The sequence below is a fragment of the Parambassis ranga genome, chromosome 10 (assembly GCF_900634625.1).
Source record: "Parambassis ranga chromosome 10, fParRan2.1, whole genome shotgun sequence".
Lineage (NCBI taxonomy): Eukaryota > Metazoa > Chordata > Actinopteri > Ambassidae > Parambassis > Parambassis ranga.
In genome coordinates, this window is record NC_041031.1 from 15,192,840 (window position 1) to 15,467,498 (window position 274,659).

The window sequence follows — 274,659 nt, forward strand, 5'->3', positions numbered from 1 at the left end:
CATTAAGAAATATTCTTTCATAAATACATTTTCTAGTTTAACAAGTACTGTTTAAATTGTAAATCCTGACATTTTGGCTATTGTGTGACTAAAATCAAAATGCATGAAAAAAATCTAGATATGTTATGTTGCTATCTGAATTTGTTGTTTTGCCACAGTGATTCAAACAAACAGGATTATGTATTGTGTCAGGTTGAGTAAAGCAGGCACATATGTATAGGTCTGTGCCAGTGTATACATGCATGTGTAGTATGTTTTGATAGGATGACGCTCTCATGTGGCTCTGGCTGTCTGTGTACGATTGGCTGGATCACTCAGAGAGTTGTGGTAGGCAGGAGGAGAGGCAGGCAGTGCGACCTAGTGGTGGAAGAGGGGTGTGTGGTGGAGAGGGGTGTGCACTATGAATCACTAGAAAAATACACACTTCTTTCTTGCTCATAAACACACAGATGCACTAAGAATTACTCACAGTTAAACCTACATGCTTTGTTTATTCAATTTATCTCCCTGAAACATATGGTTTTAACCTCTAACCAACGTATTTGATCCAATGTCCTAAAAACCCAACGTAGTGTAGAGGTTTAAAAATAACATAATTCTCTACAACTCACTCACATACATGACCTAACGCTCTTTAACGAAGTTGCGTGTGCTTGTATCAGTTCATTCTGGCAGCCAAGTACACCTTACACCCCCTGCTCTCACTTCCGTTCTCCCACTGCTAAGCCCTGCTCTTGAACCAAATGGCACTGGTGCTAACTTCAAAGTCAGGAGTTCCATGACTACCTGACCTTCACAAAAGAACATCCCTCAGCATCTGCGATGGCATTTTAGGGAATTATAACTTGACCTGGCTAAGCAGTGGTGTCCGGCTGTTTTTTTTTTAATGAACTGACACTTAGCCAGGCTGCCTTTGGGGATGATCAGCCAAGGATCACAATTTACCCCCAAAGATTTTACAGATTATGCCACCATCCAGATGTGTTTTAGCTGAGATCGAGGGGACAGAAGGTGGAGCTTTGAGAAAGGGGGGGCTGTGGGTGGAGTTGGTCACCAATTTTGGGGAAAAGCGGGATACAGCATTGACAAGTGCCCAAAAGCAGGGTTTAGCAGGGGCCTAGCTCTACCAAAGCCACGGCCCATTTTGCCTTGAAGGGGATTAATAATGAATTAAGGCACTCCCACCCCCCATCTAAAAAGATATTCATGCATGCTAATGCATCCATTATTTATAGTGTGCACAGAGGCTGGCTATAGTGGCCACATGCAAGTGGGAGGGATGTAAGGATGAAATGAAGAGGTGGGGGTCTCTTCCCCCTGAGTGAAGCTCTGAGGCTCTGGAAGTAACATCCGCCTATTGTGGCTGGGCTGGGGCTGGGGCTGGGTGGGGATGGCATAGGGACTGGATATGGAAAAGTAGGAGGAGGTGTAGTGGGTTGGGGAGGGGGGCTCACTGCCAGACAGGCAGCTCGTGCATAGGGAGAGGGCCGCCAAGTGTTGTGGGGGGAGGGGTGGATTAAACAAATAAATACATGATAAGAAATAATCATGCCAGGGATGGAGGGCGCGATGGAGACAAAGAGGCTAAGAGGGACGAGGTGGGGGTGTTAGTTAAGTCAGACAGGATTTACTGTCTGGACAGACTCCATCCTGATCTAAAACTAAGAGAAGGCAACTTTTTAGATGCTCTTTAGATTCGACTATTTTGTTCAATAATTTAAAGAAATAAATATCTAAACTATATCAATCGGATTTAATTCTTGTAACTTTAATGTAACATCCAACACAATATAGAAGATATGGTGTGATTTATTTAAAAAAGAAAGAAAAAAATGTGAAATAGAGCAAAAGTGTGAAGGCGAGAAACAGAAGAAGAGTAAGAAGAGGCTGCGCTGCTTTTCATGCATACAGCCTGCCAGGTATGTGCTGATGCAGTGCAGAAAGGCGTGGGGCAAGTAGAGTGATAAGATAAAGCAAAAGCCTGAGCCAAATGAGCTTTCTATCCTACTGATCCCCATATTAGCATAGATACAGAGTCATAAGCATGGCAGGGAACTGGTGTTATGGAGGTGACACCAGGGCCATGACACTCCACCTCATCTCCATAGATATCACTGGGGCCATGCAGGTAAATCATAAGTCAGGCTTATCTAAGATATGTCTGTAATGCATGTCATTCTGCCAACAAGCTGCCATCTTAAATTCCAGTAATCCTTGTAAGTGACTAATTCTTAATACCGTTTTAGTTCTCCCTGAAGAGAAGAAATGAAATGCTACTTTAAAAACTTGTTCTGTCAGTTGAGTGCGTTAGAACGACTGCACGGATTGCTTTGTGGGTGCTTCCACAAACTGCACGATGTACAGATACATGTTCATATGATATTTACAGATCAATGTTTACTCCTTGTGTGCATCAATACAAGTCTGGTTGAGATGTGGTGATAGATAGGCTAAGAGGTTATCAGTGTGGCTTTACCAAACCTGTTTCAATGGGATTGCCCTCCTATTTGAAAATGCTAGCCATGGCATCCTAGTGAGTCCAATCCCCTCGTACAATGGATTCATGAATAGTAGTGGGTAAAATATTGCTACATGGATTCTATGATGCAGGAACAATGCAGGTAACAGCCAGACATCCATTAATGGTAGACATGCAACATGTTTCTCAACAAGTAGCACCGGAGGCAAGACCTCCCAGAAGGGACAATCTGCATTGTGCAAACATTGCAACCTTTGTTCCACCAACAAACACAAGGTGAGGCACTTAAGTGTTTTTAATACCAAAACCTCAACCACACACAGGAAAATCCATAAACATTGGAATGATGTCAAAACAACACGGTGAGGTTTGACGGTTTTAATTTTCCACTGCTCAAAGTAAAAAATGGCTCCTACAACATTTCCTGCACCCCTGGTGATTTTTATGACAAATACAACAGCAGCTTAATTATACATGCGACCACCACCATAAAAGCAGAACCATTAACTACCATCTTGTTAACACAGAGGACCTGCCTTGAAAGTGCTAGAGTCGCATTTTAAAATCTTTTCACTCAGCGCCCGACTGGCACCATTTAGTAAAAATAAAAAATGAATGTGACAGTGCCTCATGCTCAAAGATATCTGCTTTGAATGAACAGGATATTGACCACTAAAGGTAATGGTGGCGACCTATTCTTGATGTACTGGCCCAACATAATAAAAACATACAAGTCAAACACTATCAAGACGCAGACATATTCAAAGAGGGGGGGAAAAGACTAATACTAAAACTTTCACTGACATTCAGGTCAACCTACAGCTGCAGGAAGAGAAGTGGCTTCTGATGTCTCTGACCCTGCTCAGTGTGTCTAAGGAGAACGCTTTGGAGTCTCCAAATAAGAGTGAACTTCCAACCTTTTCCTGAAGAGGCTGTGGTTAAGTTTCAAAGGTTTCCTGGTTTTACTTTACTGGCCAAACATGCCCCAGCTGTACACAAAGTGGCCACTCTCAATGAGACCCTATGGAGATCAGACACCCCTTGACGTAACCAAACATCCCAGTTAAAAGCAGGGTGTGCAGAGGAGATGCCATTGATGTTATTGCTTGCTTAAACAGGTCAGTCCTCACTCATGGCAAGTGTGATATTACAGCAAGTAATACCATACTTGTGAGTAATGGTTCAAGCCCACTGGCCTCTACAAAGAGAATTCAACGTTTGTTGCCATCATGAAATAGATCAGCCATCTGAATATTTCATAATCCTCAACATGGCCATATGGACTTCATATAATGTGTCAATCTCTTGAGTGATAGAATGTAAAACCCACAAAACACACCTCCAAAGGCAGGATCATCAAGTGGCATTCTCTTCAAGATGTATGGCCCTATGTTAAGCAAATGGGCAGAGAAATGGTAACCCACTGAATCCATTATTTTTCATTCTTCATCCATTGCCTGAAAGCCTGCCTTATGTACCCACAGTGCCTTTAAAGACATGTTGAGAGAAAAGAGCTCTCTGCCTTGAATTGAGCTAACTTAATTATCATAGCAACTGCCAGTGCTCTTTAACATGTCAATGGTACTTGGCCTGCATGCATAATTTTGCTGTGTTATTGTGGTGGCCTCTGTGTTTCTTACTGACAAAAACCCAAACCACAGGCACGGGGGGCTATTGTCATGGGCGCATCCATCTGGATCAAGGCCATTAGAGGATATTTGCACTTCCTCTGTGGCTCCTGGCTCTTTTTGACATGCAGCAGAAGGAGTAGGCATCACCCACCAGTGCAGGGCCAATTGAGGTGTAGATTGACCAGAGGGACAGTGAAGAAGGGCAGCCAGCAGGGCAGCACTCCTGTCAAACCCAGTGATGGACACCCACGTGGCAGCTGTTAGTTGGCCTGCGGTTCCTGAGGTCCTATTGCAATTGATCGGACATGATGAGGCAGGCGCCCCAGTTTCATTCCTTTGTCCCCAGGGATGTTGGAGGGTGTATCAGAATGTCAGAGACTCTTGGCTACAAGCACACTTCTGGTGTCAACTGCTCACGATACACAACTGCCCATGACTTGGTCTGACATGGAGTACATCAACAAGTAAAAGGCTATTCAGCTTGCAACAGCATATACAGAGTATACCAAGTCTTTTAAGGCCCCACACTGTACACAAACAAAATCACACCCACTAACATCTGATTTTTGTCTGTAATGGAAAATCACCCAATCTATGTTCTCTCCCAGGTCAAATGACTCTCAGCAGCAATGTAAAGTCCCATGAGGGTCTATCTGAAAAATAAAAACATGGTCCACTCACAGCTGACTGAAGCAAAAGATAAAAAGTAATGTATTCTATCACTGGCCTGCAAGCTGCTTTTTAGTGATGGTTATAGATGTATAGGCAAGTAGACAATTACAAAATCTACATATACATTCTAGTTTTAATGTAAAATACAGAAATTTATTTTTTGTCCAACCTCAACACATAAATAAAACATAAATATACACTGCACACACAGCTTGAACAAAGGCTACAAAAAATCCACCCCAATGATGCTCTTTGAAGCAGTGGAAACATGCTGATAATTCCCATAGATAGGCATGATGTGGTTAACGCCACAGCACCTACAGAGGCCTCTCCTTTATATACAGAGCTCCTTTATATATGTTCATGTATTTGTGCATTCACAAGAGAGATGAGCCTAGCATAGACCTCTATACATATGGGGGAAAAAATGGTCTCAGAAATATATCAAAAAGGGACAAATTTAGTTTTAACATTTAACAAGTCAGCTGTCAATCCACATCGCCCCACATGTAACTTATATGCTTGCCGCTGCATATAGAGGCTCTCTGAACTGTGCTGGAATGCTGACAGCATGGAGATATGAATCTTGATTTGATTAAGATGCAGAGTTAGGGTCTAAGCGCTGGAGCAAATATCTGATCAGGCGGGTGGGCAAGGTGACTGTAACAAAGAAGGTGAGGTGGAAAGGAAGGGGCAAAGTGTGATGGCAAGGGGGGGGGGGGTTACCTGTGGCCCTGGCTCCAACTGGGAGTAATTTGGAACAGACTGCTCCCAATGTGTTCATTAGGTTGTGATTGGGCTGAACGCGGGTGGGGAGGGCCTGCCCAGCCTGACGCTGAATAGTCCTGATTGTGCCCAGCATAAAACGCCATCTGTTTCTATGAGGCAATGAAGGAGAGAGAGAGTGAGGCAGGCAGGAGGAAGGAGGAGGGAACTACCGGTGAAAAGTCATGTTTTATGATGCATAGACAATTTTGTGTACTAACAAGGAGACAAAAATTACAAGGAAGTGAATGTAATATATGCAACATTGTCAACACAGTCTATCCTTCAGATGCAAGAGAAGTTCATGAATTGATTGCCGGGCGTGTAAGTGATATCTATACAGTGATTTTCTATTCTATTTTTTCTCTCTGCACTGCAAGGTCCTGGGAAGAAAAAGAAGCAAGCAGAAGAGAAGAAGGCCACTGTTTGCTGCTCGACTTTTGAAGCGTCTTTATCGGGCTTGGCAGCGTGGTCTTGCGTGTCCAAGCCTCGTCGTGCTTTTCATCCTTTGTGCTGTCCAAGGTGTGTCCAATGCACTGGGGCTTTGTGTGAGGAGGGAGACGACACATCACATTCTGTCTTCTGTCCCAAACTGGGGGATGGGGAGATTGAAGGGGTGGGGGGGGGGCTGTACAACAGAGGAGGGGGGGACAAAAAGCAAACTTATAGAAGGCCGCGGCTCATCAAAGGCACGATGCACAAAGGCTTATAAAGCGTTACTTCATGCAGAGTTGTGCCAGATGTAATTGCGGGGTTCCTGAAGATAGAGAATCACATGAAATTCTTAGCCCTGCCCCTGATACCATGAAAGGGTTGTGGCTAAGAAGCTTCAAGGGGCATGAGCAAAAAAAAGTTTTCTTCACTTTGATGCACAATAAATAAGTAACTAAGTTATCTTAAAGGTGCAACTAAATACTTGCTGCCTCTGCAAGGGTGACGCTTTGCGTTTGACAAATGCGAGAGGACTGGGTGTCGCCATTATGAACCAGGAAGGGTGGAGACAAGTGATTCCCCTCCCCTTTTTTCGCTCTGCCATAAGCTGCGTGGTATAGGTCCTTTCAAGTCTGTCTCGTTCCTTTCTCAAAAAAACACAATGTTTATTTGTTGCTAATGCCCAGAGGTTGACACTGTGAGCACAGTGTGTGGCAAGTATAGGTAGGCTGTCGTTTTCCTGATCAACCTGACTAGTCCTCATCTGTTTCCTGTGGCGTCCTGCTGAGATGGGACGGGTGTTGAGTGTGCATTGTTAAATATGTTCTCGGGCACAAATGCCTGCCACTGTCAGGTATATTTGCGCAGACTGCTCCCTGTTCTTTTTGTGTGTGTGAGTGTGTGCTTCAGCAGGTGCGCATGTGCATGTGTGCCACTGACAGTGAACAGCGATAGGTGTGGAGGAGAGGGTGGTGCAATCACTTTAGGCCTGTAGAAGGGACTCCCACAGGAGGGACACGCCCCGGTGTTTTCCAAGACAACAGACGAAGGCAAGAATGGCAACAGATCTGTCTTTGCATCTTAAAGGTTTGGCAGACACTTCTAAAGCCAGAGAACAATAACTTTTTACACCCTCTTCGTGTGTCTTGTCCAAAGGCGTCCTGCTAGTGATCTACAAAATATGGCGTCTGTTTCCACAAGGTCAAGGCTTAGATGTCATGCACAAAGGATTGTTAACGCAACAGAAAACTGAATCACGCATTGCTTAATCAAGGTCACATAATGTAAGCTTAATAATAGCATATAAATGTACCTCAGTGGCTAACATCCTGATGGGGTCAGTTTACTTAGGGACTCATGTTTATTTCTTATCACCATGGATCAGAGAACAAATCTACTTTACATTTAAGGCATGGCTAAAGGGCGAAGTTAGCTCTACACTAGCAGAATTACAATGGCTTCTCATGGCAAAGAAAAATCTTGTCCATGATTAGTGTGGAATTGAGAGATCTTATGTATATCCAAGTGATATTAAATGCCACCTGGCAGAGCAGTGATACTGAAGCCTTACCTACTGCTCTTTTGCATATCAATTAGTTGGCATACAAGATTTTTCTGATGCAGGAGCTGCAACTTGCATACGGAACCAGCACAGGTGATTGTCAAAAAGGAAAATGACTGACATCAGAGCAGTGATAAAATGTAACATGTAAATAGAGGAAATAAATTAAAACATCACACATAAACAGCGTTAATGCTGCAAATAACTGCACATACATATTTTTGAAAATGAGCATTATTTTTGCAACTCGCCACTACGACACGTATCCAACTGAAACTTTTGGCTAAGCCGTAGTTCGGCCTGTATCTCTCCACACCATTCTCAGGTCACAGAACAAAGCACAAGGGTCAGCGAGCAGGTGTCAAGGATCATGGTATCCCAAGGGTACCTTGAGTCTCATCCCAAAACCTCTAACATTTTTCAAAGCCCTCCTGCAGCCCAGGTCCTCATCAGCGCGTGGCCCCAATGGCCTCATCCACATATGCACTTCCTCACACTCCTCTCTGGCGAGTGGAGCGAGTGGAGGGGGAACCTGAGTGCATCACCTGGAGCCCCCACGACGTGACGGACAGACTCGGTCGGTCCAAAACAACCCTGAGACTCAGTAGGGGGGGCGGTAATGATGCTGAGGGGGCACAAACACGTACAGGGGGCAGATTTCATTTTCTCCATATTTCACGGAAGACTTTCACACATTCTCGACACATTCAAAAAGATGAGAGAGTTTCACCTCATGAGAGACAATTACTCACATGGCCCTGATAGTGTGTCCATATACACATTAACATTTTTATCACCTAGGTTTACTTGAGTCACAAAGTCAGCTCCCTTCTCCAAATTCTGCACAGCAACACAAAAATACATCAAAACAAACCATATGAAAAAGACCAGACTTGTACTAGATCAAGTCCCAAAGATCCCCTTGTTTACTTGATCAACCATCACTGAAATCTCTGCTTATCAATACTGCTGACAATAACAACACGGGCCAAGCCCTACCTTACATAGGCAAAGTGACTTCAAGGCCCAGTGTTATATGCAAGAAGTAGACAAGAACTAAAGTGTGCTATCTCCCAGCAGATTATACTTTATCCGAGATGAAGGGCTGAAAAAGAACGAGTGTAGTTCAGTCAAACTAGCTAAACGGGTGAGAATTAAGATGTTGCAGTGTGGGATGAGGCAGTTATGCATACATAACATGTTGAGGCTGGGACCCCCTACTGGGGAGAGGCACGACAAAGCCTCTCTAACAGCAATACCTCTGGGACAGCTAATGATTAATTAGCTTGTGTCATTAAGTGAGGCAAATGTCACCCGAGCTTCCTGGGGAAGCTGTCACACCATGTGTAGGCTACTCACAAGTTTCCCCCTCAGGTGCTGGTGAAGGGGAGGTGGATGTGGGGGTGAGGTGGGGGGGAGTACTGCACTGTTATTAGTCAAACCCTGACATCTAGTGGTCAAATGTAAAACTACATCAGCCTGCAGCTGTAATAACAACACAAAACTTTAGCTTTGTCGCTCCTTAAGCAATGTATCTTCATATTATATTTAAGAGCATGACATAAAATTTACATTCAACATTTATAACAGGCTAACAACAAAAGAGAGTATTCAACTTCAGCTTTGGGATTACTCTCTGATCCCTGACCACTAAATTAGGCTGAGATGACCTCTGACCTTTTAGTGTCATTCACCTGATTGACCATGGCAGTGACATCAAAACAGAAGAGCTGATCACGTCGACATATTCACAGTGTTCTTTTAATTGGCATAACACAAACATTTTAAATATGGATATAGAGATACAAAAATATAAATATAAAATCCGAAAAATTTCAAAACAAAAAGTAGACCACTTAAATTTTCTTACCAAATTGCTGAGGTTGACGACTTTCTTGCACAGTTTGGAACTAATCCAGACAACAGACATCAGCGACACTGGAGTTAGAATCTATCGCTTTCTATGATTATTCTACTTTTTCCATTCAGCTTCCACTGGATTTGTTTTTACTACACATAAACTGGCACTCTGTGCCTGTGTCTCTCCCACACACAGTAAGTTTGAGTCTAGTGAAGGTCAGCTCTGAATCCTAGTCTGCTATAAGTCCATACCAAGAAGAAGTGAGAAGGCCCCTCTCTTCACCAGGGAGTGGCAGTACAACGCGGAAAGGCTTAACACACACACAGACACACAAACGCACACACATACACACCGCACGTCTGTGTTTATTCCCATACGCAAAAAAAAAAAAAAAAAAACGCACGTGCACACACAATCTGCCTCACCCTCACACAGACATACACATACAAAAGCACACCTGTCAGGGCCTTTCCACTATGTGAGCAAAAGCAAAGAAGTCTGGCCCCCCCTCTGTCTCTCTGTATGTGGTATCCCATGTCTGTTATATTAAAGCAAATCCATTCAGTTCCCACTTTCTCATCTGAAATAATGGCATGAGCAATTTTCACATTTAGGCAAGCAAGGACACATGCAGTCTCACTCTGCCTCTCTCTCTCTGCTTAATGAATGGAATCAGATCTGGGCCCCTGTGGCTGTGGTCTAATCTGCCTTTGAAGATTCTACAATTCTTCCTACAATTTACAGACAAAAAGAAATAAACCCGAACCTCCTTACACAGATTTATTCCTCTGCAAACCACACAACAACATAAGACATCACCTCATATCTATTTCTACATTTACTTATATTCAGACTTCAGCTGTAATTTCTGCATTATTGACTACAGCCTAAAGTAGACCTAGGGCATTGCCAGGAGCCCCGTGACTGTGCCAGTCAACTGGTGTGTGACAACCATTTGAAGAGGGGAATCTGTGAAATAGAATGATTGAATTAAAGTGCACTTTGGTCCGGAGTGCTCTCTCTTTGCCACTTTGCACCATAACATGTCTTGTCCTAAAATAATTAGATTGAAGCTTTGGGTGGTGGAGTGGCCGGATCTTCAATGGTCAAAAGAAGGAATGGTCTAGCACTGAATGGGAGCCTCCGTTCTTAAAAAACACTTTATTTCTTTACACTTGAGGTTTGTTGTCTTTTGTGACCATTATCCCCATTCACCAATTGCTTTCATGCAGCTGTGCCCCTCTTAAAAAGTCTTTGTGCCAGCACCATGAATACAGGGAATGTGTCCATGGCAGGTAGCCCTTATTGCAAGTTAATCTCCTGAAAGAGCCTCATACAAGTACTTTTAAATTCTCCCCAAGCCACACAGGGCTCATCATCAATCGAGCACTTCTCCCCTTTGTAGGGCTGATGAGTGTGGTGCATGGCTGGTGACAATGGCTGCCAAGTGTGGCAAAGTAATCACCTTCTGGGGAAAACACTAGTAATTACTTCTAAACTGTTTGGGCTTCGGAGACAACTGCTATTGTGCAATAAAATGAAAGGCTCCCTTTAGAGAGCAGTGCTGTGATGGTTGCTCTCAATCTGTTTGTCATCTGTTTGTTTACAGAGATTTTTTGTCTTTGCAGTTGCCCACTGCAACCATGCTTTATCTTATATATGGGTGTGCATGTGTTTTAGTTTCCCTTTGCACAAATTAAATGTTTCCTCACACGAGAAAGACAAACATTCATTGTGCATAAAAGAATTCACTTTACATTACACAAGCTACAACAATGAGGCATCTATTAATTTCAATTCAATTCAATAAACTCTCTGAAACCCTGCTTTACAGTGATTTTGTTAGTTAAGCTTGCTCCTGTGTTTGACTACATATACACACACACATCTTCTATGAGGGTTCTCATTAATAACTTTATTAGAAAATACACTGGTAATGTAATACAGTTTTGTAAATTAACAACTTATACCACTAAAATATGAGGCTGTTCAGCCTATACTGTGACGCTAGACGCTTTCAAATCAGTGCAGATGAGCGCCGATCACACATAAGATGCAGCATATTACAATGGATTTAAAATAAGAGTGATCCACTGATGAAATTCACCTACTTGTTGCATCACTAGGGAAAATTGTTGAAACAACTGTAACCAAAACACACCAAAGACTTAATCTTCTTAATCTGTCATACTCCTTCTGTTACAAGACTGTGATAAGACTTTTTATTGTAATCTCTTAATAAACACATTACCTGAAACTATTATGTCACATGGGAATACATTCTCAATGAAATCACAGGTACACAATTAATTTCCTTACTGAAGGAAGCAACTTCACTTACCCGAGCTCCACTGTAAACTCATCCTCGTCAGAATAATGCAATCATCTGGTGTCTGGTTCCAGAGGCACACAGGGGTTCAGACCTGTTTAAAAATAATTCAAATCATTTATTAGAAATCTGATACATTTTAATGTATAATGTACACAGTGTATTGTATAAGGCAATCGAACTGGCTTGTTTTAACCAAGTGTAACTGCAGTATTTGAGCATTATGATTCAGGATTATTTAATCCCTGGGTGTTAGCTTTCTGTACTCATATTGCTCATTGCAAGGTACATTTGTTTTGTTTGTGTGCTAATTTTATTTAACTGTGACTGATTTCCCACCCCTTCCCAAGTTTTGGGAAAGAGTCTGGCTGCCATAGTAAAAATGAATAAGTAGATCTCTTGTAATATAAACTACAATTACTCAAATACTACCAAGTGCTATTAGTTAAGATAAAATCTTATCTAAACAAGATGATAAGATGTTTATTTTACAGTGAAGTACTCTAGGTAGCTCATGGTGAATATAGACTATACACAACAAGAAGAAAATCTTTATAAACACTTAACTAGTCTGTAAGAAATATCTGTCCTGCTGAGCTGAAATATATGAACCACAGAAGCATATATACAATTCTCACAGGCAGAGTCTGATGAGCAAAAAGCTGTTTAATGCTTCCACCAGAAATGTTCAATGTTCAAAGTGCAGTCTGAAAGTGTGTGTTTGTATATTTACACATCGGTTGCAAAAGTTTTAAGGCTAAATCTCAGGGTTATGTAACTGTGAGCTGGTCTGTAGTGCTGCTGCCCCCAACACATTAAAATACAAGCTATCAAAACAGCCATCATGCTAACAAACAACTGTCTATTACATGCAGCAGGCACAAAACAAAAGCATTACTTAACTGATGCCTTGTTTATAGACATTTTTTGAACATTTACTCAGCATTAATGTTTTGTTTTTGTCTCCAGCTTCATATGTGCTGCGTTTGTCCTGCATTAGCCATGCACTGCGCATATGCTACCTGTGCAGGTAGCTAACTAGCATGCTGACAGGAGGCCTGCTTCCCCGATTCTAGCAGCAGTAAATACCCAAAACACAAACACAATAAAACAAAAGTTGCTGCACGTTAATAAAGAGAAGAAGCACGTCAACAAAGCGACAGATTTTGCAAATGTCTCTGCAGCAGTAAACTTTGAGCTGTGCAGCTTTGTTTGCTAATACCTCAAGTGGCTAACATGCTACCAAACAATTTCCACATACGTCATATAAAAGACAACTTTTGCGTTCATTGTGGGTTTCTTTCCACTTACCAAGCATTCACACACGTTTCCACTGCACACATTTATCACCTCCAACTTAGTGCAATATCTGGGCCTTTGGTTTACTTGATAGTAGGTGTTGTGTTTACATTCCACTGGGATTTATCAGCTAGCAAACAGCCACAGCAGTCTGTTTGAGTAACGGGAAGAACATCTGACAGGCTAAAGATAATAAATATACATTACTCAGGAGCAACATGTTTACTTGTCAGACATGACACCTTCACCATGTAACCTGTGTGTTTCCACAAACACAGAGCAAGAGCTCATCACCTGCTTTAATAGGTTTTTCTGCCCCCTAGTGGTCAAAAATGGGCAATACCGAATCTAAACGTGCCTTGTGGAGAAATTCAGTTGACAGTGTGTCAATCCATCAGTGTTCATTAGTAAAAAAAATCTACATTATCTAAAATCTACTATACATAACTTTAAATGTCTGTCCAGCAGGCCTATATTTTACTGATTATAAATGCCTAAAATGCACAAGTAGTGCCATGCCCATAAGTCGTGAGCCCGCTTGCCAGTGCTTGGTGTTGTTGTCTATTGTGCGTCCCATTTTGTTGGCTCCCACTGTAGGTGTCAGTGACAGACAGTGAATGAGAGGGAAACTGAATGACAGACCCAGAGACGTCAGTGAGAGCCTTCACACTGTACTATAGCGAGGCTGATAATCCCATGAGGCAGCAAGCCTATTGGTCTCCCTTTGAACTACAGTCCATTCAACAAGAGAACAGGGAAACATCTCCCCACCCCTTTTGTGGTCACCAGCATTTCATTTGCACTCTAAATCTAAAACACAGGGTGCTCAAGAGTCACATCAAAGGGCTTTTTGATAGCTAGGATGGAGCAAAGACTTGAAATAAAATGGCTAATTACGAGTGTTGATTAGTAGGCCATGTAAGTTACAGACTAATTGGATTGCACAATCCAGTTCTGCTTTTGTTTTCTGTGCATCTTAATGAAGTCTTTTTTTCTGTAAGAGCAGAAATGTAGAGGCAATTTTTTATGTTTCCAGCAATAAATATGGTGGCTCATTTAAATGTGGAGAGAACACAGAAGCACCCTCAACATTACGTTTGTGGTTATTTGATTAAAACAGGGCGATCCAGCCAATCATTAAATGTGGAAGCTTTAACATTTCTATTCATCACAGTGGGATTTGAATAACAGTGCCTGAAAGGAAAATTCCCTCTATATATGCCACCTGCATGTCAAATGTGTATAAATGTACATTTGATGTGGCATGTAAATGTTTTGTATGAATAAACCATTAACCATCAGATTACACCAAACTTTAAAAAAATGTTCTGTTAACCTCTCTATGAACCCTAGTCTGATCAGAGAGAAGAAATCAGCATGAATATATGTCACTGATGAATATGAACATGGGCAGCAGCAAGATCTTAAGCAATAACATCGGCTTGTTGTGCCAGAGATGAAGAATAAACTCTGAGGCTCTGCACTTAATGATTAGTTTTGGAATGAAGGTATCTGGAAAAAAAAAACTCGTACAATCCACAGCAGCTCGGTGAGGAGTCAGGAAAAGATCAAAAGCCACATGATAAGTGCATAAATATATATATATGCTATAGCTTAGCAAAAGAAAAATAAATAGCAAATGTAAAGGTGTCATCAGCATCTTGTTCCTTCTGCCCACATTATGAAAGAAATAGGTTACTGTTATTTAAATGAAAGCAGCAATGCAGAGCAAATATTTGTAAATCATTTAAATCTTATTATTATAGATTCCTATTGGCATATAATCAGGACAGTGTAGGACTAGGATTCTTGATATATATACTATATCAAGAATCCTATATATCATATATATATATATATATATATATATACACACACACAAAGGTTTTGAAACAATATTTGCTGCCATAAAGACATTTTTTCTTGCCACAACTTCCCTATTACAGCAAGACTCATATTCTGCTTATATTACAATAACACATGTTTAGCACCCATATGGGTTCTATGCAGACCTGGCACCTATACTAAGCCACAATAATATGTGTTTTTCATTAAGAAATTATGTGAGATAAAGACCCCTCAACCGATCTAAAACCAAGATCAGAAGCATGGGAGCAGGACCTTCAAATGAATACAATATCAGTCATGCTGGGCTGATGTTTTGAAGAATCGTCTTCATTGTGTGTGAGACCCTCTCTTACCCAGGTTAAGGTCGAACACCCAGCGCACCTCCCCAAGTCTACCTCGTCTAGAATTTATCCTCAACTTGACCCCACTTGTGACAAATGTAAATCTGCAGAAGTCACATTAACACACATGTTCCGGCTCTGTCCCAAAATGCAGTGATATGTGGAGGCTGTTTGTGAAGCACTTTCAAGTGTACTTAGAACTAGAATAACTCTAAACCCACTTCTGTTGCTTTTTGGGGTGGTTGTTGAGGGATTAGAGCTACACTGGGGGCCACAAACTTATCACTTTTTCAACTCAGCTAGCCTGACAGCTGATTCTATTGAAGTGGAAGGATCCTGCCCCACCAACAGTGTCACAATGGATTAAAGATGTGTTATTTAATCTTAATCTGGAGGAAATTACAGTCGTGATAAGGGAATTCTATCAGGTGTTGAGCACAGTTGAGCACATTGTTTGTTTGTTTTGTTTATATATAAACACTACATTTATCAGAAGTATATATATATATTTTTTAGAAAACCCCATTTCTTTTTCAGTTTGTGTATCTGATTTTGACACTTTTTTAAATTCAAGGTTGTATATTTGTTGATATTAGTGCTGCAAGGTTTTCAGCTATACACATATAGTACACAATGTACATACAAAGTAGGGCGCTTGCCTTCCAAACACAGTGCTTGGAGAGATGCCTATGATGGAGGCTGTCTGTTTACCTCTCTGCTCTGACAGGCATCCTATGTGAAGCAACCATCTGATTGCATCACTTGTTACCAAGGAGACTGACCAAGAACCTGAGTAGTATAGTAGCCTATGGATGAATGGGGGAAAAAAGGCTTTTTGGAGCCAAAAGTCTAAATGAATGTAAAAATATTTACATCTTCAGCCCTGGAATTGATTGCTATTTTTCTTTAATGATGAGTTCATGAGTTTTTAGGCTAATAGAATGAAAGAAAACGAGGATGATGGATGAGAAGTGTTATACAGTGTGCTGTAACGCACTTGAACATCATAACAAAACCGATGGTTTATGGGAGAAGGAGGAGGAGGAGGAGTAGGAAAGGGGGGGTTGGTGACAGTCTCCATCGGGGGGAGATTTCTGTGCAGGTGTCCTTGTGTCTTTTCCCCTGACACCCCTGAGACAGGACCGTAAGTAGCCTAAAGACTGCTGAGGAGATGATAAAATAATAAATGTCTGATCTGCCCTGAAATCCGAAAAGAGCAGCAGCGGAGAGATACGCTCGTCTCGATGGATGAGAGACCCCCGCTGGGTGAAGACGCGCAGCGTATGTTAGCTGAGCCGTGAAAGCTCGCTGCCATTGACTGGAGCTGAGGGCTGAAATGGGAGCAAAACGATGAAAGAGCGAGCGCAGGGGTGTGAGCATCCTCCAGAAAAAACATCGCATCACCGATCATCTCAAGGTATTACACATCACTTACAGATTAGTGATATTTTCGAGTGTCTGGACCGTTTCTGTGGACGCAGGCGGCTTGAACGGTTTATTGTCGCCAAAATCACATTTTTTTTCATCCTGCAGATGTGGGCTGCAAGAAGAATCAGGCCTGTTCAGCGGATAAAACGTTCAGAGATTAATCAGTGATCACGATGAACAGCGAATCAGTGCTGAAAATCTCCAGCTGCTCGTGGATGAGTCTCCCCGACTCCTTTCACGTGTTGTGGATGACATGTCAGGTTAGATAAAATGTGAGGTGCATGTTGCATTCTGCACCTAACAGCTCATTGCCATTCTCCTGATCAACCAAGATGGGATTAACCTGACTTTATGTCAACACTGGATGTGAGATGAACAATGTCAAGTTCTCAGGAGCCCACCATGGGCGCAAATTCCACTGATGCCCCGTCCAGTCAGGACCAAGTCTGGTCCTCCACAGCTGAGAGTGTGGTAAAGATGGTGCTCATATCTCTGATTGGGTGCGTGTCTTTGTTTGGGAATGTGGTCGTCCTGCTGGTGTTCCAGCGGAAGCCTCAGCTTCTTCACGTGGCCAACCGCTTCGTCCTCAACCTCCTCCTGGCAGACCTGCTCCAGACCATATTAGTTATGCCCTTTGCCATTGCAGCCACCGCGCCCAGCATGTGGCCCCTGGATGCCCGGCTGTGCCAGGCTCTGGTGGTGCTCATGCACCTTTTCGCATTTGCTGGGGTTAACACCATTATAGTTGTGTCTGTGGATCGCTACCTGGCCATTATACACCCTCTATCCTACCCCACACGTATGACCCCTCACCTGGGCACCAACCTAATCATCTGCACCTGGGTACTCAGTTTCCTGCAGAGCACACCTCCTCTGTACGGCTGGGGGGTCATCGATTTTGACCACCATCACAATGTCTGCTCAGTGGTGTGGTCCTCCAGTGTGTCCTACTCTGCTGTGGTGTCCACCTTTTCTTTCTGGCTGCCTGTGCTGATCATGCTCGGATGTTACTGGATGGTGTTCAGGGCGGCTCGGAGGCAGAACGCCCTTGTGCACCCCATACAGACACAATCCTACTCCCAGCCATGCCCCCAGGACTTCCAGGGACCTAGCAGTCCTCAGAGGCCACCACAGCCACAGCCCCAGGCCCAGGCCCAGGCCCAGGCCCAGCCCCAGGCTCAGGCCCAGCTCCAGCAGGCCAGTTCACCCGAGGGCCGCTGCTTAGACAGAAGATATCCCGTCAGAGTCAGACACAGACGTTTCCACTACCACTGTAAGGCAGCACGGGTAGTTTTTGTCATCATGGCTTCATATATCTTCAGCATGGGTCCATACAGCATATTGAATACCGTATCTATGAACACCAGAGCAGATGTACCTCCATGGTTATCCTCCCTCGCACTTGTACTCTTCTTTTTACAGTGCTGCCTACACCCTTACATTTATGGCTACATGCACCGTAGTGTGAGGAAAGAATTCCTTGCACTGCTGTGTGGGCTGTTCTGCAAGCAGGGGCGACCCAACCAGAGCTCCGCCGTGGAAAGCTGCTTCACCACAGCTGAAGGACGCTCCGGCGCCCACCATCACTTGCCTAGCCTAGCTGCTCGAGTCTTCCCTCTGCGGACATGGGAAGAGTGCACAACATCCTCCTCTCCCACTTTTGAGAGAAGGTCGAGGGACAGCCGTAAAGAGACCACCTCGACTAGTGTCAGCTCAGAGAGGGAGCTCACTGTCCACAGCAAGAGAAGCACATAAACTGCCTTGAGCTGTCATGAGATGGACTAGAAGGGGTTGGTTATGCAGTGTGGTATACATAATCTGAACATCTTGGATTATTTCTTCGGAGGCTGCATTACAAACAACATTAGCCTGAAAAAAACAACTCTTGGTCCAGTTATTGTTGCATTATGAATGTACAGTATAACTATTGGGACTGTTTTATATGTAAATGCAGTTTTAGGTGTTACCACAGCGGCCACATACAGGAAGTCAGACTGTGTATTAACCTTTGTGTGTACAGCCCATTGGTAGTAGTTTAAATTTATGCCTATACATACCGATACTGTTATTTAAAACGGGCATTTAAATCAATCTAAATTCAAATCAGACCTGGACATAGCTGTGAGCATGTTGCTTCAGCTATGAGCTAGTCTTTGATAGTCAATCAATTGTCTGCACAAGAATCTCATTTAAGCTTCTTGTTTGTTATACAATCCTGCTGGACGCCCTTTTGTCCTTATGTGCATTTGCAACAAACTCAGGGTATTGCTTGCAGAAGAATATGTAGTGCCCATCTCCGTTCTTTAATCTAAATCTGAGTAAGCAAATATGTGTTTACGTCCCTGTAGCAGTCTTAGTCTTAAAGCGCCTTTTAAATAAATATGTGGAAAAGTGACTCATTGTGCCTGTCAGTTACAGAAAACAATGTCGATGACTCCCTTTTTTCTCGGATGGGATGTCATCACACACACACAGTGCACATTTGTTTTCTTTCTTTGTTTGTTTCCTTTAACTGAAACTTAGCTGATGCCTCCAAACCTTCAGTGTGCCATTGTATATTTGGATTTAAAGTGTTAGCTGCCTTTGTAATTCCAGCCTTTCTGTGACGAGGTGCAGTATTTGTTGTTTGGAAAAAAAAAAACCAGTGCACAGAGAGCTGGAGGTGATAGAAATATAACTCCAGTGGACTCTGTGCACCACTTATTTAACATAGCCTACATGCCACAGGATCTGATGTAACCCATCTCTTATTTTCCACGGAACTGACGTGGATTTGTAAAGATACCTCCTGCCGTGACTCATCTTAAAGAAAGGCAGTTGAACAATATGTGCATTATTTGAAAAGAGTGGGTAAATATCGATTTTGTACAGTTTGATAAACAGAAAAAAATGATCAAAATGAACCAGGGTGCTTTTTATTTTTTTCATCTATCATTACTGTTAGACTGTGATTGTAGTTTATGACATATTGGATCTGCCATAGATTTGATGTTGGGGTGTTGTTGTTGACAATCCAGCTTGTATAATAAGTGTGTCAGCAGCTTTGTAAAGGAGAGTGTATTATAGTATTACAGCAAATGAGAGAATAATGTTTTAGTATCTTAAAATGACATATTTTTGTGATTTATATTGTGCTTTTGTATTATTTTGAGTTTTGTTATTAAACATCAAACATTGTCTGTTGTTTAATAAAATTATATGTAAAGTGTTAAAAACAGTTTGAGACTGATTTTAATAGTTGATCCTAAAAATACCAAGCTTTTTTTTTAAAAAAGTGGTTTAATTAAATATTAACTGCTGAATTTTGCTTATACATATAGAACATCTGTCCACATGTTATGAAATGAAAACAGAGTTAAAGATGGGCCAAGAATATTATCACACTTCTACACTGCACTGAATTAGAAGTCATTAAAAGCTTTAGAGAACCTGTTTAATTACTGTATTTATGCTCTTTAAGCAGCATGTCCCTCATGAATGAATGTCATGATCTCAGCTGGACATTCACTCCCACAGCCCTGTTTTCAGACACAAATGGAAAATCGTGGTCGGCAATAACATCATGGTGGTTAAAAGACAAAAACGAGACCTTTGTTTTGAATTAATTGCATTTATTCGTACAAACGTTATCACCTTGGGTGATGACTCCACACTGCTCGAAGCAAAATGCAGCAGTGTTTTATGTAATTAACAGTTCAGCAAACCACTTATTAAAATCTCTAAGGGTGCATCGCATCGGTGCATACGTACTTCATCAGTAAATATACAGACTGCGTTATGATTAGCTCTGTGAGAGTGTCTCCTGTGGACAGGCGTGTCATTGATAAATCATGTGCTAACACGCTGTAGCATGTTATATGTTACAGATGTGCTTCTCAACTGAGTGTAACCTTTGATTCTATGTAACCTTAAATTTCTGCCATCTAATTGAAGAACATGGACATGTTTCATAGCAATATAAGTGAACATCTGAACTACAATGCAGGCTGATATTCAAAGAATAATAGCTCAGTTCTGTTTTTTTTTTAAATCTTAAAACCAAAAAGACCAAAAACTCCAAAGGTGACAATCTGTAAGAAGCATTCACTCAATCTCAGTCTCTCCCTATACAGTATATGTACACTTTTTTATCATTACAGTACAGAAAAACAAAACATTTAGCAATAAGGAAATAGAAAAGCAAAACCCCAGAACATTTTACTCTCTTTAGAAAATGAAAATAAAAAAAATTCTGCAAAGAAACTGCTCACTATGACAGATAGATCATTGGAACCCACACTGATTTCAAAGGCGCCATTCAAAATATTACTGGTCAACAGTGAACACAAAATTATAGATATTTTAAAAAGAAAATAGCAACAGAGGTTTAAAGCACAGAAAGAGGACGGGCTCTGCTCTTCAGTTGTTTTTTTTTCTTATGATAAGTGATGGTTTCAGTTCAGGTCCATTCAGACCACTTTATCACACAGTCAGCACTGTGGAGGCCGGGGCTGTAACAGCAGAGAGTCGGTCCCTCCCTCAGTCAACTAGTCCACTTTGACCACACTGTAGATCTTATTTACAAACCAGAAGCAAGCAAAGAAGCCAATTGTGCCTGAAAATAAAAAACGGGTTGTTACAAAATTAGACATATGTCAACACGGAGGAAAACATGTGACCAGAAAATATTAAATTAAGCAGGAGAAGGTCGGTCGGCCATCTTGTACAGTCAGTTGGTGTGATTCCACAACAAAATTTCTAAAACTAAAACCTTGAAAAATAACTTTTGCCTAAATTCAATCTGTAGCTGCACAGAAACTCTACCACTTTAGTTTGTTAAGGAAAGCTGAGTCTTTGCAGTACTGATAAGCCAGATTGGTCAAAATCCTGGATCAATTCATGTGGGTATAAAAGTCCTATCTGACTGCTCGATGGGGGCCAAGCAGCCCAATCCCGAATTAAATCGTGATCAAAGTTTGGATGAGGTAAAAAAGATAGACAACAAAATAAAAACGGAAATGAGAGATTAGGATTATTTAGATCAAAACTAGAAGCATGTAGGGAAACTGATAATCTTTTCCATGAATCCTTGGATTACTTTTCTGTGATAATCTTTCCACATCTCATCCTAGCTACTTACAGCTCTGTCTCATGATATTGTCAAACAGTGTTGCAGTGACAGGCAGTGCTACAGGCTAACTTATCTGGCCTCATGACAGTAAATAAATTATAATAAATTATATTTCTGGAGGACATATAGGCTATGCTGTTATCTAGTTCTTAATATTATCCTCTTTACACACAGACACAGACACACACTCATTTGACTTGGCAAAAAAGAAAGCTAGACAGTGCCAGGAGGAGCTACTATTTCAGCACGTGTCAATCTTTGTTTTTTTGACCATCTGAATCAAATCAGCTTCTGGGCAATTTTCACTCCTTTAACACTTTTTGTCACCTTGGTGTCCTGCACCCCAGTAGCCCAATGGTGTCTATGGTTCAAACATTTCTTTGCAGTATGACACAAAAAGTTATGAGTGAGAAATTCTAAACAAAGATAAAAATGTTTGTTTGTCGCTTTTTCCCTAACTGGAAAAAGAGGAGGCTCCAAAAATGTACAATATGACGTGGATAGGACAAACTTTATATTAAATTTACAGTAAATACATGTGATGGCTGTACCACAATGAAACTCTATGATAACACAAGGCTGTGGTTTGTCAAACAGACAGTGAACTGACCCACATAAGTCTAGAAAAATTAGACCTGACCAAGAGGGACTTTTAAGATTCAACACTCATTCTGATTTCTGATTTTCATTAAACTTCAAAGAGACTCAAAAATTAACAGTTCAAATGGGGCCCTGGCAAATAAACACTGTTTAATATGATCTGCTGCTTCTACTGTCTTACCACAGCAGTAATAGTGTCAATACTTGATTTTCAATTTATGTAAACAAATGTTGGACAATGGTGTGAACAGCTTCCTGGTTTTTACAACAGGATCCTGAATCCTCTTACAATGTTGACCGTCAGAAACACTGAGCAAACGATCCAAGCCATGGATATATGTATATAACCCCCCCCTTTTTTACTGGTCATAAGAAACCTTGGAGCTCAGTGCAGCCTGATTGCTTATGATTTTCAATGTACAAGCTCACACATTAAAACAAATATTTAAACTATGTTATTCCTGCAACATGTCAAAATGAGTAGAAAAGTGCTATGGCTACCAAAAGAGCTCACCTGTGAAGAGGAAGAAGATGAGGACCATAATCATAGTGTATCCAAAGTAGAGTATGGTACTGGCTGCTCCAATTATCTGCAGCTTTGAGAAGAAGTAGTGTACAGCATAGATGAACAGATAGACTGCTGTGAAACCACTAGTCAGGAAGGAACGCCACCACCAGTGGTAGTCCTGGACACAAACACAAGACAAGTAAAGGCATGTTAAGATCCAGTTAAGAAGATATGGCCACTAAAATCCAAAGACCACATTTAAAACATTTGGGTACCTCAGCACACAGGTGGAAGTAGCACAGCAGAATTGTTGCCTCAGAGCAGGTAATGAGCAAAATAATGAAAACTAGGAACAGGAAGCCAAACATGTAGTACATCTGATGAGACCTGAAACACAGACCCTTCATATTAGCACATCACAGCTCTGTCTTACATGGCAAACAGCTAAAAAAAACAAGGACTGCAGACCAGTCAGGAAAGACAGCATTCCTGTCTTCTTACCAAATGCTGTTGAGAATGAAGAAAAGCTGAATGAAGATGCAGCCGAAGGGCAGGATTCCACCCATTACTATACCAGGGATAGGTTTAGTAAAGAAGGACTGCTCAGGAATTTGACGGGGGATTTGGTTTGTTCGCACTGGCTGCTCAATTGCCTGCATTAAAAGCCCAAAAATAAATGAAATTACAACAGACTCTTTAAACTCATACATTTCATCTGTACTCATTGTACGTCTTTGTGGAAAATTAGGATGCCGGACTCACAGGTTTCTTGAAACCAAAATAGGCACCGACGAAGGTGAGGGGCACAGAGATTCCAAACCATAGCGCCAAAATGGCCACCAGAGTGCCAAAGGGGATTGCTGCTGAGGAACCCTCCACCCAAAGAATCAGATTCATCAGGAAGAAGTCGGCAAATACAATCCTACATAGGAGAATAAATGACAGACACAGATAATAAATATGAGAGGATGTATTTAAGGCTAGAGAGGCTGCATAATCAGAGTGACATTTGCACTTAAGGGCAGAAATTGAGTATAAACATGAGACAAATGAGCAGCAGCTAAGGAAATGTGACAAGTTGACATACCCGGGGCACAAGAGTGCTGTCAGCAGGACATTCGTCTTCCACTTTTCACCTCCAAAAGCTGAGAACAAAAACAGATAGAATCACGATAAAAACACAGACAATGACTATAACACCGTCTGTGTTGATTTTTATTTGTGAAAAATATGCATCACTTACTTTTGTAAAGACGTGCAGACACATAGCCAGCAGGCGTGCCCAGCAGAACCCAGAGCACTACAGCACATGTCATGAGAGCCCCTCGGTTGGCCGGCGACAGGAAACCTAGACAGGCCAGGACTACAGAGGACAAACAGCCATCAGTGCCTTCATTCTGACATATCATAACCATGGTAAAGCAAATTCAAAAATATTAAATACAAAGACAGTTTTTCTTGCTACTCCAATATGCTTTCCCATTCCAATATTACATATTATAGCCAAATGTAAAACAGTCCTTACAGAGTGTAATGAAGGTCATAATGGAGATCTGCGCGCCCTGTCCGAGGAACACAGAAAGCAACATCCCTTTCCTGGGGGGGCGGAAGACATCCCCGTGCACCTGCTTCCACCCGGACTCCTCCTGTGCGTCCTCCTGCAGAAAGGAGTCGCACAGCAATACAATCAAGGAAGTGCTTAACAGGTTTACATGTAAACTTTCCCAGCCACCAGTCAATGAAGACTAGCTCTCAATTTGACACCTGCTAGCAAAGCAAAATAATGTGGAGAAGACATGTTATGCCAAAAACTGTAAAATTTGGTGTGAAAACTCCTCAAGTCGGTTCTTAAACATATCATTTTGGAAAATATCCACACCACATTTTACATTTTAAGTGCCCATTTGCTGTAACCATACACACACACACACATGTGATTTAACTGCCAACAAACTTATTGAAAATGACTTTCCATAACCTTACATGGGGTAGAAAGGATTTTTCCTTGGATGATGGAAGCTTAATCAAGTCTTCCTGTGAAATGTAACAAAATAATTATAATGTTTAGGTACTATGCACTATAAAGTGTTTTACACAGCAGAATTCCAGCATTACCCCTAGAAATGCAATTGAGATGAGGGGTTGACCGTGTTGTAGAAGTATGGCAAGTTACTGCAGATATAAAACTAACGATGATAATGACAATGTAACAATACTGCGTTGCATCAAACCAACAAAGGGCCACAATCCTGTTGGACTGGAAATACCCAGAATAGATTATTTGCATAGAGGTGCATGACACCAATGCCAATACAATGAGATTTAAACTGTACATGTGAAAGTACACTCTGTTTTTGGTTCTTTCTAACAACTAAATGTACGTGAGATGCCTTTACCTGATCCACCTGGTTGTATCTGGCAATGTCCTTATGCAGGGTTCTCAGCATAATCATGGCAACCATACCAGACAGGAAGAGGACAATGACCAAGGAGTTCATGATGCTAAAAAAACAGCACACAAAATATATCCTAACATTAACTGACAGACATCACGAGAAAGAGTCATTTGTGAAAAACATAAAAATATTATCAGACCTGAACCACTGGATGTTGGTGTGAGGCATGGAGACCAGGATGTAGTCCCACCTAGATGCCCACTTGATTGAATTGTTTTCCTGTTAAAACACACACATATTATTTTTATCCTCATAGTTATTTAGACATGACATATATTAAGTCATAAAATATAAAGAGGCCCACCTCAAATGTGACCGAGTAGGTGTAAACTACCGACACATCACTATTAAATTCTCCAGGGACTTCCATTGGATTGCCTCCTTCACAGCTAGGATTTTTCTCGTCTGTATTTTTGATACTGTCAAGCACAAAACAGAAGACGCCATCATGTCAAATGACTACTGCTCCTGTAATCACTTTGGGATGATCATTGTAATACGGTGGCATTGTTACCTCTTTGGTTCTAGAGTAGCAGCGACCAGCCGAGCCCCTCTCCACCCTTCTTCTGCTCCACTGTGGTAAGTGATCTTGATGTCCACGTGGTTGAAGACATAGTATGTGTTCTTCTTGTTGAACTCAGCCTAAAGAAATATGATTGTAAAGATGACTTCAAGTAACTGGTTATCTGGTTATATATATGAATCACAAAAATAAGCAGAAATTACATTCTGACAAATTCATCGATTCACTATAACCAGAGACACACAAATAGCTATAGAATATCAGGGCTGATTACTACACTTATCCAAATGTAATTGAAATATACCATTGTGTGTTAATAGGTACATATACATTAATTTGAAATTCATATTTAAATTTTTAACAAACATAAATAAACTTATTTGTAAGTTTTTGTTTAATAAACAACCTGACTACTAACTCAACCTGATGCTTCTATTGAAAAAAATCAAGCACAGGTTAGAACAACCACTGGCACCATAGCACAAGGTTAATGCTATGAGGAAACATGCCACTCTACAGGTAAAGCTGGTCATGCAGGGAAGGTTGGCTTTTAAAGTTATTAAAGATGCACATCTCAGTAGGTTCAAATGTTCAATGTAATTATTAATAATTAATCAGAAATAATATTAATGAGTATTAATGACTAATACATTAATAATCACTAATAATTATTAATTAACCTTATACACACTAACTGTGAGTGGAATGTTATGGTGTTAGGAAGCTTGTTCACCATCTATCAATGTTATGACAGTAATTGAATTCTCCTAACCGAGATTAACTCACATTGATAACACAAGCATCTTTTGCTCGGCCGTCTCCTGTGACAAAACAGCCAATGGGGAAGCCTGGGTTGCAGTACTTCTGTCCGTCTTCCACATCATAGCACCATGTCACTGGCATGTTGTCAATGATCCTGAAAAAATAGTTTGTTAATCTCAACAAATATACCAACCACTATCAGAAATATCAGTAGAGCCTGAATATAACTTCCACTAACCAATGGTGCTGATAGTTCAGATGCATTCCCATCTTGAGAAAGTCCAGCTTAGTTGTATCATCCTGGTTGCCTTTCTTGTAGTTCTTTGTGCAAACAGCCTTGCATTTCTCATCTTGTTTAAATTTGAACTGTTAAAAGCAGATGAAAGTTGTATAAAAAAGTTGTATAAAAAATTAAACAAACGATCAAAAACCATAATGATAATACATACCTTGTATGGTGAAGACTCAATTCTTTCACCAAACAGCACCTGTCCGAGGTTCTCTGATGGTCTCATTTCCTTGGCATCCTTGCAAAAGTCAAACCTTCAAAAAATATGGTGAGGATATTGAGCTAGAAATCTGAGAAACTATACAAAAAAATGCATCAGGAAACTTGGTGTTACTTACACATCATACTCATAAGGCAGAACTGACTCCACTGAGTCCAAGCGGTTGACAAACAGCTGAATCTCTGTCTGTAAGGAAGAAAAACACAACAATTTAGTCTATGTATTTTTTATTTAAAAACAGCTGTCTTACAAACGACATACTGATAATAGACACAGTCAAAAACTGTGCCATGACTGCTGAGCTGGTACCAGGTCAAATACTGACAGGTTACTGATGTTTCAGGGCCAGTTATGCTACCGATGGGGGTTAGCCTAACTAAACACTGTTGTAAACAATGGATAACAATACCAAAATATCAGCACGCTGTATACATATATGTATAAGCGGGCTATTGGATCTGTTATTCCAAGTTACCCTTGCATCGCCAGGTAACGTAAGCAGTCGTGTCCATGCACAATGGTGGCTATTGTATGTCATCCCTTACTATTTGCTTAGGGCTGCTAGCCTGGTTCAAAATTTAATCAAACAGGAACTATATACACGTTGACAAGAACAGGAAAGAACATCAGGATATTATGGCACAGTCCCAGGTATTAGCCGGGGCCTAAATAAGGACTACATAGCTAGCAAGATTCAGAAGCATAAAAAGGTTGACAAACACATCAATTCCATCTACAGCAGCAGTAAATCGACTGTATTCGATAAGAATTGGGACTCGTATGCATTGACTGTACCTGGCAATCTTCACCACCTTTGCCGTCTTCACAAAAACTCACTGGCGCTAAACCCGGAAGATAAAACGCCGAGCACGAACAGAAATACGACACTAGAGCATAAACCAGCACAAAACCAAAATGTATCCGCTTCTTCATCTTATCGCGGACACTTGTCTTCAAGGATTTTGTGTACTATTAGACAGCAAAGCGTTCCTTCTTTCTGTGGAAAGGTAATGCTCGTTAGCTGGATATGATTAGCTAACCGCTAGGTCTTTCTACCCGGGCAGCAGTGACTGAGCTGGACTGTCGAAGCCAAGCAACCAACAACACGTCGCTGACGTCCACCTCTGTCATGTAATGCGGAAGTCACACGACGCCGGAAGTCGTCGCAGTGTTGCCTTCAAAATAAACTAATATAAAACCATTTATTTAGTGTATAGAATTTGTTTATTTTTACTGACTTACATATACCCAATATGTATTTTGTACACTAGTATTACATAAAAAAGCTATATTATGTCTTAGAACTGCACGTGTTCGCCAGTATTGGGTTTTATTTTGACAGGAGACAAATCGGTAGTCATATTTTGTTGACGCCGTGGAAGAAAGTTTACTTGCCTGTTTCCCCTTCAATATCCTTGTTTTCTCTGAAAGAATATATTACCTGCAAATAAGTTAGAAAACCATTTTTTAGAAATGTCAGATAATAAAAATGTTGGCGGAAACAGTGGGAAAATGACATTTAAATCATAGAGATCATGTAAATGTCACCTGACCTAACAAGAAAAACCGGAATAAGTACACGCCTGCTACAGATAGTCATGGGCAGGAAATGAAAGCGACACCTTTCCGTCCTTAGAACCAGTTTTGTCGTTTTTTTCTGGTAGTGAAACAGTCTAGATTATACCTTATCTTAACCTGTTACCTGTGTGTTTTTAAAATGCAGGTCAGTCTGAACACTGGCTATTTAATATATGTTAGGAACAATACACGTGTATAGTTTAAATAATTCATAACTCAATGACAGTGCAGTCTTTTGATATAATATTGTCAAAATCCCAACAAATAAATTACCTTATTAAAAATGATTACCTTATTAATATATATATTACAGTACATGAGAACATTTTTTTATGCAAAGGTTTTTTAAACTTATAGTCTATTTCTCTGCCGGAAGTGGGCAACGGGAAGCGAAGAAGAAGAAGGAGGAGGGAGAAAGAGGAAAGGGACCGTTGTCTGCAGCAGCGTTTTCAAATCGGCGGCATAGCGCAGTTTTGAAGCAGCTGGCTGTGAGCTTGCATGCTTCATGTAAGACTTGCATTATTATATATTTTAAATAAGGTGGCGCTTTGTTGTTGCTAGCAAGCGATATACAAGAAACTAGCTAAAACCGGGAAAGCGTTTATCGCCATTTTGCGCAATCAACAGAGACTTTCGCCAGTAGCAAGGTAATCGACACAAAAATGTCTGTAGCACAACGTTCACCGCTGCTTCCTTGTGTTAACATGATGTTTAAAGTGTCACTTATTATACGACTGTGACTGGCAGCATGGCCGAGGCAGACCGACCGGGAAAGCTCTTCATTGGAGGACTGAACACAGAGACCACCGAGAAGGCCTTGGAGCAGTACTTCAGCAAATATGGCAGGATTGTCGAAGGTATGAAGCCACTTCGGCCCACGCAATTCTCTGTTTTTGTCGTGGGAAAATCAGTTTCAAAATCACTCTGCTCGTGGAAATTTATCATTATATTATATTTAATTTATAAGTGTGTGCCACAATTGTAAAGGTGTTATTTGATAACATGTGGGAGTCGTTAATTTTTATTTTATATTATTTTGTGTAGTAGTTTGTATTTTGAAATTCCGTGTCAATAGTAACTTCTCGCTTCTCTATCCAGTCCTCATTTTTCTCTTAACATAAACCTTTTACCACCCCTACACTGTTAAAGATCTTTGTTACTGTAAAGGGCAGAAAGCAGAAAATAGGGACCTTTCATAGTTAGAGTACTAATTTTCCCCTTTGTTTTTCCTTATCTCAGTTCTTTTGATGAAGGATCGTGAAACAAACAAATCAAGAGGCTTCGCATTTGTTACTTTTGAGAGTCCTGCAGATGCGAAGGATGCTGCCCGGGAGATGAATGGAAAGGTAAATATTTTAAACCTTCTCTCAATCAACTTTAATAATATGAAATGGGCTGAAAATGTGTGTAACTTTTCAATCACAGTCTCTTGATGGGAAGCCTATCAAAGTAGAGCAGGCTACAAAGCCTCAGTTTGAGAGTGCTGGCAGGAGAGGACCCCCACCCATGCACTCCCGTAGTCGTGGCCCTCCCAGAGGCCCCCGTGGGTCTAGAGGTGGTCCTGGTGGCATGAGGGGGCCCCCATCCAGAGGTAAATAATTTGTTTGGGTTGGTGGAATAATAATGTTCTAAATGAAGATGTCATGTTTCAAGTGATTGCTCATTCTCTCCACTTTAGACTACTACGATAATTCAGACAGTGTAGAACCCTTCTTTAAAGGGATGTCTTCCAGAGGCCCCCCTCCAATGAAGCGAGGCCCTCCAGTACGCAATGAAGGTCCTCCACATAAGAGGTCTGCCCCATCTGGTCCCATGAACAGAGGTTAGTCTGTTTGTACTTGTGGTTAATACAACGGTGGGGATGCAGAAATTTGAGTTTAATGGTCATTATAATTTGATGTTACTTTTCTCAGCTCCCATGTCAAGGGACAGGGATCCTTATGGTCCACCACCACCACGCAGAGACTCCATGATGTCCAGAAGGGATGATTATCCATCACCCAGAGATGACCATTACAACTCAAAAGACAGGTAAGGAATGCTTTATCTGGGTAAAATACGTCTTTGAAACTCTAAAAAACTCTGGAGTGCAACTTCGTTACTGTCAGGTTAAATGATTTAACATCTGCATCAACACAGTAACAGGTTGCAATTAATTCTGCTGTGTGTGGCAGCTACTCCAGTCGGGATTACAATTCCAGGGATTCGAGGGACTATGGACCTCCTCCCAGAGATTACTCATACAGAGAATATTCCAGTTCCAGTTCCCGAGATGACTATGGCTCAATGTCAAGAGGATACAGGTATGAGTTGATGAATGAAGGATAAAAACTAGGAAAAAATCTTGTATGTTCATTGAATAATAAATATTTGCTCAAATTATATAGTGATCGTGATGGTTATGGTGGAGGCCGGGAACCAAGAGGCTATATGGAACGTCCCAGTGGTGGATCCTACCGGGATTCTTATGATGGTTACGGTAAGATATGTCCATGTGTATAATAGCACCTGATCAATCACTATGGCACAAAGAGGAGCTGCACAAATGAGCAACTAAATCATTACATTGGCTACCGTCACGAGAAACTGCAGTTTTGCGTCTCCTCTGAGGAAACGACAGTTTCCAGAGTTTTTTCTTTCGCTGACCTGCAATCCAAGTTGCATATTTTCACACTATTGGAATTCTAAAACTATTGGCACCTCAGCTGAAAAATTCTGTCAAACCTTTGTCCGCATTTCGCACTCTTCAAGGAAAATCTGTCTCTAAAGCAAAATATGACATGCCTCAGAATGTTTGCAACCATAAGGAGCCCCCCCCCCCTAAAAAAAAATCCTTGGAACATCCGTTGCCCAGTATGTGTTGCCTAGCAAAGCACTCCCTCAAGGAGTAACCTTCAAAAACCATCAAGACAACCCTGAAAACCTCGTCCTTACCTACACTTGGAGCTCTAAAAGGAAAATGGCTACTCAAATCAATGGCATGCTGAAATGGGTAACGCTGCCTATTTATTCGCTGTAGTTGGAAGTGTTACTGCGCATATCAACTTAAATTCAAGTTCAATTAAAAAAAGTGGATAGATAAAGTGGTGGGACATGTAAACATGCCATCCATTACAACTTTCACAGAATGAATTCCATTGGCAAAAAGTGAGCACTTGGCAGTGCAAGAAAATGTATAAATTGAACCTTGCCAATTACCTGAACCATTGACCCTGCAGGTAACTCTCGCAGCGCCCCACCTTCACGGGGCCCCCCACCATCCTATGGTGGGAGCAGTGGAAGCAGTCGTTACGATGACTATGGCAGCAGTTCCCGGGATGGCTATGGCAGTCGTGACAGTTACCCCAGCAGTCGGAGTGACCCATATCCACCTAGCCGTGGTGAGCGAATGGGCAGGCAGGAAAGGGGCCCAGCTCCCCCTGCTGAGAGAGGCTACCCTCCTCGTGACTCATACAGCAGCTCAAGTCGCGGAGGGCCACGCGGTGGCCGTGGTGGCAATCGAGCCGATAGGGGAATGGCTCGCAGCAGATACTGAACTGGACTTGGAAATTGCAAAGCAAATCGTTAATCTCCGTGCTCACTTAACACGTGTTTTGGAAGAGGGCTGACAAAAGAAAAACTAGCCTTGTCTAATTCTATGGAATATGAAACTTAGCTTTGAACTGTATCTTGACTTTCCCAGTTTTTATGTGTAAAGTTTTTGTTTTTTTTAGTATTTCTCTTGCTCATGTCACAGTACAGTTACCAAGTGAGTGGTAGTTTTTGTACATTCAGTGCTTGGAATCTGCGATGCCCTATAACTATGGCGTTCCTTCTCTAATAAAGCTTTTAGTTGAATTTTGACCACTGTTCATCGATTCTACAAAACAAGACCACAGACAATAACATGAATGTTAAGTAACATGATCTCCTTAATGAAGTTCTCTGTAACGTTTAGGTGAATCTCTGCTCATGCTGTATAAATATCCGAGTGACATGAGTTCATAACACAAATGTGCTTCGAACTGGACGCTACTGTTTTCAAGGTTAGGCAAATGTTACTGTCAGAATGTTTCGATGTAGTCTCCTTGGAAATGGATCACCACCCTAGAGCCATTTGATGGCATGCAACGACAAAACCAAAGGCAACAACAACCAAATGCAACTCGACTGATAGTCAACAGCTGGTAAGCAAAGCCAACCTCTTTGTTTCTCATCTGTAAATGAGTTTCTCATTGTCCTGTATTGCAATCTCCACTCAAATGGTGCTGGCCTCAAGGGACAAAAGAAAAGAGGTCAACTCAATGAGCCTTTTTCATTGTAACCCGCTTTCATCAGCTAAAATTGTCCAAAGTGCAGCAACATCCTGAGAAGTTTTTCACTTTTCAGCAAAGAAGGTTTTTTTTATCAGCCATTTTGACAACTGAGCCCTCAAAAAGATCATCTTTTTTTCCCCCCGAACCAGTCATCCATCCTCAGTAAGATGATTGTAATGATGAAGGTAATCACCAGTAATTTAAACTCAAATTTTAAAATAAGAACCAATTGTTCAGTATCAACGTTTTTTTCACAAGCATGTCGATTCAAACAATGGAGACCTCTGGAAGAATGCCATCGTCTAAACTACCAAATGGGAACCAAGCATTAAAGCGAATTTGCAGCCGCAACAAGGGCAACAATATTTCTTAAGATATTTAAAAAAAAAATACATATTTAAGAAAAGGCCAAAATGTTAATACTATACTCTTATTACAGGATGATCATTGCTCCAAGGCATCTGCCTTTGCAACGTGCTTGAATAACTATATGTCCTCGAGTTGTTGGACCAGTGGAAATCACGGTGCACCTGTAGAGGTATGTCCAGCAGACTAATTGTTACAAAAAAGTGTTGATGGTATTTTCATTGTATTTTTTGTACATAAAAATATTGTGATATATTGTAACTGTCCTGATTAGCTGTAGGGTATTCATTAATACCCAAGTAACACCCAAAGTTCACTGTAGTAATGGAAAATGCTGACTTGGTCTGTATGCTATATAATCATGTAACCATAGCAACCAACACAGTTAAAAGTTTCTGTTTATAATTTATTGCAAGACACTAATAACAGACGGCAGTGATTACTGGTATGCAGCCAAAGGAAAATCATATTAGGAAAAAAAGGGAGAAATGGCACAAATTATCTGTACACCATGTAAAGAAATTACAGGCAGAAGAACATCTTAACACTGGTGATCACCTCACATCCCAGCTCCTGTTCAGTTCACTATTTTAGGCTGCAGACAACATTGCTTGTAGTTTGTGCATTTAAAAAATCTAGATAAGGATTTAGGGACAATGACCTCAGATAATCCTTTATTAATCCACCTGTGGGGAAATTTGCACTTCTACAGTAGCAGGGGAATTGAAATATCTGCAAGAAAATATGGTAATAAATACAGTACTTAACAGAATCTGAATATATACATTGTAGCATGTGTATCTTGCAACAAAACAGCTAACTGAACTTGAAAAATCATTATTTATATATAATTCATTGGCATTTTTCTGGTAATTGTTCCAGGAATTGGCCCAACCTTCACCTGTTGCTGTGAAATCAACTTTTTTTGCTTTTCTTGGTTTCTTTCAGTTGCTGATGACAGTGCCAGTCGGGTCTTTTCTTCAAACGGATCAGTGGGTTGACAGTGAGAAGAACGCAGGCTGAGGATTTGAGCAGATTGAGTTGATAGTTTTTTTAATAAAGACATTTAAAAAACAGCCTTGTTGTTTGTCTTGTCATGTAACATTTTTTTAGCTGATCCGATTATGATATCTGGTTGTCATGTATAAAGCTATTGCAGTGATTATTTATTTGTAACAAATATGTCATGATCTTCAAACACTTCTGGATTGACACAGAAATGGTGTACAATCTGTCAAAAACCTGCATAGCTTCTACTATTTTTAATTTTTTTAAGTTAAGCTCTTCTTTCTAAAAAGAATCCTTTTTTTCTTGCAGAAAATATGCATATGATCATGTCATTTATCTGATATCTAAACGTTGCTGCATTTCAACATGTTGTATAATATCAGACAGAATGTGCTTTGCCAGCATGTGCTGCTTCTGCAGAGTAGAAAAAATAGATCCTTGTCTGTATTGTTGAGGTGCCTCTTTGCCAGTAGGGGTGATCATCAGTGTTGCGTGTAGAAACAGCGCTGTCCTTCCCCCCCACCGCCTCTTTTTTTAACTTCTAGCAGAAGTGCGGATGTGAGTTGCATATTGATACGGAACAGGCCGCCAGGTTTTTTTTTAAAGCAATGCGGGCTTAGGCAATGATCATTTCGTGGAGCTATGAATCCAGAGGAGCAGACGGTAACGTGGTTAATATCATTAGGAGTGCTCAGCTCGCCTAAAAAGAACATAGCCGACCCGGAGGACTTTTTGAAAACATCACTGAAGGATGGGGTCGTCCTGTGCAAGCTCGCGGAGCGGCTCATACCTGGCTTCACTCCTAAGGTGAGTTATTGATTTAAGTCAACGAAACGGCAAATGATCGACGACTGTGTGAAAAGAAGGGAGGGGTTTGATGAAAGTGATACCGAGAAGAACTTCTGCCTGCTGCAGGCCTTGCATTTTTTTTTCAGATCGCCGTAAAGTTTTTGTTTCACTGCTGCTTGTCTGCATTCTGTGCAACGCATCGAATTACAGCAACATGCTGGTGACTTTTCAGACTTGAGATTTCAAGATGTGATTTCCTGTGAAGCGAAGAAAATGTTCCGCATTCTTGATATGAAAGAGTCGGTGTGAAACACCCACCAAAACAGGACAGATTCGGCAGCAAGAGAGTGCACCAAACATCGGACATATAACGTGATAAACATAACATTTTACTGACTGCATTGTTTGGGGTCTTTTCTTCTAAATGTGATCAGCAAAATAACTTAAGGTTAGTTGTTGAGATGACAAAGTTGATAATGATAAATAACAGTTGCAAAGACAGTTCGTCACTTCCTCCTGAGCGGCTGCTCTTCCCGGTGCGACCGCCCCCTTTAAAAAAAAAAAACGTAAGGCTGCGTCAAGCGACGTCAACACGCAGCCGGAGCAAAACCGGAAGTGGTGCATTATCCCCTGCGTTACAAACTTTTCTGCCTCGGTTTATGTAATGTCATATGTGGCAATCGTGCACCACACTTAAAATAATATTTCGGACTTTAGTGTAGCGGTGCCAAGGAACCAAACTTTAATTGTCAATTTGTTAAGGTGTGATTTTATTTTGAAAGTATCGAAAGTAAGCGGATGTTTTGCTTAAAAATGGCTACTCTGACGGTTGTGGAGTGTTAATGGCTATGTATGCATGAAGGAGACGCAGCAAGAATCATCCACAGTTATTTTGTTAACTATACGTCACCACACTCGGATTGCTACAACTATGCTACTTTATTCGTATTTTTGTGCCATTGAAACGACAGCAGCGTCCGGCTGGAGCGTTTAATAAGTCTTTTCTGTCAGATGTCTGTTTGGCATACTAAGCCGAGGCATGTGTTTATATATTTATTTCGTGTGCTCAGTGTTGCCAGGACCCGAGAACTGAAGCTGACTGCATTTCCAACATCAGGGAGTTTTTAAGAGGATGCTCGTCCTTAAAAGTAGAGGTAAGTTCCCCACAGTGTATTTGTGTCATTTTTAATGTGCGATCTTTTGACATGGGCTGACCTCTCCTCAGTCTGTCTCCTAATTATCTCCCTACTTAGCCTGCTGCAGTTTACAGAGAAGATTTGAAGACTCTCTTGCTTGTGTTGTGATCTGCTTACCTTGCTGGCACATGCTTTCTCTACACTCCATGTGGAGCAAGCAACATAAACAGGCATGCAGTCACTCACTCCCCCTCTGATCAGTGAAGAGGGTCAGACTGGGATTTAATGTATTTAAATGGCAACAACTTTGTTTTCAGTAGTGTTTACTTCCTTACTTATACTCTTTACTGAGTGGCAAACCCTGCAGGGTCATATTGCTGTAAGACATCCTAATATTAGAAAGGAGTAAACCGTTTCCAGATGTTGGGAGTTTTTAGCCTCCGTGTGTGACTACCACACTGGACATTAATGCCTGGTTCAGCTTTAAAAATAATCCTTACTGGTCTTGAATCACATCACTTGGTTTCTTTGAACAGCTGATTGAGTCAGCAAGCCTGGCTCACTGCAAAGTCAAGTGGTTCAGTAGTTCTGCCCAGCTGGCTTGTTATGTCTGGGAGGTCCCCTTTGCTTTTATCCACCAACTCTGCGTTAGCCCATAATTAGACCTTTCTGCAGCCAGCCAGTAGCTCATGGACAGAGCCACTGTCATATGTTAGTGGCTGCGAGATGCTTGTGGCAGTACAGCAAACCCTGCCCATCATTTGGTCAATGATGTGAACGTGGTTAGAGAACTTTTTTTTCTTCCTTTCTTTTTTTGCTATACGAAATGGTGCCCGGCTTGTCCTGTGACTACACAAAGAAAGCAGTCATACTGCTTTCACTTCTGCTCTGAAATGCAGAAAGAGGAAGCACCAATTACTTTTCAGGGCCTCACATTTTTTTTCCTGTGTTATGATCTGCTCCTATTTTAAATGTAGAGAAATGTGCATTCACAACATGACTCACTGAAACTACTGACCCCAACTATATCACTAATCAGTATTATGAAAAAAGAACATTTTCCTACTCATTTGTTATGTTGGAGCATCTGGATTTCCTTATTTAAAAACTGGGTGATATGACCAAAGCGACATTCATTAAGAAGATTTATTTATACTTGGTGAATAAGTGGAATGTGATCAAAGCTTGCTATGCCATAGTCACACTGAACTCTGAATGAGGTTGTACACAACTCCTCCTGACCCAGGTTGTACTACTAAAACTCTATATTTAAGATGTTTTATTTAAAATGTGAAACCTTATCCACTGGAAGAAAGAAGATAGCCGTCTGAGACTGAGCAAGCAAGCGGTGTGAGCATCTATGTGTGCGCGTGCAAGTGAACAGTGAATCACTAATGAGTCTGGCGCTGTCTGTTTTATACTGCAAGCTGCGAATTCACAAAAAATATGGGTCACACTCAACATGTCAGTTTTTATCTCTCGCCTTGTTACAGGCTTATTCAAATCCCTATTCATTGTGTGTTTCCATTATTTCTCTCTCTCTTCCTCTCCCCCTTTATCTGTCTGCACTTTGCCGGCATTAGAACACAGATATATTTAATCAGAGCCAAATCTCCAATTTAGTATTCTTCTTTTACTTCTAATGGATTCCAGTGTGTTTGAACAGATAGGCCTATTTTTTTTGGTCTGACATCATCTCCTGTCACTTTTCTAGGGGTTTGAACCAGAGTGGCTATACACTGGTGAGAATTTTGGGAAGGTCCTGACAACTTTGCTGGCAGTCAACTTTGCCACACAAGGTGAGAGTTTTGCTGTCTGTTTGATAATATTTTATCCTCTGTGAGTCAGAAAGAAGTGCCAAGGCCAGAGCTATGGAGCTGCTGCACTATTAAAAAATATCCAATATATAATGCTGCTATTTCTATTAAACTGACAAGAAAATGTATCATATTCTTTCTTTGCAGTGCAGCATTTTCCCTCACTGTTGTGTGATAGGTCCTTGGGTGTGATGAACAAAATGAGAAATATATCCACCTAGTGTTCCTTCAGTAAGGATGTTTAGAAGATGAATACTGTAACTAGTATTAGCAGTGTCTGTATTTGCAGTTATGAAGAATCCTGGCTTGTTTTGTGTCTCATTTCACTGGTTTTGTGTGTGGAGCTGTTTGAAATCCTGATTGGGTGTGTTTTAGATGGGCAGCTGGTGTGGCAGTGTGTGTTTGTGTCATGCTGTGTGCCATATTTACTCATGTGCATCCTTGGCTAAACCACCCACTATTCTGTACATTCAAATGAAGCCTTATTATGAAGGGAAATTTGTGGCTAAATGGGAGTGATTCTCTCTTTCAAGTGCATTTTAGTAAAGGCATCGTTTTTTAGTGCAGCACTTCTATGGGAGTAAGTACTGCACTTGTGTCCTTGTTGGGGCCACTGGAGAGGGAATACCAGATTCTCTATAGTATCCAGCTCAAACATGACAGCCACCTTAGATTTATTCAGCATTTCTGAATGCTTCGTAATAGATGCACAATGTTTCAGGCTTTTGGGAACATGTTGTGGCTTTCCTGCATGTAAACAGTGCTGTGAGCCTAAGATTTAGCCTAAATAGAAGTGAAAACAGAGCATGAATTTAGCACTAAAACTGATGATTATTTTTTATAATTGATATTTATCTTTCTGGTTAACTGATAAATTTCAGAACACTGTGAGGTCACAGAGCAAGAGGAGCTTATTGCCTTTCAGAAAAATACACACACAAATACAGACAGAGAAAAGCAAGCATCCTCACGATTTAGAAACTGCCAGAAACAGATTTGAGGCATTTAGTATGCTTCCACTATTGCAGTTGACTTGTGTGTTTTCACCTAAATCAGATCCTTTTGCACCTTCTTTTGGTCAAATGTAACACTTTAAGAATGGCTTAAATAAGTACATAAATGAAGGGAGGATGTGTGCCACACTGTGATATGTGGATTAGAAGCCTCTTATCAGTGCCAACCTCTAATTTATATGCAGATCTTTTATAGGCTGCTATGCCCAGCAGCTGTTCTCTCATCTTCATAAGTGAACTTGATGTGAAGTGGATTAGTCACAAGTTAGTTGTTATGATCAAACATAAGAGGCCTTTGTGCTATTGCTTGTGATCCTATCTTCCAAGCCTAACTTTGGCCTTCATGAGTTCTGTCAGTGTTTCTGCTTTAAATGCTTTGAATAATGAATGCAAACATAAAGCTTAGCCAACAGGAGGCCTGTGTGTGTGCAGGATCCATGAGCCCCACCTGTCACTGCCTTCACTGTTGTTTTCATTGTATCGGTGTGTAATGCATCTTGAGATCTCTGTATATAGAAATTAAAAGGTTTTTTCCCCCCATCTAAACACATATATTCCACAAACTGTGCATGTAAATCAACATGTATGTATTTGGCAGAAAGCATCGGACCTGGCTAGCATTCAGTTGGAATTTGATAGGCAGTCTTTCAGTGAGGGTTTCTGCTAGTTAGGATGTAAGAGGTTTGCGGTGCTGCCATGTGCCACTTATCAAGCAAAGACTGGCAACAAAATTGATACCTCCTTCATGCTGCTTCCAGATCTGCACTTGTACTGCGGGACAGCTGGCAGCTACTCTGACCCTGAATCACAGCTCCTCTGCTGCAGTGGCTGAGTGATGACACTGTGGAGCGGTTGGGTGTCGGATCATAAATCTGGCTTTGATTTTCTCCACACAACACTCACTTAAATTCACCACAGATAAGGGACTGAGATATACGTTGTTATGTAAAGGCTCCCAGTTGTTTTCTGTCTTCACAGCTGTCTGGTCTTTTTTTGGAGCACTGTGTGTCAGTTTGGGTTAAATCAGATTATTCTGTTTGGAATTTTGTAGCTTTTATGTGTTCGCTGTCCTGAGGCTGTGCAAAGCAATGGACCATACTCTTATGAATTATCATCAAATTGTCAGCCCCTGAAGTATGTGCACCAGAGCGAACTGTGATGTTGATGATAGTGTGTGGATTTTCAAGGTGAGGTTATGCGTTGAGAGAGCAGAGATTCATATTTCAAACATAACCCAAATGTTAAGCTCCATTTTTTTCCTGTGTGTGTGTGTGTGTACAGATTGTGCTGCTGAGAGATGTCCACAGTCCAGTGCCTCCTCTCCTAGTCAGGCAGCATCATCACACACGTCCTCCAAATCCAAAGGTTCTCTGCGAAGACAATCCAAATCAGTGGTACAGTCTCTTCACCTGTTGTTTCCATTTTTCTGCTTTTTTGACATCAGTGGAAAAAAATAATATAAATATAAGAAGATAATGAACTGTTGACTTTTCTTTTAACAGGAAATGTCTGAGAACGGCAGCAGTAGTGGACAGCTGATGGTGAAGGCACGCTTCAACTTCAAGCAGAACAACGAGGACGAGCTGTCGTTCAGTAAAGGCGACGTGATCCTTGTGACGCGGCAGGAGGAGGGAGGATGGTGGGAGGGCTCGCTCAACAGCAAGACGGGCTGGTTTCCCAGTAACTATGTCCGCGAGGTGAAACCCTGCGGTGAGTTTGGCTCTGTTATCGTCACCATAAAATTTGTGTTTCCTGATAATGCTGTTATCAATTTGTGTCAAATTTGCATAATAATTTGCATTTAGTGCCTCACTTTATAATCTCACTGGCTAGGGGATTTTTTTAGGTAGCTTTGTTTAAATGTGTTATATAATATAATTTATGCCCCAAAACACAGGAAATGCAAACGTTAGAGAGAAACGCAATGGAAGCAGGATATTTTAAATTTCCAATATCATGTCTATGATCATTAGTGTCTGAATATGTAGTATAAATGGTTTTAAATCTTGTTGATAATTATAAATTAGTTCTCTAATCCTTGTTCTGTATCTCCTCTACAGAGAAGCCAGTGTCTCCTAAAGGAACTCAGCTGACCAAGAACTACTTTAGTGTGGTGAGTCAAAGTAATGCAGGACAAAAATCTGCTTTATGCCAACGTTATAAAGTCATAAATGTAAAAAATTATTTTTGTCATTGTCACATCTTTATGTAATAGAAAGAAATAATTTGGTCTTTCTGCTTTTGAGCCTGTAAATAGGCTGATCTGTGTTGTTACTGCATTTCATACAATCTCTTCTGAGATCTGTGTCATATTGTCATTTTCGATTATATTTCTCGATTTGCGTTTTTATTTCTTGTTTTTAACTTCAACAAACTATAAGAAGAACTTCCCCATATTTAAAACGCTCTACCAGCATTGTGTCCTTTTGTTTTCTCACTCTGTAAGAGAACTAAACTAAAATTGCTGCACTTGGATAACATACAAGTATTCTGCCATCTGTGCTGTTCTCACAGGTGGTACAGGACATCTTGGAACATGAGAGAGAGTTTGTCAAAGAGCTTCAAACAGTGCTGAGCTGTTACCTACGACCCCTGCAAGCCAGCGACAAGTAAGAGAGAGATGTGACCGATTCATCAATGCACACTTAAAGCAGACAACGTGGTGGATTATGAGGGAAATCATTTGAATCCAAAATTCTTGACTGTCATGGTTTTAGTTACACATACAACAAAACATAGAGATCTTACATACATGAGCAGGTCATGTATTCTTACATTTACTTATACTGCATGTTGTCACTTCACTTATGTGTGCTATTCAGACTGAGCACTGCAGACAGCGCCACCCTGTGTGGAAACCTGGAAGAGATCCTTACCTTTCAGCAGGGACTGTGTTTGGCTTTGGATGATTGTACCAAGTAAGTCATGCAAACTTTTTATATAATTGTTACTCAACTTTGGGCTGAGCTGCACTGCACAGACACCACCGTTATGCAGAGATGTTACCATGTTACAGTAATTTTTCGCAATCACTTCCTTCCTCCCTTCTTTTGCCTTTCTCTTTCCAAAAAAAAAACACATCATATTATAACACATTAGCAGCAAACAATGTCGATGAAGATTCTCAGTCATCTGGGTTATTTTTCATTTAAATGCTTGAGGCAGGGGGCACCTGGACTTGTTTCAAAGACAGTTTGCTGACAGTATGATGTTTGCTGCATGTTTGTTCCTCTCTGTCTCTGTCTGTCATCCTCTCTGTCCTCCTGATTATGACTTATTGCTGCAGCAGCAGGGTCACCCCTTATGAGCTGGGTCCTGCTCAAGGTTTCTTCCTGTTAAAGGGGACGCTATTTAAATTGAATTGAATTGATTTGTTGATATGGAATAAGGCCAACTGCCCTGCTTCAGTCTTATAAATAAATTTGTATCACTGTATTGTAGCTGTTTCATTTGGTACGGAGTATTTTATGAATGCTTTTGGTTGCTGCTGTGGCTCTATAGTGTCTACAGTTTTATAGTTTAGAGTTTATTATATAGTATTTCTTGCATCAACATTTCATATATAGATTCCTGCAGCTGTGTCTAAAATGTGTCTCTCTATCCACCATTTTTTGGTCTTTACTCCTAACTTTTTCTCGGTTTCTGTGACTGCAGGATCCCAGAGGGGCAGCAGCGAGTGGCAGGCTGCTATTTAAACCACATGTGTCAGATCAAGACTCTGTACCTGGCCTATTGTTCCAGCCACCCCTCAGCTGTCTGCATCCTCACCGACCACAGGTCAGCTTCCTACACACAAAAAAATGATTAAGCAGTTTAGACATGTTGCCGCTTGGTTTCTATCATCTTAAATGTTTTTGAACTTGTTTTCTAAAAAATGTTTTTGAATGTTTTGTTTTTGTAGTTTTACAGCTCTATGCCCAAAAATCAATCAGTCTGAGAAGGGGGAATCAATCATTACATCATTATTTCAGTTGAACTGAGATTATGCATGCTGTAATGTCTCAACAGGTCAAAACTTGCAAATTTAACAACTTCTTCATAAATTATCTGAGAAGCTGATAATGGTGAAACTTTGTGGACTATTGAGCTACGTCTGTCGATAGCCTGTATGGTGTCTTTGAGCCAGCAGGTGTCATGCTTCCCTTCTGTAAATGACAAGGTTTCAAAACATAGACTGAGCAGTGATAGCGAGTCACTGTATCCAGATTTAGCACCTCAATTTAATTTCATTGAAACTGATCATTATCATTAAATAAGGCCTGCTTGTTACAAGTACAACAATAGCAGAAGTGCCATGGTGCTGTTTTTGGGATTGCATTTGTTAAGAAATGTTGCGTGTCCTGTCAGCGCAGGGTGAGCTGAAGATTAAGTTGAATTACACACAGGAAGCCATTTGTTGACAGGATATATAGAGTTGTGGTTATTCTGAAATGCAGCAAGGCACTTTTTCACAGTAAGCACATTTGCATTTCAGTTGCAGTCTTTCACAATCACATTTACCATTTGTTACCAGTTAGTGTTGCTACAGGATACTAAATGATTGAAGTAGTAGAACATGGAAACTCATGAAAGGTGTTACTTTCAGAATGTTTTAATAAAACTGTAAAAAGTGATGACCTAAGGCAGACCTTTAGGCTGAATGGTGAACTTTTGCTGGTGTGATCTGTTGTGTTTATATGTATACAGTGTGGTTGGTGTGTCATTGGCAAATAAATGGAAACATTGCGTGGTACACAACAAATATTGGGGTGTGTTTTCCACATACACCATACATTTTACATTTTTAGTCTAAAAATATCATGTCCCTTACACGACCACAGAAGTGAATCTAGAATGCAGTTTTATTAGATGCTATCGCAGGCAAGTTGCTATCTGCAACTCAGTCATGCTTCTACTGTCCTAAACTAAAACACAAATAATCAATATATGAAGAGTCCTTCAGTAGCAGGTTTAGTGCTATATTAGTACACTAGTTTTTGTGGGTCACTAAGACAGACATGTTTCAGACTAACCTTTTATTGGTTTATGGCTACATGGTATTTGAATATTTCCAGCATGCCTGTTTTTGTATGTGTCGGGTAAAAATAGTCCGATTTAGCATTTTAGTCCACGTGTTTTATTTTAGCTGGCTCTAACATTCTGAGAAAGTCATACACTAATACAATAGATAAAACGATTTAAGTGAAAGCTCAGCACAGTCTCAGTCACAGTGAGAGAAACTAATGTTTTTTCTGGTTCGATTCATGGCTTGCACTGCATTAAGAATCATTTTAAATTTGAATCATAATTGTGTGAGTCAGGCAAGATATTCTTCTCTGTTAACTCGCAGAGAGCTATTTGTGCAATACTATTTTGTATTTGTAAGTAAACATATAAAAGTGCCATCAACTAGAACCTTGTTGCCTACATGCTAACTGCTACTGAATTGCTATAAACATGTTGTTTTCCACTTCTTTTTAATGCAACCATGATGGTGTTTTAAAACCAATTTTTTGTAATTTACTTCCTTTACTATTTACATCATTAAATAAATTAGCAAAAATCGTGTGTGTGCGTGTGTGCAGAATCAAAAAAATGATGTGCCTCTTGTCCTTGGAAGTGGGCTTTTATTAAGTCCCTCCACCTACTTTAGATGTATTATTTAATCTAGATATTGAAACTGAAACCTCAGTGTTTGGTGGAGTAATATCATGATCATTAATGATTTTATGGTTTTTTCAAGTTCTCATGTTGTTAAGAAATCGCTTTTGAAGTGTAATAGTAATCAAAGTAATACTGCTAATTATGGATCAATCATGTGATTTCTGTTTAACAGTGAGGAACTAGACAAGTTCATGGAGAGCCAAGGTGCAAGCGTCCCTGGAATCCTGACTCTAACCACCAGCCTGAGTAAGCCCTTCATGAGACTCGACAAATACCCAACCCTGCTGCAGGAGCTGGAGAGACATGTGGAGGTACAGGAACAGGAGAACACACATACCTATAAATGTGTACTGAACGTCTTTCACTCTCTGATCTCAGGCTGCTATGTTACATCTAATATTTGTTTCTTCCACAGGAAGGCCATCCAGACTACACTGATATTATAAAGGCAACAGCAGCATTTAGGAGCCTAGTGGTAAGTCAGGATGTCCAGAGAGGTTTTTTTAAGTATTCTAAAACAGCATCCGGTTTGTTTCTTTGGATTAGCCTCTGTGATTTAACAGAAGGGAACAAACACCAGTTAAGCAACCTGTAATCCTGACACGTCAATTCTCATTTACTGGATTGTAAAGCTGCTAGATTTTCTGTGTTTTTTTGTTGTATATATGCAAAATAATGAGACTTTATACTGAATCAATTGCACTGTTCAACTCAGTGTTTTTTTAAAATTAATTAACAGAGAAATCATTCAATTTTTGACAGTTTATTTATCAGTAATCATGCACAGCCCTGACTGAAATGCATCTTCTCTGCTTCATGTTGAGTGACCGCATTGTTCCTACAGTGGGCGAGAACCTAAATGCCATCTTAAAACAGTTGAAATAGAAATGAACAACCACATTATACCTGATCGAACACACCGTTTTGAGACACATTTTCCCTGCTCAAGAGTTCCTTGTAAGAACAGATGAAGTGACTCACACGTCTCTTGAGCGGGGCTGCACAGGAAACGGGACAGCTCTGCCTATTGTCATTTGCATGTTTAATTTCTTCTCTCTGTTTTGAGCTTGTGGTTGGGTGGGGAGGCCCTCAAGAAAGGGTAGATGCATTTCTGCAGAGCTTCACACATAGAGCCTCATTTTTGAGCAACGTGCAGTAGTGGAAAATCAAAATTCTTTGCACTGTCATTTTTCCTGTATGAAAATGGGGGAGCCCCTAAGCAGCACCTGAGAGTGTACCACAGGTTATTTCATATATTATCTGCAACTAAGTTAAAAGACACATACACGGTAAATGCAAAAATACACAGTTTCTGAAAGTCAAAAAACAAATAAAAAGAGCAGGCTTCACATCTATTATCATTGTGAAATTACATTAATGTCCATATTTATGTGTTTAGACACAGTGTCAGGATCTGCGAAAGCGCAAGAATTTGGAGCTTCAGATCCTGTCCGAACCCGTGCGTGGCTGGGATGGAGACAGCATGAAGAGCCTGGGTCAGGTGGCCTACATGTCCCAGGTTCATGTGAAGAACGGCTGCAGTGAGGTGAGAGATCGCTTGAAGAACCAGAACATCAGTATTCTTTCTGGGCACCTAATGCCTGAGAGGAAAGTTTAATCACTTGTAAAGAATCAGTCAGATGTTTAAGGAGGAAAACTTGAAAAATACAAATGCATGTGCAAAAATTATGCACTACATGTGCTTCTCTTGTTTTTGCTCAGTTCCAGCAGTGTGTCATAACACACGTGTTTATCACCTCAGGGTTTCCCTCTTCCTGCACATATCTCCTTTGTTGCTAATTTTAATATCCTCTTCAAGTGCCAGAACCCGAAACCTATGTAGGCCATACGCACACTGAGAAGCCATCTTCTCTCTCGTGTGGTTTTTTTGTGTAGGGGTCGCCTTTGTATCCGTGGTTGGAAGAATATAGGCACTCTGGATTCACCCAATTTTTAATTACTGCCAACCACTTTCCAACCACTGTTTTTTGTTTTGCAGCTTATCAACTCATCTTACTTTCCATTCATTTAACAAGTAGCTGCCCCACCAAACTTGTGTGTGGTTCTTAATCAAAACTTACATGCCATGCCAACGTCAAAGTTTCATAAGTACACTCAGTGCTTAACAAGCAGAATAACACACCAGTTTGCAGCTTACAAACCTTTAAGTGACCGTTAAGTAATTAAGTGTTCTCTTTGTCTTTTGCAGGAAAAGGAGGAGCGCTACCTTATGCTATTCCCCAATCTGTTAGTCATGCTCTCTGCCAGTCCCCGAATGAGTGGTTTTATTTATCAGGTGAACCACACACACATCATCCATCCAGACATGTTTGAAGATAGACGATCACGTTCCTGTTTCGATTTGTGTCTCATATCGTGTTTAAGCACAAAGAAACTTTATACTTTCAATGCTAATGGAAGCATATGCTGTTAAGACAGATGAAGTATTTGGTGCCATCTTCTTTTGACTATATTCTGGGGCTTAGTCTGATCTTCACATGACCTGTGAACGAAGCATTTTTACATTAACAGATTGATTTGGTCATTTCTCTCACATCAAAATTGCTGTGTGGAAGTGGAATATCTTTGCATCAAGTCGAAAACAGCATCTAAGTTATTTTGGCATAAATATACAGTGTGGCAAAAAACTTTTTAAAATTTAGTTTTAATTTATACCATAAACATTAGATGTCATTGTAAAAGATGATGTTGCCCACCTTGTCATTTTTTACCTTGGATTCCAGAGCAAGAAATTTTTTTGTACAGAATTTGTGAAAAAAAAAAAAAACACGTGATCATGCTGAGAGCTGCAGCTGTGCAAAGGGAGTTGCATGCAGGATTGTGGGTTTTCATGACTCGGGGGTTTCTAGTCTTTCTAGCTCTATATATACATACTTATACTTCAGCAGTTTTGTGTCCTTTTCAAAATGATCCTTTACATTTTCAGACATAGACACATATGAATGCCACAGTTCAAATGGGATCAAAACCACTACAATGTCCCAGCAGATCCTACAGTGGAAGTGTTCTCCTTCTTATAGTAAGAGGTGATAATATAATCTCTCTCTATTCAGGGAAGGCTGCCGCTGACAGGTACCATAGTAACGAGGCATGCAGAAGATGCAGACAATGCCCACTTTGCCTTTGACATCACAGGTTTGTATGACTTATCTGTTTGAGTGTTTAATTGGAAGACTCTGCTTTGGCAGTCATCTGGATCTGTTGCTTTAGTGTATGCATGGCTACACTGTAATAAATATATCGTGTATGACCGAGGACAGATGAGACTCTTTTCTTTTCCTTTCTGCAGGAAGCATGATCGATCGTATTACAGTGTTCTGCAGCAGTGCCCAGGAGTTACAGGAGTGGCTCGAGCACCTTCAGCCTTTTACCAAAGGTGGCAGCCCTGCAGGCACCATTTCAAAGGTTAGAAGAGCATGTACACAACAACACCATAAGTGAACCTTGCACTTTAATGAAGTGTGAAAAACCAAATTGTCACATCTCCCACTCACACATTAAATTCTCATCCACTTACTTCTTTCTATCGACTGTCCTACATAGAATGTAGATGGCAGGTCACAAAGCATTGTGGGTACCCCAACTCATCTACCCCACCTGGGTAACCGTGGCCCCTTGGAACAACCAAAGATCAGCAAACCCTGGTCTCTCAGCTGTCTCCGTCCCGCGCCTCCCCTCAAACCCTCCGCTGCACTGGGCTACAAAGAGGTAGGTGGCTGTAAAAGCTGCACAAACAAACCCACATGTATCTCTTAGTTAGTCAGAGACTAAGAGAAGTCCCCTTTTTCTACAAGACCCACTTGTGTCTCTTAATTCATTTAGACCTGCAATATTCTGTGTTACAGGAATACATCCAAGATATCACATGGGGCTGGAGTTAACATCATTTTGAATGTTGTCATTTTCAATCACTACATAGGTTATTTAGCTTTAAATATTCTGCCTCAAAACACAGCCACTGTCACCTCGCTGTTAGGAATGTGTTACGGCAAGGTAAGACGGCAAGGAACGTTTTACAGGTTTCATTTCGCAGAAAAACCTGCCACAGGTGTGTCTTTGTATAATGCCGTCGGAGGGAAATGTTTTCCAGTAAAGGGGGGGATGGCCATCATGTGTGCCCGTCACTGGAGAGCAATGACTCTACCTGTGGTTGTGAGTGACCCATCTTTGTTGAGACATGATGCACATATACTAGATAGCGTGGGAGGTGTAAAGCTTTCAAAGTTATCCGTCAGCACTTTCAGTTCTTTGACACTTTTACTGTGTAGTGATGAATTGAATGTTCTGTACATCAACCGCTCAGGTGTATTTTCTGTAATTCTTTAACACAAAATACACCAGAACTCTGTACCAGTAACTCGCTTCTTATCCTGTGAGAGTGGAAGTGAGCAGCCGGCATGCAGCTATCTGGTTCTTCTTCACAGACATTGCATGGGTAGCCCTCTGAATGCAAAATGTCTCCTTGCTAGATTTTCCCATTTCTCAATAGACCTTATTTTGTATACAAAATATTCACCCTATTCTGCATAAACAAAAAAAATAGGTGCAGAGGGGCTTAAAAATGTTCACCAGTAACTCTCTGTCATTCTTCTCTTATCGTATTTTTTATACACATTTTCCCCTTTTCTCTCTTTCTCCATTCTGTCTTCTTTAGAGGATGTCTTATATCATGAAGGTAAGGTTAGATCTCACTCTGTTTCTTTCTGTGTGTGTGGGTAAGGATGTGGGTTAGGGAGGCGGGATGGGGTTGCCTGTGTGTGTGTGTGTGTGTGTGTGTATGTTCCCCAGCATTGAGGTGACATGCCATCGCTCTGTTTGCTTCACTCCTCTCTTGCTGTCATCTTTCGGTTTCCTGTTTTCTGTGGCCCTGCGAGTCTGCTACTTTTTAAAATTCACTGTAGCGAGTGAAGGTGCCAGTCACCATGTATGGTATCAGTTAGGCTTTTGAAAATACTTTCTGTTGCAGCAATAGTAGAAAAAAAGTCTAGAAGCGATGCTATTTTTGGACATGTATTTTAAACACAGAGCGCAGTCAAGTCGGCTGTCAGTCACCCATGAATATGTTTGTGTTTTCCATGTGTGCTCATATGCGGTTTTATCAAAGCTTCCTAACTGGAAGATTGTATCTTGACTAGTAATTACAGCCAAGACCTGATTTAGGAAAAGCCATTACAGCAAAAACACCAAGCAGCTTTGGATAGGCTGATGGCAGTCACACTGGTCCCTCCATGTTGTGGTGCACCCAAAGAATTGTATTTTATTTTATCTATCTATCTCATTGAGCTATCTGTTGGTGCCATCTAGTTCTCTTTTGCCGCAAGAATGCAAGAATCTGTGTAATACAGCTCCAGTTGCTGTTAAACCATTTATTTAGTGATGCTTCTTTATGTTCTATTTTGGAACCTGTTCACTCTGCATTTCCACTGCGAGTGCGCTTCAAGCAGGTGGATGTGTGAAACAAAGTCAGTCGTGGCACACCACGTTTCTCTGCTTCTTCTCCCACTGTGGGCCACACGTTCTCAAACCAGTGAGGAAAGAACATTTGTGCTGTGTGTGCATGAAAGACGGGATACAGTCACTTATTCCTGCTGGTCTCTGGGGCTGTTTTGGCCCCATGAATGAGTGTGTTTCCAGCTTGACTAAGTTTCTCAGTTCTTTCTAAGGGCTCGGGGAAACAACAGAAAAATTGGGTTTTATTAAGTTCGCACCACCATTGACTAAACACAGCTCAGGTATTCTTAGTTAATTGTTCCTCACACCAACAGCTTTTCATGCATTCAGGAGAGGAGACTGTCACTAAAACAGTGTTCAGCAGAAACATCACTCATTCAAAAAAACCACATCTCTGTGGTTTCAGTGGTAAATAATCTAATAATATTCTTTTATGTGGCTTTATAACCACCTGTTCAATATAATAATTTCCTCTTGTACTTTGATTGTAGTAGATTGTGTTTCTGTAAAGGCCACATTAACACAGAGATTCCTTGGCTGGTTTGGTCTCAGTCGTCACCACGTGCTTTCTGCCTTGTTTGTTGATGGTATTTTGTTCAGACGGGACGCACGTCCTTGTAAGCTTGCATTCTGTTTGGATTGGAGCCATGGCTTTCAGGTTTTGTCTAGCAGCTGCGTGTGCATTTGTGTTGGTGTGTGTTTGTTGGTCTGCGTATAGTGTGAGAATAATAATAAATTTATTGTCTCACTCTTGAAGGACTCCAGCAAGAGCCCGCGGCCTATGAAGAAGTTCCTGCCAGGCAACAAGAAGAAAGACCGCAAGCCGTCTGATGACGAGGTTCAGACGAGGAAAAGTAGGAGTTTGACTTTACTTCAATGAGAACGTGCTGTTTAGTTGTTGTGATAATGGATCAATAATATGAATAAGGAAATGTGTATTCATTGTTATAATCTGTGATCTGACAGGCACAGTGGCTTTGGAGGAGGACGCTCAGATACTGAGGGTGATTGAGGCATATTGCACAGGAGCCAGCTTGCACCAGACCACCACAGGTGTGTGCACAAGAACCCAGGATAAATAGTTTATTTAATGTCTTTTTAGATTGCACATCTTCAGCAGCTGAGACTGCTATCAATGAGGCTTATCTGTGTGTATGTGTGTGCAGCGGTGCGGAAAGAGTGTGTCCCTCAGGTGCTCCTGCCAGAGGAAGAGAAGATAATTGTGGAGGAAATGAAGAGCAACGGACAGACGGTTATTGAGGAAAAGTTAGTATATTATTACTGTGAAAAACAGGCCTTCATTTGGTTGTTGTATTAAGGCTTCGTCATTATTTGTACTTTGATTTTCCTCGTAATTAGATTCAGAAATTTGATATTGATCCAGTTTGAGCTGTTGAGACATACAAATCCTCACACAGGATTACCTGGTTGGTTAGAAGCCAATGTAACCCTTATATCCAAATGACAGTGATTCTACTGCCTCAACAAGAAGCAGCTGTTTTAAAAATGAACGTTGTGTTTGATTTCATATCCTTATCTTTCAGGAGCCTGGTTGATGCTGTGTATGCTTTAAAGGACGAGGTACATGAACTGAAAAAGGTGAGAGTAGAATCGATTTAAATAAATGTGGTCAACAGATTAAAAGCACCTTTTATATTGTGTTACATAAATGAATGTGGTGTGTTTAAAAATGTGTGCAGCATGTGTTGATGATTGGCAGCATGAGGAGCTGGGGTTGTACCAGAGGACAGCTACATGCTAATGCTAACTGAGCTGCTGAACACGTGTGCACATACAGACGGCAGCTAGAAGGGGGGCCCCTCTCAGGGAGGTTTCCTACCGAGATGTTATTGCGCACCATGTTCCTCAATCAATTTCCTTGACTGCTGCAAAAGCAACTTTAAGCAAACACGCACCTAAAATACTTAAAACTTGACACAGCACATACTGTGCCTGCTGAGTTTAACGCAGGTTGTCAACCACACACATACAGTGACCAGAGGTTATTTTTGTTGCTGTCTTTACTATTAAGTAAACACAGTTGCCAGAATCAGTATATTTGTGTTAATGGTTCTACATTGTTTATGTGCTTTAACTTCTGTCTGAATGTTTTCCAGGAGAATAAGTGGATGAAGCAGTTTCTGGAGGAGGAGCAGAAGTCTCGTAAAGAGCTGGAGAGATTGGTCCGAAAGCTGGCCAAGCAGAAGAATGACTGTGCTTGGGACGACAGCGGGCACTGAACACATCCATTCGATCCTCATCAGGGTGTGGCTAGTGTGCGTACGTGTGTGTGTGTGTGTGTGTGCGCAGATACATTTATGAAAGTAAACGTGCTTGTGGAGGGACAGGGGAACGGTCAGGTGTGTTTGTGTGTTTGTGTCTCTATGTTGTGTCTTCACATTTCAGTCACACATAGCCAGAGTTGGACTCTTGATGATGATCCTTGGACAGTAGAGTTTCGGAGCTTTGATTTGATAGAATCTGATCTGTCTTCCTGAACCAGCCTCATCAGAAAGAGACTTTTAACATGCTTCATCCTGAAGCAGCCTAACAAAGACATTTCACACGCACCGTGGCGACTGGCACTGCAAACACTCCCCAGCAAGGGAATGGAACATTTTTGGACAAAACAAGTTTTTCACTGTTTCTTTTGCTTTAGTTGAAAATGGAAAAAGGAGTACAAAGCCATTGAGTTGAATAGGTTGTTCCCTTGTGTGCACTTCTTCTGTTACCAAGGGGAGAAATGTTCATGACTTTTGTCATTTTATTTCCCAGTGGGAGGAATTTAGATGTGCTCTCATGAATATGTGTGATTAGTTATTTTCTGTCTAGACATTCACATCACACATTTCTGGACTTTTTTTAGGTGTTTAACAGAAACAGGTTAGCTCATCATTCAGTTTCCAAATGCAATTCTGAGCTGTTTATTTAAAAAAAAAAACTGCATGAATGTACAGTTTCTACTGTGTGAATTCTGCATCAGAAATGTGATAATCAAGATTATACAGATATATAGTCCAAAGCTATCAGGGATGCAGCGGCATAATAAAATAGGAAAGACTTAACAATGTATTGTTTATTATACAAGAGTACGCAAAATAATGACCCTTAATCTTTTTACTAAAATATATTCAAGAATCATTTTAACGTATTAAACACTTAGCCTTGCTTTATTTTTTTTTTTTAAATGTTTGTTTATTTATTGTTCACTCAAGCATTTAATTGTGGTGTTGGCCTTATAGATATTAATTTGCTGCCTTTTCATGTGTCTGGAATTTTGTCAAATTACACCGATGCATAAAGGCAGAAAAAATATTCACAAAGGAGGAAAAACAACTTAAATCTGCCTTGAGGTTTTTCTTTGCAGCCCTCATGTCTTCCCGCAGAGCTGATGGAGACAAACTAGAGAAATAAACAGAGGGGGGAGGGGGGGTGTATTTGTAGAGTAGAGCTCATAAGTGCCTCCCGAAGGGGTCAATAAACTCAAGTTTAAGACCAGACTGGGACTAAATGCATAATTTATATTGAAAATGACACATGTGGTCTGTTGTAAAATTTCATTTAGAACTTTAAAGGGGTAGTATATATGTAATGGGGTCTGAAAAACAGACAGGGCTTTGTGTGCTATGTAAGATGCAAAGACCCACAAAGGTACGTTTCCTCACGAGCGTTTGTGTATGTGCGTGCCTTGTCAATGCGGTTATCTAGTCTTGCTGCACTGCAGAGAAGCGGCTGTTGAAATGCAATAAGTGACTGCTTTACTGGATGACCTCTGTGTTTGGAGATATTGCAATAATAATAAATGAGTTAACCCAATTTATATTAACCAAAAAATGAAAAAGAAAAGCCCCACAGTACAGCCGCTACACTGTTCAGCTACTCATTATGGTTCATTTGCATTTATTTTATAAAGTAGTTAATTCTTATCTAAATGTCCAGATTATATAATCACAAAAAATCCAGATTGTAAATTCATGTAATACTGTACAGTCCTTGTTGAGAAGTGCTGTATTTGCGCCTCTTTGCAGGGATGACTCACAACACTGTGTAGGGTGAAATGCATCACAGATACATTTTGCGGAACAGTTCAAGAGCATTTCCGCACTGTTTGCTTTGGTGCACGAGCTGATCTCCAGTTATTATTCCTTTTGGGACCGACTGTTAGCAACCAGAGTCTCCTCAACATGGCAACTTCTTCCTGTACAGATGTGGGACTGTCTTATGTTCGCTGCTGAGATTAACATAATTTCCGTTGTTGAGCACCACATACTGTAGTTATAAAATCCCAATATAGCCGCAGTGAGCACTTACTGGTGGGATGGGGTTGAAGTGTGGTTTCAGTTATCTGAAATTACTCTCCAGACCACTGCGTGTATTCTTTTTTTTTCCCTTGTTTTTTTTTTTGAAAGATTGTTCTATGCAATTATTGTTGTTGCAAGTATTGTAATGCTTTTTTTTCTAGATACTCTGTACTGTTTATGTTTGGTATGACGGTTCTTTTATTAAAAATTTAATATAATAAGCCGAGTTTTTTGACACAAGTTTGTACAAAATGGAAAACTCCATGTGCTTCGTTGTTCATGCTGGAAAAACCACAAAAACATGGCTTTTCCACTCTGCATTCAGCACCACACTGCGGCTCAGGAATTTGTAGGTTGTTCAGATCTGGTAGCAAGAAAACCCTTTACAGGATGGAAGGAGTGAGTAGAAGCAGATATGACATCCTGTAAAGTCTGTGCCGCCTCTGCATCTAAACACACACCTTCACATTCACATTCACACTTTCCATGCTGTTGTGCATGCAACACAACGGCAGCATGTGAAACACACTGCTGGCTTCTGTAATGTCTGAGGTTGTAACTTTTAACTGCATTTTTTAAAAGTTGGGGGTGGAAGAATTTTTATGTGACTCACAGAGGTTTTAATTCACTCATACGTATGTGTGAACAGAAACTAGACCAATGTCTGTACTGTACAGGTGCATTTCTGTAACTGGACAGCTACTGCATTTCACACCAAGCTGTTGAATCTCTTATTTTCAGCCCTTTTTTTTATACACAGTAGAAATCAAAGCACACTTACTTCTTGCTTAAGTAAGCATACACAAATCTATCCTATTATAAGAGTTTGATTTTCCATATTCGGACCATAACCTACATCTTGAGTGGTCCCTTTATGCATGTTGTCTATGTGGTTTTTGTGTGTTCTAGAAATCTAGCACCAGAATCTAGTGGTACAGCATATTTGGCTTTTTTTTGCTTAATATTATGCTTTACCGCTTTAATACTGGTTCAGGTTTTTTCTCTTTTTGTAAAGAAATGCTTTATATTGGGTGGAGTGTAGCTCACATGCAATGCAGTGGTGTTATCTGAAAATATCATTTATGTATGGTGTTATAGTCTGTATATTACTGGCAGATGTAAGGAAAAACTGAAGAAAATACGGGAATTTTTAGATTAAATATCAAAGTTTCATTACACAGCCATACCTCCACATTTGCATTAATAAATATAGAACAAAAAATAACCAAAAAAAAGAGATCTGATTCAATAAATTATAGTGTGGGAACGTGGTTTCTTTGTCTAGTCTGTGTTCTCAGCAGATGTTAGTCCAAGATCATCCATGTTCCCATTCTCTAGCTTAGGTCCATGCGTTTGGCTCATGTCAGAGTCCTACACTTTGTACATCCCAAAGGTTGTTGCGTCTTCTTCATAATCCACGAGGGACAGGTCTTGTACCCAGACAGCGAGCTGGTTTCCTTTCTCCAGTGTGATCAGCTGTCCCTGTGAGGCTGTGCACATGTGAGGGATGGACAGAGAGCTGCGGTCCAAGCTGCAGTAGGCCTGCATCACCACTTTCTCTTCTCCCATCTCATTCTTCCTCAGCTTCACCCTGCTGACCAGTGGGCGGTGGGGGTCGCCTTTGGAAAAGGTCACTCTGGAGTAGACGTAGTAATCACCGGGCTGTAGGATAGTCAGCCAGCTGCTGTTGTAGTAGTTGATGTTCCCACGCACAGAGTGGTCCATGTTCCACTGGAGATAACCATCTGGAGGCACAGGAGGGAGACATTAAAGCAAAAACCATCTGAGTTACAGCATTCTAAAAAAGAAGAAATGTGTCCTTATTGGTTTCTTACTTGTATTTCTTGGTTTAGGTGATTGCTGGTTAACTACCATGTGTGCTGAAGCTTTATAGTAGGTTTGCTGCTTGTCTGATGAGAGAAAAGCCGCTGAAAAAAAAGAAAGGATAACACATCTTAGACTCCGCTGAAACGGTTTTCTCTGATTTATGTCAGTCAGTGAAATTATTTTACCTTTTCCTTCAGCTGTTCGTTTCACCTGCATAAATGAAAAACGTACAAACTTAGGAAGGGGCCAACACAACATATGCAACACAAATATAGTTTTTAAGACTTCACATCTTGCTCAGAATAGCTCACCTCAACTGTTTGTTCACAAGCATTTCCTGTGTCTAAGCAGCCTTAGCACAATGTGTGATGATATAAATAGTTCTGTGTGTCTCATGTTTTAAAGTTACATTAACACATTTAAAAACATTTAAATAAATCTGCCAAAGAAAAAGTTTTTTTTTTCTGTTTTTTTGTTAAAATATTTGACGGTTAAGTTTTTTTCTTTACACAGTCACTTTTCTACACTAAACTATTGTTGCCCAATTCTATCCTTTACTCAAAATCCTCATGTAAAGCAGAAAATGTTTACCATTTTGTCATTGTGGTACAGATAGATGAATCCTCCAACAGACAGCAGTAAGTGCAGCACCACTACACCAACCAAAAACCGTATGAGAGGCCTGGAGTGGCCCGCTGATGGAAGTGTAGCCGGGATGAGAACTGGCTGGGACCTGTTGAGGCGCGGAGGCACCGGTGGTGGAGCCAGGCTGGTCTGGTAAGTGTTGATCATGGTGGCGAGGAGCGTTGAAACCTAGAGAGACATCTCAAGTGCTTTTGAACCACTGCTCTCTTATGCAACTGAGTTTGTCTCTAACTACTTCCTGGAAGGTCTGAGCTCTTCACACATGCAGAGAGATGTTTTTTATGTGTGAACCTGTGTGTGTGTGTGTGTGTGCATGAGAGAGAGAGAGAGAAAGAGAGAGAGAGAGAGAGAGAGAGAGAGAGTTTGTTTGTTGTATGAAATATCTCATTTCCTCCGTCCCTTCTGTCATGCCAGTGCCACACAGTTTGATGTGACCTTCCGCTGCTCAGTATTGACTGAAATGAAGTGTCGGTCATAACTGATAATAAGCACACCTTGCTCTCACATTCACAATCACAGCATCAGCAAATATGACAACAGTACAGTGTAAAATCACATTGTATGAGCTGCACATGTTCCTTTATCCAGCAGTGTCGACCATGTGCTTTGAACAGGGGCCAGTTTTTCACAGGCTGACACAGTGTTTTGTTGTCTTGGTTTCCCTGTTTCTCTAGTTATTCCTGTTTTATTTTGGAAAATCTGTTTCCTTGTGTGTGTGTGTGTTCTTTCTTTCTTCTTCTGTTTGTAATGACCTGCCCTGCCCTGATTGTGTCTCACCGTGTCTTGTTACCCCCTCTGTCCTCGTCAGTTCATCCCGTGTTTCTAGTGTCCCTGTGGCTCCAGTGTTTTAAATGGAATTGTCTTGCTTTGCATATAGGTTTGCTGTTCTTCCTCACCGTCCTACCTGAACACTGAACGCGCTACGTTTTCTTTACTATGTTGTATTTATAGACAAACAAAAATTCCCCACATGATTCATTTTTCACTGTTTTCTTTGTTTATTTTTAAATGGTGGAGGGGCTAACTAGCATCCTGCCACAGCCCAGTTCTGACTCCCATCAGATCCTGCCTGTTGAATATAAATGCTGTAAAGAAAACCTTAATATAAGGCCCACTATACGGCCTGATAATACCGCACAGTTTATATATTATATATTCACAATACAAGACAGCACAATAGATGCTGAGCTCAATTCAGTTACCGGTACACATCAAGGACATCGATCTTTGACCCGACCGCAGTAGAGAAGTGCTTGGTTGTGGTGTCAGCTTCTTCTGGAATGAGACCCACCAATGTTTTTTTCTGTTGCACCCACACGACTCACTTGGTGTGAGGTGAATGTGAAACGCTTTTAATGTGGCACAGTGATGGAGTGCATATAAGTATAATGCAACTACGCTGTATGGTTTGTGTTGGGATGATTAATAGTTAGTGGTTTTAAAGATGTGGGAATACATTCGTATTGTTTATGTAACTTTTTGCTGGTATTGACAGATTGAAGGTTAACAGAGACAACAAAGAGGTGGCTGGATTTTATTTTATGTAAACTCTTGCAGACATTTATAGATATTTTTTTACCTCTCTGGATGTACACATGTTCTTACAGAAACCTCAGAGCAGCTTCAACCCGGTAGGGTTGGCATTTATCCAAATTATATTCAGTACACTGATGTTTGCATATGTGAAAGGTCATTGCGCATTGATTAAAATAACAGAGGCTGAACCACATTTCACTGAGTTCAAATTCTAACCTTAAAGATTCAACTTTAGTTGAGAGTTAGGTAGCAGGAAAAATGTTTTTTATAGTCAGTCAGTCAGATGAAGAAAAGGTTTTTCATGCTGTGTAGTGTACATAGAGGGTGTGGTGGTCAGTGAGCCGGCTGCAGAGCGCAGTGTTTCTGGGGACCTGAGGCGGTGAAGAGCTGAGGGAGGTCTGTCTGTGGAAGAAACCTGACAACTGTGTCCTCGGTGTGGGCTGCTCCTCTCCCTGCACAGGCTCCCCGCTGCACTTCACAAAGGCCACAAAGCATCTGTAAAACTACAAAAAGGTACAAAACAGACACTGGTCAGTCCCAGGACACTCAGTCTCTTTGACTGCAGTGTGTTGTCTCACCTGGTTGTTGAAGAACACATAGATGATGGGGTTGATAACGGTGCTAAACTTAGCCAGGATGGAGGGCACAGCACTCGCCATGGGAGTAACCAGTCCCGACCTGCCGAAGGTGGCCATCAGAGCCATGATGCCGTAGGGCATCCAACACAGCATGTAGCAGGACACCATGGACACCACCATCAGCAGAATGTGCTGCTCTCTGTGCTGAGCTGCCCTCAGGTTGATCTTACCCACCTAAATACATAAAAGATGCAAAAAAAAACTGTATTTAATTTTGATTCTATTTGTTGCTTTTCTCCTGTGATTTATGACCACACAGCATATCCCAGGTGTAGCATTGGATAATGTCTTCCTCTGGTGCCATCCAGTGGTAGCATCAAGCTTTACCCCCACCGATACACTTCAATACACATGATGAGCCAACCTGGGAACACTGAGCGGCCATCTTCACTGGGTGAAAGGCAGTACAAGGTAAAATGAGCAAAAACACCAATGTTCAAAAACATGTGACCCCCCTAGAGGATATCTGCTGCTTTCTGATCAGGTGCTACAAACACTGACATTATAATCATCACTCTTAAGTTAATTAAAGCTTGGCCAGAAGCAGCACTTTTTCTTGTATCATCCCTTCAGCTCTGAGGAGCGGCCCATGGTGGCTAAAATTAGCTAAGCCAAGTGCTTTGGCCCACATCACGTCCGTGGTGACTGTCACCTCCACAGGATTGGTTTCACATCCCCCTTGGACACTTCAGAGTGTAATTACCACTGTGATGCTCATCATGGGGCCTTGTAAATAAATAAGCATGTGTGCTTTGTAAAAGCAGGCCTTCAGAAGTGGACTTTCTGTCAAATTGAACTGCATGTGTCACAAACTCAATTACACCTCTCCATACGTGATATTAAGTCAGGTCCTTTGTTGCCTTATCTCCATAAGCATCACATAGAATTCAACTTTGACAAATTTTGCCATATTTCAGTGTCATAAATGAATGAACAAATCCATTCTTAATTCATAGTTATGTAACAGTAGATAGTAGTAAACAGTAAAGTGTGGGTGCAATCTAGATGTGATGCCGTCATGCAGAGAGTGGAAAAAGCAGAGCTTTATCCACGCTGATGCTGTTGATATAAATGTCATCATTCCTCTTGACGTGTCAGCTTCAGTCACCTTTGAGAAGCCAGTCGAAGGATCTGCAGACAGATTGCTCTGTTTCTAAGAAAAGCCCACAGCGAGGCGCTCAGTGCAAAGCTTAGCCCCAGTTCACTGGTACAGTAATCAAGTCCGCACAGCCCCTGTTCTGCCCCTGGGAGTTTAAAAAAATGGAGGTGCTTACATAACCAGGTATCCAATAGTAACAGGTTGCTTCAATGATCTAAAAATACCTCGTAGATGATTCATAGGTGGATTCATAGAAGTAGTAGAAGAAACAATGTATAGGAACCTAACACCGACGGGGGGCCCTTAATTAGCAATTACTGGTGTGACTGGCAGGTTTATGTAAGCTTCTCAAGAGTCGGGCATGAGTCACTGGAAAGGGGAGAGGGTGGTGGGGGAGTGTTGTTGGCCTCAGAAACAGAGCAGGACTCTGAATCCCTTGGAGACACTACCCCATCTCTCCTCCTGCTGGATGAATTGATTCTGTGATTGTTAACACAGATCATGGGGTTTCCAGGATTATCTGGCTTGATGCTGCTTGAAATTACCTTGGAAACATGGGAGCTGGTGTTAGTAGATATCTGACAGCCATCACTCCACCTCTGAGCCACAATCTTTATGTCTCAGGACAGCCAAGAGTCCACTTTAACAAAACTACTTAAGACTTGATACCTGAGCAGATGGATGTGGTGAGAGGAGGCACTGACATCGTTACCCAGAGAAAATTACAGCTCAACTCATGCAATCTGTGCCATATGTGTTTTGTTTACTCTCAGAAATACTGACAGATAAGAAAATGTGATGTGACAGCTACACTCACACTGATTTCAGTGAGACAATGAAGCTGTGCGTAGGGAAAGACAAGTATGACAATAAGAGATCTAACCCTGAGCTGCCATCTGTTTTCATTGGATTTCTATTGGAGTCTACAAACTTACCCTCTTAATGGTGACCAGGATTCGTCCATAGGAGTAGACCATGAGCAGCAGAGGCAACAGCAGGCAGAAAATGAAGAGACACAACACATAGGAGACGCTGGTTGGGGAGCGAAGGTGCCACTGGACAGAACAAGTGGTACCGGGACCCTCTGGCCCGTAGCTGCTCCAGCCAAGGAGTGGTGGCAATGTCCAAAGGAGGGAGTAGAGCCAGGATCCTCCGACACACATCCAGGCCTTCCTGAAGTCTGAGATGTCGACCTGAGAGGAGTGCAGCACGGCAGTGTAGCGCTCGTAGGAGAGGACGGACAGCGACACCAGGGACACAATTCCTTAACAAGCAAGAAGAGGGGACAGCAAAAAGAGTAGAAGGGGGGCTTGTTTAACAGGTTTTAGACAGAAACATGTACTGAATGTACTTTGTAAATCAGCTGGGTAATTACAGTGTAGACATGACTGCCTGTACTCACTGAGGAGCAGCTCTGTGACTGCAGAGTCTGCAGGTTCAAATGCTGACTTTTACTTTTAACTGCTCATCATTTATTTTGAACAGACATCATCACACACAAGCAGATTTTTCCTCCACGGTGAGGTTCATAATTTGTGTAATTCATTAATTCTGTAATCTGTAAGGGCATTTTCAATCCCTGCAGTTTTCACTATTAATGGATTGCCATGAAATCTGATGCCTCAGGTTAGTGCTAATTAGCTCATGTCAGGTTACAAACACATAAATTAACATATGTATTAATTATGATACTGTGGGTTTTATTTGTAAGTCCATCTTTGTTTTACACAGCTGTTTTCCCAAAATGCCCTCTGTAACAGTAGGGTTACAAAATTATGCAACTTTTTTTTCTGAACATGAAGAGCACAAACAGGAAACGCATTTTGATGGAAACTCTTACACAGTAGCAGCAAAGCCTTCCACTGTGGTTACGGCTTTTACATACAGCCTGCAGTGTTTGTTTGTCGTGGAGCACCACAGTGGGGGTGGTTGGTATCAGGACTGAAGAGTTCAAAGGGTGCACACTGAATTAAATCCATCAAATGGCATGCTGGATGCCAGTCATCCTTACCTTGACACCAGGTGAACTGGATGCATCAGTACTATTTGTCACTGTCATTGGCTGCCTATGTAGCATCACATGCAGTAGTTGTATGTCAAGGTTTGGGTGCTGACAGGAAATGGTGTGGTGCATTCATGGATTATTAAACTCATTTACTGACAGAACCGGCTTGGAAAAAGCAATGAAATGTCCAGAGAAGTGCTTTATTTTAGTACTTAGACACTACTTTTCACATTAGATCGGGAATTGTTTGAACATTTGCCTCACAGGTCACAGAAGCCTGAATGATAAGTTGATTAATGTTTTAGTAATAAATAAATATTTGCAGTGACTGCAGGATATTATTTGTGTCCTCAGTCTCCACCCTGCATTGATAAAGTATTGGTTTAAAACAAGGATAGCTCAGATTTTCAATACAGTTACAGGTTATGAGTCAACTTTAATCTACTAATTTTATTGAACTATGTTGTTGGTTATGGAAAACACACTAACATACTTATGATGTCAATAATGAAAAAACAAGCAGATTATCTACTTTTGAATATTGCATTCTATTAATATTAATTTAAAAATCTATTTATTAATATTATTTGTATTTAAGTATACATTAAAAAATGATTTATTTTTACTTTACTTTTACTTTGTTTGACCAGAACTCCCTGAACTAAACAAAATCCTCTGCTTTTAATAATAATCATCACTGCATGTCTCTCCTGACACATGCTCACTCACCAAACAGTGAATTGGCGAACCCGTACCACTTACAGCCGTACTCTCCAATGAGCCACCTGCCGTGCAGACTCGCAGCGAAGCTGAACGGTGTCCCAAAGGCGCACACGAGGATGTCGCTCAGGCTGATGTTCAACAGGATGAGGTTGATGGGCGTCCACAGGCAGCGAAACTTTACGAACACGAGCAGAGTGAAAAAGTTGTTGAAGACCCCCGCTACTAAAATGAAGCCCAGGCACACTGCCACCACCGTGTGCCCGGTCCGGCTAAGCCCACCGGGGCTCTGGGGCGCCGTGGCATCCCGCAGGGTGGCGTTGGTGCCGAAACTGAAGCCGGAGAGAGAGCTGTCTGTGGTGCTGAAATTGGAACCGCTGATGTAGACGACCATAGCAGTGGGAGGAGGAGCCGCAGAGGAGCTGGGCACAGCGCCGCAGAGGTCCGGGACGACACTGGTATTAGAGTGTGGAGAGAGTTGAGTGCGCCCTGTGCACTTCTTTATACCTACACTCCTGTAATATATACACCCACCCCCTTCCCTCTGAAACACACACACACACACACACACTGGTGTCTTCTCTCTTTCTTAGACTCCCCTAAGTTATTATAATGAGTCCTCTCCATCACAATGGTCTGTGTAAACAGAATAAATCCTTCAAATTCAGAGTTATCCAGCTGCCGTGCCTTTCAAGGCGCGCTGCTGATTCAACCATCCACTTCCATTTTATGATTCTTCACGGCAGATAGAGGCCAGCTTAAGTGAAATAAAGTTCACATTTTCCAGCCACATTTGAAGAAATCACTCCAGGCGTTCCACTCCAAAAATACAACCATTTGTTGCATGATTTTGCTAAGCTGTGCGTTTCACATTCATTTGGCTGTTTTCTGTGCCAGAGTGCCCTGCATGCAGCAGGTTCAAGCAAGCACAAAGAAAGTTTCACACCTATTCAGCGTTTTCTTTGCTGCACATCCCTCCACACAATAAACCACCGTCCACAATAGCTCATGAGGACCATTCCAGTGTTTTATTCTATTTAAATTACATAAACTGTTTTGGTTAGGCAGCCAAGAGAATCACTGGAACTAGTGCGGCAAACAAATGACAGCAGCAACAAGCAACTCATACTAAGTGTTCAGTTCTATAGTATAGTGGAAATCTAAACATCATTTTATATATATATATAAAATGATGTGTATATATATAAAACTGTTACCAGAGATTTTACTCCTGCCTAAGTGTGAAGAATGGCTCCTCCATTCAAACACCATTCAGGTCTCTGCTCTCTGTTGTTCCTCCTTTTGTTAATTATTCTTGGACCCACAAAGAAGTCATCAGAAGGCATCCATGCTCAGCTAAACACACACCACAGCTGGCCAACACACCCTGCTGCCCGGAGTTTTAAAGCTGTGTCTTTGTTTTAGCATTGATCAGTTACAAACACTTGTTTTTGTCTTCCTTCCTTCATTCTGTTGTTTTTTTTTTTATTCCTGTTTGTGCATTTGGACTTTCAGCGAGGAGCAAGCCAGCTGCTCACATACCTCACAGTACATAAGGACTGACGTCACTCTGCTCTTTGACACTGCAGGTGTGATGGAGATCTCTGTACATCTGCACTGCTGTGATGGAGCCCACAGTGTAGCGCCTTTACACGCTCTGCAGTCTGCATCATTGGCTTGCAGTTTGATTACAGTTTCAAGCCTGCATGGCTACTAAATCCACATCTGATGATGCAAATCATCTGCTGGTCCTCCTCCGTCTTCTTCCAAACAGGAATGGAAGCCTCAAACATTCATTTAAATCTACTTTTTTTCAGCACTGACCACATGTGAGCCTTATGAAACAAAGTTAATTAAAGCTGCAAGCCGCATTGCGGGCCCTCGCACACCTTGCGATCCGCGGGGCCAATGCAGTCTCCCCTCTGCTCTCCTCTCATTTCTAGAGATGTACAGCAAACACACGTTTACAAGAGAAAATTCCTGTTGCCAGTAGGTGGCGCTATGACCGAATCATCCTGTTAGCATATATATCTGTTCAGACTTGGGTCTATAGCAGTACTGTAAGATTTTGTCCACATTGCATGAAGTATGTGGGTGGTACTGCAGAAAATACAGCGAGTTCCTTTGTAATGGTGAATGGTCAACTTTGAGGCCACCCCCCGCCACACCGTAACACTTTCTGAAAAAGTTTTGGAATGCGTCTATTCCCTATGGTGTCCTGAGTGGACACAGTGAATTTTAGCTGGATTGAATGAAGTACGTGAGGCGTGAAAAGTTTTATAGCAGGGTCACAAATTGCCAAAAATGACCAAATAATTAAAAATGGCAGACTTCCTGTTGGGTTTGGAGGGCGTCCAAGAGACCTTTTTGTGTGTCTTGGGGTGATGCAAATGTGTGCCAATTTTCATGATCCTACTCAAAACAGGACAGTTTTGTAGCAGGGTCACAAATCCCCTCTAACTGACCTCAAAAAATAGGTTTGAATAATGCATACATCTTAATAAAGTATATTCTATTCTGTTCTATCTACATGCATGTGCATAAAAATAAACCTATTCTTACATTTGTAGCTGATTTAAATACATTTTGGAGGAAAGTACTAATCAAGATGAATCAAAACTAACAAATAAACTAAATTTAACTAACTTTTTGTAAATGCTGGAAAATAATTTTCTTTTTCATACCATGTGCATCATGTAGTAAAATTCAAAAGGACTGAGTGATATTCTTCCTCTGTTGTCTTTAAGTGCAAAGATCACACTGAATATTTTCAACAGGGTGTGCACACAGAGCAAATCAATAGAAGGAACTGGCTGATATGGAAGGAAAGGTTAGAGAGTGTGGAGATAAATTAATAATAGACTGTGCAAATTAAATCACTTCAGCCAAATACCAATGAAATCCCCCACAAAGACCACACAAAGATAGCTTCTGAGTGAGATTATATTACTGTTCTGCTGAAATACCTCTGAATGATACTGCTGTAATAAGATTCAAAACAGTTAATTTGTTATAATGCTTTAATTATGATAATATTATAAATACCATCTGCAAGTTTCCAGCATATTAAAAGGACAAATTAGCATATGAAAAATTGACATTATTAAACTGTAGGGCTGTATGTGCTGCCTATTCTTCCACTGTCACGTTATATTAGGCACTGTGTGAGTAACAGAGGCACTATGAATCCTTTAGGCCTCCACCTTTGTAGGAAATATAATACACAGCAACTCTGAACTGGTTTTATCGTTTAGCCTGCCACCTTTGCATAGGGTTGCATATGAAAAAAAGAGCAACAGGTTGGTGTTTGTCAGGGACATTTGTGGCAAAAATCAACATTTCACAATCAATCAATCAATTTGAGTACTGATGGTGGCATACAGACATTGACACGGAGGGGAAATGTATTAATAATCTAAGAATCACTGTTTTCATTAGCTTAGAAGACGCCTTTTATATCGATGTCATATCAACGTAAATAAAGGACTAAGGCTAGGTTTAGTTAGCATCACCATGCTAATATGTCAAAACACAAATGTCTACAAATCTAATCGTTGTTGAGAAATTTCACTGAAACTGTGTGTGACAGCTTCGTTGTCACACAGAGAGCTACAGGATATCTTTCCTGCCTCATGCTGTAAGACTGTACAACACCTCATCTCTGTGCCAGAGATAACACAGACTCACTGTTGTAAGGAACACGTTCTGCACAAGGTTTTGCACAAGGTTTAGGTTTCTCTTACTTTCAAATTGCACACTGTTGTTCTTGTATATCATATCATATCATTTCATATCTTCATACCAAATTGCACAATCCGTTTCTGACTTATACATGCATTACAAATTGCACAGTTTTGCTTTTGATCCGGGGTTTCATGGTTCTTGTAGAAACAGCATCCAGAATGCCTATTTGATAATCCATTCATTGATAATACAGTGCCAGATGGGAAGAAACACAGTGCCAGTCAATAATCTACCCTGGGCAAAGATACTCCTCCATCTGTGTGGATGCAGTGGATGCTGTAATCTGAGACTGTTGTCTCCATAGAAATGTTCATCTAGTAATGGATATATGTCAGCAAATGGTAACATTTAATTTCCCTTTAAAGCACATAAACCTTTCTTTAATTTATAAGGTGGACATTTTAATGACAAATCACTAATCAATCACATCAATAATCAACAATTTACTTAACCAGAAGATAAAATATAAATAAAATATGCATCATAAATGAGTATGTCGCCACAGATTAAATCCCCTTAAGGTGTTAGTATATTAAAAGTCTATCATGTAGACTGCAGTATCATACGTAACAGCAGGTGTCAGTATTGTTCATTTTACTGGTTATGGTTCAGTCACATTAAAAGTGTGACCTGGATATCTTTTCACATTATGTACATAAAATATTATAGTTGTCTCTGTTCAAGACTGAGGGATGTTTGAGTCTTGTTTGACTGGTTAGATATTTATTTTAAGTGCAGATTATTATATTTTCAAAAAAACATTAAAATAATGTAACTTCACTGTTCTTCTTCTTCAGTTTTTAGTTTGTTTTCACATATAAAAACCTCCTGACATCAATCACAACCTTTCCAGATGGACAGTAGACAGATAATTTTCCTATTTTACATCAGATCTGTACACTCACAATATTCAGTTTTAATACTGGCCCATGTGTCCTATAAAAATCGCCATTATAAAGTCACTTTTTCTTCATGTCTTCATGCCCTTTTAACTCCAACACAAAGTAAGCATATATACAGCGCTCGAAGATCAAGAGGAGGAATGACAGAGTTGAAGAACCGGTTTTTCCAGGAGCGTGTTCCATTTTAGAAACCAGTGAGTACATGCTGAGCTGCTGAGGTCATTGTACTGACAACCCGAGACAGTGGGGGCAGAATGCAAGCCTGCTGGTGGCCTGTTTGATGAGTCAAGGAAAAAAAAACAGCTATTAGCGGGAACAGGAGGCTTTACACAGCTACAGGTATGTGGTGTGGTTGAGGCTGTTGAGTTCCATCTCTTTTTCCTCAGTACCAGTAAAGGTCCTTCTTTTCCAGACGGTGTCCTGAGGAGACAAATACAGAGACGTTTTAAACACACACACAATAAAGACTCACTCCTTGAATAAATTTGTGTTTTTTTTCTGGCCACAAAGTCGCATTTCTCAGAATAACATCCATTATTCGAATAGTTTTAGTTCCTTCTGTCTTACCAAGAAAAAAGGCACATATCTACATATCTAAGTAGCTCCTGACTGACTTCAGCTGTAATAATACAATCATGAGATATTGTTACACATGAAACAAAAGTAACACAACAGGTCTATTGTAGGTAAGTCCAGAAAACAGGATGTGGTGTAGTACGCTCTAAAAAACGTCAAGCTGGCAAATGGGTGAATGGTAAACACAACCTCAGACCCAGATTTTCATTAAATAGGTTAAAGCTTCTATCAGAATATTGCTTTTGTTTTTAACCTGTGCTTTGTTTTGGTTCAGGCGTCAAAATCAAAAGCTCCTGCAAACCGGCATGCTGACTACTTTAATTGAGGTTTAATACAAACCAGGTGTAAAATGACATATGATATTAAGATATTACTGTTCCCAATAATGCTTGTTTTGAAAGTGACTATAAAACTTAACATGATTGATGTGATTTCATAAGCTACCCCTTTGGCTGTCTCTCAGCTCAGCTGATTTATGCAGTGCTTTACTGCACAAACTGGTAAGTGAATTACCTGAGGGCCAAAACACAGCGAGGAAGTAACATTATTTAGCAAATGGTTAAGCCGCAAATGAGGCCCCAACTCGATAGTTTTGCCCTTCAGGTTGCACGACTCTGTGGCAAAGGCAGAGAGTCTTTACTTGTAGTATATGTAGTAATATGTGTGAAATACATTTTAAGCAACTTCATACAACCACAGAGACATATCCTCCTGAACCCCAGAGGACTAACTCTATATATTAAATATTTAGCTGGGAAAATGTTCCTTTCAAACCTTAAGTTTAAGGTAATTTCAATTCACTGGCTGCAGGTTTTTGTAAAGATGCAGGATTACCAGGTTCAAAGCTGACAGCAGGGTCCACGGACTCTCTAAATCCTTGAGGGACAGTCCAGCTGGAAAGCAGTTCAGGCTTGGAGGTGGAGGCCACACTGGAGGCCACACTGGATCCCATCTCGCTCCGGTCACTGTGCAGCAGGTGGAGCAGAGACGTGGCATACTGCTGTCCAGTAAGACTCAACCCTTCTGGGGACAGGGAGTATGTGATGGATGGGAACGCTGGGCCCTCTCCTCCCGTCCTGGCAGGGAAAGAGTGCCAGGTGCCAGGAGCGTCTTCGCTGAGGAGACGGCCAGCTACAGGTGGCACCTGTGGCTCTGTGTAAGAGCCGGCAGCACTGCCCCGACAGGAACTGCTGTCCTCTGTGGGGGGACAAGGAGCTGTGCAGTGAGGAGGAGTGTGACTGAGTGTCATTGTTTCACACAGTGCTTCTGTGTTTCTGTGCTTACCCAGTTTCACAGATTTACGGATTTTCTTTGTCTTTGCTGCTGGGGGTTTGGCCTTGCAGACCTTTCGGAGAGCACGAGAGAAGTGAGCGTCCACCATGCTGTTGATGTCTCCTGTGAAATAAGTGAGAATGACACTCTGAGAGTGCCCCTCCACCTTAACAGCTATTGGGTTGTCTGTACTGTCCTCCATGGGTCAGCCGTGACTGCAAGATAACACAGGATCATCAGAAAATATTGATCATTTTGGTGTGTCACACCTTTTAAGGTTTGAACTAGTTGCATGTATTGATAATTCTCTCACTGTGTCCGCCTTTTTATTTAGATGCATTTTATGGCTTATAATGAACACAAAGAATGATGGAGGACAAAAAGAATAATTGTGATAATCATGAGAATTGTCTGAATTTAAATCAGTTTACAATTTGTCAGATGGTAGACGTAATAAAATGGAGACTTAATGTAAATAGATTGCATATATTTGCACTCAAAAAACTTTAAATCAATGATTGTTATGTTTTTAGTAAAGTTAACTCAACACCTATAAAGAAGTTAAAAACTGTGTGTGTTCAAAACATTGAACTGAACTTCTAACTTTGGTGGTGACCCACAGTATATTTTAAGTAAGTTGCTTGTCTTACCTGACCTGATAATTGATCAAAGATGACCAGGAGGGGCACCTGTGCATTGACCAGTTGATCAAATTAAAAATGAGCACTAGCCAGAATTGTTGGAAAAAACGTCACGTTCTCCCAGTTTGATCATCAGAGTTATAGATTCTTCTTTCCTCTACAGACCAAACATTTCAACAGCAGAGCTTCCAGAGACTCTGGTTAGTGTGCGAGGGCGTGTGATGCCTCATGAACACAGACAACTATGAACAGAATGTTAACCTGCAAGTTTCTCCAGAACCTGAAAGTTAACTTATAAAGACATTCCTCATTCACACTGTCATAAAGTTTTACAGTCACTCTGATGGGATGATGAGCGCCACTTATTTTATTTAAAACATGATAGACACTACAATATAAAAGAACACATCGTCTGTTTTATTTTTAACTTATTTAATTATTTGTGATACATGGAAAAGTACATTACTTAGTATTTATGGTTTAATAAACAAAAATAATCTATGTGCTCAGGCTCTTTACTTTAGATGTACTCTTTTATATATTTTTTAGATTTTGGGCATTATTATTAAAATGAATAAAGTGCAATATAAAATATTTTAGATTACTTTAAATATTTTACATTTTCACAAATTGCTCTTATTATTGAAGTGAAATGTGATTTATTTTCTGCACCTTAAACTTCCTAAAACTAAAATCACGCAAAATGTTTCATCAAATCTTACAAGAACCTTTTATTATGAAATGTACATCTTATTATTTGAAATGAAAGACTCAAAGGAGACATCATGAACCTTTACACTGTATTAAAACGGAGTATTTGTGTAACATGTAATTGTTGTGTATACATACAACAATAAATTTACTAATTGCTTATATATAAAAAACACTACATATTCTTTAAGCAAGCATCTGTACAGTGGGTATGTGAAGATGAAGTATGAAGACTTTTATTCTTTAAATAAGGAATGTTTATGAATGCTGTTTGGGACTGAGTTTTTAAGAGCTGCTCATCTGGAGGATTACTCATGCCCCCTGGTGGTAAGAATATCCTGCTGAATTAGGAGGTGTCAGGGGCCAGATGTTGGGTTAGTGGAGGAGGTGTTTTCCGAAGATACTGAATCCGAGTTAACAAGGTTCTTTTTGCGACCACCTACAGTCATAGAGCGGCTCCAGTCTGAACAAGAAAGAGAAAAACAAAGGATCGTTCACCCTGAAATATTAAACCTCAATATGTCAAATGTCAACAAACTTTATTACCTGAGTAATCACTGAGTCTGAAACGTCCACAACACAAGTAGGCTCTCCACTGTTTCCTCACATTTTCCTTCATCAAACAGTGAAACAAAAACACAAAGAACCCTGTAGGGAAAGTAAAAGCAAGACAGACACACAACAATCACAATGATACAGATCATTTTTAATGAGACCATAACTGTGGAAAAAACATGTTGCCAAATAAGCCACAACATGCTCCCGTATTTACCCTGCATAGTGTTGAAGATAGAGAACAGGTACATCATGGCGATTCGACCAGGCCCGAATGAAAAAAATCCCATCAACCACGTCAGACCTAACAGGACAGTGAGACTGGCCACTGCCCTCAGGTCGTGCAGGGAGCTGTGGATCTTTGATGATGGCTTATTGGCCCTCATCTTTCTGATCTGGATCAGAACCACAGTGAACACGGCAATGTTGCACAACAGGACCAGAAGGACAAACGCCACCACTGTTACGTAGAAGAAGATGTCATCCTGCAGCCAGCAGCTGTCACAGGAGTCAGAGGGAGACAATGGATCATCACATAATAAACACCTATTTTCTTTGTCATTCTCAAACTTAGCGAAAGATTGTTATTTTCATTAGGTACAGTTTCATTTGCCATAATTACATTCCTAGCATCTGTTTCAGCTGTTTCTGGTGGTGCAGTACTTACAATGGATCATTGGACTGAAGCACCACTGCATCCTTGGGCACAGAGTTGCCGTATGCATCCTTATCTATAGCCAGCACCAGGCCAACAATCACCAGAGGAAGACCTGTATGGGCACAAAACATCCACATTTATGCTACCCAGTCTGATTCAAGCTAAACAAATCACCAAATTAAAACACCACAACACATTTGAATCAGCCGATTAGCCAATTAAACTGTGAATTTATAAGATGCTTAAATATTGAAATATATCAACAGAAATGGCAGATATATTCACTCTTATTAAAGTTAGCATGTAGACCAACCACTGCCATCCATCATTGGTACCACAGGATGGGACCAATGTAGCATCTAGCACACTCATGTGAGAAAATAAAGCATGTGGACCATTGGAGAGCAGGGATAATGAGGTTGTGATCTGTTTTCAGCCTCACACAGACCTATTATGCTTATCTTTCCTCACACACACTTTACACATCCCCGTCCCTGGCATCAGACAACACAAAACGCTGAAATCTGGCCCCCGCAGCAAGGTGGCCAGACTCTGGATGTATCCCACACCAAAATATTTACACCTTTAAAGGCAAAGAAACTTTGTGTCTTACCCCATCCTACAGCACAGAACTTTAGAATATAGGATGGAACATATGTGTTGAAGACTTTGACCAACGCCAGGTACATGTGTACAGCCTCCAGGCCCATCCAGGTGAATGAAGCCAGAAGGAAGTAGTGGAGTGTTGCAGCGGTGACGATGCACAGGCCATAGTTGGAGAAGGATGAGAGCCAAGAGTCTAGAAGGAAGAGCATGCTCAAGCCCAGTAGTGCTGCTGACAGGTTGATGAGTATCTTAGATGGGTAGTCACGACGCAGCTTCCTGGAGTGCCAGATAAACGTTTAAAGTTAAAGGTCTTTGACCTTTTATTGTGTGGTAATGTGATGTTTTGGGTGTGGAAGCTTACTCAAAAAGAAGGTAGGTTAGAAGAGTGATGCCCAGAAATATGGAGGATACACCACAACCAAGATATGAAATCACTGTCAGAATCCGGCTGTCAGCTCCACTGATGGGCGTTCTGGAAACATCCTTAAATACAATAGGAAAATATTGACATTAAAGGAAAGCGACCATATTGGCACCACTTTAGCAGAAGTGCAAGATGTTACAGCAAAATAAATCCATGTGAAATATCACACACAGAGGCTTAAATATCAGCATCTTGGCAGATAAACAGTCAACAACTGACCAGATTGCACACAGTATGTTGGTGCTTGGGGGGAGTTTGTTCCCAGGTTTTATTTATTAAAAAAAAAAATCCAAGCAGTGACTCACCAGGAGCACAGCGAAGTGCGTGAGGTGATTACAGAGACAGCTGGTCTGATAACAAGAAATGCTTTGGGTTACACAGCCGCTGCTGTTCCAACCGCCCTGCCCACCTGACGCACACACACACACACACACACACAGAGCCAGACAGACAGAAACACACACAGAGTTTCATTAAACCTTCTTATCAACAGACAACCAGCTTCCTGTGTTAAAGACCATTTATTGATCTCACCGCATCCTAAAAAGTACACAGTGGCTCAGTCACATTAAATCCAACTGTACACTTACAAAATCAAATGAACTCACCATTCTTCTGAAAATCCCAAAACATACATTGTACCTCATCTTCTGGCTATAAACAGGAGAAATGACGGTGCTGTCAGCGTCACAGACAAGACATTTATGTAACTGACTTAAAAATCGCTCATTTTTCTCACCCTTTTGCGATTTTGATGTCTGAAGGTCACGACCACTCGATCCTCCAGATTGACGACGTGGCTGTCATTGATGCTGGCAGATACTATAAAAGAGTTTAATGTCCAGCTGCTCTGTGTTGCGTTGGATAACCAGGGGTCCTGTTAAAAAATAAAAGAGGTGATTCAAATGTTTGTAAGCAGGATGATAAATGACAGGAGAAATCCTACATTTATATGATACAGAAGTTTCTCTAAAGAAGAAGAGAGTGATAAAAAAAAACAATAAACAAAACAACAAGATGACACACACCGACAACGTGTCTTTACCTGAAAAAGGTCACCCGTTCCATAAAACTGGAACTGAACACGAGTTGAATTTCTCACACCAGGAGGGAAAAAGCTGTCCAGTGCAGAAGGCAGAGAGATAGTAGCGTTGGTGTAAGGCAGTGGATCACTCTCAAACCTCTGGCTGACAAACACCTGAGAGAGAAAAGTACGGTAACACTGATTCACTGCATAGCAACACGGAGCCTTGCTCCATTACCTGATAAATGTGCTGTGCTTGAGGCCACAGCTTCTATCACTTTACAGCGGCTCAAGGATGTTCATGCAACAGCATTTCTTTCCTTTGTGGAAACTGTCTCACAACAGCTCATAAACTTCTTAATCCCCCCTCTGTTATATGGTTTATAGTGTCTTACCTGTGGGTGGTTGGTTGGTGACTCGGTGGTGACTCCAAAGGTGAGGCCGCTGAATGCATTTGGATTGACGTTAACCATTGAAAGGGCCAATGAGGGAGCTGTCAGACTCATAGATTTATCCTGGAAATCCACATTGTGGCCCATTCTGTCTGTCAGATTAAGCACACTTGCAGAGGACAAAAGACAAAGATTAACATTTAAACAGGACTGCAGGTTATATCACACCTCTTTTTTTCTTCTTACGTGTTAGCCACTGGAGAGACGTTCGTTTTGGATAGCAGGATATTGGCTACGATATCCACAATACCAGCTCCAACTGCAGGTTGGATGAGACTTATGTCAACCACTTCACCGAGTTTCTCCATCACAGAGTCCAGCTGGGGGGACGAGAGCTCCTCATTGTTAGATAACTCAGCTTGGACAAGGTCCTGGATTATGTCCACGACCTCTGCTGCATTACCTGGAAACAATCATTACGACTGGTGTTAATATTTGGCAGCTTTACAGCAATGACTAAACGAACCACTGTGACTGTGACTGATCCTCTCACCTGTGGTGACTGTAACGTTGTCGAGGTCTGATATCATCACAACTTGTTGGCAGTTTGTAAAATTTGGGGGGCCCCAGCTGGTCGTGTCATTTTCAGGATCTAACTTGCTGAAAAGAGAAAAGAGAATCAACATTAAAAGAATACAAAAAATATATTGATGATGGAGGAGATGGAGGAAGTTGGTAGAGGTTTTGGGAGTCTCTGATGCCCCTCTGATACACTGATGGGTGAAGCATTAGTGTTCCAGAGTCCATCAGGCTGATATCACTCAGCCACTGTTGCCTCAGAGATATTGCTATTGGGAAATGATGATTAAATCCCTTCATTAAACTAATAATACACTTAAAGGAAATTGATTTTTGTTCTACAGTGGGGTAAGAGTCTGCACACAGCATAGGAGGACTCGTCAGGACTGTAACTGAGGGTTTTTTTCCTGTCTTGCTGCATTGTCTCTATGGAAACAATTCACAGCACCGCCAGTTTTTCCTCCACTTATTTTATTATTTACACCAAACCTAGACTCAGGTAAGTGTCAATGCCTTGCCATGACTGCAAAGACACCTTATTTTGTGTCAGATAATCCCGGTTCTGGTGTTTTATCTCCATCATGATAAGCTGTTTTTATGACATCTGTCCACATTGAGTTAAAGGGAGCTGCTCGTGTCTCACCAAAGTCTGTATGCTCTCTCTGATCTGGGTTTTCTACATCCAATTTCTTGGTTGACCTGTGGAAATGCTTCAGGCCAGATGTATTGCCCATAGATGGTTGACGTGGTTTCTTCAGGGCAGTTTTCAGGCACTGAAAAAATATATATAAAGAATATATATATGGCACGCTTTCAGATTTATTCACCTTTTTTATGAAGACATATGACTCACCTATGTGTTTGAGCCTCAGTTGTATAGTTTGAATTACAGTGGATCCATCTTCATATTTTGACATCAGGGCAGCATTAATCAAATTTTCTGTTTCTGACACACTATAAATGTTGTATTCCTGAACATGGAAGATGCAGTAATATCTGTTGACATAAACATAATATTAGCAGCGCAGCATCACAAAGCAAGGTTAGGTTTCTATGACTTCTCCATATTTGTAGTCACTTACTGTTTTTGCTGTTCAATTGAAGTCTGAAAAAAAGGAATCCAGACAATGTGGTTTATGCATAGATGCATTCATATGTATTGATACTGATATTAATTTACATGTTTTCTATATGCTGCAATTGCGCACATACTCACCATCAAATCGGAGAAATGCTCCACATTCCTGTAAAACATTACAGGTGAGGTGGTGTATGACAGATATTAAAAACAACATGCAGTGGAGAGTTAGACAGGGGGCACGCACCTGCCGACGTTCTCTCTGACGATGAGATTCAACACAGACATGGTGTCATTCACTTCCAGCTGATCTACCAGCTGTTTTTTTACCCCAAAGAAGAAGTGTTTATTAGTGTGTTTTTGTTTCGTATAAAGGTGTATTAAGTGCTGCTTCTTACCCATTTCTCAATGGCAGATTCTGGTTCTGCTGGACTGCCTGTCAGAGTTAAGGTCACATTGACTCTAAAGAAGGTATCAGGTCCAACTGCAGGGGTGAAAACACAGCAGAGCCGCCTTATGTTACACATAAACACACATGATTAAAAAAAGACAAATTTTACACATTTTAAAATGTTTAATTTAATACACTGGTAATCAGAGTGGTTCTAAAACAAGCTATAGGACTTGATCCCGGTCGGGTCAATATGTCAGAGAGAGGAACATGCTCTCTCTTTGAACATGTGGCTGTTTAGTGTTGCTTTTACCACATTATGTTGTTGCACTGCAGTTTAGTTTATGGGGATGAACAGATGATGATGATTGATGTGAACTAACCTGCAGTTTGATTGAAATCCAGAGGATCTCTGGTCGTTGATACATCAGTAGGTTCAACCGGCAGATGTTGTGTTGGATCTGTGTCTGTAAATTACAGGATGTCATAGACAAGAAATCCTTCAAATGTCAGACCACAGATTACTGCACGTGATTATAAAATTAAATCGGTATTATTGCATTAAATTATGGTGGATTTGTTGTTTTACTTTGGCTGTTGTGCTCACCGGATGAAGTGACACCTTTAGTGCTCACTGTGGGGGGAAGTTTTGTCACTACAGGAAAGAACTCTGAAGAAACACATTCAAAGAAAAATAAAATAGTATGAACAGTCACACATCTGAACCCACACATGTTTTATTGCATGTTTCTGCTGGGTTTTTTTCAATGCACGATAATGAATTATAATGTTGATCTCTCTTATAAGACATGACTATGAGTGCTTGCCACATGTTTCTGCAGGACTGTGCGCACTCACCCACAGGAAGGACGCTGATGGTATCAGGGTCAACTGTCATATTGAGGATGCTGTCAAAGAAGGTCGTACTCAACAATCTGGTTATGTCTGACTGAACCACCTGTACATCAGTGGCAGGATTCACATGTATGTAGGCTTCACAGCTGAAACTGGGGGTACAAACAAGTGTTACATCTAGTTTGGTTTTAATCTCTTATTTTTATGGGTTTTAAACTCATCTTACCAGCAGTCACTTGTGGAGTTTAAGACTGTCCATTCCTAAAAACACACACACACACACACATTGCCTCAGAACTGACCTCACTGCCTTCATATGACACTGTTTCCATCTAAAGAAGTCTTTTATTTGTTCTCTAATCTGCCGTGGAAAATCAAACTCTGGACAGGCGTGTACCTGGAGTTCTTGCGCATGTAGAGCAGCAGAATCATTAACCACATGGCATCTCTGGCTGTATGAGAACACAGATAACAGATATTACAGACAGGAGTGTTTCCCAGTTCAGCTGTTCTGATAAGTATAAAAAATATATTGTATTATCCAAGATTATCTCACACTACAGCATGGGAATCACACCTAAACACTAAGGCTTCAGTAGTTAGGCCATTATTCCTAATACATGAATAACTTAGAAAAAAATGTGTTACCTTGGTGATGACACTAAGACCGAGTGGACCGAGACATTGGGAGAGAAAATGCTCCCCAGCTGATTAAAAAAAGACAAAAAAAAGCCAAAGAAGGTTTGTATGATTTTTAGATTAGAAAAGTCGGACTAATTGTACTCATCTCTTTATACCCAGTGTCTTGTGATTTCCTCCAGGGACACTGAACAGCAACCTGGATTTGTTGAGTGGTCCGTAACCTCCATGTTGATTTTGTAGTGTGACCATGCTAGAAAGTAAGAAAGAAGAATATAAGACCAGCCCAGCTGCTGAACATTAGGAATGTGCGCTCTGCCCTTTTTGACCTTAAACTGGAGTAAATGAGTCATTCAGTTCTCACCTACATTACGTGCATACAGAGAGAGGTCATTTACCACAGTGCAGGTTGTTGTCAAGCACAGGAGCGCAGTCATATTTCCACTGCTGCAGGTCCCAGCTCACCACGTCCCCTTCTGCACAGCTCAGATTCTTCAGCTCCTCAGCACTCCACTCTCTGTCCCACATCCTGAACACACTGATCTCACCAACCAGGCTTTTGCTATTGTCTGGCTTCACGTCACCATCTACATTCACATGATGAGACACCCCTATAGTGAGAGTGCCGTTTGGTGACAGGTGCTGGGGCAGGTTGGGATGGAGACGTGTTGCATTCAGTGGGGTTCCATTCACATAGATCCTCAGGCGCTGACTTTGGCCCGACCAGGTGAGACAGACAGAGTACCATTTAAGTACCTCGAGTTTCTTTGCCCATTTCAACTCTTCTCCAAACAGCCATGCTGTCAGGTGTTCACCAGTTCCCTCCAGGCCCAGCTCTATCCGACGTTCTCCAGGAGCTTTGTAAACAAAACCCGTCCATTTTGTTGAAATGCTGCGTTTTATAAGCATGCATACGCTGAGCTCCTTCAGAGCCGGGACCACGGCCTCTGGGTGTAGCTGCCACAAACATGGAAGGCCTTTAAACTGCAGCTTCTTCCCCCAAAGGCTGCTGCTGGCAGAGGCTGCTGAAATGAAGAGTAAAGCTAGTTAAACAACCATAAAATCTAGGACTATGGCAATATATAAAAAAACGCATGTGTCTCAATCATTGTATTATCATATATTTATAACACAATAAACCAAACAATATAATTGGCATTTTTTTACAGTAATAGTCCAATACTCCAACCTGCTGCATTGCAAGTGCAGCAGGAGAAACCAGGGCCCTATTATCCACATTATCATCCATGCAAATCCACTTATTATGTAGCTAATTTAAAATGATTAAAAACTAATTATGCCAAAGAATGAATGTGACCCTCTGTGATGATCAGAACCACATCCATAGCAACAGCACATCATACCAACAAGCAAATGATAAAGGCGTGGCAATGGTGACTAAAAACAGACCCGTCATTGTCTCAGCTACTAACACAAGAGGATGCTTAGCTATGTAAACATTGCTCATTGTAATTGACTTTAAAATTCAAACATAGCAAGTTTTATAGTGAGCACAGTCTGATATTTGTAGTACGTAAAAGCATCCAGCATTGTTGCACTATTTCAGGTGGTGAGAGTATCTTTGCATGGAAGGACTGAGACTCTATATACTATCACAAAGCACGATATAGTATCAATATTTTCGCATACCTCTAGTAAATATGTTGCAAAAAATGTTACACTAGTAAATTATTCTGTATGTTCAGGTATGTTCTAAACTGTCCCCCACACACAAAAAACAACAACTAACAGCTGTATTTACAGTCTTTGTTTTTGCTCTGTTAGGCAAAGCACTTTAAAATGACTGAGTCTTACTTGGAGGGCATACTGACATCAGCAGGCACACACAGATGGTCAGAGAGGACAGGCGTCTGATGGAGGTCATGGCAGCAAGCAAACAATAACAACAACAAAATAGAACAAAACTGGACTTTCTGTTCCACTCAGGTGGTCATCTGCTGATAGACAACAAGAAAACATTTTCATTTGCATTCACCTTGAGAAAAAAACACACACACAGCGCTGATTAACTCATAATTATTAACCAAATATATGCATGTTACAAAGACTCACCATTGTTTTCTCCTTGAAATGTTCAGATCAGATGTCGAAATGATTTCGTGAGAACTTCAGTAACCAACATGAAGCAGCGAGAAGCTGTCTGAGCCATAAGACTGCCAGCAGGCGTCACTTTATTACTCTATACGAAGACCTCCACACCCTCTCCCTTCAGTTCCCTCCGTTACTCATTAATCACCCGCAATAAACATAACTAACAAACATGATAATCTTAAACCCACGACAACACAACACCGGAGCAAAAGTAAGACAGAGAAATTCTCCCATTAGCTCTGGTTCAATAAAGGTTTATCAATGTGTATTCTAACAACAGTTCAATGGAAGACTAAAGAATTCTGGGAAATAGTCTGAAACACTGTTTGTGTAGAAGACCCCCACTGTGATAGTATCAAAGTGGTTTGTTGCAATACATAACAAGGGTTATGTTTAGAGTTGATGAGGATGTGTCTGTGAGATTTGTCACTGAAATAAAAAAACAACTTTTTGCACAACACAAACAAATAATTATCAAACATTTTCATATCACTGAGCCAACAGGATTATGATGCTTATGTGTGTGTGTGTTCTATACATCAGACTATGAGTCAAAATAATAGGCCTCTGCTTTATCCTCAAGTGATAACTGCTTAAACAAATTTAATTAACTTGTCTGTGTGAGGAATGAGCACCACGTCTCTCTGACTCTCAGCTGCAGACCTGAAGGTTACACAAGTCCAGAGTACAGCTTCCCTTCAAGCCTTTAGACTCCTCCTATTTATTCTATAATATCCTGTAAGGGTGATAAAATGGTTTAAACAGAGACTTTTTATTTGTTTTGTCTTTGGAGCCACACTCCCACCTAGTGCTCAAACTAATAATTGCCTTGGATTTCCTCTCCTTTTTGTACAATTGAAAACAGGAGTCTCTCCTTCAGCAGGGTGGCAGCGGGAGCAGTATTTAAGATTTTATTCCAGCCTTTTAACACATTCACACAAACAGAGTGTTGTTGTTGTGAGCAGATTTTGTTAACAAGGGTCTCATTCATGCATTTTGGTCCCTTTCCACACCCGGCTGAGAGGCCGGAGCCAAAGAAAAGCAGGTGCCCCTGAGAGAACATGAGAAGACAAGGTGTGACGTACGGTGCCCAGGTGGTGGTGGTGGTGGTGGAGGTGGTGGTGGTGGTGTTGGTGAGGAGGGGGCTGGTATTCATTGGTCCATGCCTAGATAGCCTAGATGGGAAACCTCTCCTGCGTCATAACATGACATGATGAAGGGGGGGATTCCCAAAGAGCTTTCCCACTGGTGCTCACCAATTTGGGAAAAACGCGTAGACAAGCAAAACCACACTCAGAGATACACTGACTACTGAATAATAATAATTTAACATTTTTATGTTTTTCTGCTGCCTTTGACAGTAACACTCACCATTTGTGAGTGTGACGTTTTTTTAGGTTGCCTTTTTTGTGTGCATCAAAGACACCAGGCTACAAACACCATAGAGAGGATGGACTTACCAAGATTAGACATTTGTCTTCATGGTGCTCTGCTCATGGTAAGTCACACATTACATTACCATTTTTTACTAATTTCTAAAAGTACTTAAATCTTGTAAAAGTAATGAATGAATGAAGTATGATTAGGAATCCAACTTTCAGTGTGTACATTTGCAGGTTTGGTGTGTGCTGGTGCACTCTGAGCCCAGCTGTGATCAGACAGAGTTCCTACACTCTAATGGCACATGTGTGGCATGTCCTGTGTGTGTGTCTGGAGAACAGCTTTCCGAGGTAACTTTTTTGTAGCTTTTGTAGCTTTTGTCTCTTTGCTGTGTTCCCTGCTTCACACCACTGTGTTGCACGTCGTTGTCAGGACTGTGGTTTTGGAGACGGTGGGGACGGGGTCTGTATTCCTTGTGAAGACGGGACGTTCAGCACAGAAACAGGTGTTGCTCCCTGCAGAAGATGCACCCGGTGCAATCTGCTGAACCGCCTGGTGGAGACAGCATGCTCCCCCTCCAGTGATGCCCTGTGTGGGCAGTGTCTCCCAGGGTGAGTTACATCCACAGTGCCAGTGTAAACACCAGTCACACTTGTGTTTGAACGTGGTTGTGTGTACAGGTATTATGAACTCAGGAGCATGACCGGGGAAGCGGAGCTGCTCTGTGTTCCTTGTTACAGCCGTGACACAGCCCGTAAAGAGTGTTTGCTTTTGACAGCTCAACGCTTTAAAACATGTAAGATCCAGAGATAAACTGCAGGTTATAAGACTTTATTGATTTGTTGATAGTGATTTTCCAGAGATTTTGTCATGGAAAAAACGGTTATTCTCTGACAGGGAGTGCCACCACCTTACCTGAAGGGGATCTCAGAGAACCCAATGAAAAGAGTGAGTAAGTCTGGACATTCTTTTTAGTTTTCTGTTTAATTTGACCTGACTGCCCCTCTGTTTATTTAAGGAGTAAAAGAAGAAACCTTGTCAGTGGTCCTCATTGGTTCAGCAACAGCTTCCTCGATTTTCCTCATCGTTCTACTGCTTTGGCTTTTCCTCCTGACTGCTGAGAGGTTCAGTAAGTTTGAAAATGTTTGACATCTCTGCCATTCCTTCCTTTCTTTGACTACCCTATAATAATTTACTCTCACTGCAATGTTTAGAGCAGGTTTCTGAGCTCTGTTCTGACCCTGAAGGACTACTGTCTGCAGCAAACCTTCAGTACACACCATCCATCCACACAGAGAGAGCACCAACAGATCCTACTGCTGCGTCTGTTTCAGCTGAAGATTCTATCAGGTACTGTGTGGATGTCATTGTCTGTGTGCTTTTATCTGTAACAGTCACTATAAGGATTTACTGCCTCTCTACCTAGAGGCCCGAGCCATGAGAGTGACATGCATCCTACATCTATTGTGATTAATGTCACCACCAACATCAAGCCCTCCAGTCAGAACAAAGACACCCAGGAGGAGGAGCAAAGCCTCACCAGAGAGGAGGTATAGGGGATGAATTTCACAAAATACAAAACATTTATAAACATATTGACCATTGACTGGAAGATATAACTACCAGGATACTACTGCAAATATAAACATGCTACTATGCACACTATATCATAACTTACTTTGCCAGAGTGAGAGATGGTGTTACCCATTTTTCCACTCTTCCTCCCCAGATGGAGCAAAAGCTGCAGACAATATGGGAGATTGCTCAAGGTATGCATGTTTAAAAGCAACCATACACCACATGGAGGGCCATGTCATATTCCACCAGGCTTGGTTGAAACTTAGCTGTGTGCCTTGTTCTTCTGACTCTCTGCAGATCAGAGTATTGACATGCTTGACTATGACTCAGTCCAGGATTTGTCCCTGCTGCTTGACTCTGCTGAAAACATCCATGTGTTGCAGAGACTGGGGAGGTCTCTGGGCGTTCCACCTCAGGTCATTGCTCATTTGCGTGGCTTCCAGGACCTTTTTCAGTACCTGCGCACCTCCACCTACACTCTGCTGCCTCAGCTGGCCCAGGCTGCTGCACTTCTACCTAGTTCTGAAATAGTCGCTAGGATACACAGAGCTGTGGTGAACAAGTGACCACTTTAGACCCTCAGGAACAGTTGCCGTGGATCTAACAGTGTTTCTGACCTACTTTGCATGATATCACCAGATCACCAAGCAAACCTAATATTTACAGAGTGGGACGCGAAGACGTAAATTATCATGAAACCAATCGGTTTGCAGTGAATTGTAATTTCTGTAAGTTTAAATAACACCTAAAGATTGACAAAGATCCTTAAAATGTTTCCTGTGAATAAAAGACGAACTTTTAACAGATCATGTATCTTCATGTGCTAATTTACACAATATCCAGGTCAAGGCAACTGAACCCTACATGGGGGTGTTATTTCCTGTTTACCATGTAAAATAGATGAGAGGCCCTCTGGCTAAAGCATGTGAGACAGACCAGGACAGAGGATGCAGTGTTCACAGTAAGAGAAAAGACCTGGAGACTGGAGAATATGTGTTATTCTCTCATTGGTAGAAGTTTGCCAACTAACAATTTTCCTTCAGCTCTGCAGATTTTTCAGCACATTAAATCTGGTAAGGTTAATTTTTTTTTTCCATTCTAGGGAAAATGTTCCTGTGAAGTCTGTTGTAATGTTTCTGTTTGGAAATCTCTCAAAATCTCAGAAAAAAAATTATTACAAACCTATTAAATGTGATTTAAAAATACCATGTTTGACTTTGTTATTTAATCAAGTCTATTGTGACTGTTTTATTTATTCACCATGTAATATAATTGCCTTTTTGTAGCCAGCATGTCTTGTGCAGAATTTTTTCAGCCTGCAATAACTACGTCCTGACCGCCAGGGGGCGCGCTTAGCTGCCACGGTGTGCTTCTCATCCCTCTCAGCCGCACTGCTCGATCGTCTATTGTTGAGATGCGCCAATACTTCCCGATAAGTGGTGCACTTTTCGCTCTACATAGCTTCGTGTTTGTGGTTAAAGGCGACACGGAAACAGAAAATAACATTTTATGTTTTCACTTTGAGCACCTAAACTCACACACAAATATTTGCACCAGTGCAGTAGACCTCCACAGACAATCCGGTTCCTTTTGAGCTTATTCGTCAATAAAACACAGTTTATTTCGTGTTTATACTTTCAAAAAAATGTCTATAATCTTTCTTGTTTATCATTTCTGACGTAGACAATACACTATAATGTTCTATTCATACAGCAGGCACTATTTGAACGATTTATTCCACTAAGTGTTTGTTGGTTTCCGTAAACGGGTCAGAGTGAGACGTCTCTCCTCACTGCCCGTCTATGTTGTCCACGTCCCCGCGGTGTCCGAGTCCTACCGGCTGCGATGTGTTACGCGCCCCTACTTTAGAAAAAAAAACAGAGAAGGAAAACTTCACAGAAATGGCGGAGGGTGCTACGACTCTCAAAGGCTTGCGAGCCCAAATGGGTAAGAAAAAGCTTGCCAGCCGTGACTGTTGTCTGACCCTGTCGTGTCTTACACTGTAGTAATCAATTTGTAATGTTTGCAGGCTACTACCGCCGTTAACCGGGTTATTTGAACGTGTTGTAGCGCGGTCCGCTTCTCTGGCTAGTAACGTTAGCTCGCTGTCCGGTTTATGTGCTCACAATGGACTCGGGACAATTCTGCAACTTGTTCCCACAATTAAACTTATATGTTGCGTTATATCCACCACACCCAGCCGTTAGAGTCTAGATTCTAACTGAAGCTATCCGAATAGATTTAATTGGAGTTAGCTAAAGTTGTAGCATTATATTTCGTACGTTGACAGATCACGACTTAGCACATGTAGCTCCGTTTTAGCATACCTTAATCTTATTTAAAACAACGTTGTCCACCAAAGTGATGCTGTGCAATGAAGCTACTCTTGGTCACCGCTCTTTAATTTCCAGATAAAGCTAAGCTAGCTGCTTCGGTTTAGATTACGTTGCTCTTCACTTCTTGTCAGAAGTGATCATCTGCGGCTTCTCGGTTCAGGAAGCTTTTTCTGGTCGTGTCTGTTTATTAGGATTGACAGCCGATGCCCACAGCAGGAGCAACAGTGTTTTCTCCACTTACATCATCAATGATGTTGCTCGCAATTCCTCGTATTGCAGTGTTATATAGATTACTTGACAGTTATGTGTATTTGTTGACATATGGCATAGCCCCCTCCACTCTCCGGGGAGGTCAACTATAACAATGTTTGACCTGAATTTCAGATAAAGCCCGAGTGTCAGACTCTGTTAAACACTGAGCACTCATAGGAGACTGTATAGTTTCTTTTCTGGTAATGCCTAGATGCACTGATAAGAGCATATTTGTTGGACTGCTGTCCCTGTTTCACAGATCTCTCTGTTGCATGTTTGGAAAAGTAGCCATCTAAAGCAGCAGTGTCTCTATCAGTGCTTTTCATCCTTGTGTTGGCTGGCCCCATCCAGACATGGATGTTTACTGTGTTTGCATCTGCGGGCATGAATGCATGGTTTGTTATGGCTGGAGCAGCAGTTGGGCTTTTTTTTTTTTTTTTAGAATAAGAGGGAGTTTTCTACATACCCGGTTTGGGTGTAGGCATGTTTTACTCCTGGCAACAACTGTACCATATTTAATGCTGATCTTCTTCCTGTTTCCTTTAACTTTTCCATTCAGTGTTTTCAATATCGACGCCCCCTCTGTGGTTTTATGAAAATATCCATCAAGTGGAGAGTCGTGGGTTGGAATCCTGACTTTGTGAGGATTAAAATGATGTCCTGAGCAAAAGTTTGCTCGGCCTTCAGTTAGAGCTGAGGACTGGCAATAATAAAATAATGTTTGGAATTTAGTTCATGTGCATGGCCATTTCCACAAGAATGTGAGGAAGGAGAACACATACCCTGCTATTAAGAAGGAAGATCAGACTGCTGCAAGTCACACTGCAAGGTTATCTGGATCCTGGCTCAGCAAACGCTGCTGCAGAATTAAAAGCATGCAAAATATTTCTGAACTGGTTGTATTTAACCAACCAGTTCACCAAAGGAAATAGACCTCACTCACATTTTTAGAACATGGTTCTTGTATCAGAGCACTCTTTAAGCACTAATGCTCCATCATTGATTTTACCTTCTAAATAGAATAATAGGGTGTGTTACAATGTTTGTTTAATGTCAACATGTACACACGGACCAAAGATTTGAATAGCAAAACAATTGGATTTGTGTATTAACATCTGGCTGTTGCCAGTAATGTTGATTGTAAGACATCAGTGGTTTTCATTTTCTATACATTCTATCAAATCTTAACATGTACAAAATAAGTGAATCCACATAGACATGATTCTCCAGCTGATATTGTGTGGAGATTTCGGAAACTGTAAGGATAAATTCCTATTTATGTTGATGGAGATTCTCAGTCATCCAGCTCATTTTAATTCTAAAGGTTGAAGCAAGGCGTCTGGACTCACCCACCAAACAGTTAGAACTGATGAAGCTGCTTTGATGAGCAGTGAAACATCTTCAAAAAACTCCAGGGATGATTCTTATCTGTCTTATCTGTGTGGAACACTGTCAAAGTTTATTTTTTTATGTGGTAATTAAATTACAGAGAGCAAAAAGGATTAGATGTAAGAGTGGGGATTGAAATAGATGTAATTAACAAACATTAGGAATAAGGTGTTTGTTTTACACTCATGGCTTCCATGGCAGTGGTTTTGGAATTGATTAAAACCTATGAATGAACATGTCTGTGGGTGAAATTGGCCCACCTGGAGGAGGAGGAGACTCCCTGGGAAACTGGGATGTGTCATCATTATCCTCCTCGTACTGCAAATAGCCCAGGCTTACCTTTGCATGAACAGGTCTTGATAATCCCATAGCAGATTTAGCATGGTTGTGCGCGCATATGTGCACGTTTGTGAGCATGCATCAGCAGTGTAATCTGACCTGAAATCTTGAGGCTGTGGTCATAGATTCCTCCTAAAATTCACCATGGAAGATGATATTATTGGATGTTCAGGTTGTTTGACAGTATATTTGCTTCTGTTGGGTCTTAATTTGAGCTAAGTCCCTGTATTCTTTAAACCTCACATTCACTGTCCACCCTTATACTTACCACTACAGACACTTCCTGTGCAAAAATACAATAAAGAGTACAACAGGAAGGATAGATAAAAGAGAGACCTCTGTTCTGAGTCTTACCAGTCTTTCTTAAACTATGTGCCCACTACCAACAGTTTGTATCAGGCAAAACTGTCAAAATATGTTGCATTGATATTACTTCTAACTAGAACTATAATTGACTTGAAACTATTATGATGTAATGCAGACTGGGCTGCTTCCTGTTTAGTGTTTTGTCTGAGCTGCAGAGCTGGGTCATTGCCAGCCCCATGGTGGTCGTTACTACTGCAACACCCCACAGCCTGAAGACTGAACCGCACCCAGTCAATAAGAGAGGGGTCCTCTCATAGCATTTTTTTTACAACGTCTCCTACTAGACTGCTGCATGCTTCTGAAATCAGTATCAGAATGGCTGTGCATGTATTCTAGTATTACCACTAGGATAATAATTTGGCAGAAAAGACACATTAACATGTGCAGGCTGCAGCATTTTAGGCCAACACTACCACATACGCAACCTGGTCTCATTATGTGTCATTAGATTAGAGTAATTGCCAGTGGGTTTTGACATCTTAAAGATTTAGCTGGGTCTGTCTGTGCAGCACCTATAATGTATGTTAATTTGTGCAGATCTCCATAGTGATGAGAAACAGCTCCTCTGATTGGTTCTTGTCATTTCTATGAGCACACCTGGTTCTCTTAAGGTCTGTTGGGAAAACAGCATCTCACCCCCATGTCATTAGAGCACTTTAATCAACACATGAATGTGTATGCCAGTGAAGAGCAATCTTATTCCAAGATGCTGTTGCAGACAAACTCTTTTTACAAGTCTTTTGCTGAGCCACCACATTTGTTTCAGCCAGAAATTCAGTAAATGTTAACAGAATTCAAGTTAGTTAAAGGCAGGTGTATTAAACTGTGTAGTGCAGGTGATGATGCTATGCAGAAGTAGTGTGCATTGTTTTGAGTAACAGCTGCTACCTACTCAACCTGTTTGTTTTCCTGTCTGCTTTTACTTCCCTCTAAAAGGCATGCTGTTCATAGCATCATGTCTTAAAGCCACCCAGGATAGGACCCTGCTGTAATTTGCAGAATTAGTACCAATTAATTCAGAAGTTGATGTTCCATTGTTGACATTCCAAATATCTTACTACTTTTTTAGTTGACATGTATTCTGATGAGTAAGCCCTGAAAGCCTCACTGGCCTGTTCCCTTTATTTAGTGATGAATCATCTCATTTCCAAGTCTATATCCTCCTTGATACAGGCCTATGCTTGGTTGAGAAGCACTTCATTCATCATGAGCTGTGTATCGCTTAGCAACAGTCACCCTGCTACTAATGTGCTCTCTGTTTTTTTTCTGTCCGTCTCCCTGAGTAAAGGATGTGTCGGTAGGTTTAAACATTTTTACACCAGTGTCTTCAAAATCTATACACTAATCTTAACTATGAGCTAATATGAAGAGTGATACACTGCACACAGTAAATTATGCCGAATAAACACAGAACAAGTCATGTGAGCTTGTTGACCTTGAGCCTGGTGTATTCTTTGTGATATTGTATGATTGCCATATATACAGTCTAGTGACAGGCGAATAATTCATGATTCACTTGTGTGCATTTCAGAGTATTAGTTGACAGTGCAGTCAAATCTCTGTGACATTAATTTAGCTTACTAATGAAGAAGGGAGTCAGAAGGTAAACGTGAATTGGCCTGAACACTTCCACTGAGATTTGGAGACTTTGACCCTCCATTAACTTATCTCACTGGACAGCAGTGATGCTGCAGTATAATGGAGATAATCTGTCAGGTATTTATGTCCTGTTCAGTTCATGGCTTCTGGTCACTCAGTCTTTTGTTTGTTAAAACTGCTTGTAAAAGATTTTTTTTTAAATCTTTACTTCAAATACACTGTTTCATCTTGCCTGCACACGTATGGTACATTTTCCTGTGGTTCAGGAAGGCTAGCAAAGCACATTTGCTAATCAGCTGAGTGAACAAAGCTTACCACTCAATTTGGCAGTGTCATTTCATGTAAAAAAGGGCTCTTTGTCTTCAATGCTTTCCAGAGAGTAAGGTAGGTGAGTGCAGAGTTGATTTCCATACAGGCAGGACATGCATGCCACGCTGTACCCTGAGAAACTAGGAGCAGTGCCCGTAGTGTGCACAGGATCATTGGTTTTCTATACCACAACATAGTAAAGGGCATTGCTTTCTTTGATGATCCTTAAAGCATGTTTTATGTAACTATTCCACTCTACTGTAGTAACTTTAGGGTGGTAAATAAGATTGCAGTTCTTATTCATTCTTAATAGAAATGTCTTTCATTGGTTTCCATTTGGATTGTACTGATGATTGCATGTAGTGCAGATAAAATCAGGCATATCTAATGTTGTTTCATCCTTAACATTAGTTTGACCTATATCATTGGGTTTTTCAGTAGGTTCAGTATATTACCTCATAGTCCTAAGGCAGTTCTTTATAAATTTAAATTATAAAGTATACTATAATTTTTTTGTATATAGATTTGTTGGCTCACATTAATGCATGGATGCTTGGATGAGAATTTCACTCTCAAAACTGTCAAAACTCTCTAATTCCATGCATTTTAACTACTATATTAGTCAGTGGTGATGTAAAGCACATGTGACTGCACTTTTAACATCACCATGGGGTTGTACAGTCCCTTTAGAATGAGACTTTAAGACTACGCTTAGAAGTCTTAATCAATACTGTGCATGTCACAGGACCCATGATCAGTTTGCTCCTTGTCAGCACTTCTGCTGAATGCTTGCCAGCCAGAAGGAAATAAACCAGAAAGAAGGCCAGTGCTAGAGTGTGTAAAGCTTAATCATGTCCTAGCTTTTTCCTTCCTTCCTGACCTTTTGTCCCCTAACCTTTCATGTGAATTTTGTAGACTAAAGAAATTGCTGTTGGCCCAGTGGTAGTCAGATGGGAAAGTTAATGTATTTGTTACTTCGTCGTCAAAAACGTAAATGACTCACCTTTTATTCCAAAATTCTCAATATTCATATAATTTATGAGTATTGGTGTAGTATGGACTACAGGCTACTGCCCCAATAATGAATGAGTTATTTAATTTTTAAACGTTTTAACAGGTTTGGTGTCAGTCAGATATGGTTCGTCTTACTGCTGCATATCCCTCCTAGCTTGTCACAGAAAGCTGTGCATGGCTGGCTACAGTGTTGACCATGAGTAGTGGGGTTATATCTGATGGCTGAATGGCTGGATTGTTTTGTATCTTCAAATCCGTTGGATCTCTCTAGAACTAACATTCCTTTGGCCATCAAACAGTGAACAATAGTTCAAGAGTTAAACCTAATAGGTTTGATCGCAATTTTACTTTTCTTTATATTATTTGTTAAACTCACATTATCAGACATGACAATGTGTGACTTTTGTTCTCTGTGTGTAAACTGTGGGCGTCTGTGTTCATACAGCTGCAGCTGCACAGGCCCAAGCTGAGGAGCGTCGCAGCTTGGCAGGAAACAGTCCAGTAGGACCTACAGTCAACCAGCAGCCAGGGGTGCTACCAGCTAAACCTCAGGGGTGTAAGCCAGGTAAATGACACCACCCGTTGACACAGAACACAGGGGTTCTCACAGATACTGCTCTGTCACTGCTTTATTGTCTTCCATAATCTCAACCATTAGTTGTAACACAATCCACTTCAGCCCTCTTCTCAGAGTGGCTTACTGCAGGTTAACCTTAGTCATCATCTTATTACTGTAACAGTTGACAAAGCTCATTAATGACAGTCACATGCACACATTTATGTGTTATGCAAAGCACTTGTAAACTATGCTTCATTGTAAGCATAGTATCCTCTCTTCACTTCTGTGTATACATGTACATATTCATAGTGTTGTGCATATTTAACCTTCTGACATGCATGCTGCAGTCATTGACGGTGCCTCACTTAGAGTAGACGACCGACTGCGAGTGGCAAAAGAAAGACGAGAAGAGGCAGAGAGGCAACAGGGTAAGATGTTCTTTATACCAAACATTTCTTGGCTCTCTAGTAATAACTATACTAATAACTATTTTTTTCTGCTGCACTTATTACTCATCCATGCTCATGTGTTCAGCTTTGAGGGAATCTCAGATCATGGAGCGGGAACGTAAGTCCAAGATGCAAGTAGAGCGTCAGATGGAGGAGCGTCAGAAAAAAGTTGATGAACAGCGAAGGAAGGAGGAGCAGAAACGAATGGCTGTGGAAGAGAAGAGGAAGCAGAAACAAGAAGAGGAAAAGGTAGCAGCAACATAGGCAGAGGAGGAGTCAAGAAAGCTTCTGAACAGTGCTGACTGCTGTCATAAGTTGACTTATGTGACTAAACACATGTTGTTTACATAGATACTAGGAAAGATGTAGACACACAAGATAAAACGGTAGATGTCTGCAGTAGTTCTATTTACTGCAGACCTTATCTTACACCTTCTGTTTTGGAGTAAGTTGTGTGTTCCTTGACTATAAATGACTTGCATATTTTTGTTCCTCTCCTTTGTTATCTTTAAAGGAGCACTATGAGGCAGTGATGCGGAGGACATTGGAGCGCAGTCAGCGAGTGGAGCAGAGGCAGAAAAGATGGTCATGGGGAGCACCGTCCACAGACTCAGAAGGCCGAACAGGTAGCAGTTCGTTCTTCTCTTTAGTTCACCCTACCCTCACTGATTTCTTTTTACTTCGGTTGATTTTCATGTGCAGACAGTCTTCAAAAAACAAGATGGGAAAGAGGTCATATTCACAGTGGGATCATGTTTCACTGCAGTTGGTGTGAAACAATGCAATATGAGGAAAGCAATCTAAGCAGATTTTTTTCCCAGTAGCTGATGATAATGTTAGATGAGATGATTGTAGTTGTAGGTTATCAACTTAGAAACTTTTTCTTCTTGTCTGGTGAAAGTGCTGTTATTTTATTATTCAGAGTCAGCAACTCTAGCTGCTAGCTGTGTTGCTAGCTTTATTCAAAAGCACACATTTATTGTTTTAGGCATTGGGTGTCAAGGAAAGGCTCATGGCTGGCAAGTTTCACCTCAGCCCTTCTTTCTCTGTCCGAAGGATGTGCCTTGACTTCTCGTGTTTATCGCTCCCTCCTGAGTGCTGTTTTTTCCCACAGGAGATTCTGATGCCAGTGCCTCATCTCCAGTAACTATAATTGTCTCCCCTGCTTCGCCAGAAAAGCCACCAAGGAGTCGACAAGGTTTTTTTGTTTGTTGATCATTTGCTCATCATTGTGGCAACGCGGCATGGACTGGCACTGGCACTCCAGATTGCTCGTTTACCTACTTTTCCTTCCACTACCAATACCAGCATCCCACACTTGCATTCTAACTGGCTGTTTTTTTCTAACATGGTCTTGTATGGGGCTTTTGTTCTGAATGTGCTTTGGTTTTGGTTATTAGCTGGCAGTGTAGCATTAGGTTTTTCACTCACTCCCACTGCTGATGAGGGCTGGGCAAATTAAGATCAAGATTAATAGTACAGCCCTAGAATTTACTTGACTTGCTTATCACTAAGAACAAGCAGTCATGAGAAATGTTTCCTGAGTTCAACACCAGATTTTATTGCCCAGCCCTATTGTTATGCACTCTCATGTCACATGGGAGACTGCATACAAGCTCATTGAAATTGTATTAAACAAAGCACTCATATTGAATATGAGCAATCTATCATATTTTCTTTCTCTCTAGTGAAATATGAGCACCTGTTGTTTACTAACATGTGGCTTGGAGAGTACAATGACTGTGTTGTGGTGTTCACTGAGATGGCCGGTTTATGTATATAAACATAATTATATATGTGTTGCGTAATGTGCATTAATGGGTTAATGGGAACATTATATCACTGTGGTGGTAGTGCAAAGTTTCTGGGCAGCTCTATTCATTAAGAACGTATTACCCTTTGCTGTAAGACGTATTACAGTGCAGCAGAACCTGCTCCCCTGTCTGAACCCTAATTCCCTCCCCATTGGCAAGTCTCCAGTGTAAACCCTGCCTCCCTTGTCTGTCTTTCCTCCTCCCTCTTAGTTGACAAGCGCTCCGCTTCCACTATGAACCTGAAACAGCCATCCGAAACTGGCATCAGCAAACGCCTATCCTCCTCCTCTGCCACCCTTACCAGATCACCTGACAAAAGTAAGTCTTCCCCGCTCCCTTGCTCCCCTCCTTTTCTCCCCCTTGTGTTCCTCCTCTCCTCCACCCTTCCTGCATTCTACTGCTGCATCATAACCAGCATTCATTTAAATAAGGTCTTCTAAAGATTTTTTTTCTGTGATTATTTGTGTATCAGTTTTTGCATGTGACTGGAAAAACATCTTTTCCGCCACACTAAGCCTAAAGAGAACTCTGACCTGTGTCCTATTTTTTTTATCCAGGGTTTAACACACAGGCTCACTAGTGTACCAAACAATTGGTGGAAAAGAATGGTGCTTCATACAGTTAGTGTGCATTTCTTTGATGTAAAGAAATGTCCTAAGTTTCATTTGATGTTAAATATTTTTGTGTTATAGTTTTTTTTTAAAGCATCTTACACTTTTCTTCTATTTTCAACTTAAAGTCCTAAAAATCACAAGAAGCTTTTGATTTTTTTACAGAGAGAGGGGGGGGGAATCAGTCAGATGTCTCTCCACAGCTTGTATGGGCTGCCAGTGCCATTGTCATGTCTTTAAAATAACTCATTTCTATTTACTTTTCAACTAGGTTTTATGGTATGCTACCACATGGAATATAATATATGAATATATTCTAAGACATCTGATTGACTTACACAATCTGTGATTTCACCATTGTCTCTCAGGTGCTAAGCCAAGGAGTTCATCTTGTAACCGGTTGCCTAGCAATGGCAATGCTGCTCAGGCCAGTAAGGAAGACACCAAACAGATTCAGACAGGTGCCACAGATCCCTTCTCCACATTATTCATGTCATTATGTTATAATGTGAGATCATCTCTTCAGCTTTGTAACTGCTATGACAGCAAAGTACTTGGCTGCATGTTATTTATTTTGGACACTTACAGCTGCTAAGATTAATACACTAAAATAGAAACTCTTAAGTACGGGGGAATCAGGTAGGATGATTACAGATCCTTCTCTGTGTGTTCGTCTCTTAAACTGGGGCATCAGCTGCTGTCAGCCCTAACCTGGTGACTCTCATAAAACCTAATGAAATACACATGACTTTCTTAGGGGTTTCCTTGTTGACTCCCTCTAGTGCCTGCTTGGCTATAACTCCACTTTCATGTCTGTAGGCATTTCCGTGAAGAAGAGAAGTTCCTCCCTCACACGAGTAAGTGTGGGCAGAGCACAGACCCCTGCCAAGCCTGATAAGGGGACAACGGATGATCAAGGTGGCTAGTGTGAACAATCAGCATGCATCATTCAGGCCTCCTTGTTTGAATGACAAGCATGTGGCTCTCTTGTTAAAATGGCTTCCTCATTCTGAATCCACTCATTTTTGAGTCCTTAACTATGCCTGCTGCCTAAAGCATTTTGGGGTTAAACTCAATAATCTCAGTTCTGTCATGAAACTCAAGGTTTTTTTGACTGGCCGGCTCTTCTGGATGCACATGCCTGCTTTCTGTCCTTGCTGTCTTTCACCCAGAAGTCTTTCTTGCTGATTGTTGCTTTTCCCCCTCCCCAGGAGATGCTGATTTTCTGTCAGATGCTGATTGTCAGTTGTCTGTGATTTACTAGGAATACAGCTTGTTCCATGAACCCTTTAACCTTTCTGCTGCCTTAACCTAGCATGCCCTGCACCATGCCATGTTCTCCACTAACAGCTGATTTGTTTTAACCTTGTAATCTTTTTGACAGAAATGGTTTTGCTGTGTGACCCGTCTGCACTAACACTGTATTGTTTTGTGGTTACAAAGTGTTGATTGTTTTCTCCCTCTAAGATGACGTAGCTGGATTTAAGTCACTCATCCTTCAATGTGGTGTGTGTCAGTGCCATTCCCCCGCAGCACCCCCAGAGCACATGAAATAACCCCCAGCAACGTCACAGTCTGTGTACTGTTATTAACCACCAATGCTTTTGTTTGTCCTTTAGCCATATCCGCCTCTTTGTGTCAACAATTTGTGAAAAATGTTCCTGTCTTGTACATATGTACGTGTGGTTAACCTGAGCAGTAATCCAACATGGCTACTACAATTTATGTTCACGTAGGGTTTCTCATCGATGTTTCGCTTAGCTTAGGTTGTTTAGACTCAATGCCACACGCATAATTGCCATTCTAACTATAACCTTATCAGACCAATAACAGTGATTCTAACCTGGATAATGAGCAGCATGTTGCCATGCTCAGCGGGCTGGCACTCGACATTTAACAACAGTCAGCTCTATCAACAACAGATGTCCTCTCAGTCAGGGGTTCCAAGAAGAAGTGGGAATCTGCCACCTAAAGAGCTAGCATTTTGGGACAAAATCAACCTGTCCATGCTCCTCTTAGTAGTATCTCCTGTGTAGCTAAATTAGCAACAACAACCTAAATGGGGGAAATTCTGAATCTGTCATTTAATGGAAGCAGGGGCTCTTTGTTTCTGCTGTGAAATCAAGGCCATAGTGCTTTTGTTAATGCTGCTTCTGTACCTCTACAAAGACTGTAGCCAGGCTCCTGATTTGGATGACTATTTCAACAATATTAAATATTTGCACAGCAGAAGCTAAAGAACTCTGTATCGTCACTGGGCCTTTAACTAACTGGAGCCTTTGGTCCATTTCACATCTCATCTTCTCACCCAATAGTATTCCTCTGCCATCTAATGCCGAATTCATTAATGGTTTGTTTTTCCCATCAGCACACCTCTATCTACCTCCAGAAACCATTGATTTGACCTCATTGTCCTGTTTTAACTGATCTTCAGTTACTAGACAATCAGTCTTTTATGTCTCAGTACTTTTCCATGGAGTCCTTTACACAGTGTCTTTTGTTAATTATCCTTGTTTCATTGAATATCACTGAAAGAGAAAAGGATAAAGACGGCTAATAAGGAACTCATGTAAGATTAAAGAGACATAGCCCTTGATTCTGTTTGTTGGTTCTATCTTGTTAAATCACATGGTGACCTCCTTTCTTTTGCCTTCATTCCCCATTCTTATCCACTCTTTCCTTCTTGGCTTTCTTGTTCTCCAACCACTTTTTGGTGATTTTTTTTTTTCGGCCATGTAGCTCGCAGGCCAGCAGTCAATTCTGTGGATGGAGGGGTCCTTAGTCGTCTGCTCACCCCCACCCAGGCCTCACTAGCTAGAAGCAAGAGTGCTGCAGCCCTGTCCGCTGAAGGAAGAGACGCTCCAGGTAACCTCCGTTTAGGAGACCCTGACAGAGAGGAATGATGACCAGGCACAGACCCTGGTCCTCCCATAGTGTTATCATTTACATTAGTAGAAATTAATTCCAGTGTCCCCCACATCACTTCACTATTTAGTTTATCCCAGTGCCCCACTGCAGCAGACTGGCATGCTTCAGAAGCAATTCTTCAAAGAAAGGAGAAATTACATGCGTCTGTCCACAGCTCCCTGTGTTTAAAGGCCGCTATTGTAGCGAACAGCTGTTTACGTACATACAGTAATTGCTCGCAGCAAAGTACACTCATGTGAGAGAGAGCATAGGTACTGAGTAAATATTGACACACGCCTGGCTCCAGCTCACATGCACTCTGGTATCTGACACAATTGGCTGTTGTGTGCTGAGCTGACCGGTGCAGGGCAGACCTAGTCAGGAGCATTTCTCTGAGGAGGCTCGGGGTCCACGCTGGGAGATTTACTCTAAGCTGCTTACCTATTGGTTCTTGTTACATCAGGCTGTTGTGCTATTCTATGTATTCTGGTAAAGAGTCCACAGTGCTAGCAACTCCCCAGACACTTCAAGTAACACTGCTGTGCTGACGTTATGTAGTATAATATGCTCTAAACCAAACTAGGTGGAGTTTTATGTCTCAGTGGATGACTGCATGCTTTAAATTTTATGTGAACTGTTTATGTATAGTACTAGCAGAGATGGAAAGGGTTTACAGTACATAACGTGTTGAGGATCTACATAGTAAAACCATTGAGTCTGTAATGAATCTCTCTCACACACACAGATGAATGCTGCTTTTTTATTTGCTCACTGTGGGGTTTTGAGGGTTAGAAGGAACCCTAATTTAATGAACTGGCTCACTTCAAAGTTGTATTCCAAGTGTTGGTTTTACGTTGTGGCGTAAATGGACTGGCCATTACGAACCCATTAGCAGCTATAGATCTTCTGCTAAGTGTAGCCTGCAGTAGAAACGTGACTCATCCACATTAGCAGCAGCAGTGATAGTGCTTATGACAGAGTGAATTTCATAGTCCCTGCTGCTGCTTAGTATGCAGTCAGAATAAATTACTGAGCACATGTGTGACCAGGCTGTGGCAGGGATAGTTCTCCTGGTCTCTGGATTATGACGGCTAATCCCTCCATCTGACACAGCAAGCCAGTGGACACTATTTCCTCCACTAACTAACCACATGCTACACTTAAATTCACTGCCGAAGACAATGCTTTTCAGCCACTATCATTATTTTTAAATCATAATCAGCAGTTTAGATCAGATGGTTTGCAGTTGGAATGCAGTTGTATTGAACAGCTGGTGATAATTGTAGGAAGGACTCAAACTACATACTACTCTCATTTATGCAACTCAGCACAGATCCAACATTCATAGTGTGTTTAGTGTACTAATAATTATGTGTGTGCTGTATCACTGTTTGATGTTGGTGGGATTTTTTTGTAGTTTGTGCTGTGCTGTGGTGTTTGGTGTTCAGATTTGTTGTGTTTATGTTCCCGTTGCTCTGCTTCTCCGGTAATTTGCAGCCCAATCAAAGCTTCATCAGTCAAGCTATTGCCTGCATTAAGTGCTATATCTAACAAATTGCTTTCTTTGTGCTCTTGTCCCCTTACAAAAAACTCTTTATTTTCTTTCATCACCTGCCCTCCCTCCTCTCCCCATTTTTTTGCTCCTCTCCACATTCTCTTTATTTTCACTCCTTTTGCTGTGATGCTTTGCTGGTCGCTTATCACTCCTCCCATTGGTTGTGCTCCCCTGGTCCTGCGATGACTGTGTCCTTTACCAGAGTGTCACCTATGTCCTCGCTCAGCCTCCGCCAGTCCTCTGCACCCACCACGCGGACCCGTGCGTAGTCGTAGCATTGACAGACAGAAGAGTGGTGGCATGACCACATCTGTGTCAGCCGACGCAGCCCTCGACTCATCACTGGTGAGAATACTCCCTGAAGTTACTGTTGTTACTAACACCACTAGTCTCAAAGTAGTTTAAATAAGACATTAACAAAAAAGTGGATGTTTGTGTATGAGTTGAAGTTTGTGGTTGCCTTTTCTGGTATAAGTTAGAGGACAAGATTAAACCTATTTATATCCAAATTACTGATAATACAGGGATAATGAATACATTTAAACTGCCATATGGTTTTACTTGACAGCAATTATATACTTAGTTTTATATGTGTGAGCCATTCTTTAAATGTTATCTGGATTTAGAAGGGAGGGATTTGTCTTGCCAGACATTGCCTGCAAACCAGGATGGGCATGCTGGTGCACTAGTGACAAAGTCTCTGATTTATATGCACATATCCGGCCACATTTGCCTGTCAAAGTACTTCTGCAGGATGCTAACCATAGGGAAATGTCACTCCTCCAGCTGTTTTTTGACCTATGCTGGTCACTCATAATTTGAACATTGCCAAGAAATGCAAGATTTGCAGCTCAGAAGTCACTGCTTTATGTTCTCACTTGGTGGCGAGTAGTGCTTGGCTTTCCACAACCTGCCCGTCATTCTCCTCCTCTGTGGTTATGAAGGGCTTCTTTGTCAAAGCTAGCATGAGGCAAAGGGATCCACAGTGGCCTGATTATAAAGCGATCACACCATGCAACGCAGACCCCACCCAGACCCTGGGGCACAGTGTTTAAAAGCTTTGATTTTTGTCACCATCTCATTGTCATCTTCTCACCTCGTGTGCACACTGATGTGGAGATAATTAAATTCACAGTTCATGCTTGCCACCAACTTGTAAGCTGAATAAGGGTGGCTTGTCTGTATAGAATCTCAAGACAGTTAATTTTAAAACATTTTAAAAAATGGTGTACAAATAGCGTAAAAATAAATTATGTATCAATTGAGCAATTTCTGTTTTTACTTTATGCTTATTAAAGAATAAGGTGAGGTCTTCACGGTCATTATGTGAAAGCAAATAGTTGTTTGTTGTTGTTGTACATGGAGTCATGTTGATAAAAATCCTCAGTCACCCAGGTCATATTCAATCAGAAGGTTGAAGCAAGGCATCTGGACCTGTAAATGTAAACTGCAGTTTATAGATCTGCTTATTTTTTCCTGTTTTCATACTGAAGCTGTGAGAACAGCCTAAGCAGTTTCTAACACGGAATGCATGTTAATGTAAACTTTGTGTTTGGCATTCAGTACAAACATGTTTGGGTGTTCTGTACTTTACGGTGTAGTAGTGTTTGAGAGTTGAGATGAGTGACTTTGCAGTGCCCTCAGTCATCATATATGCAGTGCTAAACATAGCCCACGGCCATTAAAAATGGATGAATTAAAACCTTCGCATTGTATCACTGTCCAGTAAAACCGGTAGAGGCCGAAATGGAGCAGAACATTTTGTTCAGAACTTTAAGATCATAATCGGAATGCAGAGACAAGAATAAGTTTTCACCGTGGGGAAACATTCACCACCAGTGAAAGTGATGCTTTTATAATGGCAGCCCTTCCTAGTTCTTTTGCATTAGTGTTGCGTTATAGGCAAATAAGTTTGTGGGAAATATTTTTTGGGTTCTCAAAACAGTCCTAGGTAAAATATTTGTATTTTAATTCCTGCTCTTTTTTGTGTGAAACTGCAGAAGGACAAGCAGGGGCAACGACCCGCTTCCCCCTCCACTTCCCTGGGGCGCACCCGATCACCCTCCCCAGCCCCCAGTCCAACTCCAAAAAGGACCCCCTCCCCAGGAGCAGCCAAGTAAGGCACCTATACACCTTCAGCTTTTGAGTATTACTATTTGGATGCAACTCTTAATTATGTTTATGAATAAGAAATTAACTCAGTGTACCCATTCATCTAAAAGGCAAAATCCAAAGATGCGTCCACCTTCACCAGGTGGAATGAAACAACGCCCCCCATCTCCACAGCCTACATCAACCAAGCCCCCACCCATCCAAAAGCAAGCTCTCACCCCAACAGGGCCCCCAACTTTGCGGAAGAGGGATTCCAAGTCTAAGGATTTATGTCCTGTCCAAGCTGTGTCTCCGCAGTCCACTGACACCAGCAAAACCAAAGAGAAAGATGGTGAGCATCATAAGAAAATCAAACCTCAAAAAGTGCTGGGTCCAAAAGAAAGCTAAGCTAACTGATAAACTCTGTGAAGAAGTAACATATATCCTCTGTAATTTGGTTTAATGCTGCTTCAGGTAGCTGTCAGTTTAATTTAGTTTTATCATCAGCTCATAGATCATAGATAGGCCAGGACTGAGTTTGTATGTATGCTGCTAAGTGACGTGGCAGCAGCTTGGGTTGCAATAAATCTCAGTAGAGCAGAAGACCTATTAAGCCCCAGCTGGAGTCACATCCTGTTAGATGTGGATTTGCTGTTGTGTATGCCCCCTTCTGGAGAGACTCTTGCTCTGTAAAATATAAAAAGGAAGTTTAATTTCATGTGGAACCAGGCTATAATTGTAGCGAACAAAATTTGTATGGCACCATTTAGGTGTTTATGAAAAGCTTAAAAACCATGTTTGCATCACTGTTTGTGTAATATCACAATAGGTCCAGTCTAGTGTTCTGCTCACAGATACATACTATTCCTATCATAGCCTAATGATAAAGCAAAGAGATTCTGTAATATATATTTAAAATTTGTAAGCATAGCTTTAAGTTGATCTTACATAGTCAAGCTCTGTGTACTGTACAGCTTGTGGATTTCTCTGAATAGTGGGTTAGTGTTAGAATGTAGTCATGATCATGTGCCTGTGTACCAGGCTGCTTTCTTCTCACAGATGCTGTGCCCTCTGGTCAGTACTACACAGTGGATGACATGGTGAGAAAAAGTCCTAAACTTATTTTGTGTTTTCACCTGTCAGACTCTAAAGCCACAACGGGCACAAACTCAGCTGCTGAGGCAGCAAAGATTCTGGCAGAGAATCGCAGACTGATGAGAGAGCAGAAGGAGAAAGAGGAACAGCTGAGGATACAGAGGGAGGAAGAGGAGAGGTAAGATTAAAGGAGTAGTCATGCTATGAATGTGTACACACAAAAGAAAAATGTCATTAATGTACCATAGTTGTATGTTTAATGCTATATCCAGTATTCACTAGTCGAACTGACATCTATGCGTTAGCATGTTTTACACTAAGAGCTGCTGTTTCTTCATCATCTCAGGCTGAGAAAAGAAGAGGAGAAGCGTTTAGCTGAAGAGGCAAGACTGAAACGCCTGGAGGAGGAGAAGAAGCTTGCAGAGGAGAGAAGGATTAAGGAAGAAGACGAAGCCCGTCTAGCAGAGGAGGAAAAAGTGAAACTAGCGGAAGAAGAAGCACAAAAACAGGTTGAGCTCCAGAAGGAGCGGGAGGAGGCAGAGGCCAAGGCCCAGGAGGAGGCAGAGCGAGTCCGCCAGGAGAGAGACCGCATCATGCAGCAGAACCAACAAGAACGTATGGAGAGGAAAAAGGTGTGATGGGCATTCTCCTTTTATTTTCTTCAGCAGTGAGAATAGTAGTATTAAATCAGTTCTCAAGAAATGTCCTTTCTGTTTCAGAGAATTGAAGAAATAATGAAGAGAACTAGGAAAGGGGAACAGAATGACTTCAAGGTGCGCTCACATTCAGTAAAATCTTGTTGTGGAATGTTACTGTCTTTAACTTATCTTGTCTCCTGTTTAGAGAGATGATGATAAGTCCACACAGGACAATGAATATGAGGACCAGATAAACTGTGAAACCCAAAGTGAGTGTTCATCTGATTTTTTTTTTTTTTTTTTTTTTTCGTGAATTTATGTTATCTTCCCAGTGACATGTCTCATCTAACCTTCTTTCTCATGAAGGTGATTCCAATGACATTGCCATGGAGGCAGACAAGGATGCGTGTGGTGAGCCTGCAGCACAAAGAGAAGAGCCCCTGGGCAGTGTGAACGGGAAGTCAGAGACAGATGACAAGGAAAACAACAACGGCACAAGCACAGATGAGACTCAAGCAGTCAGGTAAGGAAGATAAATCAGTAACGGCTCAGTTGAGTTGTGCCCGCACTGTTTAAATCTCACTTCTCAAATCACTTTGTGCTCTCATTCCTCCTCCTCAGTCCAGTCCCTAAGGGCCGCCATGTCGAGGGTTCTGAGTTTGTGAATGAGCAGGACTCAACCAAGGTGGGGTTGGTCCCCGGTCTTAACGGCAAGTCCAACCAGTGGAGCTTTGAGGGATTCATTGACCTCAATGTCCACTCCAAGGCTCGCCCCCTTATCGAGCCAGACAACTGTAACCAGGTCTTGATCAACTGTGACGGGAGCTCAGAAGGGACCAGGGTAGCCTTTGAGGACAAGGGAACGCCCATCAGCACCCTGCATTCCTCTAATCAATCCATAGAAGCCATGTCAGGTGAGCTGTCTGATATTCAAATAATGGTTAATAGTAGTTAATTAACTGCAGTAACTCTGGGCTGGCTCGAGCCTGTTCAGCATTTGTGTGAGGTGTGTGTGGGATCCACTGGGTTCAAAGAGCAATATAGTAAATTAATAATTTGGTGTTTCTTGACTCGGTCTGCTGTGCTTCCAGAGCCCTTAGCTCCACTGAGTTTTAGTTTTCTTTAGAAATGCCCCATTTTGTCTGTGTGTATCACAGTTTAACTGGAAGAGAACTGCACTGTTTGACCAATCACTTGTTGTGATTTTTCAAGGCTGCTTACATGAACCTGTTGTACTCCGCAGTAGTTAACAAATGCCTACTCACAAACTGCTCTCAAAGAGCTCCTGCAAAAGAAAAATTCTACACATGTACATGCTGCCTCAAACAAGCCCATTGGTTTCCTGCAGTCAAATAAAACCAGAAACTCCTAATCAACTGTAATCCTTTTTTCTTTTCTCTGTAGAGATTTGATGCTGCAGCTTCTGCTGAGAAGCCTCTTGTTGTTGCACTCCTAAAGTCCCTGTCCAGCTGAGCTCCTTTTAACAAAAAAATGTTCCTACAAGCTTCCACCTCTTTCTTCTCCTCCTCTTCCTGAATCTGGCCCATAAGGTGAAGTGGAAAGACCCACCAAAGTGCTATATCTACACTCTTTGTGATGAGGAAACAAATGTATTTCAACAATATAAAAAAATGCTTCAGGGAAGTTCCTTATGTTCCTTCAGCATGCTCGTTCCAGGTCTCTTTTCCTTTCCTTGTGTTTATTTTTTTCTAATGTTGTGTCCAATGTTGTTTTAATGTTTCTGTCTGTCAGGGGTGTGTTGTTGTAATTTATTAATTTTGGCTTCTTTGTTATTGTAATTATCATATGTTTAGTTTTTTTTCTCTTTCATGAAAATATTCCAGGACTTGTGAATTATATCGTGAACTAATGGAAGAAACGTTTAAAACATTCTATTCTGTCAGGGTTTCCATTGGGGATAGCGTCCTAGTTTTGTGCATGTGAATCATCTAAATTTACTTGACCGGCTGCTTTTGGCAGTTTCCAGCAATATGGCCTTACTGTTTATTCTTTTTTTTCCCAAGTTTTAAGTGTGAATATTTGTGCTGAAGCTTATACACGCACAGTTTAACAGTATCCTGTCATGCTTCACTTCACAGAGTTTTGTTCTTTCTGCCCCATTTTTCATGAGGATGTCCCAAATTTTCTCACTTTGTTGTGTTGTTTCCTTTGGCCACTAGAGGGCGCCAGGTGCACAGAGCATTGACATTCAGCCGTGAGTTGATTTGGGGCTCCTCGTCAGTTTAGTAGTTTTTTTTTTTTTACATATGTAAATAGAAGTTATTGTTTACTAACATCACAAGAGTCGGAGTGGGTCTAGTTTCTCATATGAATGATGACTCTCCCCACTGTACCAGCTGTTTGAAATACCATAGTACACATACTAATCTGATGCACATCACTTTCATTCACAGCTGAGTTTCTTGAAACAGTGTGTTCATGTTACTGAACTGAACTTGAATGTTATAATCAGGTTTTCAGTGATCTGGTTTTAACTCGAGCTTTACTGAAACATCCGAAACTGTTCTTCTGCCAGTGTTGTGGCTTTGTCGTTAATCCCACTAACCTTCCTCTTAAGTCCCATCACAGTAGCTGCTATGTCTGATAAAATGCATTTCAACTTATTTGTTTCTCATATAAATTTTGGCAGATTGTTTATATATGAAAATACATTTCTACATATATTTAAGTGTTACTGTATTTGTGTATATAATCAGTATTAGGCAAATGAAGCCATGTTTAGGATGGAGTGGCTATGGATGTGGATAATTGAAGTCTCTGTGTATGTAGTTAGGTTCTTGTCTGACACCTGCCCTGTGACTGTCTCGTTTGGTTCGGGCAGACTAGAATTCCCAAATTTAAAATAAAACTGTTTAATAAGAGTCTGTAAAACAAGACAGGAAGTGGGGCTCAGCTGTGTGTCTAAGATCCATGTGTGTTTTCCTAATTGTGAAGGCCTCACAGACACTCGACAAGTTGACATTTGGATGAGAGCCGTTTCTCAGCAGTGTGTCTGACCCGTGATGTGAGTAGTGGCTGTACTTCACAGGGCTTTTAATGCCATCAAAATATGTTTTATAGTATGTCAAAGGCTGTTGTTGGAAAGTTTTGACAGACATATCTGCTCAGGTTTCAACTGTTCTACTGTAGTATGAAGGAGGCACATCCACCAAAACTACATACCACATGGGTCAGACCCTGTTTTTGTTCTTTGACATCCTTAAATTTCCCTTGCTCCAGCAGTCCAAGAATGTTGTTTGGGGACCTTGAATTTTTTTTTTTGCCATGAACTAAAATCTTTGTGTACATAAAGACTTCGGGCTTTTAGATCATAGCTTTGATTAAAAAGCTTAGAGATTGTAACAGGCTCCATAAACCGTCCTGCATTATTCACCGGGTCTCTCAGAGCTGCCTGCTTTTAGCTTCCATGCATTATTCATCTAGGAAACATGAGACTCTTTGCACAAGTCACAAATGACTTGCTATGTTTAAAGAGTGGTTACTTGAGGAGTAGCTTTATGGTGCAGACTCTTAGGAGAGCTGTGTGTGATATTTATGGAAGAATAAAAGGTTTGTTCTATTCATAACCAGAAACTTGCCTACACTCAGACCTCCACCCTGTCATAGTTGCTGCTTGAACACATTACTGTGTCTACTCCAGGTCCTGCTGCATGTTAGAGGGCTCATCATCCTCTGTAACAATAGGATAGAACGGTGCCTTAGGGTTAAGATTTAGAATTTTTAATTTTCTCACAGTCAACTAAGAAAGCTTGTCCTTACCTCGGCCTCGACAATCAGTCTGCCCCGCCTGGGCCACTTTGTGAAAATATTTCTCTGGAAGATTTACTAACAATGCCCTTTTCACAAATGAAATTTGTACTGTAAATATATCTAAAAGTGTACTGAGATGATACAGACTGTTATAAAACAATAAAGACTTGCAAGAATATCTCTGTCACCATTTTAATTCTTCATCGCTTTGTTTTAATTTTTTTTGCTTTGAAGTTCACTCAAAGTTTTGCATACATGAGCCATATATATATATTTCGACCTTAATCTCAAAAGATTTTAGTTTTAATTCACTCTCCACATTTCTGAAATTCTCTTAAACCATTCCAACAATCAGAGATGTAATAGATTATTAATCAAAGCTGGTATTGAGTATGAGCAGCAGCAGCAGCAGGAGGAGGCACTTATAAAGCATTTTATTCCAGTAAGGCACTGAAAATACGTTTGTCTACAAAGGCTGCACAGAATCCCAGATTAGATTAGACTAATAGTGCACGTCAATCCCATAAAATAACCTCTGCTGCCATGTTAGTATTCAACCCTGAAACAAGCTGTAATAATATAGATGAAAGCAGGCTGTAAGAGAAGTTTCACCAAAAGTGACTGTTTGTATACTAATTCAGGATTATATTGTTACTATTATGAGCTTCAATGTTAATGCTCAACGTTTTTTTTTCTTTCAGTTTTGGTGTAATCTCACTTTAAACATGCCGTTTACAGCTTTTTAGCACAGTCGGGGCAGTAAATGTGGTCTCCGTTGATGACAAAGCGCTTGTTGGCCAGTGAGAGGGAGCACTTCTTGCAGTTGAAGCAGTACTCATGCCAGGAGTATCCCTCGTAGTTCACCACGTTAGTTCCATGGCCAAAACCTAAACAGAAAGACAGACCGATGTCTAATCATCATTTTCTTTCTTCCAGCATCTTTTCCTATTCTACAAGTCAAACTGTTACAACTGTGCATGAAATATTCAAAAGAAAAGGAAAACATTATTTAGTATTCCTGCAAGAGATTCAACAAGATGTGGCCCCTGCACCTGTGATCGGGTTCTTGCAGCCGTGGCACTTCTTGGCCACATCAGTCTTGTAGCAGTCCACGCAGTAGATGCTGTCCTCGTGGGAAGTGAAGCGAGTTCCTGCCAGAGGTTTGTGGCAAGTTTTGCACACGAAACACTCAGAGTGCCAGGGCTGGTCCTGGTAGCTGATCCCTCCAGAGGTGATGGCCTTAAAAGAGAGAGAGGGAGAGAGAATATCATCCTCAGTGTAGCATGAATACCACAGGGTATCAAACAGATGGTCACATATCTGATGATACGATGGGTGTTTGTACCTGCTTGCAGTGGAAGCATTTCTTGGAAAACTTCTTGTCATGGCAGGGAGCGCAGTAGATGTCATCACCCTTGGTCAGGAAGCTCTGCGTGCGGATCGGCTGCTTGCATTCAAAGCAGGTGAAGCACTCCTCGTGCCACACCTTGTTCTTGTACTCCACATTCTGGGATCCTAAAAACAGAACAGAAACAATTTGGACAGAAAGTTATTCAGCCTCTTCATATAAGGTATTATGTTGTCTCAAATCTCATCCAGGTCATAGTCATGTCCAAGAGTTTAAATCGAGGCAAGTGGACGTTTCGCCACATCCCTGAGTGGCTTCTGAAGAACTGAAGGAAAAAAATCCAGAGTCCTCAATTTAAACTCTTGGACATAAATCTCCTTTTACAGTTTTTTTTTTTTATCCCCATCATTCAAAGTAAGAAGCGGGGGTCAGTATGATAACAAACCCACCTGGCATGACCACCTTATAGCAGCCCTGACACCGGTTGCCATCCTCCCTGGAGCCACACTTGCCACACATTATCTTGCCATCATCCCGAGCACTGAAGGGCTCACTGGCCAGCGGCTTGTAGCACTTGGCACAGCGGAAGCAGTCCTCATGCCAGTAACGGTTCTTATGATGCAGCTCCTGTGAGAGAGAGGGAGAAAGAAAAAAAAGAGAAGGAGACTGTGGGGTGAGCAGAGGTGCCCTTTACTAAGCCCTCACGCAGACCTCATTAAAGTGGAGTTTGTTTACTCATCATGTGGATCAATGCTCGGGGCCAGAATGCAAAACAAGCCCATGTGGCGAGCATTAAAGTAGAGATGAAGTGAACTGGGATGTGGCGAGCCATGAAGCAGTTAGAGGACTTGATGGTGGAAGTGCATTATAAAGTATTTAAGCCCCATCAGTAGTAATGACACATCTTTTCACATGTTTAACTGCCTGTGACTGAGTGGTGAGAGTAGCTTGGAGATTCCAAGCTAAAGCCTGAGAGCACTCAACAATACATATCATCATTAACATAAGCACTACTTATGCTCTAATTTATTTTAATAACCTTCTTAGAAAGTGTCCAGAATCACAATATGATAGTGTAGTCTGTCATTGTAAATGATGAATGTGCACCATCTGTGTCACCTTGGAGTCGGCACCAATGGGACGTCTGCACTCTGCGCAGGTGTTGGCACAGAGTTTATCGAAGCACTTGGTGCACACGTGCTTCTCATCCTTCTTCACATACTTCTTCCCGTGCAGGTTGTCGCGGCAGTAGTAGCAGTCAAACCGGTCGGTCATGGTGGAGGTGAGATAACTCCTGGGACCTGTGAGAAACACAGAAGATGCAGAGGTGTGTTCCCTTCGAAGACCAGATGGGGACAGTGTTGCCTTTTCTGAGTCAAAAAATGAACAATGAAAAGTCCAACTGAGCAAAAATGAATTCATGATTTAAACAGTATGAAGTTAAAGCTCAGAGCAAAGGGACAAAAGAGCAGAATAAGATCAGAAGTTGAACAAATTCCACAACAATCATGAATGGACTTTGGTGAATGGTGTTCCATTATCCAGCCTCTAATCCCTTAAATATGTGTGGAAGTTAGATTAGAGGATGTGTTCATTCTTTTCATGTTAAGAAACTGTAAAACTAACAGCAGCATACCGAAGTGATGAGAGAGGTGTGAGTGAGGTAAAAAAGCAGCTCGCAGACGGCTGTCTGTTGGCCTGCAGGCTTTTTATCAAGTGCTCCCTGGAAAGCTTAGGTCATATTTTTAGACTCTTTGGCTAAACCTCAAACCCCCTCGAACAAAACTCTCTCCCGAGTCCATCCCACCACTCACACTCTCTCTCTCTCTCTCTCTCTCTCCCATCTGTAGGTCATTTTATTAGATATTAGTATAAACAATTCCTCATTCATCAACATTCTTGCGTCTCAGGCCGGAGGGAGCCGTTTCCTGGAACGACCGTGTGTTGGGTGGAGTGTGGACACTCACAGGATAAACTGCTCAACAGTGTGTGAACTTAGATTGATTTATTCAGTGCAACAGGCATCATTAGAATCTATTCAGTAGCAATGGAGGAAACAATGGGAGGAATGGCATTTTGTCCTAGTAACCATAGGAACAAAAAAATATTTATGAAAGAGGACTACTGCTATTTAAGTGGGATGTGGTTAACAGCCATGTGAAAGAGATGAGCCTCCCGGAGCGCGGTATGTGCCCCCGGTGTGTGTGTGTATGTGTGTGTGGATGGATAGATGGTTTGCTATCCACAGCTGTGCTTCAGGGATAAAGACCAGACCGAGCCCATGCTCCATCTATACTCCCCACCCTAGTGGCCTTTCACGGTAAAACCCACCCGGTCCACAGTTAACATTGTCAAATCACACACACACACAGTGCTTATTAGTAAGTCCAGAGATCTATTTTCAGACTCTCTTGACCTTCCAGAGGGGACAACTGCAGAGGGGGATGCACAGAGATGACTACTGGGACTCTGAAGCCATTGTGGCTCCAGCTGAAACATATCCAGTGCATTAGTCTTTTGTTGCACACAGAGTGACAGCTGCCCCCTGTCAAACAGGCGTGGTATGCACCGACGCTCAGCTGGGGAGGGAGAGGAGCGGACCGCAGTGGTCCCTTTGGACAGGAGAAAGGTCACAGCAAGAGCAGCTTGAGAGGTGAGTCAAAGACAGATAGAGGATCAAACACAGCCAAGAGGCATAAATCAACAGCTACATCATAGAAATGTCCGGTCCTCAGCCTCCGAGGACAACAGCACTCATGAAAGATGGCCTCGTTGTCATCATCCGGCTGTAGAGGAAAAATCCTAGAATAGATTGATCGTACGCCTTGCGCTCATGCGCTCCACATATCAGACAATATACGACAAGATTTTGTTGTGATAAGAATATTTAAGAATATAAGACATCTCAATGTTTAGGTGGGATACAACATTCTTACAAAGCCCTGAAGCTGCTTCTGTAGATGAGTAAGGGTTAAATTTCAGTGCTTCATGCTTACAAGCAGCAATTTGTGTCCCAAATCCACTCAGACCACAGCCATTGTTGAGCTGAATGTATTTTTTAGCAGACCATATGTATACATATTAATGACCCCTCTGCAAGAACTAGCAGCCCACAATATGATCACTCAGGCCTCAACAAAAGACATCATTCTCATTAATAATGCAGGACTTTAACTTAGACTTTAGTTAGTTAACTAAAGTCGCGCTTCCTTACTCACTCAGTTAACTCATTAGTCAGTTAACTGAGTGAGTAAGGAAGCGCGACATTTTAAAAGACTGATCAATTCTCTATTTTAGACTTTAACACTTTACATTTTGCTTGGAACTATGCAGAAGTTAACATCAGTAAAAGCTGACGTGACCTTTGAACTTATGTTATGCTGTTGATAAAGTTTAAATGAAGCTTAAAAAAATCATTTTCTGATAAACAACAGTATTTTTTTATCAGAATCAAACAGCTCTAGCACCTAGATTTGATTAATTAAAAGACATCATGCAGCATTCATCTGGCTGTTTGGGCGAGTCACGCATCAACCAAGGATTAAACAACTTTTTCAGTTGGTAAAAAAACTTCCAATTTTTTTTTTTAAATGAATGACCTGAAAAGGAATTTATTCTCATGTTAAACTTTTTCTTTTTAACTTTTTCCTTTGTATTATTATTTTTATTTTCTGTCAACTCACTGGCTTTTCATTTTACAAAGAATTACATCGACACACTATACATAACATCCATTTTTTTTTACCTGAGTGTCTGTAGAAAGTCATGTTTGCTTCCAGTCAGGCAGAACAACACAAGAACAGTAGCATCCACAGAGGGTCAAACCCACAGACCAAACGCCTTGTTAGGTGATGGACAGCCTGTATATACCCCTCTGTGACCCAAACATACACACACCCCCTGACCCCACATCCAAATCCAACCTTCACCCCTCCTGTCCTTTTTAGGGTATGCATTAGAGAACAAACCCTTAATCCGCAGAGAGGATTGATGCAGAGATACAGATTGGATTCCACTGCTGTAACATCAGAAGGTAAAAAAAAAGCAAACACAGTCTGAGAGTTTTGACTGATGTCCACGAGGGACAACAGATACTCCCACTGCCCTGACATAAAATGTTTTGTCAGACAGTTCAGAAGATGTCGAGATGACATGTTGGATCCCTTAATATCATAACTCAGGGGGAGGACTCTCAAGAGGAGCTAGTTGTACGGTAGTTGTTGACTGAGGTGAGGAAAGACAGAGAGGGGTGGAGTGTTACTTAAGACTCACTACATCTGAGTGTGTGAGTCCGAGTAGAAATATTTTAATGAAAGAAAAAAAATGCAGTCTCTGTTATCATGTGGATGATAAGAGCAAATATTAACATCTGTTCCTCATGAAAATCACCACATTTGATTGATATTGCACAAAATATGACTTTATGTTAACTGACATATGGTTGTATTGCCTGACATCACCTGATCATGGGACTGATACAGCTGCAGAGGTCTGAGTTAGGAAGGTGGAGATGGTGGTGTAAACTTCCACTCTAGGGTTTGGTTCCCCTGACACCACCAGCTGTTTTAGTTAGGTTTCATTTTTCATGGATTTGGCATTTTAAAGGGAAAACTACCAGTTAAGGTTGGCCATTAAAAACAGGGTAAGAGATTAAGTAAAGATCATCTTAAAATGCACAGATTCATAACATTTAACGTCTTTTACGAGGAAAACGCTCCGGTTACACGGTCACCCTTTACGGCTGCCATCGTGGTGAGTCCCCGCCCCCTGTCAGCTGGAGAAATACACTCATATGTCCCATTCTCATGTTGTCCTGGTGAACTGGGCTGCATTATTTATGATTTATTTTAAATAAAAAGGAGGATTTTTCTTTTACATGAACATGATTTTCAGCACTTTGAATGGCTGCAGAAATTTTGGATGATGATGATGTCATCATTTTCAGAGCTATTAGAGTTAATCTAAATTATACTACTAGCACTACAAACACCAAACGACACAGATCAACAAGTTATCATGACCACCATCATTGGTATCTACTCAGCAGCCTTTCAGTCTGATTTGACTCCACCAACCTATCTTGTGTGTCTGTGTGTTCCTGCTTTGCTCTTTAAAGGGCATCTGGTTGTAATTACAGATTTAATTTGGACCATTACCATAGAACACAACTGGGTGTTTGTCCCTTTTTATGATCTGTCACCTAATTATTCTGAACTCACAAAGAGTAATTATTGAGCAGGGAGGCGCCATGACTTCCAGCCAACAAAGATCTCCTGAGCAGATGATCTGCTCTGTATTACTTCAGGAAATCTCTTCTTCCTGCTCAATTTACTTGCTTAAATTAGGATTGTTCGAATACTTTAATCTCTAACCACCCCCTGTTCTCTCCCCTCCTCCTCATCACGTTATCTTCATCATGCTGCATTTCTTTCTGGTTTTGCTCTTTGCAGGATTTCATAAGGGCGTTCATACAGTATGAGGGAGGCCAAAAACAAAGGTGGTAATCAGAATATATTACAATACAATCAAATTCTTAAAAACAATAAATTGCATGAATTTTATTAGGTCTGCTTATTCATTCAAACTAGGGGACTTTTTTTGGCATGCTCGCTGGCCTCCCTCTGTGCAGCATTGCAGAGTTATGTTGCAATTTGGCTGCAATGTTTGTATTTTAAAAAGGGAACAAACAACTCCAAACAGAACAAACTGTTTTCATCTTTTTGTTCACACTGGTTTAGATGATAGATTAAACTCCATTCAGGGACAGTTGGCCTGATAAATAATAAAGCTGGAATGCAGTGCCCACCTCTCCACCTGCCATCTGCAAAGCCCCACTTTTGAGAGAATATAAATATCTCCTGATCCTCTGGAACAATAAACAAAGCTATAAATATATTTTTTTCCAAATAAGAAATCCTGGTTAAAAACAACCAGACACTGTTATGTCCTCTTTCACTTGGTGTGTTTAACCCATCTATCTTGTGTAAGTCTCTGCACACTTCAGCCACCACCTCTGTAAGTAAGAAACAGGAAATCCTCCTCTAACACATTCTGTTGTTCTGCTGTTACCAGTGGCAACGCAAAGACGTCTGTATACATGTCAGAGCTTGTTTCTCAACATGACCTCTTGCCCTGGACATCCACGGGTCTCAGTCACCCTCCAAATCCGGTTAGTGTGCAGACAGAGCAGTGACACACTGGGCCATGCTATCTCTATCAGGGAAAGAGTGACTCACCGATCACACTCACAGAAAAACACAAGGCACGCTGCTCGTTTGTTCACACTCAGAGCCGAGCGGACATAAGGTCAGGGTGCCGCTGCAAGACCCAGACACGCTGAGGTCAAACATGTGTGTGCACAAAAAGGCCAAAAGGGGAGCTCCATCAACACACTCACACGCCTGTCCAATCCAAGAGGAGCGTTGCTAACAAACACATATTCACATGCAGAAGCTCGTTCAGATAAAGCTTTCACTGTAAGTCAGCTCTGCTCTGTCTCACATGACTCAGGGTGGAGAACAAAAGAAATCCAGTCCATGGATTTAAAGTGAATTTGAATCAGTTAAAATGTTTTAACCAGCATTCCTCATTTGTATTAAAATGGCTCTCTCTATTGACTGGTTTCAATATAGCCTTATAGCTGGCTTTGTTGCCACTTTATTACATGATGCATGATACAAATGTATGTTTTATCCATCAGTAAATACACTACTACAACAAACAACTGTTTACTAGCCTGCCGAGCTGTCCTCTCTTTTTCTAATCTAGAATTAGTCTGGTCTGGGACGCAGAATAAACTACCTCTGGACATATTTAACCAACCAGACAGCAACGACATGAGTGCACAACAGTTGTTGAACAATTACCGGTAAATGTAAAATCTCTGGAGTCAAAGTGAGACACAGCTAAAGTTGTTTGGCACCATGCGGTTTACAGCAGGCCAAAAAAAATGCACCATCAAGTTAACTGACTTGGTTGCATTCTGTCTTCATTGAGGAATGAGGAATGAGGACGGAACATGGTGACTCTATGTTAAGCTTAGGGAATTTTAACATCATACATCATCATAATTCTGTGCATAAAGCACAGTGAGGTGGTTTGAATGAAGCCATGACAGTAAAACATGTAACCTCTTCTGTTCCTTTCTTACTTCAGCTGCAGCTTATGAGCATTTCTGTGACTGCAGCAGGTGGAAAGGGAACGACCAGCAGTCCATCCATCCACAGAGAGGACAATCTACACAGCTCACACAGGCAAACAAGCAGCATTGCCTATTTAGGAGTCTAGGCTGCATGCTGAGAGCACTGCTTCATGTGTTCCATCAGCTTGGTCATCTGCACTCACTCAGCACGCCCCCCCCCCCTCTCTCTCTCTCTCTCTCTCTCTCTCTTTTCCATTTAACATGATAAAACTGTTTCCTCAACAACAGCATGACTCTATTTAAATAAAGTGCTGGCACCAAAGCATCAGCAGTCATTGCGGATGTCCTGCTGCTGGCTCTGATGTACCACATCTCCATTTCAGACTAATATAAATTATACACAACTTACAAGTCTTTTAAGAATAAATCATCTGTTATCACTTTTGTGTGGATATTACATTTTAAAATCTTAAATTAAACATTTGTGTTACAGGCTTAAATGTGATTTATAAATCACTTTGACCCTGTGGCGTATGAGGGTTTTTATGGGATTCAAAGGATGGTGAAGTCATACTGCAGCCACAAGGAGGTCCAGTGTTGGCAGAGAAAGAGCCTAACCTCCAGGTCTCTGTAATGACATCATGCATTTGGTTTGGCAGCTTCCCAAACCAGAAGGGTGGAGATGCTGAGGTAGCTGATGTGCTTCAACTGCTTAAAGGCACACATCTAAGGTCAAAAAGCGACACAACAAAAAAGACCTGCATCTGGTGTTTGTAATGGAGTGAATGGGTGACAGCCAGAGGAGTATATACAGTTTATAATAGAGCCAGACACCTCACACATTAACTCATGTCTACACCTCTCTGCGTAAGGGTACATTACATAATATAGCAGGTTATAATAAAGTGTCCATGTTTTATAACAATGGAAAGACAGAGAAAGACAAAGAAAAGGTCCCTTCTTTCATCTTTTGTCCTTACAAGTGTTTAAAAATAAGATAATCATAATCATCATGCACTGACACTGGCCAATTAAAAAGCAAATACAAGTTCAAACTTTAATCTAATTTGAATAGCTGTATGCTGGTGCGCCAAACAAAAGCGCGTCACCTGTTGCGCATTCACACTATGGCTTCTTTAAAAAAAAAACTCAGGTGAATAGACATATACAATGTTTACACGCGTTTTGACCAAATTCACCTAAATGAGGTCGGAAGTGTGCGTCCGATAAGAAAACTGGCGCAATTACGCATTCCACATGACATGCTGTTAAACGGACCAAACAACATCCTGATCATGAACTTCTTCTGCCGCGCTCGCTGTTTAATATAACTTCATATGAACTGAGCAGCTGCACGGTAATCCCGGTTAAACACAGCTGTAGGTTTGGACTCACCTCAGCAAAGCCTTACAGATGAGCTCCTTTGACTCCACACCAGCAGCAGTGTGTCCGGTGGGTTTGGCCGAGAGGTAAGAATCCTGTGGAGGCTGCGCAGCTTTAAAAGACAGAGGGAGCAAGAAAAAAAATGCAGGACATGAGCCAAACCTCTGTAAGCTCTCATAAACAATGACCTCAACCAGGAATTTACAAGCTCTCTTAGTAAAGTTCTCATTGGCTCTGCACCAGAGGCGATGTGCGAAAAATAAGTCATAATTTCTCTGCATCAACGAGAGCTGAGAGTTAACAGCTTGTGTCATGAGCAGAAAATCTCCCATTAAAATATGATTTGTCGTCATAAAGCTTCTGCTGTTTACATACATTGGACTGTCTTGTTAACTTTACACAGTTTTGTCCCACTTCTGTGCTGGCCTCGCTCTTCTCCTTCTTTGGTAATGAATAGAGGAATTACATCAAGATGACTCATTCTGAACCCAAAGTAAATACTGCAGGCTGCCCTCAAACTTAATCCACTACAACTAAGTGTTGCTTTTATATAACAGATGGCAGCTTTTATATCAGCTGTGTCGTTCAGACCTACCAAGTATTTGCATCATCTTTGAACCCCATCCAAAGTGTGCCCATAAACATTTAATGTAAGCCAAACAGAACATGAGCGATGATCCATTTGTTTGTACAGTCAGCTGCTGACGCTACAGGAGGATTTTCAGGTCAGAAGGTCACCTCCGACACAGATGTGTTTAAGGCTGTCATGGTTTCTCAAACTTTTCCTGCATGTATCATCACATCATATAATGTAAACACACAGCTGCACTGTTGGTGTAGTCGAGCATCATCATGGCTGCACGCTGCACAGGGTTAAGGCAGGACAGTGCATCATTTCACTGAACAAACAGGAAGCCCATAACACAATAGATGCATTTAAACAAACAAGCTCCACAGAACAACATGTCACCATATGAATTTGTCATCAGAAATCACACATATCAACAGCTGTAGTAGTATTTGGGTTTAAATGCAGAGACAGAGATGGACTCCAGCCTGAGCTGAGTGGCACTTTAAAATGACTATTTCCTCTCTGGAACTCCACTACACAGACATTCTTTAGCTGTCTGGAGGGAGTTGTGTCCATATTAGGAACATGTTACCTGATATCTGGCACCAATCGACCCTCATGGGAATTAAAAGCCATCATGGCAGCATATGGGCCAGATTTCACAATCACACGGCAGACCTGTGGATACATGACAGTGACATAACATGGGTAAAAAAACTTCACTTCACATTATAGCTTACATGCGAAATGAAAGATGTGATTTTAGATAGTAGAAATATGTAAAATACATTTATTCTTAGAAAAGAATCAGGAGGAATCACAACAACGATGTCACACAGTGATGGAAACTATAAGCATCGTGATCATGTTAATACTTTATACTATACATCACTAAATGTGATGTGGAGATTTTGGATCATTATGAAATTAATGAATGAGTTATGGACCTTTTTGTAAACCATGTTTACCAAAAACAGTGTTGGTCTGTATGTTTTTTCTGTTATACAGAGCACTGTATGTTGGAGCAATTTTGTATGACTCACTCAAGTTGTGCATGATTAAGGCTTCTTGAGTGACAGATGTCACAGTCTATGATACAAATAAATTCCTTCTGGTCACTATGAACTTTGATATTCAATGACCAAAATTAATCCAGTTTATTTGTAAGCACAAATGGACTTTTGTACACAAAAATTGAGAAAGTTGTTGCACTGGTGGTGAAGGAGCTCACAAGAAAGTACTGTACTGTGTATCATCTTATGACCCTCACTTAGGAACAGGATCTACATTACTTTCATTTTGTGCATTAATCTCCTCAGGCTCAGGCAGCCTCAGCCTGAAGCCACATTTATTAATAAAATTACGAACTTTTTCTTCAGCATTATAAGCGTTATCCTTCTTCCGATTTATGCAACTGGAATAAAATCACCTCTGGCACTAATCTCCTTTCGTGTTTCTTGTGGAGCAGATGACATCCGGAGATCATCATTCTTACACAGAGCCAGACATCCAATAAATCTGTAAAAGATGAGGCAATCACAGCGAAGGCTTTAATCAAAAGCACAGGCTTCTGTTTATTGATCGCTGCACGCACACAAACAGGTGAGAGTATATTTACACAGATGTAAACAGTCAGTACCTGTAACAATGACGAAACGAGAGAACACAAGGTCTCTCACACACACACACACACACATTCACACAGAGAATTTGCAGTATAAAGATAGAGTGGGCTGTCTGAGTACACAGAGCACAGCAGGCCTCTTTGGTCAGCTACTTCAGACAAGATTTTCAATGATCAAAGCTTATCACAAGTCACCATTCAGAGAAGAGAGACAGAACACGTACTGGCAGAGCAGTAGGCAAACACCACAACCTATTTTATCGCTTCACATTATTTAATGTGTCAGTTAAAGAACAGTGGCACACAATTCTGCTTGTAAATATTTTACTTTTTTTCAGAGGAGGATGAATGATTCATGCTCTGTAGAGGTCATGGCATTCAAACAGCATACATACATACAAAGTACCTGAATGGTCAAGTGACAGGATGGAGCGATGCTGGGGAAGGATTTTAACCCCTTCTTTACAGAGTATATAAGTTCATCTTTCCCCTCAACCTTTCAAAACATAACACTAAATAATATAAAAGCAGCTGTTAGATAAAACAATAAAAATGACATTCTGTACAGATGAGTGCAAAATTCCTCAGCTTTTTACTTCATTATATCCCTTCTTCAAAACAAAAGCCACAAAAAACACATAAAAGTATCAAAATGGTGAAAATAATAAATCATATTGTAGAAAATGTGGTGTCATGCCGAATGCCTGATTAAAAAAAAGAGAGACATTAATTTAGGAGTTCCTGCACAGCAGAAGATAACCATGGAAGGAAGAGCAATATGTAAAAGTCTGCTGTTCCTTCCACATCTGTATCATTCCCAACACATGATCATTCACACAGGCTCGACTGTCCACTGCTCTCTCTGTATTCTCTGACATCATCATCATCATCTTCATCATACGCTTGCATCCATTACGCATTCGCACGGTTTCTTTTCTTTCTTTTTTTTTCCTTCTTTGGATCAACTAAGAGGCCGAAACACACAAAACTGTTGTGTTCAGCTAAGTCACCAAATGTTTACTGGCTTCAATCAACATCAACACAGTGTTGCCACGGCGACGTCTTATCAACGCTTCCTGTTAAACCCGCATTAACAGCTGCTGTACTGCGCACCCAAAGGAGTTCACAAAAAAGCTTCCGTTTCTTCCTGTGCATGCACCAGAATAGCCTCTCCAGCATACACTGATATACTGAGATAAGTTAAATGTAACACATCCAGCCATGAGTATGTATTCTTATAAACCACCAAGATCCTTCCACAGCAGAGAAAAAAACAGCTAAAGTTGCTTCATTCTGGCAGTTCTCATAATGATGAACAGCCAATGTACCAACACACACACACACAATAGCTCATATCACAGCTGGATAAATCAGAACAATAATCAGGTAGTAGGATTATTTTTTAACACTCACTGTATAACATCTATGGTGATTAATCGCTCAGTTGATCAGCAAAAATAAAAAAATGTGATTGGCATTATTCGCTACTGTCTGACATTTAAAGACCAATAGGAGCCAGCAGAGTAATGAATGATAGAAATAATCAGGGGCTGCAGCCGTCCTGAAGTCAGATACCATCGGATTTCTGGTTTGCCTCACTTGAATCACTTGTGTGCCTACTAACAGCATATTTTAGTGTCAAATTCAGGTATATATATATATATATATATATATACACACACACATATATATATATATGTGTGTGTGTGTGTTTTTATTTAATGCGAAAAATACCATAGTCATTAGAAAATGTTTGCACAAATGGATATGAAAAATGTGATTCAGCTTAAAGCACTTAAGCTCTGCTGCAACAACAGAATACAAAACACTTTTAAGGTCGTCTGCATTTAGTTTTCATAAAATGTGGAAATGCAGGAGTGAAATGGCACGAAGCGTTCTCACTTTAACTCTAAACAACAGCCCTTCATTCTCCTGCGAGCGACATCAGCATCTAAAATAAGGTGTAAAGTCTCTCTCTATGTCACAGTCAAAGGTCATTGGGAGAGATCCACAACTTTCACTGCCAGGTTACACTGCATCAGTGGCATCACATTGTTACACACTATTTACAGGCTAATAGCACAAACTGACGGCCCAAACACCCACTGAGCATATTGCTACCTTATAGACAGAGGTGTCTGCTTTGATTTTTTTTTAAGTATATGTATTTTTTCTTTTTTAACAAAGAAGAACTGAATGACCACCAATTCTGAAACAGCTCTGCTGCTCCAGAGCTGTTTCAGAATTGAATTGCCATACTTAAAACTACAATTCCCAGGCACTTGATTGTAACCAAATGTACAGTAAAGTTGTCCACTGGGTCAGCTTGCCTCTGGTGCACAGAGAGAAGGCAGCAACATTCAAGGTCAGGACCCAAAACAAAACAAAACAAAAGCCCTCTCATACGAAGAAAACAACAAGCATCCTCGGCATGCAAATCAAAGTTATAGTACTCTTGGGATATACTGTACATTGACAAATCAGCTAGTGGTTGCATTAACACACTGACACATGCTGCTAGACCTCTGTGCAATGCTACAGTAAGGTGACTATAACACGAGCTGAATTCAAAGTAGAACTGACTTATGACTGAATGCCAAACAAACCCTGCGAATAAATACTTTATAGCAGAGAGATGTGGAAATGAGCAGATAGAGAATGAGGTAGAGACAGTGATTCAATATAAGAGGAAGTGAGAAAACGTGAAGAAAAAAAGGCAAGAGGAATGTGGAAAAGTGCGGAAAAAACAAACAAAGACGGAGTGTCGGGTGGTTGTTCAATGGCTCGGACAGTTGTTTGTGTTTAAATCACTCTCTTTCTTTTTTTTATATCTGCAAGCGGTGGTGGGGATCTGTGAATGGCGGCTCTGAGTCGTCCATGGGCAGCACCAGTCGCGTGCCCCTCATCACCAGCTCGTGATCTCCATACCCTAACTCTCTGTCCAAATCGTCAAAAGAAGCAGCACCGGCAAAACCTGGACCACTGCTAGTGTGTGCTCCTGTGCCGTCTGTACTGACTGTAATGTCGCCGTAGGTCAGGTTGATATCGCCGTCGGTCAGGATGAGCTCGGAGTCATCATCCTGCAGCTGACCCTCATTCTGCAGGGGAGAGGAAAGATGTTCTGCTTATTATTGTTTCCCGATACATGTCTGACATTATCATCAGGTTATAAATGTGCCTTTGTGCTTCATGACTCATCTAAACAACTTTTTTTTTTCCATAACTTAACACTGGATAAAAACCACTTGAACACAGCTGGGTCAAAAACAGCTCATGTATGAAGCAGCATCTGACCTCATAGGCTTGAGGGCTGGTGAGGAAGCGAGCAATGGGTCCGCAGCAGGGAGGAAGCGTGGCTGTGAGTGGGGGCCCGCTGTGAGTCAGGATGGGCTTCAGGTAGCTGGAGAGGGGGCTTGAGTCAAGGACATTATTGTTTTGTAGGAAATGAACAGATAAAAAAGACCCTGTTAAATGCAAGGTGAAGGCAAACTTAATGACGTTCATACTTGAGAGCCAACAGAAATAATTTGCAATCATATCTATAAGCATGGCTCCCTCTGCTGCCTGCTGATGTGAACTAAAGTAGTCACCACTCAACTAAAATGTGACCATAAAATTTAAAAAAAATTAAAAATCACAAAGGATACTTGTGGTCGAAGTTGTACCAAATTCTGAATAGCCAGGCACTTTCCTGTTTGGTGGTTCTTCTTTCTGAGCCGTCAGTGATACTCATCTGGACAAAGACACATTATATTGCTTATTTTTACACTAATTATATTAGTGTAGACAATGATTTCTAAGCACCACACTTACAGAGTTATCTTGATCAGAGTCCACTCCCACTCTGTTACAGGAAGAAGAAAAAAATGCATGTAAATCACCTGCAGTTATAAAGCCTTGGAGCATAACAGTGCTGTGAAGCATGTGAAGTTCCTGAGCAGCACATTTCCACGAAAAAAGGCAGGACGACAAATAAATGTGTACAAAAGCCCTAAAGGATAAACCAGAACAGGCTAAAGGTTACTGCATCTTCAATAAAACTGGAGGACAGGATAGGATTAGAGGGTAATCTACCTGACCTTATCTGAAGATCATGTGCCAAATCTCATTAACAGCTGCTAACTGCTAACCCAATTTGTCTGGAGAATAGATCTGATGGGGTGAAGAGAGGATACCGTATGTGCTGGCAGGACAGCATCTGGGTGGTGCCACCTCCGCAAATCCAAACAGTGAAAAAGACCACGAGCAGAGTGGTGGAAAACATCATCTGACGGGCATATGTGGCAGTATCCCTGATGGAGAGGGCGAAGGTCATCGCACCTCGCAGGCCTGAAAAAAAGCACAGACAACATTGTACACAAATGAGGTCATCGCTGTTTGGAAGCATGTGTTGTTTATCTTTAAATCTATTTACAGTGAGTTGCAGTACACACAGGGTCAACATCCTCACACTAACCTGCAAACATCATCATATGTTGGAAGTTGGATCTGATCTTGTTGCGTCGTCCCAGATTAAGAAGGAATGACAGGGGGTAGATGTTAGCGGCTCTTCCCAGAAACACTGCGATCTGGGTGGGAGTGAGGTTAAGGAGAGAAACACAACTAAAAGCACAAACACCTCCTTACCTATACTGCCCTCATGTAATCAATTACTACTGTTTACATCTCAGATCTTTCATATTTACCTCCATATTCCTACACTGATGTCAACATGGCCATCAAGAAAAGGGTTAACAGGCTCTGTTAGAAGTGTAGGGTAGGGTAGGTTTATGTGCAAAAGATACAAAAGCTCCAACAATGAACATCAGGTTAAAGATGTGGTTCTGGAAGGTGAACAGGGTCAGACCCATGTAGGAGAAAATGAAGTTCTCAGCCAGGAAATTCAACAGTTCAAACAGCTGCAAGACAAGAGGAGGAAGTGTGAGTTTCAACCCATTTTAAAATGAAGCCATAAACACAAGTGGGTACAGAGAGGGTACGAGTGAGCAGCGGTGTGGGTGCGGTCAGGGTCTCACCTGTTTGGTCCTGTTCTGAGACTCAGGGGACAGGTTGTTGTAGGTGTAATGAGCCTGAGTGATCCCACAAAAGAGCACAGCCACCACACCTGTGACACAGCGGACAGAGGCCGACACAAGGAAGAGCGACGGTCAATAAACGTTGGCAACATGATGCATTAACAATAAAGTTAAACATGTCTAGCTTTCTTATGAACTCTCTGAGCTAATGCTAAATGATAACACAGGCGGACCACATGTTCTCCAGCTGTGGACACAATTATAAATAAAGTTAGCGTTGAAAATAAACGTAGATCTTTTTTAATTCCATACTAATATATCACAGTACCCTGTTACGGCTGTGTATGTGTATCTGTGTGTGCGTTTACCTGTGAAGCCACATGCTTCAGCCAGCAGGAATGTGCTCCATGACATGAGGAAGAACAGAGCTGTCTCCAACAGCTGGAAATCTCTCAGCTTGGTGAACTTGGTCACGTACAGACAGCAGCAGTCAAGGGCTGTAACAAGATACTCAGATGCTGCTAGTGTAAATCAAGTCTATCTGGGTGGACCAAACTAAATGAATTCATAAACAGATTAGGTAAAAGATATGAGAGCAGTGACGACTCCGGTGGCCACTCCCAGAGCGAAGGAGCCGCTGAAAACTCCCAGAAAAATCCCAAAAGATTTCAGCATGGCAGTGACCTCGAAGGTGTGGCTGTTGTCTCCCTGTGGCTGGTACGCTACTATTGACCTGATGCAATAAGAAAAGAAACATTAATAGGAAACTGTGTACAAAGTCAACAGAGATATTAACAGTGGTTCAGCCTGCATACAGAAATGTGATGTTTCTTTGAATACTATGACTGAAAACAGCCACCTTATCAGGGAGATACTGTATTTCAGTACATACTGTATCTGCACATTCCAACTCTACACTGCTCTCTTTGTGTGTGAAAGAATGTCAGGCAAGTCTGAAAGAGACGAGGTTCACAGCAAAAAAACTCGTAAAAAAAGTGAGCCGATAAAGAGAAGTGACAGCCAAAGAGTGTCAGACTTTGTGTCACCGTGTGGTGAATAAAATCAGACTAAAAAGAACAGGAGCATATTTCCCATCATACCTGAGTCAAACAGGTTTGGAAAATAATTTCATTTCTAGATTTTAAACTGATGTCTGGGCTAAAAAGAGGTCTTAAAAAACTTACAGTCATTTTGGGATATATAAGAAAACTACTTAAACAGTGTGTCAGTGTGACTGTGAAATCTGTTTTGTGCCCCCATCCCATACACACACACACACACACACTGAACAAATCACCACAACATTTTGTCCTTCAGCATTCTGCTTTGGCTCAAAGTATCCTCACAATTACCATGAATACATTCTGTCGTGGTTGACTCACAACAACATCACAAACTGTTAACCCCAAAGTAATGCAAAAATAAATGAATAAATAATGAAATGTTCTGCATCTCCGGCTGAATAAACCAGAATATAAAAACAAATGGTCGGTGATTTGTAATGTTTGTCCCAAGGCACCGCAAAGGCACACACAATGCCATGCTCTACTTAGTACACCCGTTCAACGGGCCGGTCTGAGTCTCTCCGCAGGGCCCGGCCCCTCCCCTCGGCCTGCTATTAAAACTTACAATTCTGTGGAGGTCATGGCGGCCCCAGATTGAGGAAAGGTAAAACTGCGTTAGTGACCACTTCACATTAACATTAACATGAAGGTTAAAAAAAACGTTTGTTAGACATTCACAGCAGCGTGCTAGGAAAACAAGTAAAGTCACATCTTTAGGACAAAGGTAGATTTAGGTTTTCAGTATGAACATGAAGGCAGATTACTCACGAGGACAAAACCACGGCCACGGCATCGTTGAGCACGCTCTCTCCAAACAGCAAGGCATACAGATCCACATCCACCTGCAGCTCGTTGAAGATAGCCAGAACCGTCACTGTGAAGCAAAGACAAACAATTCCTTTTCTTAATCCTCTCTATAGTGACACAAACAACATCACACAGTGGAACTGCCAAAAAGACAATGAAATACATACATGATTTAATTAACACATATATCAGCCTATACATCCAAATGATATGCACCTTAACTATAAGCTGTGACTATAGGTTACTATAGGTCAGGTTTGGTGTTGCATAGTTTGCCTTATTCCAACAGTCAGGAACAAAATATACTTTCGACAAAAAAAGAGGAAAGACTGTCTCTAAAGGATATATTATACATCCCTCCAAAACTGTACTGACATCAAAAACATACAATATAAATTTGCAGAAAATCTTTCCTTTGTTCATTAAATTACTCCTGCTCTTTCTAAGCTCTTCCCTTTTAACCACACCTTTGTTTCAGTTTCCCCACCTGTGGATCACTTCTCCATCTCAGTTTGACTTTCTATTCCAGCAAAACAATAGTCACTCTCATATTGCGTATCCTCAAAGATCTCTGTGCTCTTTTAAGTAAAATGTGCACAACAAGCCTTCATGAGATAAAAGTGAATCCAGTTTCTGATTAACATAAAACATTTGCATAATGTACCAGGATCTGTGGCAGACACGATGGCTCCAAAGAACAGACAATCAGTGAAGAAGAAGTCTCCACCCAGCTGTCCCACCTGTTTCATTAGCGTGACACAGCCGTACATCAGCAACCTGATGGAGGAAAGGCAGCAAGTTATCTTCATCCTCATAAACAGCAGTGACGTTAACAGACACCTATCAATACTGCTCTAGCATTAAAATGTGCTTCCAACAAACTGAATGTTCTTACCCAATAACAAAGCAGGAAATAACTGTCCCCAGAAAGGCATAGGCCAGGATGGATCCCATGTTACGAAAAAAATGACTCTGGAACACAAAACAATAACAGAACTTTATTCAACATGGACGACGGCATTTACTGGGAGTTAAACACATGTTTAAAGAATTCACTGACCCTTTTTAAGCTGTAGCCAGCATGAAAGATGATCGGTGGTAGGAGAATATTGAAGAACACTTCAGGGTCAAAGGTCACCTAAGTCACAAAAACACAGCACAATGTAGCAGTTCTGAAACAAACTGCACTGTCTACATGACGCAGCATAACTGGATAAAGTAATTAATTAATTAAAAACAAATGACACATCTGGGACATCATCGAGCTGCTTCTAGGACAATCAACAAAAGGTTGCTGTAATAATAAAATGACAAGATGGAATAAAAGGGGGGGAAGAGCCAAACGTGTTCAGGCTGACTCCATTTTTAGATGGAAATCTAGATCAGTGATACATTCACATTATATGTGTCTGTTTTAATAAGTTGGGTTGGGCTCACTTCATAACGGCTGATCACCAACCACAAATGTACAATGCTGTGACTTAAACAGTGTATTCTGTGTGAGGTTTTGTTAACTTGTTGCTTGCTTTGATGTTTAGTTTCCCTCTACACTATAGCTCCTGCAAAGAGCAGACTCAGCACACAGCTCACATGCATTCCTTCATTCCTCATTAAAGGTCTTAAACAATGACAAACTGATTCGTACCTTGCGCAGCATCTCGTTGTCTTGCACATCGCCCACTGCATTGGCATTGATCTCTCCTTTTAACGTGTACTCGTAGAATTTGCCACTGAGGTTGACCAGCAAAGTGGCAGGGCTGGCATTAACGAGGCAGCTCAGCGTGACGTTGCTAACATCCCGGGGGACGTGGATGCCATAGCGCAAAATCACACCAACAATTACACCTGGAAGGAAAAAACAAAACAGGCGAAATGATAGAAAGATTGTTCTGGTTCACTAGGACTATTCTGTGGCCCAAATTAGATCCACAATAAGACTCTGGGTGGCCTCTGACCATTTTCTTAGTCGCAGTGTGAATTTGTGTGTGTTTATACAAACAATTATTTAATATTTCCCCTTGGTCCTTTCTTGGGAAGATAGATTTCTGTACGTTGGCACACATCTGTTCTGCTGATATGACGGATATGATATGGATTTGTTCCACAGAAGAGGCAAGTGCGGACCCGTAAATATTTAAACGTACACAATTTATCAGAAAATATGACAAGTTATCTTAAAGAGAAGTGAATTCTGGGCCCTGTAATGCTTATGCATGATATTGTGTTTATTAGCTGGCTGTGTTAACTAATTAACCAGTACAATTCCTGATTTAATTCACACCTTTGTTCTGCTTGATATTTTAGCAGAGTATTTGCTACAGACTTGAAACTCATTAAAAGATTAAACAGCCTACATGCAGCAATGTAGCAGTATTTTCTCACTTTATAGCTGTACAAAGTCTCCTGACTGCCTCCTCTGAGATGTAAAATTATTTTATAACTAACATGCCAGGAAGAAAACACAGTAAACGTAAACGCTCTTGATACACTTCATCTTGTTAGGGAAAGACCTGTAGATAGTAGGCCAGAGAAAGAGGGAACAGCCACTCATCAAATAATCCTTGGGGGGAAAAAACAAGCAGTGTAGGGAAGTGAATTTCTGGGCTTTTTTTTTTTTACATGCTTCACTACTTTTCTCCAGGGCCCCAAACTGCTCAGCTGTTTAGACCAAGCAGGGTGCAGAGGAGGCGTTTACTGATCCTGTTACTTTACAGCATCGACCTAGAGCAGCCTGCTGCTTACGTGTAATAAAATGCGCACCCACATGCTGATATAAAGAAAGGTGTTGACATGAAATCATATCAAATCTATTGATCAGCAGAAAATCACAATGATGGCACTGATGACGTCTCTCAGTCACGCTGAAGCATCTCACCATAAATCATCGCCAGCCCGGTTTCGTGCAGAAACCTGAAGCGCCGGTGTTTGAACAGCCAGATGGTTAAGATGGTGAGGGTGAGGAGCAAGATGAAGATCAGCAGGTCTGCGCTGTCCTGCCGGTGGCTCTCCTCAGCCCTTTTCTCTGTAACGATGTTCTCCATGGCACTGTCCTCCTCCTGAGGTGATGATGCTCGGCAAACACTGATGCACACAGAGAGGCTCACTAGCATGAGCCACCACAGCGTCCTCGTTGCCCTCCAGGCACTGTTGACAGTTACTCTAAACACCATTTCGGCTTCTCGGTGGTCAAATGTTGCACTGTTGTGGGAGACAGAAGCAAACTTTGTCCAAATATAATTCACGAACAGGGCGGAGTAGACATCAGAAAGACGACAGCAACACAGAAACCGATTCCAACCCGGAAGTGAAAAGTATTTTTCCCTGAAAGTGTAAAATTATTTCGCAGTAAAAGCACCATAGTGGTTTACTTCGCCTCAAATACATAAGTATCAGTGTAAACCGCGATGCAACTTGAGAATTAACAAGATAAATATTTGTCGTTTCCCAGGATTATTTTCAAAGCTCGTGTTGCTTCCAACCGGGGACTTTTATTATGAAAAGTCAAACTTTTACCATGCTGAAGAGGAAATGAGACCTTCTTTTTCATATTCATAATAAAATACTGTTTTAGTCAGATTAATTTGCTTTTTATACAAGATTATAAATTACTGATTAATAAACGTATTATTATTTTGGTAAATAAGGCTCATTTATTGGATTTTTTTTACCAGTCATTTAAACTGTTTGGTGTGGCTATAAAACAGCATTAATTTTCTTTTTTATATATTTTTCCAGATGATTGAATTTGCTTCATTTATTTTATTTTCTTTCATGTGTGTCATGTGACGTGAAGATATATAAACGTTCGTCGGAAATGTGTGTTTTTTCAGCAACTAAATCTAATATGAATGAATGTTAGTCCTCAATTATTCGAGCGACAGTACACGGAGCTTTACACGTGCATTCCAGTTTTATATTTACTGTATAAAATATATCCGTTAAATATAATTATGTGACTTTAGCTACGATGCCCAGGATACTGAAAAGCCTACGTAGCTAAACTTCCGGGGAGGACATGAATGTAGCAAGAGTCGACACGATCACCGTTCATATTTACGGTCGTTGCTAAGCTAGCATTGCCTGACTTAGCAGTGTCATGTTTAACAACAATCTTCTTATTCACGCGTGCTTTCTTGGTTGGTATTAGTTAAAGGATATCCAAGCAGCTGCACTAGCTGTATTATAAAAACAGAGATGACATCTAAACTGAAAGGTACGTTAAATCCCTCTACCATTAATGTAGCCTATTATGCTAACGATGGCAACAACACTCTAAACGTACATGCTTTTACTTCTGCTAATACAGTTACATTCGCATTAACTGTCCACATTCATGTAATTATTTAGCAGTTTTGTCATTGTTGTCTGTAGCACCACCGAGAATCTGCTTCCATTCTCCTGTTGTGCCGAAAATTGATTTCCACCGCGGGGGCGCACACAGCGCCTTAAAGTCTCTGTACAGTGCATGTAGCTTGTGCTATTGTTGTTTTGTCTCAGCTATGCAGTTGCAGCGCACACACACTCGTAACTCGATGTCTACTGTTATAGCAGACGAATTACTTTGTAAAATGGTAAAGTTTGTGAAACTGAAATGGTCACTATTTCTCGAGGGAGGGTTGCCTACAGCACATCTTGTCATCCAACAAATTAATGAGATCATGTTTTACACGAGAAGATGTTAGTTACATTGTGATCAATGAGAAGGATCTATTCAGTGTTCTATCGCAGACATGAGAATAAAAACATGATTATGTAAAGTTCGAAAGAAAACAATCTCCAAAATGGTATTTTTTCATGCAGCTGCAGCTCAACTTTGCTTTTATTTAATCATTTGGAATGGACTTTATTAGTCCATTCCAAATGATTAGATGTACCTATCTAGAAAATCTGGCAGCTACAGTAGGTCTTCTATGTGTCCTGTGTTTTGCACACTGTAGTGTCGGTTGTGCATAACATGCAAGAAATGTCTTTTTGTTCATGGTGCCGTGTTTTTGTTCTAGTTGGGAAGGCCGGCTCCAAGAATAAGGATGATGCTCCTTATGAGCTGGAGAGCCAGTTTATACTGAGGCTTCCTACGGTAAGACTGTTCCACCTGCAGGAACATATCATTCAATTCGACCATCTGTTGAAATACTGTGTGTTTCTTTCTTTTTTTCTGACTTCACAGGAGTACGCCTCAACAGTAAGAAGGATTGCACAGTCTAGCAATATGAACATGAAAGACAGACTCACCATCGAGTTGCACCGTAAGTTGACACATATAGTTAGAATGTGGAGTGTGACTTTAGTGAGTTATGTATTATCACACTTCTTTTCATACAAACTGAATTTGGAACTGGGTTTGTGATTAGATATGTAATGATGTCTAGACTACTGGTCTTTTAGCTCATTCTACTCACTAGGTTTATAATGAGGTTATTGTCTTCTTATTTACAGCCGATGGTCGTCATGGCATAGTTAGAGTAGACCGTGTCCCCTTGGCCTGCAAACTGGTGGATCTGCCCTGTATGATTGAGTCTCTCAAAACTGTGGACAAGAAGACGTTTTACAAGACTGCTGATGTCTGCCAGGTAAACCACTACGATGATCAGGACCAAGATATTAAGAGAATTACATAAAAGAACTTGTTATATTTAAAAAAATCTCAATTTTTCCTGTTAGTTATATATGATAATCCAAAAATCGAACGTTATTTACCCTGCCTTTTTTCCATCCATGGGCTAGATGCTGGTGTGTACACTAGATGGAGACCTTTACCCTCCTTTGGAGGAGCCAACTGGCACTGACCCCAAGAACAAAAAGAAGGACAAAGACAAGGACAAAAAGTTCGTTTGGAATCACGGCAGTAAGTACATACATATGTAGACACACAAGTTTTGTTTTTACCAATTTGTGCTGAAAAAATGTGCAATTAGGAAAGCACAGTTTGCTCACTACTGCTGATTGACCTATTTTGAATCCACTAATCCTGTTGTTTTGGCCTGCAGTAACCTGCCCTCTGAAGAACACACGCAAAAGAAGATTTCGGAAGACTGCGAAAAAGAAGGTTTTGACATTTTCATTTTCCCTTCAGTGCTCTCCTCCCATTTCCCATCCATCTCTTTAGCATCTAGTTTGATGAACCGTCTATTCTAAGGCTCTTTGCCAACAAGACATTTACATTTCATAAAATGGGAACTGTGGCGAAAGTGAAAACCAAGATTTACATATAAATAAAGTCTTTCCATCTTTGTTTGTCCCAAAGGCATGCAAAAAAAAAAGCAATTTCACTACTGCTTTGATCAAAGTGAAAGCGAGTAGGCTTGAGCAGTACACTTCTACTTTGTCTTCTGAATAAATCTTCCTGAAGGTGCCAAGCCGAGCCATATTGATTCGGCCCCTTGTGTTTTTAATCACTAATGTACTTCCTGGCATGAATCCAGCTGCTACCTGTGTGTGTGTTTGTATGTTTGTGTGCCTGTCTGTGTATGTGTGCGTACACCAAAAGTAACCCAATCTCTCTCCCTTTCTCCCTCCCCCTCCCCCTCCTTCTCTCCCTGTCTTCCTTGCAGTACATTGAATCTCCTGATGTGGAAAAGGAAGTGAAGAGATTGCTGAGCACAGATGCTGAGGCTGTCAGTGTTCGTATCCTTTTAGTCACTTACAAATATTCGGCATGCCCACCCTTACCATCCCAAACTCGCTGAGAGTATACATTGCTGTTTCTGGACATACACGCTTGGTTCAAGAAAGGCAGAGCAATGCTTTTGGATTCAGTAGTAGTTATTTTATAACGCAGAGTCTAACCTGTAGCTGCATTGTTTTTAGTATTTAAGAAGCATCAAGTAGTTAGTACAAACATAACCTCCATGGCATTCCTGCTTCCTAACTCCTGCCTGGCTCACCTGACTTGACTCTGGTTAATGCCTTTGTGAGAGAGATGCACAGTGCAGGGAAGCTATTAGTCCTCTAATGAAAGTCTAAACTTGCCTGACAGAATAAGAGCACAGCAGGGCTGCTTTGAGTGGTTGCTTGCTGTGTGTTAATTGAGATGGACTGTTCATTATCATTGCTTAGTTGGTCGCAGAGAAGCGAGATTCTAATTATAGGTTTAGTGCTTGCATACAGCAGTAGATATACACATTGCCACACTAATGAATGTTAAGGCAGTTCCTGGGAAGTATGATCAGACCATCAAAAAATCTGAGTCTTTCAGTGTGGAACCTCTGAAGTTAGAAAGGAGCCTGCAGAAGATGTGTTCTCCTTAACCCTTGATGCTCAGGATGGGAAGTTATAGCAGAGGACGAATCCAAGGACGCAGATCAGCATGGCTCTCTAGGCAACCTGGACTCCTCACCGGGGACATCGGGACACAAGATGGGTCATGGATCCTCTGGTAATCATAGCAAATATGATTGGTGGGCTTTGCTAGCAGGTTGAATCACATGTTTACTTAAAATGGTAAAAGGCACATGCATTGTTAACTAAACAATTTATGTAATGTGCACAAGTGTTTTACTACAGAAAAATAAACTTGTCAGTGCCTTTAGTCATTAGTTAAGCTGAACTAAGCCATGTATGAAAAGAGGTTGTTGGTTGTTTGGGCATAAATTTAAAATTTAGTTGTTTTGTTGTTTTGTTTTTCAAGAAGCTTTTGTCTCTGCGACCCCAAGCAAGCAAGCACTCTAATTCTAGCAGTTCCTGTCTGTGTCTCCATATTATAACATTAATGTGTATTCCGCATGACCAGCTCAGCGTGATGAGCTGAGGGAGATCTTCAACGACATCAGCAGCTCCAGTGAAGACGAGGAGGACGAAGGGGACCGGCACGAGGACGAGGACCTAAATATCATGGACACAGAGGATGATCTGGTCCGACAGCTCCAAGACAAACTCAACGAGTCTGATTCTGGACAGAATGAAAGTGATAGGAACAACCAGATAGGTGAGTGGATTTCAGATTTCACAGATCAGGATAGTATTTAATCTAAAATGAATTACACATATTTTGTTTTTGGGATAAAACATCACCTATGTTATGCTACAGAACATAAACACTCAATTCAGTGTTATATTTTCACGGTACAAAATCTATGGCCAGTGTCGCAGCCCTTTTTTTTTAAGAGTAGCACTCCTCAGTCAGAGCTTTGCTGCCCAGTTTGCTGTGTGGACACTTTGATGTATAAGCTGTAGATGTACAGGTAAGGCCTGTGGGGTGGGAGGTGCATATTAATATACATCTGTTCTAAAGCTGAGCCTGTGCTCCTCTGAACGCCAAGTGTGTGTGGGTGGTTTATACCTCTGCGGATCCAAAATGAAGTGCAGCATTAGAATTATGCAATCTCTCATGCTGTGCTTGCAGTTAACATCTTAGAATGAATGCTGATTCACTTGGCTCACTTACTGTGTATACAGTTGTTAATTTTTCATTTTCAGATCTTAGAGACAATCTAGCATAAAATTATATCAACCTTCCCTCAGATACCTGTGAAAGCAGAGGTCAAAAATAGCCCTAGCCAGGTGTCTGGACTTCTAATCAGAGCTGAGTTTTCTAGGTCAGACATCACAACTAGCCCCACTTTCACATTAATAGACATGCTGGGCCTTCACCCACAGAGATGCGCACACTGACAGCTCTCAGCTCTCCTCCTCAACTAACCCGCCTGACAGGTGTTGTAGCTCAGCGTGCAGCTCAGACAGCTGTCCAGTCTGACAGCACAATGCCTCCTTATCTACATACATGGAGCTGTCACTCAGCAGCACTTCTGGTCAGCTCCACTGTAGCATCTGAGCAGAACTTTCTCCCAATATGTGGGAAAGCTCTTTATGTTTTGTGTAAAGTTGTAATCAATGAGTCTGTAGGGACTAGTTCCTGGTTTTTCATATTACAATAAATGAATTTATGAAACTGAGAGCCAGCTTGGGGAAGCAGTGAATGGATACTATTGGTTTGGTGCCACAGGTTGTTGTGGATGCTATCACTTTGGTTGGATTTAATGAGAACTCTGTGTGGGGCCCAGAGCAGACTGATTTAGTTTTGTCTTGCAGAGCTACATCCTGCTGGCACACGTCCATTTAAATGGACTGATTGTTCCCATTAAGGGTAATTTGTCAAACTGAAGTGGAGGCATCTTTGTGGTTCAGCAAGCTGAGGCGCAAATTATGTCATATCATGATCTCTCCCGTGCCTTCTAGAAGACAACACTCGCTGCATGAGAGCAGGAACGCAAATGACATGTTTGTGAGTGTTTTTATGTACAAAATACTTGAACCTCATTTTTATCCTGCAGTTATGGAGTATCAGGTGCAGATCAACAGCGTTAAGGCCAAGCTTCAGGAAACCCGTGCCCGAAAGAAACAGCAGGAGGAGCTGATCATGAAAGTGGAAAACCAGGCCCTCAAAGTAAGCAGCACACACACACACACACAATTTTCACACAGTCATTCAGAATCTAGGTCTGCATGTACACAAACATGCAGATGAGCTTAAAGGCAAATGTCTTCATGCAGCATAAATTCTCTCTTTGGTGATGTGAAAACAGCTGATTGCACACATTGTTTGAGGCCATTCTTGTTAGTATTTTTTTTCTTTGTTAAAACCTTAAATTTTGCATATTTTTCCACCAGCCATTTGCTGCATAATTACTGCAATACGCTGAAAACGCCATGAAAATTCATACCTCTCTCCAGCGCTCTTTAGTGGGGACTTAACAATGAGTGAAACATGAGCAGACATGGCCCTTTTTTAACATTGCCATTTAGAGCTCTTATTGCCCGGTGTTTTGGGACCGTCAAAGCCCCATCTTCAGTCGTTATTATCACAGTCGCATGGAAAAGGTCAGCTGTCTCTGACTGGCATTCCAAATGGCCTTTCTGTCAGGGAAGAGATAGTGACATGAGCAGCACAGGCAGACACACATTTGAAACCATCACGATTTAATGAGGCTCAGCATGTCGACTTGAACAAATCTTGTTTGTCTCTCTCCTCTCACAGAACCGCTTCCAAGCCTTGTTGGATGAGATTATTCAGCAGGAGGAGCGGGAGATGGAGCAGGTAAGAACGTTTTTGTGAAAGCCGCGGATCAGTACTCGCTGTGGCTTTCTACAGCTTTCAGCACTTTGCATGAATATATTTTGTATGAATATCAAATACCATGTATGCAGACTGCATTGTGCTTGCTGTCATTTTTATACCCAACAGTTTCTGTGCCTATTAGCAAAGTTTAAATCCAATCAAGGAAAATGTCATTTGTCAGCAGCTACCAGCAGAGTTCTGTTTTGCAGCTATGGCATAGTGGCCACCCACTGTCTTAGGTTGTTGTTTGTATTGACAAATGAAGGCGGCACATTAATGTGAAAAGACATGTTAATCATGATCCACTTACCCTCCAATTACACCCCGGGGCCGCTGGGCATCAATCACACCTTCTTTTTTTCTGCTCCAACAGCTGGCCTCTCTACAGGAGCAGCTGGACTCACTGATAGAGAAGTGACCACCAGGGGGCAGCCTAATGTCATCTTAATCAACACGCATCATAAAGATGATGAAGAGTTGAAGAGCAGCCTTCATCCAGGGAGGCAGCAGTCAATAAGTGCGTCATTCCGTTGAGTTTGTCAGGTTTATGTATTACACCTACAACATGCAGGTTTATTGTGAAAGTTAATGTTTTTATTAAGATTGTAGGCCGCTGAATGATGGTTTGGTTTCAATGGTGCATGTAAAGCTAAGCCTCTGCTGTAGCTGACCTTGTTTGTATTTCATTACCTGCATTAAAATAAATTTCAGAAATGTCAGGTCTCAGTTTCATTGGATTTGAACTGTGTTTCTAACCTTGTTAAGATTCAGCTGACAGTGGCAGTATAAAACATTTGTTTTGGCTCAGTAATGCCTTTAGAGTGCTGTGACCCTAACAAGTCATCAAAAACCAAAATGTCTTTATTCAGCTGTATATTGATATTTTTAAGGAAAACAGACGAGCTGAAAAATAAAAATGTCCCTCACGATGTATATCCAAGTGTTGGCACCATTACGCATCAGCGAGTGTGTTTTTCTTCCTTCTTTGCAGTAGAATAAAAAAAGTTAGATAAATCAACTCTAAATCTCCATACTTGCAGACTTTGAGGCGTGTTAGAGTCAATTGTGTCAGAGTGCTCAGGGCTGCCACACTGTCAAACTGTCAAGTGCATCAGAGTTATGATGTGAGAGGTTCTGAGACGTTCCTGAGAGACCTGCACATAGTTAACAATGAGATGTATAAACATGTTTATCCACAAACCTTGTTTTGATGAGAAGGTTGTCAACCCGAGTACTACACATTATTAAATTGTATATAAAAGTCTTTACCCAACACCTCCTCATTACTCATATACCAGTTTTCAATCCATCGTGAACTTAAGCCTACAGCTGTACACACAGGTGACATAGATGATGCTACTTGCTCAATAGGAGAAAAAAGATGAAGAAAAAGAGGTTAAGGTACAGGCTATATAGCCTTTTTCTTTTTAGTACGTTTTTCTGTGACTTTCTAATAATATAAGGAAATCTATAGCCATATAGCTAACCTTCTATATAGAGGTGGCAACCTTAGAGGTGGTTGACTTCTGATGTCAGAGTAACAGCAGGGTTTTGTTGCTTTCTGAATGGCTGTGTCCTCAGAACTTTTTCTTTTGAAGCAAAAAAATGCTGCATGTTGACACGTCCAAGTCAATTTAATAAAATTACGGTAAAAGAAAATGAAAGCTTTCTGGTTAACCACACCAGCTCTGTGTTCACAAGCACAACTTCAAAAGGCACTTCCCCTCTGTGAAACCAAGGAGGCTCAGCAGAAATCAGAGATTTTAAAAAAAGCATTCTGGGAGGAAACATGCTTCCTGCTCGGTCTCAATTGCAGATCTTGGCTCCTCTAATGGGATAATAACCCAACACATCTAAAAACTTTCAAGCAAAGATGAGAAGAAACTCTGGACTGTTCTGAAGAGGCCTCCTAGGAGTCCTGATTCTCATCCAGCTGAAAAGAGCTGAAGCACACATTTGGGAGGAGGCCACTCATGAAACCTGCAGTTTGCTCATGAGGAATGGATCAAATTAACAATTAATTTTTGTCACTTAGTTTTGGCTTTTTTTAGAGATAACTTCTGGTTGCTCCTTAAACTTTCCTTCATCCATCATTCTTCAACATCCTGTTTAAAATCTGCTAAAAACAAACTTGTGACAAATTTAAAAAAAAAAATATTAAAAAATGGATTAAGAAAATAAATTACTTAATAATGGATCTGAATCTGAACACTACTTTCTGCCCTCTCTCCTGGGCAGACGACTGCATCTGTAAATCATCATAACGTCACCTCTACTTCCAGAATGATCTTCACTTGTTGTTCCAGAGTGATCTAGACTCTTCCCATCCACATGATTCAGGGCCCGGTGGTCATCCCCGCCTCTCCAGCTCCTTCCTGCAGAGATTTCCCCACCAATCGCAGGGGTAGGCAAGGGATTAGTGCCTCAGATTAAAGTGGCCATCTCCAAACCCTGCTTAATCCTGCCATCTGTCAGAGAGCAACGAACCAGCCAAGACTCTCTCTGCTAAGGCTAATTAGAAAGCCAGAAGAACACACACCTAAAGAAAAGGAAAGAAGTCTCTAAAACATACCCACTTTTTTTTGTCCTGTCTGGTGACGATGGAAGAGACGTACCTTCTAAACCACCCAGGAGTGAGGAAGAGAATTCTGGCTGGAGGCACAGGACCACTGCCACACTTCCCACCTGGGACAAAGGTATCCAAAGCCACAGTTAACCTGATGACCTGAATGATAAACAGAATAATCACCATTGTTATAAAAGTTCCAAGGAGGAAGACTCTGTTACTAGTGTCTATTTTCGTAGCCATGTGTTGCATTGCCCACTTCAATTAGATTGTGTTGAATTATTCATGATGTGACTAAATTTATTCGTCTGCCTCATACACACTGAGCAAACATTTGGTCAACCAAATTGCAACATGTTTCTTGGCACTGTGTCATTGTTTCTGTTCATCCTCTGATCCGCTGGTCTTCGACTTTTCTTCCCCTTCCTACTCACTTCCAGCCATATGGCACCGAGCCTGGACACTGTGACAAATATTTTCCATGACAATGCCAGCATGAATTTCCATTTACCTGTGTGTTACACTGTGCGTGTGTGTGTGTGTGTGATTTGCCCCCTCAGTGAGGTGATTCCCAGTTGCTCACACGTAGTTATCAGACCATTATACACAATCTGTCAGGCTATAAATAGAGACTGTTATACAGTCGGAGCACTGGTATGCACACAGACAGCTATATAATAAAAACCAACATGTCAGTGTTACATATAACATAACATGCAATTTCCCCATTGTGGGACTAATAAAGGTTTCTTAATATATAAACATCTTTTACATCTAATCTAAAACAAAACTAAATAAATCTAAACATCTAATAAAAAAATAAAGATTTAGCAATAATGATAACAAGTGAGCTGTGCTCACAAACTAAAGCAGGTCAAATTAATCAATTAATAAAGTCAATCTCAATCTTAATAAAAGGCAGAAAGAAGAAAGCAAATAATAGAATTTTAACCACTCCACTTTGTTTACTTTTTTATCAAGAGTATGCCAGACACACACAAAACATCTGACAAAAGAGAAAGAATTTTAATTCCCAGCTGTATGTAGGCAATGAACAGAGCTGAGAAAAACATTGTATACTGTATTTTTTTCCTTGTCTTCAAGCCAAACAGAGAAAAGCACTGTTTTTGAAATTCACACAAAATATGTTATTTCTAGTTTTCAATCAACAGAGCACATCAACATTCATGTAAACAATCTGTAGGCTTAAAATAATCCATCAAAAATCATAATCTCATTATAGGAACTGCATTTGTTTTATTATTGTATTGAAAAATCACTCACTGGCTTAATAAAACTTCATTTTTTTCTTTATTTTCTCTCTGCTCTTTAAATCTCCCTGTTCTCCACCCTCTTTGCATCCAAGCTGGTTTTCCATTTCCAGACGTTGTTGGACAACTTTGAGCGTACATTGGTTGATGACAGCCGGCTGGCTGGCAGACCGGCTGAGATCTTTGTGGGAAAGATGTTCAAGATGGAAGTGTGGGAGCCCCTTCTGACATCTATGAGGGTCGGAGAGGTGGCCGAGTTCTGGTGCGACGCTGTTGTGAGTTGGTTTGTGAACTACACCTTTCTGAGAGGGGCCTAATGATTGCCCATGAGGAAGGAAGGAAGGTTTTTACTCCTCATTATGATGCATATGAATCAACACTCTGTAGCCTCCTACTTACTCAGTATTACAAACACAGCAATCTCTTTGTGCAAATTTCAGTGTTTTCCTTCTGGAAGAAAAATGAAATTTGCAAGTAAAATGGTGGCTACTTATTGTGTTTGCTTTGTAGGACTGATTGGCATAGGGGCTGCAGCACAGGAGGGGGGTTAGCATGATTAGCACGATGATTCTTTAGACCTTATGTTCACGCTTTTGTTGATGTTTTCATTTTGCAGCACACAGGCCTGTACCCCATTGTGTCCAAAGGAATGAGGCTGATTGCTCAGGGGAAAGACCCCCTGGAGGGCCAGAGACACACGTGCGGCATGGGAAACCTGTTCCACTATCACTCCACCGGTTTCCCTGAGCTGGATGAGCTCATGCGAACTCCTCAACCACTTATATTCATCATGGAGCTGCTGCAGGTAAACCATCAGCTCTGCTTCAAAATAGTGTGACAGTATAAAAGACGCATTTTACCGCTAATCCAACCCACAGTGTTTTAAAATCCACTGACAGTACTAACAAATCTCATGTCCCCCTCTGCCAAACACATTCAGCTTTGAAATAATATATTATCCAGAACAGGCTTGAGGCTCATCGGGGAGTCCAGCAGTGGAAGCAGTAAATTAAAATTGTTGCTGTTTTTTCTGCAGCATTTTTTATTTCTTTATTTATTTTGTACACGAGTTGACACGTCTCCAGTGGTAGAAGAATTTAGAGCCTTTCTAAAGTACCTAAAAAAACAGGCTAGCAGTATGCTACTGGTTTATATCTATATTTATGTTCCTTCAGACCTTCTGGTGGATCACAAAGGACCAAAACTTGTACATTTTGTTCAGCAGTTCATCACACACTCAACATTACACACAACACAACCTCAGAATGATGAGTTGGTTGATATTCACCTATACTCCCAGGCAGTGGTGGAGGAAGTACTGAAGCTTGGTACTTAAGTAAAAGTACAAATACTCGGCAAAATATATACTCAAGTAAAAGTAGAAGTGCTACATCAATAAACCTACTTAAGTAAAAGTCTTAAGTACTGACTTTTAAATGTACTTAAAGTATTATTAAGTAAAAGTACTCATGCACCAAATATATATGATTGATTTCCATTGCAAAGTATATCTGAACAGGTTAAAATAATCAAAGAAATTAAAATTGACAATGTGTAGTTAATTTAAATTTTCAGTACCCAGAACCAGCTATGGACAGGTCTGTGTGTCATGAGGCAGGCTGTGGGAATCCAGTGAACAGAGAGGCTGGTAATAAAAAACAGGCATACACCATTTTTAATGTGTAAGTATTACTAGTTAGCTAACTGAGCCAGAGCACCGGCATCATGATTGTGGCTCATTATAGAAACACAGCTGGCAGCGTGACACCACCTCCATGCAGTCTGACCTCACATCAGTCCAGCACTGTGTTCATCAAATGTAACAAGTAACTACAAACACTGTAGAAATGTAGTAGAGTAGAAAGTACAGATAACAGCTGCAACATGTAATGGAGTAAAAGTATAAAGTATGCACTATTATTTTGACTTAAGTAAAGTATAAATACATAAAAAAGTACAGTAACGAAGTACAAATACTTAGTTACATTCCACCACTGCTCCCAGGTCACCAAACGTTCATAAAAGGAGGCTGAGACGAGGTCCAGCTTTCATCCACAGAGCTGTGGGTTTTGCTTCATGACCCAGCATGAAAATCATTTCACTTTAGTTTTTTTTACATGCTTTGTTAGGTTTATTAAAATAAAAATACTCGTTAGGATCAGGGTGCAAAATCACTCAGGTTTAGAAAAATAATTTGATTTGGGTTTTGGAACATTAAACACTTTTTATAGAGCAAAATTGTGTCCTCCCTCTCTCTCTCTCTCTGCTCTTTCTGGCTGTCATGAGTCCCAAACAACACATTTAACTGCTCTATTTACATATATATTATTAGTGATCTTGGGTTTTGAAGAACACATGTATTTATGTATGCATTGTCTTTTGCAAATTAATTGCAGGATAAGTCAAATCTATCACCACCTCTCAGCAAAGCAACACACCTGCCAGAGAAGCTGATACATGTTTTTGGTATTTACTTCCTGGTTCTAGTTTTTCTCCTTTTAAAGGGTTTTGGTCTGGTGTGTTCTCCTTCCTCCCCTACTGCTTCCAGGTTGGAGACCCCATGTCCTACCACAGAGAGTCATGGATGATGGACAAGGATGAGAAGCTTCATACGGTGCCAACTCTCCACATGCAGGGCAACGCACTAGTCAAGCAGAGAGAATTCAGAGAGGCCGCCAGCAAGTACAAAGAGGCCGTCCTGCTGCTGAAAACCGTCCAGTCCAGAGTGAGTGAAGGATGAGAGAAGAAAAGGTGGGATGGGAAGTGACTGTTTTTCTGCTTTGCTCTGCTTCGCTGTGTCCCTGATTACAGGCAGCCAGGTGGGAGGGCTGGCAAAGGAAAGAGGAGGGAGAGCAGTGGAAGGCTGTCTAGGATGAGACTGTGTATGAGATATTTTGATAAGAGAATTCTTTTGTGTGTGTGTGTGTGTGTGTGAAAGTGATTTTTGGCAGCTTGAGGCATAAGTGTAGAACAGATAGCTGGCCTTTGTTTAAACAGCTAGTGAAGCTGTGTTTGGGCAGGGATGAAGCTTTTGGTATCTGTCAGTGTCCCAAAGCCACGTCAGTCTGTGTGAAAATACTTACTGAATTTATATGAATAATAAAATGTGTGTAAGAACTGCCAAGCCACATCACTGCACCATGCACATGTTTGTGTTGTTCTTCCTCTGTGTGTGTTTGTGTAGGAGATGCCGGGTGATGTAGACTACATCAACTTAGGTCGAATGATTGTTCCCTTGGAGTTGAACTACTGTCAGTGTATGCTGGAGCTGGAGGAGTACTATGAAGTTATAGAGCACACCACCGAACTGCTGGAGAAACACAAAGGTAAAGCTCAGTTAAACAGAACTCATTACTAATTTGAAACACATCTTTAAACAACATTTTTCTGGGCTGAACTGACAGAGAGCACGCAGTCATTTTGTTCCTTTGTCACTTACCGTGCACACGGTTTGCATCACTGTCAAAGCTAAAGCAGCTTCATTGGAGCCGCCGGAGTTAATCCCATGCACAGAGGTAGTTCAATAATACAAGGTTTTCATTCACTGACTTCTTCCCCCCGGAGAGGTGAACCAGCTAACATACCATATGTTCACTGTCCTCCAACCTGATGGAGGCTGCTTGGAAAGGAAAAAAAGAAAAAGAGAAAGAAAGTAGGCTAGAGTTTCTTGGTATCAGCATTCGTTAGCTGTGATAGTGTAATTTATGTATGAGAGTCATTACTTTTTAAGTACCCAGATCTTTAATGCCATGTACCATGTGTTCACCTATTCTTTCTTGAGCTGTAAAGAAGAAGAAATCCCAGTTTTGACAGATTTTTAGGATTAGTTTTACACCCACATATGAGAATAAAAAGTAATGTTAAAAAAAGATTAGGAAAAAGAATATTGTAATCAAATGCATGGGAATGCTGCAGAGGGGTGCTGCACCCTTTCCTTTCCACTTCTGGAACTGTATTTCCAGCATGTTGTTACAATGTGACAGGTCAGGGTGTGATGTCTGTTCGGGCTTTACCGCGGTGCCTGCTGCATGTTGCAGCTGTGTCTTTGCTGAGAGTGTGTAGGAGTGCTGAAGCTGACATTACTGAGGGTTTTACAGTTGGAGCAGCCCTGGGAATTGTACTGTCATACCCATGGCTACTCATATAATCCTAGAGGAGCCTCACATGCTGGCACACTGTTCACTTCAGAGCCTCATGAAAAATTCTTCCTCGCCTAGAGACAGGATCCAGAGAGGCAGTCTTTATTTTACTCTCCTCAGCCTGGATACACAGTTTTACTTATTTCCCTTATTGCAGCACTCTGTGTGTGTGCGTGTGTGTGTATCACATTCACATTGGGATTTAACTCTATTAGTGAAAAATGCCCCATTGGGTAAAGGTTTGGTTCAGATTAAGGTTAGCATGAAGTGATAAATGAATCAATATATCATATGATCCCTGGCTCTGTTCTGTTCTTTATGCCTGATTTTCCAGTTATTCTGGTTTTTGGTGTTTTCCTTTTGGTTTTGTTTCCTGTTTTATTTTGAAAGTCTTGTGTTCCTCATGTGTTCCCTCCATGTGATGACCTGCCCCACCCTGAGTGTGTTCACCTGTGTCTTGTGTATTTAGGTCTTGTGAGCTCCTTGGTCCGTGTCAGTCCATACTGTGTCGTCACACCATGTTGTTCCTTCATGTCACCTGTGTTTCCTGTGGAGTAACCTCTGTCTTTCCTCTGGTTTGTTTCATTTTTTTTTGTTCGTTTGGTGGCTTATTAAAACTCACATTTCTGGTTTTTGTGAGTCTGCATTTGGGTCATATTTGAACTTTAGCGCACAACAGAATGGACTGACCAGAGGGGTAACAATGCACAGGTGAACAGTGAGTGGGGCAGGTAATCACAAATTAAGTGGAACACAAGAGGAAGTAAAACACAAGGAAAACAAAACTTTCTAAATCAAACAGGGAACAACCAAAACCCAGAAAATTACAAAATACCAGAATAACTGGGAAACCAAGCATAAAGAAATGAAACCAAGCCCAACAGAACCTGGGATCATGACAATAATGTCATATCAAATGAGGGAAACATGAGGAGCAAAAGTGAAAAACTTTAGTGATCCAGGTGAACAGTCATCACAAAGCTACAGCCTCTTTCTGTATTACGATTCATGCACACATTTCACCTTTATTTTCTACTTTTATCTTTCATGTTTCACTTTATAATTTTCCTCATTCTCCTCCCTGTTGCTGTCGCCTGTGTCATCAGTGTCATGTTGTCTGTATCAGTTGATGTCAGCCCTTCTGCTGCCGTTTCATCCCTTCAACACAGTTGTTCTTCAGAGAAGGCTCGCTGCAGTGTCTGCTTTTTGCCAGGGGCGACAGTGAAATCTGTTTAACTGTTGGCTGAATGAAGATTTAGCATAGAGGGAAACTGAGTGCAGGAGGAACCATCAGTGCAATGGGTATCTAAACCAAACACAAACAGAATTCATTGCAGTGATTGTTTGGGTCTGTTTGTGTGTGTGTGTGTGCATGTTGATGCCTTTATTCATTTTTTTTGCACTTAGTTTGTGGTGTAGAGATTTATACCACTTTCAGCACAAAGGCTGTAAACTGTCTGAATGTTAATTAGTGTGATGTGGAAGTGAATTTTATTTAAAGTGTGTTTAAGTGGTGCATCTTTCTCTAGAGGGCATTGCTGTTCCTGGCCAGTGCAATGTTTTTGTTTTTTAGTTCTTATTTCTGTGACATCAGCCATCAATCTGGATCATGTGAGGAACTTGTGCAGGTGAAGCAAGAAGTCCATGCTAGGCTTAAAACTATTCAGATGAACCAGCTGTTTGTCTTCTTCTATTGATTACTAGTGCATCAGTGTGACATGTGTTCACTCACTGTTGGCCCACTGTGGTTTAAATTGTGTCAACACAAGTCAGTCAGATATCCTCTGAGCTCATCATCTTAGGGTCAGACTAGCTATTTACCCCTGCTTCTTTTTTTTGGGCAAAGCTAAGCTAACCCGCTGTATTATTTATTGACAGATATGAGTAAGTAAGTCCTGAAAGCTGAATATCAAACTTTTGCTTGAAGGCATTCTGTGAAGCATAAAGATGCAGTTCACGTCCATTGTTTGTTCTGATGATGACATATTATGGCAATACACATCCAACTCTACACCTAAAAACAAACAAAATGCCACCTGTGCTTCAGTCGACGCACCAGATCTATTATTTATAGCTCTAGTAGTGTGTGTGTGTGTTTATTTTGTTTCTCGTTTCTGATTCTCAGACTGTGTGAAGGGCTACTACAAGAGAGCCAAAGCCCACGCTGCTGTGTGGAACGACAAGGAGGCCCGCAGAGACTTCAACATGGTGTCCCACCTGGACCCGACTCTGGCCTCGCTGGTCTGCCGAGAGCTGAAGTCCCTGTCAGAGCGCATGAAGGAGAAGTACTGGGAGGAGAAGGAAACCTACTGGAACATGCTGGATAAAAAGGGGGACAAAAGTGAAGAGGAAACAGGAAAGGAGAGTGATGAGGAGGGTGATGATGAGAGTAATGAGAAAGTGGAGGTGAAAAAACAAGAAGATGGTGAAAATGTGACCACAGCGGGTGAAGATGAAGGAAAGGGTTTGAAAGAAGCTCCACAGGAAGCCCAAGAAAATAAAGCTGCACCAGCTGAGGAAGAGAGCTCTTCTTCAATTAATGAAAAAACTTGTGATAAAACAGAGGGGAAGGGCTGGCAGCAGATGTTACGAATTGTCATGCTGCTGCAGAATGAAGGCAACTTCCTCATTAAAGAAAAAAGGTTTGAAGAAGCTTCTGAAAAGTTCAAAGAGGCCATAGAGTATGTGGACTTCCTTCGAAACAAGGTAAGTTTTATGTAGGAAAGAAGTCAAATCAAGGTTTTTGAGATGCAGACTGATTATCATCACGTTAGCAACCAAAAGTTCTGCTGTGAAGAACATGCCAGAATGTAGTCTCACAAAAGGATTGTGGCTCAGAATCTATAATCATGTGTCTTTGTTGCTTTTTTACTGAAGAGCAGCTGTGGCATTGTAGGTATGCTGGCAAAGAGAAGAACAGAACAAGAGCGCTAAAAATAACAGCTATCCACAGAGATATCACTGTCACAGCCTGTGCTTCCTTTCCCTTCCTTAAATTCTCTCCCTCCTGCCACACCTCTCTCTGTCTTATACTCCCCCACACCTCTCGCACACAACAAACTCCCTCTCTTGCTCGCACTCCTCTGCCTGCTGTCACCATCATCTTGCACATCCCATCTTCTTCATCATTCCACCCCAAACCCTTTATATCTTTGTCTCAATTTTTGTTTCATCTTTTCAACATTTCCTCTGCCATCTATCACCACCGTCTCCCACTCATCATGCCTATCCACTCTTGTTTTCTCAGCAGGTGGATCAACAGGGGGAGGACTGGGAGTCGCTGGAGAAAGTGCGCCTTCCACTGATTCTCAACCTCAGCCAGTGCATGCTGGAGTTGACGCAATACCAGCAAGTGGTGGAGCAAAACAGTGAGCTACTAAAGAAGCATAAAGGTGAACTAAACACAGAGCTTGAAGCAATGGCATATTTTCATATAGAAATAGGTGCACAAGTATATAAATATAGACTTTTTTTTCCATCAAACATCATTTTTAAGGCTAAAAATATCAACATCTGACAGCAGTACAAACGCCTGGCCCTCGGCAAACTCCTGTTTTCAAACTGCAACAACCTTAATCTCTGTGTTTATCAGGGAGAGAAGAAACCAAACATTCACTACCACAGTCTTGTGTCTCCCTATTGTTCCCCCAGCACCCACCCATAGACATCACAGCCAAAAATGAATTCATTGTTTTCTTGTTGTTTCTGTTATGATGAATTATTTATAGTCGAAGTTCTTTATTTTTTGCCTTAAATTACCTCTCTCTGAGTCCACCACTGACAATCTGTGCATTTACCTTATCCTCCCTGCAGAACTTTATTCTACTTTGAATGAGACAGAACAACTGAAGAAAAACTCTCCTCGTACAGACATGCCGAGATTTAAAGAGATGCATTGTACATAAGACCAGCGAGTGCTGTGTACAAAAAGTAAAAGCAGCCCAGCTACCGTCTGTCACCCACCTCAGTAGTGAGGTTTTCATGGCTTTATGGGTCCCATGTTAAGATGACATTGGCCAATACAAATGTATGTTAACACAAACATACATCCATATGATATGTTAATGTACCCATGAGCTGCATCAGGCAGGTGTATTATCCATAACATTCTCTGAACTCATGTTAAAAGATATTTTCCTTGTTAGAAACGTTGTTAGGGTGCAGTACGAGCAGCATCTAGAGACCCTTATAAAACTGGTGTAGTTGATTACACTAGATATGAGGTTGAAAAGCAGCAAAACTATCCCTGCAGCCTTGTTCTTGCTGACCTCCTGCGGTCTATACGTGCCAATATTTCATTCGTTTGCACTTATTTTCTGTCTTCTCAAATTCACAGGTAACTTTAAGGCCCTGTACCAAAGGGCTCGAGCTCATGTTGCATTGTGCAACGAGGATGAAGCTCGGCAGGACCTCAGTATGGTGGAAAAACTGGACCCCAATTTCAAACCCTTTGTTCATCAAGAACTGAAAAAGATGGGTAACAGCATCCGAACCAGGCACACCATCCAGAATAAGACCTACTGGGATACAACACAGGAGAAATGGGGGCCGGGTGGAAGCAAAGCCAAAAAAACAGCAAGAAAAAAGAATGTCAAAGTTGCACAGAAAGCCACGGAGGAAGAAAAAAGTGAAGGGAATAAAGAAAACAAAGATGGAGAGGGCGAAAAGAAGGAAAGCTCAGAGGGACACCCCCCTGCTGAGTCACAGGGAGGGGATGATGCAGGAGCGGAGAAACATCCAGATGTGAAAGCAGAGCAGAGCAATAAAGAGCTGGAGTGTGGGGGAGCAGAGGAGTTAGATAATGAAAACAGAGAGGGGGTCGTGGTTCATACCGACCTCAATGCACCAGATAATCGAGCAACAGATAACGATAGCAATCCTTCGCCATCCAGCTCAGGAAAAGATAGTGTAGCGAGCAAGAGATCAGGGTGTGATAAGGGTAAGAAGAAGGTCAAATGCCAATCAAGTACAGCACAGGACCGAGCCACGAGCGGTGAGACAGAAAATAGTGGCACTCCATCAGAGTAGACCAGTGAGAGGACAGCTGAGAAGGAACGGCAATATGGGTAGAAGAGGAAATATTGAATCTGCCACATACAAATCCAAATATAAACACAAGAAGGAAAAAAGTTATATAAACAGCCACATTTGGCAGCAGTCTAAGTTTCATTACTCAATTCTCGAAAGGATGTTTTCAGTCACACAGAAAAAGACAACAGGCAGAAAAGGAGTTTGCCAAATACAAAGATTGTTTTTATTTCTGTACACAAAGAGTAGAAAGCAGCCAGTAACCCACTTGTTATTACAGTAAAAAGCCATTCTTCAGAAAACTTCTCCTACAGATTAAAAACTCTAGAGAAAAAAAAAGTGTTTGGACAACAACCAAAAAAAAACTAAAAAAAAAAAAGTTGATTAATGAGGTATATTAATGGTGATTTAGGAAAAAAAAAATAAGAGTTCACCTGTAAGTGTGTAAATGTTTGTGTTAGCGTTGTCAACTCCTAGCTTTAGAGGTTAGGTGATTCATTGCCCTGTTATGTGACGAGCCTTGTTCAGATGCATGATGGCAAACACAGGAGGGAGGAGAGTTAATGACCACGTCGCCTGAACAGTGATCGCAGTGTTCTCTGGGGTGACTCTTGCCTCTGTGGAGAGCCTTTTTCTTCAATCACAGTTTCACTGATGCCACAGGGAGCACAGATGTGTGTGTGTGTGTGTGTGTGTAGAGGCAATAAAAGGAGCCATATAGAAATTTGTACATGGATCATGCCTCATATGAGATGAGACTTTCTCCTTCAGCTGGATCACCACCAGGTTAGCAATTAGATTGGTGCAGGGACAAAGAATGCTTATGTAAGTCTATTATGCTGTATTTACTATAAAATAATGACAAATGTTGACATGCAGCCCTGTGTGACGAATGCTTTTATCTTCTTCATCATTTTGTGTACAAAAGTACGGCGATGGGTAATCATCAATGTGTAATGAGATGTGTAAATGCCAGTAGATAAATGTCTATGAATAAATGTTGCTTGTCGTGGCTTTTCTTTTCTCCCACGAGCCGAGTGGCTGCGCTTTGTTCTGACTCTCGAGAGCTTTATCCAAACAAATAAGTGGTGCTGATGTGAAGATGAATTCAACACATAATGATGACTATCTTCAGCAGCTAAACAATGGCAGTCTTCAGTGGAGGTGGAAAGTGAAGAAAAGTGGAGGGTTGCATTTAGGAAACAAGGCCTTCTTCTCTTGCTTCCCTTAAGGCTATTAGCATTTGTATTGTCACCTTTTCTCCAACTCACAAACCTGTGGAACTGCGTCCTTGGGGACAGTTCCCTAGCAACAGCATCAAAAGTAACAGGCAGCGAGTGCTGAGGAGGATGATGTCAAATGTGAGTGCTGTGCGCCTTGAGCGGGAGCTCGTAATGAGTGCAGCACATGGGTTTCCAACTCCTGTATGTGAGGTCAGGCTGCCATTTTTAAGGTTTAGGATGAATTCCTAACTGTGTACATCTTCAGACAGTTATGTGGTGCCAGAGCTTCGTTGTTTCAGGCAAACTCTCCTCCTGCTGCTGGAGATTTTTTTGCCGTAGCAGGCACATCAAAGTGAAATTCTCCCACCAGCCCTCAAGCGATAAATGGATTGTTTTTATTCCACCCTTCCAGTATTGTCTTTCAGATCTTTAGTCCTTCCAAACATCCCCACGCAGCATCACAGGCTCCTTCATAACAGCCTCATTTAACTGGCTTCAACCTATGGACGTGGAGCATGCTGCGATCCACTCACTGTCAGAGATTGACTGACACACACATCAGATACAATCCCTCCTTCCCTGAATGCAAAAAAAGTCCAGAAAGACTTGTCTTGTACAGATTGAGTTAGTTTTAAGGCATTAATTGACTGTGCTATGTTTAGAACAGAATGCACCCGCTGACCCTCATATGATGAGAGTAAAAGCATTTCTACCACGCACCCTTTTGTAAAGCTAAAAGCAATTAAGAAAGCATTAGGCATGGGAAAATGACCCATGTAGAGTCAATAGCTACAGTTCCTTTCAGATCTACATGGGATAAGGGGATTATTAAGGATGAAGTCTGGGTGGGACTGCATTATGTTGCCCCCTCCTGTAGAGTCTGGAATTGGCCTAGCAGAGAAAAATGGAGCTCCATCCAGCCTGCAGCTCCTTCGTTCTCTTGCACACAGCAGGCAAACGCTAAGATCCCAGAGCAGAGGCCTGCATGCTGATATTTATCGACAGACGTTTCCTTAACATCACAAGATTGCATTAACATTACAAATTGGCTGAAACTTATTTGAATCCTGGGAGAAATGAAATGGATCTGCTTTTCTATGACGTGATGTATTTTTAGTGTTATTGATCATGCAAGGAGCCATATGTGCATAATTTCATGAAGGCTGTATTCTTTTACAGGGACTGAAACAACAGCAAACATGTATGCACGTACAGTGAGTGCAGCTGCATCTGCATGAGTGTAAAGGGCTCACTTAGGGAGCGAGCAATGAGAGCGACAAGCAGTTCGAGAGGATTAGAGGAAACACAGTGTGTGCATACAGAGGCGCTGTGCTAGCGGGCACTTTGGCTGTCTTAAATAAATCATGGATTTAACTGATGATGTGTCATTCTCACAAAGTAAATAAGCTTGTTGTGGGTGCTGTCAACTCCTCGACAATCTGCACGGTGCAGCCACATGAAAAGCAGTCAGCCCAGCCCCAATCTAGTTCACAAGAACGAGCTTTAACTCACTGCCTCCCTTCAAAATTCAAAAATAACAACCATGATAACATATTCAAGGAGAAAAAAAAAACACTGAAGAGACATTTTGACGAAACAAGGGAAAATCCTTCCTATTTCTTTTTGCAGTTTTTGAAGTTCTTTTAATGGAAGGTCCAATTTGTGCTGTGGATTGATATAAAGCTTCACACCTTCGAACAACTACACACATACTGGTAAGCACAGTGTCTTGTCTGGGCATTTTCCTTTTACTGTAGTCTCTCCCTGACCTGCTGCTAACGTTAGCTTCCTTTGGCTCGTTAACATGGTGTCAGGCTGTGCCATTGAAGTTACAGAGCGCAGCCTGGCCAAAAGGACATCAGTGTGAGCCTTCATCAGTTTGCATGAAAAAGGCTTTTAGTGCACAGAGTTCCAGTACTAGGTTAAGCTCTGAGGATCACAGCTGCCGCAGTGGTTGCGGCGGCCTGTTCTCAGTGGTACGGAGCACCTCTCTCTGCCATCAGACATTCCTTTCAAACTCTCAGTCTGCTCCTTCTGGCCCACTCGGGGTTAGATGTGTGAGGTGGTGCCTGAAATTCGAAGACAGCAGAAAAGAAAAAAAGAAGTACAAGTTTAGAAACACATGTAAAATACCAAGAAAATGTTCTTGGATATAAGTAAGAGGGCTATAATTATGATAATCCCTTTCTTTGTTCGAATTACAGGCTTTGGCTGGCCCAGCAAATTGCTTTTTAAATGCAATGGGACAGTTTGTTAAGTGTGTGACAGTGACGCTCGCTCTGTCTTTCTCTGCTACAGTCTCCCTCTCATCTTACTACTCCTCCTCCTCCTCTCTGCCATTTAATCTCCCTCCCCCTCCCCGACTATCGACCCGCAGCAGTACATATTTGCTCTCCTCTCCATCTCTCATGCTCCCGAAGGGCCGTGGAAGAGCGAAGAGTCTGTCTCTACAGCAGCAAAGATCCGTGCAGCCGAAACAAACTCACCCGGTTCTGAAGGGAAGACGTTTCTCAGCTGCTCGATCACCTCCTGGAGCTGTAGCACCGTATCCTGCTCATGCTCCAAATCATCTCCTGACACACATGCACAGAGAAAATGTTACTCCTCAACGAGCGGATGAGGATAGGATGGAGGAGGACGGATCGATGCATGGCTTCACATTCAATTTGCGTGCATGTCACTAACCTGCTGCCTCAGTGTCAGTAGTCTCTCTGCTGGCCGGCTCCCCGTGGTGACCTCCTCCAGATACAGGAGAGGACAGCGTTGATGGTTCTGATCCATTGGCCTCGGAATCATCTTTGGGCTGTTGTTTATTTAAGAAAAGACTTATTATTATTCAATCCAAATAATTGCTTATATTCATCATGTTTCAGACCCCAGAGTCATTTGGCCTTCTGCAAAGTAATGTTACATTTAATGGCAGACAGCCAGCAGGGCTCAGGCAAAATTATTCAAAAAAAAAGAGGCAATTTTGCCCAACAGCTGTTACAGAAAAATCATCCAGTTACTGTGATTTGTGCTTTGATAGGCATATAAAAAAAGGGAATTGCACAGCACTCAGTGGTATTACAGAAAACACCCTAAGAGACAGAGGATGATGTCAAATCACAATCAAAGGTGCAAAATGTAACTCTTGAGGATATTATATCCTACATATCATCTTCTTTACTGTTTTTAACAACAGTGTTGTAATACTCAAGAGGTGGGTTGAGTGGTTCCAGTGAAACAAAGATGTCTGTAAAGGCTGACACACATTCATACATTTATATATCCAGCGAGAAAAGAACATGAATATGTTACCTGCTACACTCCCTTTGCTTTCCCTCCATTCACGTGGCCTGAATGCGCAATTTAGATACTCCCACTGTTAAGAATTTACACAGTCATTTATAATAGTAACTGTGTGTGTCAGCTCCCATCTGTGAGTCACCTCTCTGTCACACCTTTCCCTTACACAGCAGCAAATCCTTTTATATGATGCTCCAGTGTCTTATCCTCTCTTTATACTTTCCTTCTTTGTACTCCATCTCTCTATTTTACACACACAGTCCTTTTGGCTTTTTGTATGAATCTATTCGAGGGCCTGTGCTACTTGATGTATGCACTGTGACGCATACAAATGCTGAAAACCACTGAACCTGAGTTTGTCTCTGTGCCCTTTATTCAAACAGCAGCTGCAGAAACATGAAAGAAATTTAGCAGACGCTGTTAACCAGAGACCTTAAACATAGCAGATGCTGTTGGTGAACACAGTAGTGACGAAAGCTACAACACTTGTGACTGTCATGCTTAACTTTTGGCTCTGGTGCTAAATGTAAAGCACTATTATCTGACACTGAGCAGACGAGTGCATCTCTAAAAGCAGGCATGGCAACAGGTAATTGGAATAAATCACATATTAAACAGAAAAATTGTTAAAAACTATTCACTACACTGCATAATTCAATACATAATAATAATTCAATAATTATTATATTTGCATAGGAATAAGGTAAATTCCTCTGAAAATGTGCCATTTCCCTTTTTTTCCCAGGAAATCATCATAATTATAAATTATTTAATGATTAAATCAACAATCATGTTTTTGTAAAATGTAAATCTTCAAAGTAGTAACTGATAATATCCCATATCTCAATCCTAAATCAATAAGTCCCAAGAACAGCATCTCAAAACTTCTATCACTGTTGTACCTGTAGCAGTAGCTCCCTGAGCCTACGCAGCTGTGACTCTAACTGTTTGTTGTGATCCTCCAGGATCTGCATCCGGGTCTCCAGGCGTGTCTTGTGTTGTCGGAGAACCCGTGCCTCTGCCAGGAGCTCCTCGTCCTGCTGTCCTTCTGCTGCAGATGAACCTGGTCCACCCTCTCCAGCCTCAGTCAGCATGGGAACTGACGCCGCCTCTTCGTGCTTCCACTTGAGCCGCCTGTACTCTCCTTGCAGCACCCTGAGGATGCAGAGTGGAGGACAGATGGAGGAAAAGAAAAACGGTCAGGCCATGCCAACTTGTTGATGCAGGAGACTCACACAACAAGGCACGTTTATTCAGACACAATGAGACATTTTGTGGTATACTATAATCAACATACTATCACAGCATGTGTAAATGTCATCACATTCAACAGTGCAGCAAGATGCTAATGTATTGTTGGCAACTAACTAGCTACAACAATCAGCCTTTCATCTCTCACATTTGTGTGATTACAGCCATTTACTGACTGCAAGCTGTGCTGTGAAGCATTACTAATAGTGTTTATGGACTGATGATGCACTGTTAATAGATGTGTTTATTAATAAATCAGGGTACAGAACATGGTGTTGTATCAAGGCAAATAATTATTTTGTTAGTTGTTTACATTTTTTATATATTTTTTATAAAAGAAAAATATAAAGAATGTGTTATTTTTTTTGTAAAACAAGAAGAATAGAGCACACTATCACAGGAGACAAACTGTAGATCAGCTGCAGTGGGTCAAGGTCTCAGAGACCCAATGGGCACAAATACAACCCTGTGCATGCAGCTTTGTCTGTGTGTCTGGAAAGGTCACAAACCGAACTGAGGACAAGAGAAATTTATTCATATGAATCATCTGTGTATAGGATGCCTCTGGTAAACCAATTAAGTGGATAGGAGAAATGAATTTGCTTCATTTATGAAAAAATGCATGAGCCTCTAGCACATACGCAATTCAAATTCAAGCATTACCATCTTCTGTTTTACACCAATTTGTTTATAATAGGCTCCGTGTTTCCCTTCTGCAGGACACACTGAAGCATGATTTATACTGTATGTGGTGGCATGTTATTACAGCTCTAGTGGATGTCAACTGTGTACAGAGAAATGTTTTATTTCCTTACTGTTGTGCAAACAGAGGTCTCTGCTGCAGTTATTATCCCAAACACTCTGACTCTTGTCAAACACAGCTCCAAAATCTCAAAAACGTTTTTTACTGTGCATGAAAACGAATCAAATAACTGAGCTCCAGACTCACAGCGTCATTTTTTCCTGGCTACAGACCTGTTTTCGTTCTCCAGACGAGCCAGGGTGCACTGGAGCTGCTCCTTGTCCTGGTGCTCCAGGTGAGCCAGCAGCATGTGCTGTCCACAGGGTGAGTCATGGTCCAGGGCTGGGCTGGAGTGACGCAGGAGGTACTGATCTTCATCCCTGAGTCCCCCACACAGGAGACAGCACACTGAGCCACCAGCACACAGCCACCAGCAGCACAAAGCAGAGCCAAGGGCATGGGGAGAGGAGCAGAAGGGGCAAAGCAAAGCAAGGCAAGCAGGACCAGGAAAATGAATTACAGGACGAGACACAATGCGACCGGAGACTGTGACAGTGTAACAGGTTTTCTTTATGGCCATCACACCACACTAAGGACCCTCTCAAAATGATTACATACAAAATATTGCCTAAATCATAAACACTTTAATGACAGTGGTGCAGAAGACTTAATGTGCAGATCAATGATAGATGACCTGAGGCTGTTAAACAATAACAAGATCTGGCCATGTGTGGCAGTTACTTTAATGGTTTGTCAGTTTATGTTGCAATAATCATTTCGTCTACAAAGCAAACCACTTCACTGAGTAAAATAATAACTGCTTTGAAATATAATAGTAAAATTAAAGGGATTTGCAAATTTAATAAATACACCGTATTTTGAATATTGCTTGTATGGAATTAAACCTACATCTAAAAGTAGTTTTCAGTGTATTTATTTTCAGCAAACTGTCAAACGCATGTGGCTGAAGGCTTCAATTATTTTTCATGCCTGTTACCTGCCAATAAGCATGCTGAACAATTCACAGTGTACAGGTGGGGGATCAGGACAGGCAACAGTATGATGCAAACCAGCTGGAAGCACAGATAGCACAGCAGCCATGCAGCAGAGAAAAACAGAGAGGCACTGACAGACAGGGAACAGGAGCATCCTGATACACAGTCTCAATACTCAGGTGCAGAATTATACATGCAAACACTACACACACTGGTATACACACATTTGTGTGACAAAGCTCCATCCAAACACACTACATGCATGCACATAGCAAAAAAGACTTAGAGAGCAGGCTCAGGAAGCACAGGTGACAGAAGTAAAAGGTTGTTTTTTTCCTAAACCTAAAACTAGCTCTAAATGTGGTGTCAATCACAGCCTTCTTAAGAACAAACTCACAAAACACATCAGAAAAGAAATAATGAGCACACTTCAGAATGCACCTGCACAGACACACACCTGGAGCTGTACAAGACCAAACAGCACCTTACATAGAGCTGTTGGGCACGCAGCCTTGACTTTAAAAGAAAACTGGCTCTGACAACTCAACAAATCAACAAAAATCAGACATGGAAACAAATACATGATGTCAAACAACCACTCTCCTCACTATGTCAGCTTTTTACAATGAGAACTGGCTGCCTCATTGACATCAATATCCTTATTCCTCTCACTACTCGCTGCTGCCCACCACTCAGCCAGCTTCAAACACACAAACACGCTTTGTGTATCTATTTACACAGAGCTACGAACTATAATCACAGCAGGCATGTGGATGATGAAGTGGGGAGTGTATGCCCGCTGCTCGCCGCAGGTCATTGTCATTATGTGGCTGATTATTTATGTGATTGCCTAATCTTTTTTGCAACAGTCTGACATACATGTACAAGCATGAGTGGACACATAAACAAAGGAACAACCAATGTATTAAGAGAAAAGGATGTAGGCACAAAACACACACAATCCCTAAGAAAGCTGTATAACATGGGGGGGTTGTAGTGTGGGGGTGGAAGCATACTCACAGGCTTTCATCAGGAGACAGGCTATCCGTGAAGAATGAACAATTCTGGCTCTCCATTTCTGCCAGTCTGTACACACACACACACACACAAGGGAAAGCACATTAAATACATATACAAACACATGTATACAAGCAGACTCAGAAAGGCAAATACATTATAAAGCAACAGGTTGACATTACACATTTCATGAATTTAAATCCAGGATTGTGGAGAGACAGGAATAAAACTGTTATATTCCAACACAAAGACAGTAGAAAGCACTTTAGAACTGTGCTACAGTCCAGCACCACGGACAGCGATTGCGTGTGTTTTCAGGACCAAGGACAGTTCTTGTAGTTCTGTATTATGTGTGTTTGATACCATCAGATGTGTTGTGTATAGGTAGTGGTGGCACACAGTCCTCTACAGCAGAGGGGGCAGACACTCTACCTGGGGACCTACCCACAGGACGGGAGGGTATCATGGACCCACTGGCTATTAGTGCAAAGGAGATGCAGCAGATTCCCCCATATGCAAGTGGTTGGACAAACACAAACAAATCAACCACACAGTTTCATTTAAAATCTACCAGTTAAAACAGAGGGTAGTATTTGGAACTTGTGACCTGCACACAAACACACACACAGACACATGTGCATACATACATGCAGGTGAGCTGCATTGAACTTGCAATAGATTGAGAATCCCTGCTCTACAAGTGAAGAGCCCTACTGAGCCACTGTTCAAATCTATAGTGTGGCAACAATCAGTAAGTAAAGAGAAACTACAGTCCATCATAATTTAAAGACATGAAGGTCAGGTAGGTAGAATTTTCAGTGGAGTGTATCCTCAAGTGCAGAAGCAAAAACTATCAAATGCTCTGATAAAACTGGCTCTCATGAAGACAACCCCAGAAAAGGAAGTCTTAAAGGTAATTAGAGTCACCAGCCTCAGTTCAAGTAGTTGACTTATCTCAGTATAAGTTGTTCAGAGGAGGCTTTGTAAATCAGACCCTTATGATCAAACTGCTGCAAAGAAGGAAGAACAACTAGATTAGAATAGCTTGGGTCAAGAAACACCAGGAATGGACAATAAACCAGAAGCAATCTGTACTTTGGTCTGGTGAGTCCATACTTGTGATTTTGGTGCCACCCACCATGTCCTTTTAGAAGCAGTATAGTTGAACAGATTTGTTGTACACTGTGTGGTTCCCACCGTGGAGCACTGAGGAGGAGGTGTGATGGTGTGTGGGTGCTTTGCTGGTGACAGTGTTGATTTGTTCAAAATTCAAGTAACCAGCATGCCTAGCACATCCATTCATCCACATCCATCTTGTTTGTGTTTACTGCACTTTCAACAGGACAACTAAGCAACCAAGAGAGTCACAGTGTGCTGTATCAGATGACCTGACCTACACAATCACCTGACCTAAATTCAGTTGAAATGGTTTGGGATGTGTTGGTCTGCAGACAGAGCAGCCAACAATTTCTCTGGGAACTCCTTCAATGGTTGGAAAATGTGACTTTGACATGTAGCTGACTGAGAGAATGCCAACAGTGTGCAAAGCTGTCATCAAAGCAAAAGGGGGGGGTCCACACTTTTGACTAGTACTGTATGCAGTGGCATCACAACCATTTTCAGTGCATTAAAAATACAGGTGTCTTTTTTTCTGATGGCATACAATGAACACTCCACACAGCCTGCCTTTCTCTACTCTTCACAATGATGTCCTTGTCACTCTTGCCTGCTTCCTGCTCAAAGCTTATCAAATTTAGGAACAGGCTGATCATTTGCAGCCTGACATATCCCATTCCTGTTAGAAAACTCTAATCAGGTAATTCTACATGCCCTTACATGTGTAATTGTAGCCCTTTTTAGACATACATATGATGTGACACACTCTATGATGTTCAGTACAGCATCTTGTGCTGTTGTAATAAATGTACAACTGTTAGGATTGGCATTTTGTTGGCAGGCTACATATCTAACCTGAACCCTCCTGCCTTCGGTGACATATTTAAAACAACCATTTGTTACCTCTTTCTTTGTGCATGTGTCATTACTACCCAGGGATCACCACTTTGAGCTTCATTAGACTCAATAACTCATGATGTAGCTGCAAAATGGGTCTCATATCACCTCTGACTCTCCCAAACACACATATAGCTCCGACTTGAGTGTACAAGGCCATCCATTATGTGGGGCCATTAAAAAAAGACATGTAGAAAGACATGATCTAAAGATCTATAGAAAGACAGTTCTTTACAATGCTGCTACAGCCCACTGACTGTGGGCTGTGTGTGGTTATAATATATAACACATGATCAAAGGATGGGTTTCTCCTTCAAGTGAGGTCATTTACTATCACGAAGAACCAGCCCACAAATGCAAATGAGCCCAATGGTTGCCTGCATACAGTGTTTGAACACATGTGTAAAATAAGGCAGACAAATCTTCTATTGCAACATTTCTGGTACACACAAACACACACCATACTGCATCATCTTTCGCAGGGTGTCATCAGCTGAAAGAGTGAAGGATGGGAAAGGCAGGGGTGAGTGATGTGGAGGCTGTCAGGGGCGTCCACATCACATCGCATTTCCCTGCAGTTTCCATTCAGACCATAACACTGAGGAACGTAAGATTTATCCACGTCCCGTTACTGGAGGCTGGGCCAGTAAACCTTACCACTCATAATCCAACCTGCAACACCATTCATCAACAAACCTCCACAAACCTGATGACTCAGTCAGACAACAACAAATAAGAAAGGAAAGTAAGAGGAAATAGAGGCGTGTTGTTGTGCATGCATGTGTGTTTAGCTACGTGTATGAATGTAAATGCATGTGAGAGGAAATGAGAAACTGAAAAGAGAGGGTTGGAAGGCAGAAATCCTGACAGAGTTCTACGAGGTTTTTTATTATTTTCTTCTCATCTATCCTCCGAGATGTCAAAGCTGCAGCGATGATGAAAGGAATGAAGTCCTGCGTCGATTGGGGGGCGGGGAGGACAAGAGATATCGAGGAGAGAGGGGCTGCCTCTGTTTGACATGAGTACAAATCTGACTTTTCTAAATCTAAACATCAAATATTACACTAGACTATATTAATGACATGAATTAACACATTGGCTGAAGGGCACTTTGACGCACATATATACTCTCACACATCTGTCAGCCCAGAGGAACAATTAAAGACACACTGGCCTGCTGGTGATGAGTTTTCTATCAGCTTGACTTTCCATCAAAGTGAGCTGTGAGATGGGAGTAATGCTGGGAATGAATTCCAATAAAAAATGCAATTCCCACATTTTTATATTAAGGAGGAGGAGATGGAAGAACGCAACAAAAAAGAAGTGAAAAGATGAGCGACGTCAATTTTGCATGCTGAGTACAGATGAAATACTCACCAAAATAAGGACTGTCAACTCCTATTATGGCAGGTCTCAGATCATTGCTTCAAAATGTGACTATTTACATTTTTTCTTATTTTTAAATGTGCTACTGCCGTTAGTCATTTAAAGCATTTTATTTCACTAAACTAATGGACTGCCAGGCTATGCACATACAAGGTGTGACTGAGTTTGGGCTTTGATGGTAGAAAGAATCAATTTCAGAATACAACATGTTTATTTTTCAGCATTGTCTCTGCACCGTCTGGTTGTTAGCAGAGCAGGAGCAGGACTGGTATTTTGAGCCTTAAGAAAGTGGAGACATATAAATACTATTATCACCGTCAACATTACAACCACTGACCTCCTTCTTCACCTTGTGGAAGAGACAGTAGTCGGGTGAAAAGAATTGAACTGTGTTAGCAACACAAAGCCTTCAATAATGACTTAAGGGCTGCCATGAAACATTGTGCATGTATAAGCAGGCATATTTTAAGCGTTTATCAGTGTTATAAATATGAAACATTCATCACTGGCGTGTAAAATTAATAAGTTAATACATAAATGATAAAATGGGCTCTTGGCATGTGTGCAGATATGGAGCTATAAGCAGCAGCATTGACAAAAAAAAGATCACAACATTGTTGAACTGATCCAAATAATAAGTACAAATCTCCAATGTGGCTTGTTAATGTGACTAAAAACAGACACTCCTTTACAGCATGATTTTGAGAAACAAAGATGTTTCATGACCTGAGAAGTTATTCATACAGTCAGTCCTAGGATGCAATTTCTTCTTGAATGTTCATAGCTGATTGAGGAAACCTTTTCTATAAATGTGTCTAAATAAGACTGCTGTACCATGATTACATTTTCAATTCTGTTCTTCTAGTTTATTTTGATGAATGCTACAGCTATGCTTAATCAGTGTATTGTGCAGGTTGAGATATTTCCAAGTGGCATACATGACTCACAGGAAAATTGTAGAGTAATTGAGAACAAATGAGTAAATATAAGAGGATGTTAGCGGAAAATGTATTACAGAATGAAAAGAAAGGGCGACAAGAGAGGGAGGGCGAGGCTTCTAAGAGACAGAGGCAAAATAAATGTGTGTGGGAGACAATAGAAGAGAGGGATCAAAGATAAGAACAAAAAAAAAAAGGCAAACAGGGGAAAAAGAGAGATAAGGGGGTAAAGAGGACAATTGTGCCTGCTCTCTCGTTGGTGTGTGTTTCCTCTGTTTTGGCAGGGTGTAAAGCAGTTGTGTGTAAGAGCCTCGGGGAAGTAATACACAATGGCACACTTAGCAACACACACAGTCCCAAACACACAGCAGAGTGGAAAAGAACGAGTCCAGCTCTGCACTGTGGGCAGAGCTGCCAGGAGTGTGGGAGTCCAGTGCTGTGCCCTGTTTATAACCTGTCAGACAGACAGTAATCCACACTGACAGCTCCCAGGTGACCAATGGGCTCACTGCCCTAGCTAGTGACAAGCCGCTAGGCATGCCGAACCCCCGCTGACCTCCACACACTCACAACACAACAACCACAAACTGCTCTGCTTGTGTGTGCTAGCGTGAGTTTGTGTGAACAATAAGAGTGAAGGAAACTGCTGGGCAGTGCAGCCTCGATCCTGGCTGGAGTACAGTGCACAGCGCAGCCCAATCAATACTGCAATCAGTGCACGGCAAAGACTAAAGGGTGAGAGGAGCATAGAAAGTGCAGGGGTTGGGGGTGGGGGGATGAATATGGATGACTCAAAGACAAGGAAGTGAAAGAGGGGGAGACTTTGCTGTAATTATTTGATATATAGTGAGGCGCAGTAAGCCACATACCTGCTGGCATAATGTTCGATCCTGCTGTGTGTGTCTGCATGGGGCAGCCTGGGTGAGGAGCACGGCCTAGGAACAAAAAGTCAATACTTTAACACTTTTAGCACCCTGACAGTGTGAATGTGTGGTTAGACTACAGCTAAACTTAACTGACCTGCTTAGTGCAACAATTCAAAACAAGTTTAATTATTTACAAACAGAACTGATTAAGCTGCTTGGAGAAGCAGCGAAACATCTTCAAGAAAACTCTACAAGTCCAGTTACCTCGCTTCAACCCTTTGAATATTTACAAGAACTTTATTTCTGGGTTAAAAAAGAAACAAGAGCTACCTCAATTCTAAATTACTTGTACTTCATTCATTCACAACATTTTAGAGGGTGATATTGTATTTTCTACACTGCCATATTCTCTGACTGAGAGCTTTAGTTACTGCTAACACAATAGATAACAGAACACACAGTGTTTAAGATTAAATCTGTGGCATTTTGTTCTTTTAATGGCATGTTGTCAACATGTATTTCATTGTAATCAATGTTGAAATGACCCAACATGTCTGCAAATATTCAAGATTATAGCAAAACTACAAAATAAGATGTGTATCAGAACATTTTTAATCCAACAAACCCATCTGCTGTCACAGTATACACAGAAACATATTAATATCAGAGGGACCACACCTAAAAAAACTTTTACATTTTTACTATGGGGAGATCTTTTTTTTTCAAGCAGTGACTTTGGTTGTAGTTATGATTTAGTAAACCCAAGATGCTTTTGGCTGCATGAGTAGTTCAGAATCAGGACTGAGAACATCCCAAGAGTTCTTGAGTATACACGGGCATCATAATGTTAATGTAAATTATAGATTGGCCTTCACTCCAGTGTAGTAAAGAGGATGTCCGTCCTTGAATGCTGGGAGATCGGCGCATTTAAAACCGATAAGTCAGAGAGCTGCTGTATTTGTCCTTAAACTTTAATACACACTGATACATATTTCGCTCACCATACATTGATATTTCTATGGCACCTTGATGATGTCTGCTTGTTGTTTAATGCTGTATATACACTCTGAAATGCACTGGGTAGATGTAAGCAACAACCAACACCACTTCATCCTATTAGAGGCAGCTATGAGCTGTGCACAGGCAGTTTAAAGGTCTGCATTGCCTCCTTTTACTCTGATGAAGATGGGCTTAATGTCACTAAGTTAGGACCTTATCTTATTAAAAAGCTCTTATTATAACCACGTACTGCAGATGTAATCACTCCAGTTCCTGCCGCAGTCATCCTCTCTGCGTGAGCTCTGTGATGGTTGATGTACAGAAATCCCATTAGGTTTGAGCGACTAGAGTATAAAATAAGGGTTGACCACAACAGTCACTTAATTGGTTAAATCATGCTAAATAATGCCGGGTAATGCTGTTGTAGCTTTAAGCCACACTGAGATCGCAATCCTTCCACGGGGCTGTCCCTTTAACCCATCTAAGCGAGTCAGCATGATAGTTGGCCTACAACAGCAGGAGCAGTTTGCATTGGTGTGACTGTGAAAGAGAGAGACAGACGACAGGCGAGCAGAGACGGAGAGAGATGGCTGTGTTTACTCACGTCTCCGAGGTCTCCACTTCCAGCACAGATTGCACTGGCAGGTAACCTCTCTGTGGGTGCTTGGTAAAGTACTGCTTCGACCTGAACTTATTCTTCAGAGTCTTGGCGAAGTCCCTCATCTTCTCTCCCGAGGTTGTCTGGAGTGTCATTTAGGAGTCACCGGCAGTTGAAGCAAAAGAGAGTAGATGGGTAGAAAACAAATTACACCACTTTAGGATTCCTGGAAATGTGACTTTCTCAGAAAAAACTTTGCCTTCCTGATTCTGCTTTTTTTTTTTTTTTAACTCATTTTCTGCTGCTCCCTCTCTTTTCCCCCCATCCTCACCTTTCTGTTTGGTTTAAAATCTTCTTTCTTGCTGACTATCACAGTTAAAATCTATGTGTGCCTGCCTGAATATCCACTGGGGAAAACTGTAGCTTGCCAATATAAAATATTGTCCACTGAAAAGGAAAAGTCACTGTACACATGGCCCTTTGCCATATTTTACAGCTTGGAATTGATTAGAGATTTAATCTGGCACCGACTCGGTACACTTCAGCTACAGCACTCCTTTTCGAATGAACTCCACTTCTAGAGACTGTGTGTGCAATCGCTTAAGACTCTGGTTTTATTGGGGATCTGTGCTCCTCTTGCACTTAATGTTCCCACTGTTTGAGCCAAAAACGATGTGACTGCTTAGTGTTAAGGCATGATATAGAAGTGGAGGAGGCAATGTGAGTATATGCAACAGTCTACACTTAGAGATGAGTGAAGAGGCCCCTAATCTGTGTCTGGCAGTGGGAATCAGGAGGTAGTGGTGTGTGTGTTTTTTCTTTAGAATACGACTGAGCTTTATTCATCCCTGGAGACTTGAATTTGTATTCAGTTAAAGCACCACTTAATGTTTTTGTCTTACTGGGGTGTAGTACTCCATAATGGGGTAGTGCAGCTTCTTTCCCTTGGTTGTGCGGCCGGTTAGAAAACATGTCTGGCAGATGTCCACATTGAACTGCTTCAGACTGCGATACCTGTCAAGATCAATAGAACACAAAGGCTCAGCTGATGTTTGCAAGAGAACCAGAGAGAGTGGAGTGGGTCTGTGTGTGGAGTTACTGCATTTGACTTATGTTGTGGGGACATTGAGTAAATATGTTTACACAGTGGCGACAATAAAAAGGTAAGCTTAAAGGTGAAAACTTTAGTTGAATCAGATTCGTTTGGCCAATGTGTACACAAACAGGTAGTCTGATTGCAGTTCTTTCACTGCTCCCAGTGTGCAAACAAACAAAGGCAACATGGGGATGTATAAAGCTAGGACAGACAGGGACAGATGGTAGACTAAGGAAAGTAAAGGGACAATTCACTTCAAAATTAAATCTTCTGTTTTTGTGCCTGCTATTTAACCACAGATTGTTTTGGTGTTATTTGGAGATTTCTGCTTCAGCGTGTGGCTCACAAAGCAAACAAAAAATGCATCATCAATGCTACTTGACTGTTCAAAAAAATCCACAGAGCTTTTTTGTGAGCAAGATTTTTACATGTTTGAAATATTTGCTTTGAATCTCTGAGCACACTCACCATCATTTAATCATTTCAAATGACTTTCTAAACAATGCATGCCTTCAGATTTGAAATGATGTTATTCGTAATAGACATGTGATGTCATGTACATACATGTAGTATATTGACCCTTTCTGAACCAGATTTAATGACAGAAGAATAACAGTACAGTAACAGTATTTGAACATCCAGCCTCCCTTCATAAAATAATATTACATGATATTCTGCTGTGTGCATCTGCTCCTCTTAATCAGTGTCTTATTAACACTAAGTCTTTATCTGGTGAATTCTTTTATGTTTAAAGAAGGAAACGGCCATTAAAACGGATTCATTTGCTTCTCCATTGTTTAAATATTTCTGCTGGTAATACTGTTTTTCTCCTCATTATTTATAAGCTGTGAATCGGTTTTATTTTACATGCCCTCATAAAGCTGTGATCCACTCATTTTTTTGGACTTCCATAGACACTAAACCCCAGCCTGATAAACTGTAGGACATTTATGGCACATATGGCACTGTGGCTGTTAAAAAATTAACAATTTTATTCTTATGTTTTTATGGGAGCCAAGAAAATGTCTGACACATCCTCAATACAGCACTGAGTCAACCTTTCAAAAACCAGGTTCATCTTTATTTTGTTGTTTATTTGTTAGAGTTTTGTCTAATTTCTCCGTGCCTACCTGAAGCCCTTGATGGGACATTGTTTGCATACATAGCATTTGGCCTGGTGCTTGGTGGATTCTGCAGCCGCCACACGATGGAGGACAGGCAGCCAAACCATTGACTGGGGCTCCAGGCTCATCCACTCCAGGAAGTGAGACACCTCAATGGCAGGTTTCCCTGGGGCCTGGAAAAGAGAACATAGGAGGGGGGAAAGATGTGCAGAAGACTGTAAACAACCCAAAAATAGAACGCAGGTCAGGTACATAAAGTAATGAGAGATGAAGGTGTGCTTCCTTTCCAAAGGTGGTCTTACGGGGAGCCATTTGTGAAAAAAGGAATCAAAGAGAATACAAGAAGATATGAGGATGAAAGGAGACTGTTAGATAATGTTTGATTTTATGTCACTAACAATTACAAAGCTAAAAAAAACAAACAGGCATAAAGTTTTTGTGTATACTGTGTATGTGCATGTCTGCCTCCAGTCAGTCCATCTCTCAGGGAGACAGCTTGTTGTAAATTCCAGAAAGTGGGATAAAAAGGAAGTCAACCTAATAAAAGAATGACTCGCCAAGCGCTAAAATCCGTGATGTGCTAAATTCTCATTAAGTCTGCATCAGAGATGCATTAAGAGGTTGATTTCCCTGGGGCTCCCTCCACTGCTCAAGCAGAGTAACATAATAAATGTGTGTGTATGTGTGTGTGTGTGTACTGATCACACAGACTGCGAGGTGCACAGAGGTGTGGAGTCTCCTGGGGATAAAGGAGCTCCTCGCTGTTAGCAGAGTAGCCAGCTTCGGTCTGTGTGGGAGGTCAAACATCAGTCCTTTGCAAACCGAACACCTGGAACTGCAACTGACTATTCTCAGCACGCCGCTACATCCCATAGCAGCTCCCACAACAGATGGATATTTTAAATGTGATAAACAGAGATGAATGATGAGTTTTCCCATTAAATGTGCCCATTAAACCAACCGTATTTCTGATTTAAGATATAAAGCACAGCAATGTGTATCAAAATATTTACTTAAAGTTGAGTTATTCCAGTTGAATTCGACCCGATAACCTCTGCAGGTTCTGCTACACCTTCAGAAAAATCACATTATTCTGTCTGACTGACTCAGCCTTTTCTGTGATGAGTCAATTTCATCTGCTCCTCTGTCAGCAGAGTCTAACAGTCAAACGCTGAACCCACATCCCCACAATCACACACAGTCAAGGGCAAACGGGTCACCTCTCTATTCACAGTACATGGATATTTTATCTACAAGTACATCTCCTCATATGGAGCAGATGGACAAAGGACTTGATTTTAATCAGCTGTGACTGAGCCAAGCATGGACCAGACAGGATCTGCCATAAAAATGACCACCTTCCAAAGACATTCAATAAATAAGAAGCTCCCCAATTCAAACGTTCTCACAACATACAGAAAGGACAAATATCGTTACTAGCCATCACTTCATCGCATTCAACAATACAACAGATCTTCTATGAGTAACTTTCTAATGCAAATGTGTTGGATTTTCACTTTGAAATCCTGGTTAGCACCATCATGTATTATCTACCACTTCCTGTATTTATATGCCTTAACAGCAATGCAATGTAATATTAATGTGATATACTTTGAAGAGTGCTCCTTTAAGTTGGATGGTGAACTTCTTCATTTCCTCAAATGATGCCATTGACTTCCGTTTACCCTCTAGGAAGTCTGCCAGCCTGGTTTCACCTAACAGCGTGTGAGCAGCACAAAAAAGGCAGAAAAAAAGAAGCCAATATAAAAGTGCCAAAACTTGCACTTTCTGCATTGGCCTGTCTCACGTCAAAATGTCCAACTTAACAGCAGTGATAAAACTTGAGGTACAAAAAAAGGGTTTGGGCTGGGTGACGATAAAATAATACATCAGTAAGTAAGTATATGTGTCTTCCACATATGCTGTGCAGGCTAAATTCAGCTCCTTATCATGAGGGTTGTCTTAGTTTTCCATGGCATGCAGTGTGGATAAAGAACTTAGCCCTAACCATAGGCACTTAGCAGATTAATTAATGTAGCTGAATGACACATAAAAACTAAAACTTAAAAACACAGACAAAGCCGTAATAACATGCTGACTCTGTTTTCACAACACTTAGCAAAGCTGGCAGCTTTCCGGTGACGCACTCTTATTTTTATATGTGACTTTTGCTGGAAACCATCCAAAAAGCAAATGCTTCATTTTGGCATTCTATCATCTGTTTTAAAATTCTGTTTCCATACTTGTGACACTGTCTTGGACCCAACAAATTCTGTTGGGATTAAGTGGAGGTCAGTCAAATATTGATGAATAATAGTCACACATTAATTAATAGAGTAGCAAGTTTTTTACATAATAACAGCAGAATAAAGCAGATTTATTCTGGCCTTCACATTTCTTTATTGTTCCAAACACTGAGACAAAAACTTCAGTGTGTGAAGGTCAACAAGCATTAATAACATTGTGTTACATGATCAAATGTGGTGAGATGGATGCCTGCTTTTTTGTGCATGACAAACTGTGCACAATCTGTGCCCGTGTTTATTGTCTGACGTGCATGCTTGTGTCCGTGTCCTCACCATGCGGAAGCAGCTACGAACACTTGGCTCCACATTGCTGCCACCGAAAGCGGCGACTTCACCCAGCTGGCGGGGGATCTGGATGGCTTCGTGGAGCAGCAGGCTGAGGTGACGCTGGTCTGTCAAACCTCCAGGCCCCGATACCTGACGAAATAAGTCTGCAAAAAAAAATGCATGCAAGTTTTCAATCAAATATACCACAACTAATCTAATTATACACCACTGATTGTCCATCCTCTTAGTATGCTTGTAAAGCAGTTATTTGCATGTCTTTTACCATCACATCTACATGATTTTCTTCAACACATGAAGGACATTTGTATAATTGAGCATCATCCTGACTTATCAAAATGTAAATTATGAATTTATTCAAGCACAAAAACTAAGAAAGTACAGCAACAGAGCTAGCAACAATTAACAAGCCTCACATTCCACACATACGACTTGCCTTACCTACTTTAACGGAATACAGACAGAGACAGAATGCATTAGCGGCCTGGCTGACCATGTTTGAGATGAAAGAGCTGCATAAGTAGACTCTTGTCGAGTTCTGAATGAGACCTTTACTGAGCTAGCTGGGAGTCTGCCTGTCACTGTGAAGATGAATGCTGACAGGCATGTGAGAGTGCTGCACAATGAAGGTATAAGCATCCCGTGTATCCCCGCTCTCTGTCTGTGTACTTATTCAACCCTACAGGGACAACGCGTGGCTTTAACACCTGCATGTTAAACAGCCTCCTCTATTACAGTCTTCATAACCACCGCTCAGGTGTGTTTGACATTTTAAATACTCACACTGAGCTGTTTGACAGAGAGACATGTTTTATGAAGACACAGTATATTGGTGGCTGTACTGCTCAAGCCACAGGGCTGATTGTTGATGAGATTTGTTGACTTTTTCTACACTTAAATGTATTCAGAAAACTATTTAGATGGGTGAAAAATGAAGTGTTTTTAAATCGCTGCAGTGTTTTTCTGATATGATAGGGCAAATGTTAGGATAATTCTGTTTGTTTAGACCACAGATCCTCATCTTAGTGCATTTATAAAGTCACCTGCAAAGTGCACACTGCAGGAAAGTGGTTTCTATTTAAAATGTCTTACTATGCTTACATTACTTTTTTCAAACATTAACATATATTTTAAATAACCATGCATGCTTGCATTCAATATGTTAATCTGGGGATTGTGGACACCATTTTTTCACATATAAATTATTTAGGCCCAAAAAGATAAAGATAAATAGTGTCCAAATTCAACAATACTATTAGCTGTATATTTATATAGCACCCCCAGACATTCAGTAATTACACTACTCACTGAAATAGAAATGACAACTTCATTCACTTCATGCCAAACTGGTGACGGTCGTATAAATACCCACCATCTGTATCTCAAAGCACGACGATGCACATGCTTCTGTTATCTTTGCAAATATTATTCTAGTGATGTCTGAAGTCAGTGAAAACAGAATCAGCCTGAGAAATGACAGATTGTTAGGGCCACCACATGTCTACCTGCAAAGGGAGAGGGCTGACTCACCTCAGGGACCATTCAACTGGAGGCAAATCTGTTGTCTTTCAGTGGACCTGTTACAGATGGTGTGCCAAGCAGGAATAATCCTGGCATGGGTTCGGGTGTGCTGTCTCAGATTTTGTATCAACTACAAGCTGTCCCATGTCCAACTACTGTCAGTTCAAAAGCTCACTCTGCATTTTGCCCATGCTAACAGGGAGGGCTCGTAAACCGGGGATAGAATGAAACAGTAAAAACATATCTCAGGCCGGAGTGGTGCACTAATAAAACATTACAGCGTAATTTATCATCAAAAAAGGATGATGGGAGCGCCTGAGCTTTTTGCTAGTTGACTTGTGAAGAAAAATGAATGAGAGCCATCGAAAGAGCGAGAGAGAAAGAGAGAGCATGAACAGCGTCTTTGGCAAGCAATCCTTTTAAGGCCTCTGGTGTACTTTGTGCAAGTAAAGAAAGCTTTCTCCATTATGGCAGCCGAGTCATTTCCTCCATTAGACAAAGTGGATGTCTTTATGTAATACCAGCAATCAGGGCCGTTTTGTTTTGGCTCATTGTTTGCATTTGAGGAGATGCATTAGAGGACATGAACGCGCATCAGACTCACATTTGTACTTCTCTTGGACGTCAGCACTGCACAAGCTCACCAGTCCCATCTTGAAGCTGAGAACTCGCATTTTGCCATTTCGAGCACTAAGAAAAGGAAAAGAAATGTTATTAGTTCACGTTTTTTTTTAACAGTCAACAATTTCAAAACAATCTCAGCGTGCAGTGTTGTGATAATACAGCTGCACATTGCTGCTTGGAGGGACAGAGTAAGGAGGAATTACATGGGTCATAGCCATACAGCACAGGTCAGCAGCAGCAGTGTGAAATTGTATTAGAGTAACAGAAGCACTATGGGGGCCTGATGAAGTGTCCGTGGGTTTATGCCCTGTAGAGCAATAACAGAGTCAACACATGCATGCAATACAGGCTCAAAAGTCACGTCTCGCAGCTGAGTAAACAGTCTGATCACTGGCCAGTGAGGAACTTCTTTTTTCGGCTTGACATTGGGTAGCTACAGTGGAAAGACTGGATTTAGAGATTTAAACATGCCATCAGTGTTCACAGCTCTGGTGGTGCCAACACAGCCTGGAAGAATTCAGTGCCTGAGCTGAGCAGCATTGGCAGAAACGGCAGGCTTGTCAAATTAACATTTGAATCGTTAACCAAGAAATCAAGACCATCACATTCATCAGAGAGTCAGTAAAGTGTGAAATTGAATCAAAGAATGAGGTGAAACTCCAGTGTTCAAAAACACAGTAACAATAAGGAGGCATAGCTCAAAAAATAACACTCACAGAACAAGAAGTAACAAAGAAATAATTACTCAGACCTGACCATTAGAGCTAGGACAAGAAAATTAGTGTCACATGAAGAAGCATAAGAAGTCATAAGGAGAGTGTTTTCCTATTATATTCAGGGTCCAGAAGGAGCTGCAGTGCACACTGGCTGTCAGCACCTTTCACACACACTTCTGCTGTGTGCCACATGCCATCTTCAATATGCACCCCAGTGCTGCTCCTCAGGGGATGCATCACTCCTGCACACCCTGCTAGTGTCACACACACACACATATGCACGCTGTGATATACTCTAAAGCACATTCACCAACATGAACACCTCATTCACATTCCCTGCTGCTATTTATTGGAAAACAAAAAGCAATTACTGAAATTTATGCAGAGGGTAAAGTCTCTGATTGTCTCTCATTAGTAGCAAATAGTTAAGAGCCACAGACCAAATTTACAGCACACTTGTATTTTTGAGTCAGGGCTTTTTCTTCAGAAGCAGCACAGAATAGTCAATCAGGAACAAAGATGGGTGAGTGTTAGTGTCAAAGAGGATTTGTTTCTGCTGTGTCTCAGAGGGGATGATTGGCCCTCTGCCTGGACATTGTTACTGGAGCTTTAGTCATGGTGTGGCTCTTTATAGATGTCTGTACAACAAGCCATTGAACTGGTTACATCAATCTGCAGACATGCTGTTGTCCTTTGACAGTGAGGGATTGCTCAACAGGGCTTTTACAAAAATTGCTTATGACATCAGACATTGCAAAGAGTGATTGATAAGTCTGTGGCCTAAGGTAAAAGGAGAGAAGTTAAACAGCTCTGGTTATGTGCAAATACAGTTCCACTTATTGAATGATTATACAGAAGTCAATGACTTTTATGGCATTTGTGGTTTAGATTAGAGAATTCAGGACAGTCTAGAAATCCAGAAGGCCATAGTAGTGATGGATGCCATCCAGGAATATGGATTTAATTTAATTCAACACCAACATCAACTCTATCTGACTACTGCATCTTCCCAAAATGAAGACGGAGCACAGAGAGCAACACTTTGACAGTGATGATGCTGTGGACAAAGTAGGGATCTGTCTGCACTAGGTGTGTAAATGTAGAGCCTAATATGTTGAACGATAAATGGGCTGGGTTTTCTAGGCTGACACCTTCCACCCTAGGCCAAAAACTTATCAATCACCTCCTTTTATGTTGCATATGTGATGCATATTTATTAACTCTAATAACCTACTGTCCTCATTAACCTAATGTGAACGTGTCCAAATGAGAAATTACAGCTGCTGGCTCTGCAACATCTCTAAACTTGAGACAGCAGTGCAAAAACTACATCTATGGATGTACATGGTTAACCATTCAATTTCATGCTCATTAAGTATCACATCTGGCATTAAGAAAATGTGAGCAGGAATACACTGGAGATTTCAGAATAACAAATCAAAATCACAACAAAGTCCATAAGTCTCAACAGACCCTGTAGCGTCCACATTTATCCATCCCTAGCAGACTGAGATGCTGCTCTGGTGACTCCAAGCTTTATTGCAACAATACAAATATTGGGACTGAAATCTCTGCAACCGTCACTGTGATATGAAACTTTGAGCCTTGAATGTAATTCAAACAAAAGCACTGCACTCTAGAAATGGCTTCTTTTTTTCTTCATTATTCTTCCTACCATGTACATTACCCACAAAGCAGCTCAATCACTGACAGTTTGGTTGAGGATTCAGATGTGTTATGCTATTTCTGCCTCAAGCCAATTACCTCAGGCAGAGATGAGGAGCAGGCAAACAGAGGTCAAGTAGCCCCACTACTTCAAGGATTATTTTTTCTTTTCTCCACATTTGCAGTGAAACAGACTTTGGTTCCCATGATGGGCGCAATTTTTCCTATGAGTAACCCCTTAGGTCAGGGATAATCAGCATCTAGAAAGAGCCAAGGAGCTTCTGAGAAACTACAATGCAAGTAAACACGGGAATAAAAATTAGTCACGTGGCAGAAATAGGTTTTCCACTTTTCACCCTAAAAGTACTCACCTGTCATACACGTTGAGCAGCCAGTTGAGACACATATCGACGCAAAGTGGAATGTTAACCAGGATGGACCTCTCCTCCTCCAGCCTCTCATACAGAGCAGTCAGGCCATGAATCACCTCCACCACATCCATCACATGCTCTGCCTGCTGCAGCTCCTGCTCCCGAAACACCTCACCGAGGCTGCTCAGTGCCACTAAATCCACTAAACAGAACACAGATATCTATTAAGGAACACAGATATCTGGGGAAACATGAAAACAAAAATAGAATTTTAATTAAAAGAGTGGATGCTATTAACACCCAGGTGTATGTTGATAACAATGATACACACACATACCTAAGGCGGAACAGCGAATAGGGCTATTTACATTTGTGTGTGTAATAAGGACGAGAAAAGCAGGTGTGTGTTGTTAGCAGTGCTATTTTCACCTAGGGTGGAATAGCAAATCCAATAATGTTATTTACACAGTGATCAATGTCAGTGCATCTGGAGCTAATAATGCTAATATTACACACCTTGGTGTGTAAAGAATGTAATTTACTCCTAAATCTAACCCACATACAGCTGCTGCTGCTGTCTATTCTCACCTGGGTGCAAAGAGTCATTTATTTGAGTTCAGGCTTTGTTTTTATCTATGTTTCCGATATGACACATGTGTGACATGTATAAAGTTTTATGATTTTTATGATTCATTTAAGCAGGAATGCATATTCCTGATGTGCTGGAGCCTCAACACCTCCATTTACACATACATCAGTGCACAGCACCAACACAAACACACACACAGCATCATTTTCACCTCAGAAAATGAGAGCACTGTGACGGCGCTGCTTATTCACCCTTTTTGCCCACTTAAGCTCTACCAGATGTTTCAAGAGCAGTGACACAAATTTGATTTCGCTCTTCTAAACTAATTTGATGGCCCATCCCTAGGAGTGAAGCTAAAAGGGTGTCCGTTGATGTCAGGTGTAATTGGATAGCACGATAATGAGGTAGAACAGAAAGAGGAGATGTCAGGAGTGTACTTGGTGTTGGGAGGGAATTGCCAAAAATGCCTTTCTGATTGGCTCTTGTACAGAACTGCTCAATCATTCACAGCATGTGCAAAGAGAAAGGGGAAGAAATCCTGCAGTTATCAAGGCAGCTGGCAATTAAATTCGGTAACAGTCTCAACTAGCAGAGCAAAGGAGGGAGAGATAAGAGGGCGGGAAAGAGGAAGAAAATGGGAGAGTCACTGAAAGTGGTTTTTCTCAGTCACCTGTGCATGCTGAGTTTTTATTACAGCAACTGAGGACATGGAAGGGAAGGAAGGTTGGTCGAAGGTTGAAAGAAAAAGGATGAAAATGAATAAGAAAATGTGAAAAGTTGGACACTTGCAGGAATGCTGATCTGGGGTCAGCGGGAGTTCAAGCACCACAGATACTAGAAAATGTATGCGGTGTAGGGGAAGGAGAAGAATGGGAGGGACAAAGACTGAAAGTCACTACTGGAAGTAGTGACCCTGAAGTGGCATGCTATCAAGCTTCAACCATGCAGCAAAAACTAATTGCCTTCTATTTTGTGACTCAGATGAACCAATTAACAGCTAATTACCCAGCATGCTAACAGCCCAGGACACTGGTAGATAATGAGTTAATCAGTACGTTCAATTGCTGCACTTCAAAGCGGAGAGAATATTTTTTAACTATTTCCAAGTATGGTAGAAAGCAGAGACGATTCTTTTGACAACTGAATAAAGAGATGCGCCACAGTTAATCGTTATATCTGACTGCTAAGGGAAGCCTGTCATAGTGGATTGTTGATGGAGCAGGATAGCAGCATACCACTAAACCAGACAGCAAATGCCATTCATGAAACACTGTACGTACATCTCAGAGCCTTCTGAACTCGTCGCAGCTTCATAGCAGTTCTGTATGCTGAGAACTTGATGTTGTTCAGATCCGCTAATAGAAGAAAGAGAGAGATAGAAAGAGACGAGAGAGAGATGAAAGAAAACTCATGCTGCACCATCCACTCCTCTGCCATCAAGGAATTATCACAAGCTGTCCCACTGTTTATCGCCCCATTGCAGAAGTCGTTAGAAGTTTGTTGTATTACTAATATTATCTGTGCATGTGTCTGTGCACATTATACATGTATTCATCTGGCTGAGCATGTGTATGTGACATCGTGCTTATCTCCCCTGCATGCTCCACGTGTCAGATCAGATTAACAGTAAAACTCATGATGTCGTTTAATCACAATTAATTAAAGGCTAAGCGAACAGCAATCACAGTGCTGGCAAATTGGGCCTCGTAGGTTAATGACAGTAGCAATGTAGTCCCTAAGGTGTTTGAAACGCAGGGCCCTTAATGGGCTATGTGACAGGCGCTTCAAAGCAGAAGCCTGGTGGTGCCATGTATTGGTGCCGCTGCAGCCCAGTGGGGGTTCTGCACAAATGAGCAAGAGGGTGCTTTAATTGTGTCTGTACTCACCTAGTGCTTGGTATAGTTCTGTCATCTTTGGATGGTCCCAGCACGTCGTCTGGGCCTGATGGCTGCAAGAAAAATGAAACAAAGCCAGAAGATTTTATGAAGCAGGCAGAGGATAGAAGTACACATTTTTCAGGCCAGAAAGATCAAGGTAAAATGGAGTACAAATGAGCTGAGGGAGCAGAGAGTGGCAGGTGTGGGAGACAGTAAAAGCAGAGAGGTGAGAAGGTAGTAAGTGAGAGAGAAGGGAAAAAAATGAGAGGGCAGAACAGGGTGACCACATTTTAAGATAAGCCACAAGATTTTGGCAAGTGCACACATGCGTCAAACATGATAAAGGCTTCACATTTAAGTTACATCACATCACTGCTCTGCTGGAGATATGCTGACAGTAACTTTCATCCAGAGATTCCACATGAAACCAAACCACATCAGTAACATACATTACATCACCTTCCTCTGCTACAGCTAGCTCCACAGGGACATCCAGCTAATGTACTATCTCTAAAACAGATCCAATAAATAAGCTCAGCACAATAAACGAGGGAAGGGACATAGGAAGTCCGCCAGGACTCATGGGCCTTTTAGGGCAGCACTCATCCTTTTACCTGTGCACTCATTGATTGGTACACAGAAAAGTGCTTCTCACATACTCATCGCACATACTACACAAAACCATAAAAACTGGCTAGTGGTCTAAAATGAGACCCATGAGGTTGTGCTGCAAATTATTAAGAACATAATACTTATAGTCTGCAGGGGAAAAAACAGTGTTATCTCAGTACAAACCTGCTAACGTAAATACAGCATACCATCCAAACACACAGTATACACATTCACAGTTCATTCATAAAACCAGCAGCATTTTAAAGTTAAACCGTATTGATGAGGTAAACGGATAAACACATGAGTGCTCAGGCAAACCTGGCTTGCAGTAACTCAATAGAGTTTCTAAATCTTTTAGTATTTATCCACTAAAAGTCGGCACTCTGGATGACAGAGATGACAGTGGCAACACTATTCAATCCTGTTGTGTTAATGTAGGGTTTAATCTTTTTTGTTTAAATAAAGTCACATATAAAGGTGTTAAAAGCTAAAAATCAACAGAACGTTGAAACACTTGACAACAGGTTCTGTCAAAAATATCTCAGTGAGACATGATGCAGAGATATCTACTAAAGCTAGCAAGCTAACCCACAATTGGCCCTATTCCACTCACTTTGTACCACTAGACTGAATACTGAGTCAACGCAGTCTGTAGTCTGCCCTCACTCTAACATGACAGGAAGAAAAAGAAGCACCGCACAGACCATTTTTCACCAGCCATTTTTTCTTTTACGCAGTCCAAAATTTTGAGCTCTTGTCAGTCACGTTGACAGACAGATTGCCAATAAATGAAAGAGGAAGGGCAATGAAGCTCTAGGCAAAAGACCATTGGAGAGCCGTCTTGTCATGCAGGTTAGTTGTTGGATGTCGGGTAGACATGAACACTCAGATCTATGTGTCTTAGAAAAAAAAAAGTTCTGCTAGAAAAGCACAGAGCAGAATCAACAACAAATCCAAACTAGGGGGTAAAGGTTAAGCACCAGTACAGCCATGTGACAGCCTGCCAACTCATGTAAACAGGGTGTAAGCTGAAGCTGCAGGTTTTAACCATGCAGACACACCTATTAAAATGTGTAGTGTGAGTGAACACATTGTACAAAAGGCAAGAATGCACTGTGCCAGTTGTAGTCGTACCAAATTACTCCTGCTTTAATCCAAACTCTCAACCTGCCAGGGAAGAATTACATTTTCCCCAACAATGCAGACACTGACCCTGACATTGCACTTACTTGATGTAGTAGGGCACTTTGTTGGGGGAGATGGCACGCTCCCATGGTATCTGAACTGAACCTGTGCAAACACAGACAGACACAATCAGTTTGAAAATAGGCATGTCATGCATGAAAAGCCATTGTGCACAATGTCCCTGACAGTGTGTCCAGAAACGGTGTCCATTCAGACATTCTTAACAGAGCTGCTCCGGTGTACAACAGGCGCAGTAAAGCCAAAGAGACAAGTCTATTGTGCGGGGTTTCCACAGAGTGTTGGTTTGTTTGGCATGGCCTAATAGAATATGGGAGGTACAGAGGGGCTGCTGAGGCAGACTGACTGGTGCATGTTAACCAGCCTCCAAACTGAACCACGGGGGGCTCAGCTGACGATCAAAGAGGACACAATACCAGAAGAAGCTGGAGGCAGACAGACCGTGTCACTGCCCATTATTGTAATACAACATGAAATAATTCAGACATGAATATTGTCTGTATATTTGTGCACTTTTTAAGTGATAATAAATAAATCTTTAAAGACTGTCTAATTGAACTTGGTAAGTAAATTACCATTTAAATGACCAATACATGAAACAAAGTTAAAATATTTATTTGTTGGTGCATAAAAAAACACACTCAGACATAAACCCAGACGTTTCTGCAGGGTGCAGTGGGCTGAGCTGGCAGTGCAGCCGTGCTATATAAGCCACAGTGTGGCATCTCTGATCCAGCGTGACAGCAGTAAATCTGGATGGGGTTAGTGAGGACACTGGAGACGCACAAGAACACACCACCACTTCAGACAGAAAGCCCTGCAACGTACAGCTCTCCTTACTCCATCAGTTTAAACGAGGAAAAATAAATCATTTTCAGCCCCCCTGCTACCTCTCTGTATCCTTTGAAGAGGAGCAGGTAGAAGAAGACAGACAGAATTCACAAATATGTATCTCTGCTCAAATGAGAGCAATGGTTGTCGTGATGAGCATCACTGGGGAAGCTTATCACAGAGTGCTCTGATGAAGACAGACAAAGCCTGCCAGCTCCACCTCTAACCCAAATATGCACACATCCTCACATTTATAGCCTTATCAGAGCTAAACTGTAACACACCTAACACTCTTCCCCTCTAAACACATACACACACTTTGTGACAGTGCCTTGGCACAGCATGGTACAGATTGGTGCAACATGAGGCAGCAACTTCAAATAGCAGAAGAGGACTCTTACTGGAGAGGAAGTGCTGCGATCCAGGGCCAAAGTCTCTGTGTGCATCCTGGAGCTGCTTCAGCCGCTCCTCTATGGAACCCTGAGGACACACACAAACACACACACATATTCAAAGTTAAATCAAAGGGAATCCTGCTGCTCATCCCTCTCTGCCACAAAATCCCCACAATAGAAATGCACACACACAGACCACCTGCTTCTCCTCCATTAGTTAACTGCGGAATATAAATGATGTCTTTCTTCCTCTGCTTCTCCTCTTGAAAGACTACGAAAGCCTTTGAAGAGCAGCAGGTAGGAAATCAAGACAGAGATTACAAAATAAGAAATATTTCTGTTGAAACCAGGACAGCGGCTCTTGGTTGCGGCATCAGTGTGGGAAAAGAGCTGGAGGAAAAGAAGATGAAGAGACAGAGAGAGAAGAAATATAAAAAAAAAGAAGAGGGGGGTTATAAAGCCACACGTGCTGCATCAGTAACCACAGAGACTGAGTTGACAAAATTAAGTTTGCCATTCCCTTTGTAAAAACATTTCACATCAGTTATGATTCCCACCAAATGGGATTTAGTCTGCCTAATCCTGGTTTATTTGAAATGTATTGGATTTGGCACATGAATCATTGTCAGCTGGATGTTGAAATGCGTCCTCAAACAATGGGAGGTAAATCCACACACAGTTAGGTAGCGAGAAAGATGAAGAGAGAAAAAGAAGACGTTACACTTCAAAGGCTAACACAGGCAATGGGTCGTAATGTGTAAAGTTAGATATATTAAGTTTTTCTCACACTGCAGCCCCCTCACCCCAAAAAAAATAATAAAATATTTAATCCAGAATGTGATTTAAATAATAAGGACTAACTAATACAGAGAACTGTCAATGTGCCGTGGAGATCTTACTGCCAACTGAGCTGTGTGGTACAATCTATTTGCTGTACAGGCAATTTGAGCTGCCATAAGGAAGACAAATGACTAAATTATCCATGATCAACAAATATTAGCAAATCAAATTTAGAAATACATTTCTGCTCATGTCAGAGCAGCCAAAACCAACAGGGCACAGGATGTTGCTGGGATTTAGAATTTTTCATTTTAATTAAGAGAGAAATGGGACACAGAGAGTGAGACAAAGGAAAAGGTTCTGCTTTCTTCTTCATATCAACTTATTGCACTGAAAAGAAAAGAAGCAGATCAAGAAGAAACTTGACGTGATTTCCCCTAAACACCATTTGCAACTCCTGTCATCTCATATGTCGCCCGGTGTCTGCTGACGTCACAGGAAATCTGAGAGAGAAATGAGTCCAAGCTCCAGAAGATGAATATCTGTTATGGATACTAAAAGCCTCTTTAACATATCAGTGGGGAATAGAAGCTTTCACTTTCTTCCTGAATCGGAGACCAGAGGACACAACTGCAGCACACAGAGCATCAAACATTTAGCACGGAAATTGTCCTGGAAAAAGCACATTTTTATGAAGACTTGTTTTTACCTGCAACACAGGGTGACAGCAATAAGCAGCCAGTCTCAACTTCTGTCATTTATATGAAAAAAGGTCAGATATAAATACACTGACATCTGTTAAGGATACAATGATCGTTCACACACAAAGGCTTTAAACTTCAGTAGGTCTTGTGATCTTCACAAGAGAAAAACTTTCAGATGGTTTAATTTAAACTGAGGGAAGGTGGGCTGCATAAAGTAAGATTGACAGATGTTCCTATTTATACACAGGCTCATTCCACCACACACATCTGAAAAAAACCATAACTGCATCTGTAGAAATAATATAAAAAAACTCACTGCTGCTTTTCACTTGATCTGTGAAAAGTCAAATACTAAAAAAACTATTAGAACCACACACATAAAGCTGTGCGTTGCCTCCATATTATATACTAATTCTAGACTCTTATAGACACATGAACATACTTTAACATTTGTCAAAAAATGTGGTAAAAGCTTCAGAAGGTTTGCTTTATGTACACCTTTTTCCTCAGATCTAAGTTATTATTTCGCTTTCCAAGTTTAACTACAATCTATTTTTGTTCAGCTGCGAGCTGGGTGTTGCAGTGTAGAAGAAATGTGTGCACCTCACCAACATATTCAAAAATCAATTTTTTTAAATGTACCATGTCTAGATGAAGTGGGCGTTAAAAAGACAAAATTTTGTGGAAATACAAACGACTGTTATAAAATATTCCAGCCAACATGTTGTGATCATTTGGTGCCAACAATTGAAAAGGTTTCACCTGAAGGCGAAAGGGTTAAGCAATTGACTTTATTTCAGTCAGAGCACAGAGCATAGAAAACACTGACTTACAAATCACACCCACAGCTCCTCTTTGTTTTGTTCTGTTCTCTCTGTGAACTGTTTCAGAGCCACGGAGTCGATGCAGAGTCACGGAGTGCATGGTGGATATTGGAAATTATTGTCTAAGAAATTTTCAAGAGACTTTAAAATCATCGTGTTCGTACAGCAGAGAGAGACTGAGAGGCTGAAGTGGCAATTAGAGCATCATGACAGGCTGCGGAGAAGGTGTCATGAAGGTTATCTAATGGGGATGGAACATTCTCACATGAGCCTCAGCAAAGGCTGAGTGGGGTTTGTTGCACTTGTAGGAGCACTGCAAAGGTTGCTGATGGTGGCTGAATCCTCCACAGTTGCAGTAACGCTCAGTGGATAATGCATCCATACATTCAGCTAAGCACTGAAGGGAGGGCAAGCGCAGTTCAATGAATCCAAAGCACTTCATGCTTGAAACTTTAAAAAGCCTTCAAGAGTAAATGGGTTGAATTCATTGATGAATTGCCCTCTTCATGGAGGGCTCAAATCTTGATTCATTTCATTTTCATCATTCATTCCTCTGTGCTGATGTACTGATGTACTCACCAAGCACTTTATTAATAACACCCTGTGAATACTGAGCCAGACCTCCCTTGCTCTATATTCTCAGTGGCATAATTTTTTTACAAGATTCTAAAGACATTCCTTTAAGACTCTGCTCCGTGTGGACATGAATGCACATTCATGCCTTGAAAGGCCTGTTCTACCACATCCCAACGGTGTTTTGCTGGATCCAGATCTGGTGATTCTTTTTGCCGCCATTGGCCTTAAAGCGATGCACATCATCAGCAACTTCCTCTCAGGGAGGCTGTAAGTTTCAATACAACCATTCTGTGTGTGTGAAATGCATTTAACTTCTGTACCATCCTGTTTATGATGTATTAAAATACCAAAAGCATATCTGCATGCACTTAACAGCCTCTTAATGTCTGTATGCATGATACTAAAGATGATGCAGAAAGCTGTGCTACATATAAAAAGACATACAAATTGTAAGTGCTGTAAACGAAGAGGAAAATTTCAGCCTGAAAGTAAGGTTTAATGTGCCATTTAAGACAATCATAATTTAGCTGCTGCTGAAGACATATGTTGCTCTTAAACTCACATTAAACCTAAAATAAATCTTCATATAAGTCTCATGAATATACACGTCATTTATTGAGAATTTTGGTTTTTGTGTCGGAGCTGTATAACAGGTGGCAACTAGCCTAAAGAACAAATACCTGACACATGGTCATACAGTTCACCTTATGTGCACATTTTAGTTCTTTGAGGATTATGCAGAAAGTCTGCTGAACAAAATGGATGCTGAACATTTTTTCCAGATGTTCCAGAATTCCTTACAATAATGTAATCCCCCTAGGAGGATGCTATTGTCATGTCTTCTGTCACAATACTTTTGGGAAACAGTAACACCCCTCCTATTTTGTAATCCATCTTACAAAATAGGAGGGGTGTTACTGTTGTAAGATTAGAGTCGTAAGATACTTTGAGAAAACGAGGCCCTGGACAGACTCTAAATAAATTCTGACCAGTACATGTGCCGTATGATTAATAAGTGCTATCCACAGTAAATGATTTGAAAATGAACTGAATTTCCTTTAGCTCATTACAGTAATGAAGTGAGTCCTGCTGGAAAACAACAGCTGTTAGAAAACAGCTTCACACTGAGACTGTTGTGTTACAGCTGTTGGCATTTAACAAGTTTTTGACAATGTTTTTATTGCAAAAATCATTTACTGTGATCAATTACACTTCACGTGCTTCTAGCATTAAGACCAAGCAGGATTAAACAGCTGTCCTGGCTTTGTCTTAAGTAGAAGCTAGCTTGGATAATAATACATCAGACAGATACAACACATGGTTATGTTTATGCTAAATTAACATATGGATATATTGCCTTGTTTATTTAAACATGGCTCCAATACAGCCATTGGGGGTGGCAATGCACTGAAAAAACACACACACACACACACACAAGTCCTCCAGGGTTTCCTGCAGCGCTTTACAGTTAGGGCTGCCGCCTAAACAACAAATGTACTGTTTTTGGAACAACTGTATTAAGGACACAGCCCACAAATCCTGCCAATGCCACTCAGATCCTCCACCATGTTCCTGCTGTAGACTCACCAACATCAAGAACTGATGGTTTACTTGCTGCCTACATATATAGTATATTCCACCTGTTGAAAATTGTGAATTCACTGAGAGTGGTTTTAATGTTGTGGCTGATTGCTGTGCATACAAGATTTGTTCAAAGTTTGCAAACACAGAGATATCACGCTGAGAAACAGGGGAAAGCCTCTGATGTCTTTAATCTGAGCTCCTAGCTGTGAGCAGGTGGACTGCTGTTGCATGAAATCAGGAGTTTTAACACTCCTTGTGAGTTAGCAGGGAGAACATCATTGATCTACTAGCCTGTAACCTCCGTCTTTAATGATATCAAAACTGCTGTTATCAGACATAAGGTCCTTCATCAAACACGCCACTGAAACACACCTTTACCCTGCACAAGCTTGAAAAAGATGTGAAAGACATAAAACAGTCTGAAAGCCAGAAGAGTGGGCACCATTAAAGACCCAAACATTACACATGGGATCACTTTCTTATCTCTTTTTTGAATTTAAAAAGCAGACAATGTCAAACAAGCAACATAAACCTGGCAGTGAACTCTACCTGAAGCACTTTCCATCTGCTGTTGAGATGCTCCAGGGCGCGGGCATTCTCCATCGACAAATGGACATCAGAGATGGCCAGCTGGTGGGCTAGATCATTGACGTGCTTCATGCCCTCCTTCACCTGGGTCAGCTCTTCCTTAAATAACTGCAGAGGTAGAATAAAACCAGCAGGAGGGTTGGAATGAGGGGGAAGGGAAAAAATGAGAAAGCAGATTAAAAAACACAGATGGAGCAATATTTCAGAAACATCCAATTACACAAATAAGAAAAATACATTTAAATTTGATCCTTTATGACTTTCAGCTCTTTTATAGAAACTAGTTGGCAGAACCATGTATTAATATCCTGGAATCAAATGGAAGAAAATGCTAAATGATATTAAAGTAACACCAGCCTTTATTCGTACAGAGGCAAACCAGGGACTTTATAAACACAGAACTCTGATAACAATAAAGAGTGTGTCCAGTGTCACAGCTATTTCAGTTTATTTAGCCGTTTTTGTTTGACAGCCTAAAATCTTTCAGTGAGGGTGTCTCTGGATTTTCCCCCATCACAGAGTCATTTTAAGGACAGAATTTGAGTTCATGTAAGAACTCCAACTCATTAATACAACGTTAAAATACAAATCTGGCTCAACTCAAATTATAAATGAAGTATTAATCATCTGGAGGAAACTCTTCTTTACACTGTCTAGATGTGAGATTCACAAAATGGTTTCTACTGATGGCAGGAAATGAATCCCTGATAACTCCAAAAAGCCTGTGCTCAGAGAGGCAGGAAACAATGAGAGGCAGAAATGTAAAATAAAAAAAAGTAATAGGAGTTGAGGGACAGAACATTTCTGCCATAAGAAAACAATTTTCTTGGATGTGAAAGTGCAGTCCACTGCCCACTTCTAATGGATCATTTATTTCAGAAAAATGTACATCAATGGCAACAGACAAATTGTTTTCATCTGGGCCCTTACATTACATAAATGATGATTTTATAATCAAGAGTTTGTCGCTGTGAATTACATGTCTCATCTTGGAGAATAAGGTCCTGGAAAAAGCAGAACTTCTGAGGGCAACAGCTAATGTTTTAAGACTTTAAAGCAGCCAGCACATACAAGGATAATAGATGACAGGTTGTCCAACTACTGGCTTGAGATACAACAATAGAGTTGAGAGACAACATCAATGACTGGACAGTTCACACTCTATTCTCTCCCTATTTCTTGACAAATGCAACATGTCAGGAGTGTGGAGAGTGCTTAGGCGACAGCCGAGAGAATGCTTGATGCTGGAGGAGGACGCTGCAGTTACAAAATCTTGTCCTTGCCAACAGATTCATGCTGTCAAGAGTTTAAAGCTGAGGCAGACTTCACCATTTTACTGACCCTTTATGTATCAATCCAATTATTGGTGCTGAAAAGCTAATCATGTGTGTACACATCCCTGAATTACCAGGGTTTATATGTGTGCAAGTGCAGTATAGGCGAGGCCAGCTGACAAGCCTGCCCTAAAGTCTGAGCACAACATGTGCTGACGGTGACAGGAGTCCAAACAGGGACATGATTATTGTGAAGCGCCCTCACTTCTAATGAACAGCGCCACACAATTACAGGCGACACTCGCCTCCCTGTAATGACTAAACCAATGACCTGCCATTGGTTTAATGGCTTCTATTCAACTGAGGATTGTAACCCCTGTCACCGTATCACGTCATTTTGAAGTCCCACGTTCTTGTCATCATCTATCAGATCACAGCTATTCTGACGGGGATGTGCACACAGGCAAGCAAAACAAACATTTTACAAAGCAACACAGCCTGATACAGATCTCTCACTTATTCATGAGTGTCATAGCCTTGCTGTGTTTTTGTGATTAAAAGGAGCTGGATGTCACCATTTTGATTTGTTTATGTTGCTTCAAAATGTCACAGTGTGTGTATTTTTTTAGGGATAGCCTAAGGCGATTATCTCTAAGGAGACAATTAAGTTGCACCACAGGTAAAAACCAATTTATATCAGGCTTCAGGTTAATGTGTCTGCTTGTACAAGTGTGTGTGTGTGAAAGATAAAGAGGAAAAACAGTCAGAGCAGAGTGTGTAGTACTGCAGTGGGGTGTGTGTGTGTACCTTGGTAGCGTCTATGTGGTCCTGCAGAGAGTCGATGAAGAGGTCTCCGACAGGCTCCCAGGCATCTCTCACCCCCTCTGCCTGCTCCAGGGCCCCGGCAAGCTCCTCCATCGCTGCCTGGATCTGAAGAAGACGCTCCAGTGTCCTCTCCATGTGTCTGGGAGTTTTGTTGAAATGCAAATTCATTACAATTAATCACCTGATCCATTAAAACTGGGAACCAATGAAATAGGAAAAAGAAAATCAATCAAAATCCATAGAGCAAGTAGTCAAACGCACCATTCATCCAAATTTACAGCCTGTCATTTCAGAGTGCTAAAAGTCTCACAAAATTTTAATCATTTAAAACGTGATGGATTTGTTTTCCTAATTCTTTCCTGTAATGGATTATAGTTGCCATATTTTGTATTTTGTAATCAGGTTAGGGTAATTGTATTATGTGTAATACAGTATATTGCTGCATAACCCTGCTATGCATCAGCACACCCACAATCACACACAGTGACAAGAAGAAACAACAATTGAGGTTAGAGCCTGAATAGTCATGGGTATTATGCTGTTGTATTATTAGATTTTCAACAAAAACACATGGCTTCTTTTTTTCTATGCATATCTATCTAATCAAAGACAACTAAGCTTTTACTTTTCATCCAACAGTCTTTCTTAGTTCTGACTGACTGGTGGGGAACTCCACATTTTTACTTCAGGCCATACACATCTGAAACTTTTCATGACAAAAGCCTTGTTAACAATCCAAAGCTCTCACCAATCAAGTGTGTGAACGGTGTTAAAAACTTCCAGAGGCTAAATCAGCCACTTATAGTGCAGCTCTAACATCCCTCCACAGGAAGTTTTACCACCATTCATACTCTGATTAATGAGAAGCCTGCGTTGTTACTGAGCCTTTGGCCATGCCAGCTTCAGGTGGGTACAGATGGTCTTTTCTCTCCTGTTGTTACACAGGTTGGCGGTGCATTCAGACCTCTTCCACATGCTGAAGTATCCTTGGGTAAGAAGGAACCCTGAGTGTGTCCCAAAAGCAGGTGAGCAACTTGTACTCAGGCTTAGGTGTTGAGTGGAAAATACTGTGAAGCACCTCAAGAACCAGTTTGATGTAACTGCATATATTAATGCATGATGAAGACTCAGTTTGGGGGTTAGCAGAGAAAATAAAACCTGCTTTTTAAGTGACAGGATAGATTTTCTTTGTGCACAGGTAAACTGCAGTGTCTTTTATCATTTATTTACTTTAAAACCTATTTGCCAAAACCGAAATGGCAAAGCTTTCAGAGGGCAAAATGCTGCAACTATGAACATAAATTTGCCCAAAAAAAAGCCTTAAAATGGTGACGAGGACAAAGGTGGAGATTTTAATTCTGTGGGCTTCTGAGTTTGGATTTACTACACAAATCTGTACTCCTCTAATTTTCTTTTGATCTTTTGAGTCCTCAATTAATAATTCAAATAACACCAAGTTCCAAGAGTGGAAATGTATGATGTTTGGGGTGTCTAATAATTCACACATTTTTGAAATGTGACAAGCTGTCAAATAAATGTAGAAGATTACTTTTTTTTCTGGAAAATGCAGTGGACAGAAAGTATAAAGTTGAAAGAAGAAGTAGTATCTTTATTTTACAATAACCACAAAGGATAAACCCATGTTTATTAACAGTGTCTGACCTGTGCCGGTCCACGCAGCGTGCTGTCAGTTTTTCCCACAGGTCACTGGCAACATTCGCCTGCTTCCACACTGAGCGGCTCACGTTCAGGATCCGTCGCCGTGGAGACACCTCTGCAGATGGATGAGAGGGTTAGATGGAGTTATGTGGGGGTGAAGCATTAACAGTACAAATAGAGTAGATAGAGTAGAAGCAAGGAGGAAAGGAGCGTGGCTCAGAAGTAAGATGAGTAATGATTTGAGCGATGGAAAAACAGGAGAAGGAAAACACAGTTGGACTGCTACAGGATTCCCCCATTGAGACAAATATTATGAAGCACAGGAGCGTGCTGTATTATTGATCTAAGCAGATGGTGCTGTAGAACTGCTGAACTAGAGCTAATTGGTCCAGACTGGGACACTCATCCCTACAATCAGCATGACACGAGAAGACGGATAACAGCTAATAACAACTAATGGAGGATTTCACCTGCATGGGTTCTACCAAATGAACTCTGGGGTTCAGCTCAGGACTCATATGAGTATGACATTTTTGGCTGGCGCAGCAGTTGGCACAGTGTTGAGGGAGCAGACCTTTTCCATCGGTCAGGGTCTCCTCTGGCTCCTGGAAGGGGTGCTGAGCCAAAAAGGCCTGGGCAGACTCCAAGACGGAGTAAATAAATGGCCCGCGGGACTTGACATCTTCCATGAATGCCTGCAGGTAGACAGAGAGGAGAGGATGAGACCCAAAATACAAACTTGAGAGCTGTTTGCTCAAATAGATGCATATTCCAGCAATAAGGGTCCTATAGTAAGAGTGCCGAAACAGATTAATAAACAATGTTTTTATCAAGTAATTATAAACAGCAAATCATTGCATGTGTAAGGATAAACACAACATAACCTGGGATGTACCAATCACTTAATTGTAAAAGCTAAACACAGTACAAGAGCAACACAAGCACAAAATATGCATAAAGCCAGCAGTATATCACTTAACCTGCAATGAAGCATACAGTATTTTAAACCAGACTGCAGTCGCTGGACAGTTTGACAAAGAAAACCACAATTAAGATTTCACAGCAACAATTAGTGACACCTACAGAGCAATAATGATACCACACATTCAGATGTGCAAAAGAAACAAAAACGCACCAGACCAGATCTCTACAGGAGCAACTACAATAAATGTTTATTTATATAAAAACAACCCAACTGTTAAACAAGAATACAGCAACAAAGCCTCTTCACTTCTTATATTGTGTGTTTTATCACTCATGATTTGTTTTCATGTTTCTTTTTTAAAGGTTACATGCTGTTGCTCAAAGATTACAACATGCCACACAGGCTTAAGAGCTAACACACAGAACAAACACCAAGCCACACACATGCAGTAAAGACTGGCCTGCTCGATTGCTCGGCTAACAGACAGAGGACACACACAGACACACACACACATCCAAGCAGTGATCTTCTGGCGCACATTAAATTATATGGCTGCCTGCTTGCGCTGAGAGCCGACGGCACAATAGAAGACCAAATCTACTGGGAGTACTGGTCATCTGGCCTCTAAGCACAGAAGAGCTCATTAGCTGGAGAGGCCAGCTCCACTGGTCCAACAGTACTCACTATGCAAATGACAGGCGAGGGGCTCAGTGTGTACTTAGACTTTAGACATCCAGAGTCACGACGGACCCTTGAAGAAAACCAGCATGTCAACCATCACCATTCTTTTACACTAATCTTTGTTCTGTGTTAAACAGACTGCAGGTGTGAGAATTAAATATGCCAGGGATATTCCCCCTCTTCAAAGTAATTTATTTAGGTGAAGCCAATGTTCACAATCCTCTTACGGTATAAAGAGATTACAATTTCAGCTAAAAATCTACATTACTAGCTGGAATTAGCAACATCGTGAAACACAGCAGTGACAGCAGTGTTTCAGTGCAGGAGGAGAGCAGAACCTGCTCACCCTGCGAGCAGAGTCAAACAGAAAAACCCCAAATGAAACACCAGCAAACACCAGCCGGCACTGAGCAAACATGCAAAGTGTGTAACTATGAGGAGCTGTGGCAGGAGATAAGATTCCCAGTGCAACAGTCATGAAGCAAACCTGCTGTCTGTCTTTCTCCTCTTCATCACACATTTTCCAATCACAAACCCCCTCCTCTGCCTCGCATCCTCCCTCACTGGCTTTTCTTTCCTTTACCCTCTTTTCATCCTCTCTATTCTCTCCATCCCCTCTTTAGCTGCTTTGCTGCCCAAAGAGGAGCTGAGCCACAGATTCCTTGAGCCAGCTGTCATGTTAAAACTTTAATTCCAGCTAAATTTCACACTCAGAGGCTTCATCTATGGTTGAAGGAACATTAAGAGTGAAGCCTTCAGATTAAATTAAGATACATGCATGGAGTGGAAAACATCAGCAGGGGGGAGGAAATGACTTCATTGACTTGTGCTTGATGTTGATGGTGTTCTTTTTACTCCTCCCTCTGCAAGCTTTTTCTGAATATGCTTCTGACAACAGACGAGGATAAATTTTCCATTTCATTTTCCCAATTGCATGAAGAAGATTCTACAGCTGCTACAGACACACACACACACACACACACAAAGCCCTCCCACTGCAGAAATGCTCACACATCCCAACACCCACAACTGTACAAGCTCACCCACAAAAAACTCATCTCCTTCTATTACTAACCCAAATACACACACAGTGAACACACACACACGCACACACAAGTGTAGTACAGAGGGAACTACACTCATGCACAACATCAGAATAAATCCACTTAAGATCAATAATTCACATTTCTTAAAACGCTTTAATTCTCTATAGAAAACTGGGATGCAATTTCCTTCTCTGCTTTGTCGGGAAAAGTTTTTAGAGCGACCAGACACTCGGGAAGCAAAGGCATCTGAGATTATAAAGGCGTACTGTGCTGAAAATGGGACATTTGGAGAGGAGAGGAGAGGAGAGGAGAGGAGAGGAGAGGAGAGGAGAGGAGATGCACCATGACCGAGGGACAAGGCGGGAGAGGACAGGACAGAGTGTGATGACATTTTGTTGTTGCTGTTGTTTTCCTTGTCCTGATAATTTGGGTTTCATGGTACACCAGTCAACGTGGGAGTTGAAGAGGGGTGAAGCAGGAGCCACAAACCTCTCTGTCAATACAAGTCACTTTCCAGACACACTTCACAAACTGACAGCACAGAAAATTGGAAAGAGAGCAGAATAGGAAACTGCTGTAGTTACAGAACCAATTAGTGTGGGTGTATGTAGGCTACTATACATACTATGTGTGTGTGTTTGGCCACACCAGTCTCTCTTCATGAGATACGTCAACGAGGATCCCAAGGCGTGTTTCACCAAATGCCTGCTCACACACAAGAGCCGGAATCATGAGAGCATTCATTTTAATGGCTCTGCTCTTCTTACAACATCAAGTACATTTTGAAACCTCATTTTGAATCTGTTTTTTATTCCTTTTAACTTAGATACTGAGGGACATTAATGCTTCTTTCATTACCAGCTAGCATCAGATTCAGCTTGTCTGCAGATAGACCTACTGTATCTGACACACACACCTGCCTGCGGGGCAATTCTTGTCTGCACCAGCTTTATGAGTCTCCCCACAAACATAGCACACAGACACAGCTATATACCGTATCAATTAAAAAGACTTTGGTAGAGAGACTCTCCTCCCTTAAAAGACATATTGAGATTTCTGTGGTGGTCCCACCATTAAACACACAGGAAAACCTTCTCTATTTTCTCCAATTAATAATTACCTATGTGAATCCAAGCATCTGTAGTTCCACACAGATAATCAGCAAATAATAAACACATCATGTGAAGAGTCCAATTAGACAAAAGCACCTAAATCCACTGTGACTTTAGAGAGTTGAAGATGGAGACTGGAGAAGACATGGTTAATGAGACCAGGTCCTGCAGATACATGCAGCTAGTAGCAGGTTTTTGTGTCTCTTTTGAAACGGATCTCTCACATGTGGCATCACAGCAACAAGAACAGACAACACTCTGCAGGTGTGCATGTTCTTACCTTTTCTTAACAGCAGTTCATCACACTTGGCATGTGTGCCGCTAATGTTGTGACTGAAGGATGAGCAGGCGTCATATTTCATCATGTTTTTATGACGGCCAGAAAAACTTTACGGCAACATTATGGAGGATTTGGAGGAACTGCTTGCAGCATCCCCCTACAGTTTGATAAACGCTTTGCTACAACTGTCGTAAAATTTGTCAACACGCACATTTGTTTACTAGCAGTCAAGAACATCAACAAACTCCTTCAAAGCTGGAAATGTGTGCTCAAACATGTCATCAGAACTATCGTCAATTACCTGGCATGTTAGCTTCTAGCTAGCAATTAACTTTACTCACTGGCCATCAGTCCCTCCTCGTCTTTCATCTCTCGCCAGCGAGTGAAAGTGATAGTTATCCATGTTCGAGCTCTTGCTTTATCGCGTTTCCTCAAAGATCACCCTTACTTCCTGTACTTCATTTGGAGTGTTTGTGTTTGCGCTATGTGTGGACAGTACCATACCTACAGGATGTGCGCATGCTCAGTTGGAAGGGTAAAAAACTATGGTGTTGCTTTAAACAACGTGCCAGATTTTTTATAACTGCAGGAGTTAGATCAAAGCAAGTAACTGATAACAGTCAGAAATCCATCCATTTAACCTGCTCTTTTTACTGTACTGCAGGGTCATGGCAGGAGCCTATTCCAGCTGTCAATGGGCAAGAGGTGGTGCTGGACAGGGTTAACATAGACAGACCAAGATGATGCTCACACTCACACCTATGGTCAAGCAGGAACCTTCTTGCTGTGATTCAGCATCACTAACAGCTCTTTTTAAATTTATTTTTGTTAGCTATAGCTGCCTCTGCAGTATGTACATATGCCTCTGTACATAGTGCTTACTGTAAGCAATATGAGCCAACAATTGCAAAAGCGTGGTTGAGTCAGCATTTAAATTTTTGTCTGCACATGCTAACACCCACCAGAGAGGAGAAACACACATGTATAGCATTCAAAGAAGGCCGTCTGTCACCCTGAAACATCACACTGTTGTCAACCCGGCTGCTGTCTGTTTTGCAGACTCAGTCATCATCCAGTAATATAAGTCAAATTTGGACTTTCAATACAATGATTAAAGTAATTAATGTGGAAACAGACACTGATTTGATCAATAAGAAGAGTGTTTGTTGGCCTTTGTGGAACCTTGAGATTTGAAGGCTTGTCAGTGACTCAACACAGCGTTTACTAAAACGAGTCATTATTATTGACTGAAATACTGGTGCAGCTTGTTAGTGGCCTTTTTTTGTCCCATCAAGACATCCTTGAGTGACTTAATCCCAAAGGTTTGTTTGCCTAAGAATCTTTGAAAATGATGGTTTTACTGTGGAGATTGTGTGTCTGTGTGTTGTGCAGTCTTTTGTCCTGCTGCAACTAATCCCTCAGGTCACAGCTGTGAATAAGTGTGTCAACATGCATGGTTAAATACAGGCACAAAATAAAACACTCCAAATCCAAACGTCCAACTGCGTAACTCACAGCCTCTCTGACGAATGACACGATGAGGTTTTCTATTATACAGCATGGAACTGCAATTATTTGTAAATGTAGCTTCACATATGTGAATTAAGTACTATTTGTTATGTGTGTAGTAAATATCATATCCATAGCCTTTCAACTCTTCATTGGACAAATGATATATTTTTTAATTCTCCCTATGGCTCTTCCATGGTGACACACTGGACAAAAAACACTAACCTTTCTCTCTTCATTTGGAAAGGGGGCACTCATAAGACCCTGCGGCAGTCTGTTTGGCTCTAACAGGCAGTGGTGACACTAATTTTTGGTACTTTTGCCAGTGCATGAAAGCTTGTTGCATCTATTAGTAACTTCTGTGATTCTCATTTTAACTCCAAATGATGTCTGTCTTTGTTCAGAGCTCTCTAATGCTGCAGAAAATTGTTGGCAGTGATTCAGACTGGACAATAAACTGAACTTTGGTCGATATTTGTGAAGCCTACAGCTGCCAGAGGAGATCTTTGTTACCTAAAAACTCTGAGCTGTGAGGGAAGGAGGGAAGGAATACACCACTACACCATGTGTTTCTTGGCACTGTTTCCCTGCCTGCAAAACCCCTGGCCTCCCAAGTAGCCTTCACACACATTACACAGATCAGAGCACATGACCCTGGGCACACCCTCAATCCATTTTTCACATCAGATCCCATATGGACGTAGCTATACTGTAGGGCTTTCAAGATGAGAAGGGCACTCAAATGCAGCAGGCGTGCTGTCCTCTCTGTTACATACTAGACTACAGCAGTACTCCACCTACTTCATGTATGGCTGCAGGGGAATAAACTCTTTATTTACTGTGGCAATTGGCTCTGGATGAACATTTAAGCTGAAAAGCCTTTATTGTCCACGTTACCTGGTGGAACTCCCTCTGGTGCTGGACGGCCCCAACGTCGCCTCCTATGGGCAGCTGCTCCGACAGCTCCTCGTCCTTGGCTGTCAGCCATTCTATGATCTCCTGCAGGGAGAGCTGCAGCTTCCCACTGTTGTCAGAGAAGGCCTCAAGTCGCACCCTGCCAACACACACAGGGGTTGGTATAGTAAACATTAACATTTTCAAACACACATCTGCAGTTCACATTTGGTCACTTCATCCCACTGTCAGAAAAGCCCTAACATATTTCATCCAAAATATTAATGAAACGGTTTGAAGGTTCACTTGGAACTCAATAATAATGCATAGGTTGTTTTAAGCACTTGCAGTTTCTGTGATTTCTCTACATTTTTTTTACAGGTCAGGCTGTGAGCTGAATAAAACAGGCACACATTATCAAATCACATCAAACCATCTCCTCTTTCATGCCTCAGGGACCATCGATGCCTCTTACAGTCTAGAGTTTTTCCTAATCTGTGCAGCTATATCAACTTCACTCCAATCAAACAGCCCAAGCACTCATTTAGAATGACCTTGTGGTCTCACATAAAGAGAGAAGGTGGTATTAGACTGCAAAAATATTATGCTAGAAAAGAGGTTACATTAAAAACAAACACTGTGCTGGGGTTAGCGGCTGCACTGTAGCACCCTCTATTTATAAAAGGTTCCCTGTGGAGATGACGACGTCTAGTAGTACCGTGAGTCCAACATGCTAAGAAACTTAGCATCGTCTCTTCCAGGGCAATATACTGCTACTAAACATGGATGTAAATAAGTTAGGATTTAATGCTATGGAACTTTTATCAAGTATTGAATAGGCTTTTTTAAAACAACTTTGAATGTGCACCCTGCGGAGACATGATTAATGCTTTATTCTGAACAAAGCAACCACAAACAGTATAGGCAATGTTATGGTACATTACGGAGAGGAAGTAGAGTCACACAGAATTAAATGCAACTGCTGACAACTCAAAAACATAACTGTACTGATATTCTAAAATCAGAATATCACTTCACAGCTTAAATCTAATCAGACACTGGTGAAATTACTACTAAGCCTCAAATGGCTTATCTGTGCCACTCCTATTTTCGATAAATAATCTCTTGTTGAGGATACTGACTTTTTGGTTGGTACATGCAGGTTTAGCCTTTATCTTCCAGCAAAACCTTCAAGTAGCCATCAAATGCAGATTTAAGACCTTTTACTTTTATTTCATTTTCCCCCATAGGCTCTAACATACTCCTATGATGCAGTAGCCCACTGTGTTAGCAGCTAATATTAGGCCAAATTACTGTACAGTTTTAGGACTAATTTAGTGCTTTAATGAAAAAACACACAACAACTTTAAAATTAAACAACTCATGAGCTTAGCTCGCTATAAGTTAAAGTAACATCAGCTTTCAAAATCCAGTATTGTTGTATTATGTATTGTATGAGGCATGTGAGAGCCGAATGTTTGACAAAAATGGTCCATTTCCTCAGCGTTGAATCTACACCAAAGCACAAATACAAAGCAACACTTACATCAAACATGTAGCAGTGGGCAATATCACAGTCACAGGCACATATGTTGTGGCACATGTAAGACGAGCTAAGAGGTTCAGAGGTGACTGCTGCAGTTTTTCCAGAGTAAACCAGGAACAAATAACCGAAAGAATTTATCTGCCTGCCACCTGCCAGCAGCATGAGAAATGTCTGAGGGAAGCAGTGCTCTCGTATCAGTGGCACAGCTGGCACCGGAGAGGTGGGGGGGCAGCATGAAAGCTTCCCAGTGTTTCAATTACACACCAGAAGCCAGCACTCAAATATCATTATTCCTGCACATCACAATTTGCCAGCTCTGTCACATCAGAGATGACGAGTGGGAGCAAATGCAAGAGTCAGAAAGAGAGGAGCGCAGACGGAAAGTTCTACCGCTGACAACCGCAAATAAGGGAGGACGCAAAAACTGGACTGAAATTCTGTCAGCAACAGAAGTGAAATCGGAACAACCCTTTAAGATTCAAATCTACAACACGGTGCATGTGTTGCTCTCTCTCATTGTCAGCATGCAGTGTTAGTCAAAAGGACTTGAAGGCAATGTCCTCCACATTGAGTTTGGAACAGATGAGTTCTGACACAAAGGAATAGTTATCACTTGAGGGACGCTAGGCCAGGAAGACATGTGGAAAACACTTTGAGACTTTCAGGAGGAAAAAAAGGACAGAAAGGTGAAATCAGGCTTGTAAGTGCACGTTTCAGAATTGATAGGCCTCTTTGTTCAGCCCTGTGTCAGAAAACCTGTGTGAAGCAGACCATGATGTCCCCTGGCCTCTTGTTGCCCCTCCAGCTCTGCTCACTGTGGTAATTGAATCACAGAGGAACTGTTTTTCTGTGGCCCCAGCAGAACAGGCTTTCAGTCCATAACAGGCATGAAAGACACACACACACACACACAGCACGAATGGAGCATGGTCTAGCTTTCAAGTCAGAGCAAACCCCTGGATGTGTCTAAGTAAGGTCATCCATCAAAGGACGACCCTGGCACTTTTGCAGAGGAGCTTCAAAATGCTTCAAACTACACATACATACAGAAACATGCACACACAAACACACGCATAGCACGGTCAACACTGCTCCTTCCATCACACATGCGGAATGTGAGACCAATAAAACACTGTCCGTGTTGTAAGGGATTGACCATCACATGATGAGTGCTGCCAAGAACATGTCCTGCACTGCTAAGCTGCAGGGAGGCTAAAGGGTCGCCAGTAATGGAGGACGGCTGTGAGATGTTTCATCTCTGCTGGAAACATCGGGACATTAATTACTATTTGTGGGCCAATTTCCACTGTGTTAGATCCTGAGATTTTAGGGATTTGGAGAGGATGCCAGAAAATTAGTGAAGGAAGGCCCAAAAGTAGAGAGGAAGAAAAGTTTCTTAGTAATTTTGCTTTTGTACTTTTGGCAAGACCTTAAAGCTACTATAACAACCTGCCTCGTTTTTGAGAATTTGTACCTCACAGGAAAATGTGTAATCACTAAACACAATATTTTTTATTTTTGCAGGGATTGCTGTGACCCTGGAGACCTCCAAAATGAAAGTAAATTGCAGGAGATTACTTGTCTGTAAAAAGCAAAGAACAAAAATAATGGTCCACCACAGGAATCAATTCAAAGTCAGAACTACAGTGTAAAATGCACTTTTTGGCTGTTTGTTTTTAATAACATGTTTTTAATTATTGTTAGGATGATGATTAGAAATAAAGGCAGGACTCTGCATGCAGATGTGATGTTTAAAAAGCCTGGCCTTTTGGCTGCTGTTAACAAATGGCATAAAAATGTCTCTGTGACATTATTCGGCCAGGCCACCATAGTAAAAGCAAAACAAAATGGGTCACCAGTACATTTTTAAAACTACTTTCTTTTTTTCAGTGTTTTTTATTCAAACAGAAGTAACTGGTGTTTTTGTAGAATACTATTTTCAGCTGCAGATTTGTTGCCCTAAGGGGAATTTAAGGCTCCAGGAGTGTGCAACTGTGCCCGTGTTTATGGAGGCATAGAAAAATGTCACACAGTACAACAATTTGGCTTGCTGATGACAAAGGAGGGCTGGTGCACAAAACACTGTTCTCAGGACTAATTCATTAGAAAATGTACGTATGAATCTTTTAGGATTAATGACAAGATTGAATATTTGAATGCATGTCCTCATAAGTATATAAATGCAAACAGGTATTATTCCTTCAACCTCTTTTTGGTTTCTGTTTATAGATTATATCTTCGACAACAAGGTGAGTATCTGTGTGATAATGTTTGTGTGTGTGTGTGTCTGTCTGTCTGTCTGTCTGAGGCTGCTCAATAACATCCAACAGGCTTGATGACAACACCAGCAGTAATCAATACGAATGGGCTTGAAGTGATGGTTGAGTGCACGGCACACCGCTTCCTGTGTTTGTCCTTGACACACAGGACACACTCACCATACAGTCATCTTTTGGCATCACAACATGACAACATGATTGAAAGGCAGCCACTCTGATCAGGGGAATGCATGATGAGAGGGTCTGTTTGTCAAAAAAAAACAGCAGGTATTGTCCAAGTGAACGCTGGAAAACTTTTCATTTCCTGGATTACCTCCAAGCAAAGATTCACCAGATTAAAACTAAAAAGATACCCTGCATTAGAGAGACTGATGTTTGTTATGAATGTGAATATGCAGATTTCTGTTGCAGCAGCTAAGGTAATAATCAACATCTACACGTCCTTGAGAATGACACTGAATCACTATCAGCTCATCACTTTTAGCAGCCGTGGAGAAGAATCCTAATCACGACATTTTAGGTGTGAATATGATATTGCACTGCTGCCTAGGAAACCTAAACTTCTATATTCAGTGTAACTCTCACAGGTGGGAAGCTCTGTTGCATGCTAATTACTGTTGTGTCCACAAAATTCGTGACAGTTAACATCCAAAGTAAATAATACGGTCGAATAAAAATCCAACTCCCAAATCAGCGAGGCAGATTACAAAGAGAGGCTTAGTGCTCGGTTCGATGATTAATTAATGTGTAAGAGATGTGCGCTGTTTTTCTGCTGTTTTAGGAGAGAAGCTACGCAGAGAAGCTTTGAGCACAGCTCTGTTCCTACCTCCCAATCCTGTGTGTGTTTTGCATTGCATAGTGGTTACATTGCATTGCATTATATTGCATTGTGTCACAACAGTGGGAGAGTGAAAAACCCCAGATGACATGAACACAAAAATGAAGGCTGAATCCAACATGATTTTTAAATGGATGTCACATTCCACTTAGAAATCAAATCAGGCCTCTGGATGTGTGTGAAAAAATATTTACTGTGGCATTTGGTAAGATTTTTCATTGCTAGGAAAATGATAAGACTGTTAAGATTGTCAAGATAGTTGTGCAACATGCAGAGCAAACAGAAATGGCATGAAAAAGCTCATTGTTCCAGTGTATCTGCAGAGCACACTTATTTCTCTCTTCCCACAGCGCATCTTACATGAAAGCAATTGCGGCTTTTTACTAACAAATGAAGTTTGGATTTGGGCTGTTTTCAAGCTGAGTTTTACACCAATTAACTACTCCATAGTCTGCATGTGTCTGAGTTTATTTTTTTCTGCTCTCTTGCTACGTTCAGCCTACACACAATTTTTCAAAAGACGGTCATTGGGAAGTCAAATTCCTGCCATGACAGACCACATGTTGGTCCACAACCAATTATAGTTTCTCATCATTCTTTACAAACTAAACAGCTGTGTGAATGATACTGGTTATCTCATGTTTGGGTGTCTCTTATAGTACCTCTGCGAGGCTCTTATGCGATCACATATCCTTTTAGCCAGGCTTCAAGCTATGTGCTTTTTGGCACAGATCACTCAGTAACGACTTCTCAATGAACCTCCAACTTTAGAAAAACATGTGTCCTTTTCTAAGTATGTTTGGAGACACACGTGCACCCACATCCCCATGTCCCAGTAAAATTAAAAGTCTATATAACACCCCAGACACATCATCACTGTCCCTTAGGACAGCTTCTATCTCTCATCTATACGGAACACAACATGTGAGCATATTGTGTGTCCCACAGTGTAAAGCTGCAGCGTGTGATGGTGTGTTCAAATGGCAGCAGTGTGTCTCTGAAAATGTTAAACTTCGATATCAATAAATCATGTGGCGTGATAGCAGTAAAACTCTTTCTGCTTCTCTTTTTGATTTCCCAGCACTGTAGGGGTAGAACCTGTCATTCGTGATGCATTCAGGGACTTATCTCACAGGAGTTTTACTGATGCTTTGCCTAAAGCGTTTCTTCCAGCAGCCATCTTACTGAACAGAGCAGACCAGCCGCTGGGGCCCGATTTCTAAAACTGGAAATACAGTAGACATTTGAATATATACAGCAGCTGACAGCTGCAGGGAATGCTGTCCTCCTACAAGCTCTTCAAGGCTGCACGAGGAAACTTTGCATGCCGAAAATAACAACAGCGCTTTAATAACATAACAAATTTGAGCTTTCGGAGTTTCAGTTCCTCCATCTTTAGTTGTCTAAAAATAGCTGAAGAAGTTGAAATGTTTGCTTTATTTACCATTTTAATACAGCTTAAGCTTGCTGTCTTTCCTATGTTAACCCATCAGACTCCACCAACAGAATCAGTTCATTTTAACTCGCGGAGGGCACACAGCGGTAAAAGCACCACCTCCCACATTCTGTGTAGTTAAAATAAAATAATACTGTTTTTTTTTGTCAATGGAGGCTGGTAGCTATGGAGTAAGCATAAATCAATATAAAGGTTTCACTTCTCTGGTGAAAGAAAAAAAAAGCTCTCTTACAGTAAGGTGAAGTAAGGATACTCTTCTAAATAAAACTATTGATTTTTGTTCTTAGCTGTTTCTTAAAATTCTAAAATACATTTTGCTTCCAGCCTAGTCCACGGCAGTCAGTATATCTGCCTGATGCTCCAAACCAGGCACATGCCAATCACCATCTACGTCAGTATCACAGTGACGTATGTGTGAGTGCCTCATACGACCCCACATCAAAGAAACCAAACTATCACTTTAATAAGCACTTCCATCTTTTTCTATTTAAGTGACTCAGATGCTATTATTAACCCACATCCAATATGCTCTATGTGAACGTTCAAAGAGTAGAGCCAGCTTGAAGTGGTGTTGCAGAAAGTAGCCACTACACACACATGGATACACAACAAAAGGGACTGAGCATGCAGACACACACATGAAAGAACCGTACATGCATTCAGCATGTATTGTTAGAGAAGGGGTGACAGGTGATCAAATAAGAAGCAGGAGAGACCACTACTGATTTTTTTTTCTACTATACTGTTAATCCCACTATGTGTTCAGCGTGAAGTAAGAAGATAATACAGTGAGATATTGTGTGCCTGATTCTACCAGTTCAATGTTTTCCTCCATCATGTAAGATTTTGACACAGAAATACCCTACAGTCTGAGACGTGCAGAGAACAGGGAGTCCCTGTCTCCAGCTGTGTCCAGTGGGTGGATCATTCAGTGGGTAGAGAATAATAATCGGCACATTTCCACACTTCCATACTGATTGTCAAGCTTAAGCAAGGCAGAAAAACACACAAAGATTCCCTCTTTGTAAAAGTCTGTGTGTTAGAGAGAAAACGATTCACAGCAGCAATCACATTCCTGCATGGCGGCCATCATCACCTCTGACAGAAGCATTGTGCCGGTGGAGAAGCACTGTCTTTGTTACATCAAATCTTCTTGATTTCTTCCTGTAGCTGAGATCAACAGTGTAGGTCCCTGTAATAGTGTGACCCTTTTCTAGGTAGCAACACTTCATTTGCATTGTACAAAACCATCAGCTTGTGCACTGATTTGGGGCCAGAAATATGGGGTGGTTTGATTGTATTTTAGGTGGATCCAAGTCTCATCATTTTTTTAAAGATTTTTGATGCTTTGCTTAAAAAATGGCAGATTGTTCCTCAACATGTTGGTCTGATTCTGCTTCTCACCAGTTCCAAAGAGTTTCAGGACATAGAAAACAGATGATGGTTGTGGACAAAGGCATGGACACGTTTCCTGAAAGATAACCAGCTCTCTGTGGTGATGTATCTATGATCCGTCAAGATCATGGGTACTTTGTGTGGTGAAAATAAAAACCAGACCTCTAGGATGGGGACAAGTTCCAGGTTCTCTCTGCATCAGCTGCATACAGCAGCCCATTTCTTTATTGAGCCTAATGAAGGAGCACCTCTTTGGGTGATAAGCTCTTCTCACTGATCTGCAAATAAACCCAGAAATACCACAAATGTTATCAACCTCAGACTTTCAGTTTAACTCCAAATCCATCTACTGAGAGATGTACGACTCCTTTTACCTCTAGGCCAAATTTAAGACTTTGAAGAGACTGGGTGATTACAGGTGAGTGCTAATCACTGATCACTATGTTTTAGTGTCCAGCTGTGGTCAATGAGCACAGTTGGGCACTAAAGCACACTGTGATCAATGTGATATTGCTCAGTCAGCTAAACCAGACTCCAACAAATAACCAGCAGCTTTTTGTAAAGTCCCATCAAACAGAAGGTCCTCTTTCATCAAAACACAGAAATAAGGTGCATTTGCTGTCCTTGCTGCAGCCTCTATTATTATCTTTACAAAAAACAAGCTCCAATTAAAAAGGGTAAAATGTCAAATTTCTGTCAGTGACAGTTTCTTTTGTCTCTTATAAAGACAGTGTCAGTTTATTTAACACTGTGTGATAATAAGCAAACGCTCTCACTTACTGTCATCATGGCATTGCTTTAGACAATTAAAAAATAAACTTTCACATCAGATAGAAGAGGTGTTGATGGACTCTGTACATGTAGCAGTTGTTTCCAAACAGCAGCTGGAACCAAAATCATTGTCATTTACTGTGTATGATCATCACATAAAAGCGGTTTACACACCTACAAACCAAATTTGCATGTGCAAAGGAAAGCAGCGAGTGCGTCAGGCTGTAGTTTGATTTTTCCTCAGTCAAAGTCACTGATTGCAAAAGCAGATCAAGAAGTTTCTAAGTTACAGCTCAACAGAATGGAAAAGTACACAGGAAGAAAAGTACAGTGAAACGCATTTGGCTTGCAGCTTTTTATTGAAAGGTAATGGAAAAGCTGAGTTGTGTGTCAGTGTTGCTCCTGTGACCCAGATGCAGAACTGAACGGTAAACAGGGCTAATGTACAAAATGTGTCTCCAATCCTCAAACCCTCATTGTTCTTGTAGCTCCGACAGAACAGTGTTTTCACTCCTTTGGGGATTTGATTTGCTCCATATAAACCATTCAGCATGCCTGGGTACAGTGTGTGCACAAAACCTGATTATTTTCTCCTGCTAGTCAAGCACTGTAGCAGTCCAAATAAGCCCAACATTGTCTGTAATCTGTGGAAACCACTTCTGATTTGTTCTGCACCAGATGACTGGTTAGAAGGTACAGTTGAGTGCTCCCTTACTCTTGTTTAATTTTAATACACACAAACATTCATCAAATTATTCACGGCCTCCTAATTCCTCAGTGGTTTGTTTTATCATTAAAGTGTATCAAAATCTGTTTTCTCAGTCCTTCCACTAGATACGCTGTCATGAAGCTTTAATTCCTTTCTTTTTAACATTTTCATTTCCTGGTTTACCAGCCTTTTATTCAGTGTGATTCTCTTGACGTCAATGGCAGCCTCTCAAGAAGAAAAAAGGAAGAAAAAAAAAAGAAAGCAGCATTGTGTGAGGCCGGGATTAATTATAATAAGACAAGTAATTGATTAAGACATACAAAATGTGTACAAATGGAACAAATGGAAAAATCAAAACCCTGAAATATGGGTTACATTTGCAATATTTTGTCTAGCGGCTCAAACCTCATCCATCAGTATTATGGAGCAGTACATACAGAGCATCCTGGAAGATTGCTGTCTTTATCTTACACTGAAATGAACCACAGAATCAGCAGTGAAGGCAAAATCCATTCCTTCAATCAACTGAATGATAGATGGCTGAGTCCCACATGTACCTGCCATCCCATCATTAACCCTTGCAGCTGAAATAAGTTTTCACCCCTGACCTTGTAAAATATCATATTTTTTTACATGTAACTGGAGCTCATTAAGTCCTGCAGGCATTTGTGGTGTAGATTTCCTGAGGGCACTGTTGGAAAAGTGGGACACGAAATCACCAAAGGGCATTGTGCTAAGATCAGATTGTCTGTAGTAGGTGCTAGTAGAGCATGTGGGAGACAAATTGACAACAACAGATGATGAGAGAAGTAGATAGAGTGAAAAGGTAGCGACTGAAAGGGAAAAGTGAATGGGAAAAAAACAGCCTTTGAATGAAACGGATAGGTGTGAATAGAGTTGGGATCACTACAGTAATGACAAAAACAGACTCAGAGGTCTCCTTCTGCCCTCAGACAGACGCTGAGTGTGGGTGGTTGGCTCTCTGCAGTTATCTGAGCCATGCGGCAAATAAATTCATAGCATGCCACTGAGCTACCCACACCGACTCCTGTGGGCATTCCCTGCAGTGGAAAGCAGTGGGCACAGCACTGTGTGAACAACAATGTCTGATATTGTTACCAATATAGTTGACACTGTAATTAAATATACCTGTTAAAAGGACGCAAACTCATGCCTGAGAGGCATTGAGTACACATGAGTGATGATTCAGCAACAAGCTGCATGGCACAGTATGCAAATTCAATAGGATGCAGCAGCTCTCTCTGAGGAAACACGCCTTGATCACATTGTTATCATCAAATACATGAGACAAATGCTTTAAAAGTTATAGAAATAGATGGACACAGACAGCTGGAGCAGTGCAGAGACTTGCTAATAGTGTTGTTAGGCTGTAATCGCAGGGTAGTGATTGAGCTAAATGGTCCCATCAGTGAGTAAAATGCTCACAATAACAACATGCTGATGTTCACCAGGTGAACTATTTAGTTTTAGTTGGTCTGGATTTGCATTCGGATGCCAGAAATGTCCCAACACAGTCAGTCACAGCTTCTGAAACACACACATGGATTTGTAAGCTTTTACTAAGGTCTGGTACAGAGACATTTGAAATGTGTACACAAGCTCCACACGACCCTCCCTCCCTCACAGTTTAAAAGACACTTCATCCAGACACCATCATGGCTGGAAAAGCTGCCATAAGCTCCTTTTAAAGATGTATTAAAGGAACTGAAGGAGTCCTGGGAAAAGGACAAAAACGCAGATCGAGAAAGAATCCCAGATAATTATCTGATGCATTAAATCAATTAGACAAGCACTAAAATAAGAAGGGATTCTTTTTATTCAGTGAATATCTCTGAAGAACAAACAGCAGAAATTCCTTGAACCTCCCACACAATGCAAACTGTATTTTCTTACACAATAGTTACAGATGGCTGAAAAGCCTCTGCAATATGTCTGTTGTAATAAACATCTCTTTTATATACGTATACATAATAATTCCGCAGTCATGATGATGGACAGTGCAGTGTAATGTTTTGGTCCCACTTGTTTGGGGCCATTATCTCAGTCGTGCATAAGACATTAAACTAGTACAAAGCACATATCAACAAGAACAGCGTGTCTCCTTTTTGCCAATGGCATTAAAATACTGTTTTGTAGTCAACAGCACATGCTACACAGCTGCTGAGAGTGAGCAAAGTGGCTCACAGTGTAATCATTTTTGCCAACTTTCTGTACAAGATGCCAAAATGGCGATCAGACCCCTAACCTTCTGTTATCAGCGCCGCGACTAATTAGCAGAGCGACACTGTGTCATGCTGATAAATTCTCTGTGCCACTGCCATCTGTAAATACTCTGAACATACATATTGTTATGCCATTCACTCGTTATCTTAATTTGTTAAATTCCCTTTGGGCAGTTTTCAGAAACAAGAGCAGACCGGCACTTTTACAAAATTCTCCTTTTCTTTAGCCACTCAAGAGGCCCTGAGCCAGAGGACGGTGTTTGGTGCAGACACATATATATTAACAAGTGAATGGATTGACAAGATATTTAAGTAACATTAAAGGGCAATATATCACAAAAATTACAGTTGTCATTTTGGAGTAATAATAATAAGGACAAGCTGAGGGGCAATGGTGGAAATAACATAATTTATTCTGGTCTGTCCATTGACAGTTAAAAAAAACTAAAGCTTCAGTGACATCACCTGAGATGAGGTGAGGTGGGCGGGCAGCCATGGGAGCAGGAAGATTGTGATACGGCCAGAATATAGATAGAGGCCAACATCATTTCTTTGAACATGTTTATTTCTGCTGTAAAATTGGCCATTTTAACATGGCAGTCTATAGGGAGTGACTCGCTTTTGGAGCCAGCCCCTAGTAGCTGTAGTGTGAACTACACAGCATATCCCTAACTCAGAGCAGAATCTTTTGCTTAGTGGTCACCAAACTAAATACTGGACCTGATTTTCCAGAATCCTGCACACATACCAATAAATTGCATCAACACACAGAAAAGCCACGGCAAAATCAGCTTCATGCAAGGCCTGTATAAATGCATTAATTGGTTACAACTGCTGCTGACAGCACCATCAGCATGTTAGTATTGTCACTGTGAGCATGTTCAGATGACAGTGTACTGTCCCTTATTACAGCCTGACAAAGCTGTTAGCCTTCTTTGGTAATGAGAGACACAGGAGAAGTTTAAATTAGTTCCAGTCAAGGTACTAGAAGAATACTAGAAGAGATAATGTAGGACCACCATGACTTTTATTGGAACAAAGCCTCAACCACCTGTCAATCAATGGCAGACAGGCCGTTATAAAGCCAGTTGTCTGCCCTCGTCCAGCCACTGGCACTAAACGCAGTCAGACGTTTCCCCTGGACAGCAGTCACCCTCAAGGTTAGACAGCTTTTCACTGAAGCTCCTTCTCATTCATTCATTCTTATTTTCTTCTTCCCCTGCGGCCCCCCTCCCTCCCATTTCCCTGCATTCCATCTCTCCTGTGTGATGATTTAATACCAGCTGTCGGTTCTCTCTCTCTCCGTTTCTTCCTTCATCGATGTCCTCCCATATTCCTCTCTCAGTCTGATGAAGTCAGAGTGCAGCTCGGGTATAAACAGCCACTGCAGGCCATCCATAGTGCTCTCATTACACAGGACTGCAGGGGAAACTGTCTTAACCAATTTAACAACTATCCTTCCTTAACCTCCCCCTCCCTCTTCCTAGATACACCAGGGTCAAGTAAGCAATTAAGGGGGCAATTGTCTAAACAGGATGCCAGTTGAATTGAAGAAACAGAAATGATGCTCCAAGCATGGACAGTTTCCAATTAAGCATCAAAGAATAACATGGACACCCTCTAATTGTTTTGCTCTGGCAAACCTCTGGAGTGTAACTTGTGCAATGGCAGAATTAACCCATATTATATCAATAATTAAAAAGGCTGACTGGAAGGAGCTGACGAAAATACATTATTATGTGGCAGCACATTATTAGACAATACCTTTTTTAATTGCCTGAACATGGTGAATGGCAGCGAGAAGTGAAAGGAGGATGAAGAGAAAAATGGAAAACAAACAAAGAACCCGACAGTATATGTAGACACAGCACATTACCTTCTATGCCCTTGTGTGGCTGGCTAGATTTATACTTATGTACATAAATCCATCTGACACACAGTTTCAGGTTCTTTTCCGGTCATATTACGAGACAGAGGACTTTCAACCTGAATTGTCATTCTTCTTGAGAGGAACCAATAATCATAGTTTTCATCTTGGTAACCAAGGTAACGCATCCACTTCCTGAAAATGAGCGACTGTCATGTGTCTGTCCATGAAAGCTGTACTGTGTCTATTTACCTAGCTCTGTGTACACAAAGTGGAGTATTTTTGGGATTCATCAAACACAAGGGCTATGAAGATGCATTTGCAGGTGGTCCTCCAAAGTGGCCACAACAAGTCACCTCTGAGCTGTGATGCTACATGCAGATTCATAGCTGATTGGTTTATAAAAAAAGACACATGGAAAAGTGCAAAGCACAAAAAAATCAGTCAACACTCCAATGATTGTTGTGGTGGAGCAAAGCAGGAGGCGAACAACAGTAAACACAATCAGATCCAGATGTTCTGTATATTTGTGACTCTGCCCCACATGGCAACAAAAAGCTATAATTCACGATGTGCATCCTCAAACCTCTACGTCACACCCTGCACATTCAAAACTCACCTGGATACAAACAGCGGGTAATTATATATAACGGCTGGATTATAATGAGGGAATCATTCTTCAGTTTTGCAACAGTGAAACTAAAACTTTCTTTTTCTTCTAGTGAGGCAGTAAACCGCATGAGTGCACCAGTGTTTAGACAGCAACAGTGAACAGCAAGCCAACAAACACATTCTGGAAAAAATGAACTGATTGGATGCATCTTTGGAATATCTGTTTCCTGACAAAGTCATGAAAGATATTAGCATATTTATGTGTTTCAAGAGAGCCAAAAGACATAAATATGAGGTTTATAAATGCAGTCAGTAGCTCTGTTTCCATAGAGCTGCAGGTTCATAACACCTGAAACTCTTCCACTGCAGTCACACACACACACTGTTTGTATTTGAAAGCATTCACCCATTCAGCTAGCCACCAGCGTGAGCGTCCGCTTACCGGATGTTGTGGGACTTGCGTTTGATTTCGTTCCAGCAGAGGTTCATTTCTCCTGTTTGGTGCGGGCCGCCTCCTCTCAGCCTCCTGCACTCAGTCCCCTCCTCCTGCCCCTCACCGTCCACGGTGGACTGGCACGGCACACAGTGGCATCCCGGCCACGAGGGCCGCCCCGCAGCTAGGTTCACAGAGAGAGAGACACACACACACAGAGCAGGTGAGTATTACAGCGCCACTGCTCTGAATGGAGCCTGCTAACAATTAATATTCTGTGCTGATATGTAAAGCCACTGAGGGTAGAATAGAAAACAAAAATGTGAGCATTGGCAGACACACACTGTAGCCAACCTCCAGGTCATTTTGTACAGTGTTCATCTATACGATGCTTTAGTATTATGCACTTAAGGGGGGACTTTGATCATCTTAAACTAGCTGTGCGTCAGTACAATACAGTATAGATTTTGTAAATAAGCAATGTTTATATTCCCTCCGTGTTGCACTCAGAGCTCCCTGCTGGGGGTTGGAGATGCTGTGCTGCAGTGCTACGTTTGTTTTGGAAAAAGCTATACAAACAATAGTTTGATTTTAACTTTTAGATCTGACACTTACTGAGAAGTGATAGATACAAACTGTTTACCAACAGCAACATTAATATTATGCCAATTAGCACATACACTGTGCACATGTGCCCTTATGAGCAACCATCTGTAACAGCAAAATGCGGAGGAGGCAACAAGTCCAGAGCATTCTCAATAACAACAAAAAACATCATTATATTGTAGCCAAGTTTGGTCAAGGCCACTTTAACTATGACCCCTACACTGCACGCTTTGTTTTTCACTGAATGAAAGTACATTGACTTTGTTCTGCACACAGCAGACCTCCCCTCGGTGCTGTACTGTATGTGAGACCTGATCCTGCATGAAAAAAAACACACAGCACTCATCTGGTGTTCAATTATAAGCCAATCTGTCCACCCAGCACGGGCACCAACGGTTCAGACAGGAGCTCCAGCCAAGGCAAATACAGCATCGTACATCTGAAACTGGCTCAGAGTTTTTAACATTTTCTGTAGCAGTTGTCACTTCTAAGCAAAGAGGTGGAGAATAAGTGGAGCTAAAGTGGAGGGAGGTGACACTGAGTGATCTGTGACAGCAGCCATCTGTCACTCAAAGCAGCCACACTCTCATTTTTCATAACCTTGTATATATATATATATATAATTAAATAGGTGATAAGTCATTCCCTGCACAGCTGTGACATGCAGGTCTTTGGGGACTGATTCACTTTTGGAGATCTCATGTGGCCACTCAAGGAACTGGATTTTCTTTAGCATTTCCATTTAGGCTTCATTTATTGCTCAGGCTTAAATTTAGCATTTACACTATTGTCACAGTCCAGATCCATATGTGCACCAACTGCACCACACATTGCATCAACTTCTGTTAAATGTTTAAACCCATTTTTACAAATCCCATGAACTCTATTTTTTATGACCCCAAAAAATAAAAAATGTAATTGAATTTAAAAAAATTGCCACTTTTAAAACAAGATGCATTAATTTTTAATGTTAACATGAATAATTGATTTAAGACGAGAAAATTTAGACCGTTGAGGGGAAATCCTCTAAATCATCTGCCATAAGACAGCTGAATGTTGAACCAATCATGACCAGCAAAATAAAAGTTCAGCAAACATTGTGTACCTCTAGTAAAAAGAAAGCCAAATAAAGGTCAGGGTATGTAAACATCAATAAACAACGCTCCAAAATGTGGAGCCCATACACACCCACACAAAACAAATCTGGCCAGATAACCTGAATCATGAGACACCAGTCGTTTTATCCCATTATTCCATTCCATTAAACTCGTGGAAACAAACGAAGACAAAAAGCCTCTTTTTTCACAGACTTTCAGAGTGAGTTGGCATGTGAGGCGAGACATGAAGAGGTGCAATTCCCCTGATGGAGCTGGAGGCAAAAATATCAAGGAGGAGAGCTCACGCACACAAATACCCACACACAAGCACTATCACACACACACACACACACACACACACACGTCGTTATAAGTGGCGTTCAGGCAGCAAAAGCTTTTCCAGGTTCACAGGTCATGGTAAATCTTGTGTTTGGTCACTGGGCTGTCTAAGGCTTCCTTCTTTTGGTGTTCATTTCACAACCTTTACCTTAACAGGAGACTCTTAGCTAACACCTTCAGACAACCACACACACAAGCAGCAGATTCCCCTGTGTTTGGTCAGAAGGCTCTTACCAGATTGTTTTTAAATGGTCAGTCTTATTCTCCCTCACAGGAGAACCTAACTTTTAATCCTTACAGGCACAGCCAGCCATCCATTCACTGCAACACACACACATCAAACCAAGTCCTTAAACACTACCCAAAGTGTAGCTTTTTAAATCTTTATATGACCTTTATTTCAGACAGATGTTTGGATTACGTGACAAAGATTATAAAAAAGTTGACAGTAACATGATATGAAGCATGATCAGGATGCATAAAAAGAGCTTGTTTCTTTGCATCTTGGTAGAAGTCTGGGTTTTTGTCACACATAAATCTGGAATGATAACATCAGACACAAACACAAAGTTCATCCCAAAAGTTTCAGGTGTGTCTCCACACAGAAATCCACCTGACCTTGGTGTATAGAGATTGACTTGCAGATTATAGGATTATTATGTCTATAGGTATGCTGTTGACAGTCGTGGCTGGAGGCGTCTCTATATAGGTTCTATACTCATATCTCAGCAACACCTTAAGGTGTGAAAAAAGGTGCAAAAATGAAAATACTAAATTAGATATTTCCCTGATTTATTTAACTGGCAAGTACAATGTTTGTGTTTGTAAAAGGTGGTGCATGTGACAAAGGTCAGATACTTATTTTGGCGGTGATGGCTCAACAACCACGGCTAGAAAAAAATTAGTTTGGTACCGTGAAAGTGTTAACACTGCTTTTATAGTTTTCCCTCGTATCTAAACATAAATGAAAGCAGGAAGAATAAACTTGTGCTGCAGTGTCAACAATGACGTGAATGAATTCCCAGTGAGAGCGAGCTTGTCCCTTTTCTTTGTCTTTATCCTCCTCTGTAGATTTATTGTCTTGTTGTGCAGACCCCCTCACTTTAGCCAGAAGGATTTTTTTTTCCTATTCCACATGAATCATCCGCATCTGGTTCCCTGTTCCCTCTCCTGTCTTCCATTATCTCTCCGCTTCCTTCCTTCCTCAGACAGCTCCTGTTAGTGTAGGTGAGTCTTGTATGAATCAGCACATCTCTCCCACTCTCTGCTGCTCTCACTGTCTCTTTCCCTTCACTGGTAATCAGAGGTCACGTGTGACTCTGCACACTGTTCAAGGACCTCACTTGGTGCTCCGATACATTCAGAAATAACAGAAGCTTTTATGTTCTGTGGACAGATTTCACTGTGATGTTTGTGAATACATTGCTGAATGCAAATGAGGCAACAGGAGCCACACATGCCACAATACAGTGCAGAATGATTGTTTGTTTGCTTTGAAAAGCTGCCTCCTCAAGATGTGAAATGGAGTTGAACATTGACAACCATCAACCACACCACTGCAGACATCAAGAGAATGCCCTGAGGGTGAAAGATAGCTCTGAGAGAGGTTTGTTTCTGGAGTGAAGAGGGAGCAGAGTGACAGACAGCGCTGTCAGGGACCACAAATCCCTTTTCTTCCACTTCAGTGTCTTCCCTCATACAAATACATAAACTTATACATCAGTGCACCTGGAAGAATGCATTCATGAACCTGTTCATAGAAGCCATTGCACCAAATGATGTCTACAGAAGTCATGCCGTGCTAATGTGTGTATGAGGCACGCATCTGTATCGTGCAGGCATGGATCAGCCCTAGTGCGAGACATTAGGTGGTTCTGTCTCTCACTTTAAACTTCAAAAACATGAGTCAAGCTTTAAACATGCATTATTTACAGTCTTGATTGGATGTGGCATTGCTCAGTCAAGCGCATGGACTGTGTGTTTTCCAAATATGCTGAAAAACCAGCAGAGATTTCACTGACATGCCACAAAGTGACACAGACAATATTCGTCTTGCTGCTATGGCTACGACTCTCACCTTCACATTTTCATGACTGTCTCCAACAGAAATTGCAACTTTAGAAATTGCCCAATTATGTGAACAGTGCACACTGCGTCTTTTTTTTTGTGTGTAGTTCTGACCACTCAAGCCAAAGCAACCTGGAAGGACATTTTCTAGACAATGTGAATTTCAAATCAAAGCAGCTGAAGATGATAAAAGATAGCACACAAAGCTGCCAGATTTCACAGCAAAAGAGAAAAGACCGTGCAGATAACGCATCACAGGATCAAAGCCACCGTGCTGCAACACCATGTCGACACATTGATATTAATCTGAGGGAATCAAGACTGTAGCTCAGATATATCCACGAGAAGCAATAAGATAGCCAAGATCTACTCTCATTACTGGAGCTCTGTGAATAAACGCAGTCCTCTCCCTGTGTGCAATGCCTACCTTAATAGTACAGACTTCTGCTGCGCTGTTACGACTCCACTCTCAGTCTCACGTTGTTTAAGCTGTCACTGAGGGTAACTGAGGGTTGACATTATTTACCCAGTCTGCTGGCTGGTTTGGCAGAGAATGCAGAGATAAGTTGGGCATGCAGAGAGGCATAAAAGAAAAACACAGGGGAAGGTGGGGGGGTGGAGGTAGGGAGAGTGAGGGAGGTGAGGAGGGGGGAAGGACCAGCTTGAGGAGAGATGGGGTGACCTAATAAGCAGAGACTTTTCTCTTGGTCAAAGACTTCTCTGTCCTTGTACATTCCTGCTTACACCTACATACTGTTGCCCCCCCCAACCAACTCCCCATGACCAAGAGGAAGAAAAGGCCATCTGCCTGATGTCCATCGACCCACACACACACACACACACACACTGACAACACACAAAAACCTGCACTAATGCTGGTGAACCCAAAGAACAATAAAATATTCCTGCAACAGAGGCTTGCATTTCTGCAGAATGTTTCCACAGCACGTGTAATTAGCATTTAATAAGGTGAGCAAGGGTCAGTATCACAATAAAACAAGGACTACAGAGACTGTGAGGAGAGGAAGCAGAGAGTGAAACAACAGCAAGGCAGCAGCAAAGATTATGAAAACATATGGATGATAAAGAGCAACAAGAGTAACATATTTAATCTAACCTTTATGTTTATGTTCTGTGGCTCCAAATGAAGCCATATCATACTGAAGAACTGTTCTATGGGGACATTCACAATCTTTGCTCCCTCTTGCACAGAATTTTATCATTTCAATAGAGCCAGTCTTGCTGAAAATGGGATAAACTGCCATTTTATTCATTTATGTAAAAATTGTAAAATTCTAAAGCTGGTGAGTGAAGGCACATGACCTGCAGGTAATGATTCCCATAAAAGTAAATGAATGTTTAAAATGTTAGGATATAATAGACAATTAGCAGGAACATGAACTTTTCAACTTACACAGCAGGTCAAATAAAAAACAGACCTGATCTAAAACAGGCTTTCAGCTACTTGATGCTTAGACTCACATTTCTATAGAATGTTTTGGAATCCATGTTCTTGCAACATCAGCAGGATTTGGGAGAATGTAAGTCATTCAGGCTGAGCCTGCAAACCTTTGTGACTACATATGTCACAGGTTTCTATTAATTATTAAATATTTACTAACAAGGAGGTCCCTAAAGACACAGTATGTCTTGTGGACTGATATGATAATGTATGGCAGTTGACATGTTTACCTTCAGCACTCTTGCTTACAACCAGAGCACAGGCTAAATGCACTTGCAGGCAGTCCTCCAACTGGGATTGATTTAAAAAATATACTTTTACAGCAAAGTAAAACAACCAACAACAACATAAACATATGTTTTAGTGATGCTGAGCCTACATAAAGAACATGGTGAAAGAGGATACAGGCTGAAGATGCAGGAGGAACCAGGAAGTGCTGATGTAATGTAAACACAGATCAAACCCTTTAGGCACTCAAGCAGGGTCATGTGACGTTGCATCGTCTATTCTTATCTAAAAATGGAACCTAGGTGAAAGATGAAACAGAGGTAAAGCTCTTCTACTTTAAAATGAGTCAGCAGGAGTTCTGCTGCGCTCAGACTGATCATTACTTGTTGTTGAGTGCTTTTCTTTTTCAAGGCTGCCCTCAGCGATGAGGACGAGGTCCAGCCAGACATGTTCTACAGGTTTTCTTCTTTCATTCACATCAAACATGACTCCTGCCTGACAGATGGGATGATTGTATTGAAATGGAACTAATTCTGTTCTGTAATTGCGAACACATCCTTCTGTCAGCAGAATAAAGCCAACAACAATCTGTAATGCTTTTACACCCCCAATTACAACACTGAGCAGAAGTGATAAAGCCATTATGTCCTGTCCAAAAGAACTGGCGAGTGCTGATACAGACGCCCAGGACTCTGCGACTGCGCTTCACTAAATGTGTCGAACGTTGATTTAACTTCAACAAATAAATGTAGAGCCAACAAAGAGTCTGTGTATATGTTTCCAGGAGGCCTGCTGTTAAGTAGCAGGAGAATACGGGTCAATGTGTGCTGCCTCTGTGAGGGAGTGTTGATGTGTGGCGTGTGTCCTGGCCTGTTGCAGTAGAAGCTCTTGGCTTGGTGCCTGATGGGGTTTAGTGGAGGTTGGACCTCTGCCTCCCTGCTGCTTTGCCCCACTGTCCCACAGTCCCTGAACAGGCACCAGCTAGTTAGACGTAGAAACACACACACACACACACACACACACACACACACTCGCTCTCTCTCTCTCTCTCTCTCTCTCTCATTCTCAGGCTTCCTCTGCTGCTGATGTAGGATGAGCAGGCTGAGATCCTCCTCACAGCTGCAACCGTCACACACCGTTGGAGGACTGGAGGAGCTCCACATACACAGCACACACATTCACATAGGCACTCTTCAATATCCTCTATTCAAAAAATTAGGTGTGCATAGTGACACACACAACTTCCCGACTACATCAGCTATACCCTCCAAACCCCTGCAGAGCAGAGGCAGCTGTCAAACCCTCACTGTTCCCCTCTGAAACATCGTCGCACTCTTTCCAAGCTTGACTCCTTTTGTCTCTCAACATGAGTCACACCGATTTGTGATTAGAAGCAACCAAAAGAACAGCAGAAAAGACTCTTCCTCCTCCTTCTCCTCCTCCTCCTCTTCCTCCTCCTCCTCCTCCTCCCCGCTCATAACTTCACATTGTCATGCTTACAGTGATTTGCCCTCTAACCAGTTATTTCATTACCCTTTGTACTTTATTATCTCCTCAATGACAACATAATGTCCCCCAGGGGCAAACATGACATCCAAACACTTAATTATTTACATACCACCATTTCCTTCCTTTTTTTGTCCAGAAAAGACAGTTCTGATGTGAGAGTTTGGGTGTGACATAAGAGCTCAGCTGACATTGTTACTGCTGAAGGTGGAAGAGGAGAGGTGTTTGTAGGAACGCATCGAGAGCATTAGGGACCTAGGACTTAGGCCTACAGGTTTTTGCATAGCAATGTTTGTATTTTTTGCACTAGAAAAACTCAAGTATAAACTTGGACTCTATGTAAGACTATTCGTTTTTCACCTTCATTTTACTTTTACTAGGAAAACTCCATCCACCCTTTCACCACACAGTTTAGGATCAGGAACAGGTGGTCAGACATTTTGAATCCACGATGATCCATGGATATTTTTTCCCTTTTGGAGGTCATTGAAATAACTGCAATTTATTTGGCGCTTACATGTTGATTTCATTTCCCACCCTTGAAAGTCGCCACTTGGTTAAAACAGACCTTTCACAAGATTAAACAAGAAAATGTTGATGTTTGTTTGCTCATGCATGATGTTTTAATGTCTTAAAACAGCTCCATTTTTTACTTAACGCAGGTATCCTGCTGCTTTTTATTCCAGCCAAGAAAAACTGAATTTACAGTTGTGCGAGCTTTTAATGAAAGCTGAATGCAATTTCACCAACAGCTTATTTAACCATAATGTTTTTGGGTCTGTGCATACACTGCATGCAAACTATCCACCTAGGGATTCATTTGGTCAATTATGTTTATGAGTAATAACCAGAGTTTAATAGAGTTAAGATTAAAGGAGCAGTTAGGAATCTATTTTAGGGACGGCAGTGACAGTTGGGATTTTTCATCTTCTATTAAACAAAAAAAAACTACCCACTTTGCAGGAAAAATGACAAGCAGATATAAATCATGGTAACAAATTGAAAACAGAGGACCACAGGGCTTGAAATTAACACTGAAGGCTCATTTTAGTGATGTTAAAGCTCATTACTTAAGCCAAAGCAAAAACAGTGATTAACAGATTGCGACGTTTTTCTTGGGTGAATGACTTTAAACGCACCGTTGCAACAAACACAGGCTGAAAATAATATGGGCTAAAGGAGCAGAGGAACAGCAGGCTCTTATATGATGGAGTTAGATATAGCTGAGCTTAAGATTATATCTAGTCCACTATATCTCTAAATTAAGTGTTGCAAGTGCCCTGATATGTGTGTAGTAATGCAGTGCAGTGTTTGGGACGTATGCAATCCTTTTAGTCAAGTAAACTGGCAGAGGAGCTGAGCAGCAAAGCAGAACGCCACTAAAGAGGATTTAAAACATATCAGCCCATATCTTAAACAGATTATTTAGTCAGTCATTTATAATTATATCAAAAGGCATTTAGGGATTAGCCAAAACATAAAACCATTCATCTGTGAGTAGTTTGGCCCCAGTTGTATTGTTTGAAGTGTTGGTTTTAAAAAAAAAAAAAAAATCTAACTCAGAAAACCAATAGATGATGACAGTCCTTTGTGGTTAAAATACTCATTTTCTCACAAGTGCATCTGCCGTGTTTAGACTTAATCAAAGAAAATTAACACAAAGAAATGCACGCACTGCCTGACAATTATTGTGTAAGCAACACTGATTAAAAGTCAACCCTGTCATGGCTTCCCACCATGCAGCGATGTGTGGAGAGGGAACACCTGCTTCAGAAAAGAGGTAATTTAAGCAAACCCCAAATGAAATCCCCACTAATTAAGATGAGTTTCTACCACTGTGAGGTGACGTATTCAGCTGGGAGAGGATGCACATGTTAGCTTACTTTTTCCCTTCTGTTCACACAATGATTAAAAAAAGATTCTAACCAGGAGCCTTCTTGTGTCTTTTCTGTGAAGCTAGGAGGTTTCCATTTTTATAAAGTGTAGATCAGAACAACATTCCAGGGAGAAGCTCTTCTTCAAACAGCCACAGCACACAGCTCTGGAAAAAAACGCTGCTTTTAGCTGAAGCTGTCACTTTAAATTAACCAGCCTGTTGCCTGGTAGAGAAGATGCTGCCAAAACCAACTACAAAGAGCAACTGACACAACTGGTGCGATGTTCCCTCCTGGTTCATTCACAGCAGGTCTTGTCACCATGGTAGATAAGGGTCAACTACACTAAACTTATCAAGATCTTTTGATACGTGCACCTGATCAAGCACTGACCAGAAACAAAATAAAGTAAGAGTCTGGAAAAATGTAACTTGATGATTAAACAAGGAAAATGTAACACAGGGTCGGTATTTCAGTCCTTGATGAAAATGTTTTTCTGTTCTACATTTGATGTCATACTTGAATTTATTTCAGCTGTTAAATGGACACATTTCATGTGTGACATACAGACACAGAGAGCACCAGGCAGAGACAGAGGACAGAGTGCTGAACACATCACCAGCGTGTTGTCACCACATCAGGTCCTGAGACACACCGAGTAGGCAGTTTACTCTGACTGCACACCAGATGCTAACAATCAGCTCATCCAGCCATTCAACAAAAAGTCACAGCGGTGTGCTTTAATGACAACACAGCAGCCAATGTAAAATAATGTCTTCATATTTAAAGGGGTGCCTTGATGCTCAATCAGCCTCTGGGTTCAATAAAGTGTCCTGAGATCATTTTGATTGTTATTGGCACTATATTAAAAAACTGAATTCAGTACTGCAAGTTAGGAGCTTGTGTGGGTTTAATAGTGCATGTATGGAGCTGCTGGAATCCTCTTTGAACCATGGCTGCTAGTTTTAACTGACTATAATAACAACGAGAACATAAAAAATAAAATATTAATTTGATGTCCTTTTCACAGGACGGTTAGTGGCGACCTTCTCTGACATGACGGCTGCGGTTTTTAGTTCCAAGCAATGCTCACATACCAATGACAACGCTGTTTATTTGACAGCTTGGGCTTCTGCTCAAAAATGGCAATTAACAAATTCTTCCTTTTTTTATTTACTCTGACATGTTTCTCATTATATCCAGTGAGCAGACAGGACTGAGTGAGTTTGAATATTGAACAGTTTCAGTATCAGTGCCAAAAGTATTGGACCATTAGCTGTTTGGCTTTATCCTGTCCTCCACTCTTCAGACTCCCCTTTGAGTGTTTATCATGTTCTGCAGTTTATTATGTTCAAACGTGAAGAATACAAATAAGCATAGTTAGAACAATAAATGTAAAAAGCTTAGCTTTTTGAAAATGCTGTGCAAGTGTTTGGATGAACTAATTGATCTACTGGCATCATGATTTTATGATTTATTTTTACAATTAAGGATTTTACAATAAAGTTTATCAGTCATTCTGCTGTCTGAAATAAAATACTTGCAATATAAGACTAATCTAATTTCTCTACTAAATTTGTATTGTTTCCTCCTGCTTACAGGAAGTGTGTTCATCTTGCTGTGTACCTGTGAATCTGCACATTTCTCCACATCTAGATCGCACTATGATGCACCTTTCCTTTTGCCCCTTTTTTGTTCGCGGAGCAACAATAAAGCGAGCATGATGCAGCCTCCCTTTCAAAGGGCGCTGCCTCTACAGAGGTGTGCTGTGACACCGGAGTCTCTGCCACGCCAGCTCACTCTCACACAGCCGTCAGTAACTACTCCGCTGCTGGTTTAAATGCACCACGTTGCTCTTCCATAACCTCACATATAGAATTATGAGGCACACTAAAGGTGCTGTGGCCCCCACCTTTAACAGGCTGTGTGTGTGAAAAAAGGGCTAAGAGGTTGCACTGTGACAGGCCATAAATGTGTGACATGTTATAAAACATCTAATTACAAGTCAGAGCAGTGGATTTGTAATAAATATAGCTTAAAATGCCCCCTGATTTTTTTTTTTTTTGGTATCTGAAGGAGAATAACGTATAATTACTGAACACTGACTGCAGCTGAACGCCTGTGGTAATAAAAGCAGGAGAAAAGCACAAATCAAAGGCAAAGAGCTTTAATGGATTCAACACTCCATGGAAGCTCATTTGAAAAGCATGAATGTCATAACAGCAAGGAAAGGCTTTTGACAGGTTATGGTGTGACATTTGGCTCTCTGCTCAACTGTCCACACTCACTGGCCTGTCAGCTTTGTCGCTCCCTATTTGCTGAGGGAGCCATAGAAATTCCAATAGACAGGAGAGTGGCTGACAGCTTGCTGTCCATTAAAAAAGGTGACAATGAAATCCACAGAATACAGTAGTATCTACAGAGCGAGCTGCAGCCCCTGCATTAATCAGCAGAGCACCGAGGAGCAGAACACTTTGCCAAACAGAGGAGGAAACGCAAAGCACTCAGGAGGCATTCAGATTTAACAAACATTACAACAGAAATAGAAAATGCAACATTGATGTTTTGCCTGTGTCACAAAACACTGGGACATAAACTCTGTGGCTGACTAACTATGTAATTGGGACAGGCACAAATCCAGCAGTGCACAAGCAGCTGTAAACAGGGTCACGTCTGTTTTCCTCTCATTAAACACAAATAAATTTATCTGAAAAAAAAATGTTTCAAGAATCATTTACATGCTCCAAAACAGGACATACTAAATGGAAAACTGTGGGGTGGAATTGGGACACAGGATGACTGCCAATGGAAGAGACAGGAGCTTAACTTAAATGAGAAAATGAATCTTTCTATTCTTCAAAAAGCCTAACCTAAATAGCAAGTCAGACGTGAGTAAAAAAAAAAAAATCAATGCCTAGGCACTGTATGGTGCTGATTAGTGGTAAGTAGACAGCAGGGAGGGGAAAAGAAAAGGAGAGAATAATTTGTTTCCATTAGATGAAATGTAGGGTGGATTTCAATGCACTAATGAAGAGCTAATGATAGAAGAGAGTTTAAAATATTCAGGTAGCACTCATCTGCTGTGAAACTCTGAGACCTGCATTAACATACCCGCACTTCTTCACACCCTTCTCGATGCCCTCAATTCAAGGTCCTGCTCTTATGGACTCCTTTTGATTACTTGAGAATTTCACGGTTTAGACGCTCACAACATTTGCTGTGCGTAATAACACGTGGGACAAGATTGCAAATGCGCTCGGGGAAAATAAAAGAAAACAGCTGAGTAGGCCATGCTCACACATTCCCAAACAAACTGTCCTTTCACTGAAGGACAGTAGGCAGCAGGAGCTGGACGGAAAGAACTGACCTGACATTTAAGGCGACTGAATATATGTACTGTCATCATGGTGGGGCTCTGAATGAATCATTTCTCTCCGAGTTTGGAACAAGTTTCGAATATAACTGCGGTGAAGGTCGGAAAATGATAAACAACAGTAGACGCTAACAATTTCTGCTGCAGCCAGGGCAGAATAAATGCTCAGACAGGTGTCAGATGCCACGCTGGTGGAACATTTTCACAATCCTAGATCATTAATGGCTGTTTCACACACTGATGGATGTTCAATCTCACTAATCCAGGAAACAGATTATATCTCAATCCTTTCTGTACAATTAGTGCTAATGAATGATATTCAATTTGTGCTGCCGAGTTAAAAATAATACACCACGATACTGTGATGAAGTTATGAGAAACATTCTGCATGTGCATTATTCCAATTATAAAACCATTATGACAATTACAAATGAAGTGAATAAATCTTTGAGTGCCTGCGACTGGAGCTGGATCAGAGTTTCATAATTAAATGTAACAGATCCTGCAGTCACAGCATCGCTGAGACTCTTTAGTGTACACGAGGAAACAGGGGCTTCAGCTTCTGCTGAACTGAACTACAGCTAGGTGCTGAAAAACAAAATACATCTGTATTTGCCAAATCAAACACTGCACACTATCAATATCAAAGCAGAGCTGCTGTTTGTAAGTGGGAGTCAAGGACCTCCACTCGGCTGTACACTACACACAGAGTGATGCATCAGTCTGTGGTCTAAGCTCGGATGCTTCAATACAGGAAAACCTGCTACTAATAACCGTTTTAATTGTATTATAAATAGGCTAATTACTCAGTGGTTCTTATGTACCCATCAGCTGTTAAATTTAGCTTGAGGTTGCAGCATAATAAAGACAAATAGTTCAATGAAAAATATGTCATCTAACCAAGTCACAGTGGGGATGAAGGCACTCACTGACAGAAAGCCACACACAGCAATGCTTTCTCCTCTTCAGGTGTGATTTTTTTTTAAAGCTCTCTCTCCAACACAAATCAAACTCTACGTGTTACATGTGCCTTCTCTTCAAACGTTCAGCAAAGCTGGCAAACATGGCATCCCACCACACAGTTACTTATTCATCCACTCCATGTTTATCAATATATACGCAACAGCACTGCAAACTGACTCTGGAAGAAGCGCTGCACTACAGTTCGGGTCAGATCAAAGTCTTCCTTTTGAACATGTAAATTTGATTTCTGGTGTTTAGCTTCTGAGCCTCATAATCGGTCATTTAAACACTAAACAGCCACCACTGTATTTCTGCCAACGTCTCAGCCAGCAATCCAATGAGATGACCTTTAATCAGAGAACAAACACTTGACAGATTATTTCATAACACCTGCATTTTTCAAACCTTTTCAGCTGAGTCTTATAAATATTTGAAGCGCCACACATTCTGCTCCCACAGATGATGGAGGTAAGACTTTAAGCTTTGTTGTGCTTCAGTGAGGACAGAGCCCCACTGGAAAGCAAGTCTTTAATCAAGTGTCTAACCAGACTCATAAACCATCCTGAAAGGCTTCCCTTAGGCACCTTGCTGGGTAAACAATACCATCACTCTGCCATGATGCTGAATTAAGATATTACCACATGCATGTAATTAACATTTGTATTAGGGTCCAGAACCATATTTCATCTTGATTATAATAAATGCTGTCAGTGACAACTTCATGAGAAATGCTGTTATCCCCCCCCCCCCCCCCCCCCCCCCCCCGCAGATTAAAACAGAAGAGCTTTTCAGAAGTGGAAAACAAGACATGGAAGGTTTTTGTAGAGCACAGAGAGCCCATCAAAGTGTGTCCCTTCTGTGAAGAAGTGAGGAACTAGGCCCGCTTCAGATGAGTGAGGTGACACATCGCAGTGGGAGACAGGCCATAAAGAAGTAAAAGAGATGGGCTGTGACTATTGGTTTGGAAAGTTAAATGAATCAAACGTAATCTTTGAGGAGTTGGCTTTGAGTTAAGTTAAGTTTAAGTTTTAAATATTCAAAATTAAAGCCGCACAAAGCCACATATGTACACACAAGTCTCCCTGTGTGTCATGAGGACTGTCAGCATGCCCTCACCAGGAAAAGGTAACATGAGGAAACAAATTCATGTTCCTGAAAACCAAACGTGCATATTAAAATGGTGATGGGAACAGTTTTCCTTGTAAAAATGTGTCTATTGTTATGACTTTGTGTGTAATAGAGTGACCTTTACCGCTTACTTAACAATTCGATTTTATGCTAAATCCAACCACGCTTAAAAACAAAAACTAACCGTGTCAACAAATTATTTTTTTAAAACAAAACAGCCCGTAATCTGACTTTTTATCTCTGGTATCGGGCAATTCGGTACATAAGTTAACATAAACATAACACAATGTCACATGTCAGACGATAGGTCGATATTTTCTGTGAGCATAAATGTATGACTTTTTTATGTTTTGAAGAGGTGTTGTGGAAAATACACCCTGTCATAATGGTCGCACAATGTTCAGTCCTCTTGGCAGTAGATGGTGCTAGGACTAATGTGAAATATGAGGCAAAATATGAAACTAAGCAATACAATATGGCATCATGAAGGTGTTATGGCCAAAATGAGGTACAGTGGATGGGGTTGAGCTGCCAGGGAAAGCTTGTGAAAGAGTACAAATGCTGCAAAAGGAATGGAAGAATCAGGAGAAGGAGCAGAAGAAGAAGCAATTTAAAAGAAGGACATTTAAATACGAGCCCTGAAATGAAAATAGCTTTTAGAATGTGGAGAGCATGTAAGCCTGAACAAAACTTTGAAGCTAAAGAAGTTTCATGCCTGCAGCCAGCCAATATATACCATCTCTCCAGTGAGAAAACATGGGAGCAGGGGACTGGAGCTTTGAAGATCACAGTGTTGCCATCAAGCCTTGTGTTTGGTCCCCCATCAGCACAGTAGAACAGCAGCACACTGATGTTTCCAGTAGTTCATGCCACTTTCCTTTTTTCTTCTCCCTCGTTACCTCCTGCTCTTATATATTCCCATATATTACCATCAGCACACAAAATATATTATTATATATTAATTATATATTTCCGTTAGCCTCAGGTTGTCACAACTATCTGACACCAGCATAACTACTTGGCACAGGAAGGAGGAGAGAAGTATCATAAGACAAAGAGTGACAGGGAACAATTTGGTGAAGAGGGACGTGGGGGGGAGTTGACGAAAGAGAAGAGAGAAAAAAAACAGGAAAATAGTTGATCTGAGACGGGGATACAAGTGGGAAAGAGCTTAGCAGTAATCAACGAGGGCAAGCCCCAATGGAGGAAGCACTTTCTCTGAAGAAACAGATGAACATTTCCAGGAAAATGACTCACTTAGACAACGAGGAGAAGAGAGAGGGGGAGTGAAACAAACAAAACAACAAAAAAAACAAGGCGACACAAGAGGAAGAGGAAAAAAATTAAGATGCATGCCATATTCTATTGGCATTGTTGTAGCCCCAGTGCTGTGAAAGAGCTATATCTGAACCTCTCCACAAACTGCAGACAGGAAGGCTGCCAGACCTTCAGCTGCGCGACACACCTCCACCCTCAGACACCACACCAGGATGTGTGTCTGAGTCAGCTGCCTGGCTGCTTTCAGCCACACACACCGTTGTTTCCGAGAGCCATCATTCACATTAATGAAGGATATTGTTGTCATAGTGACACCTGTAGCATTGCTGTCGGCCTCCTCCTCCTCCACCTCCTCTCCCTCGTCTGTGTGTTTCATTGAATTTTTCAGACTGAGTCAAACTATACTTGCTGAGTAGTTATCCTCTTCTGTCCATCATCCCACATCCACTAAGACCAGCAACCTGCCTCCACAGCTACTCACTAAGATTCACTCTGCAAGTCACCAAGTCAGGCAGTGACATCAAAACAATGCAAATACTAATGATGGAGTTCGACTTAAAGGTCACATATTACTCACTGTTACAACGAGTCGCAGGAGCAGGGCTTCCTCCTATAACATCTGCAGGGAAAAGGCAGGAAGCTGCAGAAGATGAAGGCAGTGGTGGCACAAAACACTAAACTCACAATAGCTGTAAGTTTGCCCCCTTGTTTTACCTGCCTAAACTGACACATCCCCATTAAGCAGTCAATAAAATGGAAGGTGGCCTCCATTTGTGTTAATAATAACCTGTCATTTTCCTGTTTTGACAAGTTACAATGTGAAAAATGTGGGAAAAAATGTCCACAGCACCACAATCAGTGCAAGAAAAGGGCAACACCGGTCGAGGTACGAGCAATTAGTAGTACTTAAGTGCACAATTATAAACTCTTAACTTTCTATTTGCCATTAAAAATTAATGATAGTAGAACCACACACAGCTGTGTCAGGATGTTTCTCAGACTCTCTCACTGCCACAGCTTGCCTGACATTATTATTTTTGTTATTAAAAACACCTCTGCTTTTTATACAATCGCAGGCCAAATGCGTAACGGTCCAGAGTTAATGCAATCATTTCAAAATAAAGGCTTGGAAAATACGTGACATGTCCAAAGGGCTTTTTATTGCCATGGAACTCGTAACCCTGGCAACCTCAAAAGTCGAGCTGAGGGTAGTTAACATTCAGACACCAAAGAACAAAAACAGAAGAGGCACTTGGGCTTTTGTGTGTTCTTTGAAGATGAAGATGAGGATTTAATTTCTTTAATACAACATCATCTGTATTAAAACTAAAGACGTGCACAAAATATGTTTCTTTCATAAACCAGCCATTTAGTCCAGTGACTGACGGTGAAAGAAAAAAAAAACAGCAGCTTTGTCCCCTCATGGAAATCAAACCCCACCTCTGGCCCCTCGGGGACAGGCTACAGCCCCCCCTGTGACCCTGTACAGAATAAAATGGCCTTTAAGAAGAAGCCATCTGACCCTTCTCCTGATTTATACTCTTCAACACAGCTCAGTCTTTTTCTGTGAGTGCAGGCTTTTCACCTCCTGTGAGCCTGTTCAGAGCAGCTGTGAGAGATTACACTTGTATGAACCAGTCTTGTTTGGAGCATATACTGTACCTGCAGTAGTCTGAAGGGCCCTGGTGACGAACTACCTTCTCTAATCCTGTGGTTTCTCTTGTTTTACGTGCAAGATTTGTTTACCTGTGCAGAGCAGCATTTGAATAAAGTCTGTTTTGTTTATTTTCTACAGTATATCCCAGGAGTCTGTTTTTAGGCATCACTTCATTAGAGGTAACAAGTGCACGCACTCCAATTCACGAGTGATGAAGTTATATTTGTAAACTTACAGTACAGAAACATTTCAGGTGTTTAAAGAACGCAAAGCAGCAGCACTCGAGAGACCTTTCAGTAACACACTGATAGCTAAATACAGCTCTCCTCCCTGGTAGGAATGTGTGTGTGTGTGTGTGTGTGTGTGTGTGTGTTGGCTGGCAGGCTGGTAAAGACGTTGGCCATCACTGAGATTTCTGGTCACGCTATTCTGCCTGGTATTATTACACCACCCATCACTCAGGCCCACTGTGTACATTATTCATACCCTCAGAGGAGTTCATCAGAGGCTGTGACTGCAGGTGCTGTGACAGATCTCTCAATCACTGGCACCCACGCCGTCTGCTCCTCCGACCCCTCCATGACATGGCAACCCTCGGTCCAACTCAGTTCAGCTGTTGGAATCGGGCTCTGAGCTGGGAGTAACGGACCAGCATCCGTTTTACAAGTTAATCCAGACATAAACTAATCTGGGAGGCTACCTTTTGACGGGGGGCACGCTGCTCTGTGTGTTTCTGGATGAGAGCCTGCGGCGTCCAGTCACACAAATAACATCCCGCAACACACATATCAGCTCATGCCTGTCACTTCAGCACACTCCTAGGTAACAGATAGCCAGGGGATTTTATTAACTTGTTTGTTCAATTTCACAGAGTTGCATAACTCCTGCTGCTGTCACACATACCAACACAGAACTTCTGAAAGGCGTAGCCCATGAGCCTGGCTGTGTACTCGCAGCTCAGATGTGTCCTGTCATCCTTCATGGCGGCAAGCAATTCTAAAGGCACATCTTCCTGCTGGCAAAGTGGGAAGCAGTCTGTGAGGCTATTTTCCTAATATTACTGCAATTGATAGATGCATTTACATGTGATCTGTCACAGCTGTCCCGCTGCCTGCATCCAGCATTCAATCAGACATTAGAGGGAGTCAAGCTGAGCTGTCATCCGCCAAATGTGTTGTTATTTATGACTCTGCCTCTCTGATAATGCGGATAAGGTCTGCCACATCAGAGCCATTTCTCCACAGTGTGATACCACTCAGATCCTTGACTCATTACAGCACAGAGCGACAGAGCCAGACATGCTTACAATTATTCTTCAATGTCAATCACATTTTTCTGTTCTTTGAAAGCACAAATGGCCCAGTAACAACTAAAGTAAATATATCACCTGGCTTTTGCTTGATCTTTACAACACAATAAGATGTTGCACTGCCGCTCAAATACTCAAGTCAGCAGAGGATTGCTTTGTGAATTCAACCACAGCACAAGCCATTAATGAATAGTGAAAAGGCAGAAATTGATGGAGACACCGCTAAAATATTCTGTCAGTTTCAGGAGAAAATCTGGGGCAAATTAATTAGTGTTGAGAAAGATTTTCGTCCAAGTGATGCAGAGCTTTGGCAGAACCTTAACTTGTTTAGCATCCTGGACACAACATATGATATATTTCCACTCCTGCCCGAGTCTGGAGAGAGAGAAAGGGGAGAGAGCAGACTCATAGCACAAACATGATTTCATAGAAAGTCATTTCTGAGTGATAAAACAGTGCCTGAGCTTGTGGTGAATTGGCAGAATGCCCCCCGTTCCTGTTTGTTCAGTGAGAAGTGAGAATTTGCAGAATTTGCCGCTTGGTCATTCATGAAAGTAAACATACATAAAATATCTGCCCTTATGTAATTAGTGAGGATGAAAGAGAATCTGGCAGCTCTAGAGTGGTCACATTTCAAAGACACTCAAACATCTGGTGTGTCATGGGGCATACAAAATGTGTTGCTCTGGTCAGCGCCCGTCACCATGGTAACAAAGGACCAAGAAAAGGGCAGAAAAGTTTGTTGCAGATGGGACAGGCTTCCTAAAAACGTGCAAGAGTTTTACTATGCCGCTGAAAATTTAGAGTAACAAACTAACACAGACCAGCCAATCCGGATCACAGCATCCATGGCTTTGCAGTATAAAGTTTGTTTTCATGTTTATGTGTTTTTGTCTTTAGAGATTACCCACAGGCACAGAATGAATGTGAGTGAGGCGTGTGTCTGTCTGTGTTAGCCCTGTAATGAACTGGCAAGCAGCCTTTAGTTTTTCCCTGCCTTCTACTAAGGGAATGCTGAAACAGACTTCAGATCACATGCAACAAATGGATAAAGAAAATAAGCCAAATATATAAACTAAAAGTTGAAGCCTCTGGAAAACTAAATGTTACATTTCTGTCAGCTCTCCTTATTTGTTGTCTCCTGCCTTACACCAGTGCTCTCCTCCAGCAGAGGGGCTGTAGAGTAATGAATGTGCGGACGTTTGCAGAGCACTCATTGTGTCTGTCTTCACCTGTATAAGCCGGGATTAACTTCCCACTAATGAAGGGCAATTCGGTGCTGGTATTAGGACCAGTGGATATGAATGTAGAGACCTTGTGTCCCTCAGCCTGACAATTACAGTGCTCCTGGGTGAGCATTAAAGTTGTGAAATGAATGCAAAATAAAGGCAATGTGCACACAAACATAACCACAATCACATCGATTGAAGTTGAATCTGTTTGTGCAATTTATAGTTGCACAGGAGCAACAAATGCATACACACAAGATCAATAACTTCTCCCTCTGCGCCCCCGTTTCATAGCTCCACTAATGGTTCATAACACAGAGTGACAGCATCACAAACACAAACACACACACACCCCACCCAGCTCCTTCTCAGTCACCTCCACTCTGTTACACGCAGCTCACATGATAATGGTCTTTCCAGCAGTGAAAGGCAGGGCACAGTGCGTGCTACCCCCCCATCTGCTACACAAGAACATTATGGGAAGCTATCATTCATTTCTGTCAGTGTGACGACAACAATGATCAGTCTTAAAGGAAGCAAATGGACAACGTCAGCTGACAAAGACCTAAAACATAAGAGAAAACGTTCTGACAAAGTCTAACAAATTAACAATTTAAAGGTAACTTAGTGGTTCCCTGACTGGGGGGAGGGTCTAATACGCTTTAAAAAAAAAAAAAAAAAAAAGAAGTTATTAATGGTTATTAATGGTTAATGGTTACAACAAGTTCTTCTGATTAAAGGACAACACATATCATGCACTAAACATAGTATAAAAGATGCAAATGGATAATAATTTGGCCTCTGAGACATTAGCAGTTATCAAAAAGAATTTGACGTGTCAGAAAAATGGTTGAGTTCACCTGATTAATTTGACTTGATTATCTGAACACCTTAATGTAACAAATTAGGTTGCTCTAATGTGGTGAAACATGTGCTGTTGCATCCTCCATCTGACTACACTCAGCAGTAGTGCCACACTGTGTTGGCAGCAGGCTCGTCGAGTTGTGATATCTTCTCTAGAATTGCTGGGTTAATTATGTATAGTTAACTTACCACTATGGCATATTTAAATATTAGGGTTGTGATTAATAGAACTAGAAGCAAAAGTTACAGAAAAGAAGTGAAACCACTGCGCCTGCTCCAGCTGCTTTAAAACACTGATGTGGGTTTTTTTCAATGCTCTGTTCTAACACAATAATGGTACTTATGCATAAATGATAATCACATTTCCTCACTGTGGCCCTCGGTGACATCCATGTGACATAAGCTGTGGTTATGTATAAATGATGTGCACATCTATTTAAGTGTTGCTCAGTAACCTACATTATGGTCTCATGTTCTGAACTTTTACATGCACATAATTTTGACCTGTATTGTATGCAACGTTTCATTTGTATACTGCCTGTTCAAACTGACATTCAATTCACATGCGTGTGCCATTCTATATTTGTAATCATGTATTCATTATTACTCTTATATAAAATAATAGGACAAATTATTTAAATAATAGCTGCTATACTTAAAGCAAGGCTAAATTTATGAGTAATTAACACTCAGTGTTTGATTCTTAAGGACATCCATCATGCATGAGCCAGCCACTGTCATGGAAATAGGAAAATAAATTCTGTAAACACTGCACCTACACAATGGCCAAATAGCTGCCTTTGCCTTGAGGCTTTAACTGAAACTGTGGCAGTGAGATAGCCTGTGCATACATAATATCAGTGTTCATGGCGATTGTGTCTGCTGAGGTGAGAGTGTCTATTCGCAGCTATTTAGCTTCAATATGGAACAGAACAAGACTTTAACCTAACTCATGCTCTCCTAATCATACTCTTCCATTAATAATAATAATAACAATAATAATAATAATCAGAAATCAAATTAATGCTGATGCAGGAGGGTGTCCGCAGACTGAGGAGAAATGTAATTGGATGGAGGACGAGGAGCGGGGGAAACATTCTGAGGGAAGTGGAGCAAGCATCTGTCTTAAACGAAGGAAATGTCAGGTCCACTTAATCTTATCTGAATGGCTGCCTGCTGACGTGGATTTAATTTTACACAAGTGCACGCCTGCTGAATTGCGTGAGGGCACACCAGACAGACTGTACACACGCACATACATATCCATGCAGTGTGGAACTTTGGTAGCCCTGAGGTGTGAGAGAAAGGAAAGAAAAACAACTGGACAAAAAAAGAAAGAACTAAACAAACAACAGCAGTTTAAAAGCACATTAACCAATTAGAAAACTTTTCTGTTCAGTGAATAGTTGATGTGTTTTCTGAGGGCTCTACCTGGCTTCAGGAGTTTTACATGATGTGTTAGGCTGCTCTGAATGCAGCTTAACACCTAATTAACCTGATATTAGCCTGTATAATTTTGCAGTGGAAAACATGAGCCATGATGAATTGTAAGGGCTCAATCTGCAGGATGAAACACAGTCTCCCAGAAAAATGTGATGACTTTGTTGGTCCACATCACTAAATGTAAAAAAGGCTTAAAAAATTGTGAGTTCCTTTCACAAAATAGAAGTAAAAAAGTGAGTTAAAACAGGAAATTAAAAATGGTCCTAGATGGGAAATGAACTTGTCACCTTCAGGGCAAATATTATCCCATCCCTTTTTTCCTTATAATGAACACTGTATCTGCTGGTTTGCAGGAAAATTACTACCAAAATGTGTGTGTACCAAAACCATGATCTGTTTCTATCCCTAAACCTAGAAGGTAAAAAAGAAACAACACTTCCAGTTTCCAGTGTTTCTATCTCTAACCCTTGAAGAACACTTCCTGTTGCTAAGCCGTGTGTGAGCAGATTACATCAGACTGACAACTGGATTTGTAAGTCAGGACATTTTTCTCTTCAAGACGTGTGAATAAAAGAAGAACCCAGGCCACAATTGCAGATGCTTTGTCAAAACTGTGTGAAACAAACTCGTATTCTGCCACATGGGACAAAGTATTTGTTTTCTAAAAATGCTGTTTTTCTCTTTACATGTTGTTTTTTTTTATATAGATTTTTTAGTGTGTATTCTGAATAAATTATGTGTCTTCTATCATTCAGGTCACCCATAAGGGGAGCACATATGCAAAGCATCTCCCTGACCCAGACCTCAGCACTAACTAAACTGCATAAATTCTTGTTTCCTGAAATGGGAAAACTGAGATGCAGCTAACATAAACAACACTCCCTCACCTCCCACACATTCCCACACTGGCACAAAGATGAACAACCCCCCATTTACCTATCTACAATTCAATAAAACACACAGGCACATACACACACATCGGAAGAACAAACAGCAAAGCTAATTCTGGCGAAAGGCTATAGCAGCTCCGATTCCTCACCACCCCCATTCCCTGAGCACTACCCATCATTCTCAGAGGCGACAGGAAAAGAAAGCGAGGGAGAGATACATGCTAAGTGAGAAAGGAAATAAAGAAGTGAAGAGGAGGAATAAGAGATGTGACAGCAAAAGGGAGACAAGTGAGAAAAGGGAGAGGATGATAGGGGAGTGTCACATTTGCTCATCCATAGGCCCACTACACCACACCAGGAGCCAGGCTCTGGAGGACAGCACACATGCATGATGGCAGCCTCCGGCTCACCACAACAGGCAGGACCCCGAGGGAGGAACACGAACAAGAAAATGAAAGAAGGAGGCAGAAGAGTCAAATCAAAGAAGAGATAAGAGGATCAAACGGAGACAGGGGAGCAGAGACGTGGCATCACAGAGTGAAGGAGAGAGAAAAAAGAAGAAGGGGAGACGGCACTCGCAGAAGCCAGCGTGGTGGGTCTGTGGCACTGTGACACACTCAGTGACATGCAGGGTAAGGCAAACAGGCTAAGCTGCCTCAAACATAGATTAGTGGAGCATCACAGTGATGTTAACACACATTTACTTCCTTCATCCGCGGTCATGTGAGGGTTTTAAAAACTTAAAAGCACTAATATGATGTTGACATATTAGTGCTTTTAAGTACCAACTAATCATGCACTTTATGGTTTATTAACACAGATTATAAAATAAAGCAGAAAATGATGCACCAATGGTTATATGGTATAATACGTGGGCATCAGCATAGATATAGAGGAATTATATGCTAGGAGGATTAACCTCAGGGAAACATGTTGATGATTGCTGTTCATGCTACTTTGTCATAGATTAGCATAGGAATACAGTGGTGTGCACGCTGCCACATTAGCTCATTGTTGTGCACACTTGGCTGGCGATGCTGTGTGACACAGGAGTGCAGGAAGGAACACAGAGAGGGAGGCTAATTCCAGTAGCTGACATGCTGGGACAGAGGCTTATGGTTTATGCACTTTTTGTATCAAAAAAATAAAAAAGTACAGACCGCACTTGCAGAATGTCAATCATAAGACTATAAGGCAGCAGCCCACAGATAAGAGAGGAGGGAAAATCTCACTTCCTGACAAAGTATAGTGAACCCTTCTCAAATGTCTTGGAGCAAGATACCATTTTAACAGGCTGCAACTCCAGAACCAGATCTCTTCTATGTGTAGCAGTGAAAGAGAGGCGGCATTTTCTTGTGGTACACCAGTTGGGTGACTGACTGAACATTGCACTGTGCTGATTTCCCCGCTAAAGCCAGGGCACTGAGCCTCAGTTACACCTTCAGTGGCTGAAACCTTACTGTGTATCTACAGACGAGCGTCTGCCTTTTTTGTGTCCAACAGTTACCTTCTATGACCTTCTCTAAGCTCCCTTCCCTTGTTCCACCACTTCCCCCCCGTAGTGCTCTGATGTGTCGACCAGGCTGAAGCTCAGTAATTTGGAGTCAGAGATAAGACCAGGCAGAGGATATTACTTGTGGGTAGACAGTGATTGAATTGGCTCCAGAGGGTCAAACACACCTAAATGACAATACGGCAGAAATCCAGGACCCATTTATTTAACAGGAAGAAGCCTCCATCGATGGGCCTGCGACAACGAGGATGCCTGAGTGTAGGCGGACACGGTTATGAAATGCACCACAGCAGAGCTTCAGGGGCAAAGCAGAAGGAAAACAAAGGGATGCAGCGGCCCACGTCTCTCTGTGATCATGTGACATTCCTAATTCGTGTGTAGGAAGGAGACTAAATATACAGGGATAGTATTTGAGTCAGGTCATTTAGGGGATTTTAAAAAAGGAACATAATAAGAAAGAATCCCTCTCTTTTACCCTCTTTATAAGCATTTTAGTTTAAGACGTTCATGTCCCAAGGTAAAAGGTCATAGGCACCTTCCACTAGTGTTCCCACCATGTCTGCATGGACCTTATTGGCTACTTGACATCAAACTTTAGGGACTGTGACAGTCCCTATATATAAAAACATACACAAATACATGTGAAAAAGTCCAACAACTTTCCAACAACAGAGCCAAAAAAAGTAAACTTGCTATAATAGGATCAATAGGACATCCTGAGAACTTTTGTCTCCATGCATACTGTCGGTTCAGTAGAAGACACCTGCATCGAATGAGCAATAGCAGAAGAAAAGGCCTCTAATCGAACCCCTGACGGGTCCTGCTGGTCCCTCAGGCATCTGAGTTTGTGTGTTTGTTGCATGCTTGGTTGGACAAAAATGTATCTACTACATGAAAAATGCACACATGGACAATTCCAGAAGCAAAAAAATAACCCTCACAGCTACATAATCTTAAACGTCCCTCATCACAGAAAGATTCAAAGGCCTGCATGCATGCCTGATAGTTACCCAGCGGTGAAGACGTGATGGACGTGGCTGCACGTTCGGAGCTTCTCTGGAATCGAGCCAAGCCGTCCGTGGCTGCCCTGTTCTCGTGGAGGGGGGGAGGAGGAGGGGGAGAGGGGAGTCGGTGGGGGAGGCCTGAATGCGGATGGCAGCGGCGGCAACAGCAATCTCCTCACAGAGGCAGGGAGGTGGGGGAGAACCTACAATATAAGGAACAGGGTCAGAGACTCCTCCCTGGTGGACAGGAGGAGATTTGATAAGAAGCTGAAAAAGGCACATCATTTAACAGCTGTCTTTTGGAGTTTAATCCTTTATTGATGCTGGGCTAAATGCCAGAGACCTGGTCCCTCCTCAGCCTCCCTCCCTCCTCTTCGAGCCCAATGACATTCAGACCTGGGAGCCAGGCAGAAACAGCAGAGGCTGGCTTTAAAACATGGCAACACTGCACATAAAGCAAAGGTTTCACTCAACCTATGAGGGAGACAGACAGAGTAGGGTGGTGGGGCTGTAACTCAGTAAACCTCTGTGACTCTGGCCTGGTTGTTGGGCTGTTTATTATCAGCAGGCAGCACACTTGGGCATGGAATATAGGACTGCAGAGACACTGGGTGCTGGCCACTGGGAGGAAACAGGGACTGAGGCGATGCAGGAGGAATGCCAATGAGAGTCCCTCTATCCGCGCTGAGGTTTCATTTACCCCTCTGGCACAACAAAACAACTCTATCCTGGCCTCAGGTTTGACAGCAGCAGCTACAGCCTCACATCCAGACCAGCAACCCATAGAAATAACCACATTAATCTGTTTCGATACTGCCAGTTTGCAGAGCAGTTACAGGCTTGGAAAACAAGGGCTCCTCAAAAATAATAGTTGAGAAAGTTTGTCAGCTAACAGGTTGGCTTAGAGGTGTGTCACATCCCCAATCTGGTGCAGAGGTTGGCAGAAAATAGAGAGAACTCCCTAACAGTTCAAAACAGATTTAAAGTTTAATACCAGGCTGGCAGCAAAGCAGCCAACAGAAAGAGGATGAGCTGAACTATTTTCAGACTAGTAAGTGGCATTCATAATTCACATTATAGTTTTATAGGAAGAAATAGAATATTCCTTTATACTTATTGTCCCCCCCTCCCCCCTCCTGCCAGTAATACTTGTGCAGTATTGATGGCCGCCCTGTCACTAAAGTGTGTGTTTGTGCAGGAGAGCGTGTTTGTTTACATTTGTGTGACTGACAGAATATTTCATTGGTTTAATAGAGTCAATATGCAAGAATGTTTTTGTGTGACATCCCACGAGGGTGTCAAAATGAAACAGCCTGACAGTTCAACAACAAAATGAGAGACAGTTTCAAATTAGACTGCCAGAATCCACAATAACAGCTATTTCAGACATTTTCCTTTTCGAAAAGGAATTAAATCTTCCTGTTCACAGCTAATAATGAAATGTAATAATAGCGTGGATATTAATATGATTAAAGGTTGCCACAGATATTCATTTAGTTACAGCAGGACCACCCAGAGGGAGAAGCAGCAGGGAAGGAGCGAGAACAGGAACAGAAAGTGGAGTGAAATGTTAAATACAGAGAGACGTGTCTGCACAAATAAGGTCACGAGCAGAGCTGTATGGAGCCGTTACCTCAGCAGTGCCTTCAAATGTGAAACAGCGGAATGTTATTAAAGGGTAAATGTAGAAATGTCATTAAAAAGGCTGCGTTTCTTTACAGTAGCATGAAATAAAGAGAACGATTAAAGGCAGACACAGATGTCTGGGTATTATGTAACGTTATGAGCCGCATCACTGCATGTGTAACTTGGATTGAAACACAAATGAAAACATTAACCACAGTAAAACCCCCCAAAGAACAAACATCCACCTCACTGAATAAAACAATGAAATCACAAGAAACCACGCAGCCTTTCCGACTGCACCACGGACATGGAGCGGCACTAATGCTTCACATGGCAGGTGAAATGAAGTTCACGTTCATTTTTTTTTTTAATTTCGCTCGTCCTGCATGAGCAAACAAACTGCAAACAACAACAAATGAACACATCACACAGAGAAATACAGGCAGCATTATGACCACTGACAGGTTTTACACTGATTATCTCTTCATCATAGCATCTGTTAGCGTAAAGTTAGCGTAATGTCTCTGAAACATACATTTTCATGCTGTACATGAGTTTCTATTTTCAGCTGTGTTTTCTCAGTTTGCAATGTTTTGTTTTTCGAAATGTTGCCAAAATGCTGTAGTTATTTTCTCAGTTTGAGTCCCATCCAGGGACTTTAAAACACACTAATAAGTCTTTTGCCTACTCTTTGATGAAGTGATCTTACAGCCAGCCTTTTTATTTGAAGTTCCTGTTGACTAATGAAGATTTTGACTGCTTTTATCTCGTTTGCTTCCTGTATGAGGAGCTGACGTGGAGTCATCTTTGAATAAATGGAAAGAAAATATCAACCCTTATGCAATCACACCAAAACAAAACAAAAAAGAAGAAAGCTAGTGTAACACAAATGTGGAGCAGGATGTCAGCTCTCTATAGGTGTAAATATGAATTTATTATATAAAGCCTTTTCCCTGTGGCCGTCATCTGTGCTAGATCCTTCACCAGCTATTTGCAGTGCTGGGTAACAACCCCCGCCGGCTGACTACTCATGTCATTCATAAAATGTGTGCCCTACAAACCTCGATAAATATGCTGCTGGAGAGGCGTACTGTACCAGTTCAGAGAGGACAGAGGTATTTATTTATTTATTCATTTATTTTTAGATTTTTTTTAGTGTGTCGGCTCTGTTCCTTTAAAGTTAAAACAGCATGACTGTAATCCCCAGGTCTCATCACACAGTTTAGTGTGAGTCCCTTTTTTTAAAAAAAACTAAGAGAAATTATTTTATAACACTTTGCTCTTTGATTGGCACATATGTGTACATGAATTATATCATTTTAGGAACATTTAAATGAGTTATAAACAAAAAAATTGTGAGCGCTGCAGGAACAACCACAGATGAAAGTCACATAAATCTGTTTATGTGAGTTGGAACATTATATAAGTGGTTGGAGAGGCTTTAGAGCCTTTGTTTAAGTTTACTTGGATCAATGTGTGACTTATGTTTTAATGGCTGCTGACCCTCAGCTGTGGTCTGTGCAGCTCACATCTGTACAGCAGAATATGATGAAAACGAATGAGGCTATTCTGTACATGTGTAAAACATGGTTTTACACAGGTGTAGCTACCACTGAGACCCCTGCAGGTCTGTATTGTTTTAAGGTGCATAGAAATAAAGTCGCTTAACAACTGCTGTGCTTGGTTCATGTAAAGATATCGTATGATCCCAAGATTCAGCGTTTCTAAATCCATTTGTCCTGATTGCTGGTGCCATTGCTTGGGCGGATAAAGGGAGGACTGAACACTTGTGTTGCTAATATAACATCTTTGATCGATGCGGAGGTTTTACTGTCGTCATCTGAAAAAGCTCGGTCAGGACAGCTGACATGAGGATGGGTGCTCACGGCTGCCAAAAAGGGCAAAAAAAGGTCCAGATTTCTTTAATTACTTTTCAACTTTGTCATTACAACTGTGCCAAAAAGCCTTCAGAGGTGAAACTTTGTTTGTGTTGACTATGTTGACTATGAGAATTTTCATGACTCACTACAGTACAGAGAAAATTAAAAGGTGGATTTAGCTTAGAGGCATTTTTGCATATTCAAAATTTCATCAGAGCAAGTTCACTTTTTGGACCTCAGTATTTCTAAAATCCCGGCTATGGTCACACTCAGGTTGAAGTTGATTTCCATTGAGCATCCTGAACAGCACATCTTTGTCCTTGGCTGTTTGAGAATGTCTCAAAATAAGCTGCTATTGCTGCCTTGTTTACTGCAGTATGTAATTCAGACACTGTAAACTGATCAAATGGCCCAAACATGGAGGAGAGCTTAGTCCATTCTAGACCAGCACCGGGTAATTTCACAGGTTTGTGTGTCCATGAGAGTGGACACAGAGAGATTACGAACAAACAGCTCTGTGTCAGCCTCGCAGCAAAACTCGATATCCAACACAGAATGATCAAAATATTGCAATTTTTACGCTCGGCTGAGGTGTGAAAATTGGCGTCAATCAATAAAAGCAAAAAGTGACAATGTGCAATGGAAACAAACACAGGGAATTAATCATGACATACTCTACGTGAAGCATGTGATTTATCTGTCACTCAAGCCCCCACTCCACAGGAGAGACTCTGGCAGAGAAATAAAACCATCTGCACTGAGGGAAGAGGAGAAACCAACGTAATTGCCACATTTGTGCCCAACTTCTAATAATTACACAAATTAAATGGATTAAAATGGATGCATTCATTCAAAAGAAAATCATCTGAAATGTAAAAAAAAGGATTATTTGGAGACTTTTTGTGTCAAGCCAAAAATACTATCCAGGACACTGGTACAGTAAACTGACAGTCAGAGTGATGGTTAGAGCTAAAGTGCAGCTCTGTCACTCTTTCCTCCAAAACTGACACTAACATGATGTGTTACTGAATACTAACATTGCCTCTCTGTTTCTTCCTCTCGTCCCCCTGTGGCCACCCACTGACCCCGAGTGTTTAGCTGCCTCAAACAACAACATTTCAAAAAGGATTCAATCTGTCGGAGCTTTCGTGGAGGACACCATGTTGTCAAAGCATCTCCAAGCCTCCAAGGTGGATAAGACTTCACGCATCCTCTGCACAGCTTTTCCCTTACCATCAAGCAAGTTTAGTCATGTAGCTTGCAGAGTCTGCTTGTCAATTTAAATAGGACAACACGGTGAAGTGCATTTCAGCTGCATGATCTGCAGTTTTAACCCCACTCCATGTCACGTCCAAGCTCGCCGGATAATGAAGCGGTTTGTCATTGGGAATGAGTGTGCGCTCATTCAGAAAAGTCTCGGTCATGTTCCAGAGGCATGAAATAGCTTTTGATGGGAGTGATGAGAAATTGGGTTTTGGTGGACTTGTTTCAAATGTATTAGAAAATATGGGAGATTAAAATCTGTTCCCTGGTCACCAGAAACAACCAGAAGACTCGCAATCTATCGACAGGGGGGGAAAAACGGGGGGTTATCAGTACACACAGAATAGATTGTAGACCCCAACACAGAAGATGAAAACAGATCAATACACAGAGTGAAAAGAAAAATTCATGGCATGGCCGGAGGAGAGAAATAGTGGAAGTGGAACTATACAGAATCAGAGATAAAGAGAATGACAGATGAATAAGATGGATATTATTTATTCTAGGGGAGACTGAGAGGAACTGCACACATTCAACCAGAGATCCCAGGAACATGGCAGCAGTCTTGGTCCAGCGCTTCCTATTAAGCCAAGGTGTGTGGAATGAAAAGTGAAATGCTGGGAGGACTTGCTGTCACTCTCACTCATTTCAAAAGTTATGTCAGCATTCCCACAGCAGGTCCCTGCAGTCGGTGTGTTAGGAATTAAATCTCTGCCATCGTACAGCAGCTGAGTCCTATACAGCGCGCTGAAAACCAGGCTTTTACTGTTACACATACAGCATGATGATTCATCCGCCACAAACAATAAGCTGACCTTTTAAGTCTTTTGTGCCTTTTTTCACAGTAATTGGTTGTTAAGATAACATTGTTGTCACTTAGCATTGTGTTTTTGTTTTTTTTTCTGCTGAGCACGCCTTAATACAGCGGTCCAGGTTTGTCTTATGGTTGCTGGATTCAACCCCAGCGGGGCAATTAGACCTCACACAGGGACATGCACACACACAAATCTCAATAACACAATATGTGGAGCTCTAAAATACCAACAAGTTCACTTAAACTGCTTTTTTACATATTTTTTTGAAATAAACTTGATTATGTACCAAATCACAAGTGACCCCTCCCATCTACATGCCTCTCCACTATTATCTTGGCTGCAAAGATTACAATTAGACCTACATACACTTATTGAGAGAATAATGCTGTCACAAGTCATTTAATTTCACCCTTACAGGAAGACCCTGTCCTACTGCAAAACAACAATTACAGGACTGTACATAACCTCTAACCAATATATTTGGGATCAAATTACAGTCAGTGTGAGGCCATTAAGAACAAACTTTTAAGAACAACACTTTTAAGGAATCACTATTTCTGGCTGTGATTTGGACTCTTTTACTGGAGGATTCTTCCAACAAGAGGGTAGTTTTAGCCAGTGATTTTTGCCAAGTGCTGAGGAACAATCTGCAGTTTGTATGTCCACTAGATGTGATCTATAACAGCAAATCTGCACACAGCTTGTCCTCAAGACAGGCAAAACTAATGCCAAAGTTTACATTGAGCGTATTGTCGTTGACATGCAGCCATCTTCCCTTGTGGCACCGAAGTGTGAAAATCATCCTTCGAACTTTAATCTGTTGTCAGTCCTGCCAGGCAGCAAAAATCCAGAATATTTAGACTTCAGCAAAAATCCCATAAAAGTTGAAACACAGCATTTCCACAAACACACATTAGGAGCACCTTATCAACATCTGCAGTACTTCTTCAAAGAGCTCATCTGTTTCCTTTCTCACCTTTCTTGTCAGAAATAACCTGAGCACCGCCACAGAATTGAATAAATATCTGCTCACCCCAGCATAACCGCTCAGAACCCAGCAGAGGTGGCGAGACACTCAGCGGCCACATCTGAGCACGTCCTCTCCATTTCTGTGTCCTTGCTGCCACCCTGCTCTCACATTGCTCACACTCCATTATTCATGCTCAAGCATGGCCAAGACTCAGCCAAAGGTAAAGACAAGATGGTCTCAGAGTTTCTGGAAGCTGTTGAAGTTATAAGTGCAGCGGGGGCTTGTCCTCGAGGAGGACCGGGGGCTGCTGGATATTAACAGCACAGGCAGGGCAAATTTAGAATCATATTACGTGTTATACTTGACACACTGGGTTGCAGGAGGGTGTTTATTCCAGCTGTGAGCAGAGGACACTGCATCTTAATATGCAAAGCCATGCTCTGTGTAATGTTGAGACATGAGGAGACATGAGTGGTGAAGCAGGAGCATAAAATCCACCCACCAGCAGCTCCTGTGAGCAGGTGGTCATCATGTGCTTTTAATAACACTTTTTAAAACCATAAACACAATCTGACTGTGCTTTTATAATTTAACAAACACGTTAACTGCTGCGTTTGATTAGTGCCATTTTCATATAATCAGTTTGAGTCGGAGTAATATAAGTAATTCATGTCTGAAGTGAATAATCTCTGTCTACGATTCGGTGTTAATTTCCCTAAATTTTAGAACATAATCACATGAGAATGATCCATTTAGCAAAGACATGGATCCTTAAATATTAGACTGCACATTCCATTCATGGACAAAAAAAAATCAATTTGTGTTGGCTGAAAGCTAGAACTTCAGCTGTGTGGTACAGTAATAATATTTCACATGCAGTCTCAGTTGTCGCCTCAGTCCCAGAGGCCTTTGGGAATTTGTTGACCGAGCCCTGGCTCCACTGCAATCCTGAACTTTGAACGATTTCACTTTCCAAATGGAGAGACATTATACGGTGCCAATGTATCCAGTCAGATGTGAAGCTGGTGCCCATGAGTTTCAGACTCTCCAGAGGGCTAAGTGTTGAGATTACTTGCAGGTCATCTTCTTCGGTAATGAAGCCTGTCTGGGTACCAGGGATGAGGCTGAAGGGGCACAGCAGCCTGTAAGAACCTTCCACGCACTGATTACCCATCTTTTAATAGTTTTGTTTTTTCACAAAACTTTACTGCTCCTTATGAATAATTATGATGCCACCTTGTGTATTACTGATAGCCTGTGGCCGATAAATATGATCGTTAAATCCGTTTTCATCCACATTTAACGGGGCTCCTGATAAACAGCAATTGAATAACAATTTAACTGCAGCAACAGCCATGCTTGTTGTCACCTTTGCTTTAATGATTTTCACTTAAGAATGCATTTTCCTCTGCAACAACATGTGCATGTGTAGAATCCTCCTCTCTTCTGGAAAATGTTCCCCTCAGGCACCGTTCCAGTACTGGCTTAAACTGCCCACATCCCTCCATTAACCAGCCTTTTTCATGTTGCACATGCACACACACACACACACACACACACACACACACACACACCTTTTCTGGGCTAAAAAGAAGAAAAAAAAACTGACACACCAAAGCTCCCTTACGTCAGCACTGTTCATTCTGATACAGTAAAAGCCATTAGGTGTAATTGCATTTTTTATGAAGCTCCCATAGAAACTTGCAGTGTTTAATCAATAGGAAGGCTTTCATTTTTAGGAGAGGTCACTGGCTTCTTTATAAGAGAGTGTCCTACAATCCTCCTTGAGGGGGTCACGTAGGTCTATTACCCTGCAGGTCAGCATCATACCACACCCTAATGATCACACTCAGAAACAGTCCTTTTCTCTGAGAGTCCCTATCTGGTCTCATAATCGCTCACCGTGCTGGTGTAATGGTCTTTCTGTTGACTCTGTTAGATTGTTATCCGGCTCTGGTTGATTGGTTACAACATGCTACGTCAAGGCCATATTGACCTGCGTAGAGTAATACTGAATTTTAGATTGTCTTTCATCACCAGGGGCCCACACCTAATAAACAATTCCTGTTGCATTTTCAGACACAAAGGAGAAAGGTAACGCCTAACACAATCATAACGCAATAACCTTGCTTGGATGTTCTAGAGTAACATTGCCTAACCAATGTTCAAGGAGAGATGAAGCAAGAGAAAACACAGGGGGCTTCAACTATAAAGCTGTCCTCTAAAATATCCAAATCAAAATGACAGGAATCCACTGAGCAGCTCTTTGTAAACATGACTTCAAATAATGATGACTCCATAGACAGAAACATTTTCATACCAGCCCTGTCAGCTCCAGCTATCCAGCCAAGAAGAATCATAGCTGCTCCGATCAGTATTGTTCTTATTAACAGTGGTTCACACGACAACGTGTGATATTAAAGGTGTTGCTTGTTGTGATGAACCCGCGGGGGGAAATATCACCCGGGTCCACAGCTCCTGTCGGCTCAGCACAGTGTCCGCAAGAATTACGTCCATATTGGACGATTCTGCACCTGACGATTTACATCCACTGTCAAGGTTCAGTGCCAACGCAGCGAGGATGGTGACCTTAATTTAACAAGGCCGAAAGTTGAGGTGTTAATGTCAAGGTCCTGGATGACATTAAGCATTTACTACGTACAGCTTTTATACAAGAGACACTGAACTATAATTAGCTCTATTATTTAAAGTTTTGTTTTGTATTAAACAAAAATACAAATACTTTGTCTCTGCTCTATTTTTGTATAGTTTGGATCATAAGACAACGTTAGGAACAAGCTAATAAAGAAAGTGGAGGATTACTCTGACAGCCACACATCCAAAATGTCACCTACTTCAGGAACGGAGGATTTTTGCCAGAAGGCCAGGAAGAAGATTTAGCTGCATTCCTGATGTACACACATCAGAAGTTTTAGAAGCCAGACCAGACCGCAGGGCATTAAAACTACCTGGGGTTGGTGTTAAAACAGATCTTTCAGAACATTACAGATATTTTATGTGGCAAACTTGACCTGAGAGCCACACACATACACGTGGTTATTTTAGGCTTCAGATTTGAATTCCTTTAATGCTCACCTGGTGAGTATGTGATGTCTTTCTATGTTGATTGAATTGAAATTCCTCTAAGAATTAAAGTACGTTTATGAAGCGAATGGGGACCAAGCAGCTACAAAAACAGAGGCAGTCCCCATAGACCTCCATGATGAAACCTTACACACAAATGAATGATGTTTACATCCTGGTCTTTGCCTGTATTTGAATTAAAGTGGTGTCAGCTGAAGCCTCAAAACAGAGCTTCAAAACCTGGCATGTCAGGTTAATGTGTCCCTACTGCTATACATACTCTGGTTGTCATTTACATGCAGTATAAATAAACAACTGTCATTCAATGTTACCAAGGTATTGCAGTCGTCCTCTCAGTACATGCCTATGCATTACTTAATAACATACCTTAATATGCTTTATTATTTTAGAGTGTTACAACCTTATTCCTTAAACTGGATTCAAACGCCACCGCCGAACCATCTGCCCTGTTTTCACACTTAGTTTTATCAACACTCCACAGTTAGCCAATCACCACATCACCCACATATGCAGGAGAAATATGTCAGTAAACCACTAATACTTCATATTCGTTTTCCCCACAAATGGAACTGAGCCCCCTTCTTTGTGTCTATTGTTCATGTTTGCTGTACACTGTACAGCAACAAGCATTAATTTATTCTAATGGTCACAGTGTAATGAGAAGCAGAGCTTGATTTATGCAGGACACAGTCAGCCTCCTCAACCCTACAGAGAGAGAGAAAACAAGCAAGTGTGAAGTACTTGTCCAGATTCCAGGAATTAGTTGCCGAGTATCAGTCATCTTCCTCCCCCACAGCATGTAAAAAAAATGACAGAACTAGATCTAGGAGTGTTGTTACAGTATGTGTTGGATTAATGCAGGCCAGCGACAGCCTCCTCCTCCTCACCGTACAGGGGCAGAGAGAAGGATGCAAAATAGTGTGGCTGAATTACATAAGAGGAAAAAAATGATAAGATTCTTTAAGTTTCATGTTTTTACCACAAATTAAAAAAAAAAAACTTCAGTGAAGAAATCTTGTTAATGATTGACTTCTAGTCATAAACAGACTGCAGGGACAAAGATCTAATGATGAGTGCCTCATTGTTGTGCCACTTGTGGATTATTTTACATTTAAGTAGTGAAAGGCACAGTTTTCACTGTGGATTCAGAAGCATGGCTCCTAAAATCCTTTCATCGTTCGCACTGATACCTGCAGACCTTCTCTGGAAGCAAGTCATTTTTCACATCGTCCCCAAGAGTACAAGACAGTGGTGGTCAGAAATGTTGAGGTGATTTGGCCACAAAGCCTTTGGCTCATCACTCATAGATTTATCGAAGAGTGGTTGATCAGCTCAGTGTCTCTGGAGCACAATATGGGCAGAAAAGCTAGTGATATGAGACCCACCTGTACAAGTAGCCTTTATTTATGTGTAACTTTTAGTACAAAGTGCTTTGAAGCTGGACATTTTAACATGGAGGTCTGTGAGGATTGACTCCCTTTTGGAGCCTGCCTCAAGTGCTCATTTGAGGAACTGCAGTGGCACACTTTTATAACTATTTAGCCCTCCAGGTTTCCGTGTGCGTTCATCCATGCACACTCCTGTTGCCTTACCTTGAGATTAGACACAAACCCCCCATCCTTGTGTGCCAATATTTGTTCAATATTTTGTCAATTTTGAAGTTGATGCATTGCATCAATTCTTCATAGAATGTGATTTTGTAATCAATTAGATATTTATGCTAAGCAAAAAAAAAGACAGACATGTTAATCAAAATGTACATTCTTTAAAAACACTTCACATAACTGATTATCTGAGTCATGCATTGTGCATCTTGTAGTAATTAGAGGTGTAAAAACACTCTTTATCAGCCCATTATAGAAATGTCTGAGGAAAGCATGATTTCCACACTCCAAATTGAACCTCCAGAAGAAATAGCAGCACTTTGAGTGAACGGAGTGATTTTGGTCACAGCTTTGGGAAATGAGAGACTCCAAATAAAAAATAAATTAATGCTCTTCTTCAAAGGCACACTGTAATGAAAGAGGGGCGACCTCAGCAAAGATTTCATATTTGGGAACACACACACACAGCAGCTCCAGATATTCACAAATTCACACAAATATTTCTTTCTATGTGGGAGTTACTGTCCTTCTCCTCTGCTTACTTTCTAATGTTTAAATCCAATCATGGCTGCCATGTTGAATCTGAAATGAGCTGCTCCTTATCAGAGCACAGCACCCCCATTCCACTGCCGCCTACCTGAACCTGTCAGGAGTCTGGCTGAAGACACACAGATGTCAGCTAACCTTGTCCTTGTGCTAACCCTGCTAGCTGCCACCATGATGCTACGTCCCCCATATGTTCACTTCCTTTCGCTTCCTTTTTCCAAGCTCAGGTCCTTGAAATGCCGGAGTTCAGTGGCAAACCATGGCGGCGCTGAGCTAAATGCAGCTGAGTTATGTTGACAGAAACATGGCTCCCTCCGTTACCTCTGGAGCCTGCAGCATTACCCGCCACCTCCTCACAGAGCAAAGAGACATTTCAAGATAAGTGATATTTAGGAGTTTTATTTTGAGCAATGCAATTAACCTGGGTTAAAAAAAAGAAAAGCAAATGCAATCAAGCGCATTGATTTCCAGACAAAAAATGGTTATGCAGAGATCGATTGGGATTAATAAAGAAAGGTCATAAATAAAGGAAGCTTGAAGCACAGAACACAGTGAGCACACTGTCCTGTTGTGTTCAGTTAAAAATGCACCATTAGGATGGAAGAATGCTGTCTGACCAGGAGCAAGTGTTTGACAGCAAATACACATTTTATACAAGTTGCAGTGAGTCAGACTGTTCAGTATTTTACTTGAATGCTTAAGTCATCATTCCTCTATGCAGAGACCCACTATTCAACTGTCACCAGGTAAGGAACAAGCTCAACCACTGGAAAATTACTACCTGTCCCTGTCTGTCTTTACGTCCTCTGTATTTTACTCCTGTATGTAATAAGACGTGAGGAGAGCAACTTAGTGTCCAAACCTGTATGAATGGATGTGATGGAGACGTTAAATATGAAGCTGAAAATGAAGAGACAGTCGGCTCAGCTTGGCTTATACCAGAAAACAGCTTGTACAACATGTTTAAAGCTGTTTAAAAGCTAAGAGTGAGGAGCCTGTCATGAGAGGAATATAGATTCACTGTGCTGATTAGTGGTGTTTGAAAGAAAAGTCATGAAAAGAACGAAGAAAATTAATAAAGATGTTCATTTTTACAACCCCACACTGAGAAATCGCTACCTTACGTGAGCGTGAATGATTAATTATCAGTGTCAGACACGTCCTAAAGTTTTTTTTTTTCCTTCGTCTTTAATTCTAAAGGCAGAAAAGTGTGAAGGACCGAAAACATGTGATTTTACTCAAACACTGCGTTAGAGACAAAATGATTAGCCCTCTCTATGAAAATGTCAATCTTTTCTGAGTACTTCCCACATTTCATTTAATAGATCAATCCTAACATTTATACTGATAACAGCTTGGAGTCGCTTGGTTTCATTTTAAACAAGGTTGAAGCATGTCTGCTGAGGAGTCCCATTCTTCTTTCAAGTGTAATCTGTCTCCAGGTTGTCCCTAGCATACTTCAGTCTTGCTTGGAGGTGTCTTTTCCGTGCAGGACTCGAGTGACGGTCTTCTCTGAGACTTCAATTTCAGACTTTGCTAAATCATTCAGCACTGCCTTGGCAGTTGTTTGGGGCTCTTTAGCAAGTCTCTCACTAGTTTTCCTTCCAGAAGCTTGAATCATTTCTCTTCATACCTCTGCCAGTCTTGTTCTGCACCGTTTGGCTCTTTGAATGTCCTGATAAAACCCCTCACACCACTTCTTGGAAGCACGATAAACTTGTATATCCTTCTCCTGCTCTGTAGGCATTAACAGTCCTTGTTCTAGAGTCTCAACCTATTTCTTCCACTTTTACCTTGATGCTTGTGATGTTTGGTTGTAGATGTTGCTCACTTTTAAAATGCAAATCCAATGCTTACAGGATCAGTAAGTACAAAGTGATTTGTTTATGGCTAAATAGAGAGGACAGGTACTCTGGGTAAATGTAGCTCTCAGCGTAAGTTCAGTCATGAAGACTCTATTTCACATCATCCACCACTTATCTCTATCCCCTTCCCTCTTCACCATCATCGCACTCTCTTTCACTGCACTGCACTCCCTCTAGTGACCTCCCACATAGTCAGGTGTTTAATAGATGGCACCTCCCTCACCAATCAGCTGTCGATCCGTCCCTCTCCTGCCCTCCTGCTTCTACACCACCACCGGGTCTAGACCCGGGGGGGTCTTCTGATCAGCGGCCTCTCCGCTCGAGCTTTCCCCTCTTTCGGACGTGGTCCTCACGACGGGGTCTAGGACGCCAGTGCACATTTACAATTATTGTATAAATAAATTCTTTCTCATTCAGTTCGCTGAGTCTCTCATATTGAAATTAAAGTGATTAAGGCTTGACTTTTTCAAAGAGGGGGACTAATAATTTGATCTAAAACAACTTTATAGGGTTGCAACATGTGTCCTAAAAATGCAATATAACCAAAAAGCACAAACCAAAATGTGACAGACCTGGTCAGAACACAACTGAATATTTTGTATTTTGTACATTTTTGTTGTTATTGTGTCCATTTGCAGCATGTGTTGACATCGATTTTGTAAAACAGCCAGGTGGACCCTGAGTACAGGTTTTAATCAAATATTTACACTAGGCAGTTGGGAGTTCCTCATTTCAAATCAAAATGTACACACACATACTGCACAGTGACCATCTGTAACTATCAGATCTAAGATGAGAAACAGTGCATTTGACTATTTGAAGATAGATCCTGATGGCAGATTTACATATTATTATCATACTTCAAAGTCCTCTGCTATCAGAGGGAACAAAGGCAGACGTAAAGCATGAAATAACCCTTCTGTGACCGAAGGCCCAATGAGATCCGCATCAATCGGCTTCTTTATTTAAAGAGGAAATACATGGCAAGCAAAGTATGAGTGGTGGAAATTCCACGCCCCTGAGCAAGACATCTTGAGAAGAATAGGTTTCTTCCACTGCCAATTCAGTAAAGCCTGCGCAGCAAATTTCACACAACCATTTTGTGCTCTGCAGATAAAACACTCTGAAAGCTCCACTGACACAGACAATGCCTTCAGAAAGGAAAAAGCCATGTTTTGTCCTCATCCCTTTTCATCAATGTCCCAAATACAACCAAGCCTAACTGAGCGGAGGAACAGAAACGCCCAACGAAAACTGACTCCAGCATCAAACCACTGACACGTCAAACTAATCGCCCGCAGCTGAAGCAGCCCCACTAACAGATCTGATCATATTTTGTTTATTACACGACATGATCTGCGTGCACTGCTGTTTCAAAAAGGTATTTGTGATTATGTCTATTAGACATGTGAAGAGGGTCTGACACAGTCCCACTAGAACCGTGCACCTGTCACCCTCTCACCCACACCCCACTCAATTTATGTCAATGAATGTAGCTCACTTCATTACCATGTCCCACTCGAGCTCTTCATTGATGAATAAAAAGACATCACTGGTGAATAAATGCTTGCTTTTATCACCTCATCCAAGGGAAAATGAGATGGATTATTGGGTCTGAATCACATCAGCCCTCCATATCATTGGGTTTTATTGATCTTCTGAGCCTTCATTTTGATTAAGAGTTCACATCTGGAACCTTCACAACATATCCAGTGTCGTCATCATCCACACCAGTGGAGCACAGAACTTTTGGAGCCAGCCCTCTAGAGGCTGTAGGGTGAACTACAATTTTCATTTCACTTCTCAGGATAAAGGGTGGCGATGGTAACAAATTTACCACAGCTTTTTTTAAAACGAAATTTTATATTCCAAACTTGCATATAACAATAAGTAAAACATGCAAATAGAGCAGCTTGTATTTACCTGACAGGTATTCTCTGGTTACACCCAGCAGGACTGAGTCAGAAGCTGTTAATTCAGTCAGAAGCCAGATAATTTCTCACTAAATAATAACTCATTCAATTATCATGGGATAGTAAGTCATCATCTGGAGGGACTTCTGTCTTACTGTCGTCCTCCTGCTGAGGTTGAGTGGTGATGTGGCGCCTCTTGTGGTGAATAAGAGTAATGGCATCCACCCATCCTTCCTAATCCATGTTGCAACGCCCACCCATTGCCTCAACCCCATTTTCACAACTTCAAAGCACTGCCATTACCCTTGGGCAGGAGCTGCCCTTCTGTGGACCACACTGACATTCTGATGCTGTTTAGAACCATTAAGCCACCAAGGTCAGCACTTAACTTACATTTTCACAGCTTCAGGCATCACTGTTTTATTTTTTTCCTCATTTCTTACTCCATTATTATTGTTTTGTGCTGCACACTGCACACACTGCTCATTAGCTGGGGCTTCTGGTACCATAACATGTACTGAAAAGGGGAAAGTGGGGGGGAGAAAGCCTGAACATTCAAGGCGACATTTTTAGTCATCACGGATATAGCATCTGATGAATTAGCTGGCACCGCAGGCACTCTGTGTATCCCTGCAAAGAACATCTTGAATCTTTAGAGGGAGCATGGGATAAAGGCCAAGGATATGTCACTTTAATCACAAAGAAAAAAAAACATTTTTAGCAGAAACAGAAAAGACATACCAAGTTTTTTCTTTGATGGAGCAGCCACAGTTCATAAATTTCTTGATGGAAAGAAGGGCGACTCGGTCAGGGAGGGAAAAAAATGTGTCGAAGCCGTCTGTGGTAGGGCCAAAAAAAAAAAAAAGTAAATGCTAGCAGAAGTCCAGGGCATAATCCTTAAAATAGTAAGAGATCACAATTTTGCAAATACTCAAGACAAAAAAGAAAGAAAGAAGAAACAGAGAAATCACACAGCTTATCTGGTCATGATCCTGTCTTGATGATCCCATCAAAGAACAATGCATTTAGTTCATCATCTGCTAACACAGCTCTAATAACTTTTTTACATAGCAGTGTGTATTTAATGTCAAGATCCACCACAGTGTGTTATCTAATCATCTGGCAATGAGTAAAACAGACTATTATGTAGCTTTTAACCTGAATTTTAAAGAAATAAAGGTTTCAAGCACATGCCTGAGCTTTATAATATCACTCCTATTTATGAGGTGATGAAGTTTTTTTTTTTAGTATTACATTCCAGAATATTGAAAATGACTAAAAATGTATAATGTAGAGTGAGCGTGATGAACACAGCCCTGATAGTTTTAGCTGGAGGCAGATTATTTATTTAAGTCATTACAACAAGACAAACAATTTGCTGTGTTTGTAATTTGCCCTCCAGCCATGTGCAGAGCATCTTTTGTTTCTTTTCTCTCTCTTTAAGAGGTTTGATTGGTTGATTGGTTTTCCTGGAGTGAATCCCAGTGTTGCATCCCAGCAGAGCAAATGAGCAAGCTGTAGATTAAGTTCAATTTCCTAATGACAAATGCAATCCAGCCACAGCAGAGGTGTGACATCCATATTTGATCAGCCACCACATCACACTTCAAAGGCAGCAAGTCTTAATGCAATATTGCAGTGAGCAGGCGCTTTTTTTTTTTTTTCATTTTAAATAGGCGGCACTGCACCGAGCACACTGCAGCCCTTCATCGCCTGGCAACTCCCCATAGGCTGCTATTGCTCATTCACAGCTCTGTGAGATGTCAGGGTTTGGCGCTTATGAAAATTGAACTCCAAGCTCATCTTCACCCCGGGCCAAAAAAATGCTGAACAATGCCTTGTCATTTCCACACAGCAGAGAGAGGAACTAATCTGTGAAATAGAGCAGGCATCCACAAACCTGATGTCACATGTTGATGTAGTGACCAAGGGAGAAAACGGACGTGTGTGTGTGTGTGTGTGTGCGTGTGTGTGTGTGTGTGTGTGTGTGTGTGTGTGTGTGCGTGTGTTGAAGACGTCTAAATGGAAAAAGTGTGTGTAAGAAAGCGAAGTGGATGAAGACAAAGAGAAAGGTGGGGTGTCGAACAGATGCTGGGGGGGGGGCTTTATTAAATTCCACTAACATTTACTCCAAACATTAATTTCATTGCACTATCAGAGTCGTTTCAGGGTTGAGGAATGAAAGAGGAGCAGGAACAAATCGCTTTCAAGTTGCACAGTGCTCCCTCTGGATGGCACAGACTGGGATGCCTCTCCCTAATTAAATCCCCCTGTTGTATTTAAAGGCATAAGATGTAATTAGAACATTTAGCTTCATTTAAAACACTTGAATTTCTTCCCTCCTACATGCCACAATTTAATTATATTCAGCGTATCGCCCAGTCCTAACAGTAACAGAGTTGCTATAGAGATGACCATGGTTGAGCTGTGCTTGGAAATCCTTCAGAGTAGTGACACACACATACACACACACACACTTTATGCAAACAAGCACAAGGAAGCAACTAGAGTTTTATCATTCTGTGCTGTAGATACACGCAAATATGCAAACACATGTATAAAATGCCTGGAGCTCAGGCAGCCAGCAGCAACAAACAAGCACATTATTCAATCAGGTGTCAGCCTCATGCACAGATACAGACCACAGGAGATGCGCCTTTATCACTGGAAGCAGAAGCCACCCCCCACTCCTGCTCCTTTCCTGACTGAAGCAACCTCCCTGCCTCGTTCCTTGCCTCAGCAGATGCTGCCGTAGGTCTCGTCTTCACACAGCTCTCCTCTTTGCTGTCTTGATTGCAGCTTTGTAGCCGGTGCAGCAAAAATCAATGGCGACGTGATGGCTGCTGTCACTCAGTAGATACCTTTTTCTGACGGAAGAATGGACCTCAATACAGATCAATTATCCTCAAACACTCACAGAACAAAGTCACACTTCACACAGTTGTTCTGACCTGTTTGCCCTCCACTCTGGGATATCTATACCCTCTTGTACGAGCAGTGTCACAGTATTCCTGCAGCATTTTAGAGTCTGATGCTGAAAAGCATTTTTACTGAGATTTACCAGTCGTACCAGTGATTTACGCTCTGCTCTTCAAATCAATAGTTATAATACACAAGCACTGGCAGCTGGCAGAAGAGAGGTCACAGATATTATGGAGTGGGTTTTTTGTGTTGTGCAGAATATACAGTGTAATGCTCTGGCGTTATAATGCTCAGCTTAGACATGGCTGCTTACCATTGGGTGAGCTGAATAAAAAAAAAACGCTCACAAAACAACTCCTTCTGCAGAAACTCAAGGCATAACTCTGAGAAAATTACATCTCAATCCAGAGGCCAGCTTACTCCATGCCCTGATCCTTCACAAATATAAAAACCATTTCAAATTAAAATCTACCGACTGGATCTTTTGTTTGATAAAGTGTGTAAAGAGAGAAACTTTTCACTGAGGCAACACAAAATACCCAGCAGGGTGAGGTTTAAATAAAGCTCTCAGTGGGACATACACAATGCTTATGCAAATATGATACTGTGATAGTACAAACATGTAGCTTTATTCTAGCATTATTTTACAACATGTTAATCACTAGTCTAAGGCTACGTTCAGACCGCAGGCTAAAGTGACCCAAATCCGAGCAGTCGCATATTATTTTGTAAACACCAAAATTTCACCAAAAAATCTGAATTGAGCATTAAGACCTGCAGTCTGAAGGTAGTCTAAGTTTGTCAGATGTCTTACCAACAGGCCAGAGACACACGTCACGGACCTGAGCTGCAGCTGTGTAGACAGTTCTGATTCTGGAGGGTTTCAGTCACTCATCTTTTAGCTGTGGACCTAGTTATCTGCTTCTTCAAGAGTTTTAGACTTCTCTTTAAATTGACTGTCTGTCTGGTTAGTTCAGGCTGACCGGTCAGGTCTTTGTGACAGAAGGCTCATGTAGTAGACCCCATCCACACTGCATTTTGGTCCATCTACTTAGAAGGCAGGAAGTTTCACTTATTTTATAACATTAGTGGAGTTTGAAGAGTAAAATCTTTTGGGTTGGAGAAACTTTTGTGGTATAACACCTTGTTTTCAGGCAATATGAAGAGGTTTCAGTGCTTTATGATATGAGCAGCTGGCATTGTAATTAAAAGTCTGAGTTTGAAAATATAATTACAACAGCACACACAGCAGGCAGAGCATGCATGAAAGCACTGCTGTCCTTTATTACTGAATGAAACAGGAGCCACTGGATCGCAACAAAATAAGTGAGAACCTTCTCATGTTTTAGAGGAACGTCACCTGACTGAAACGGATGTGTGCAGTGATGGTGATGTTTATCGCAGCAGTATTATGTCTGTATCCAACACCACAGAGGGCGACTGAAATAAACGCCAGGCATCCACACAGCCTGTCACAACAACTCTGCCCTCTGTACTGCAGGCTGAACATTTCAGTTGCCTCTCGCCCACAGATGAACCAACTTCAGAGTGAGTCTTCTTCACTTCTTACCCAGCTGGTCTCTCACTCCACATGGCACTAAAACAGCATTCACAAAATTATATTAACGGAACGTGCATCTTGTTCTATTCACAACTACTGTGTCCTCAGATTGCCATTCAAAATCTGTTAGATTAAAAATGACAGACTGAGATGGCAATGGGCCCTCTGAGCTAAACGCTGACAACGCCATGCTAATATCATAAAGAGGACAGTTTCCCAGCAGACATCACAGACATGTACATCACAACTGTCAATCCAATGTCCATTATTACTCCACTCATTGACAGGTCAACTGTGCAGATATTTGGAAACTAACTAGTTATATAGCAACAGTCCAAAAGTGTAAGCATGTCCTCACCTGGAAGGTGTACCACAGATATGAAGCAAAGGCCCAGGATGGAGTTCACTTCAGCAGTAAGTCTGGTCACCATGGCAGCAATTTGCATTGTAACTTTATGTAATGGTCTTAACAAGTAGTTCGGCTGTCTTGAGTTCAGACAGAAGTCTGAAAATATCAGCAAACGAGAAGATGAAAAATGATCTATTATCCATCCATTTATGCTAAACATATTGCCCCACATCATCTGATCATGGGGTTGATACAGCTGGAAAAGTCTGTGTCAGGAGGTTTGGGATGGTGGGGTTCCATGCAATGCAAAAGACCTTCAAGATGCGAGTCCTCCTGAGACCACAAGCTGTTTTGATTTCACCTGTGGTTTGCTATGAAAATATATATATATAAAGTCCAGAGTTTGGCTGCTACCATCCTTCTATCCTCTTCTACTTTACTTTACCCATATCTTGTTTTAGGACTCCTTGGCACTCAGTCTGTTCTGTTTGTTTCTGTATGACATGTTGGAAAGTGCACAACCTTTTCTCCATGAATAATTATAGCTCCCTCGCTAACAAGTTCACAAAATTAATTGTTGCATTTATGCCTTAAGACATGCCGTGACATTCACCCCTCTACTTTTTCCCACCCATAGTCCTCTCTGGGAGTTTTGCATAAACATTAAAACTTTAAGACACCTAAGGGAGTGAGACAGGGGACGTCCACAGGCCTGACACTCAGGTGAGCACAGCATAGGGTCTGACAGGCTCACAAAACTATGAGAAGGTTTGTATGTGTGTGTGTACAGGCTACGTGTATCTATGAATATCTGCATGGGTCAAAAAGTGTCCAGAGGAGCCGAGGACAGCGAGTTATGGTGTGATGTCAGGTCTAATTAGCCAGCCTTGCCTAAGGCTCATTACTCACACACCACTGGGAGGAAGAAATAGGAAAAAGAGGAGGGGGGGATGAAAAGGCCACATGGGGAACACTCACCACCATCTGAGCTTCATCTCCACTTCGTTCTTACTAGGAACTCGACGAGACTTTGATAAGGGCACACGCACCCCACTCAAGACCTCACATCACCCTCCTCCTGTTCCTTTATGCCTCTCCACACTCCACACCTCCCTCCCAATACACAGCTGCCTCCTCAAGCATTTAGAAGGAGACTCGGTGAGGGAAGTGTGGGTTGAAATTAAGTTGATAGGATCTGAGGACTATGTTGAAATGTTTTGGGCTCTGTGGTTACCATAGAAACAGATTTGTATCCGTGTTTAAATTGATTGGATGTGATTCACCTTGATGATGAAGTGGTTGTCTACAAAATATAGAGCGTGATTAAGAGAAAAAAAATACCAGCCAGGAGTTTTCTTAATAAGGGCAAGTGGGTCGTAAAAGAAATTCAGCGGAAGGCACGTTTTTCATCAACTCAGTGATTAGAGCTCATAATGTACAGTGTGGCTGATTGCTGACAGGTTAAGTACAATGCTCAATAATTAGCCCTGAAGTAAAAAGGCTACAATTATAACCCCCCTAACTAAAACAGCTGACATGTGCCTCCCTCATTCTGAACCAGGACCAAGTGAAAAGGCAGGGTTAGGGTTAGGGTCAGGGTCACTTGCTGCCTGTGCTCGTCATTTAATCATCCATTCCAAACCATGCTCTGACTTCTTAATACCAAGGTGGAAAAAGATGTGGGGTGCAACTCTCTGCCTGGCCCTAAAACAGCCCATCTGCTTTGTCCTCCCTTGAGACATCTACAATCATAAACACCACACATCTCCTAGTCAAAGTGCAGAGTCAAAGGTTGCATGCAATAAATGCAGGCTACGATGGCACCATGTATAAACACATACAGAGAATGGGATAAAAACAAAATTCAATTTGCACCTTCACTACAGGAGATGACCTTTATGTTTTTAAGTAGGGCAATAATGCTGTCCCTTACTATTTGTGGCTGTCAGAGGGGAGCAGGATCAGGGACAGCAGTCCCAGATCTCATGGAATCCAAAGACCGCAATCATTGACTGCTTACACATTAAAGCAGTTGATGCTTATGTTCCCATTTTCCAGTCACTTCTTGAAATCTAAACTAATAGTAAACAACACTGATGAATCACTTTCATCTTTGGGTCATCTAAAGGGATCTTTCTCAGACCAGCAGTTCTCAAGTTGTGCCACAAAAGTCTGGATTTATTCTGAGTTGGTTGTTAAATCCACATAAAATTCATTCATTTGTTGTTCCTGGGTAGTGGCTTCATTTTTATTAATTTTTATTTTTATTTATTTATTTATAATTCACCCTAATGTGATTTGATTTTAGCACTATTTCCAAAACTATCTTAGTGTCAGTAGGTTGTCATTCATAATGAATGAACGAACAAAATCTGTTGTCACGTGACAGACATGATGACAGCGCCTCGACGTTTCTGCACGATTAAAAGCACGAAAGATGATTTCTAAAAAAGAGTCGCTGCAAAAAAACTTCATTCCTTGAATTGTTACAGTAACAGGGACATAAACCCACATCAAGAACTTGGGTCTATGCAAAAAAGTTGCTCTTGAATGCACCTCAAAGACCACTGGCCAACCAGCATATAGACCCTGGCCCTCCAAAAGCTCAGCCTGCAGTCAGCATCTGTGAATATAAGGAAAACAGACTTTACATACCACTGCTCACAACACGGACAACGGTTGGTCTGAGCGTCTTCTTTCCAGCTGACTTTATTGTCAGGTATTTGTGTATTGTTATCAGAGGGGATTAAGAGCAATGTCTCTCACAGTCACCTAAACATGTCAATATTGTAAAAAGCCACTGATTTGTGCCACAAGTGTAAGACATTTCGAGTGCTACAGACTGGCCAACAGCTGACTGTTTGATGTGTCACGTCTTTAAAGCCTTCATAGCAAAACACAAGTCCAGCTCGCTGTGGGGCCTCTCTCAGTTACAAGAACATTAATAAAATCCTGTCATGAGGATACATATGCCAAGGGAGGCCTTATTCTCCTTTTGCTGCATTCATTTCCAAAACATCATCCATCCAGCAGACTGTGAAATATGGATCCAAATAATCATTTCCATAATAATGAAAAGCAGCATTGTGTTTTTCAGCCGTTCTATGAAGTGTAGAACTAATCCAAATGTAATTAAAAGTTCATACATTTGTGTATGCTGAATGTTATAACATCTCCAACAGTGCGACTCTTTTCACCTTCACCTCCTGAACGGCCTCTTTTTAAACTTCATGGTTGACCAGGACCACTGAGGGCTTTCTGTAGTGCAGATGAGCTGCCATCATTGGCATGCACACACTCTCTACTGCACTTTAGTCTAACAAGGCACGACACATGCAGACACATTCATCTCTTGAACAGTATCATAATTCCAGGATTGTCCTTTCTGCATACAACCAACCCTCTGATCCAAAATGACGAGGTAAAAAAAGACAGTAGCCTGTTACTTTGAATTTCCTCTTAGGACCATATTAAAGAGCTGGAGTGAAACAAGCCATGCCAAATCTCTTGTGTTTTGAATAAGAGCATGAAAGAGTGCCGGGATAAGGACTGGCAGTCTGAATTCCAGAGATAAGTTTTGATGTTAAGGCCGTATCTTTGGAAGACGCAATCAGACTCTGGAGTGCACAGCAAAGACAAGGCTGGCATTCAGAATAATGGAAGCTGAGGCAGCTTTAGATAAACAGTCAGGTGCTATTGAGGCCAGAGTCTTTCTAGCTCTGCACCTGGTTCACCCTGTCATCCATCCATCCATCCATCCATCTGCAGCTCTGCAGCACTCAACTGATTAAACATTGGTGATTAATCTGTGCAGCAATCTAAAGTTCATGTCTTTTATTTGTCAGGCTCATTTGCATATAGACTCAGCTTGAAGAACAAATGACTCTTTGAAGTACTCTCCTAGTTCCTCTAATCCATCAGACATTAGAGACGAAACCTTGAATACTTAGAGGATCTCTTTCCAATTTTCAGCCTTGTGCTACATAAGTGAGCAGTGTATTACAGCAGGTTTTATTGTGGCGTTCAATGTCACAATCTTACAGGGAACCAATGACATCACCGGTTAATGGAAAAAACATTAAGCTGTTAGCCAGGACATGTCTACCACTTGTGCTGGGCATATTTTCACAAAACCAGCCAGACCCATGCAGAACAAATACAGCAAATATGGGTCGAGGCCGTGCACAGTCCATTTCAAGAGAGAATATAATCAACACAGAAAATCACTTAGTTTTACCAGCCAGCAAAAAAACACACACAAATACAAGAATAACATGCACATTCTAACATTTCTGATGACCAAGAAGCAACAAATGTCAGTAGCCAGTTAGCTTTGCTAAAGGTTACAGCCAGCAGAGAACATCCATGAACTAATGACGTTGGTCAAATTGCATAACTTTCAAGCAGCTGACTGGAACACTGGGAGTACAGAATGTGTCTTATAATGCAAAACGCCTCACAAACCAGTAGCAATACACAACTTTACAAAAACTTATGTAGCAGAGGTTGTCAGGCAGACAAATGGCTGGAAGCTCCAAGGAAATCCACACGTGTCCAGAAGACAAAAAATAAACACTGAAGAAACCGTTGAGGAACATGATGGACACACTGTTCACAGACAAGCAGCTCACAAAGGCAAGGACTGGACAACCAGAGCTAATGAGACATGTGAAACTAATGAGGGCAGAGCAGGAGCAAAGTCAGGAAGTAACATGATTTTCAAAATAAAACAGGAAGCAGCAAAAAGTATTTGCAGTGCTTTGGTTGCCAGAGCAACATAAGACCAGACGGTTTGTACTGTGCAGTAACTCTTTCATAGTGTTTTACACTGAGCTTAGAAAAAATGATTAAACTAATTAAAAGAAAAAAGGTCAAAGCTGGGACAACAAACCATCTAAATCTACAAAAAAGACTTGACATTAATTAAAAGTGATGAAAAAAAGTCACTTTTAAATTAACATCGTCTGGAAGTTTGTCACAGATCTGTGCAGCTGAAGCAGCCTTCCTGTGTCTGTTTAACTCTGCAGCAGAAGAGCAAGATGTTCTTTTTGTCTCAAACCAATAGTAATTTAGAAATTAGAAACATTTCTTTAAAAGAGCTTTTCTGATATTTCAAGAGCAATGTATTTAACTTTTGTTGCGACTGGAGGATCAGGATTTTCTAAATGAGCTGTAACTGCTTTTAAAGACCAGAGAAAAAAAACAGATTGTTCTCTTTCATTTTCTGCCACGTTCTTGTTATTATTTTGATGTAGCAGAAGAACCTTTTGACAGTTTTGAATTCCAATGCAAATCGGGGTCTTGCAGAGAGTTAGGTGAGATGATCAATACTCCATCTGTCCATCAAGAATTATTGTAGCACCGAGTAATCAGCTTTCTATTTAAAAGTGGAGTGACCATGAATAAAATGCTCATTTTGCACTAACTGTGCTGCTTTACACAGCTATATGACAGATAGATAGATAGATAGATAGATAGATAGATAGATAGATAGATAGATAGATAGATAGATAGATAGATAGATAGATAGATAGATAGATAGATAGATAGATGATGATGATTAAGGTCTGGGGATGCGTTACCGTGGTAACAAACTTTGCTGTATCTAAAGCAGGTGATTGTTGAAAACACATTTATGAGTTTAGAGACGACTTGATTTAAATAAGTGAAAACTTTTTAAACAGCTTAAAGTTACAGCAGCCTCGGCTGCATTTTTTTCTTCTTGAAATTACTTTCCGCAGTAAACTTTAAATCTTTTTATTTCTAACACATTCATTCCTCCAAACCAATTTCATCCAACAGTTTAACCAAGGCATTTTTTAATCACAGGCCAAGTCCACTGTGGTGGCTGCATGCGCACATAATTACCAGAGAACGAACCACTGCGAAGTGTTTTCCAACTGCTCTGTGTAATTTCAATCAGCGGTGACAAATTGTTGCATAAGCATCTCAGATTAATAAATTAATCACTCCAGTTTGAGTAAAATAAGTCTGTGGAGACTACTTTCACAAATATTTGAAGAGCCGACAGATCTGTCCTCCAAATGTAACCTTCGCAAATCAAACACTGTGAATGTATTTTTATATTAAATATCCCACATCTCTCTGGATGTAGAATTTAATCCAAACTGTCCTTGTTTCTGACCCAGAAGCTGCCTCTGGGCCTCCCTCTAGATGCTGTCAGATTTCCCCACCATTCACCTGACTTTCACCCACCTGCTCATCTGTTCCTCTTTTCCTCCATCCCCACTTCAGTATTTACAGCAGCTGTTTCCACCTGCTACCTGCCTCATCCTCACCTTGTCAACGTTGCCTTGCTTGTCACTATGGTCTAACCATCCTGCCTGTAATCCGCTCCTGTGGTCTGTCTGCTGTTTTGACCTGCCTGTCTTCTATACCGCTCTGTGTCTGTTTGCTCATTTGGACTCCTCATCCTGTTTATTTTGAGAATTCATTTGTTCACCTGTCCTGCCTCAGTGGTGACAACACATCCTCACACCCACAGAAAATGTAAATAAACGACTCCTGGAATTATATATAGCGTCACTTGGGGGAAAGAAAAACAAAGCTAGGTACTTATGGTGTTGGACAATGTGCCATTTGTGTGGATATATTCCAAATATTGTCTGCCTACATGTTTATATCACGGACACACACACACAGACACACACTATATGTATTTTAGCATGCTGCTGGTCTGTTCTTAGTTCTGAATGTATTTTTCCAGTTTTGTGAGAAAGAACCTGCCTGTGCTGACCTCGAGGCCACCTGAAGCCTGACCTGACCACCAGACTTTCAAACGCTTAAACGGCTGCAAAGAAAACAAGAAAATAGAAGTCAGCACACAACCCACCTGTTATTTTCCTGACTTTACATTCATCCATTCACACACGTACTAATAAAGGTCATTGATGAGATCTGAGGCCCATTCTGCCATTTTGGCCAAACACAGAATTCTAGCAATCTAAGGCATCTAAGACATAATTGTTGAATTTACTTACACCAAAACCAGGACTGCAGATGCCGTAGTAATACACGCCCTGCTCAGGTCCACTGTGGTGAAGAAACCAAAATCTATGTTCCTACCCCTTTGGCGAGCTCTGGGCAGAAAAGAATGAGATTGTAAATACCAGAAATGAATGTTTTCTCCGCAGGGTGGCCCGGACTCTCCACTAGAGACAGGGTCAAGGGCTTGGTCATCCAGGAGGGAGAGCTTAGTGTAGAGCTGCAGCTCCTCCACATGGAGAGGAGACAATTGATGTTGTTACGGGCACCTATAGCTCGGATGCTCCCTGGACACCTTCCTAGGTGGCATTACAGAAGCAGGCCCCAGGGCGGACTCAGGACACGCTGGAGGGATTACATCTCTCAGTTTGTTGCATGGGAACGCCTCGGATGAGCTAGTGGGGGTGGCCAGGGAGGACCAGGTCTGGGTTTCCCTGCTTAGTTTGCTGCCCTTGCACTACCCCGCATAAACGTTAGAACATGGATGAATGGATGGACTAAACCAGAACTGTGCTTTACATTAATCGTGATCACTAGCATGTTTGGCTTCCTGTTATCAATGCCTTAAAATTTAGCTCTCTAATTGGATATTTGTACCTTCAAAGAAGCAGGTGTTTTATAATGCTCGTCTAATTTTGATTTTTTATTTTTTTAAATCAGGAGGCTTATATGAGATCCAAGCAACAGCAGTGCCCCAACTGTAAAACATGTACTGCAACACTGTCTGTGGAGGAGATTAATGGGCCTTAATGGGGCCCTGCAGAATCAGACCAGAGCCAGCTCCAAATGCAATGGACGAAAAAAAGAAAAAACACCTTCTCTGAGTCATAATCTAGTCATGTTTTGACATGTTTTTTTGTTTCATGTGCCATTAATTATTTTCACAGCACTGAGGTTCAGAATGACCAATGTAATCAAATATGCATTAGAAACAAATTCAGAGCTATGATCATTTAAAGGGTTACTATACATTAACTGTATGTGCATGCCTTAAGCCGCTTGGTTGCAGCAAATACGCCTGAATGAGAGGAGTAAGAAGGCACTTGAGTGAGTGGGTGTATGAAGTGTTCCAACCGCTCCAACTAATTTATGACGCAATGAGCCAACAGAAGCTAAATTCTGCACACTTTGAGTCACACTTTGACAAAACACCAGCGCAGAGTCGCCCGAAAAAGAGACAGATTGTATTTAATGGGGAAAAGAGCGGTTTTAATACCGGTACACATCACAGTGGAGAGATGCAAGGTTCCTTTCGCACCATGGGGGGGCTGGCAGTTCACATTCATTGGTTTTAACATGACTCACTGCCTCCGCACTAAGACTGAGCACCACCAGGAGATTGACTCTAAAAATAAAGAGCAGGCATCATCAGCATTTCCTCTCATACTATACATCTCGCCTTGGTTCTGATACAGCCACTGAAGCATCCTGCACAAAGAACCAGTCAGAATGCTCTCACCGTCAGCGCACCACCATGTATGACTAAGGGAGTACAGGCTGATCGCATTGACGCACATGTGTTTTTGGAGCAAGCCTGGTGATGTGAACAAGAATCTCTGGAGTGTATATGTCAGGATTTAATATGTTAAGAGCGCAGACTTACAGCAGCATTTGCTGGCATATGGAAAGGTCAACATGATTGGAGAGAATCTGAAAGGTCAAGTCAGTAAAATAATCAAACATCTGAATCATTGTAGTTGGTCCGGGTTTATGCTGCAGCTCTCGGATCTTTAGGGAAGAAATACAAAGAAAAACTGCTGGCTAAGACTTGCTCCCTTCAGTTAGGTGACCTGCTGCCCTGTGCCAAAAAAGCAGAATTTCTCATAAACAAACACGTCCAACGGGGCAAGGAGTTCTGCAGTTGTATAACATTTCACCGATTACTGGACTGCACTGCATAGCAATAAGTTTGAACTCTTAACACTGCAGTTTCCATAGGAACCAAATGATGCCGCTCACAAGACAGATTGATGAGGAGTGCAGAGGACTATTTATGTTAAAAACAAAGCCAAAAGGCAGAGAAAATGATTTGGGCATTAATTACAAGGGATTATAAGCTAGCTTTGTGAAACATATTGAAATAACTTGGGATTTTTCATCATACAAGCCATTTCTGTAGCACAAACACCACAAAAATAAACACTGCCTGAGGCGAGGTGCCTAATCTAAGATGGAAAGTCTTTGCCATCAGAAAACAGAACAGTAAAATGAAATGAAGCTGCTGAATCTGCTGAAGGGGAAATTTACCACTACAGGAAGTTCATTTACTTGCGTTTTGAATATGAACATTTAATTCAGTCAAGAGATCCTTTAAAGAGAAAAGCATCACGGTTCCATCTCAGAGGAACATACGCATCCTCTGTTTTTATTTGTGCTGACATGCACGGATGAATTTTTAGCCACGCTGGTGTGTCGGCTCTAAGAGGATGCTGGATCTTCCTCCCTGTGCTGATATTTATGTCAACAAGATACATGCTATTGGAAACTCCTTGACACTGTCATTAAAAAATATTTATTGCTAAGAGTGTGCACACATATGAGGACTTTTTCTTGGTAAATAAAGCCTCCAGTCCTCACATACAAAGGCAGAACTAATAAAAGACAACACAAAAACCACAGTGCAATTCCGCAAGTGGCCACTTGAAGCCACTCCAATAGCAAGCTTAACCCAAACAGACCTCCATGTAAAAATAATTTTATAGCTTGATTATACAGCTTGATACAAAAAACATTTTCACATCCTGTTGATGACAACTGTACACATTAAGACTACTAGCCACCTGCTGAGTTTGGCTACATCAAACTCATGCACTTGTATTTGGATTTTAGTTAAGTGAGACAACAACCACAGTTTAAAATCACATTTTATATACTTCAGCTCATCAAGCAGAATAGCAAGCATGCAACACACTATGATGTCACAACACAGCATGTTGAAATGCAGCTCTCATCATCTGTTGATACTTTATAGTCTTGTCTCATATGTGCTTACATAGCATAGCAACTATGTTGGCTTGCATACTTAAAAAAGTAATGTAGTGGATTGTATTGACACATGATTGTGTTTCACAGTACAGTGTGTGGACGTATGGACATGGCATGCATCCTGAGCCCATTGTGTTATAAATGTATTTAACAGCGGATTAAGATACTATGCACTACTTGTCATAGTTAAACCATCTGCTCATTGATTAGGGTATTTTTGTATGAATGCCAGCCCTGCCTGTGCTCCCATGTTGAAGACAACCCGTGTAATGACATGTGTCACTAATGGAGCGAGCGCTCCTGAGCAGCACCAAATAAAAGCAGACAGAATTAATCGCAGCTTGCTGTAGTGACCTTTTCTGTTTGATAAATCATAAAGCCTAAGAGACTGCCATTAGCCTCGTAGATGGAGAAAACACAGCTTTGAGGAATGATGTCGGATCTCAGGATCCAGAGGTGTATTGACCCGGCCAGCCTGCTGTTGTAGAATACAAACACACACAAACACACAAACACACACTTGCATGTAAAACAATTGCCTTATTCTGCTCTTTTTTTTCGCTTTAAATGGAATACAGACTGTGGTGCTTTATTGTCTGAGGAGAAATCAAATTCTTATTTCATCATTCAGTAAAGAGAAGCATTCCCATGGCGATCAATTAAGCTTCAACAGGAAGAGAAGCTGTGCTAGTCTCCAGACTGCGAGTAATGCAGACAGTCATTAGGTAATTTTAACAGGAAACCACATTTCAGCGGCTCTGAGAGACAATGTCAGGTCAGATTTTAACGTTTTATGTTTGGAATGAAAAAGTCAAACACAGCAATGAAGAGGTACCAACACATTAAATGGATTATATACTCATTGATTATTCAAGGTGAAACACACAGTTAGAGAGTCTAAGTATGATTTCTCAGCAATTTCATCATTTGGCTTTATTATGTATGAAATACTGTACGATGCAAGGCCATGTACACTCTGCAGCTGCATTAACACAAAAAACCTTAATTACTGTCAGATGTTTTCTTATAAACACAGACACCACAAGCAACATGTGTCATATTACAGCTGAGCTCTTGTTTCTTGTCCGGGAGACACGATTAATTGTTATGACAATGCGTTAAAGTAAATATTAGCCATGTAGTTAATGTTGAACAATAAACAAGCAGACGGATACTCGGAGCAGAAACAGAGGGCTGTCTGCTGCTACGAAGGAGCTGTAAGGACTACAAAGGAGACAAATATGGATTTTTGTGTTATGTAATACTTTACCTCTGTTAGACCTGTCCAGGGGTTAGTTGTGCAAATATTTCCAAGCTGATGTATCATCTTGAAATTCTATTAGCACCAGAAAAGGTTTCATTTCTTATTAATAGGCTGTCTCTGAGGGAGGACGATATGTATGTAGGCAAACTCCCAATATTGACACATAAAACATCATACGTGTCTCTTTGTAGATGGCATTACCAAAAAACGTGGAGCATGAGTGGACTTCAGGCAGGTTGTGATGCCTATAATATAATTCTATAGTTATATATAATCATTTTTCATCACTCATCACTGTGTGTACTTGAGGAATCTTTGCCGGTGAGTCAGAGCTGTGACAAAGAGAGAGAGAAAAAAACCTAGAAAACATTACATTTGTCACACAGAGCACTCCTGCCAGCAGAGGATTGATGTTGTTGTTGAAGTGACGGGGTTAAAGCTTGTACTGTTTGAACTAATGGCCACCACTCAAACTGTAATTAGTGTCTCTGCTAATGTTTGTGATTGTGGAGGTGAGTGGAATGTTATTATGACTGATGGGAATAATGACCCACATTGTAAAAAACTATAATCACTTATAAATAATAATTTCCATTTAACTGCAATTAAGAGTGTATGTACAGGCATCATAATGTTTTTTAAAATCAATTACATCTGCTCAAGAACAGTAAAGTTCAATTAACCTGCGTTAAGGACAAAAAAAAAATGTTGTTGGTCTGTTTTCACAGCCTGAAGGTTAGACAGGGGAGAGAACTATCAGGAGTAATTTCTAATGAGTTCATCACCTTGTGTGTGGCAGGGAGCGGTTTCAAATTACCCTGAATATGCTATTATGTCTGCAAAATGACATGAAATGACTGTCATCCAAAAAGGCACATCCCATTTCCTGAATCTAAAAAATAAGGTATAAAAAAATAGGAATAATAATACCAGTGTTTCCCCTACCATTATATTAGGTTTGGGTGGGTGATGTTTGGGCCAGAGTTCATTTTAACAAAGACACTACCAACGTGAGAACTGCCAATGTTATCAGCATCCGATATTACACCCAAAAATGCAGATGAACTTCTTCAGTCCTCTTCATTTCATGTGCATGAATCACAAACAGTTTGTTTATTTTGATGAGGGAAGAATCGGGGTCAAACAGCCAGACATGACACTGTAGTGATCAGAACATCAGAGCACATCAGCTTCGATTATAAAACGGGAGCCAGAAGATGAAGCGTGACGAGTGGAGAGCGGATGTCACGTTGGCCTAACCGGAGCTGACACAATAGTGATCGGCCCATTTGAGATTAAAATTTATAGTAAACAGCGTGGAAGCGCTTCAGTTATTCGGCACAGTTTGGAAAAGAAGCTGCCGCCACGATAAAAAGAGTGCAGCTAGTGCAGGAGGCATTAACTTCAATTAGAGGAAGGGGCTGTAGGCACTGCTGATGTGATGTTACTGACCAGCGAGTCCACCTGAGGCCCTGAAGGGCTGATTTTCTATTTATCTAACTAAGCATTAAAGAGGGAACTTTGATTAAAAATTAAAGGTAATCAAAGGGTTTTTAGCTTCAATAAAACATATATCCACGTATTATTATAACTATGAGATGCTGCTGTTTACTGTTACTCAGACAAACCTCTGTCCCACATGCTGGCAAATGCAGATAAAACAACCACGGCTGGCTCCTCTAACAGAGAGGATGAGAGGATTAAGATATCACCTTCACATCTTTAGCTCACCGTTCTGCTGCCTGCTAGCCAGGGAAAAATATGTCTGATCTCTTTTTACAGCTTTTATCTTCCCCTCACCAGGAAAGTTATAAGCACCACATTACAGCGATGTCGGTGGGATGTAGCATGCAGCTACAGTTAGCGTCGCTATGGTTGCAAAACCATCCTGCTAAGATTAGCAAGATGGTGATTAATGTCTGAGGGAGCTTCTCCATATGACAGCTATTATCAATACTCATATTTTTGCTGCACAATAAAACACAATGAATACCGTTTCACTACAAATAAATAAATTATGTTAAAACTGTTACAGATCCAAAATTGGTTTAATTCTGGCAGGACCCTGTGCCATCAGGGATTATTATTCTTATGCACCAAAGTTAAGAACTTTTACAATTTGTAGGAAGATTTAGTGTAGAAAAATGCTGTACAGATTAAGTTAAAACTTAAAATGTTATGTTATTGTGCAAATGAAAACGTGTTAGAAAAACACAAAAGAGAACATTTCAATTCCATTATAAAAAACGATATCCAGTATAAGCAGGAAATGATAAGGGCCCCCTCAATAATTTGATAGATTACATGGAGTCATCGCACCCAATTTTGTGCCAATCCATCGACTACATCCAGAGATCTCACAGGGTAAGTGACAGATTTGGTCTGCTGGTTGCACAAGATGGAAAGTCAGAGAATCACCAAAGTCCCTAAATCTCATCCTGGAGGGGTGAATTTCAGTCTGGGCGAGTATTTTTAAAAATATTTCAGTCTGAGATGGTTAAAACAGCAAAGGTGTTTCATCACATCCTCATACATAAAACAACAGAAAAGTCAAAAGCCAATAACTTTTAAAATGACTCATCATTAGAGGGAGAAGTACGGAAGCGCTGAACTGCCACAGTAGAAAAAAAAAATTTAATCACTATCTCGTTATAACGTCAAATGCTATCACGTTATAACGACATATTATCTCGTTATAACGACATATTATCTCGTTATAACGTCAAACCGTATCTCGTTATAACATAAAACCTTACCTCGTTATAACGTGATATTATCTCGTTATAACGAGAAGGAAGGCGAAGGTGATGCAGTTTGTACCTATCGAGCCTTCTGTGTCCTTCCAGCAGATCGATGAGAAATGAAGCTACCTCCAGAGGGTCGGTCTCATTCTTTCTTCTGAACAGTCCCATGCATTTTAAAAACCTTCTGAGTGTCCGCATACTGATCACAGTATCGTCCACTGTGCGCAGTAAGGACAGAATCTCCCCATGGCTTAATCCAAGCATGAAATAGAACTTAATTAAATCTTGTAAATGTGTCATTTTCCGATGTGAGCAGCAAACCGGTTAGGCTACTTATAAACAGTTCATTTTTTATTACAGCAATAAAATGTATCTCGTTATAACGAGATAATATCACGTTATAACGAGATAGCATCTTATCACGTTATAACGAGATACGGTTTGACGTTATAACGAGATAATATCTCGTTATAACAAGATAATATGTCGTTATAACGTGATAGCATTTGACGTTATAACGAGATAGTGATTATTTTTTTTTTTCTACTGTGGCAGTTTAGCGCTTCCGTAGAGAAGTAATATAAAGACAGATAACATCGAGGATTGGGATCACATCCTTAAGTGACTCAAGTTAGATTCAAAAATCAGGATTGACGATCTAACTCGTGTGTCCATGCAGAACTGAAAAGATCTGAGCCTCTGAATGCTCAATTCAACCACTACTGTTTATTTTCCTTAGCATCTTAGCATCTACAAATCCACACAGAGAGATCCACCACCCCACCCCACCCCACCATATTAATACACCATATTAAGGATGACTTGCCACACGGGGCCACACTGTCAGGTTGCCCTCAGAGCAACTTCCAAAGTAAGGCCTGCAGTGCCAGGCAGTAAATAACCAGCATAAACGTGTCGCGGGAGACAACCTGCAGACACCAGCCCATTTAATGTTAATAGGAAAGCATCGGTTACCACATTCTAAATAATAGCTCTCAGTCACCATGGCCAAGGATAGTTACCAGAGGCTCAGGAATTTATGGAGTTAGCAAATTGCTTTTCTATCCCCATTCTTCCCCCATTTGTCCGTTTTGCCATGTCTCAGCACCGGGTGGGGATGATGGAGAGGTGCACGGAGACGATGGGACTGCTGCCGCCTGCTTGACTGAGCACACCTATCCTACGGCCACAGAGCTCAGCAGGATGACGCTCCGAGGTGTACAACAACGATCCGTCCATCTGGGTCTCAGGAGGGACAGACACTTGACAGGGCACTGAGATATTTTTATTCCAACAGGGCCTGAGGTGTTCTGGATGTGACTGGTGGCACTTTTATGTTGAACAGAAGTTGTGGAGGCACACAACACAGCTGCTATGTGGTCAGTCAAGTTAGAGAGAGGTTACATAAAGCCACAGCAGTCTGTTCTCACCTGCTTATTTAAGACCTTTACACTGAATAAGGATTCTGTTTTATATAATTACTTTACTTTTTAACTTTTTAATCAGTTTAGCACTGATAGAAAATGAATAGATGGAACAGGAAACATCCAAGAACGATCAATGATAGTGTCAACAAAACACCTCAGTTCGTCCTTTGACCGTTTTTAAAGGTCTTCACACCTGCTAAAAATCTACAAAGGTCTTGCCCTGTACAGGTGCACGCTGTGGGATCACTGCTATGTGCACTCCTTCTACAGGCAGCACATAAATCAGAAAAAAAAACATATTGATCAGTGAGGGATGATGTGGACTTTCACCTGTCACGACAACAATCTGTGGCCTTCACTCAGAAAGAGCAGTGAGACACACTTTATCAGCTTTAGGTGAACCTACCCTTTAAATTGAGAAATGTATAAAAATGTTTTAAAGCTAATTAATGACTGAACATTAATACCTAATGTTTGTAGAGGAATATTTTGTGTGTTTTTTTTTAATAGGGAACATCACCAAACTTTAACCGTGTTATCATCTTACCAAGATTATGTCCACAGAAGTCCCCAGCTTCTTCAGCTGATTAAGTCAAGCATTAGTGCAGCTCGACCACAGACGACACCAGCACTTAATTAAATGTATCCGCCTGCTATACTGTCACAGGCGCCACCTCGTCCAGTCATGCATTCTGACATGTGACACAACAAACTTTGGCAGAACCTAATTAATGCTTTATGGAATAAAACTCAGTGAATTATTGGGCTTTTTTCTTTTCTTTCTTTCTTTCTTGTTCTCAAAGCTGTTTTTTCATGGTTTGCAACAATGAGTAGAAACAAATGGGATGAAAATGAGCTCTAATATCTCCAGATATGCAGATTAAGTACACAAAGTGACACAAGCAGGTCAGGGCAGATATTCAGCTGGACAAAATAAAGCTACATGGAAAAACTAATTATTTAAGTGTTCATCTCCTCCAGTAGAGAGCAAGGCCACATCAATAAGGTCACAGCTGTGGTCAGCTGTGATTAAATCAGGTCGTTTGACTCCAAGAGGTCACGCTTGTAAGCTCATTATTGCTCTTCTCATGTTGTTTTTTTAAAAAGCATCTGACCTAAAATCACCTTTTCTTTGTAAATAAGAGACAATTCTTCTGTATAAGAATATGTAATGTCACTACAGCAGTTGGTAGGTTGCTAATGCTTAACGCTCCGCTAGAGTTACTGAAGACCCCGGGCAGACTTTAACAGAGGATGACATTTTCAGATCACTCTCCTGAATTAAAAAAAAAACAGGGAGAAAAGAAAAACATGCCCAAGACGATCTTTAACACACTTTACTTTCTATGTAACATTATAAATAATTCTTGGGAATTCAAGTTTAGGATTCATCTGAGGAGGTGAAAAACTGCTCATGAAAGAGACTATCTCTCTGTATTGATGTATAGCTTAACCTTTCACACTCTCACATCTTTATAAAAACACCCTGTCAGATGTGTCTGCCAATAAGTGTGTGAAAAATCACATGAATGTTAATGATAGATGGGACTGCAAAATGACATCAATAAACCTTTAAAGCTACAGTGCAGGGCATTTGGCTCCCCCTTCTGGAACTGACAGTAATTACACAAACACTGCACACTCGTGCATAACAGGTGAGCTGGCCTCTGATAAGTTACAGAATTCGCAGCAACATCAGGACTGTCTGTGGAACAACACGTAGCATAAAAGCTGAGCTAACATAGCTTTATGCTAAGAAAGCAACCAGGAGATGTGTTTCATCAGGCCACTTTGATTATGTCACATCCCACTGTTTACGTTTTGTGATTACCACTTCACTCAAACTGATGCACATTGCTAATTAGCTTACTAATGAGCAGTGGTGAAGAAAGTACTGAAGCTTGGTACTTAAGTAAAAGTACAATTACCCAGCAAAATATATACTCAAGTAAAAGTAAAAACATCAGCAATCCTACTTAAGTAAAAGTCTTAAGTATATGTTAGCTAACTGAGCCAGAGCACCGGCATCATGAAGCACATTATAGAAACACAGCTGGCAGTGTGGCACCACCTCCATGCAGAGTCTGACCTCACATCAGTCCAGCACTGTGTTCATAAAATGTAACAAGTAACTACAAACACTGTAGAAATGTAGTGGAGTAGAAAGTACAGATAACAGCTGCAAAATGTAATCGAGTAAAAGTATAAAGTATGCACTATGATTTTTACTAGTAAAGTATAAATACATAAAAAATTACTTAAGTACAGCTATGAAGTACAAATACTTAGTTACTTTCCACCACTGCTAATGAGCTAAACGTTATGTAGCGTGCATACTGGCCTAATATTGACTAAAACCTCGAGAGGGTATCAGGGAATAGGCTGATCCCTGGGGCCAAAAATTCACTTCAAACTGTGCTACAGCATCCTGGTCTTGACTAACACACAGAACAAAAATATGGAGCTCGCTCACTGGACAGTGTTAGGTTGTGTGGAGGAAGAATCAAATACACTGGCACTATAAGCTTATTCAACTTTCCTTGAATGTACAAGTGGTAGCACTCATTCAAACTTAACTAAACCGACCTGATTAGGTATTTGACTTTTTGCAAGTAGATCTGTAGGGAGAATTTCGTGGGGGGAACACACACATAATATTATGTAATGAGTCCATGGCCTTACACCTTTGATTTAAAAAAAATGTAAATTGGCAACTAGCAGAAAGTGCTGCTATTGTGGACGGAAATCATTTCAGAGGAGCTGACAGGTGTGAGCAGCACATTCTTGTGCTGGTGGCGGTGTGCAGGAAATGCTAAAGAGCAACATTGCTCCTGGAGATTTCACCACAGCAGGAAGAAAACGGTGCAGTTAGTTTGTTAGCCCCCTAAAAGTCACAGTGAGGCTATCATGGTGTTGCACATGACATCATTTCTTCCTCTCTCCTGGTTATTTGTTAAGCAGCATCAAAGAAGGGAGAGGGAGAGAGACACTGAGATTCAGGTCATGTAATACTGCTTTAGGAAAGCACACAATGAATGAAGTTATCAGTAATTATGTAGTAAAATAGCTTAATAGTGTCAGTGGAGATGGAGCTGTCAGGGTATAAAACAGTAGGACGAAGCACCACCTTGACATAATCTAAAATAACTGCTACATCTTAAGAGTGAATAAATGACATTAAAATGCAACACAATTTCATCTATATTCTGCAAAACGCAGCTGGAGGGAGAGTGCTGAAAATGCATAACATAAGACATGACCAGCAGGCATGTGGAAGGAGAGAGGCAGTGACAATAGAACATCCTCCCTTTTACACAGTTATAGTTCACTACAGCATGGAGCCTTAAGAAACACTCAGTTCTAACAAATGTGGTTGCAAGGAGCAGCATATGAAAGGTGAGCTGCCGTGGACATCATTATTAACCTGCATATATGGAGCACATGAAAACATGACATCAAACTGTTCAGCTGGGAGGATATTCTGATGCAGCTCTGTTCAGGCTTTGGGGCTCTGGGGAAAATTATCTTTTAGGTATGGAAAAGATGCTACATCAAATAAATGCAGATGGATGAGGCGTGAAGGTCCTGCAGTATGACGAGGAGTTTCTCCCTCAGACAACATGTCACTTCTTATCATGCAGAAGCAAAATAAAGCATTTAAATCTTTCAGAGAACCTTCAGTTTCCACCCTGGGCTGAGCCATGAACAAGTGTTACCGGGCTTTATGATCAAAGATGAAAGAATACAAAAACAGGCTGGTAAGGAGGAGGGAGAGGGAAGCGTTTGATGTTCAAACCCAAGACTTTTTTTTTACTGTTTCTTTAAAATGAACAGGGAAATTTTTTTCCAGCCTTTCAGGAAGACAGACAAGATCCTAAAAGAAGTTTATGTTAATGCGTTTAAGTTCACATGTTATATTTAGATCTAAATAGAAGCTGCTGCTGCTGCTGCTGATGCTGCTGCTGTCACGGATTATTTCCCCTACCTCAAAATATTTCCCTACATTATCCCACACTGTGTTGCATCCTGGGGCCCCTCAAAGGAGTCTCGGGGCTTAAGACGCACACCGTGTAATTGTAACCATAATTACTCGCGACATCCACAGTTCAAATCCGGCTCAACATACCTCAGTCTACCGTCACACGTCAGTCTCCACCCATGCAAAGTGAGGAGACCAGAAAAGCTCTAAAAACGTTGCCTTCAGGGATGCGAGAGTCGCGGGGCAACTTGCACAGTAAGGAAAAACAGAACAGATCCATAACCTCCACAAAAACAAGCGCACACTGAACCACCTGTCTCAGAGTAAAACCACTTCTCTCATCCGCAGTTTAGTGATGGAAGAAACTCTGTGTTCATACAGAAACAAGTCAGGAGAGGCTGTTTCCAGATGATGCCCAACACAGTCCGGTTACGCACCTTTTGTTCTGGCAGCTTCACCGGCCAGTCACACACACACACACACACACACACACACACACACACACACACACACACAGGCGAAACCCATCCATCACACCGATGTCGTCTGATTTTAAAACTGGAACCAGGACGCCAACTGCATGCGCAAGAGTAACCCAAAGGCGCTTTTTACGCCTGTCACGCCGCCACACCATGTTCCTCCTGTTTAACCTGAATGTGAGGCTTCCACCAAACACACGCAGCGAACACTCCATCAGAACAGCAGTCTTACCTTCTCTCTCTGTCCCTGAGGCGAGGATTTGGCTCAGGTGAGACACAGCGCTGTGATAAATGTGCTGGCGAAGATGCCGCCGCCGCTGCTGCTGCCGCTGGAACAGAGCTACTCCCGTGCAGACAGCGGA

At 41.3% G+C, this 274,659-nt stretch overlaps 14 protein-coding genes across 32 annotated transcripts; 6 read left to right on the plus strand and 8 right to left on the minus strand.

Annotated features, from left to right (window-relative positions):
• Positions 1-17,024: 17,024 nt before the first annotated feature.
• Positions 17,025-18,401, plus strand: gpr101 (G protein-coupled receptor 101). Its single transcript, XM_028416805.1, has one exon. It carries the CDS (start codon positions 17,025-17,027, stop codon positions 18,399-18,401), a length of 1,377 nt encoding a protein of 458 aa, XP_028272606.1.
• A 2,148-nt stretch (positions 18,402-20,549) lies between these two features.
• Positions 20,550-28,226, minus strand: tm9sf5 (transmembrane 9 superfamily protein member 5). 2 transcript variants are annotated; one of them, XM_028416564.1, is made up of 18 exons: positions 27,910-28,226; positions 27,233-27,300; positions 27,055-27,148; positions 26,844-26,971; positions 26,630-26,759; positions 25,835-25,962; positions 25,625-25,739; positions 25,460-25,539; positions 25,261-25,366; positions 24,848-24,898; positions 24,390-24,522; positions 24,108-24,227; positions 23,952-24,009; positions 23,627-23,786; positions 23,366-23,517; positions 23,140-23,251; positions 22,871-23,042; positions 20,550-21,240 (listed from the first exon to the last, which is right to left on the minus strand). In XM_028416564.1, the coding sequence occupies exons 1-18, from the start codon at positions 28,045-28,047 to the stop codon at positions 21,173-21,175; spliced, it is 2,013 nt and encodes a 670-aa protein (XP_028272365.1). In that variant the 5' UTR covers positions 28,048-28,226; the 3' UTR covers positions 20,550-21,172. The 2 variants fall into 2 exon arrangements, with proteins under 2 accessions (XP_028272365.1, XP_028272366.1); XM_028416565.1 differs by lacking the exon at positions 24,848-24,898 and having other exon boundaries at positions 27,910-28,225.
• Positions 28,227-28,963: 737 nt separating this feature from the next.
• On the plus strand, positions 28,964-34,429 carry rbmx (RNA binding motif protein X-linked). 2 transcript variants are annotated; one of them, XR_003671383.1, is made up of 10 exons: positions 29,052-29,339; positions 29,440-29,549; positions 29,932-30,038; positions 30,118-30,283; positions 30,371-30,514; positions 30,606-30,723; positions 30,867-30,995; positions 31,080-31,171; positions 33,427-33,525; positions 34,302-34,429. XR_003671383.1 is itself a non-coding variant. In XM_028416652.1 (9 exons), exons 2-9 carry the CDS (start codon positions 29,441-29,443, stop codon positions 32,225-32,227), a joined length of 1,182 nt encoding a protein of 393 aa, XP_028272453.1. In that variant the 5' UTR covers positions 28,964-29,339; position 29,440; the 3' UTR covers positions 32,228-32,529. The 2 variants fall into 2 exon arrangements, 1 of the variants encoding a protein (XP_028272453.1); XM_028416652.1 differs by lacking the exons at positions 33,427-33,525; positions 34,302-34,429 and adding an exon at positions 31,911-32,529 and having other exon boundaries at positions 28,964-29,339.
• Positions 34,430-34,840: 411 nt separating this feature from the next.
• arhgef6 (Rac/Cdc42 guanine nucleotide exchange factor (GEF) 6) lies at positions 34,841-53,172 on the plus strand. 2 transcript variants are annotated; one of them, XM_028415592.1, is made up of 22 exons: positions 34,841-35,168; positions 36,221-36,304; positions 38,001-38,085; positions 40,398-40,510; positions 40,619-40,826; positions 41,177-41,229; positions 41,631-41,725; positions 41,939-42,034; positions 42,771-42,893; positions 44,932-45,070; positions 45,175-45,234; positions 46,159-46,305; positions 46,969-47,055; positions 47,834-47,915; positions 48,070-48,185; positions 48,324-48,488; positions 49,435-49,455; positions 50,989-51,085; positions 51,198-51,284; positions 51,398-51,497; positions 51,776-51,830; positions 52,349-53,172. In XM_028415592.1, the coding sequence occupies exons 1-22, from the start codon at positions 35,004-35,006 to the stop codon at positions 52,469-52,471; spliced, it is 2,301 nt and encodes a 766-aa protein (XP_028271393.1). In that variant the 5' UTR covers positions 34,841-35,003; the 3' UTR covers positions 52,472-53,172. The 2 variants fall into 2 exon arrangements, with proteins under 2 accessions (XP_028271393.1, XP_028271394.1); XM_028415593.1 differs by lacking the exon at positions 49,435-49,455.
• A 1,340-nt stretch (positions 53,173-54,512) lies between these two features.
• cd40lg (CD40 ligand) lies at positions 54,513-57,230 on the minus strand. The gene is made up of 4 exons (XM_028415594.1): positions 56,951-57,230; positions 56,545-56,569; positions 56,368-56,460; positions 54,513-56,277 (listed from the first exon to the last, which is right to left on the minus strand). The coding sequence occupies exons 1-4, from the start codon at positions 57,149-57,151 to the stop codon at positions 55,904-55,906; spliced, it is 693 nt and encodes a 230-aa protein (XP_028271395.1). The 5' UTR covers positions 57,152-57,230; the 3' UTR covers positions 54,513-55,903.
• Positions 57,231-58,614: 1,384 nt separating this feature from the next.
• Positions 58,615-63,396, minus strand: tmtops3a (teleost multiple tissue opsin 3a). Its single transcript, XM_028415956.1, has 4 exons — positions 63,012-63,396; positions 61,213-61,541; positions 59,119-59,352; positions 58,615-59,043 (listed from the first exon to the last, which is right to left on the minus strand). Exons 1-4 carry the CDS (start codon positions 63,394-63,396, stop codon positions 58,840-58,842), a joined length of 1,152 nt encoding a protein of 383 aa, XP_028271757.1. The 3' UTR covers positions 58,615-58,839.
• Positions 63,397-67,153: 3,757 nt separating this feature from the next.
• Positions 67,154-70,323, minus strand: vgll1 (vestigial like family member 1). 3 transcript variants are annotated; one of them, XM_028415964.1, is made up of 4 exons: positions 70,152-70,323; positions 69,509-69,711; positions 69,059-69,439; positions 67,154-68,068 (listed from the first exon to the last, which is right to left on the minus strand). In XM_028415964.1, exons 2-4 carry the CDS (start codon positions 69,696-69,698, stop codon positions 68,031-68,033), a joined length of 609 nt encoding a protein of 202 aa, XP_028271765.1. In that variant the 5' UTR covers positions 69,699-69,711; positions 70,152-70,323; the 3' UTR covers positions 67,154-68,030. The 3 variants fall into 3 exon arrangements, with proteins under 3 accessions (XP_028271765.1, XP_028271766.1, XP_028271764.1); XM_028415965.1 differs by having other exon boundaries at positions 69,059-69,421; positions 70,147-70,323; XM_028415963.1 differs by having other exon boundaries at positions 70,147-70,323.
• A 735-nt stretch (positions 70,324-71,058) lies between these two features.
• adgrg4a (adhesion G protein-coupled receptor G4a) lies at positions 71,059-80,299 on the minus strand. 4 transcript variants are annotated; one of them, XM_028415945.1, is made up of 29 exons: positions 80,123-80,299; positions 79,865-80,004; positions 78,448-79,074; positions 78,208-78,302; positions 78,059-78,117; positions 77,808-77,862; positions 77,637-77,671; positions 77,414-77,562; positions 77,145-77,225; positions 76,939-77,022; positions 76,563-76,648; positions 76,412-76,482; positions 76,303-76,330; positions 76,169-76,191; positions 75,940-76,082; positions 75,730-75,859; positions 75,061-75,167; positions 74,754-74,970; positions 74,511-74,676; positions 74,137-74,289; positions 73,831-73,968; positions 73,700-73,745; positions 73,397-73,500; positions 73,029-73,150; positions 72,675-72,943; positions 72,071-72,173; positions 71,621-71,901; positions 71,395-71,496; positions 71,059-71,311 (listed from the first exon to the last, which is right to left on the minus strand). In XM_028415945.1, the coding sequence occupies exons 2-29, from the start codon at positions 79,932-79,934 to the stop codon at positions 71,205-71,207; spliced, it is 3,651 nt and encodes a 1,216-aa protein (XP_028271746.1). In that variant the 5' UTR covers positions 79,935-80,004; positions 80,123-80,299; the 3' UTR covers positions 71,059-71,204. The 4 variants fall into 4 exon arrangements, with proteins under 4 accessions (XP_028271746.1, XP_028271747.1, XP_028271748.1 ...); XM_028415946.1 differs by having other exon boundaries at positions 78,448-79,071; positions 79,865-80,007; XM_028415947.1 differs by having other exon boundaries at positions 77,163-77,225; positions 79,865-80,007.
• Positions 80,300-82,203: 1,904 nt separating this feature from the next.
• LOC114442429 (uncharacterized) lies at positions 82,204-83,710 on the plus strand. 2 transcript variants are annotated; one of them, XM_028415960.1, is made up of 7 exons: positions 82,204-82,337; positions 82,439-82,489; positions 82,560-82,670; positions 82,756-82,891; positions 82,968-83,091; positions 83,271-83,310; positions 83,417-83,710. In XM_028415960.1, exons 1-7 carry the CDS (start codon positions 82,241-82,243, stop codon positions 83,683-83,685), a joined length of 828 nt encoding a protein of 275 aa, XP_028271761.1. In that variant the 5' UTR covers positions 82,204-82,240; the 3' UTR covers positions 83,686-83,710. The 2 variants fall into 2 exon arrangements, with proteins under 2 accessions (XP_028271761.1, XP_028271762.1); XM_028415961.1 differs by having other exon boundaries at positions 82,804-82,891.
• Positions 83,711-84,001: 291 nt separating this feature from the next.
• Positions 84,002-105,337, plus strand: map7d3 (MAP7 domain containing 3). Of its 7 annotated transcripts, none has more exons than XM_028415949.1 (20): positions 84,002-84,192; positions 91,169-91,288; positions 91,630-91,710; positions 91,817-91,980; positions 92,246-92,357; positions 92,846-92,929; positions 93,756-93,863; positions 94,525-94,617; positions 94,976-95,074; positions 96,896-97,021; positions 98,821-98,963; positions 100,619-100,734; positions 100,841-101,061; positions 101,853-101,982; positions 102,151-102,436; positions 102,524-102,577; positions 102,648-102,711; positions 102,809-102,965; positions 103,064-103,356; positions 103,847-105,337. In XM_028415949.1, the coding sequence occupies exons 1-20, from the start codon at positions 84,111-84,113 to the stop codon at positions 103,852-103,854; spliced, it is 2,541 nt and encodes an 846-aa protein (XP_028271750.1). In that variant the 5' UTR covers positions 84,002-84,110; the 3' UTR covers positions 103,855-105,337. The 7 variants fall into 7 exon arrangements, with proteins under 7 accessions (XP_028271750.1, XP_028271751.1, XP_028271754.1 ...); XM_028415950.1 differs by having other exon boundaries at positions 98,845-98,963; XM_028415955.1 differs by lacking the exon at positions 84,002-84,192 and adding an exon at positions 84,931-85,066.
• Positions 105,338-106,397: 1,060 nt separating this feature from the next.
• On the minus strand, positions 106,398-116,531 carry fhl1a (four and a half LIM domains 1a). 3 transcript variants are annotated; one of them, XM_028415958.1, is made up of 7 exons: positions 116,461-116,531; positions 116,098-116,197; positions 108,681-108,862; positions 108,011-108,188; positions 107,559-107,728; positions 107,266-107,452; positions 106,398-107,100 (listed from the first exon to the last, which is right to left on the minus strand). In XM_028415958.1, exons 3-7 carry the CDS (start codon positions 108,834-108,836, stop codon positions 106,946-106,948), a joined length of 846 nt encoding a protein of 281 aa, XP_028271759.1. In that variant the 5' UTR covers positions 108,837-108,862; positions 116,098-116,197; positions 116,461-116,531; the 3' UTR covers positions 106,398-106,945. The 3 variants fall into 3 exon arrangements, with proteins under 3 accessions (XP_028271759.1, XP_028271760.1, XP_028271758.1); XM_028415959.1 differs by lacking the exon at positions 116,461-116,531 and having other exon boundaries at positions 116,098-116,221; XM_028415957.1 differs by lacking the exons at positions 116,098-116,197; positions 116,461-116,531 and adding an exon at positions 111,307-111,441.
• Positions 116,532-118,205: 1,674 nt separating this feature from the next.
• Positions 118,206-128,452, minus strand: slc9a6a (solute carrier family 9 member A6a). The gene is made up of 16 exons (XM_028416593.1): positions 128,042-128,452; positions 126,812-127,011; positions 126,227-126,304; positions 126,062-126,138; positions 125,831-125,943; positions 125,128-125,233; positions 123,887-124,028; positions 123,664-123,769; positions 123,296-123,384; positions 123,065-123,178; positions 122,737-122,848; positions 122,456-122,609; positions 122,094-122,124; positions 121,928-122,013; positions 121,575-121,680; positions 118,206-121,378 (listed from the first exon to the last, which is right to left on the minus strand). The coding sequence occupies exons 1-16, from the start codon at positions 128,334-128,336 to the stop codon at positions 121,106-121,108; spliced, it is 2,082 nt and encodes a 693-aa protein (XP_028272394.1). The 5' UTR covers positions 128,337-128,452; the 3' UTR covers positions 118,206-121,105.
• Positions 128,453-129,155: 703 nt separating this feature from the next.
• On the plus strand, positions 129,156-135,939 carry taf7 (TAF7 RNA polymerase II, TATA box binding protein (TBP)-associated factor). Its single transcript, XM_028417000.1, has 12 exons — positions 129,156-129,379; positions 130,167-130,243; positions 130,334-130,412; positions 130,603-130,736; positions 130,891-131,011; positions 131,154-131,212; positions 131,718-131,790; positions 132,428-132,541; positions 132,896-133,090; positions 134,436-134,548; positions 135,140-135,199; positions 135,594-135,939. The coding sequence occupies exons 1-12, from the start codon at positions 129,361-129,363 to the stop codon at positions 135,636-135,638; spliced, it is 1,089 nt and encodes a 362-aa protein (XP_028272801.1). The 5' UTR covers positions 129,156-129,360; the 3' UTR covers positions 135,639-135,939.
• Positions 135,940-148,497: 12,558 nt separating this feature from the next.
• drp2 (dystrophin related protein 2) lies at positions 148,498-212,822 on the minus strand. 2 transcript variants are annotated; one of them, XM_028416776.1, is made up of 24 exons: positions 212,702-212,822; positions 208,175-208,349; positions 194,020-194,176; positions 188,144-188,264; positions 187,573-187,684; positions 185,893-186,049; positions 183,773-183,919; positions 178,762-178,840; positions 177,556-177,616; positions 175,724-175,785; positions 175,118-175,192; positions 173,249-173,450; positions 170,477-170,562; positions 168,340-168,497; positions 165,767-165,933; positions 164,443-164,554; positions 163,547-163,683; positions 161,947-162,012; positions 156,744-156,809; positions 154,962-155,108; positions 153,638-153,890; positions 152,133-152,250; positions 151,934-152,020; positions 148,498-151,516 (listed from the first exon to the last, which is right to left on the minus strand). In XM_028416776.1, exons 2-24 carry the CDS (start codon positions 208,219-208,221, stop codon positions 151,497-151,499), a joined length of 2,637 nt encoding a protein of 878 aa, XP_028272577.1. In that variant the 5' UTR covers positions 208,222-208,349; positions 212,702-212,822; the 3' UTR covers positions 148,498-151,496. The 2 variants fall into 2 exon arrangements, with proteins under 2 accessions (XP_028272577.1, XP_028272578.1); XM_028416777.1 differs by lacking the exons at positions 194,020-194,176; positions 208,175-208,349; positions 212,702-212,822 and adding an exon at positions 191,955-192,047.
• Between the last annotated feature and the right edge of the window lie 61,837 nt (positions 212,823-274,659).

Excerpts from the sequence above, each read along its gene's own strand:
- gpr101 (XM_028416805.1), top strand. The coding sequence starts at position 17,025 with ATGTCAAGTTCTCAGGAGCCCACCATGGGCGCAAATTCCACTGATGCC.
- tm9sf5 (XM_028416564.1), bottom strand. The coding sequence starts at position 28,047 with ATGAAGAAGCGGATACATTTTGGTTTTGTGCTGGTTTATGCTCTAGTG. Across the intron at positions 27,301-27,909 it reads AAGGTGGTGAAGATTGCCAG|ACAGAGATTCAGCTGTTTGT; the intron begins GTACAGTCAATG and ends TCTTCCTTACAG. Across the intron at positions 27,149-27,232 it reads CTGCCTTATGAGTATGATGT|GTTTGACTTTTGCAAGGATG; the intron begins GTAAGTAACACC and ends TATTTTTTGAAG.
- rbmx (XM_028416652.1), top strand. The coding sequence starts at position 29,441 with ATGGCCGAGGCAGACCGACCGGGAAAGCTCTTCATTGGAGGACTGAAC. Across the intron at positions 30,039-30,117 it reads CCCGGGAGATGAATGGAAAG|TCTCTTGATGGGAAGCCTAT; the intron begins GTAAATATTTTA and ends TTTCAATCACAG. Across the intron at positions 30,284-30,370 it reads GAGGGGGCCCCCATCCAGAG|ACTACTACGATAATTCAGAC; the intron begins GTAAATAATTTG and ends TCTCCACTTTAG.
- arhgef6 (XM_028415592.1), top strand. The coding sequence starts at position 35,004 with ATGAATCCAGAGGAGCAGACGGTAACGTGGTTAATATCATTAGGAGTG. Across the intron at positions 35,169-36,220 it reads TACCTGGCTTCACTCCTAAG|TGTTGCCAGGACCCGAGAAC; the intron begins GTGAGTTATTGA and ends TCGTGTGCTCAG. Across the intron at positions 49,456-50,988 it reads GGATGTCTTATATCATGAAG|GACTCCAGCAAGAGCCCGCG; the intron begins GTAAGGTTAGAT and ends TCACTCTTGAAG.
- cd40lg (XM_028415594.1), bottom strand. The coding sequence starts at position 57,151 with ATGATCAACACTTACCAGACCAGCCTGGCTCCACCACCGGTGCCTCCG. Across the intron at positions 56,461-56,544 it reads ACGAACAGCTGAAGGAAAAG|CGGCTTTTCTCTCATCAGAC; the intron begins GTAAAATAATTT and ends CTTTTTTTTCAG. Across the intron at positions 56,278-56,367 it reads ACCTAAACCAAGAAATACAA|ATGGTTATCTCCAGTGGAAC; the intron begins GTAAGAAACCAA and ends CTGTGCCTCCAG.
- tmtops3a (XM_028415956.1), bottom strand. The coding sequence starts at position 63,396 with ATGGTCGTCTACATCAGCGGTTCCAATTTCAGCACCACAGACAGCTCT. Across the intron at positions 61,542-63,011 it reads GTTCGCCAATTCACTGTTTG|GAATTGTGTCCCTGGTGTCG; the intron begins GTGAGTGAGCAT and ends TTGCTTGTTAAG. Across the intron at positions 59,044-59,118 it reads ATGTGTTCTTCAACAACCAG|TTTTACAGATGCTTTGTGGC; the intron begins GTGAGACAACAC and ends ACCTTTTTGTAG.
- vgll1 (XM_028415964.1), bottom strand. The coding sequence starts at position 69,698 with ATGGAGGACAGTACAGACAACCCAATAGCTGTTAAGGTGGAGGGGCAC. Across the intron at positions 69,440-69,508 it reads CCGTAAATCTGTGAAACTGG|CTCCTTGTCCCCCCACAGAG; the intron begins GTAAGCACAGAA and ends CTCACTGCACAG. Across the intron at positions 68,069-69,058 it reads TGCTGTCAGCTTTGAACCTG|GACACCGTCTGGAAAAGAAG; the intron begins GTAATCCTGCAT and ends TTGTCTCCTCAG.
- adgrg4a (XM_028415945.1), bottom strand. The coding sequence starts at position 79,934 with ATGACCTCCATCAGACGCCTGTCCTCTCTGACCATCTGTGTGTGCCTG. Across the intron at positions 76,331-76,411 it reads GTCAGAGAGAACGTCGGCAG|GAATGTGGAGCATTTCTCCG; the intron begins GTGCGTGCCCCC and ends AATGTTTTACAG. Across the intron at positions 73,501-73,699 it reads TTGGGATTTTCAGAAGAATG|GTGGGCAGGGCGGTTGGAAC; the intron begins GTGAGTTCATTT and ends TGTGTGCGTCAG.
- LOC114442429 (XM_028415960.1), top strand. The coding sequence starts at position 82,241 with ATGACCGGGGAAGCGGAGCTGCTCTGTGTTCCTTGTTACAGCCGTGAC. Across the intron at positions 82,671-82,755 it reads CCTGACTGCTGAGAGGTTCA|AGCAGGTTTCTGAGCTCTGT; the intron begins GTAAGTTTGAAA and ends TGCAATGTTTAG. Across the intron at positions 83,311-83,416 it reads AATATGGGAGATTGCTCAAG|ATCAGAGTATTGACATGCTT; the intron begins GTATGCATGTTT and ends GACTCTCTGCAG.
- map7d3 (XM_028415949.1), top strand. The coding sequence starts at position 84,111 with ATGTGTTATTCTCTCATTGGTAGAAGTTTGCCAACTAACAATTTTCCT. Across the intron at positions 91,711-91,816 it reads AGAGGCAGAGAGGCAACAGG|CTTTGAGGGAATCTCAGATC; the intron begins GTAAGATGTTCT and ends TCATGTGTTCAG. Across the intron at positions 102,966-103,063 it reads GATGAGACTCAAGCAGTCAG|TCCAGTCCCTAAGGGCCGCC; the intron begins GTAAGGAAGATA and ends CCTCCTCCTCAG.
- fhl1a (XM_028415957.1), bottom strand. The coding sequence starts at position 111,328 with ATGACTTTCTACAGACACTCAG. Across the intron at positions 108,189-108,680 it reads CCATTGGTGCCGACTCCAAG|GAGCTGCATCATAAGAACCG; the intron begins GTGACACAGATG and ends TCTCTCTCACAG. Across the intron at positions 107,729-108,010 it reads CTATAAGGTGGTCATGCCAG|GATCCCAGAATGTGGAGTAC; the intron begins GTGGGTTTGTTA and ends TTCTGTTTTTAG.
- slc9a6a (XM_028416593.1), bottom strand. The coding sequence starts at position 128,336 with ATGGTGTTTAGAGTAACTGTCAACAGTGCCTGGAGGGCAACGAGGACG. Across the intron at positions 124,029-125,127 it reads GTGGCCGTGGTTTTGTCCTC|GTCAATAGTAGCGTACCAGC; the intron begins GTGAGTAATCTG and ends TTATTGCATCAG. Across the intron at positions 121,379-121,574 it reads CCAGCCCTCAAGCCTATGAG|AATGAGGGTCAGCTGCAGGA; the intron begins GTCAGATGCTGC and ends TCTCCCCTGCAG.
- taf7 (XM_028417000.1), top strand. Across the intron at positions 130,244-130,333 it reads TTATACTGAGGCTTCCTACG|GAGTACGCCTCAACAGTAAG; the intron begins GTAAGACTGTTC and ends CTGACTTCACAG. Across the intron at positions 131,213-131,717 it reads GGAAGACTGCGAAAAAGAAG|TACATTGAATCTCCTGATGT; the intron begins GTTTTGACATTT and ends TCTTCCTTGCAG.
- drp2 (XM_028416776.1), bottom strand. The coding sequence starts at position 208,221 with ATGAACCTCTGCTGGAACGAAATCAAACGCAAGTCCCACAACATCCG. Across the intron at positions 178,841-183,772 it reads GCAGATGGAAAGTGCTTCAG|GGTTCCATAGAGGAGCGGCT; the intron begins GTAGAGTTCACT and ends GTGTGTCCTCAG. Across the intron at positions 170,563-173,248 it reads CTGCTCAACGTGTATGACAG|TGCTCGAAATGGCAAAATGC; the intron begins GTGAGTACTTTT and ends TCCTTTTCTTAG.